Source organism: Crinia signifera, chromosome 6 (assembly GCF_055691185.1).
Source record: "Crinia signifera chromosome 6, ASM5569118v1, whole genome shotgun sequence".
Classification (NCBI taxonomy): Eukaryota; Metazoa; Chordata; class Amphibia; order Anura; family Myobatrachidae; genus Crinia; species Crinia signifera.
Genome location: NC_139222.1, coordinates 19719048 through 19989172, shown reverse-complemented (window position 1 = coordinate 19989172; position 270125 = coordinate 19719048). Strand labels below are relative to the sequence as shown.

At 46.2% G+C, this 270125-nt stretch overlaps 6 protein-coding genes across 14 annotated transcripts; 3 read left to right on the top strand and 3 right to left on the bottom strand.

Moving 5' to 3' along the window:
• The first annotated feature begins 3953 nt into the window (after window positions 1-3953).
• Window positions 3954-34277, top strand: LOC146010038 (uncharacterized). Its single transcript, XM_083150867.1, has 6 exons — window positions 3954-4308; window positions 9371-9562; window positions 12867-12990; window positions 14962-15059; window positions 20222-20462; window positions 30755-34277. The coding sequence occupies exons 1-6, from the start codon at window positions 4204-4206 to the stop codon at window positions 32233-32235; spliced, it is 2241 nt and encodes a 746-aa protein (XP_083006993.1). The 5' UTR covers window positions 3954-4203; the 3' UTR covers window positions 32236-34277.
• Window positions 34278-41417: 7140 nt separating this feature from the next.
• LOC146010033 (uncharacterized) lies at window positions 41418-79615 on the top strand. Its single transcript, XM_083150857.1, has 7 exons — window positions 41418-41860; window positions 46575-46697; window positions 48764-48955; window positions 52037-52160; window positions 57975-58072; window positions 68691-68931; window positions 75594-79615. Exons 2-7 carry the CDS (start codon window positions 46593-46595, stop codon window positions 77162-77164), a joined length of 2331 nt encoding a protein of 776 aa, XP_083006983.1. The 5' UTR covers window positions 41418-41860; window positions 46575-46592; the 3' UTR covers window positions 77165-79615.
• Window positions 79616-86352: 6737 nt separating this feature from the next.
• LOC146010060 (uncharacterized) lies at window positions 86353-104204 on the bottom strand. Its single transcript, XM_083150921.1, has 5 exons — window positions 104116-104204; window positions 95452-95531; window positions 94720-94817; window positions 94339-94570; window positions 86353-92676 (listed from the first exon to the last, which is right to left on the bottom strand). The coding sequence occupies exons 2-5, from the start codon at window positions 95480-95482 to the stop codon at window positions 91037-91039; spliced, it is 2001 nt and encodes a 666-aa protein (XP_083007047.1). The 5' UTR covers window positions 95483-95531; window positions 104116-104204; the 3' UTR covers window positions 86353-91036.
• Window positions 104011-240510, top strand: LOC146010039 (uncharacterized). 6 transcript variants are annotated; one of them, XM_083150870.1, is made up of 7 exons: window positions 104011-104143; window positions 109905-110057; window positions 116170-116361; window positions 116824-116947; window positions 119329-119426; window positions 119590-119737; window positions 238338-240510. In XM_083150870.1, the coding sequence occupies exons 2-7, from the start codon at window positions 109953-109955 to the stop codon at window positions 239888-239890; spliced, it is 2220 nt and encodes a 739-aa protein (XP_083006996.1). In that variant the 5' UTR covers window positions 104011-104143; window positions 109905-109952; the 3' UTR covers window positions 239891-240510. The 6 variants fall into 6 exon arrangements, with proteins under 6 accessions (XP_083006996.1, XP_083006995.1, XP_083006998.1 ...); XM_083150869.1 differs by lacking the exon at window positions 104011-104143 and adding an exon at window positions 104323-104476; XM_083150872.1 differs by lacking the exon at window positions 104011-104143 and adding an exon at window positions 104323-104490 and having other exon boundaries at window positions 116869-116947.
• On the bottom strand, window positions 160693-204026 carry LOC146010050 (uncharacterized). 4 transcript variants are annotated; one of them, XM_083150888.1, is made up of 7 exons: window positions 203526-203910; window positions 186222-186344; window positions 184788-184979; window positions 184310-184433; window positions 183801-183898; window positions 183440-183635; window positions 160693-165028 (listed from the first exon to the last, which is right to left on the bottom strand). In XM_083150888.1, exons 1-7 carry the CDS (start codon window positions 203622-203624, stop codon window positions 163704-163706), a joined length of 2157 nt encoding a protein of 718 aa, XP_083007014.1. In that variant the 5' UTR covers window positions 203625-203910; the 3' UTR covers window positions 160693-163703. The 4 variants fall into 4 exon arrangements, with proteins under 4 accessions (XP_083007014.1, XP_083007016.1, XP_083007015.1 ...); XM_083150890.1 differs by lacking the exon at window positions 203526-203910 and adding an exon at window positions 203925-204026 and having other exon boundaries at window positions 160694-165028; XM_083150889.1 differs by having other exon boundaries at window positions 160694-165028; window positions 203622-203910.
• A 4238-nt stretch (window positions 240511-244748) lies between the features above and the next one.
• LOC146009538 (general transcription factor II-I repeat domain-containing protein 2A-like) lies at window positions 244749-246116 on the bottom strand. Its single transcript, XM_083149982.1, has one exon. It carries the CDS (start codon window positions 246114-246116, stop codon window positions 244749-244751), a length of 1368 nt encoding a protein of 455 aa, XP_083006108.1.
• Between the last annotated feature and the right edge of the window lie 24009 nt (window positions 246117-270125).

The following is a 270125-nucleotide window of genomic DNA, read 5'->3' as shown; positions in this document are numbered from 1 at the left end:
GCATGTGGTGTCTTGTTATGCAGGGGAGCAGCCTGTGGTGTCCTGTTATACAGGGGGAGAGGCTTGTAGTGTCCTGTTATACAGAGGGAGCAGCCTGCGGTGGTGTGCTGTTATACAGAGGGAGCAGCCTGCGGTGGTGTGCTGTTATACAGAGGGAGCAGCCTGCGGTGGTGTGCTGTTGTACATGGGGAGCCGCCTGCGGTGGTGTCCTGTTATACAGGGGGAGCAGCCTGCGGTGGTGTCCTGTTATACAGGGAGAGCAGCCTGCGGTGGTGTCCTGTTATACAGGGGGAGCAGCCTGCGGTGGTGCCCTGTTATACAGGGGGAGCAGCATGTGTTGACCTGTTACAAATGTAATGCAGGGGGAACAGCCTTTGGTGTTTGTTTGTTTTTTCTTTTTTATTATTACCGTATTTTATTTTCAGGTGTACCAGTCTCTGATATCTTATTATTATTATTATTATTATTATTATCACCATCATCATACAGTGGGAGCAGTCTTTTGTGCCCTATTACATTTCTCTATTGCCAACCATTAACTACAGTGGATGTTGTGGTATTTTCTATAGCGCTTACACTATACATGTACCCGTTGTTATCTGTATTGCTGTGTACACACGGTGCAATATGATTGCTGGCGATATATTGCTAGCAATATATCGCCAGCAATCATATTGCTCAGTGTCTCCTTTTCATCATCGATGAAAAGGAGACACTGGTACAGAGACGAGACGGAGGGAGGGAGAAGCGGCACAGGGCGGGGCAGCTTTCATGGTATAGATCCGCCTTCCCCGTGACGTATGCTGGGGGCGGGGTGTATCGGGTACACACTGCCGCCGGGGTTATTATCATGTTATTAGACAGACATGCCCCCCGTACGTTCCGTGCACGCAGCAGCCGCCGCTGTGTATGTGTCACAGGGAAGGGGGGAAGAAGCAGCAGCGCTGATCTCTCCGGCGCTGACATCCTGCTCAGCGCTGGGGGAAGTCGCTGGTCGCAGGAGCATGCTCCTGCGACCATTATGGAGTGCACACAGGAGCGCGCAGCTGGCGATTTATCGCCAGCAGCACTCCAAATCCCTGGCAATGCGACCATATTCCCAGCGATTTCACCCAATATCGCCCCCGTGTGTACACACCTTATGATATATATTTATACGTGCAGACACATTAGAGGCTGCTGTTGGGGGGTAAAAGCCGGAATCACAGTACATGCATTGAAAAAGCCATAAGCCATGTAAAGTGTATTAGAAAAGCCGGAAATCATAGTAATTGCATTGAAAAAGCCGGAAACGGTACTTATGTAGTAACTGGGCTGCCGATTTTGAAATCGGGTCCATCGCATCGCACCCGACCAAATCGCATGCGATGCGATGGACCCGATTTTTCCATAGGATTCAATGTTAAAATGGACTGAGTCCATTTTAACATGGAATTCAATGGGAAAAGGGGTCCTTTTCATACCCCTACTATCCAAGTGGGCATGGAGTTGGATATAAACCTGTGGTGAGCGTAGCGAGCCACCGAGCCCGAAGCGTGGCGAGCGTACACAGAATACCGTCCCCTCGCGGGGCTCGCCACGCTTCGGGCTCGGTGGCTCGCTACGCTCGCCACAGGTTTATATCCAACTCCATGCCCACTTGGATAGTAGGGGTATGAAAAGGACCCCTTTTTCCCATTGAATTCCATGTTAAAATGGACTCAGTCCATTTTAACATTGAATCCTATGGAAAAATCGGGTCATCGCATCGCATCGTATGCGATGCGATGCGATATCGCATCGCATCGCATCTGATTGTATGCCTTAACTTAAGGCATACAATCAAAAAATCGGCAGCCCAGATACTACATAAGTACCCCGGAAACCATGTAAAGTATATTGGGTATGTATCTTTGGCTAGACAGCAACTAGGTCGACACAACTAGGTCGACTTGACTGAAGGTCGACGTGCAAGAATGTCGACATGACTGAAGGTCGATGTGGGTTAGGACGACAGTCAAAAGGTTGACATGGGGTTTTTCACTTCTTTTTTTTTTTTTAGCCCGAAATTCGACACAGTCGACATGGACACTGAAATGTAGCACCGCGTCCCGTCATATGGCTCGCTGCGTTCGCCGTGCTTTGGGTGCAGAGCCTCGCTGCGCTCAGCACACTATTTTATTCTACCACCACGCCTGGTGGATGGTAGGGCATGAAATACCGCCTGTCGGCATATGTCGGCTCAAAACAAAAAGCTGGGAAAAAAAACCATGTTGACTGACCTTCCCCATGTCTACCTAATGACATGTAGATCTAACCCATGTCGAACTTCAGTCATGTTGACCTTCCTGCATGTCGACCTTAATGCACCTAGTGGTGTCGACCTAATGCTTTTAGACCTAGTGACTGTATACCAGTGTTTTAGAAAAGCCGGAAATCATATTAAATGCAGTGAAAAGGCCGGAAACCATGTAAAGTGCATTCGAAAAGTCAGAAATCATAGTTAATGCATTATAAAGATGGAAACCTTGTAAAAGTGTATTGAAAAAGCCGGAAACCACAGGTGTAGCCCCATCAGGGGTGGGTGGAATGGGGCCATGGATGCGCGATTGCATCATTGTAGCCTCGCCCCATTTTCGTTGCTACATGCATCCCGGAGGTGCAGCCTGCCCCCGGAGACTGCCCTGCTTGCAGTGCTGGTTCCTACACAGGTACAGGAGCTGGGTGCTGCAGGGAATATTACAGTGCAGCACCCAATACAAAGCAATACAACAATTGATGTGCATGTTGCTCCTTCATCAGCAGTTATGGAAAAGGCAGGGACCTTACCTAATGCTGTGTACACACGGTGCAATATGATTGCTAGCGATATATTGCTAGCAATATATTGCCAGCAATCATATTGCTCAGTGTCTCCTTTTTATCAGCGATGAAAAGGAGACACTGCTACGGGGCGGAGGGGGAGTGCAGCAGCAGCAGACGTTGCTGCTGTCACTTTGAAGGGAGGAGGGAGGGAGCAGCGGCACGGGGCTGGGGAGATCAATGCTGATCTCCCCGGCGCTGACCTCCGTGAAGGGAGGAGGGAGGGAGCAGCGGCACTGGGCTGGGGAGATCAATGCTGATCTCCCCGGCGCTGACCTCCCGGCACAGCGATCGACGGGGAAAGCCGCTGGTCGCAGGAGCATGCTCCAGCGACCAGCAGGGAGTGCACACGGGAGCGCGCAGCTGGCGATTTTTTCCCGACCATATTCCCAGCGATTTTAACTAATATTGCTCCCGTGTGTACACACCATTACAGTAGGATTTTGATAATATTTTTGCAACTTAGCTGACATTCGTGACTCTGGCCTATACAATAAACGTATTTGTTTTTCTCTAGCCAATGTTATATACAAGAAGCTGCTGCTGCTCAAAACAACGGGGCCATTTACCATAGATTGCATATGCTTTTTCAATGCATTTACTATTATTTCCAGCTTTTTCAATGCATTTACTATTATTTCAGGCTTTTTCAATACATTTACTATGATTTCAGGCTTTTTCAATACATTTACTATGATTTCTGGCTTTCTGATACACTTTACCTGGGTGTGGTATATGGTGCGGACAGTCATTAGCCCGACGTCGGGATCCCGACTGGCCGGACTCGGACAGCGGGGCGAGCGCAACAAAGCCCCTTGCGGGCTCTCTGCGCTCGCCACGCTGCGGGCACGGTGGCGAGCATTACGCTCGCCACCTATTCTATTCTCCCTCTATGGGGGTCGTGGACTCCCACGAGGGAGAATAGCCGGTGGCCGTCAGGACCCCGAGTGTTGGGGTTTTGACTGTCGGGAAACTGTCCGGCATCCCTTTACCTGGTTTCCGGCTTTTTCAATGCATTTGCTATGATTTCCGGCTTTTCTAATACACTTTACATGGTGGCTGGGTTTTTTAATGCATTTACTATGTTTCCGGCTTTTACCCTCTTCCGCTGTTGGGGCCTCTGTCTGGATTTCTCTTGACCCTTTTAGTGATAAGTGCTTATTTGTCTGCGTCTTATTGGCAGTGTTGTCCACATCGCAAGGCAAAATTGTATGTGCAGGCAGGAATTATTATACTACATCGTGTCTAGTTCAAATCACACCTAGTACACATCTCACAGTGTGTGGGCATATATGTTACCTGTGAACTGTGTGGCGTTAATTGTAATTATTATTTTTATTCCAGGACAACAGAGCGGTGAGGATGAGACACGTCACTGATTTCCCGAGGATGGACAAGGACCAAAGTCACATGACTGAGAGGATACTAAATCTCACCCTGGAGATCATCTACCTGCTGACTGGGGAGGTGAGGGGATCCGGGAGCGTCACTGTGACATCACTTATATCTATAGTAATAATACAGGGACGTGACTGGGGAGGTGAGGGGATCTCGGTGTGTCACTGTGACATCACTTATATCTATAGTAATAATACAGGGACGTGACTGGGGAGGTGAGGGGATCTGGGAGCGTCACTGTGACATCACTTATATCTATAGTAATAATACAGGGACGTAACTGGGGAGGTGAGGGGATCTGGGAGTGTCACTGTGACATCACTTATATCTATAGTAATAATACATGGACGTGACTGGGGAGGTGAGGGGATCTGTGAGTGTCACTGTGACATCACTTATCTATAGTAATAATACAGTGACGTGACTGGGGAGGTGAGGGGATCTCGGAGTGTCACTGTGACATCACTTATATCTATAGTAATAATACAGGGACGTGACTGGGGAGGTGAGGGGATCTGGGAGTGTCACTGGGACATCACCTATATCTATAGTAGTAATACAGGTACGTGACTGGGGAGGTGAGGGGATCTGGGAGCTGTACTGTGACCTCACTTATATCTATAGTAATAATACAGGGACGTAACTGGGGAGGTGAGGGGATCTGGGAGTGTCACTGTGACATCACTTATATCTATAGTAATAATACATGGACGTGACTGGGGAGGTGAGGGGATCTGTGAGTGTCACTGTGACATCACTTATCTATAGTAATAATACAGTGACGTGACTGGGGAGGTGAGGGGATCTCGGAGTGTCACTGTGACATCACTTATATCTATAGTAATAATACAGGGACGTGACTGGGGAGGTGAGGGGATCTGGGAGTGTCACTGGGACATCACCTATATCTATAGTAGTAATACAGGTACGTGACTGGGGAGGTGAGGGGATCTGGGAGCTGTACTGTGACCTCACTTATATCTATAGTAATAATACAGGGACGTGACTGGGGATGTGGGGGGATCTGGGAGCGTTACTGTGACATCACTTATATCTATAGTAATAATACAGGGACGTGACTGGGGAGGTGAGAGGATCTGGGAGTGTCACTGTGACATCACTTATATCTATAGTAATAATACAGGGACGTGACTGGGGAGGTGAGGGGATCTGGGAGTGTCACTGTGACATCACATATTTCTATAGTAATAATACAGGGACGTGACTGGGGAGGTGAGGGGATCTGGGACCGTCACTGTGACATCACTTACATCTATAGTAATAATACAGGGAGGTGACTTGGGAGGTGAGGGGATCTGGGAGTGTCACTGTGACATCACTTATATCTATAGTAATAATACAGGGACGTGACTGGGGAGGTGAGAGGATCTGGGAGTGTCACTGGGACATCACCTATATCTATAGTAATAATACAGGGACATGACTGGGGAGGTGAGGGGATCTGGGAGTGTCACTGTGACATCACTTATATCTGTAGTAGTAATACAGGGACGTGACTGGGGAGGTGAGGGGATCTGGGAGTGTCACTGTGACATCACTTATATCTATAGTAATAATACAGGGACGTGACTGGGGAGGTGAGAGGATCTGGGAGTGTCACTGGGACATCACCTATATCTATAGTAATAATACAGGGACGTGACTGGGGAGGTGAGGGGATCTGGGAGTGTCACTGTGACATCACTTATATCTATAGTAATAATACAGGGACGTGACTGGGGAGGTGAGGGGATCTGGGAGTGTCACTGTGACATCACTTATATCTATAGTAATAATACAGGGACGTGACTGGGGAGGTGAGGGGATCTGGGAGTGTCACTGTGACATCACATATATCTATAGTAATAATACAGGGACGTGACTGGGGAGGTGAGGGGATCTGGGAGTGTCACTGGGACATCACCTATATCTATATTAGTAATACAGGTACGTGACTGGGGAGGTGAGGGGATCTGGGAGTGTCACTGTGACATCACCTATATCTATAGTAGTAATACAGGTACGTGACTGGGGAGGTGAGGGGATCTGGGAGCTGTACTGTGACCTCACTTATATCTATAGTAATAATACAGGGACGTGACTGGGGATGTGGGGGGATCTGGGAGCGTTACTGTGACATCACTTATATCTATAGTAATAATACAGGGACGTGACTGGGGAGGTGAGAGGATCTGGGAGTGTCACTGTGACATCACTTATATCTATAGTAATAATACAGGGACGTGACTGGGGAGGTGAGGGGATCTGGGAGTGTCACTGTGACATCACATATTTCTATAGTAATAATACAGGGACGTGACTGGGGAGGTGAGGGGATCTGGGACCGTCACTGTGACATCACTTACATCTATAGTAATAATACAGGGACGTGACTGGGGAGGTGAGGAGATCTGGGAGTGTCACTGGGACATCACCTATATCTATAGTAATAATACAGGGACGTGACTGGGGATGTGAGGGGATCTGGGAGCATCACTGTGACATCACCTATATCTATAGTAATAATACAGGGACGTGACTGGACTTGGGAGGTGAGGGGATCTGGGAGAGTCACTGTGACATCACTTATATCTATAGTAATAATACAGGGACGTGACTGGGGAGGTGAGGGGATCTGGGAGTGTCACTGTGACATCACTTATATCTATAGTAATAATACAGGGACGTGACTGGGGAGGTGAGGGGATCTGGGAGTGTCACTGTGACATCACTTATATCTATAGTAATAATACAGGGACCTGACTGGGGAGGTGAGGGGATCTGGGAGCGTCACTGTGACGTCACTTATATCTATAGTAATAATACAGGGAGGTGACTGGGGAGGTGAGGGGATCTGGGAGCATCACTGTGACGTCACTTATATCTATAGTAATAATACAGGGAGGTGAGGGGATCTGGGAGTGTCACTGTGACATCACTTATATCTATAGTAATAATACAGGGACCTGACTGGGGAGGTGAGGGGATCTGGGAGCGTCACTGTGACGTCACTTATATCTATAGTAATAATACAGGGAGGTGACTGGGGAGGTGAGGGGATCTGGGAGCGTCACTGTGACGTCACATATCTATAGTAATAATACAGGGACATGACTGGGAAGGTGAGGGGATCTGGGAGTGTCACTTTGACGTCACTTATATCTATAGTAATAATACAGGGACCTGACTGGGGAGGTGAGGGGATCTGGGAGCGTCACTGTGACATCACTTATATCTATAGTAATAATACAGGGACCTGACTGGGGAGGTGAGGGGATCTGCGAGCGTCACTGTGACATCACTTATATCTATAGTAATAATACAGGGACCTGACTGGGGAGGTGAGGGGATCTGCGAGCGTCACTGTGACATCACTTATATCTATAGTAATAATACAGGGACCTGACTGGGGAGGTGAGGGGATCTGCGAGCGTCACTGTGACATCACTTATATCTATAGTAATAATACAGGGACATGACTGGGGAGGTGAGGGGATCTGGGAGTGTCACTGTGACATCATTTATATCTATAGTAATAATACAGGGACGTGACTGGGGAGGTGAGGGGATCTGGGAGTGTCACTGTGACATCACTTATATCTATAGTAATAATACAGGGATGTGACTGGGGAGGTGAGGGAATCTGGGAGTGTCACTGTGACATCACTTATATCTATAGTAATAATACAGGGATGTGACTGGGGAGGTGAGGGGATCTGGGAGCGTCACTGTGACATCACTTATATCTATAGTAATAATACAGGGACGTGACTGGGGAGGTGAGGGGATCTGGAAGCGTCACAGTGACATCACTTATATCTATAGTAATAATACAGGGACGTGACTGGGGAGGTGAGGGGATCTGGGAGCGTCACTGTGACATCACTTATATCTATAGTAATAATACAGGTACAGGGCTGGACTAAGGTTTGGCGGGGGGGGGGGGGGGCACTACTAATAAATTAGAGTTGCCACATACTGCCCCCATTATGCACTCCTATTCACCACTGTGCCCCCACTATGGCAGACACATCCTGCTTAGCTCAACTGTTAATCCTGCGCTGTGCATAGACGTGACTGGGGATGTGAGGGGATCTGGGAGCCTCACTGTGACATCACTTATATCTATAGTAATAATACAGGGACGTGACTGGGGAGGTTAGGGGATCTGGGAGTGTCACTGTGACATCACTTATATCTATAGTAATAATACAGGGACATGACTGGGGAGGTGAGGGGATCTGGGAGTGTCACTGTGACATCACTTATATCTATAGTAATAATACAGGGACGTGACTGGGGAGGTGAGGGGATCTGGGAGCGTCACTGTGACATCACTTATATCTATAGTAATAATACAGGGACCTGACTGGGGAGGTGAGGGGATCTGGGAGCGTCACTGTGACATCACTTATATCTATAGTAATATTACAGGGACATGACTGGGGAGGTGAGGGGATCTGGGAGTATCACTGTGACATCACTTATATCTATAGTAATACTACAGGGACGTGACTGGGGAGGTGAGGGGATCTGGGAGTGTCACTGTGACATCACTTATATCTATAGTAATAATACAGGCATGTGACTGGGGAGGTGAGGGGATCTGGGAGTGTCACAGTGACGTCACTTATATCTATAGTAATAATACAGGGACGTGACTGGGGAGGTGAGGGGATCTGGGAGCGTCACTGTGACATCACTTATATCTATAGTAATAATACAGGGACGTGACTGGGGAGGTGAGGGGATCTGGGAGCGTCACTGTGACATCACTTATATCTATAGTAATAATACAGGGATGTGAATGGGGAGGTGAGGGGATCTGAGTGTCAGTGATATCACTGATAGATGTGACCTGACTGGTGGATCTTGGAAGTGACATCACATAGCAATAATAGAGGATCTTGGGCCAGATGCACTAAGCTTCAAAAGTGATAAAATGGAAAGTGATAAACAACCAACCAATCAGTTCCTGCCTGACATTTTCCAAACACAGTCTGTGACATGGCAGGTAGGAGCTGATTGGCTGGCTGTTTATCACTCTCCATGTTATCACTTTTGAAGCTTAGTGCATCTGGCCCCTTTACTGGAAGTGTATGTGGTGATTGTGTATTTTTCCAATCCACAGGGTTATATAGTAGTGAAGAAGACATCTGGTGAGCATGAGACAACCAGTAGCCATCACTGTGTGTCCGGAGGACTGAAAAGAACCCAGAGTTCCATCACAGTGCCCCCACCTCACTCACTGATACATGGGAGAGACAATGAGCAGAAGATCCTGGAAATCACCAACAAGATCATCCAGCTGCTGACCGGAGAGGTGACTGCTGGGAATGGGATATTATACAGTAACACCGGGTATGTGACCGGAGAGGTGACTGCTGGGAATGGGGCATTATACAGTAACACCGGGTATGTGACCGGAGAGGTGATTGCTGGGAATGGGACATTATACAGTAACACTGAGGGATGTGACTGGAGAGGTGACTGCTGGGAATGGGACATTATACAGTAACACCGGGGGATGTGACCGGAGAGGTGACTGCTGGGAATGGGGCATTATACAGTAACACCGGGGAATGTGACCGGAGAGGTGACTGCTGGGAACGGGACATTATACAGTAACACCGGGGGATGTGACCAGAGAGGTGACTGCTGGGAATGGGGCATTATACAGTAACACCGGGGGATGTGACCGGAGAGGTGACTGCTGGGAATGGGGCATTATACAGTAACACCGGGGAATGTGACCGGAGAGGTGACTGCTGGGAACGGGACATTATACAGTAACACCAGGGATGTGACCGGAGAGGTGACTGCTGGGAACGGGACATTATACAGTAACACCGGGGGATGTGACCGGAGAGGTGACTGCTGGGAACGGGGCATTATACAGTAACACCGGGGAATGTGACCGGAGAGGTGACTGCTGGGAACGGGACATTATACAGTAACACCAGGGATGTGACCGGAGAGGTGACTGCTGGGAACGGGACATTATACAGTAACACCGGGGAATGTGACCGGAGAGGTGACTGCTGGGAACGGGACATTATACGGTAACACCGGGGATGTGACCGGAGAGGTGACTACTGGGAATGGGACATTATACGGTAACACCGGGGATGTGACCGGAGAGGTGACTGCTGGGAACGGGGCATTATACAGTAACACCGGGGGATGTGACCAGAGAGGTGACTGCTGGGAACGGGGCATTATACAGTAACACCGGGGGATGTGACCGGAGAGGTGACTGCTGGGAACGGGGCATTATACAGTAACACCGGGGGGATGTGACCGGAGAGGTGACTGCTGGGAACGGGGCATTATACAGTAACACCGGGGGATGTGACCGGAGAGGTGACTGCTGGGAATGGGGCATTATACAGTAACACCGGGGGATGTGACCGGAGAGGTGACTGCTGGGAATGGGGCATTATACAGTTACACCGGGGGATGTGACCGGAGAGGTGACTGCTTGGAATGGGGCATTATACAGTAACACCGGGGGATGTGACCGGAGAGGTGACTGTTTGGAATGGGGCATTATACAGTAACACCGGGGGATGTGACCGGAGAGGTGACTGCTGGGAATGGGGCATTATACAGTAAAACCGGGGGATGTGACCGGAGAGGTGACTGCTGGGAATGGGGCATTATACAGTAACACCGGGGGAAGTGACCGGAGAGGTGACTGCTGGGAATGGGGCATTATACAGTTACACCGGGGGATGTGACCGGAGAGGTGACTGCTGGGAATGGGGCATTATACAGTAACACCGGGGGATGTGACCGGAGAGGTGACTGCTGGGAATGGGGCATTATACAGTTACACCGGGGGATGTGACCGGAGAGGTGACTGTTTGGAATGGGGCATTATACAGTAACACCGGGGGATGTGACCGGAGAGGTGACTGCTGGGAATGGGGCATTATACAGTAACACCGGGGGATGTGACCGGAGAGGTGACTGCTGGGAATGGGGCATTATACAGTTACACCGGGGGAAGTGACCGGAGAGGTGACTGCTGGGAATGGGGCATTATACAGTTACACCGGGGGATGTGACCGGAGAGGTGACTGCTGGGAATGGGGCATTATACAGTAACACCGGGGGATGTGACCGGAGAGGAGACTGCTGGGAAATGGGGCATTATACAGTAACACCGGGGGATGTGACCGGAGAGGAGACTGCTGGGAATGGGGCATTATACAGTAACACCGGGGGATGTGACTGCTGGGAATGGGGCATTATACAGTAACACAGGGGGATGTGACCGGAGAGGTGACTGCTGGGAATGGGGCATTATACAGTAACACGGGGATGTGACCGGAGAGGTGACTGCTGGGAATGGGGCATTATACAGTAACACAGGGAGAAGTGACTGCTGGGAATAGGGCATTATACAGTAACACGGGAGGATGTGACTGAGGAGGTGACTGCTGGGAATGGTACGTTATACAGTAACACCGGGGGATGTGACTTCTGGGAATGGGGCATTATACAGTAACACCAGGGGATTTGACCGGAGAGGTGAATGCTGGGAATGGGACATTATACAGTAACACCAGGGATGTGACCGGAGAGGTGACTGCTGGGAATGGGGCATTATACAGTAACAGCGGGGGATGTGACTGCTGGGAATAGGACATTATACAGTAACACCGGGGATGTGACCGGAGAGGTAAATGCTGGGAATTAAATATTATACAGTAACACCGGGAGGATGTGATCGGTGAGGTGACTGCTGGGAATGGGACATTATACAGTGACCGCTACAGAGGTGACTGCTGGGAAAGTGGCATTATACAGTAACACCAGGGGATGTGACTGCTGGGAATAGGACATTATACAGTAACACCAGAAGATGTGACCGGAGAGGTGACTTCTGGGAATGGGGACATTAAACAGTAACATCGGGGGATGTGACCCGAGATGTGACTGCTGGGAATGGGACATTATACAGTAACACCAGGGGATTTGACCGGAGAGGTGAATGCTGGGAATGGGACAATATACAGTAACACCGGGGGAGGTGACTGCTGGGAATAGGACAATATACAGTAACCCGGGGGAGGTGACTGCTGGGAATAGAACAGTATACAGTAACACCAGGGATGTGAATGGAGAGGTGACTGCTGGGAATGGGGCATTATACAGTAACACCAGGGGATTTGACCGGAGAGGTGAATGCTGGGAATGGGACATTATACAGTAACACCGGGGGATGTGACCGGAGAGGTTACTGCTGGGAATGAGGCATTCTACAGTAACATCGGGGGATGTGACCGAAGAAGTGACTGCTGGAAATGGGACATTCTACAGTAACACCAGGGATGTGACCGGAGCGGTGACTGCTGGGAATGGGACGTTATACAGTAACACTGGGGGGTGTGACTTCTGGGAATGGGACATTCTACAGTAGCACCAGGGATGTGACCGGAGCGATGACTGCTGGGAATGGGACGTTATACAGTGACACCTGGGGGATGTGACTGCTGAGAATGGGACATTCTACAGTAACACCAGGGATGTGACCGGAGCGATGACTGCTGGGAATGGGACGTTATACAGTAACACTGGGGGATGTGTCTGGGTGATGACTGTATCATTGTGTGTGTCAGGTTCCTATAAGGTGTCAGGATGTCACTGTATATCTCTCCATGGAGGAGTGGGAGTATATAGAGGAACACAAGGATCTGTACAAGGATATAATGATGGAAAATCACCAGCCCCTCACATCACTGGGTAAGAAGAGACTTCATTTTATTGTACGTGATAGTGTACACTTATCATCTGCTAATCACACATGTATTCAATGTCCTCAGTCACTGTGTGTCTCCTACAGATGGGCCCAGTAACAGAGATACCCCAGAGAGATGTCCCCGTCCTCCGTATTCCCAGTATAATCACATATATACAATGTCCTCAGTCACTGTGTGTCTCCTATAGATGGGCCCACTAACAGAGATACCCCAGAGAGATGTCCCCATCCTCTGTATTCCCAGGATAATAACATATACACCATGTCCTCAGTCACTGCGTGTCTCCTACAGATGGGCCCAGTAACAGAGATACCCCAGAGAGATGTCCCCGTCCTCTGTATTCCCAGGATAATCACATATATACCATGTCCTCAGTCACTGCGTGCCTCCTACAGATGGGCCCAGTAACAGAGATACCCCAGAGAGATGTCCCCGTCCTCTGTATTCCCAGGATAATCACATATATACCACGTCCTCAGTCACTGTATGTCTCCTACAGATGGGGCCAGTAACAGAGATACCCCAGAGAGATGTCCCCGTCCTCTGTATTCCCAGGATAATCACATATATACCATGTCCTCAGTCACTGTGTGTCTCCTACAGATGGGCCCAGTAACAGAGATACCCCAGAGAGATGTCCCCGTCCTCTGTATTCCCAGGATAATCACATATATACCATGTCCTCAGTCACTGCGTGTCTCCTACAGATGGGCCAAGTAGCAGCGATATCCCAGAGAGATGTCCCCGTCCTCCGTATTCCCAGGATAATCACATATATACCATGTCCTCAGTCACTGCGTGTCTCCTACAGATGGGCCCAGTAACAGAGATACCCCAGAGAGATGTCCCCGTCCTCTGTATTCCCAGGATAATCACATATATACCATGTCCTCAGTCACTGCGTGTCTCCTACAGATGGGCCTAGTAACAGGGATACCCCAGAGAGATGTCCCTGTCCTCTGTATTCCCAGGATAATCACATATATACCATGTCCTCAGTCACTGCGTGTCTCCTACAGATGGGCCCAGTAACAGAGATACCCCAGAGAGATGTCCCCGTCCTCTGTATTCCCAGGACAATCACATATATACAATGTCCTCAGTCACTGCGTGTCTCCTACAGATGGGCCCAGTAACAGAGATACCCCAGAGAGATGTCCCCGTCCTCTGTATTCCCAGGATAATCACATATATACCATGTCCTCAGTCACTGCGTGTCTCCTACAGATGGGCCCAGTAACAGAGATACCCCAGAGAGATGTCCCCGTCCTCTGTATTCCCAGGATAATCACATGTATACCATGTCCTCAGTCACTGCGTGTCTCCTAAAGATAGGCCCAGTAACAGAGATACCCCAGAGAGATGTCCCCGTCCTCTGTATTCCCAGGATAATCACATGTATACCATGTCCTCAGTCACTGCGTGTCTCCTACAGATGGGCCCAGTAACCGAGATACCCCAGAGAGATGTCCCCGTCCTCTGTATTCCCAGGATAATCACATATATACCATGTCCTCAGTCACTGCGTGTCTCCTACAGATGGGCCCAGTAACCGAGATACCCCAGAGAGATGTCCCCGTCCTCTGTATTCCCAGGATAATCACATATATACCATGTCCTCAGTCACTGCGTGTCTCCTACAGATGGGCCCAGTAACAGAGATACCCCAGAGAGATGTCCCCGTCCTCTGTATTCCCAGGATAATCACATATATACAATGTCCTCAGTCACTCTGTGTCTCCTACAGATGGGACTAGTAACAGAGATACCCCAGAGAGATGTCCCCGTCCTCTGTATTCCCAGGATAATCACATATATACCATGTCCTCAGTCACTGTGTGTCTCCTACAGATTGGCCAGTAACAGAGATACCCCAGAGAGATGTCCCCGTCCTCTGTATTCCCAGGATAATCACATATATACAATGTCCTCAGTCACTGTGTGTCTCCTACAGATGGGCCCAGTAACAGAGATACCCCAGAGAGATGTCCCCGTCCTCTGTATTCCCAGCACTGTACAGAGGAGACTCACAGGACCCCACAGGAGGATAAGGTAGGTGGGAATTAGGGTCTCCCCAATATATCAAAGTGACTGTCACTATATGAATTACAGCAGGTGTGTGTATGTCAGGGCTGCTGAGAGGGTGGGGGAGGGGGTACTAATTACCTGGGCTTGCTGGTGGTGCCCAACAGAGGCCCTGGTCCGGCCCCTTTCCCCTCCATACCTCCCGGGCAGCACCACACACATTCAGCATGTGCTGTGCTGACAGCAGGCTCAGGATGCTTGTCTCCATTACAGTGTGTGAGAGTTCATGCTGAGCTTGCTGTAAGCAGAGCACATGCTGTAGGTGTGTGCTGCTGAGGGGGTTGACACACAATACTAGGTGACGGGGGGGGGGGGGCAGCTAGACACTATGGGACCTGTAGCGAGACTAGTAGGAGCAGGGGTAATCAATTTGGGGGAGGAGATGGGGGGGGGAGGACAGAGTTACAAGCAAAGTCAGGGGAAACGTGGGTAATTCCCAGGGTGCTTCAGGAATGCTGTGTGATAACAGTTATGTTACCTCTTTACAGCTCTTAGGTACAGACGATCTTAGAGTAAGGGAATGCGAGAAGGACACAGGAATTGATTTCAAGTCTGTGTATAGGTCAGGTGGTGGACATGGTGCGGAGGGCTGTAGAGAGTATATTGAGGGGGAGGTGGGTACGAGGAAATTGGCAAGGAATACAAATAAGTCTAGGGGAGAAATTAAATATAATGTTTAAAATAAACATAAACTAAAATGCCTACTGGCTAATGCAAGAAGCTTAGCAGGTAAAATCGGGGAACTACAAACCGTGGTCACTAGGGACGATTATGACATTATTGGTGTTACAGAAACCTGGTGTAATGAGACGCATAACTGGGCCCTAAGCATGGAGGGATATACACTCTACAGAAAAGACAGAGAAAGTAGAAGGGGTGGGGGTGCCTATATGTAAAAAATAATTTAACATCGTGCGAGAAAGTAATGAGCACAGGGACAGAGGATGATAACCGACAATAACAAAAAACCTAATAACAAAATTTTAATAGGGGTACGCTATAGACCACCGAACATAAACGAAAGGGACGAGTCTCTTCTTTTAAACCAAATCAAACAAGCGTCAGATCAGGGACAGGCATTAATTATGGGGGATTTTAATTTACCGGACATTGGGGCAGATGTATTAAGCTTTAACAAGAGATAAATGCAAGGGTGATAAGGAGAGATAAACATCCAGCCAATCAGCTCCTTGCTGACTTTTTTCAAACACAGGCTGTAACATGGCAGTTAGCAGATGGACGTTATCTCTCCTTATCACCCTTGCATTTATCTCTTGCTAAAGCTTAATACATCTGCCCCAATGATTGGAAAAACGAAACATGTAAAACAGCAAAAAGCAGTGTGTTCCTAAACTTACTCAGACCAATTTATCACTCAAATGGTAGAAGCTCCAACCCGTAATAAGGAACTATTGGATTTAGTATTAACAAATAACATCTACATATTCTCAAACACCATAGTAATAGAACATCTAGGGAACAGTGACCACAACATGGTTTCACTGGAAATCAACTTCAGTAAACTTCATCATAAAGGATCGGCAAAAATACTAAACTTCAGAAAAGCTAACTTCGAATTATTCAGGGAAGCCCTAAAAGGAATTGTGTGGGAAACGGTCTTTGAGGGGAAAAATGCAGAAGAAATGTGGGATACTCTTAAAAAATGTGCTAAAATCATTAACAATTAAATGGATTCCTAAAGTAAATAAGGGTAAATTCAACAACAAAAAAAAAGGCACCATGGTTGGACAAAAAAGTAAGGTCAGCAAACAACAATAAAACAAGAGCATCTAAATTCTGTAAAAATAACTTTTAAGAGGAGGCATTCAACAAGTACGTACAAAACTTGTAAAGGGGTAATCAAATTAGCTAAAAGGGAGTATGAAGAGTGCATAGTCACTGAAAGCAAAACCAACCCCAAAAAGTTTTTCAAATACATAAATAGTAAACGAATAATCAAAGAAAACATAGGCCCATTAACCAATACCAATGGTAAAAGTTTTACGGAGGATAAGGGAAAGGCAGACCTGTTAAATGAGTTCTTCTCATCAGTGTTTACTAAGGGTGAGCAGACAATGGAAAACACAAGTACAACATATGGTATGAACAAGCCGGATCTCATTATTAATTTCACGGCCGATGAGATAATATTGAGGCTCGGCAAAATTAAAACAAACAAATCGCCAGGGCCAGATGGGATTCATCCTAGGGTACTACTGGAGTTAAGGGAGGAACTAGCGACCCCCCCCTGCACTATATTTTTGATAATTCACTATCATCGGGTAAGGTACCAAAAGACTGGAGAATAGCAGAGGTAGTGCCAATATTCAAAAACGGGAAAAGGGAGAATCCCGCTAATTACAGACCTGTTAGTTTAACATCAATAGTGGGTAAAATATATGATGGATTTTTAAGGGATGGTATCCAGGAATACTTAGATCATGGGTCCTCAAACTGCGGCCCTCCAGATGTTGTGAAACTACAAATCCCAGCATGCCTTGCCAAAGTTTTGCTATAAGGGAGTGTTTAAACTGTGGCAAGGCATGCTGGGATTTGTTGTTTCACAACATCTGGAGGGCCGCAGTTTGAGGACCCATGACTTAGATCTTCATAGTGTAATCCGTATTAATCAACATGGGTTCGTGAAAAATCGTTTATGCCAAACTAATCTACTAGGCTTCTATGAGGAGGTTAGCAAAAACCTTGATAATGGAAACGCTGTAGATGTGATTTTCCTGGATTTTGCTAAAGCTTTTGATACAGTCCCGCACAGGAGGTTGATAAATAAAATGGAGGACCTGGGATTAGGGGCAACTATCTGTAGATGGGTAGAACTGGCTGTGTAATAGAGAACAAAGAGTGGTTGTGAACAGTGCCGTATCAAATATGATACCAGTACTAAGTGGAGTGCCACAGGGTTCGGTTCTAGGGCCCATTCTATTTAACATTTTTATCAATGATATTGGGATGGGGTTACTCAGCAATGTATCCATCTTTGCAGACAGCACAAAACTGAGCAGAGTTATTAAATCATCAGAAGATGTCACCACGCTCCAAAAATGATGTTGACAATCTAGATGAGTGGGCAAAAAAGTGGACGATGAGGTTCAATGTGAACAAATGCAAGGTCATGCACCTTGGGAGACATAACCAGTGTACTAGTTATAACCTAAGCGGGGATGAATTGGGTAATTCAGTACTGGAAAAGGATCTAGGAGTCCAAATAGACAACAAACTGGGGTGTAGTGCTCAATGTAATATTGCAACAAAAAAGGCCAATAAAATTCTCGCATGTATTAAAAGGGGCATGGAAACTAGGGACTCAAAAGTAATTATGCCTCTGTACAAAGCATTGGTTAGACCGCACCTCGAATACGCAGTGCAGTTCTGGGCCCGCACTATAAAAAGGACATCATAGAATTAGAAAAAAATCCAAAGAAGAGCAACAAAGCTTATTAGGGGAATGGATAGTTTAAGATACGAGGAGAGGAGGAGATGGGCTGCCTTTGTATGAGTTGAGTAAAGAGAGTGGATAATGTTGGGTATAAAGTGCTTTATTTATAAAAAGTTTTGGGGTAAAAGGTGGGTGGTGGGCCCGTCTGTGTGGATGCTGAGAGCCCCTGGGGGAATAAGGGCATCAACGGATCCCTTTTCCCTTATGTCTCTCTGCAGAATAGTTTGTATGTCCTGGGGCTTCCTCTGGGGGACGTCTCTGTATTGGTGCTGTTAGGATCCCCTTTGGTGATAAGGGTGTACAGCTTTATATAGTGCTTTATTTATATATGTGCATGTTACAAAATCAAAATTCGTGGAGCAGACTGTGCCGAGTGTGTTGATGCAGCGCCTAGTGTGTGTGTGATGCTTGTTTAGATGTCCAACGTGTTTCGGCTTATGGAAGCCTTTTTCAAGGCCGAAACGCATTGGACATCTAAACAAGCATCGCACACACACTAGGTGCTGCATCAACACACTCGGCACAGTCTGCTCCACGAATTTTGATTTTGTAACATGCACATATATAAATAAAGCACTATATAAAGCTGTACACCCTTATCACCAAAGGGGATCCTAACAGCACCAATACAGAGACGTCCCCCAGAGGAAGCCCCAGGACATACAAACTATTCTGCAGAGAGACATAAGGGAAAAGGGATCCGTTGATGCCCTTATTCCCCCAGGGGCTCTCAGCATCCACACAGACGGGCCCACCACCCACCTTTTACCCCCAAACTTTTTGCATTTTGTTTATGTAACATGCACCTATGTAAATAAAGCACTTTATACCCAACATTATCCACTCCCTTTACTCAACTCATACATAAGCAGTGCTTTAGCCCATCTCCTCCTTTCCATTTATGACCCACAGGGGGCACGGGACACCCCTGAGGCAAAAGCAGCGCCAAAACAACACCACCATAGGTGCAGTATAGCACCCAAATATTTCTACAAACTGCTACAAGGAGAGATTAAGCAATTTGGGACTATTTACACTAGAGAAGAGACGTTTAAGGAGGGACATGCTTAACATGTATAAATATATTAGGGGCCAATATAAGGAACTGTCAAACACCCTTTTTTCTGCTAGACAGGAATCTAGGACACGGGCACGAGTATAGAGTAGAAGAAAAAAGATTTTGTTCATCTGGAAGAAAAAATTTCTTTACAGTCAGAGCAGTCAAACTTTGGAACTCTCTTCCTGGAGAAGTGGTGTCGGCAGACACTATAAATACGTTTAAAATAAGGTTGGATAAACATTTATTGGTTAAAAACATCCACGGGTACATAGAAGAAACACAATATGTCTCTAAAATATCGGAACATATTATGCAGCAAAGGATTAGCTGTTATAACCATAGGTTGAACTAGATGGACGCAAGTCTTTATTCAGCCTCACCTACTATGTAACGATAAACACACACACACCCCTCGACTTTAGAGTGTTTTTCTCCCCCTCTAAACATTTTGGGGGTGGCCTAATTGAGGGAAGTGGCCACGCCTCCCACAAGTAGGCCACGCCCCAACACATTTACTGGGGACCAGCATACCTCTTAGCGGCCCTGGTCTTATACACTGATATTCTACAGTGTAATCTCAATAACCTCAGACATTCCTAATGTGGTATTATTTAGGTTCAGTGTGAAGATTTGTCTGATATTAAGGTTGAAGATATAAAGGGAGAAGAGACGGATGTGACTGATATTAAGGCAGAATATACAGAAGAAGAAGAAGATACGAATGTGACTGATAGGAAGGTAGTCGGAGAAGAATTTTATATGACAGATAAGAAAGAAGATACAGAGACAGAAGACACATATATAAGGGGTGATCAGCAGTGTAAGGAGGAGGAAATCCCTGCAGATCCCAGCACAGGTGAGGAATAATCACTTATTACATATTTTCCTTGTTCTGCCAATACAGCTTTCTCTTATCCTATACCCTCCTCTGTCAGACTAAGGTAATGAGGACAATGCATCTGCCTAGTGGGGGAGTCCAGAGCCATCAGCCTCTATAATACTCCTGCTATCCCCTCACATCATGTCACTGTGTGTTACCAGCCCAGAGATCTGACCAGTCTCCTCCCCACACTCTCTGGTGTATCTCATACATCAGGAGCCATCAGCCCCTATTATACTCCTGCTCTCCCCCTCACATCATGTCACTGTGTGTTACCAGCCCAGAGATCTGACCAGTCTCCTCCCCGCACTCTCTGGTGTATCTCATACATACCATCCAAGGAGGGGCGGATACAAGGCAAAAAGGCAAGAAGGGGGCAACCTAATTTTTAATTTATCTGATCACATACTCACCTCTGGAGAAACATCACTCCTGTCACTTGGTCTGTCTTTTGTGCCCTCGACGCGACATAACCGCTTTAACTTCGAGGTTGACCATTATAAATGTGGTCGCAAGATGCGACTCAGGGAATTTTTTGCTGATAAAATGACCAGCAATACCCCTTCCACGGCCAAAGCCCTTCTTAGACCCAGCCTTTTTGACCCACCTTCGACTAACCCCAGCATACGTACCTACCAGCGGCTGGTACATCAGGATGTATGCAACGACAAACATTACAGTAACCTGACGGCTGCTCAGAGACAAGCGATAACCACCCTAAAAGCAGATTCTAACCTGGTAATTGTCGCGGCAGACAAAGGTGGCTCGATTGTGCTGCAGAACAAATCTGCTTATGATTTAGAGATCTACAGACGACAGCACCTATGAGCTTTGTTCTACCAACCCCATCCCACGAATCAAACGGCGGGTGGATGTCACCATTCTCTGGGCTGTACAAAATCAGTGGATCACAGAGGGCTTGGCTAAATATCTCACTGTTGATCACCCCATCTGCCCCACGATTTACACCTTGCCAAAGGTGCACAAGACCCTGGACAATCCCCCGGGATGTCCCATCATCTCGGGGAGGGGATCCTTGTTGCAACCTTTGGCAGTGTTTATCGATGGGTTTCTGCAAAAGCTCATGCCCCTGATTCCCAGTTACATCAGGGACACAGGGGATTTTCTTGATAAACTAGGCCTAATACCTGATATAGGCCCAAACACATTGTTGGCTACTCTTGATGTATGCGCCCTATATACCGTCATTCCCCATGACGAGGGGTGCAAGGCAATACGTGAGCTGCTCTGCGTTGGAGCCCACCGCGATCCCCCCGTTGAATTTGTGGTCAAACTATTGGAACTTATCCTGACACACAATCACTTTATGTTCAACAACCAATATTATGTCCAGCGGGTGGGGACCGCGATGGGCTCCAACGTAGCGCCATCCTATGCCAACACATTTATGCATGGGTACGAGCAGCAATACATCCTTCCCTTCTATGGTAATCATATTGTTTATTTTAAATGTTTTATTGATGACATTTTTATTTTATGGAACGGCACATCCAGTGAGTTTGATGAGATGGTCAGTGAATTAAACAATCTACCCACCACCATCAGGTTTACGGGACAGGTCGATCCCCAGTCCATCAATTTTTTGGATGTTACTATATTCAAATGCGAAAATAAACTAGGCAGCACCCTGTTCCGCAAAAATACAGATCGCAACTCCTTATTGTATGCAACTAGTAACCATCCACCTGGGCTAAAAGATAGTCTACTGATATCGCAATTCATGTGGGTTTTCCGCAACAACACCTGCCCTGAACGCACTGAGTTACAGCTGCTCGAAACGAGGGACAGATTCCTCAAAAGGGGGTACCAGAAAAAGCTCATGGATGAGTGCTTGACGAAAGCTCGCTTAAAAATGTGTACTCCAACTTCCAAAACTGGTCCTACCAACATTTACGTCACTCAGTTTGATGACAAATCTACGACCATTGCCAGAGCCATTCGCCAACACTGGCCAGTTGTAGCCACAGATCCGACTCTGCACAAAGCACTACCTGACAAACCTATCGTGGCATACCGAAGGGGCAGAAACCTCAATCAGCTGCTTAAAACACAAGGGACAAACCAGCACCGGTGACACGACCTGGCTACACACCCGTAAACCGGGATGTTTTAAATGTGCTGGATGCACCACGTGCAATTCCATGATTCCAGGAGCCAGCTTCCCACACCCACACAGCGGGATTCCCATAAAAATTAAATTCAAATTGCACTGCTTAATGGATCATATCATCTACCTGCTTCATTGTCCCTGCGGACTGACCTATGTGGGTCTCACTACCTGCTCCTTTCGCGAAAGGATGGCGAACCACAGGAGTGCCATCAATAAGGCACTCACTAAAGGCAGTTCTGACAAACCAGTGGCACAACACTGTATGCTACACAAACATCAGGTTGCATCGATCAAATGTCGGATCATCGACTGGATCCCACCCCCACCTAGGGGTGGTGACAGAGCCCTCATTCTCAAAAAATGCGAGTCAAAATGGATCCACCGACTAAATACTGTGACTCCATTTGGCCTCAACGAACACAACCCGCTGAATATCTTTTTACGATAAACATCGAGGACAAGGCCATTGTTCTCATCCACTGGACACTTATGATTCATCTGAATTTTTTCAGTTCTGTACAATTGGACACTAGGTATATAAATATATACATCATCCACCAACGCCAAGCCTAGTCATACACCAGTGTCCCCGATCATATTGTTCCATTTTTCCCATATTTTTTACTATGCTGATTTTTCATGGTGGTGCTCTGGATTGTACTTTTTTCACTGAAGACCTCCTTTTTGTTTTTCTTTTTTATGCATGCATTGTCATGCATGCCTTGTCATGCCATTTATGGCATGATCTAGTTGTATATAGGGTTGTAACTTTATTGTTCATATTGTCCACGTCTTCTTTGTCTGTATTTGTGACCCCCTGCGTAGCTGTCAACACAGCGCCTACATCACGCTATTTCTAGCTCAATTGCTGTCAACATACATCAGCACATACAGTTCCGGGTTTCTAGGAACTCTGGTTCACTGGGCGTGTTCCTACACGGACCGCATTTAGTATATTGTGGTCCCCGGCCCGCCGCTAATCAGCGCACCTTCCGCTTCCGGTTTCTCCGGCTCCGTCCGGATTTTTATGCACGCACAGTGCTTGGTTTGAGCCAACACACTCAGCCCCGCAGTACCGGCTAGTGTTTGTTCATTGGTGCTACACCATTGCTATATTTAGTGCCATATTTAGCCCTTTTTACTACCATCTATGAATCCGGAAGTGATGTCATATGCGGTTCACCCTGGCATGCGGAAGTAATTATCCCAATCCTTCTCATTTGAGTTTTTGGCGCCCTTTTGACACACACGGGGTATATAAATCACAGGACCTACAGTGGTTCCTTGCTGTAGGAACCTGCTGTGTGGTCCACGCTGTGCTTCACCTTTCATGGATGCATTTGATGTATAACTCCTGAAGACGGTCCTGCTAGGACTGAAACGCTAACGTTGAGTACTAATCTTTCATTGTTGCTTATGTAAAATATAATACACAGCTGTTTTTATTTGCATGAAATTCGTCTGGAGAGTGAGTCTTTTTTCTGTGTGTGTGTGTGTGTGTGTATATATATATATATATATTCGGCAGCTTCCAATAGCAAACTGGATTTTTGACAAAATAGGGATGTGCGCGAAATTATGGTCACACACAAATTCCCTTTTACAAGACAGCGCCACACAGCTGCATAAATTTAATTCAAATTACTATTTGCATATTAATCAATTACATTTCTATATAAAAATCAAATAACAATAAAAACAATAGCTATGAATTATGTGGTACAATATAGTGACTGGAAACCACACTCTAATACATTCACATTCACATTGTTTCCCGTATAAGAAAAAAGTGTCCTGTGCCGTAGTTAGAGGTATAATAATTATTTGCGTCACCTGTTGGATTAGCTGGGTGTTGGTATCCAAAAAGGGCTAAGATCCTTTATGTTATTAAGGCAAATTCGGTACTTGTGAGTTATCCGGGCGTCCGATTTTTAAATCGGGTCGGATCGGGACATCGCATCGCATGCGACCATCGGATGCGATGCGATGACCCGATTTTTCCATAGGAATCAATGTTAAAATGGACTGAGTCCATTTTAACATGGAATTCAATGGGAAAAAGGGGTCCTTTTCATACCCCTACTATCCAAGTGGGCATGGAGTTGGATATAAACCTGTGGCGAGCGTAGCGAGCCACCGAGCCCGAAGCGTGGCGAGCGTAGCGAGCCCCGCGAGGGGACACGGAATACCGTCCCCTCGCGGGGCTCGCTTCGCTCGCCACGCTTCGGGCTCGGTGGCTCGCTACGCTCGCCACAGGTTTATATCCAACTCCATGCCCACTTGGATAGTAGGGGTATGAAAAGGACCCCTTTTTCCCATTGAATTCCATGTTAAAATGGACTCAGTCCATTTTAACATTGATTCCTATGGAAAAATCGGGTCATCGCATCCGATGGTCGCATGCGATGCGATGCGATATCGCATCGCATCTGATTGTATGCCTTAACTTAAGGCATACAATCAAAAAATCGGACGCCCAGATAACTCACAAGTACCGCAAATTCATATCCACTTTATATGCGTTTTTATTGGCTTATAAAATGATGATACTTCAGGCTAAAGAAGGTTCTCCGTTTGTAGAGGGTATCCGGAGTAACCAAGGTTGGTTCTCACAGGCGGCTCAAGCTCACCTGACCGGCTGCCGCCGCTTGATGTTGTACTGCTAGATGTTGTTGCAGACAGGGAGCGAGTCGTCCGTCTCCGCTTCCAAAAGCCACCATGTAAGTGGACTGGCCAGGAGGATCAAGTTGCCAGTTTGTTGTAAAGGAGTGTAAACCCTAAGGGGTCTCTGGAAATAATTACACTCCTTGACAACACCACTTTCCCGGTCTTATGACAGATCCCGGCTGGCTTTTGTCCAAAATACTTTGCGGCTACAATTGAACTGGCAACTTGATCCTCCCGGCCAGTCCACTTACACGGCGGCTTTTGGAAGCGGAGACGGACGACTCGCTCCCTGTCTGCAACAACATCTAGCAGTACAACATCAAGCGGCGGCAGCTGGTCAGGTGAGCTTGAGCCGCCTGTGAGAACCAACCTTGGTTACTCCGGATACCCTCTACAAACGGAGAACCTTCTTTAGCCTGAAGTATCATCATTATATAAGCCAATAAAAAAGCATATAAAGTGGATATGAATTTGCTTTAATAACATAAAGGATCTTAGCCCTTTTTGGATACCAACACCCAGCTACTCCAACAGGCGCCGCAAATAATTATTATACCTCTAACTACAGCACGGGACACTTTTCTTTCTTTTTTATAAACACATTTTATTGGGTGAATCACGAGCAGTTGACAAGTGTAACAAAATACCTTGACATTTACAAAATCAACATTGAGTGGGCTCACAATAAGGTGATTCAAGATTTTCTATTTAAGAAAGAGAACCTCGCGATGGCAGTGTGGCCGACCGCCCGGAAAGACATTTCCGCGAGGCGAGTATAGGAACCAAAGGCGGATAGTGGGAGAAGAAAGAATTTATAGAGGCTAAGAAGAAAGGATAGACAGAAGGACAGGGGGAGAGAAAGAGCGGGGGGGGGGGGGTGGCCTCGGAGAGATGTTCTAGAGACTAATTGAGGGGGGGGGGTATTCTGAGAGGTCAGCCAGGGAGACCAGGTTTTATTAAATGTTTTGAAAGAGTTACGTAGAACAGCCGTCATGTACTCCATTTTGTAAACATACCAAATACGGGACATGATCGTTTGCATGGGGGCTGGGGAGGGTTTTTTCCAGTCGACGGCAATTTGACATGTCATAGCAGATACTATGTGACGAAATAGTTTATTCTGGTGATGAGTGAGAGAGGGTAGATTTAAGGGAGGTAGAAAGTATTTGGGATCAGTGGGGACAGTAACTTCGAATAGATTGGAGAGGAGGGTAACAACCTCTCTCCAAGTATTGGCAAGTTTCGGACATGACCACCAAATATGTATAAATGTGCCCTCAGCTGTGCAACCCCTCCAGCACCTATCTGAGACATTTGGATACATAGTTTTTAAACGTGAGGGAACGTAGTACCAGCGATATAGCAGTTTGTATACATTTTCTTTAATCCTCACACATATCGAGCTGGAGGCAGCATTATCCCAAATTTCAGACCATTCTTCGGAATCTATACAGTGACCTAAATCTCGTTCCCACGCTAGCTCGTGCAGATCGCGGTTTGTACCTGTATCCTCTCCTAGGAGTGAGTAAATGATAGATATTAGACCTCTAGTCGATGAGCGTTTCCAGCCAATATATTCAAAGGAAGTTAGGGGTCTAGCAGTGAGGGTAGTTACAGTTTTAGAGTGAAAGTGTCGAATTTGCAAGTATCTAAAGAAATCTGTGGTCGGGACAGCCGTTTTATCGCGAATATCTGCGAACTGAGGAAAATTGGTATCACTGGCTATATCGTTCAGATAATAAATATTTCCGAGTCTCCACTTAATAAAGGCGGATTTACAAAGACCAGGGGGGAAGTCTGGGTTATGATATAGTGGGATCAGTGGGGATGGATTTGGGGCTAAACGAAAACTTTTGTTAGCGGAGTCCCAGATAGCTAATGAACGAGAGACCACTGGGTGGGCGAGTGCCATACGGGGACGCTTAGTCCTGGGGAGCCACAGCAAGGATGACATTGTGGCTAATCCCAACTCTCCTGCCTCAATACCCACCCAGACCTTCCCCGCACCCCCGGGACTGCTCCATTGGACACATTGGGATAGCTGTGCAGCATAGTAGTATTTCCGAAAGTCTGGGATACCCAGACCTCCCTGTCTAGCTGGGCGTTGAAGCAGTTTGAGTCTTATCCGTGGGCGTTTTTTGTCCCATATAAAGTGGGTGGTTTGATGTTGTAGGAATTTAAAAACGTAGGTAGGGATATATATTGGAAGGGTTTGAAATAAGTAGAGGAGACGGGGAAGAATGTTCATTTTGATAGAGTTTATTCTACCTATCCAGGAAATAAAATAGGTAGACCATGCGGTGAGATCAGATTTAATGGTATCTAAAAGGCGGGGGAAATTTGCCTGAAACAATTGATGATGGTGGTGAGTTAGGAAGATCCCTAGATATTTGATTTTCTTTTTGTGCCAGTCACAAGGAAGCATGGCCTCTAACTCTGGTCTGATTGTTTGTGGGATGTGGAAATCAAGGACCTCAGTTTTTTCTACATTAATTTTATATCCTGACCGTTCAGAGTACAGTCGTATTTCAGAGAGAAGAGAGGGGAGGGATCGAATCGGGTTCGAGATAGATATTAACACATCATCGGCATACAGTGCAATTTTATGTTCGGAGGGTCCGGTGCGAATGCCGTGGATATCTTTATTATCTCGAATCCTTGCCGCCAGTGGTTCCATAACAAGAGCAAAAACTAGTGGGGAGAGGGGACAGCCCTGGCGGGTACCATTAGCTATTTCAAAGCTGTCTGAGATAACTCCATTGACAGAGACCCGCGCGGTAGGGGAGCGATATAGCGCATGAACACCATCTAAAAATTTACCAGCAAAACCCATTCTCTCGAGGACAGCAAAAGGCCAAGATATACGGTCGAAAGCCTTCTCCGCATCGAGAGCCAGGACCAGTGAGGGAAGCTTCTGTTTTTGAATGGAGCATATCAGGTCTACAGCCCGTCTAGTATTATCGGATGCCTGGCGTCCTGGAATAAATCCCACTTGGTCTGGGTGTATCAATTGCAGGAGGAGAGGTGCTAAACGAGATGCTAGGATTTTGGCATAAATCTTCAGGTCAACGTTTAATAATGATATCGGCCTATAGTTGGGACATTTAGTCGGGTCTCTGTCAGGTTTCGGAATCACCACAATGTCCGCCCTAGTTGTTTCTGGTGCAAAAGATTCACCTTCTAAAACATTATTAAAGAGAGAGGTGAGATGTGGGGCTAATTCCTTGGCAAAAAGTTTGTAGTATTGGGCAGTAAAGCCGTCAGGGCCCGGGGCTGCGGAGGTACGCATAGAGCGTATGGCTGCTATGGTCTCTTCCTCTGAAATACGAGCGTTAAGAGCAGACAGGTGAGATTCGGTAAGCGTAGGCAGCGGAGTAGTGGATAGATAAGAGTGCAGTCCCTCTGTGGGAGAGGTGAAAGAGGAATCTGTTAAATTATATAGCTTGCTATAGAATGTCCGAAATTCCTCAGCCATCAGTTCGGGATCATAGGTGAGGGAGTCTAGTTTCTGGGAGAATAATTTGTCTATAGCACTTAGTGCTTGGTGGCGTCTTAATTTGTTGGCTAGCAAGGAGTCGATTTTATCAGTTTTATCGTAAAATCGTTGGCGTAGTTTTTGTAATATCTTTGCAGCACGATGTGATAAGAGGGTATTCAGTTGACCTCTAATGGTCTCTATTTGTGCAAATACAGGGGAGCTGGGGTTCGTCTTGTGTTGGGATACTAGCTTTGCCAGCTGAGATTCCAGTGATTGAATCTCTGCTGCTGCTTGTTTCCGGATCGCTGAAGATTTTGCAATGAGGGAGCCTCTGATGGTGGCTTTATGAGCCTCCCAGAGGATACCCGGGGAGATGACACTTTTCTTTCTTATACGGGAAACAATTTGAATGTGAATGTATTAGAGTGTGGTTTCCAGTCACTATATTGTACCACATAATTCTTAACTATTGTTATTGAAATTGTAAATTGAATTAAATTTACGCAGCTGTGTGGTGCTGTCTTGTAAAAGGGAATTTGTGTGACCATAATTTCACACTCATCACTATCCTTTATATAGGTTGGAGAGGAGCCCTGGACAGAGATGGAAGTTTGGTAGGACAAATAGGAGCAGGTTACAGTTAACCCAGTCTAGAGATGACCAGTGGATGAGGGTCTTATTTGTCTCCAGGGTGAGAGAGGGTCTGATCCTGGAAGCTGCCAGTACTGGGACAGGGACTGAATGTGGGGATTGTAAGAGAGGTTTGAGGTAAGGATGGCGCTAAGGTGGCCAATCCCTGGATTTGGCCCAATAAATGGCAGGATTTTGATAAACTCCAATCACGTGGTTTTCCGATTAGACTGCATGCGCAGTCTAATGCCGGGCAGGGTCTCAGCACTCGCTCACAATGTGCCTGGCTGTTTCTGATGTCTGCAGCACTGCGCAGTGTGACGGTCAGAGGTCACGCTGCGCAGGTCGAACAGCCGCACTGCCGGAGGACGTACAACCGCTTTGCCCGCCCACAGCCGCACTGCATGCCCCAGCCCTGCTCTGAGACGCGCCTCCAGCTCCCCAGCGCCCGGCCATGCCTCCAGCAGCACAGCATCTCTCCCCGGCCCGACTCCCAGCCACCCACCGGCACCCTGCCATAAAGGTAATACCGGGGCATTTTTTTGAATTTTATTAGGTAAGCCAATCCAGGGATCCTGGGTATCCCGGTATTGGGAGTTTTTCAATCCCGAATTCTGGGATGGAGAGAATGCCCCGGGATTGGCATCCCTAGATGGTGCTAAAACAGAGGCCTTGCAGCATCGTTGGTGAGGTGTCAGTAGATAGTAAAATCATGGTAGGCGAGGGGGGACCCCAGAGTGTGTGGGGAGGCAATCTGCTCAGTCCTAGGGTTTATTTACTAGAGGTCCATTTAAAATTCAATATTAATCGATGTTGTGCTTTTAGTGCTAGAACACACATTTACTGACAGTTGGATTTTCATATTCATTTTTAAATGTGTCCTAGCCCAGGAAGTCCAGCATCGATTAAGAGCGAGTTTAAAGCAATCAATATTGACCTTTCGTAAATATATTCCTCAGGATGGGTATATACTTATAGATATATCTGTAGATATATCTGTGGACGGATTGGGCAGCGTGTTCTCTATAAACCCTGCCCAATCCATAATAACCGATGTCACAACTGGGCGGGTGTAATTACATGCGCGGGCCAATTCAGCTGTAGATCTTTACTGCCTACTGCAGCGGGTGTACGGGAGGTCAGGAAAACGCCCATGCACCATCTAGCTTTAGGTATGTTGACCATCGGCTGTGTTGCAGAGCTGACACAATATGTCTCACCGACGTCATTCACAGACCAGCGATATATCGGCCAGTGTGTGCGCAGCATTAGACATGTTACGTTTAAGTGCTAAAACATCCATGAACATTTGCTTCTCAATGTAAACCATTCTGTCTGTTGTCATTCATCTGTTTCCTGTAGATGGGCGCACAAGCAGGAATACCTCGGAGGGAGATCTCATTGTGTCTCCAGGTTATATACTAGAAGATAAGAACATCAGACAAGAGTCTCCAGAGGAAAACCCCATTATACCCAATACACACCCAACATTTCACAGTGCAGATATTTCATCTGGTCCCTCTAGTCATGAGGAACCTTCTCCTGATCATTCAGACCTTACTAAACACAGTACAGACCATAAAGATGATACAATATCATCCAGTTCTGAGTTTGGTAAGAGTTCTATACATCAGTCAGTTTCTGTTTTACATCAGAGACATCACACAGGTGAGAAAACATTTCCATGTTCTGAATGTGGGAAATGTTTTACACATAAATCAGATCTTGTTAGACATGGAAGAGTTCACTCAGGTGAAAAACCATTTTCATGTTCTGAATGTGGGAAATCTTTCACATGGAAATCAAATCTTGTTGCACATGAGAGAACTCATACAAGTGAGAAACCATTTTCATGTTCTGAATGTGGCAAATGTTTCTCACGTAAATCAAATCTTGTTACACATGAGAGAACTCATACAAGTGATAAACCATTTTCATGTTCTGAATGTGGGAAATATTTCACACGTAAATCAAATCTTGTTACACATGAGAGAACTCACACAAGTGATAAACCATTTTCATGTCCTGAGTGTGGGAAATGTTTTAAAGATAAATCGTATCTAGTTAAACATGAGCGTAGTCACACAGGTGAGAAATCATTTCCATGCTCTGAATGTGAGAAATATTTTACAGGTAAATCATCTCTTGTAAAACATGAGAGACTGCACACAGGTGAGAAATTATTTTCTTGTCCTGAGTGTGGGAAATGTTTCCTAAATAAATCCGCTCTTGTTCAACATAAGAGAAGTCACACAGGTGAGAAACCATTTTCGTGTCCTGAGTGTGGGAAATGTTTTACACAAAAACAGCATCTAGTTACACACGAGAAACTTCACACAGGTGAGAAACCATTTTCATGTCCTGAGTGTGGGAAATGTTTTAGACAAAAACACAATCTAGTTACACACGAGAGACTTCACACAGGTGAGAAACCATTTACATGTCCTGAGTGTGGGAAATGTTTTAGACAAAAACACAATCTATTTAGACATGAGAGACTTCACACAGATGAGAAACCATTTTCATGCACAGAATGTGAGAAATGTTTTAGACAAAAAGACAGTCTAGTTAAACATCAGAGACTTCACACAGGGGAGAAACCATTTTCATGTCCTGAGTGTGGGAAATGTTTTAGACAAAAACACAATCTAGTTACACACGAGAGACTTCACACAGGTGAGAAAACATTTTCATGTCCTGTGTATGGGAAATGTTTTACACAAAAACACAGTCTTGTTACACATGAGAGACTTCACACAGGGGAGAAACCATTTCCATGCTCTGAATGTGAGAAATGTTTTAGACAACATGAGAGACTTCACACAGGGGAGAAACCATTTTAATGTTCTGAATGTGGGAGTGTTTTTAGAGATAAATCAACTGTTTTTAGACACCAGAAAACTCACACACAAAAAATATAATTTCAATGAGCTGATATATGAAATGGAAGCTTAGATACTGAATTCCTCCATCATCCGTCGGGTGTGGATTATTAGATAGACAGTGTTTAGATAGACCGTTAATAGATCCCCTTTCCATGCCCCCTACCACTCCCCCTTGTACGCCCTTTTGATATGAACTGGAGATGCTTTGATATCATTTCATATAAAAAAGATAGTTGTTTTGAATCGAACGTCGCGCGTCAAAACAAGAGGCTGAAAGAAGCCTATTATGACGTATTAAAACAAAGGTAGTTATTGCGGTGTTGATAAATATTATGAAGCAGTTAAAAATGTATTTCAAATATCCCACGTAAGAAAATGTTTAGAAGAGCAAAACACATACACATTGTACAAGTCGTTGAGAAAACTGAAAGCCACATGATTTGCGTATGATTTTGGTTTCGCTCATAGTCCTGTCAAAGTACTGCAACGGTATTCAATATATATTAACCATCATCGATCTATTCAGCAACAGGGTCTGACTGCTACGACAGGCGCTAATGTTTTTTAAAAAGTATTCCAGCTGGTGGCCGTGCCAAGAAGCTAAAAACTGATAACGGTAAAGAGTTTCTAAAAGGGCAGTATTCAATGAGAAAAATGTGCCGTGTTTTATGGCGAGTTTGTGCTATTTTCGCGTTGGAAGGAGCATTTTGCTCTCCAAAAGTGAACCACCCTATTCAATGTGATATTTTCGCCGTCTTTCTAAGTGATTTTCGCCGTGTCTCTCCGTGTAGCAATTCTCCATCTTTTCATGGAGAAGTGGAATGTGAACTTTTAAACTAAAAGTTTATTTTTTTTTAATTTGTGTCAAAAAATTTAGGATTTTTTTTCTGTGAAAGGGCATGTTATTTTAATTCATGTGCTTATAGCACATGAATATATATTTAATTAAAAAAAAAATTAAATTTTTTTTTTTTTTTTTACACAGAGCAGCCAGCATATGCACGATCGGGTGCAGTGAATACTGAGTCTATAGGGGGGGGGGAAGCATGTGCTGCCTGGGTCCCGGGGAGCCCACCTCCCCTCCACATATGTTCTGGGGCAGCCAGGGAGACTTTAATCTCCCTGGCTGCCACCGGCTCCCTGCCGCGGATGCTCGTCCGCTGCAGGGGTTAAGACTCGCCGCGAGTCTTAACCACATTGAATAGTGGGAGCAGGAGTGGCAGCGAGCCCCCTGGAACAAGGCGAGTGCATGTCGAGAGAAAAAATCTCTCCCCATGCACGGAGAATAATTCTCATTGAATACAGCCCTAAGTCCTAGGAAGTCCGTGGAATACAATCGATGTACGATGACACATTCACACCTGTCATGTCATCAACCTGTAACAATAATGATGGTTCCCACACAATGTAATCAGCGCTATGATTACACAACTCTCACTAACTGCGTAAGCTCCGGTTACGTAAGTGGCGCCGTGAAACTACACAAGTACCTGCTTTATTTCTCTACTGATTTTGCCTTGTTTTGACGCGCAACGTTGAACAACATTCTCTTCAAAACAACCATCTTTTTAATATGAAATGATATCAAAGAATCTCAAGTTCTTATCAAAAGGGCGTACAAGGGGGAGTGAGGGGGGCGTGGAACCTGTCACATTTAGTTTGATAAATCCTGGAATTATACATACTAGGTCAACATGAGTTTTTCACATTTTTTGGTGTCTGTGTTGACATGGACTCCACATTAGTGTAAATTGTACCCTCTTTGTTTCTCTCCACCTTTGGTGCAAGTTACACACATGTAATGCCGGGGGCCACATCTGATTGGCTGAATGCCTCTGTCATTTATGCTGATGTTCCAGTTCTATTGCTGCTGTGATGTATTGCCATGGTTACAGTGACATGAGCGATCAGTGTGCAATAAGACTCCATGTCTCCTAGTCTGACTGTATATGGGAAAGCAGCTGGTGTATGTATTACTGAGTCATTATATAACCGCATTGTTGTACCTGTGCTTTATGTATAACAGCCTCTCTGCAATATATATGTAATAAATACACTGTGTGACCCTGTACTGTAATGTGTGTGGTGTATACTGATATTTGGGCCATCACTATGACTCTGCGCCTCTTGTCACACCCCGGGCACCTATGTAGGAGGTGCATGTGCTGGGATTGCCGAGCCGGCCACGTTCCGTGGTACTCACAGCCCACAGGCCCAGCACCATGCAGCTTTATGGATCCCATTTGGCATCCGGTACTTAGACACAACTCCCGGCCACCTCCACATGAGCCCCATAATGTGGGATCTGTTACTCTGTCACTGGGGTCAGAGCTGGGAGATAATGTGTTCCCACAGGGCAGGTGCAGGTGTCTGATGCTATGTGGCAGGATCTGTACAACTGCCCCCATTATATAACATGAGACACATAGGGGGAAATGTACTAAGATGGGCGTATACGGCAGATCCCCTTACAAACTGGTATGAATGAGATCGGTCATATACAATCCGAATGGAGAATACAACTAATTTCATCATATTATCCTCATTCATATTTTCCAATGATGTAGCCATTCGTATTCTGTTACCGGTGGGTTAAAGTTCAAAGAGACCAAGATGTCTGGATCCCAGAAAAGTACTTCAGCAAATGACTATTATTAAAGTATGAATTTATTAAAGTATACTTATCTATGGTTGTTATCAGCAGGATTTCCAATACAGCATACACATCAGCAAACTCAGGAGCCCCGCCCCCTGTATCAAGAGGCTGAGTTGGTTTCTTCCTGGCACTTCTGCAGTCAGTGTTCATCCAAGAAGGAGGCTACCCTAACACTGACAGGGTCCTGGTTATATAGGCTGCAGAGGCTACCCTAACACTGACAGGGTCCTGGTTATATAGGCTGCAGAGGCTACCCTAACACTGACAGGGTCCTGGTTATATAGGCTACAGTGACTACCCTAACACTGACAGGGTCCTGGTTATATAGGCTACAGTGACTACCCTAACACTGACAGGGTCCTGGTTATATAGGCTACAGAGGCTACCCTAACACTGACAGGGTCCTGGTTATATAGGCTACAGAGGCTACCCTAACACTGACCGGGTCCTGGTTATATAGGCTACAGAGGCTACCCTAACACTGACAGGGTCCTGGTTATATAGGTTACAGAGGCTACCCTAAAGGGCCCCATACATCAGCAATTAATTGTGACAATTTTCAGATAGGGAGATGATTGCCACAATTAATTTTAGATGTGTGGGCTCCCCCTTTTGGCAATCCCAATCAAAATCGCCAATCGATTGCTTAATCAGGTTTTTAAACATGTTTAATAATCTGGTATTATCTGCAGATCTTTTTTATATGTGTGGGCATCCCCAATTCGTCTTCTTCATCTATTTACATTATGAACAGCTGAAATGACAATCGATTGGGCAATTTCCAGACATGAAGATGCAATCTTTAGATGGAAAAATCTGCCGATCACTGAAATAAATCTGTAATGTGTGGGCAAAGTCAGATAGATTGTAAAATCCATTTATCTGGCCAAAATATCCCTATATCTGAAAATCCATAAATTGTGATTGCTGATGTATGGGGGCCCATTACACTTACAGAGTCCTGGTTATATAGGCTACAGAGGCTACCCTAACACTGACAGGGTCCTGGTTATATAGGCTACAGAGGCTACGCTAACACTGACAGGGTCCTGGTTATATAGGCTACAGAGGCTACCCTAACACTGACAGGGTCCTGGTTATATAGGTTACAGAGGCTACCCTAACACTGACAGGGTCCTGGTTATATAGGTTACAGAGGCTACCCTAACACTGACAGGGTCCTGGTTATATAAGCTACAGAGGCTACGCTAACACTGACAGGGTCCTGGTTATATAAGCTACAGAGGCTACGCTAACACTGACAGGGTCCTGGTTATATAGGCTACAGAGGCTACCCTAACACTGACAGGGTCCTGGTTATATAGGCTACAGAGGCTACCCTAACACTGACAGGGTCCTGGTTATATAGGTTACAGAGGCTACCCTAACACTGACAGGGTCCTGGTTATATAGGCTACAGAGGCTACCCTAACACTGACAGGGTCCTGGTTATATAGGCTACAGTGACTACCCTGACAGGGTCCTGGTTATATAGGCTGCAGAGGCTACCCTAACACTGACAGGGTCCTGGTTATATAGGCTGCAGAGGCTACCCTAACACTGACAGGGTCCTGGTTATATAGGCTGCAGAGGCTACCCTAACACTGACAGGGTCCTGGTTATATAGGCTACAGAGGCTACCCTAACACTGACAGGGTCCTGGTTATATAGGCTACCCTAACACTGACAGGGTCCTGGTTATATAGGCTACAGAGGCTACCCTAACACTGACAGGGTCCTGGTTATATAGGCTGCAGAGGCTACCCGGTACTTATGTGTTATCTGGGCTCCCATGTTAAATGCACCCTATTTTTTCATACCCCTACTATCCAACTACGCATGGAGTTAATTGTATATAGTGTGGCGAGCCACCGTGCCCGAAGCGTGGCGAGCGGACGCGGTCTCATAAGAAAAACGGGAGCCCAGATATTACATAAGTACAGCTGTTTTATATATGCAGTGTAGACTGTAATATTATCTTAATGCAAATTAATGCATTAATAATAGAAGTGGAAACTGATATATTGACAAATGTGTACATAGGATTACATGGACTAGAGTTGTGAGAACAAAGCAGCTGGGAATGGACACCGGACAGCAGGGGGATGGTTCCCGCACCTGCCCACATATGTGGAACACAGTTAGAATCTAATAGCTGGTATTGTCTCTGACCTGATCCGTGGCGCTGAAGGTGCAGGTCCTACAACTGACCCAAGGAACTCCATATTCATAAGTGGATACATATTTGGATACAATAAAAGACCGACTTGTTACTTGAAATTGGATTAATTACTAACAGAAAAAGCTGTTTAGTCCATTATACCAAATCTTGAATACAAGACTAGGGTGGCCAATCCTGGATCCTGAGATTTGGCTCCAAAATGTCTGGGATTTCAATCCTGGGATTGGAGTATCCAATTTCGGGATTAGTGTGCGCATGCGCAGCCTAATGCTGGACGGCTTCTGAGCACCCGCTCAGAATCCGCCCGGCTGTTCCCAACCCCGGCATGCGGCCTGTGACCTCTGACCGTCACGCCGTGCAGGCCACGGTGTCCTGCCACAGCTGACCGCTCCCGGCCCCACTGTAACTCCTGGCCTCCCCTCCTGCCCAGCTGATGCTGCTGCTACCACTGGCAGCAGGCAGGCACCCCCGCAGCGCTGCTCTCTGCCTCACTCCCGGCCGCCGCCTGCCCCTGTAAGTATATCTGTGGGGTGGACAGGGCGTGATTTTTTTTTTTAGGGATGCCAATCCTGGGATCTCGAGAATCCCAGGATTGAGCATTTTTTCAAACCCAGAACTCGAGATTGGCATCTAGGATGTATAGAGATTCCCTGGCATCCCGATACAACACTAACACGACTTTGTGAATGTAAAATGCTTTAAAATCAGCATTTCTCCATACAGGTGGTCACTAGTTGCTTAATCATGGTGCATAATTATGTGGTGTAATTACTGTATGAACCATTATAATATATAGAGGAGCATACATAAACCAATTATTGTCAATATTATTTATTTTTTATATATTCATTACTGTTGCATATATCAATGTTATTTATGTGTACTGTGACTTTTTTATGTTTATTCTTAGCATTTAATAAATAATATTTCTTAATTTGCACTTGGTGTGGGAGGTTGATTCAGACATATTGCACAGATGGGTTTTTGTAAGTGAAACCGCACTTGACTTAATTAGCACAGTACCTCACTATCTATGTTTTTACAATCTAAGACTGCCTGGCAGGGGAAGTAGAAGGGGAGGAGTTGGACACCCACACACCTACAACATAAAGTGCCCATCCTCTCTGTAGTTGCCCTTCTATTCCCCACTAATACTCCAGTGACACCTAGTGGACGAAGGAGAAATATAAAATTTTAGGAAAGCTAACTTTGAATGGTTCAGTGAATCTTTAAACAAGAAACTGAGGCGAATCACTGCACTAGCCTAGCGAGCAAGAAGGCCCGAATCAGGCCCTGAGTATGACGTGTTATTTGAGGGAAGAAATGTGGGAACCTTAAAAAATTTGCTCAAACACTAACAATTAAATGTAGAAAGCATTGAGGACAATATCAACAGGAAAAAGCCACCATGAAATATGAGGCTGGAGTGAAAAGTAATGCCCCCATGGCTAGAAGTATTTTATCTGTGAACACTTTCTTTGTACATGACTCAGTTGATCCTCTATGTAATGCACAATTCACTTTTCAACATAGCCACCATCCCTTTCTACCCATGTGCGCCAACGCTTTCCGAGTCGGGCAAACCCGTCGGAGAGGAAAGCTGGTGGTTGTTGTCGACACCAGGACCGAACAGCAGCTTTCACCTCATCGTCAGAGTTGAAGTGTTGACCATTAAGATGCTCTTTCATCTTTGGGAAGAGGTGAAAGTCGCAGGACGCAAGGTCGGGGCTGTACGACGGGTGTGGCAAAACCTCCTTGATCTGCAGGCGCTGCAACCCTCTTCCCAAAGATGAAAGAGCACCTTAAGGGTCAACACTTCAACTCTGACAACGAGGTGAAAGCTGTCGGTCAGTCATGGTGTCAACAACAACCACCGTCGTCAATCATTAGCGCACATGCAGGGAAAGGGATGGGGACTACGTGGAAAAGTGAATGGTGCATAACATAGAGGATAAACTGAGTTATTGTGTACAATAAAAAGTGTTCAAATGTGTTCACAAATAAAATACTTATAGCCATGGAGACATTACTTTTCACTCCAGCCTCGTACTACTTTGGAAACCGCAATACTCCATTTCGAGCGCAGTAGTCCAGAGGGCAACCAAGGCCTTGTGGCCGATAATTAAGAGAGAAAGAGCTTTACCCAGCAACAAGACCAGACCTACGGTGTGTTACACAAGGGGCAGAAATATAAGGGATATAGTGGTTCACACTGATATCACCAACTGTGAGAGTACGACAGTAACAGCTACCCCATTCCTCACAAAACAACCAATCTGTTACCGTTCCCGCAAGTGTAAGAATATGGTAGTGTGCAGAAGCGATATACTGTATACTTGCTCCAAGTTTATATAGTATTTAGCAATAAAGGTTGTACTACATCTACTGTATTAGGCATGTAGGGGAAAAATTATATTGGTCCGATATATTCGGGTATTAAGTAGCTAGATAGTGGTGCGAATAAGTGTTAGTACTTTTTACCTTTTGTCTTTTTGTTGTACTATTTAGTTTCATTTTTATATATATTTTGATCGGTTATCCTTTTATTCTTTATTCATTAGTTATATGTTTGGCACCCTGATATTGTTGGACTACTTGGTATAGCGCACACATTTTCCAACGTCACAATGTACATCGCATGCTCGTTGTAACAGTGTCTGATTGCTATGGGCTATACTGATGCGCTCAGTTGTTCTGACCTGTCGACCTTTTTGTTCCTTCTGAGCGATATTAGTCATAATATCGGACAGTGTGTATGCTACCTATGACCATGCGCAGTCCCGACGCTCTTTCATCAAGGTTGTTGCAAGCCATTTCGGATATCTGCCACACAAAGGTACAGAGTCTTGTTAGAGTGTTCCACCCATTGTGCTGTGATTCAAAAAATGTGGAAACCGCAGTCTAACTAGTCATTAAGGAGGGTGTCCACAGGGGTTCTGGACCAAGTCCTAACAATTATACCCCAAAACAGGGATTCTCCCCAACTTTTCACCTGCTCCGAGTAGGTGAAGAGGACTTTGTGATAACCCCTAGTGTTCATTCTAGCACCCGCCATCTTTGAAAACCCATGCAGTTCCTCTTCCCTGCCTGGGGTGTCGCTGTCTGCTGTAGTGCTTCTAGCACAGTGTAGTCTGTATATCAGCACTGATATGCAAACCAGACCTGTGCTAGAAACACCACAGCAGACAGCAGCACCCCAGGCAGGGAAGAGGAACTGCATGGGTCTTCAAAGATAGCGGGTGCTAGAATGAACACTAAACCCCTATGGAGAATTATCAAATGTGAATTATAAAATAGCTGCCATAAAGTGGATTGTGGAAAATACACATTTACACTATTTTTACAAGGAAAATGGGTTATCGTATCTAATAGCATTTCCCCATAATATTAATAGACTACAGCCTGCTCCCCCTGTATAGTAGTAACTGGACAACAGAGGCCGCTCCCCCTGTATTGTAGTAACTGGACAGAGGCTGCTTCCACTCTATAATAATACCAAAAGGACACCACAAGCTGCTCTTTGCATTATAATCATCATCAACCATAATAAACCACAGGCCGATCCCCCTGTAAAATGGGACGCCACAGGCCGCTCCCCCCCTGTATAACGGGACGCCACAGGCCGCTGCCTCTACATAACGGGACGCTACAGGCTGCTTCCCCTGTATAACGGGATGCTACAGGCCGCTCCCCTGTACAGCAGGACACCACAGGCCGCTCCCCCTGTATAACAGGACGCCACATGCTGCTCCCTCTGTATAATAACACCAGGGCAGCACAGGCTGCTCCCCCCTGTATAACAGGACACCACAGGCTGCTCCCCCTGTATAACAGGACGCCACAGGCTGCTCCCTCTGTATAATAACACCAGGGCAGCCCAAGCTGCTCCCCCATGTATAACAGGATGCCACAGGCCGCTCCCCCTGTATAACAGGACGCCACAGGCCCCTCCCCCTGTATAACAGGACACCACAGGCCGCTCCCCCTGTATAACAGGACACCACAGGCCGCTCCCCCTGTATTACAGGACACCACAGGCCGCTCCCCCTGTATAACAGGACGCCACAGGCCGCTCCCCCTGTATAACAGACCAGCACAGGCCACTCCCCCTGTATAACAGGACACCACAGGCCACTCCCCCTGTATAATAACACCAGGGCAGCACAATACCATCACCTGCTGCCAGATACAGCAATGTCTTCTCTCGGTCCCCCGTAACTTAATCACCGTGGCTGCTGGAAGTGAGAGGCCTCAGGTAATATCAGCAGCGCTGCCCCAGCAGGGAGCCGAGATGCTGCAGCCACTGAACGCGGGGATTGGTCTTCGGGAAAATGGCCGCCGCTCCCTCACACAGGGGACAATTGTTATGGAGTCTTACTAGTCGTATTTAGTATATGGAATCTATCAGCTACCGGGGACCTCACATCACAGAACTCTCTCTATAAATTCACAGTGGCGGCCATTTTCTTGTGGATTGTACTCAGCTCCCAGACTCTTTCGCGGCTATAACAATGGTACAGTAGCTGATATACGACTAGTAATGCTCCATAACAATTGTCCCCTGTGTGAGGGAGCGGCGGCCATTTTCCCGTAGACAAATCCCTGCGTTCAGTGGCGGCAACGTGTCTGCTTCCTGTTTCTGCTGGGGCAGCGGCGCTGATATTACCTCAGGCCTCTCACTTCCAGCAGCCACGGTGATAAAGTTACCGGGGACCGAGAGAAGACATTGCTGTATCTGTCAGCAGGTGATGGTATTGTGCTGCCCTGGTGTTATTATACAGGGGGAGGTGGCAATGGCATGTGGTGTCTTGTTATGCAGGGGAGCAGACTGTGGTGTCCTGTTATACAGGGGGAGAGGCCTGCAGCGTCCTGTTATACAGGGGGAGAGGCCTGCAGCGTCCTGTTATACAGGGGGAGCGGCCTGTGGTAGTGTCCTGTTATACAGGGGGAGCCGCCTGCGGTGGCGTCCTGTTATACAGGGGGAACCGCCTGCAGTGGCGTCCTGTTATACAGGGGGAGCAGCCTGCGCTGGCGCCCTGTTATACAGGGGGAGCAGCCTGCGCTGGCGCCCTGTTATACAGGGGGAGCAGCCTGCGCTGGCGCCTGGTTATACAGGGGGAGCAGCCTGCGCTGGCGCCCGGTTATACAGGGGGAGCAGCATGTGTTAACCTGTTACAAATGTAATGCAGGGGGAACAGCCTTTGGTGTTTTTTTTTATTATTTTTTATAATTATTACTGTATTTTATTTTCAGGGGTACCAGTCTCTGATATCTTATTACTAGGTGATTCATCGCGCCCTACGGGCGCTCTTCACACCGTCGTAAGGGGCTGCGCCCCCTTAATTTGTGAACGTTTGTATATGAGAAATATGGTTAGAATTGTATGAAAGATGCCCTGTATTGCAACTTAGGTGTCCGCGAATCGCGGGAGGGGGGGTCGCGGAGGGTGCCGCGAATTGCAGGAGGGGGGGTTGTGGGGGGGTGGATGCTGCGAATCGCGGGAGGGGAGGGATTGCAGAGAATCGCGGGAGGGGGGTCGCGGGGTGGGTTGCCGCAAATCGCGGGAGGGGGGTTACGGGGGCGGGGGTTGCGGCGAATCATGGTAGGGGGGGTCGCGGGGGGTGTGCCGTGAATCACGGGAGGGGGGGTCACGGGGTGGGGTGCCGTGAATCGCGGGAGTGGGGGTTGCGGGGGGTGGGGGGGTGTGACGCGAATCGCCACAAGAAAAAATCAACACAGAAAGGTCAACACATGTAAATGTTGACATAAGTGTGGCACTTCATTGGTGTCCATGTTGACACATGAGAATGAATATGAAAACATTCAAAAAATGAAAAAAAAACTTCAAAAACTCATGTCAACCTTTTTCATTGTCGACCATAGCCATGTCAGTGTTTTCCATGTGCAATTTAATTCTGGAGCTGCCGCGAATTGCGGGAGGGGGGGTCGCGGGGGTGGGTGCCGCAAATCGCGGGAGGGGGGGTTACGGGGCGGGGGTTGCGGCGAATCATGGGAGGGGGGGTCGCGGGGGTGTGCCGTGAATCACGGGAGGGGGGGTCACGGGGTGGGGTGCCGAGAATCGCGGGGGAGGTGTGTGTGTGTGTGTGTGTGTGAATCGCGGGAGTGGGGGTTGTGGGGGGGTGTGACGCAAATCGCCACAAGAAAAAAATCAACACAGAAAGGTCAACACATGTAAATGTTGACATAAGTGTTGCACTTCATTGGTGTCCATGTCGACACATGAGAATGAATATGAAAATATTCAAAAAATGAAAAAAAAAACTTCAAAAACTCATGTAAACCTTTTTCATTGTCGACCATAGCCATGTCAGTGTTTTCCATGTGCAATTTAATTCTGGAGCTGCCGCGAATCACGGGGGGTGCCGCGAATTGCGGGGGGGGGGGTCGCGGGGTTGGGTGCCGCGAATCGCGGGAGGGCAGGGTTCACAGGGGTTCCGGTGGGGGGTTGCCGCGAATTGCGGGAGGTGGGGTTGCGGGGGGGTGTGACGCGAATCGCCACAAGAAAAATCAACACAAAAAGGTCAACACATGTAAATGTTGACATAAGTGTGCCACTTCATTGGTGTCCATGTTGACACATGACAATGAATATGAAAACATTCAAAAAATGAAATAAATCTTCAAAAACTCATGTCAACCTTTTTCATTGTCGACCATAGCCGTGCCAGTGTTTTGCATGTGCCATTTAATCCTGGGGCTGCCGCGAATCGCGGGGGGTGCCGCGATTTGCGGGAGGGGGGGTGTTGCGGGGGTGGGTGCCGCGAATCGCGGGAGAGCGGGGTTCATGGGGGTTCCGGTGGGGGGTTGCCGCGAATTGCGGGAGGGGGGGGTCGCGGGGGGGTGCCGCGAATCGCCTGAGGGGGGGTTGCGGGGGGTGTGACGCGAATCGCCACAAGAAAAAAATCAACACAGAAAGGTCAACACATGTAAATGTTGACATAAGTGTGGCACTTCATTGGTGTCCATGTCGACACATGAGAATGAAAATATTCAAAAAATGACAAAAAAACTTCAAAAACTCATGTCAACCTTTTTCATTGTCGACCATAGCCATGTCAGTGTTTTCCATGTGCAATTTAATTCTGGAGCTGCCGCGAATCACGGGGGGGTGCCGCGAATTGCGGGAGGGGGGTCGCGGGGGTGGGTGCCGCGAATCGCGGGAGGGCGGGGTTCACAGGGGTTCCGGTGGGGGGTTGCCGCGAATTGCGGGAGGTGGGGGGTCACGGGGGGTGCCGTGAATCACGGGAGGGGGGGTCACGGGGTGGGGTGCCGAGAATCGCGGGAGAGGTGTGTGTGTGTGTGTGCCGTGAATCGCGGGAGGGGGGGTTGCGGGGGGGTGTGACGCGAATCGCCACAAGAAAAAATCAACACAGAAAGGTCAACACATGTAAATGTTGACATAAGTGTGCCACTTCATTGGTGTCCATGTTGACACATGACAATGAATATGAAAACATTCAAAAAATGAAATAAATCTTCAAAAACTCATGTCAACCTTTTTCATTGTCGACCATAGCTGTGCCAGTGTTTTGCATGTGCCATTTAATCCTGGGGCTGCCGCGAATCGCGGGGGGTGCCACGATTTGCGGGAGGGGGGGGGGTTGCGGGGGTGGGTGCCGCGAATCGCGGGAGAGCGGGGTTCATGGGGGTTCCGGTGGGGGGTTGCCGCGAATTGCGGGAGGGGGGGGGTCGCGGGGGGGTGCCGGGGTGCCGCGAATCGCCTGAGGGGGGGTTGCGGGGGGTGTGACGCGAATCGCCACAAGAAAAAAATCAACACAGAAAGGTCAACACATGTAAATGTTGACATAAGTGTGGCACTTCATTGGTGTCCATGTCGACACATGAGAATGAAAATATTCAAAAAATGACAAAAAAACTTCAAAAACTCATGTCAACCTTTTTCATTGTCGACCATAGCCATGTCAGTGTTTTCCATGTGCAATTTAATTCTGGAGCGAATCACGGGGGGGGGGGGGGGGGGGGTGCCGCGAATTGCGGGAGGGGGGGTCGCGGGGGTGGGTGCCGCGAATCGCGGGAGGGGGGCGCTCACCTGGTGGCTGTGGAGTAGCAGTGCTGGGCAACATGGGAAGGCAGTGGGTGTCTGGCACTGTCTGTGGGCTCACTGGGCTGGTTCTCGGTCACATACCTCCCAACATGACCCTCTCCAGGAGGGACACAATGCTCTGTTTCTAGACTTCCCCTTAATGTATGATTGCCATCACCTGTTTTAAACAGGTTAATTTCTCAGAAAGGTGTTCAGCACAGATGAAGGCAATCACACATTAAGAGGAAAGTCCAGGAACAGAGCGTTATAGACACAGACACCCACTTTGAGTGACAGATGTAGCCAAATATATAGGAGATTATTATTATTATTATTATCATCATCATCATACAGTGGGAGCAGTCTTTGGTGCCCTATTACATTTCACTAGAGACAACCATTCACTGCAGTGGATATTGCGCTATTATTTTCTATAGCGCTTACACTATACATGTACCCGTTGTTCTCTGTATGATATATATTTATATGTGCAGACACATTAGAGGCTGCTGTTGGGGGGTGTGTGGGTAAAAGCCAGAATCAAAGTAGATGTATTAAAAAAGCCGGAAACCATGTAAAGTGTATTAGAAAAGCCGGAAATCATAGTAATGATTTCAGGCATTTTCAATACATTTACTATGATTTTCAGCTTTTTCAATACATTTACTATGATTTCTGGCTTTCTGATACACTTTACCTGTGTGTTGTATATGGTCCCGACGTCGGGATCCTGACTGGCCGGACTCAGGCAGCGGGGCGAGCGCAACAAAGCCCCTTGCGGGCTCTCTGCGTTTGTCACGCTGCGGGCACGGTGGCGAGCATTACGCTCGCCACCTATTCTATTCTCCCTCTATGGGGGTCGTGGACTCCCACGAGGGAGAATAGCCGGTGGCCGTCGGGACCCCGAGTGTTGGGGTTTTGACTGTCGGGAAACTGTCCGGCATCCCTTTACCTGGTTTCCGGCCTTTTCAATGCATTTGCTATGATTTCCGGCTTTTCTAATACACTTTACATGGTTGCTGGGTTTTTGAATGCATTTACTATTATTTCCGGCTTTTTCAATACATTTATTATGATTTCCGGCTTTTCTAATACACTTTGCATGGTTTCCGGCTTTTTCAATGCATTTACTATGTTTCCGGCTTTTACCCTCTTCCGCTGTTGGGGCCTCTGTCTGGATTTCTCTTGACCCTTTTAGTGATAAGTGCTTATTTGTCTGCGTCTTATTGGCAGTGTTGTCCACATCGCAAGGCAAAATTGTATGTGCAGGCAGGAATTATTATACTACATCGTGTCTAGTTCAAATCACACCTAGTACACATCTCACAGTGTGTGGGCATATATGTTACCTGTGAACTGTGTGGCGTTAATTGTAATTATTATTTTTATTCCAGGACAACAGAGCGGTGAGGATGAGACACGTCACTGATTCCCCGAGGATGGACAAGGACCAGAGTCACATGACTGAGAGGATACTAAATCTCACCCTGGAGATCATCTACCTGCTGACTGGGGAGGTGAGGGGATCTGGGAGTGTCACTGTGACATCACTTATATCTATAGTAATAATACAGGGACGTGACTGGGGAGGTGAGGGGATCTGGGAGTGTCACTGTGACATCACTTATATCTATAGTAATAATACAGGGACGTGACTGGGGAGGTGAGGGGATCTGGGGGTGTCACTGTGACATCACTTACATCTATAGTAATAATACAGGGACGTGACTGGGGAGGTGAGGGGATCTGGGAGCGTCACTGTGACATCACTTATATCTATAGTAATAATACAGGGACGTGACTGGGGAGGTGAGGGGATCTGGGAGTGTCACTGTGACATCACTTATATCTATAGTAATAATACAGGGACGTGACTGGGGAGGTGAGGGGATCTGGGAGTGTCACTGTGACGTCACTTATAACTATAGTAATAATACAGGGACGTGACTGGGGAGGTGAGGGGATCTGGGAGCGTCACAGTGACATCACATATATCTATAGTAATAATACAGGGACGTGACTGGGGAGGTGAGGGGATCTGGAAGCGTCACTGTGACATCATGTATATCTATAGTAATAATACTGGGACGTGACTGGGGAGGTGAGGAGATCTGGGAGTGTCACTGTGACGTCACTTATATCTATAGTAATAATACAGGGACGTGACTGGGGAGGTGAGGGGATCTGGGAGTGTCACTGTGACATCACTTACATCTATAGTAATAATACAGGGACGTGACTGGGGAGGTGAGGGGATCTGGGAGCGTCACTGTGACATCACCTATATCTATAGTAATAATACAGGGATGTGACTGGGGAGGTGAGGGGGATCTGGGAGTGTCACTGTGACATCACCTATATCTATAGTAATAATACAGGGACGTGACTGGGGAGGTGAGGGGATCTGGGAGTGTCACTGTGACATCACTTATATCTATAGTAATAATACAAGGACGTGACTGGGGAGGTGAGGGGATCTGGGAGCGTCACTGTGACATCACTTCCATCTATAGTAATAACACAGGGACGTGACTGGGGAGGTGAGGGGATCTGGGAGTGTCACTGTGACATCACCTATATATATAGTAATTCTACAGGGACGTGACTGGGGAGGTGAGGGGATCTGGGAGCGTCACTGTGACATCACTTATATCTATAGTAATAATACAGGGATGTGACTGGGGAGGTGAGGAGATCTGGGAGCATCACTGTGACGTCTCATATCTATAGTAATAATACAGGGACGTGACTGGGGAGGTGAGGGGATCTGGGAGTGTCACTGTGACGTCACTTATATCTATAGTAATAATACAGGGACGTGACTGGGGAGGTGAGGGGATCTGGGAGCGTCACTGTGACGTCACTTATATCTATAGTAATAATACAGGGACGTGACTGGGGAGGTGAGGGGATCTGGGAGTGTCACTGTGACATCACTTATATCTATAGTAATAATACAGTGACATGACTGGGGAGGTGAGGGGATCTGGGAGCGTCACAGTGACATCACTTATATCTATAGTAATAATACAGGGATCTGACTGGGGAGGTGAGGGGATCTGGGAGCGTCACTGTGACATCACTTATACCTATAGTAATAATACAGGGACAGGGCTGGACTAAGGTTTGGCGGGGGGGGGAGGGGGCACTACTAATAAATTAGAGTTGCCACATACTGCCCCCATTATGCACTCCTATTCACCACTGTGCCCCCACTATAGCAGACACATCCTGCTTAGCTCCCCTGTTAATCCTGCTCTGTGCATAGACATGACTGGGGATGTGAGGAGATCTGAGTGTCAGTGATATCACTGATAGATGTGACCTGACTGGTGGATCTTGGAAGTGACATCACATAGCAATAATAGAGGATCTTGGGCCAGATGCACTAAGCTTCAAAAGTGATAAACAACCAACCAGTCAGTTCCTGCCTGACATTTTCCAAACACAGTCTGTGACATGGCAGGTAGGAGCTGATTGGCTGGCTGTTTATCACTCTCCATGTTATCACTTTTGAAGCTTAGTGCATCTGGCCCCTTTACTGGAAGTGTATGTGGTGATTGTGTATTTTTCCAATACACAGGGTTATATAGTAGTGAAGAAGACATCTGGTGAGCATGAGACAACCAGTAGCCATCACTGTGTGTCCGGAGGACTGCAAAGAACCCAGAGTTCCATCACAGTGCCCCCACCTCACTCACTGATACATGGGAGAGACAATGACCAGAAGATCCTGGAACTCACCAACACGATCATCCAGCTGCTGACCGGAGAGGTGACTGCTGGGAATGGGGCATTATACAGTAACACTGGGGGATGTGACCGGAGAGGTGACTGCTGGGAATGGGGCATTATACAGTAACACTGGGGATGTGACCGGAGAGGTGACTGCTGGGAATGGGGCATTATACAGTAACACGGGGATGTGACCGGAGAGGTGACTGCTGGGAATGGGACATTATACAGTAACTCGGGGGGATGTGACCGGAGAGGTGACTGCTGGGAATGGGACATTATACAGTAACACCGGGGGATGTGACCGGAGAGGTGACTGCTGGGAATGGGACATTATACAGTAACACCGGGGGATGTGACCGGAGAGGTGACTGCTGGGAATGGGGCATTATACAGTAACACCGGGGGATGTGACCGGAGAGGTGACTGCTGGGAATGGGACATAATACAGCAACACCGGGGGATTTGACCGGAGAGGTGACTGCTGGGAATGGGACATTATACAGTAACATCGGGGGATGTGACAGGAGAGGTGACTGCTGGGAATGGGGCATTATACAGTAACACCGGGGGATGTGACCGGAGAGGTGACTGCTGAGAATGGTATATTATACAGTAACACCGGGGGATGTGACCGGAGAGGTGACTGCTGGGAATGGGACATTATACAGTAACACCGGGGGATGTGACCGGAGAGGTGACTGCTGGGAATGGGGCATTATACAGTAACTCCGGGGGATGTGACCGTAGAGGAGACTGCTGGGAATGGGGCATTATACAGTAACACGGGGGGATGTGACCAGAGAGGTGACTGCTGGGAATGGGGCATTATACAGTAACACGAGGGGATGTGACCGGAGAGGTGACTGCTGGGAATGGGGCATTATACAGTAACACCGGGGGATGTGACCGGAGAGGTGACTGCTGGGAATGGGGCATTATACAGTAACACCGGGGGATGTGACCGGAGAGGAGACTGCTGGGAATGGGGCATTATACAGTAACACCGGGGGATGTGACCGGAGAGGAGACTGCTGGGAATGGGGCATTATACAGTAACACCGGGGGATGTGACCAGAGAGGTGACTGCTGGGAATGGCGCATTATACAGTAACACCGGGGGATGTGACCGGAGAGGTGACTGCTGGGATTGATGCATTATACAGTTACACCGGGGGATGTGACTGAGGAGGTGACTGCTGGGAATGGGACGTTATAGAGTAACACCGGGGGATGTGACTTTTGGGAATGGGGCATTATACAGTAACACCAGGGATGTGACCGGAGAGGTGACTGCTGGGAATTGGGCATTATACAGTAACAGCGGGGGATGTGACTGCTGGGAATCGGACATTATACAGTAACACCGGGGATGTGACCGGAGAGGTAAATGCTGGGAATGGAACATTATACAGTAACACCGGGAGGATGTGATCGGTGAGGTGACTGCTGGGAATGGGACATTATACAGTGACCGCTACAGAGGTGACTGCTGGGAAAGTGGCATTATACAGTAACACCAGGGGATGTGACTGCTGGGAATAGGACATTATACAGTAACACCAGAAGATGTGACCGGAGAGGTGACTTCTGGGAATGGGGACATTAAACAGTAACATCGGGGGATGTGACCCGAGAGGTGACTGCTAGGAATGGGACATTATACAGTAACACCAGGGGATTTGACCGGAGAGGTGAATGCTGGGAATGGGACAATATACAGTAACACCGGGGGAGGTGACTGCTGGGAATAGGACAATATACAGAAACACCGGGGGAGGTGACTGCTGGGAATAGAACAGTATACAGTAACACCAGGGATGTGAATGGAGAGGTGACTGCTGGGAATGGGGCGTTATACGGTACTCTTTACCTAGAACGGCGCCCGCGATTGGAATCGCGGGCGTCGGGGGTAAAAAATCGCGGGCATCGCTGGTACATAAAAAACGGGTGCGACTCGATGCCCGCGATTTTCCCATAGGGATCAATGTTAAAACGGTGATTGACCGCGATTTTACTGTTAAATGCCTCAATGCCCGCGATTTGGCCATAGGAAACAATGTTAAATGGGCCACAGAGCCCTAATAGTGCCCTTGAACTCTGAAATGGCCTCCACAATTGTTAACGCCACCCCACGATCAACGTCAACCCGAAGCGTGGCGAGCGCAGCGAGCCCGCGAGGGGCGGCGGTACGCCTCCTCCGACCTTTTCATGCCCCACTATCCACCTCGGCGTGGAGTTGAGAATAGAATAGTGTGGCGAGCGCAGCAAACCACCGAGCCCGAAGCGTGGCGAGCGGACGCGGATACCTTCACAGGTAAACGCGTCCCTTCACGGGCTTCACAGGTGTCCGCGTCGCCACGGACACCTGTGAAGCCCGCGAGGGGACGCGTATAACTGTGAAGGTATCCGCGTCCCCTCGCGGGGCTCGCCACGCTTCGGGCTCGGTGGCTCGCTGCGCTCGCCACACTATTCTATTCTCAACTCCACGCCGACGTGGATAGTGGGGCATGAAAAGGTCGGAGGACGCGTACCGCCGCCCCTCGCGGGCTCGCTGCGCTCGCCACGCTTCGGGTTGACGTTGATCGTGGGGTGGCGTTAACAATTGTGGGGGCCATTTCAGACTTCACGGTGACTATTTGGGCTCTGTGGCCCATTTAACATTGTTTCCTATGTAAAAATCGTGGGCATTGAACACTTAAATCGGGTCCAATCTCATTTTTAACATTGGTCCCTATGGGAAATCGCGGCCATCGCATTGCACCCGATTTTTAGTGCATTCGATGGTCGCGATGGGCGCCGTTCTAGGTAAAGAGTACCCGTTATACAGTAACACTGAGGGATGTGACTGGAGAGGTGACTGCTGGGAATGGGGCATTATACAGTAACACCAGGGGATTTGACTGGAGAGGTTATACAGTAACACCGGGGGATGTGACTGCTGGGAATGGGACATTCTACAGTAACACCAGGGATGTGACCGGAGCGGTGACTGCTGGGAATGGGACGTTCTACAGTAACACCAGGGATGTGACCGGAGCGGTGACTGCTGGGAATGGGACGTTCTACAGTAACACTGGGGGATGTGTCTGGGTGATGACTGTATCATTGTGTGTGTCAGGTTCCTATAAGGTGTCAGGATGTCACTGTATATCTCTCCATGGAGGAGTGGGAGTATATAGAGGAACACAGGGATCTGTACAAGGATATAATGATGGAAAATCACCAGCCCCTCACATCACTGGGTAAGAAGAGACTTCATTTTATTGTACGTGATATTGTACACTTATCATCTGCTAATCACACATGTATTCAATGTCCTCAGTCACTGTGTGTCTCCTACAGATGTGCCCAGTAACAGAGATACCCCAGAGAGATGTCCCCGTCCTCTGTATTCCCAGGATAATCACATATATACACTGTCCTCAGTCACTGCGTGTCTCCTACAGATGTGCCCAGTAACAGAGATACCCCATAGAGATATCCCCGTCCTCTGTATTCCCAGGATAATCACATATATACACTGTCCTCAGTCACTGTGTGTCTCCTACAGATGGGCCCAGTAACAGAGGTACCCCAGAGAGATGTCCCCTTCCTCTGTATTCCCAGGATAATCACATATATACCATGTCCTCAGTCACTGTGTGTCTCCTACAGATGGGGCCAGTAACAGAGATACCCCAGAGAGATGTCCCCGTCCTCTGTATTCCCAGGATAATCACATATATACCATGTCCTCAGTCACTGTGTGTCTCCTACAGATGGGCCCAGTAACTGGAATACCCCAGAGAGATGTTCCCGTCCTCTGTAGTCCCAGGATAATCACATATATACCATGTCCTCAGTCACTGCGTGTCTCCTACAGATGGGCCCAGTAACAGAGATACCCCAGAGAGATGTCCCCGTCCTCTGTATTCCCAGGATAATCACATATATACCATGTCCTCAGTCACTGCGTGTCTCCTACAGATGGGCCCAGTAACAGAGATACCCCAGAGAGATGTCCCTGTCCTCTGTATTCCCAGGATAATCACATATATACCATGTCCTCAGTCATTGCGTGTCTCCTACAGATGGGCCCAGTAACAGAGATACCCCAGAGAGATGTCCCCGTCCTCTGTATTCCCAGGATAATCATATATATACCATGTCCTCAGTCACTGTGTGTCTCCTACAGATGGGCCCAGTAACAGATATACCCCAGAGAGATGTCCCCATCCTCTGTATTCCCAGGATAATCACATATATACCATGTCCTCAGTCACTGTGTGTCTCCTACAGATGGGCCCAGTAACAGAGATACCCCAGAGAGATGTCCCCGTCCTCTGTATACCCGGGATAATCACATATATACCATGTCCTCAGTCACTGTGTGTCTCCTACAGATGGGCCCAGTAACAGAGATACCCCAGAGAGATGTCCCCGTCCTCTGTAGTCCCAGGATAATCACATATATACAATGTCCTCAGTCACTGCGTGTCTCCTACAGATGGGCCCAGTAACGGGGATACCCCAGAGAGATGTCCCCGTCCTCTGTATTCCCAGGATAATCATATATATACCATCTCCTCAGTCACTGCGTGTCTCCTACAGATGGGCCCAGTAACAGAGATACCCCAGAGAGATGTCCCCGTCCTCTGTATTCCCAGGATAATCATATATATACAATGTCCTCAGTCACTGCGTGTCTCCTACAGATGGGCCCAGTAACAGTGATACCCCAGAGAGATGTCCCCGTCCTCTGTATTCCCAGGATAATCATATATATACCATCTCCTCAGTCACTGCGTGTCTCCTACAGATGGGCCCAGTAACAGAGATACCCCAGAGAGATGTCCCCGTCCTCTGTATTCCCAGGATAATCACATATATACCATGTCCTCAGTCACTGTGTGTCTCCTACAGATGGGCCCAGTAACACAGATACCCCAGAGAGATGTCCCCGTCCTCTGTATTCCCAGGATAATCACATATATACCATGTCCTCAGTCACTGCGTGTCTCCTACAGATGGGCCCAGTAACAGAGATACCCCAGAGAGATGTCCTCTGTATTCCCAGGATAATCACATATATACAATGTCCTCAGTCACTGCATGTCTCCTACAGATGGCCCACTAACAGAGATACCCCAGAGAGATGTCCCCGTCCTCTGTATTCCCAGGATAATCACATATATACCATGTCCTCAGTCACTGCATGTCTCCTACAGATGGGCCCAGTAACAGAGATACCCCAGAGAGATGTTCCCGACCTCTGTATTCCCAGGATAATCACATATATTTAATGTCCTCAGTCACTGCGTGTCTCCTACAAATGGGCCCAGTAACAGAGAAACCCCAGAGAGATGTCCCAGTCCTCTGTATTCCCTGGATAATCACATATATACCATGTCCTCAGTCACTGTGTGTCTCCTACAGATGGGGCCAGTAACAGAGATACCCCAGAGAGATGCCCCCCCCCCCCCCCCCCTGTATTCGCAGGATAATCACATATATACCATGTCCTCAGTCACTGTGTGTCTCCTACAGATGGGCCCAGTAACAGAGATACCCCAGAGAGATGTCCCCGTCCTCTGTATTCCCAGGATAATCACATATATACTATGTCCTCAGTCACTGCGTGTCTCCTACAGATGGGCCCAGTAACAGGAATACCCCGGAGAGATGTCCCCGTCCTCTGTATTCCCAGGATAATCACATATATACAATGTCATCAGTCACTGCGTGTCTCTTATAGATGGGCCCAGTAACAGAGATACCCCAGAGAGATGTCCCCGTCCTCTGTATTCGCAGGATAATCACATATATACCATGTCCTCAGTCACTGTGTGTCTCCTACAGATGGGCCCAGTAACAGAGATATCCCAGAGAGATGTCCCGTCCTCTATTCCCAGGATAATCACATATATACCATGTCCTCAGTCACTGCGTGTCTCCTACAGATAGGCCCAGTAACAGAGATACCCCAGAGAGATGTCCCCGTCCTCTGTATTCCCAGGATAATCACATATATACAATGTCCTCAGTCACTGTGTGTCTCCTACAGATGGGCCCAGTAACAGAGATACCCCAGAGAGATGTCCCCGTCCTCTGTATTCCCAGGATAATCACATATATACCATGTCCTCAGTCACTGTGTGTCTCCTACAGATGGGCCCAGTAACAAAGATATCCCAGAGAGATGTCCCGTCCTCTGTATTCCCAGGATAATCACATATATACCATGTCCTCAGTCACTGCAAGTCTCCTACAGATGGGCCCAGTAACAGAGATACCCCAGAGAGAGGTCCCGTCCTCTGTATTCCCAGGATAATCACATATATACCATGTCCTCAGTCACTGCAAGTCTCCTACAGATGGGCCCAGTAACAGAGATACCCCACAGAGATGTCCCGTCCTCTGTATTCCCAGGATAATCATATATATATACAATGTACTCAGTAACTGTTTGTCTCCTACAGATGGGCCCAGTAACAGAGATACCCCAGAGAGATGTCCCCGTCCTCCGTATTCCCAGGATAATCACATATATACCATGTCCTCTGTCACTGCGTGTCTCCTACAGATGGGCCCAGTGACAGAGATACCCCAGAGAGATGTCCCCGTCCTCTGTATTCCCAGGATAATCACATATATACCTTGTCCTCAGTCACTGTGTGTCTCCTACAGATGGGCCCAGTAACAGAGATACCCCAGAGAGATGTCCCCGTCCTCCGTATTCCCAGGATAATCACATATATACCATGTACTCAGTCACTGTGTGTCTCCTACAGATGGGCCCAGTAACCGAGATACCCCAGAGAGATGTCCCCGTCCTCTGTATTCCCAGGATAATCACATATATACCATGTGCTCAGTCACTGCGTGTCTCCTACAGATGGGCCCAGTAACAGAGATACCCCAGAGAGATGTCCCCGTCCTCTGTATTCCCAGGATAATCACATATATACAATGTCCTCGGTCACTGCGTGTCTCCTACAGATGGGCCCAGTAACAGAGATACCCCAGAGAGATGTCCCCGTCCTCTGTATTCCCAGGATAATCACATATATACCATGTCCTCAGTCACTGCGTGTCTCCTACAGATGGGCCCAGTAACAGAGATACCCCAGAGAGATGTCCCCGTCCTCTGTAATCCCAGGATAATCACATATACACCATGTCCTCAGTCACTGCGTGTCTCCTTTAGATGGGCCCAGTAACAGAGATACCCCAGAGAGATGTCCCCGTCCTCCGTATTCTTAGTATAATCACATATATACAATGTCCTCAGTCACTGTGTGTCTCCTACAGATGGGCCCAGTAACAGAGATACCCCAGAGAGATGTCCCCGTCCTCTGTATTCCCAGGATAATCACATATATACCATGTCCTCAGTCACTGTGTGTCTCCTACAGATGGGCCCAGTAACAGAGATATCCCAGAGAGATGTCCCGTCCTCTGTATTCCCAGGATAATCACATATATACCATGTCCTCAGTCACTGCGTGTCTCCTACAGATAGGCCCAGTAACAGAGATACCCCAGAGAGATGTCCCCGTCCTCTGTATTCCCAGGATAATCACATATATACAATGTCCTCAGTCACTGTGTGTCTCCTACAGATGGGCCCAGTAACAGAGATACCCCAGAGAGATGTCCCCGTCCTCTGTATTCCCAGGATAATCACATATATACCATGTCCTCAGTCACTGTGTGTCTCCTACAGATGGGCCCAGTAACAAAGATATCCCAGAGAGATGTCCCGTCCTCTGTATTCCCAGGATAATCACATATATACCATGTCCTCAGTCACTGCAAGTCTCCTACAGATGGGCCCAGTAACAGAGATACCCCAGAGAGATGTCCTGTCCTCTGTATTCCCAGGATAATCACATATATACCATGTCCTCAGTCACTGCAAGTCTCCTACAGATGGGCCCAGTAACAGAGATACCCCAGAGAGATGTCCCGTCCTCTGTATTCCCAGGATAATCATATATATATACAATGTACTCAGTAACTGTTTGTCTCCTACAGATGGGCCCAGTAACAGAGATACCCCAGAGAGATGTCCCCGTCCTCCGTATTCCCAGGATAATCACATATATACCATGTCCTTTGTCACTGCGTGTCTCCTACAGATGGGCCCAGTGACAGAGATACCCCAGAGAGATGTCCCCGTCCTCTGTATTCCCAGGATAATCACATATATACCTTGTCCTCAGTCACTGTGTGTCTCCTACAGATGGGCCCAGTAACAGAGATACCCCAGAGAGATGTCCCCGTCCTCCGTATTCCCAGGATAATCACATATATACCATGTCCTCATTCACTGCAAGTTTCCTACAGATGGGCCCAGTAACAGAGATACCCCAGAGAGATGTCCCCGTCCTCTGTATATCCAGGATAATCACATATATACAATGTCCTCAGTCACTGCGTGTCTCCTACAGATGGGCCCAGTAACAGAGATACCCCAGAGAGATGTCCCCGTCCTCTGTATTCCCAGGATAATCACATATATACAATGTCCTCAGTCACTGCGTGTCTCCTACAGATGGGCCCAGTAACAGATATACCCCAGAGAGATGTCCCCGTCCTCTGTATTCCCAGGATAATCACATATATACCGTGTCCTCAGTCACTGCGTGTCTCCTACAGATGGGCCCAGTAACAGATATACCCCAGAGAGATGTCCCCGTCCTCTGTATTCCCAGGATAATCACATATATACCGTGTCCTCAGTCACTGCGTGTCTCCTACAGATGGGCCCAGTAACAGGGATATCCCAGAGAGATGTCCCCGTCCTCTGTATTCCCAGGATAGTCACATATATACAATGTCCTCAGTCACTGCGTGTCTCCTACAGATGTGCCCAGTAACAGAGATACCCCAGAGAGATGTCCCCGTCCTCTGTATTCCCAGGATAGTCACATATATACCATGTCCTCAGTCACTGTGTGTCTCCTACAGATGGGCCCAGTAACCGAGATCCCCCAGAGAGATGTCCCCGTCCTCTGTATTACCAGGATAATCACATATATACAATGTCCTCAGTCACTGCGTGTCTCCTACAGATGGGCCCAGTAACAGCGATACCCCAGAGAGATGTCCCCGTCCTCTGTATTCCCAGCAGTGTACAGAGGAGACTCACAGGACCCCACAGGAGGATCAGGTAGGTGGGAATTAGGGTCTCCCCAATATATCAAAGTGACTGTCACTTTATGAATTGCAGCAGGTATGTGTGTATGTCAGGGCTGCTGATAGGGTGGGCGAGGGGGTACTAATTACCTGGGCTTGCTGGTGGGGCTCGGCGGATGCCCTGATCCGGCCCCTTTCCCCTCCATCCCTCCCGGGCGGCAGCAGCACACAAACACATACAGCATGTGCTGTGCTGACAGCAGGCTCAGGATGCTTGTCTCCATTACAGCGTGTGAGAGTTCATGCTGAGCCTGCTGTAAGCAGAGCACATGCTGTAGGTGTGTGCTGCTGACGGGGTTGACACACAATACTAGGTGGGGGGGGGGGGGGGGGTAGCTAGACACTATGAGACCTGAAGCTAGACTAGTAGGAGCAGGGGTTAGGATCAATTTGGGGGAGGAGAAGGGGGGGGGAGGACAGAGTTACAGGCAAAGTCAGGGGTAATAATAGGGGTAATAACGTGGGTAATTCCCAGGGTGCTTCAGGAATGCTATGTGATAACCGTTATGTTACCTCATTACAGCTCTTAGGTACAGACGATCTTAGAGCAAGGGAAGGCGAGAAGGACACAGGAATTGGTTTGGCCTGTGTATAGGTCAGGCGGTGGACATGGGCTGTAGAGTATATTGAGGGGGAGGTGGGTACGAGGAAATTAGCAAGGAATACAAATACGTTTAGGGGAGAAATTAAATATAATGTTAGGGACAAAATTAAAAATAAACATAAACTAAAATGCTTACTGGCTAATGCAAGAAGCTTAGCAGGAAAAATCGGGGAACTACAAACCGTGGTCACTAGGGACGATTATGGCATTATTGGTGTTACAGAAACATGGTGTAATGAGACGCATAACTGGGCCCTAAGCATGGAGGGATATACACTCTACAGAAAAGACCGGGAAAGTAGAAGGGGCGGGGGGGTGGGCCTATATGTAAAAAATAATTTAACATCGTACGAGAAAGTAATGTGTACAGGTACAGAGGAAGACTACACGGAGGCCGTGTGGGCAGAGGTAACCGACAATAACAAAAAACCTAATAACAAAATTTTAATAGGGGTATGCTATAGACCACCGAACATAAACGAAAGGGACGAGTCTCTTTTTTTTTTAAACCAAATCAAACAAGTGTCAGATCAGGGACAGGCATTAATTATGGGAGATTTTAATTTACCGGACATTGGGGCAGATGTATTAAGCTTTAACAAGAGATAAATGCAAGGGTGATAAGGAAAGATAAACGTCCAGCCAATCAGCTCCTTGCTGACTTTTTTCAAACACAGGCTGCAACATGGTAGTTAGCAGATGATTGGCTGGATGTTATCTCTCCTTATCACACTTGCATTTATCTCTTGTTAAAGCTTAATACATCTGCCCCAATGATTGGAAAAACGAAACATGTAAAACAACAAAAAGCAGTGTGTTCCTAAACTTACTCAAAGACCAATTTATCACTCAAATGGTAGAAGCTCCAACCCACAATAAGGAACTATTGGATTTAGTATTAACAAATAACATTGACATATTCTCAAACACCATAGTAATTGAACATCTAGGGAACAGTGACCACAACATGGTTTCACTGGAAATCAACTTCAGTAAACTTCATCATAAAGGACCGGCAAAAATACTAAACTTTAGAAAAGCTAACTTTGAATTATTCAGGGAAGCCCTAAAAGGAATTGTGTGGGAAACGGTCTTTGAGGGGAAAAATGCAGAAGAAATGTGGGATACTCTAAAAAAAATGTGCTAGAATCATTAACCTTTAAATAGATTCCTAAAGTAAATAAGGGTAAATTCAACAAAAAAAAAAGCCACCATGGTTGGACAAAAAAGTAAGGTCAGCAATCAACAATAAAACAAGAGCATCTAAATTCTGTAAAAATAACTTTAAAGAGGAGGCATTCAACAAGTACGTACAAAACTTGTAAAGGGGTAATCAAATTAGCTAAAAGGGAGTATGAAGAGCGCATAGCCACTGAAAGCAAAACCAACCCCAAAAAGTTTTTCAAATACATAAATAGTAAACGAATAATCAAAGAAAACATAGGCCCATTAACCGATACCAATGGTAAAAGTTTTACGGAGGATATGGGAAAGGCAGACCTGTTTAAATGAGTTCTTCTCATCAGTGTTTACAAAGAGTGAGCAGACAATGGAAAACACAGTATAACATATGGTATGAACAAGCCGGATCTCATTATTAATTTCACGGCCGATGAGATTATATTGAGGCTTGGCAAAATTAAAACAAACAAATCGCCAGGGCCAGATGGGATTCATCCTAGGGTACTACTGGAGTTAAGGGAGTAACTTGCGACCCCCCCTGCACTATATTTCTCTTTCCTCCACTAGGTGACACTGGAGAGTTACAGTGGGGAATAGAAGGCGACCACAGGGAGCTTGGGCACTTTAGAATAAATTAATAGTGACTAACTCCTACCCTTCTACTTCCTCTCCTAGGCAGTTTTAGCATGTGTCCTGCGGGAGCTGGGTGCGTTCAAGGCTCACTCCTGAGCTTTATATATTTTTAATGATAAATGATGCTACAATCAGCAAGAGGACAGGCAGGTAGCTCCCTGTCCCTACCTGCCTGCGACGCGGGCGCTGTCGGCAGGTCCGGTCGCAGCTGCATGCAGCTTGCCTCCGGTTCCTGGCTGCAGGATCCACAGATCCTGAGGTCCCGTCGCCGCTGCTTGCAGCGCGCCTCGAGGACCACTCAGCATGCCGCACCCGACAGCTACGGCAGGGGTAAGTATAACACTGATTCCCCGCTAGCGGGGGATTCAGTGTAAAAAGCCGCGGCAGCGCACTTTTTAAATACGGCGCCATTCCTGAGGAGCGAGAGCGCGGCATGCTGGGTACTTCCGCTTCCTCCTTCTTTGTAGGAGCGGCGGCCATTGAAGCAGCAGCGTGATCCGCGGCTCCCTCGAGGCGTCTGTGAAGTGCCGGTGACCCTGGTTCAGTGAGTCACAGCGGGACATAGGAGGTCAGGGCAGCTTGGACTGTGTCCAAAAAGGTCCCTTAGCCGGCGCAAGTTATATTTATATACAGTGCGCGTAGCGGCCTCGTGGCAGACTCTGCCTCTTTTCCTATACCTCCTCTCCTGTCCGGTATTCCATCTTTTCTCTCCTTTCTGTGTAAGATTGCTGAATGTATGATGGCTGGTAAAAAGATTGCGTGCAAGAAGTGCAGCAATAAGTTCGCGCCACACGCGGAGGGCGCAATTTTATGTCCCTCATGTACTGCATCCCCAGCCCCCACCCCATCAACATCGGGGCAGGATACTCCTGTATGGGCTTCACAGTTGTCGACAGTGATTTCTCAGCTAGCTTCTGAGTTATCTTCGGCCAGACAAGATAGGGATGCAGCCAGGGATCAGCAGGCAGAGTTAACCTCTGCTGTGGAGAGTTGTCTAGAGCATTGCATGCAGACACCTCTACACCACCTCCCCCTAGACTGGCTTCTGCTAATAGGATGTTTCCTCAGGTCCCTCTGTTAGATGATACAGATGATGACATGCCAGCTCTAGAGGAGGGTGAATTTCAGGACCCTGATGCTGAGCCTGATGCTCCGCTTACGCAGGACACTGATGTCCCTTCTCAGGGTTTAGAGGACTTAATACAAGCAGTCCGGTTAACCCTCAATGTCACAGAGGAGGTGAGACCGGCTGCGCATCCCTCAGTGTTTGCTAAAAAGCAGAAACAGTCTGCATATTTCCCAGCCTCAGAGGAGCTGGATGAACACTTGCAAAAAGCCTGGTTACACCCAGACAAAAAGTTTCAGGTGTCTCAGAGATTTTTCACTGCCTATCCTTTTCCTAAGGATGCTAGAAAGTCATGTGAGACGCCACCTGCTGTTGATTCCTCGGTATCACGCTTGTCCAAAAAGACAGTGTTACCCATCCCAGGTGCCTCTACCCTTAAAGATGTGTCTGATAGGCGGTTAGAGAGTGCTCTGAAGAATGTTTATACAGCCGCTGGTCTTCTACAACGTCCAGCACAAGTGGGTTGTTGGGTCAATAGGGCCATGGAGGTATGGGCTCTTAGTGGAACACATACGTGAGGCTGCAGGTTACTTGGTTGAAGCCTCTTCAGACGTTTGTATGCTTGCGGCCCGTATTTCTGCTCTCTCAGTCTCTGCTCGCCGTACTCTTTGGTTGAGACAGTGGAATGCAGATGCCGACTCCAAAAAGGCGGTGGAAGCATTACCCTTTGCTGGTGAGGCCCTCTTTGGTCCAGAGCTGGACAAAATGATTTCACAGGCTACAGGGGGTAATTCTCAGTTCCTGCCCACTGCAGCCCCTCCCCCACGTAGGTCATTTCCTACTACTGGAGGGCAGTCCTTTCGGTCTTTTCGGCCCACCCCCAGATTCAGGGGTAGGTCTAGGGGAGCGACTACTAGCTCCAGAGGCTTCCGAGGAAGAGGCAGAGGCTCAGCCAGTGCTCCAATCCTGGATGCAAAGGTTACCTCAAAGCCCTCAGCATGACTCCCCCAGCTCCTGTCCAGATCAGAGGGTGGGAGGCCGGCTTCTCTTTTACCATCAGGTATGGGCCGGTTCATGCAAGGATGCATGGGTAAAGGACCTGGTAGCAGTAGGCTACAAGATAGATTTCTTGGTGCCTCCTCCTCAACGTTTTTTTCCCACAGGTTTGCCAGCTTCACAGGAGAAAGGCAGGGCCTTGCAGGCAGCCATCCAAAAGCTCAGGGACCAAGGGGTGGTTATTCCGGTCCCGGAACCAGAGAAGGCAAAGGGATTCTATTCCAGCCTTTTTCTGGTTCCCAAGCCGGACGGCTCAGTGAGACCCATCTTGAACTTGAAGCAGCTCAATCCCTTCTTGCGGTTCACTCGCTTCAAGATGGAGTCTCTCCAGTCTGTAATTGCAGGCCTGGAACCAGGGGAGTTTCTTGTATCCATCGATATCAAAGATGCATACCTGCATATCCCAATCTGGCCTCCTCACCAGGCATTCTTGCGGTTTGCTGTCCAGAACTATCACCTGCAGTTCCGAGCCCTCCCATTCGGCCTCTCCTCTGCGCCTCGGGTATTTACCAAAGTGATGGCAGTCATGATGGAAATACTCAGGGCTCAGGGAGTTACCATTGTCCCTTATTTAGACGACCTTCTGCTGAAGGCTCCGTCCAAGGAGGTTCTGCTGCACAACATCCACCTGACACGTCGGACCCTGGAGTCCCATGGCTGGATGCTCAACATCCAGAAGTCACAGCTGACCCCATCGCAGAGGATCCTGTTCCTAGGGATGACTCTGGACACTGTCCAGAGAAGGGTATTCCTCCCCATGGACAAGATCTTGTCCCTGCAGGAAGCGGTTCGATTGGTGCTGCAGCATCGAACAGTCACAGTTCTCCTTTGCACAAGGCTGCGGGGAAGGATGGTGGCCACGTTCGAGGCGGTGCAGTACGGGTGGTTTTGATCTCGCCCCTTCCATCTGTGTCTGCTCCGCCAGTGGACAGGCTCACACCTGTTTCTACAGCAGAGGATCTCTCTCTCCCATCAGGCTCGAGCGTCACTGGCGTGGTGGCTCAACTCCAGCAACCTGCAGGAGGGGCGGAGGTTCGCCATTCACAATTGGACGCTCCTCACCACGGACGCCAGCCTCAGGGACTGGGGAGCGGTCACGCTGGGCCTCCACTTCCAAGGACTGTGGACCCCGGAGGAAGCACAGATGTCCATCAATGTGCTGGAACTGCGAGCAGTGTATTATGCCATGCTCCAGGCAGAAGTGGTTCTCCGGAACAAGGACATCAAGGTGCAGTCCGACAATGCCACGGCTGTGGCTTACATCAACAAGCAGGGAGGCACCCGCAGCCGTGCAGCGATGAGAGAGGTAAAGAGGATTCTGTGCTGGGTGCAGGAGCACGCAGGGGCCGTGTCCTCCATTTTCATACCAGGCGTGGAAAATTGGGAGGCAGACTACCTCAGCCGCCGGGACGTCCACCACGGAGAGTGGTGTCTGAACCCTCTGGTCTTCCAGACCCTGACCCGTCGGTGGGGTTGTCTGCAGATAGACATGATGGCCTCCAGACACAACCACCAGTTACCCCGGTACTGCGCTCGGACAAGAGATCCACAGGCGGTGGCTATGGACGCTCTCACGGCACCCTGGACGGATCAGTTTCTTTACATCTTCCCTCCAGTGCCTCTCATCCCTCGGGTTCTGCAGAGAATCCGACGGGAGTCGGTGACAGTGCTGTTCATTGCCCCAGACTGGCCTCGCCGGTCTTGGTACACGGTCCTAACAGGCCTGTTAGTAGACGAGCCATGGCCTCTGCCTCTCTGCGAAGACCTGCTGACACAGGGTCCGTTCGCCTGTCCCAACTTACAGCAGCTTCATTTGACGGCATGGCTGTTGAGAGGTCCATCCTGAGGAAGGCAGGGATCCCGCAGGCGGTGATTCCAACCATGATAGGAGCCAGAAAGCAGGTTACCTCGGTGCATTACCACCGCATCTGGAGGGCCTATGTGGCCTGGTGCGAATCCAGGAGGGTTTCTCCGGTGAACTTCAAACTGGCCAGATTACTGCTGTTCTTGCAAAAGGGTTTGGCCTCAGGACTCCGGCTGGGGTCCTTGAAGGTTCAAGTATCCGCCCTCTCCATTTTTTTCCAGAAGAAGCTGGCTCTTCTTCCTCAGGTACAGACTTTCTTCCAGGGGGTGTTGCGGCTGCAACCCCCCTTCAGACCTCCTACTGCTCCATGGGACCTGGATGTGGTACTGGCTTTTCTCCAGTCCTCTGTATTTGAGCCCATGGAGGAGGTGGAACTAAAATACGTCACCTGGAAGACTGTCATACTGTTGGCCTTGGCTTCAGCTAGAAGGGTGTCGGAGCTCAGTGCTCTTTCTTGTAAGGCACCCTTCTTACGTTTCCACGAGGATAGAGCGGAGCTGCGCACCTCTAGTGTGTTTCTCCCAAAAGTTGTCACGGCATTCCACATTAACCAACCTATTGTGGTGCCGGCCTTTCGGGAGGACTCGCAGGAGTCTAGGGCGCTGGACGTGGTCCGGGCCTTGCGCATTTACGTGGCCAGAACAGAGTCTATTCGGAAGTCGGATGCCTTGTTTGTCCTCTATGACTCCTTGCGTCCTGGTTGGCCCGCTTCCAAGCAGGCCCTGGCCAGGTGGATCAGATTGACAATTCGTCAAGCTTATGTGGCCTCCTCTAGGGTGCCACCTTCTTCAATTTCCGCCCATTCAACAAGGTCGGTGGGTACCTCCTGGGCGGCTGCCCGTGGAGTTTCTATACAGGATTTATGTAGAGCGGCTACGTGGTCTGGTCAGAGGACCTTTGTCCGCTTTTACAAGTTTGACACTTTTGCGGCAGCTGCTTCGCTGTTCGGCCGTTCTGTGTTACGGGGTTCTCAGCGTCATCCCACCCGTGTTGGGAGCTCTGGGACGTCCCCACTGTAACTCTCCAGTGTCACCTAGTGGAGGAAAGAGAAAAGGGGATTTTGTACTTACCGTTAAATCCTTTTCTCAGACTCCATAGGTGACACTGGACGCCCACCCGACACTGTCTTTCCGGTTTACTTTTTGGTTTCAGGTTGGTCAATTACCTGAGGTTAAAGGGACTGTTATACTCAGTCTGAGTTCTAGTTTTACTAAGTTTTTCTTATGGATGAGTTCATTCTGTTATGAATGCTATTCTTAAAACTATATGTTCACTCTATGGGAGTGTGTGTGTGACTTGTTATGTGATGTTTGACCTCCTCTCGGAAGTGTGTTGTTTTTTCCTTTCTTCCAGCTCCCTCCGGGCACATACCTAACTGCCTAGGAGAGGAAGTAGAAGGGGAGGAGTTAGTCACTATTAATTTATTCTAAAGTGCCCAAGCTCCCTGTGGTCGCCTTCTATTCCCCACTGTAACTCTCCAGTGTCACCTATGGAGTCTGAGAAAAGGATTTAACGGTAAGTACAAAATCCCCTTTTTTTGATAATTCACTCTCATCGGGTAAGGTACCAAAAGACTGGAGAAACGCAGAGGACGTACTAATATTCAAAAAAGGGAAAAGGGAGGATCCCGCTAATTACAGGCCTGTGAGTTTAACATCTATAGTGGGTAAACTATTTGATGGATTTTTAAGGGATGGTATCCAGGAATATTTAGATCTTCATAGTGTAATCAGTATTAATCAACATGGGTTCGTTAAAAATCGTTTATGCCAAACTAATTTACTAGGCTTCTATGAGGAGGTTAGCAAAAACCTTGATAATGGAAACGCTGTAGATGTGATTTTCCTAGGTTTTGCTAAAGCTTTTGATACAGTTCCACACAGGAGGTTGATAAATAAAATGGAGGACCTGGGATTAGGGGCAAATATCTGTAGATGGGTAGAACTGGCTGTGTAATAGAGAACAAAGAGTGGTTGTGAACAGTGCCGTATCAGATATGATACCAGTACTAAGTGGAGTGCCACAGGGTTCGGTTCTAGGGCCCATTTTGTTTAACATTTTTATCAATGATATTGGGATGGGGTTACTCAGCAATGTATCCATCTTTGCTGATGACACAAAACTGAGCAGAGTTATTAAATCATCAGAAGATGTCACCACGCTCCAAAATGATCTTAACAATCTGGATGAGTGGGCAAGAAAGTGGAAGATGAGGTTCAATGTGAACAAATGCAAGGTCATGCACCTTGGGAGACATAACCAGTGTACTAGTTATAACCTAAGTGGGGATGAATTGGGTAAATCAGTACTCGAAAAGGATCTAGGAGTCCAAATAGACAACAAACTGGGGTGTAGTGCTCAATCTAATATAGCAACAAATAAGGCCAATAAAATTCTCGCATATATTAAAAGGGGCATAGATACTAGGGACTCAAAAGTAATTATGCCTCTGTACAAATCATTGGTGAGACCTCACCTCGAATACGCAGTGCAGTTCTGGGCCCCACACTATAAAAAGGACATCATAGAATTAGAAAAAAATCCAAAATTCGTGGAGCAGACTGTGCCGAGTGTGTTGATGCAGCACCTAGTGTGTGTGCGATGCTTGTTTAGATGTCCAACGTGTTTTGGCTTATGGAAGCCTTTTTCAAGGCCGAAACGCATTGGACATCTAAACAAGCATCGCACACACACTAGGTGCTGCATCAACACACTCGGCACAGTCTCCTCCGGCGTGAGTTACAACGCACCGGCACTCAAGCGACGTCACCCGGGGAATCGCCGCTGGTCTCGCGAGACCCGGAAGTGACGCCTCGGACAGTGCAGGCGGGGCCGGGCACCTAGGACGCACTCGGGGAGTTAGACGCTGTGGCTGCAGCACTACCCGGGCATCAAACTTCACAACCAGTCACTCGCCAGGGGGAGGTCAAAAACGGACTTCCGGACAGGGTAGCCCTGCACGCCCGCATCGAGATTAACCACCGGGAGCACCCATAGTGCGGCTGCACTTGCAAACACCATCGTGCCACTCCCCGGCGTTGACAGGGTAAGAAGCAGGTCAGCGGGACCCCATTCCCTGCTTATCCCCATCTTCCACGCTGTACACCCTTACCACCAAAGGGGATCCTAACAGCACCAATACAGAGACTTCCCCCAGAGGAAGCCCCAGGACATACAAACTATTCTGCAGAGAGACATAAGGGAAAAGGGATCCGTTGATGCCCTTATTCCCCCAGGGGCTCTCAGCATCCACACAGACGGGCCCACCACCCACCTTTTACCCCCAAACTTTTTGCATTTTGTTTATGTAACATGCACCTATGTAAATAAAGCACTTTATACCCAACATTATCCACTCCCTTTACCCAACTCATACATAAGCAGCGCTTTAGCCCATCTCCTCCTTTCCATTTATGACCCACAGGGGGCACGGGACACCCCTGAGGCAAAAGCAGCGCCAAAACAACACCACCATAGGTGCAGTATAGCACCCAAATATTTCTACAAACTGCTACGAGGAGAGATTAAGCAATTTGGGACTATTTACACTAGAGAAGAGACGTTTAAGGAGGGACATGCTTAACATGTATAAATATATTAGGGGCCAATATAAGGAACTGTCAAACACCCTTTTTTCTGCTAGACAGGAATCTAGGACACGGGCACGAGTTTAGAGTAGAAGAAAAAAGATTTTGTTCATCTGGAAGAAAAAATTTCTTTACAGTCAGAGCAGTCAAACTTTGGAACTCTCTTCCTGGAGAAGTGGTGTCGGCAGACACTATAAATACGTTTAAAATAAGGTTGGATAAACATTTATTGGTTAAAAACATCCACGGGTACATAGAAGAAACACAATATGTCTCTAAAATATCGGAACATATTATGCAGCAAAGGATTAGCTGTTATAACCATAGGTTGAACTAGATGGACGCAAGTCTTTATTCAGCCTCACCTACTATGTAACGATAAACACACACACACCCCTCGACTTTAGAGTGTTTTTCTCCCCCTCTAAACATTTTGGGGGTGGCCTAATTGAGGGAAGTGGCCACGCCTCCCACAAGTAGGCCACGCCCCAACACATTTACTGGGGACCAGCATACCTCTTAGCGGCCCTGGTCTTATACACTGATATTCTACAGTGTAATCTCAATAACCTCAGACATTCCTAATGTGGTATTATTTAGGTTCAGTGTGAAGATTTGTCTGATATTAAGGTTGAAGATATAAAGGGAGAAGAGACGGATGTGACTGATATTAAGGCAGAATATACAGAAGAAGAAGAAGATACGAATGTGACTGATAGGAAGGTAGTCGGAGAAGAATTTTATATGACAGATAAGAAAGAAGATACAGAGACAGAAGACACATATATAAGGGGTGATCAGCAGTGTAAGGAGGAGGAAATCCCTGCAGATCCCAGCACAGGTGAGGAATAATCACTTATTACATATTTTCCTTGTTCTGCCAATACAGCTTTCTCTTATCCTATACCCTCCTCTGTCAGACTAAGGTAATGAGGACAATGCATCTGCCTAGTGGGGGGGTCCAGAGCCATCAGCCTCTATAATACTCCTGCTATCCCCTCACATCATGTCACTGTGTGTTACCAGCCCAGAGATCTGACCAGTCTCCTCCCCACACTCTCTGGTGTATCTCATACATCAGGAGCCATCAGCCCCTATTATACTCCTGCTCTCCCCCTCACATCATGTCACTGTGTGTTACCAGCCCAGAGATCTGACCAGTCTCCTCCCCGCACTCTCTGGTGTATCTCATACATACCATCCGAGGAGGGGCGGATACAAGGCAAAAAGGCAAGAAGGGGGCAACCTAATTTTTAATTTATCTGATCACATACTCACCTCTGGAGAAACATCACTCCTGTCACTTGGTCTGTCTTTTGTGCCCTCGACGCGACATAACCGCTTTAACTTCGAGGTTGACCATTATGAATGTGGTCGCAAGATGCGACTCAGGGAGTTTTTTGCTGATAAAATGACCAGCAATACCCCTTCCACGGCCAAAGCCCTTCTTAGACCCAGCCTTTTTGACCCACCTTCGACTAACCCCAGCATACGTACCTACCAGCGGCTGGTACATCAGGATGTATGCAACGACAAACATGACAAACATTACAGTAACCTGACGGCTGCTCAGAGACAAGCGATAACCACCCTAAAAGCAGATTCTAACCTGGTAATTGTCGCGGCAGACAAAGGTGGCTCGATTGTGCTGCAGAACAAATCTGCTTATGATTTAGAGATCTACAGACGACAGCACCTATGAGCTTTGTTCTACCAACCCCATCCCACGAATCAAACGGCGGGTGGATGTCACCATTCTCTGGGCTGTACAAAATCAGTGGATCACAGAGGGCTTGGCTAAATATCTCACTGTTGATCACCCCATCTGCCCCACGATTTACACCTTGCCAAAGGTGCACAAGACCCTGGACAATCCCCCGGGATGTCCCATCATCTCGGGGAGGGGATCCTTGTTGCAACCTTTGGCAGTGTTTATCGATGGGTTTCTGCAAAAGCTCATGCCCCTGATTCCCAGTTACATCAGGGACACAGGGGATTTTCTTGATAAACTAGGCCTAATACCTGATATAGGCCCAAACACATTGTTGGCTACTCTTGATGTATGCGCCCTATATACCGTCATTCCCCATGACAAGGGGTGCAAGGCAATACGTGAGCTGCTCTGCGTTGGAGCCCACCGCGATCCCCCCGTTGAATTTGTGGTCAAACTATTGGAACTTATCCTGACACACAATCACTTTATGTTCAACAACCAATATTATGTCCAGCGGGTGGGGACCGCGATGGGCTCCAACGTAGCGCCATCCTATGCCAACACATTTATGCATGGGTACGAGCAGCAATACATCCTTCCCTTCTATGGTAATCATATTGTTTATTTTAAATGTTTTATTGATGACATTTTTATTTTATGGAACGGCACATCCAGTGAGTTTGATGAGATGGTCAGTGAATTAAACAATCTACCCACCACCATCAGGTTTACGGGACAGGTCGATCCCCAGTCCATCAATTTTTTGGATGTTACTATATTCAAATGCGAAAATAAACTAGGCAGCACCCTGTTCCGCAAAAATACAGATCGCAACTCCTTATTGTATGCAACTAGTAACCATCCACCTGGGCTAAAAGATAGTCTACTGATATCGCAATTCATGTGGGTTTTCCGCAACAACACCTGCCCTGAACGCACTGAGTTACAGCTGCTCGAAACGAGGGACAGATTCCTCAAAAGGGGGTACCAGAAAAAGCTCATGGATGAGTGCTTGACGAAAGCTCGCTTAAAAATGTGTACTCCAACTTCCAAAACTGGTCCTACCAACATTTACGTCACTCAGTTTGATGACAAATCTACGACCATTGCCAGAGCCATTCGCCAACACTGGCCAGTTGTAGCCACAGATCCGACTCTGCACAAAGCACTACCTGACAAACCTATCGTGGCATACCGAAGGGGCAGAAACCTCAATCAGCTGCTTAAACACAAGGGACAAACCAGCACCGGTGACACGACCTGGCTACACACCCGTAAACCGGGATGTTTTAAATGTGCTGGATGCACCACGTGCAATTCCATGATTCCAGGAGCCAGCTTCCCACACCCACACAGCGGGATTCCCATAAAAATTAAATTCAAATTGCACTGCTTAATGGATCATATCATCTACCTGCTTCATTGTCCCTGCGGACTGACCTATGTGGGTCTCACTACCTGCTCCTTTCGCGAAAGGATGGCGAACCACAGGAGTGCCATCAATAAGGCACTCACTAAAGGCAGTTCTGACAAACCAGTGGCACAACACTGTATGCTACACAAACATCAGGTTGCATCGATCAAATGTCGGATCATCGACTAGATCCCACCCCCACCTAGGGGTGGTGACAGAGCCCTCATTCTCAAAAAATGCGAGTCAAAATGGATCCACCGACTAAATACTGTGACTCCATTTGGCCTCAACGAACACAACCCGCTGAATATCTTTTTACGATAAACATCGAGGACAAGGCCATTGTTCTCATCCACTGGACACTTATGATTCATCTGAATTTTTTCAGTTCTGTACAATTGGACACTAGGTATATAAATATATACATCATCCACCAACGCCAAGCCTAGTCATACACCAGTGTCCCCGATCATATTGTTCCATTTTTCCCATATTTTTTACTATGCTGATTTTTCATGGTGGTGCTCTGGATTGTACTTTTTCACTGAAGACCTCCTTTTTGTTTTTCTTTTTTCTTTTTTATGCATGCATTGTCATGCATGCCTTGTCATGCCATTTATGGCATGATCTAGTTGTATATAGGGTTGTAACTTTATTGTTCATATTGTCCACGTCTTGTTTGTCTGTATTTGTGACCCCCTGCGTAGCTGTCAACACAGCGCCTACATCACGCTATTTCTAGCTCAATTGCTGTCAACATACATCAGCACATACAGTTCCGGGTTTCTAGGAACTCTGGTTCACTGGGCGTGTTCCTACACGGACCGCATTTAGTATATTGTGGTCCCCGGCCCGCCGCTAATCAGCGCACCTTCCGCTTCCGGTTTCTCCGGCTCCGTCCGGATTTTTATGCACGCACAGTGCTTGGTTTGAGCCAACACACTCAGCCGGCTAGTGTTTGTTCATTGGTGCTACACCATTGCTATATTTAGTGCCATATTTAGCCCTTTTTACTACCATCTATGAATCCGGAAGTGATGTCATATGCGGTTCACCCTGGCACGCGGAAGTAATTATCCCAATCCTTCTCATTTGAGTTTTTGGCGCCCTTTTGACACACACAGGGGGTATATAAATCACAGGACCTACAGTGGTTCCTTGCTGTAGGAACCTGCTGTGTGGTCCACACTGTGCTTCACCTTTCATGGATGCATTTGATGTATAACTCCTGAAGACGGTCCTGCTAGGACTGAAACGCTAACGTTGAGTACTAATCATTCATTGTTGCTTATGTAAAATATAATACACAGCTGTTTTTATTTGCATGAAATTCGTCTGGAGAGTGAGTCTTTTTTATGTATATGTATGTATATGTATATGTATATATATGTATATATATATATGTGTATATATATATATATATATATATATATATATATATATGTGTATATATATATATATATATGTGTATATATATATATATATATATATATATATATGTATATATATATGTATATGTATATATATGTGTATATGTATATATATGTGTATATGTATATATATGTATATATATGTGTATATATGTATATATATATATATATATATATGTATATATATATATATATATATATATATATATATTCGGCAGCTCCCAATAGCAAACTGGATTTTTGACAAAATAGGGATGTGCGCGAAATTATGGTCACACACAAATTCCCTTTTACAAGAGAGCGCCACACAGCTGCATAAATTTAATTCAAATTACTATTTGCATATTAATCAATTACATTTCTATATAAAAATCAAATAACAATAAAAACAATAGCTATGAATTATGTGGTACAATATAGTGACTGGAAACCACACTCTAATACATTCACATTCACATTGTTTCCCGTATAAGAAAAAAGTGTCCTGTGCCGTAGTTAGAGGTATAATAATTATTTGCGTCACCTGTTGGATTAGCTGGGTGTTGGTATCCAAAAAGGGCTAAGATCCTTTATGTTATTAAGGCAAATTCATATCCACTTTATATGCGTTTTTATTGGCTTATAAAATGATGATACTTCAGGCTAAAGAAGGTTCTCCGTTTGTAGAGGGTATCCGGAGTAACCAAGGTTGGTTCTCACAGGCGGCTCAAGCTCACCTGACCGGCTGCCGCCGCTTGATGTTGTACTGCTAGATGTTGTTGCAGACAGGGAGCGAGTCGTCCGTCTCCGCTTCCAAAAGCCACCATGTAAGTGGACTGGCCAGGAGGATCAAGTTGCCAGTTTGTTGTAAAGGAGTGTAAACCCTAAGGGGTCTCTGGAAATAATTACACTCCTTGACAACACCACTTTCCCGGTCTTATGACAGATCCCGGCTGGCTTTTGTCCAAAATACTTTGCGGCTACAATTGAACTGGCAACTTGATCCTCCCGGCCAGTTCACTTACACGGCGGCTTTTGGAAGCGGAGACGGACGACTCGCTCCCTGTCTGCAACAACATCTAGCAGTACAACATCAAGCGGCGGCAGCCGGTCAGGTGAGCTTGAGCCGCCTGTGAGAACCAACCTTGGTTACTCCGGATACCCTCTACAAACGGAGAACCTTCTTTAGCCTGAAGTATCATCATTATATAAGCCAATAAAAAAGCATATAAAGTGGATATGAATTTGCTTTAATAACATAAAGGATCTTAGCCCTTTTTGGATACCAACACCCAGCTACTCCAACAGGCGCCGCAAATAATTATTATACCTCTAACTACAGCACGGGACACTTTTCTTTCTTATACGGGAAACAATTTGAATGTGAATGTATTAGAGTGTGGTTTCCAGTCACTATATTGTACCACATAATTCTTAACTATTGTTATTGAAATTGTAAATTGAATTAAATTTACGCAGCTGTGTGGTGCTGTCTTGTAAAAGGGAATTTGTATGTGACCATAATTTTACACTCATCACTATCCTTTATATAGGTTGGAGAGGAGCCCTGGACAGAGATGGAAGTTTGGTAGGACAAATAGGAGCAGGTTACAGTTAACCCAGTCTAGAGATGACCAGTGGATGAGGGTCTTAGTTGTCTCCAGGGTGAGAGAGGGTCTGATCCTGGAAGCTGCCAGTACTGGGACAGGGACTGAATGTGGGGATTGTAAGAGAGGTTTGAGGTAAGGATGGCGCTAAGGTGGCCAATCCCTGGATTTGGCCCAATAAATGGCAGGATTTTGATAAACTCCAATCACGTGGTTTTCCGATTAGACTGCATGCGCAGTCTAATGCCGGGCAGGGTCTCAGCACTCGCTCACAATGTGCCTGGCTGTTTCTGATGTCTGCAGCACTGCGCAGTGTGACGGTCAGAGGTCACGCTGCGCAGGTCGAACAGCCGCACTGCCGGAGGACGTACAACCGCTTTGCCCGCCCACAGCCGCACTGCATGCCCCAGCCCTGCTCTGAGACGCGCCTCCAGCTCCCCAGCGCCCGGCCATGCCTCCAGCAGCACAGCATCTCTCCCCGGCCCGACTCCCAGCCACCCACCGGCACCCTGCCATAAAGGTAATGCCGGGGCATTTTTTTGAATTTTATTAGGTAAGCCAATCCAGGGATCCTGGGTATCCCGGTATTGGGAATTTTTCAATCCCGAATTCTGGGATGGAGAGAATGCCCCGGGATTGGCATCCCTAGATGGTGCTAAAACAGAGGCCTTGCAGCATCGTTGGTGAGGTGTCAGTAGATAGTAAAATCATGGTAGGCGAGGGGGGACCCCAGAGTGTGTAGGGAGGCAATCTGCTCAGTCCTAGGGTTTATTTACTAAAGGTCCATTTAAAATTCAATATTAATCCATGTTGTGCTTTTAGTGCTAGAACACACATTTACTGACAGTTGGATTTTCATTATCATTTTTAAATGTGTCCTAGCCCAGGAAGTCCAGCATCGATTAAGAGCGAGTTTAAAGCAATCAATATTGACCTTTCGTAAATATATTCCTCAGGATGGGTATATACTTATAGATATATCTGTAGATATATCTGTGGACGGATTGGGCAGCGTGTTCTCTATAAACCCTGCCCAATCCATAATAACCGATGTCCCAACTGGGCGGGTGTAATTACATGCGCGGGCCAATTCAGCTGTAGATCTTTACTGCCTACTGCAGCGGGTGTACGGGAGGTCAGGAAAACGCCCATGCACCATCTAGCTTTAGGTATGTTGACCATCGGCTGTGTTGCAGAGCTGACACAATATGTCTCACCGACGTCATTCACAGACCAGCGATATATCGGCCAGTGTGTGCGCAGCATTAGACATGTTACGTTTAAGTGCTAAAACATCCATGAACATTTGCTTCTCAATGTAAACCATTCTGTCTGTTGTCATTCATCTGTTTCCTGTAGATGGGCGCACAAGCAGGAATACCTCGGAGGGAGATCTCATTGTGTCTCCAGGTTATATACTAGAAGATAAGAACATCAGACAAGAGTCTCCAGAGGAAAACCCCATTATACCCAATACACACCCAACATTTCACAGTGCAGATATTTCATCTGGTCCCTCTAGTCATGAGGAACCTTCTCCTGATCATTCAGACCTTACTAAACACAGTACAGACCATAAAGATGATACAATATCATCCAGTTCTGAGTTTGGTAAGAGTTCTATACATCAGTCAGTTTCTGTTTTACATCAGAGACATCACACAGGTGAGAAAACATTTCCATGTTCTGAATGTGGGAAATGTTTTACACATAAATCAGATCTTGTTAGACATGGAAGAGTTCACTCAGGTGAAAAACCATTTTCATGTTCTGAATGTGGGAAATCTTTCACATGGAAATCAAATCTTGTTGCACATGAGAGAACTCATACAAGTGAGAAACCATTTTCATGTTCTGAATGTGGCAAATGTTTCTCACGTAAATCAAATCTTGTTACACATGAGAGAACTCATACAAGTGATAAACCATTTTCATGTTCTGAATGTGGGAAATATTTCACACGTAAATCAAATCTTGTTACACATGAGAGAACTCACACAAGTGATAAACCATTTTCATGTCCTGAGTGTGGGAAATGTTTTAAAGATAAATCGTATCTAGTTAAACATGAGCGTAGTCACACAGGTGAGAAATCATTTCCATGCTCTGAATGTGAGAAATATTTTACAGGTAAATCATCTCTTGTAAAACATGAGAGACTGCACACAGGTGAGAAATTATTTTCTTGTCCTGAGTGTGGGAAATGTTTCCTAAATAAATCCGCTCTTGTTCAACATAAGAGAAGTCACACAGGTGAGAAACCATTTTCGTGTCCTGAGTGTGGGAAATGTTTTACACAAAAACAGCATCTAGTTACACACAAGAAACTTCACACAGGTGAGAAACCATTTTCATGTCCTGAGTGTGGGAAATGTTTTAGACAAAAACACAATCTAGTTAGACATGAGAGACTTCACACAGGTGAGAAACCATTTTCATGCACAGAATGTGAGAAATGTTTTAGACAAAAAGACAGTCTAGTTAAACATCAGAGACTTCACACAGGGGAGAAACCATTTTCATGTCCTGAGTGTGGGAAATGTTTTAGACAAAAACACAATCTAGTTACACACGAGAGACTTCACACAGCTGAGAAAACATTTTCATGTCCTGAGTGTGGGAAATGTTTTAGACAAAAAGACAGTCTAGTTAAACATCAGAGACTTCACACAGGGGAGAAACCATTTTCATGTCCTGAGTGTGGGAAATGTTTTAGACAAAAACACAATCTAGTTACACACGAGAGACTTCACACAGGTGAGAAAACATTTTCATGTCCTGTGTATGGGAAATGTTTTACACAAAAACACAGTCTTGTTACACATGAGAGACTTCACACATGCTCTGCTCTTCCATGCTCTGAATGTGAGAAATGTTTTAGACAACATGAGAGACTTCACACAGGCGAGAAACCATTTTCATGTTCTTAATGTGGGAGTTGTTTTAGAGATAAATCAACTGTTTTTAGACACCAGAAAACTCACACACAAAAAATATAATTTCAATGAGCTGATACACGAAATGGAAGTTTAGATACTGAATTCCTGTATCATCCGTCGGCTGTGGATTATTAGATAGACTATGTTTAGATAGACAGTTAATAGATCCCCTTTCCATGCCCCCTATCACTCCCCCTTGTACGCCCTTTTGATATGAACTGGAGATGCTTTGATATCATTTCATATAAAAAAGATAGTTGTTTTGAATCAAACGTCGCACGTCAAAACAAGAGGCTGAAAGAAGCCTATTATGACGTATTAAACAAAGGTAGTTATTGCGGTGTTGATAAATATTATGAAGCAGTTAAAAATGTATTTCAAATATCCCACGTAAGAAAATGTTTAGAAGAGCAAAACACATACACATTGTACAAGTCGTAGAGAAAACTGAAAGCAATATGATATGCGTATGATTTTGGTTTCGCTCATAGACCTGTCAAAGTACTGCAACGGTATTAAATATATATTATCCATCATCGATCTATTCAGCAACAGGGTCTGACTGCTACGACAGGCGCTAATGCTTTTTAAAAAAGTATTCCAGCAGGTGGCCGTGCCAAAGAAGCTAAAAACTGATAACGGTAAAGAGTTTCTAAACTAAGGGCAGTATTCAATGAGAAAAATGTGCCGTGTTTTATGGCGAGTTTGTGCTATTTTCGCGTTGGAAGGAGCAATTTGCTCTCCGAAAGTGAACCACCCTATTCAATGTGATATTTTCGCCGTCTTTCTAAGTGATTTTCGCCATCTCTCTCCGTGTAGCAATTCTCCATCTTTTCATGGAGAAGTGGAATGTGAACTTTTAAACTAAAAGTTGTTTTTTTTTTAAATTTGTGTCAAAAAAATTAGGATTTTTTTTCTGTGAAAGGGCATGTTATTTTTATTCATGTGCTTATAGCACATGAATATATATTTAATTTAAAAAAAAAAATTTAATTTTTTTTTTTATTTTTTACACAGAGCAGCCAGCAGGGGGCCGGAGCTCTCGAGCTGCTCATTAGATATTCATATATTCACTGCACCCGATCATTACATATGCACGATCGGGTGCAGTGAATACTGAGTCCCCCGCTGGCTATAGGGGGGGGCAGCATGTGCTGCCTGGGTCCCGGGGAGCCCACCTCCCCTCCACATATGTTCTGGGGCAGCCAGGGAGACTTTAATCTCCCTGGCTGCCACCGGCTCCCTGCCGCGGACGCTCGTCCGCTGCAGGGGTTAAGACTCGCCGCGAGTCTTAACCACATTGAATAGTGGGAGCAGGAGTGGCAGCGAGCCCTCCGGAACAGGGCGAGTGCATGGCGAGAGAAAAAATCTCTCGCCATGCACGGAGAATAATTCTCATTAAATACAGCCCTAAGTCCTAAAAAAAAGGTATTAGAAAAGTACGTTATACAGCATTTCACAACCAATACTGATGTGAAAGCGGCAGTTATAGAGCTTTTCAATAGGACTTTAAAAACACAAATGTGGCGTTATTTCACGGCGAAGAATACCTACAGATATAAAGATATTTTACAAGACTTTATACGCAGCTATAATAACGCTTTCCATAGAATGATAAAGTGCGCTCCAAGCTCTGTGAATTACTCTGACACTTTGAGAGTCTTCAAGACGACGTACGGCGATTTACATTATGAGTAAGAAAACACCTGTTTGTTTAGGAATCGGTGACCACATCTGTATCTCCAAATATAAGGACATTTTTCATAAAGGCTACAGTGTAAACACTACAGGTCTTAAGCTGCTTTGCAAGCTGGAGGACCTCTACGATGAGACTTTTTGTTTTTACCCGGATGAGCTACAAAACATACCAAATAACTGTAATGAGGTTTACAAAGTGGAAAAGATTTAAAAAATAAGGCTGTCAGAGGTCGGAAATAAGGAGGATACCCCTCAAAATTTAATAGTTGGGTTGAGGCATCGGAGGTAAAAGATATATATAAAAAGAGGGCGATGGATAATAAATCATTCTATATAACGCTGCCGGGTAACGCCTCAGCCAATACATTTCCGCAAAATAAGATTTCTAACTATATGACAAAACTGGCTATGCTGATAGACTTAGACTTCAACCGCAAATGGGAAATAGCCCTTACAGAAATACAATATCAGCACACCTAGAATACAATCGATGTACGATGACACATTCACACCTGTCATGTCATCAACCTGTAACAATAATGATGGTTCCCACACAATGTAATCAGCGCTCTGATTACACAACTCTTACTAACTGCGTAAGCTCCGGTTACGTAAGTAGCGCCGTGAAACTACACAAGTACCTGCTTTATTTCTCTACTGATTTTGCCTTGTTTTGACGCGCAACGTTGAACAACATTCTCTTCAAAACAACCATCTTTTAAATATGAAATGATATCAAAGCATCTCAAGTTCTTATCAAAAGGGCGTACAAGGGGGAGTGAGGGGGGCGTGGAACCTGTCACATTTAGTTTGATAAATCCTGGAATTATACATACTAGGTCCACATGAGTTTTTCACATTTTTTGGTGTCTGTGTTGACATGGACTCCACAGTAGTGTAAATTGTACCCTCTTTGTTTCTCTCCACCTTTGGTGCAAGTTACACACATGTAATGCCGGTGGCCACATCTGATTGGCTGACTGCATATGCCAGTTATGATGATGTTCCAGTTCTATTGCTGCTGTGATGTATTGCCATGGTTACAGTGACATGAGCGATCAGTGTGCAATAAGACTCCATGTCTCCTAGTCTGACTGTATATGGGAAAGCAGCTGGTGTATGTATTACTGAGTCATTATATAACCGCATTGTTGTACCTGTGCTTTATGTATAACGGCCTCTCTGCAATATATATGTAATAAATACACTGTGTGACCCTGTACTGTAATGTGTGTGGTGTATACTGATATTTGGGCCATCACTATGACTCTGCGCCTCTTCTCACACCCCGGGCACCTATGTAGGAGGTGCATGTGCTGGGATTGCCGAGCCGGCCACGTTCCGTGGTACTCACAGCCCACGAGCCCAGCACCATGCAGCTTTATGGATCCCATTTGGCATCCGGTACTTAGACACAACTCCCGGCCACCTCCACATGAGCCCCATAATGTGGGATCTGTTACTCTGTCACTGGGGTCAGAGCTGGGAGATAATTTGTTCCCACAGGGCAGATGCCGGTGTCTGATGCTATGTGGCAGGATCCCCCATTATATAACATGAGACACATAGGGGGGAATGTACTAAGATGGGCGTATACGGCAGATCCCCTTGTAAACTGGTATGAATGAGATCGGTCATATACAATCCGAATGGAGAATGCGACTAATTTCATCATATTATCCTCATTCATATTTTCCAATGATGTAGCCATTCGTATTCTGTTACCGGTGGGTTAAAGTTCAAAGAGACCAAGATGTCTGGATCCCAGAAAAGTACTTCAGCAAATGACTATTATTAAAGTATGAATTTATTAAAGTATACTTATCTATGGTTATCTATGGTTGTTATCAGCAGGATTTCCAGTACAGCATACACATCATCAGCAAACTCAGGAGCCCCGCCCCCTGTATCAAGAGGCTGAGTTGGTTTCTTCCTGGCACTTCTGCAGTCAGTGTTCATCCAAGAAGGAGGCTACCCTAACACTGACAGGGTCATGGTTATATAGGCTACAGAGGCTACCCCAACACTGACAGGGTCCTGGTTATATAGGCTGCAGAGGCTACCCTAACACTGACAGGGTCCTGGTTATATAAGCTACAGAGGCTACCCTAACACTGACATGTTCCTGGTTATAGAGTCTACAGAGGCTTCGCTAACACTGACAGGGTCCTGGTTATAGAGGCTACCCTAACACTGACAGAGTCCTGGTTATAGAGGCTACCCTAACACTGACAGGGTCCTGGTTATAGAGTCTACAGAGACTACCCTAACACAGACAGGGTCCTGTTTATATAGGCTACACTAACACTGACAGGGTCCTGGTTATAGAGGCTACCCTAACACTGACAGGGTCCTGGTTATAGAGGCTACCCTAACACTTACAGAGTCCTGGTTACATAGGCTACAGAGGCTACCCTACCACTGACAGGGTCCTGTTTATATAGGCTACAGAGGCTACCCTAACACTGACAGGGTCCTGTTTATATAGGCTACAGAGGCTACCCTAACACTGACAGGGTCCTGGTTGTATAGGCTACCCTAACACTGACAGGCACCTGGTTATAGAGGCTACCCTAACACTGACAGGGTTCTGGTTATATAGGCTACCCTAACACTGACAGGGTCCTGGTTATATAGTCTACAGAGGCTACCCTAACAATGACAGGGTTCTGGTTATATAGGCTACCCTAACACTGACAGTGTCCTGGTTATATAGGCTACAGAGGCTACCCTAACACTGACAGGGTCCTGGTTATATAGGCTACAGAGGCTACCCTAACACTGACAGGGTCCTGGTTATATAGGCTACCCTAACACTGACAGGGTCCTAGTTATATAGTCTACAGAGGATACCCTAACACTGACAGGGTCCTGTTTATATAGGTTACCCTAACACTAACAGGGTCCTGGTTATATAGGTTACAGAGGCTACCCTAACACTGACAGGGTCCTGGTTATAGAGGCTACCCTAACACTTACAGAGTCCTGGTTATATAGGCTACAGAGGCTACCCTAACACTGACAGTGTCCTGTTTATATAGGCTACAGAGGCTACCCTAACACTGACAGGGTCCTGTTTATATAGGCTACAGAGGCTACCCTAACACTGACAGGGTCCTGGTTGTATAGGCTACCCTAACACTGACAGGCACCTGGTTATAGAGGCTACCCTAACACTGACAGGGTTCTGGTTATATAGGCTACCCTAACACTGACAGGGTCCTGGTTATATAGTCTACAGAGGCTACCCTAACACTGACAGGGTCCTGGTTATATAGGCTACAGAGGCTACCCTAACACTGACAGGGTCCTGGTTATATAGGCTACCCTAACACTGACAGGGTCCTAGTTATATAGTCTACAGAGGATACCCTAACACTGACAGGGTCCTGTTTATATAGGGTACCCTAACACTAACAGGGTCCTGGTTATATAGGTTACAGAGGCTACCCTAACACTGACAGGGTCCTGGTTATATAGGCTACAGAGGCTACCCTAACACTGACAGGGTCCTGCTTATATAGGCTACAGAGGCTACCCTAACACTGACAGGGTCCTGGTTATATAGGCTGCAGAACTCCTGAGGAAGCTGTTTTGGTACTTATGTATTATCTGGGCTCCCATGTTAAATGCACCCTATTTTTTCATACCCCTACTATCCAACTACGCATGGAGTTGTTTGTATATAGTGTGGCGAGCCACCGTGCCCGAAGCGTGGCGAGCGGACGCGGTCTCATAAGAAAAACGGGAGCCCAGATATTACATAAGTACCGCTGTTTTATATATGCAGTCTAGACTGCAAATAAATGCATTAATAATAGAAGTGGAAACTGATATATTGACAAATGTGTACATAGGATTACATGGACTAGAGTTGTGAGAACAAAGCAGCTGGGAATGGACACCGGACAGCAGGGGGATGGTTCCCGCACCTGCCCACATATGTGGAACACAGTTAGAATCGAATAGCTGGTATTGTCTCTGACCTGATCCGTGGCGCTGAAGGTGCAGGTCCTACAACTGACCCAAGGAACTCCATATTCATCATAAGTGGATACATATTTGGATACAATAAAAGACCGACTTGTTACTTGAAATTGGATTAATTACTAACAGAAAAAGCTGTTTAATCTATTATACCAAATCTTGAATACAAGACTAGGGTGGCCAATCCTGGATCCTGAGATTTGGCTCCAAAATGTCCGGGATTTCAATCCTGGGATTGGAGTATCCAATTTCGGGATTAGTTTTCGCATGCTCATAATCCGCCCGGCTGTTCCCAACCCCGGCATGCGGCCTGTGACCTCTGACCGTCACGCCGTGCAGGCCACGGTGTCCTGCCACAGCTGACCGCTCCCGGCCCCACTGTAACTCCTGGCCTCCCCAACTGCCCAGCTGATGCTGCTGCTACCACTGGCACCAGGCAGGCACCCCCGCAGCGCCGCCTGCCCCTGTAAGTATATCTGTGGGGTGGACAGGGCGTGATTATTTTTTTAGGGATGCCAATCCTGGGATCTCGAGAATCCCAGGATTGAGCATTTTTTCAAACCCAGAACTCGAGATTGGCATCTAGGATGTATAGGGATTCCCTGGCATCCCGATACAAGACTAACACGACTTTGTGACTCTAAAGTGCTTTAAAATCAGCATTTCTCCATACAGGTGGTCACTAGTTGCTTAATCATGTTGCATAATTATGTGATGTAATTACTGTATGAACCACTATAATTTCATTTTAGCCCCGCCCCCTACTCGCGGACCCTCGAATCGCGGGGTTTGCCTGTATTGGGAGCGGGGCTTTCAGTCATCATCCCCGTCCCCGCCCCCTGACCTGAAGATCCAGCTGCCCTCTCCGGGCTATCCGAAAAGTCGGCAAGTATGGAATATAGGCCCTTTAACCAATGTAAATGGAAATAAGTTTACTGAGGATAAGGACAAAGCAGAACTGGGAAATACATTTTTCTCATCTGCCTTTACTAGGGAGGAGCAGACAGTAGAACCCACAGGCACCACAACTGGGAGGACCCTTCTAAAACTTAATATTGAATTCACTACAGAAGAGATAAAAAAAAAAAAAAGGCAAAATCAAAACAAACAAATCAGGTCCGGACGGCATTAATCCTAGGGTTCTAAATAAATGAAGGGAGGAATTATCAAGTACTGCATTTTCATCTGGTACAGTGCCAAAGGGCTGGTAAACAGAAGAAGTAGTACCAATATTCAAAAAAGGAAAACGGGACTACTCAGCAAATTTTAGACCTGTGAGCTTAACATCAACAGTGAGTAAATTATTAGAGGGATTTTTAAGGAGATAATATACAAAAACACTTAGAGATGCATAGTATAATCAGTATTAACCAATAAGGGTTTCTAAAAAAGAAAATCACAAGCTTTTACTAGGAAATCAGCAAGAACCTAGTTCAGGGATGGAGGACCTTTTTCCCTCCAGATGTTGTTGAACTAAACATCCCAGCATGCCCTGCTACAGTTTTGCTTTTTGGCCATGCTAAAACTGTTACAATGCATGCTGGGATGTGTAGTTCAACAAGATCTGGAGGGCCGAAGGTTCCCCATCCCTGACCTAGATAATGAAAATTCTGTAGACAAGGTCTTCCGGGATTTTGCTAAGGCTTTTGATACTGTGCCACATAAGAGGTTGATTATTAAAATGGAGGAATTGGGAATATGGGTAAAAATTTGTAGATGTTTGATAGTAAATGTTGTTGTAACTATTTGACTGATAATGTTACAAACATAGAAAATGATATAATGATAAAATACGGTAAATGATGCAGGATAGTCATGGTTAGATCTTAGGCCATGTTTCCCAAGAATAGAAAAATAATAGTCAAATATAATGTGTTCTGTGACAAAGTTTATTCTTGTGATAAAAATACCAATTTTGATTATCTACACAATTTATAAATATAGACTATGATGTCGTCAGAGTGTTACTTCAAGGAAGAGAATCATTGAGAGCCAATATGAGATGACGTTGAATGAATTTTGAGTTCCATGGAGTTGACAGGGAACATGTATAATGTCCCTGATCAAAGGGTGGAATTGTTAAAGATATGATTCTAGCCATTGAACATCAACATCTATAGGCTTATTTCAATATCACATCATAGCAGCCTCCATTTTGTAACAATAAGTTAACAAATGAAATCCCGATGTTTTGTATAACGCAACAGGATATGTTATGTAATGTTCCTTCCAGAATAATCTTAACGCCCTTTGGAAGTGATCTTTTGCACACATATAACTTAGGCCCTTATTCTGGTCGGTGTGGATATATCCGCGTGCGTTCGGCCCGCCGATGTTTTGTGTCTGCGCATGTGCAGAGGCGTCTCTGCGCATGTGCGAGCGGGGCGTACGGCCAAATCCCGCATGATATGTGAACACTCCGAACAGGGGGTGGAGAGGGGCGTGAAGGGCTATTTGGGCTCATTACCATATGCATACGCCCCGCGTTTCATGGGCGTTCCCATGCAAACGCTGGGCGTCCGTATGGTAATGCGGCCGTGACGCACGTGTAGGGGGCGGACATATGACACGGATGTTAGCTGCCCGCCCAGATCCCTGCTTTTGCACGGAAAAATGTCCGTGTGGTCTGAGGTTGCGGGAGCTGGTGGAGCACTCGGTCCTGCATTCGATGGTCTGCGACCATCGAATGATGGGGGAGGTTCCCTGAGATGGAGGAGGCGTATTCCGTGAAAAATACACGTGCGGTCCGTTCGGCCAGCTTCTTACCGCATACGGACGGAGTTGGCGATCCGTATGGAAGGCGGGGTTTCGCACGCACGGTCCTGGCCGCATAATCGGATCCGGCCGCACCGATCAGAATAAGGGCCTAAGTCACAAGACAATATATGATTACTGACAACATCTCTACGCAGCTAGAATTACTATACATGGACAGGTGTATAGCCCCAAAAAAGGACGTATCATGATGTATTAGTAGGAGTGTCTGCCCAAAATCATCATAATTTAAGTATTGCCACAACCACACCCAACGGTTCTTGTGGTGTGTCGAACGAGAAGAGAAGCCGAGATGAGCCGAGAGCGAGGTCTTTTCATGTGGTATTGTATTATTTTGCATAGTGATAAATAATTATGTTTTATAGAATGGTTCTCAGTAATGTCTTTCTTGCATCAGCATTGCAATAAGAGCACTATGGAAGTTGTACACCTTCCTCAGTAAGGGCCTTATTCTGGTTCACTCTTTCTGACAAAATCCTTCTTAGATGGACAAAACCATGTGCACTGCAGATGGGGCAGATGTAACTTGTGCAGAGAGAATTAGATTTGGGTGGGGTTTTACTTCAAAGTGAGATCTATATTACAATGTAGAAATAAAGCAGCCAGTATTTACCCTGCACAGAAACAACTCACCCAAATCTAATTCTCTCTGCACATTTTTCAGCTGCCCCCCCCTGCAGTGCACATGGTTTTGTCCATCTAAGAAGGATTTTGTCCGAAAGAGTGAACTAGAATAAGGCCCTAAGAAACTTGCTGCAGGATAGAGAACAAAAGTGGTTGTAAACGGGGCAGTTTCCTGTAGGATACCAGTACTAAGTGGAGTACCACAGGGTTCGACGATAGGGCCTCTCTTATTCATTAATGATATAGGGGTGGGATTACATCTTTGCGGATGACACAAAACTGCAGGGTGATAAGAATAGACAAGGATGTCTTCACACTTCAGAGCGATCTAAATAAACTAGATGCGTATGGTGAAATTTGGAAAATGAGGTTCAATGTTGATTAATGCAATGTTATGTATCTTGGGAGACATGACCAGTGTGCTAGTTATAATATAAGTGGGGTGGCATTGGGTAAATTAGAATTGGAAAAGGATCTAGGAGTCCAAATCGACAACAAACTGGGGTGTAGTGCTCAGTGTCATGTAACAGGTAATAAGGCCAACCGGATACTAGCCTCTATAAGAAGGGGCATGGAAGCTAGGTTCAAGGCATTGGTTAGACCACATCTAGAATTTGGAGTGCAATTCAGGGTTCCGCAGTATAAAAAGGAATCCTAGACCTGGAAAAAGTCCAGAGAAGAGCAACAAAGCTAATAAAAGGGTTGGAGAATTTAAGCTATGAGGACAGACTGGAGAAATTGGAATTGTTTACACTAGAAAAGTGGCGTTTAAAGGGAGATATGCTCAACATGTACTAATATATCAGAGGCCAATATAAGGAACTGTCAGGCAACCTTTATGCTTTATCCCCTCCCGAGAATTTTCCGGGTTATGCTCCAGTGCGCAGACTGGCAAACCCAGAAAATTTTCGGGAGGGCCACTGCCTACGCTCAATCCTGCCGAGTAGCGCCGCTGAGCGCCAAGATCAGCACTGCGCTCAGCTTCAGCTGTTGTCTGGCCTCGGCTGTGTGTGGCATGACCTTTTAAAGTCACGCCGCACACAGCAGGGTTGCCGGGGGCAGGGCCGATGGAGTGTTCAGTGGTGCTGCCCGGACGTGGGGTTACAGTGGTGTTTTTTTTTTTTAGTGAGCGCTCCCCAGAAAAAAAACTCTTCCAGTGGAGAGTTCTCCCTAAAAAAAAACAAAAAACACCACTGAAGGGGTTAAGGAGGCTAGGACATGAGCTAGACTAAAAGGACAGAAGCTTTGGTACCCTTAGAAGAAAACATTTTTTTTACGGTCAGAACAATTAAGTTGTGGAACTCGCTTCCTGGAGAGGTGGTGTCGGCAGACATACAGTAATAAAGGAACTGGGCAACAAATAGCCACGAAGGGTGATAAATAATAAGGATGTGAGGTAAGAGGGTGTACGGGAAAAGAAGCTAGGAAGAAGCAAACAAAGGGTAAGGAGGGGACAGAGGGTAGGGAAAGGGGGGTAGGGTTTCCCCTCCTCAGGCCTAAAGGCATATTTAAAGGGGGGGGTAGGAGCAGGGAGACACACAGCAAGCAGACAGGAATGAAGATTCACCTTCACAGAAGCCAGCAGCCTCGGAGAGGCCTAAGCAATGCAAATAAGCCCCAGCACGTTTTCAGGGGATACCGCAGGAGCCCAGAGGAAGGCCCCAGCAGCATCAGGATGAGGCACACCAACCACAGCTCCTGGGGATGGCATCGCGGTGACCGGGTTCTGCGAGAGGATGGAGGCGAGGAGACGGCCCCAGAATGGAGAAAGCAGTGGGCTCTGGGTCATCGGTCCCAGGGCGGGTAAGTAGATTCCCCCAGCAAAGTATCCTCCCATCCCCACTCTATCCTACGCCTACTGCTAGCGGGCAGGGGATGGCAGCCGAAGCAGCAGGCTCTGCCCCAGCCAGCCACCGCGAGGCCCACCAGCAGCCACATGCTCCTCATGCCTGCCCCCTACACCCAGCAAGGAGCAGGCTTATACCCAAACCAGGCACCAGCCCAAAACGGTCAGCAAGGCCCCTCCCAATATGTGCAACAAGGGCCCACCACTTACAGCCATCATGCAGGCCCATCTGCCCATGCCTACACCACAATCCCCTGGTGCAAACTCACTGGGACCCCAATTACCGCCCCCTCTACCTAGGCCATACCATCCCCCAGGACTGGTGGTACTACCTCCATTCTGGACAAACCAACCATGCACCTTATCAACAGCACTCCCACCAGCAATTTAGTCAGCCAAGGGGGCCCATTGGCAGTTACCTGCTACAGTGCGGTGCCACAGCCAAACCCCTACAGCGGGCCCGGGCCTGGCGCTATGGCAGCACCTGAGCTAGTATGCCGGACCAAGAAGCACATTACTCCCAACAAAACATCCTACAGATGCACGCAGGGCAGATCCCAACCTCCGCCCAGCGACAGCAGGGAGGGGGCACAGAGCAGAAGAAGTCCGCAAGAAGAAGCAATTGCCAACAATTCTGTTTTGTCAGTCACAGGCCAGGTAGAAGGCAATTGAGAGGTGGCATACGAACAGAGGTCCTCAGCTGAGACGGCTCCGGGAGATGTGCATGAAGGTGGTACGGGAGATGGGAAACGGGCCGGCAACCAGCCAAGAGGAGAGGAACCACAAGCAAGTGGCAACGCCACAGACGAGGTGAGATGGATGAAAATTTGTGAGTCAGACATGGGATCATCGGATTCCAGCTTGGAATCGGGGGAGCAACAGTGATGCGGGCAAGGCTAACCCAGAGCAGGCAAAGCTGATTAGAATGGTTAGGCAGCTTAAGAATGGGAGGGCGGGGTAAGAAAAGAAGGAGGAGGGAGTTAGACGCGGTGGAGTCACTTACATGTGAATCCACAACCATGGACAGAGGGGTGCGTAGCGCCCTGGTGAGGGACATCAAGGCAGGGAAATACTTGGATATGATTGCAATGACAAAGGAGGGTAAGAAAGCAAATGAGCGGGCGGCCAGCAGAGGTGCAGGGGGTCCCAGTGAGTTTGCACCCCAAACCCCTCCCCACCCCTTGTTATGTCTTACCTCAAGGCATCTGGACACAAAGCTACTGGGCATTCAGTAGGGAGCAGGGTTATTCGGCATGACCAAATTCTATTCCAGAAGGAACACCTGTATACGGAGGATGGGGTACACCTGTCAGAGGAGGGTCTACGGCTGCTAGGAGCGTAGGGGGGGGAAGGTCATGGTCAGGTGGCAGGCTGCTGCTCGGGGAGCCTATCTTTGGCTGAAGTACTGCAGGCCAGCCAAGGTTTGGTACCAGGATTACAGCCCCACTGAGGCAGAGGTGCTCAGTCCCACCCGTATAGGAGCCCAACACTGAAGCCATTAGAGGGGGAAAGGGGGGGTGTCGGGAGGCATAGAGGGTAACCCTGGTTGGTTACATTGTTCAGGTGTGAGAAGGGGACCCTTGCCCCCTGGTTTGGTACATGATTCTGTAGCGTTAAGGGCTGTGTCCCACAGCACTATCCTAGCCACCAACAGAAATCATCATAAATTATACTCAAATTAATAAGCTGTGACCTTTTCATTTGCCATCATTTCAGGTCTGGGGACGGTAAAGGGGGGAGGGCGGCAGGGGTGATTTTGGAGAAGTATCAGGGGCATCAGATGCTCAGAGATTTGAATACATTTAAAATAAGGTTGGATAAACATTTATTGGTTAACAACAACCAGGGGATCAACAATCAGAATTTGTCCACAATGACATCACAATACACAATTCATATATAGGGATATAACAAATAGATCATCCCTCTAACCACAGGTTAACCACTCGCCCTGTTCCGGAGGGCTCGCTGCCACTCCTGCTCGCTCTATTCAATGTGATTAAGACTCGCGGCGAGTCTTAACCCCTGCAGCGGACGAGCGTCCGCGGCAGGGAGCTGGCAGGGAGCCGTGGGACGGTGGCAGCCAGGGAGATTAAAGTCTCCCTGGCTGCCCCAGAACATATGTGGAGGGGAGGTGAGCCCCCCCGGGACCCAGGCAGCACAAGCTGCTCCCCCTATAGCCAGCGGGGGACCCAGTATTCACTGCACCCGATCGTGCATATGTAATGATCGGGTACAGTGAATATATGAATATCTAATGAGCGGCTCGAGCGCTCCGGCCCCCTGCTGGCTGCTCTGTGTAAAAAAAAAAAAAAAAAAAAATTTTTTTTTTTAAATTAAATATATATTCATGTGCTATAAGCACATGAATAAAAATAACATGCCCCTTCACAGAAAAAAATCCTGATTTTTTTACACCAAAATTAAAAAAAAAAACCTTTTAGTATAAAAGTTCACATTCCAGCTCTCCATGAAAAGATGGAGAATTGCTACACGGAGAGAGACGGCGAAAATCACTTAAAAAGACGGCGAATATTTCACATTGAATAGGGTTGCTCGCTTTTGGAGAGCAAAATGCTCCGTCCAAGGCGAAAAAAGCACAAATTCGCCATAAAACAGGGTGAATTTTTCTCATTGAATACTGCCCAGAGAAATTGCTTTCTTTTAGTTATAATCGGCTTCTCGTTATGTGACCCAGTGCGGAGGGGAGAGAGAGGAAACTGCCTGGCAAGCTAAGGGAGGGAAAGGGAAACCTGTGAGGTCAAAGATCATTTGTTTCATATGAACAGGGAACACTCATGTTTACATACACCGTACGTAAGGAGGGCTATAAAAGCCTAAGTTACAGAAAGCTAGGGACTCCCGAATGAATTTTCAACTGTATGAACTCTCTCATGTCTTACAAGATGTGATTTCTTTATAAAACATTATCCTCATTCAGAGAATGAAAACAGTTTCTTACCAGTGTGAACTCTCAAATGTGCAACAAGAGCTGCTCTTTGTGTAAAACATTTCCCACACTCTGAACATGGAAATGGTTTCTCACCTGTGTGAACTCTCATATGTGTAATAAGAGCTTCCTTCTGTGTAAAACATTTCCCACACTCAGAACATGCAAATGGTTTCTCACCTGTGTGACTTCTCTCATGTCTAACAAGATGTGATTTATTTCTAAAACATTTCCCACACTCAGAGCATGGAAATGGCCTCTCACCTGTGTGAGTTTTCTGATGGGTAACTAGATTGGATTTTTCCCTAAAACATTTCCCACATTCAGAGCATGAAAACAGTTTCTTATCGGTGTGAACTCTCAAATGTGCAACAAGGGCTGCTCTCTGTATAAAACATTTCCCACACTCAGAACATGGAAACGGTTTGTCACCTGTGTGAACTGTCATGTGTGCAAGAAGAGCTGCTTTCCGTGTAAAACATTTCCCACACTCAGAACATGGAAATGGTTTCTCACCTGTGTGAACTCTCTCATGTGTAACAAGATCTGATTTCTGTGCAAAACATTTCCCACATTCGGAGCATGAAAATGGTTTCTCACCTGTGTGAACTCTCACATGTGCAATAAGAGCTTCATTCTGTGTAAAACATTTCCCACACTCAGAACATGCAAATGGTTTCTCCCCTGTATGACTTCTCTCATGTGTAACAAGATGTGATTTATTTCTAAAACTTTTCCCACATTCAGAGCATGGAAATGGCCTCTCACCTGTGTGACTTCTCTGATGTGTAACTAGATTGGCTTTTTCTCTAAAACATTTCCCACATTCAGAACATGTAAATGGTTTCTCATCTGTATGAACTCTCATATGTGCAATAAGAGCTGTTTTCTGTGTAAAACATTTCCCACACTCAGAACACGGAAATGGTTTCTCACCTGTGTGAACTCTCCCATGTGCAACAAGATGTGATTTCTTTTTAAAATGTTTCCCACATTCAGAGCATGAAAATGGTTTCTCACCTGTGTGAACTCTCATATGTGCAATAAGAGATGTTTTCTGTGTAAAACATTTCCCACACTCAGAACACGGAAATGGTTTCTCACCTGTGTGAACTCTCTCATGTGCAACAAGGTGTGATTTCTTTTTAAAACATTTCCCACATTCAAAGCATGAAAATGGTTTCTCACCTGTATGAACTCTCACATGTGCAACCATAGCTGCTTTCTGTGTAAAACATTTCCCACACTCAAAACATGGAAATGGTTTCTCACCTGAGTGAACTCTCTCATGTGTAGCAAGATGTGATTTATGTTTAAAACATTTCCCACATTCAGAGCATGAAAATGGTTTCATCCCTGTGTGTATAGAACTCTTACCAAACTCAGAACTGGATGATAATGTATCATCGTTATGATCTGTACTGTGTGTAGTAAGGTCTGAATGATCAGGAGAAGGTTCCTCATGACTAGAGGCACCAGATGAAATATCTGCACTGGGAAATGTTGGGTGTGTATTGGGGATAATGGGGTTTTCTTCTGGAGAATCTTGTCTGATGTTCTTATCTTCTAGTATATAATCTGGAGACACAATGAGATCTCCCTCCGAGGTATTCCTGCGCCCATCTACAGGAAACAGATGACAGAATTGTTTACATTGAGAAGCAAATGTACATGGATGTTTTATCACTTAAACTGAACACGTCTAATGCTGCGCACACACTGGCCGATATATCGCTGGTCTGTCAGCCAGTGTCGGTCAGAAAAAATATTTCAGCTCTGCAACACAGCCACTGGCCGATATATTGGTGCATCGTGCTGTGTGCATGGGCGATCCGCCAACCACCCCTATAACCCACTGCAGCAGCCAGCTGTGATTTGAACCCACCCACTATGGATTGGGCAGTGTGTATGGAGAACACTCTGGCCGATCTGTTGAGAGACCTATCTGTAAGTGTGTACCCGGCCGAGGGTTATATATATACTATAGAGCTATATGGATCAATTGAACCTCGCCCTTAAAATCAATGCTGGATTCTAGGGTTATGACACATTTATTACCATTTAGGAATAAATATAAAAATACAACTGTTAGTAAATGTGTGTTTTAGCAGTGGAAACCCTACATCAACCCTTAGTAAATAAGATCTGGTTTTCTCCGCACCATCTGGGGTCCCCTCACCTACTATGATGTTTCTATCCACTGCCACCTTACCATCGATGCTACAAGGCCGCTGTCTTAGTGTCATCCTTACCTCCACCCTTTCTTACAGTCCCCACATTCAGTCCCTGTCCCAGTATTGGCAACATCCAGGATCAGACCCTCTCTCACCTCACTGGTCATCTGTGGCCAAGATTACTGTAAACTGCTAAGCACAGTAGTTGTGGGCTGCACTAGCAGCATGTCCTAGTCACTGGTTACCACTACTCCAGCTGTAGCATAATAGGGGCTAGTGGATCCTGATGTATCAGATACACCAGAGAGTGCGGGGAGGAGACTGGTCAGATCTCTGAGCTGGTAACACACAGTGACATGATGTGAGGGGGAGAGCAGGGGTATAATAGGGGCTGATGGCTCCTGATGTATGAGATACACCAGAGAGTGTGGGGAGGAGACTGGTCAGATCTCTGGGCTGGTAACACACAGTGACATGATGTGAGGGGGAGAGCAGGAGTATAATAGGGGCTGATGGCTCCTGATGTTTGAGATACACCAGAGTGCGGGGAGGAGACTGGTCAGATCTCTGGGCTGGTAACACACAGTGACATGATGTGAGGGGGAGAGCATGAGTATAATAGGGGCTGATGGCTCCTGATGTATGAGATACACCAGAGAGTGTGGGGAGGAGACTGGTCAGATCTCTGGGCTGGTAACACACAGTGACATGATGTGAGGGGGGAGAGCATGAGTATAATAGGGGCTGATGGCTCCTGATGTATGAGATACACCAGAGAGTGTGGGGAGGAGACTGGTCAGATCTCTGGGCTGGGAACACACAGTGACATGATGTGAGGGGGAGAGCAGGAGTATAATAGGGGCTGATGGCTCCTGATGTATGAGATACACCAGAGAGTGCGGGGAGGAGACTGGTCAGATCTATGGGCTGGTAACACAGTGACATGATGTGAGGGGGAGAGCGGGAGTATAATAGGGGCTCATGGCTCCTGACTCCCCCACTAAGCAGATGCATTGTCCTCATTAGTTTGGTCTGACAGAGGAGGGTGTAGGATAAGAGAAAGCTGTATTGGCAGAACAAGGAAAATATGTAATAGGTGATAATTCCTCACCTGTGCTGGTATCTGTAGGGATTTTTTCCTCCTTACACTGCTGATCACCCCTCATATATGGGTCTTCTGTGTCTTCTTTCTTATCTGTCATATAAAATTCTTCTCCTACTAGCTTCATATCAGTCACGTCCGTTTCTTCTCCCTCTGTATCTTCTGTCTTCATAACAGTCATATCCGTCTCTTCTACCTTTATTTCTTCTACCTTAATATCAGTGAAATCTTCACACTGAACCTACACAAAATGCCACATTAGTAATGATGATGATATTGACAAAAAATATTGTTGTATACAGTAAAATATCAGTGTATAATACAAAACTGCTGCAATTCATATAGTGACAGTCACTTTGTTATATTGAGGAGACCCTAAATCCCACCTACCTGATCCTCCTGTGGGATCCTGTGAGTCTCCTCTGTACAGTGCTGGGAATACAGAGGACGGGGACATCTCTCTGGGGTATCTCTGTTACAGGGCCCATCTGTAGGAGACACGCAGTGACTGAGTACATTGTATATATGTGATTATCCTGGGAATACAGAGGACGGAGACATCTCTCTGGGGTATCTGTTACTGGGCCCATCTGTAGGAGACACACAGTGACTGAGGACACGGTATATATGTGATTATCCTGGGAATACAGAGGACAGGGACATCTCTCTGGGGTATCTCTGTTACTGGGCCCATCTGTAGGAGACACACAGTGACTGAGGACATGGTATATATGTGATTATCCTGGGAATACAGAGGACAGGGACATCTCTCTGGGGTATCTCTGTTACTGGCCCATCTGTAGGAGACACGCAGTGACTGAGGACATGGTATATATGTGATTATCCTGGGAATACCGAGGACGGGGACATCTCTCTGGGGTATCTCTGTTACTGGGCGCATCTGTAGGAGACACGCAGTGACTGAGGACATGGTATATATGTGATTATCCTGGGAATACAGAGGACGGGGACATCTCTCTGGGGTATCTCTGTTACTGGGCCCATCTGTAGGAGACACACAGTGACTGCGGATATTGTATATATGTGATTATCAGATGATTATTGTGTGTAGATGGCCCCTATAGCTGATCTTCCTTGTACAATAAAGAAGTCTCCTCTTACCCAGTGATGTGAGGGACCAGAGAGTCTCCATCAATCTTGTCCTTGTACAGATCGTTACGTTCCTCTATATACTCGCCCTCCTGCATGGAGAGATAGACAGTGACATCCTGACACATGCCCTGGTGTTACTGTATAACGTCCCATTCCCAGCTGTCACCTCTCCGGTCACATCCCCCGGTGTTACTGTATAACGCCCCATTCCCAGCAGTCACCTCTCCGGTCACATCCCCGGTGTTACTGTATAATGTCCCATTCCCAGCAGTCACCTCTCCGGTCACATCCCCTGGTGTTACTGTATAATGCCCCATTCCCAGCAGTCACCTCTCCGGTCACATACCCCGGTGTTACTGTATAATGCCCCATTCCCAGCAGTCACCTCTCCGGTCACATCCCCCGGTGTTACTGTATAACGTCCCATTCCCAGCAGTCACCTCTCAGGTCACATCCCCCAGTGCTAATGTATAACGTCCCATTCTCAGCAGTCACCTCTCCGGTCACATCCTCCGGTGTTACTGTATAACGCCCCATTCCCAGCAGTCACCTCTCAGGTCACATCCCCCTGTGTTACTGTATAACGACCCATTACCAGCAGTCACCACTCCGGTCACATCCCCCGGTGTTACTGTATAACGTCCCATTCCCAGCAGTCACCTCTCCTGTCACATCCCTCGGTGTTACTGTATAACGTCCCATTCCCAGCAGTCACCTCTCCAGTCACATCCCCCGGTGTTACTGTATAACGACCCATTCCCAGCAGTCACCACTCCGGTCACATCCCCCGGTGTTACTGTATAACGTCCCATTCCCAGCAGTCACCTCTCCGGTCACATCCCTCGGTGTTACTGTATAACGTCCCATTCCCAGCAGTCACCTCTCCGGTCACATCCCCCGGTGTTACTGTATAACGTCCCATTCCCAGCAGTCACCTCTCCGGTCACATCCCCCGGTGTTACTGTATAACGTCCCATTCCCAGCAGTCACCTCTCCGGTCACATCCCCCGGTGTTACTGTATAACGTCCCATTCCCAGCAGTCACCTCTCCGGTCACATCCCCCGGTGTTACTGTATAACGTCCCATTCCCAGCAGTCACCTCTCCGGTCACATCCCCCGGTGTTACTGTATAACGTCCCATTCCCAGCAGACACCTCTCCGGTCACATCGCCCGGTGTTACTGTATAACGTCCCATTCCCAGCTGTCACATCCCCCGGTGTTACTGTATAACGTCCCATTCCCAGCAGTCACCTCTCCGGTCACATCCCCCGGTGTTACTGTATAACGTCCCATTCCCAGCAGTCACCTCTCCGGTCACATCCCCGGTGTTACTGTATAATGTCCCATTCCCAGCAGTCACCTCTCCGGTCACATCCCCCGGTGTTACTGTATAATGTCCCATTCCCAGCAGTCACCTCTCCAGTCACATCCCCCGGTGTTACTGTATAATGTCCCATTCCCAGCAGTCACCTCTCCGGTCACATCCCCGGTGTTACTGTATAATGCCCCATTCCCAGCAGTCACCTCTCAGGTCACATCCCCCGGTGTTACTGTTTAACGTCGTATTCCCAGCAGTCACCTCTCCGGTCACATCCCCGGTGTTACTGTATAATGTCCCATTCCCAGCAGTCACCTCTCCGGTCATATCCGCCAGTGTTACTGTATAATGTCCCATTCCCAGCAGTCACCTCTCCGGTCACAACCCACCGGTGTTACTGTATGATGCCCCATTCCCAGCAGTCACCTCTCTGGTCACATCCCCCCGGTGTTACTGTATAATGTCCCATTCCCAGCAGTCACCTCTCCGGTCACAACCCACTGGTGTTACTGTATGATGCCCCATTCCCAGCAGTCACATTTCCAGTCACATCGCACTGCCTTACATGTGTAATTTATTATATTTGTGCGTAATTGTAAAATGTATACCTGCTACAAAGGCTTTGGGTCATGGAGGCAGTGGGTGACAGGGGAAGGAGACAGTGGGTGAGAGGAGGGAGGGCAGTTGATGACGCCTCAGATCTCTAAGCCAGTGATGCAAGGAGTCAGAACTAACAGACTCGCTGGATCACTGACTGAGATCAGAGAAGTCATCAGCCTGACGGTCAGCAACATGGAGCCGTGACCTCATGCTGAGAAGGTCGGGACCCACAGTTTGTGAATCGCTGCAATGAAAAAAGTGACTAGATACTGGGCTGTCTGTGTATTATTGCTGCAATCATTACTTGTGTCAGTATGACTGTACATAAAGACCTATATATTATACACACTTCTGTACTGTGCTCTGAGGGAAGACTTGTTATACAGGTATACGGTCATTTGGTCGATCACGGGAAGATCGAACGAACTTAGGTCGCCACCACTTCACAGACACTGTAAAGGTCGACACTTACATTACATCGAAACCTTATAGGTCGAATGTAACATAAGTTCGACATTAACATGATCGGCAATCATAGAACACCGACCATACAATACATCGACAACAACTATGTCGACACACGTAAGATCGAACCGCTTTAGATCGAACGCAGTTACATCGACAACAACTAGGTCGAAACACAGAACATCGAACATACAATATATCGACAGAACTTACATTGACAACAACTATGTCGACACACATAACATCGAACTGCATTAGATCGACCGCTATTTCGTCGACAAGTGCAAGGTCGACCGTTTACAAGTCGAGCGCATTTAGGTCGCCGTACACAAGGTCGACCGTTAATAGGTTAACATCTTACTGCACTCTTGTAGGACCTATTCATGACGGTAATGACACCCTGCCACTCTCAATACTCTGCACTAATCATCTGACGTGGCACTACAAGTGCCAGGATGACATGGCACTGCTCAGCGCTGCATACCCCCATTACACCGTCACCCATGAAGGTCTCCACCCCTGGGATCCCTCCATCTCCCTAGCTGCACCCAATAAACACGCAACCCCTATTCCTGGCTAAATGCAGACTCCCCAAGCCTCCCCATAGAGTCACAGAGCCTCCCGTCTACATTTAGACGCTCAGCCCCACTCTCGCGCATTGCCGGGCCCTATCATGACTACGGCGCCCAGTAGGCAGCTGCCCAGGGTGCCGGGATCTCGGGGGGTGCTAAAGTCTGCCTATCAAATATTCAGAGGATTTCTGTGAGGATCCCTGTTGTACTTAATGCAGCTGGCTGCTGTGGAACCTCTGAGACCTCCCCCACACTTTCCCTAGAGGCATACTACCCTACTTTGGTGCCTAAGAAGACTTACACCGGCCCTTGTGGCACCACAAGTGCCACAATGACCTGGCACTGCTCAGCGCTGCACACCCCCATTACACCGTCACCCATGAAGGTCTCCACCCCTGGGATCCCTCCATCACCCTAGCTGCACCCATTAAATACGGCACCCCTATTGCCGGCTAAATGCAGACTCCCCAAGTCTCCCCATAGTCACACAGCCTCCCGTCTACATTTAGACGCTCAGCCCCACTCTAGCGCATTGCCGGGCCCTATCATGACTGCGGCGCCCAGTAGGCAGCTGCCCAGGGTGCCGGGATCTCGGGGGGTGCTAAAGTCTGCCTATCAAATATTCAGAGGATTTCTGTGAGGATCCCTGTTGTACTTAATGCAGCTGGCTGCTGTGGAACCTCTGAGACCTCCCCCACACTTTCCCTAGAGGCATACTTCCCTACTTTGGGGCCTAAGAAGACTTACACCAGCCCTTGTGGCACCACAAGTGCCACAATGACCTGGCACTGCTCACCGCTGCACACCCCCATTACACCGTCACCCATGAAGGTCTCCACCCCTGGGATCCCTCCATCACCCTAGCTGCACCCATTAAATACGGCACCCCTATTGCCGGCTAAATGCAGACTCCCCAAGTCTCCCCATAGTCACACAGCCTTCCGTCTACATTTAGAAGCTCATTCCACGCTAGTTGATAGCGCTTTGCCAGGCTCTATCATTACTGTGGCACTACAAGTGCCAGAATGACCTGGCACTGTGCAGCGCTGCAAACACCCATTACAGCCTCACCCATGAAGGTCTCCACCCCTGGGATCCCTCCATCTCCCTAGCTGCACCCATTAAATACGTCACCCCTAAGCACCCCTATACCTGACTAAATCCAGACTCCCCAAAGTCACACAGCCTCCCGTCTACATGTAGACCACAGCTCCATGCTAGTTGATAGCGCTTTGCCAGGCTCTATTATTACTGTGGCACTACAAGTGCCAGAATGACCTGGCAATGTGCAGCGCTGCAAACACCCATTACACTGTCACCCATGAAGGTCTCCACCCCTGGGATCCCTCCATCTCCCTAGCTGCACCCAATAAATACGGCACCCCTAAGCACCCCTATACCTGACTAAATCCAGACTCCCCAAAGTCACACAGCCTCCCGTCTACATGTAGACCTCAGCTCCATGCTAGTTGATAGCGCTTTGCCCGGCTCTATTATTACTATGGCACTACAAGTAATAATAGAGCCCGGCACAGCGCTATCAACTAGCGTGGAGCTGAGGTCTACATGTAGACGGGAGGCTGTGTGACTTTGGGGAGTCTGGATTTAGTCAGGTATAGGGGTGCTTAGGGGTGACGTATTTAATGGGTGCAGCTAGGGAGATGAAGGGATCCCAGGGGTGGAGACCTTCATGGGTGAGGCTGTAATGGGTGTTTGCAGCGCTGCACAGTGCCAGGTCATTGTGGCACTTGTAGTGCCACAGTAATGATAGAGCCTGGCAAAGCACTATCAACTAGCGTGGAATGAGCTTCTAAATGTAGACGGGAGGCTGTGTGACTCTATGGGGAGAATTGGGGAGTCTGCATTTAGCCGGCAATAGGTGTGCCGTATTTAATGGGTGCAGCTAAGGAGATGGAGGGATCCCAGGGGTGGAGACCTTCATGGGTGACGGTGTAATGGGTGTTTGCAGCGCTGAGCAGTGCCAGGTCATTGTGGCACTTGTAGTGCCACAGTAATGAGAGAGCCTGGCAAAGCGCTATCAACTAGCGTGGAATGAGCTTCTAAATGTAGACGGGAGGCTGTGTGACTCTATGGGGAGACTTGGGGAGTCTGCATTTAGCCAGGAATAGGGGTGCAGTATTTTATGGGTGCAGCTAGGGAGATGGAGGGATACCAGAGGTGGAGACCTTCATGGGTGACAGTGTAATGGGGGTGTGCAGCGCTGAGCAGTGCCAGGTCATTGTGGCACTTGTGGTGCCACAAGGGCCGGTATAAGTCTTCTTAGGCACCAAAGTAGGGAAGTATGCCTCTAGGGAAAGTGTGGGGGAGGTCTCAGAGGTTCCACAGCAGCCAGCTGCATTAAGTACAACAGGGATCCTCCACAGAAATCCTCGAATATTTGATAGGCAGACTTTAGCGCCCCCCCGAGATCCCGGCACCCTGGGCAGCTGCCTACTGGGCACCGCAGTCATGATAGGGCCCGGCAATGCGCTAGAGTGGAGTTGAGCTTCTAAATGTAGACGGGAGGCTGTGTGACTCTATGGGGAGACTTGGGGAGTCTGCATTTAGCCGGCAATAGGTGTGCCGGATTTAATGGGTGAAGCTAGGGAGATGGAGGGATCCCAGGGGTGGAGACCTTCATGGGTGACGGTGTAATGGGTGTTTGCAGCGCTGAGCAGTGCCAGGTCATTGTGGCACTTGTGGTGCCACGTCAGAATACTGCTGTAGAACGTGGTTTATGTGTCAACCTATTAACGGTGAACCTTGTGTAAGGCGTCCTAAATGTGCTCAAATTATAAACAGTTGACTTTGCACTTGTCGACCTTATAGCGGGCCACCTATTGTTGATCGACCTTGTAATTTTCGACCTTGAAACGGTCGACATATTTACCGGTCGACCTAATAGCGGACGACCTATTGATGATCGACCTTGTACTTGTCGATCTAAATGCGGTCGACCAATTAAGGTTCGATCTTGTAATTTTCGACCTTGAAACAGTCGACCTAATAGCGGCCGACCTAGCGATAATCGACCTCGTACTTGTCGATCAAAATGCGGTCGACCTAATAGTGTTTGACCTATTTACAGTCCGACCTAATAGCGGTCCACCTTTCTGCCGTTCGACCTTGCATATTTCGATCTAACTATGATGGACCATATGCTACTGTCTATCTATACACTTTTGATAAAACCGTACAGTCTGACTAACGGCTTCGACCAAAACACCGTCGATCTAATACTCGGCGACCATATAATCCCATTCCGTTATACATAATTTATCAGATGACATCATACGTACACTGAGGTCACCCTTATGTAAATGGCAGTATTATATCCAATAGCTGCTTGGGGCACCTCTACCCATATGAGGGATATAGATGGTGATTTAATCCTTATCATCTGATCAGCTCAGTAGAGATTATTAATCACAGTGAGGCGTCAGCATCTAGTGTGTGGTCAGTTATTAAGTAGTCGCTGTGATCCAGTAGTGTATAGCTGTGATTAATACCCTCACATAGGTAGTGTTCACTATAGTACCCTGCATCTGTCATACCTCGTGCAGTCCCTCCTCCCTGCCTGCGGTGTTGCTCTCGGCTGTGGTGATTCTAGCACAGTGTGGTCTGTATTTCAGCACTGTTCAGACCTGTGCTAGAAGCATCACAGCAGAGAGCGACACCCCAGGAAGGGAAGAGGAACTGTGCAGGGTATGAAAGATGCGGGTTGCTACAAGGAACACTATAGGCTGCTTCCTCTGTATAATAATAGGGAGATATCCAATTAGCAGTGATAACCCGACACCCAATCGCAGGTAAGGTTACCGCACCTATCACCCCCAAAAAGCCGCTTATCACAGTTATGTGCGCTCACTTTTTTTGACCAATCCGATTAGATAATTGCACAACAGGTGACAAGTGCAGGTGACATTAGGGAAATCACCCTGTACCCCCAAAAATGGCAAAGTAACAGGGCAACAGAGGGTATAATAAAAAGATTTAAAAATATGTTAAACGGCTGCAATAAAAAACACTGAAAATAAGAAAAGCAGCTTATGTGTGTCATATAAATACTCTCATATTTGGGGTATATGAACATGGGTATAAAGGTGCCCATACACACTGTGTTTTTGCTGTACGCTCTCACGGGCATCCCATCCCATAGTTCAAAAATATGAGCTGCACATACTTTTTGAGCTTGTTCCCAATCGCATCCCATGCAAATCACATGCAATGTGATATAGCCCAAAACACATACAATAATCGCAGTGTGTATGGGCACTTTGCGTATTTATTTTGGTTAAAAGGACTTTCAAAAACCTTGCAAAAACGGATTATTCCCACATGCAAGCATAAAAACACTTGTCCCACTCATAAAGCACCCCAATACCCCAGTTCCATACCTTGTACCCCCATTTCTATCACCTTGCACTCTTTTTTTGCACCAGAATGGACAACTCATTATCGCCTAATTAAAAATTATTAAAAACTTCAAAGTGTATAATTAATATTAAGGGTGGTGGGGGTTCTGAACCAAGTCCTGACATTTATACCCCAGAATAGGGATTCTCACCAACTTTTCCCCTGCTCAGAGTAGGTGAAGAGAAATTTGTGATAACCCCTATAAGAAATATCACATGTGTATAACAGGATAGCGGCCATAGAAAATATGTATTTACACAATTTTTACTGGGGAAATGGGTTATCGTATCTAAAGGTATATCTATAATATTAATTAGCCACAGGCTACTCCCTCCTGTATAGTAGTAACAGGACACCATAGGCTGCTCCCCATTGTATAACGTGACACCACAGGCCACTCCACCCCCCTGTATAACAGGACGCCGCAGGCCGCTCGCCCTGTATAACAGGACGCCGCAGGCTGCTCCCCCTGTATAACAGGACGCCGCAGGCTGCTCCCCCTGTATAACAGGACGGCACAGGCGGCTCCCCTTGTATAACAGGATGCCGCAGGCTGCTCCCCCTGTATAACAGGACACCACAAGCTGCTCCCCCTGTATAACGGAACACCACAGGCTGCTCCCCCTGTATTACAGGACACCACAGGACGCTCCCCCTGTATAACAGGATGCCGCAGGCCGCTCCCCCTGTATAACAGGACGCCGCAGGCTGCTCCCCCTGTATAACAGGACGCCACAGGCGGCTCCCCCTGTATAACAGGACGGCACAGGCGGCTCCCCTTGTATAACAGGATGCCGCAGGCTGCTCCCCCTGTATAACAGGACACCACAAGCTGCTCCCCCTGTATAACGGAACACCACAGGCTGCTCCCCCTGTATAACAGGACGCCACAGGACGCTCCCCCTGTATAACAGGATGCCGCAGGCCGCTCCCCCTGTATAACAGGACACCACAAGCTGCTCCTCCTGTATAACAGAACACCACAGGCCGCTCCCCCTGTATAACAGGACACCACAGGCGGCTCCCCCTATATAACAGGACACCACAGGCGGCTGCCCCTGTATAACAGGACACCACAGGCCGCTCCCCCTGTATAACAGGACACCACAGGCCGCTCCCCCTGTATAACAGGACGCCACAGGCCGCTCCCCCTGTATAACAGACCAGCACAGGCCACTCCCCCTGTATAACAGGACGCCACAGGCCACACCCCCTGTATAATAACACCAGGGCGGCACAATACCATCACCTGCTGCCAGATACAGCAATGTCTTCTCTCGGTCCCCAGTAACTTAATCACCGTGGCTGCTGGAAGTGAGAAGCCTCAGGTAAGATCAGCAGCGCTGCCCCAGCAGGGAGCTGATAAGATGCTGCCGTCACTGAACGCGGGGATTGGTCTACGGGAAAATGGCCGCCGCTCCCTCGCACAGGGGACAATTATTATGCAGCATTATTAGTAGTGACAGCACGGTGACCGCACATCACATAACTCTCTCTATGCATCGTCACAGGGACAATTAATGCTACTACCAGTCCGCTCTGATGAACTTGTGTCCTCATACAGCGGCCGCCATTTTCTTGTGGGTTGTACTCAGCTCCCAGACTCCCCGCGACTGTGGCCAAAGTGTATTTCTTGTCTGTGGCAGATGGAGTGACGGGCGGTGAGTGAGTGCGGGTGAGTTAGCGGCAGCGGGAGATGTACAGAGACACAATGAGGCGCTTACAGGTTATACAGAGCAGATACCTGGGTGCTGCGCTGTAATGTCACCATTATCCGGCTGTGCTGCAGGGATTACCAGGCTGGTGCCTCAGGCCTCATACCTCCCCCCATGTACCCAGCGCTGTATATCCCCTTATGCTGTATTATAGCTTCAGTGCAGCCACATGACCTCCTCCCAGTGCCCAGCTCATAGTGCCCCCCTCACACAGCTCTGTCCCATGCTCCCCCACATCATCCCCATATCACACCCTAATGCTGGTTTCACACACTCCGGCTCCTGCCGGACGGTGAAATCCCACATGGCTAGGGAGCACACATTAGTTGTGAATGGACATTATTGTGTCCATTCACAAGGGACGGCCACGGCCCGGCCGCACGGTTGCAGCCGGATCCCGCCACTGGAAGGGACGGCTGCCGGGCTGTGGCCATCCCCTCCATGATAATCTACTGTGTGCGGCACGGCTCCCTGGCCATGCGGGATTTCACTGTCCGGCAGGAGCCGGAGTGTGTGAAACCGACCTAAGGGCAGTTTCTCACACACTCTGGCAGCCGTGGCGCGGCAAAATGCTGCACGGCCAAAAGCCATGCCGTCCACTTAAGCAACAATGCCCAGCAATATGTCCTTTTGTACGGGACGGTCACGGCACGGCCGCCGGGTAGCAGCCGGATCTTACCACTGCAAAGGACGGCTGCCTGGCCATGGCAGTCCCATCCTAACAGGTCAGTGTGTGCTAGGGTGACCAACTCATCCCTTTAATCCGGGACACATATTAATTACACAGGTTCTGTGGCAATTTAAAACCAGGTGAAAGTAATTAATATGTGTAATTAATATGTGTCCCGGATTAAAGGGATGAGTTTGTCACCCTAGTGTGTGCTGAGGGCGACAGGTGCCTTTCACACACACCGGTTATTAGGTGTGCGGTTTTACTTCTCCACCGCCCCCAAACTGATGTCACTGTAGTTTCCACCCTCAAATTTACACAGCACTGGCTCACGGTGACAGTACTCCCAACTATGGCGCCTCCATTTTACAGGTCTTACTGTCGCACTCCATGGAGGACAAGCCAGTTACAGGAGCCCCGCATGGCGGGGCACTCCAAGGTGATCCTTTGCAAGGGGAGTCACTGGGAGAGAGGAGATTCTATAATAGGAGTGGCTGAAGGGGGAGGGTGCCAAAAATGCACACCCTCCCCGCTGAAGCAGGGACTTGGGGCCTTATTCTAGTTCACTCTTAGAGGCAAATTCCTTCTCAAATTTCACTGCAGGTGGGGGAGATGTAACAGGTGCAGATAGAATAACAGCCAGGAAAAATGAAATTGCCACTTACTAAAGACAATTAGACAGTAATCGATTGAGACTCATGATATAATACTATTTATGTGAAAAATATTGGACAGTCTGTCTGTATTTCTCTCTTCTTTTTAATAAATTTCACATATTTTCATTTCTTTATTCACAATTCTATCTGTTAATATTTCACTACATCAAGGATATCAGGTCTCCTTGTTATATGAGACCTTTTTACAAGAATAACATTAAAAGTTAATTTTTATGTTTGAAATGATTTGGTCCTCAGTTCACCCTTGAAGACACTTCTTGCTGCTAGTAATTATCTACTAAGTAATTTTGTGCCAAGTCAAAAGAGCATATTAGGAATAGTTACATTGTGCCATTAATGTGAATGTTGTTTTTTTATATGTGATATATTTTGTTTTATTAAGTCTCACCGGCCAAAAAGTGTCAAAAATTGTTATAATTTTTTATAGTATTTGAACCTCCAAGTAGACTGGATCTTTGAGCACTTTGACCACAGGGTAGTCATTAGCCAGGTAGTATAAAGAATACTGCATGTCTTGTGCTATATTCATCTACAGAAGCCGAGGGCCTGAGGTGGACACTGATTTTTTTTAATCAATGTAAGGATTTAGAGTGTCCTTTTGCGCCGTCTACCTTGTATTTATCATTTTTTGTCTTCAAGAAGGGTTGAGTATCCCTTCTAGACGGCAGCAGGGACAAATATTTCCCTGCGCTTTGTTATATATTTTGTTTAGTTCTTGCAGGAGCACGGATAAATTTCAGAAAGGTACTGGACACCAATTTACATTGAGTATTCCTTCCAGGGGAGATAGCCAGAGGCATGTGGCAGCTAGTGATATTGGTGCTTCGGGCTTCCAGACCGTCGGTTTGACTGTGTCTAAAGCTGTTGGGCAAGATGGTGGCTACCCTCGAGACCTAAAGTATGCTCGGTTCCATTCCTTGGTGTTTCAGTGGAACATTCTGAACTGTTGGTCTGGGGACTCAAAAGCTATGAAGCAGGAGAGGATACTCTTGTCGCAGGAGACACGGGTTTCCCTACAACGGTGGATGGATTTGAACAACCTTCAGTTGGGTCGATCTCTACAGGTCTGGTCCTGGATTGTGGTCATGACAGATGTGAGGCTCAGGGGTTAGGGAGCAGTTGCTCTGCACCTCCAGCTTCAGGGACTCAGATGGAATAATCTTTTCCTATAAATGTACTGGCGCTCAAAGCGATATTGAAGGCGCTTCAACAAGCCGAGGAAGTCTTAACCGGGTTTCCAGTTAAGATCCAATCGGACAATGCCATGGCTGTGGCCTATGTAAACCAACAGGGAGGCACTCGCAGCTGCATGGCTATGCTGGAAGTGTCACAGATTTTCCAATGGGCGGAACGTCATGTTCCGGCTCTGTGCAATTTTCATTCCGGGGATCCGGTATGTGGAGGCAGATTTTCTCAGCAGATCAAAGTTACAGGAAGGAGAGTTGGCCTTACATCGGGAGGTGGTACGGGCTCTGGCGGACCGCTGGGGGCTTCCGGAGGTGGATTGGATGGCCTCCCGTCACAATTGTCAGGTTCCTCTGTTTTTTTCCAGGAGCAGGGATCTGATGGCATGGGCGATGGATGGATGAAAGTGCTTAAGAACTTCAGTCTAGCTTATGTCTTTCCTATGATGGCTCAGTTACTCAAAAGGATAAAGAGACAGAAGACCACGGCCATTCTAGTAGCTCCGGATTGGCACTGAAGGGCTTGGTACTCAGACATACTCCAGCTGTCAGCAGCACCGCCCTGGCGTCTTCACCTTTGTCCAGATCTGTTAAGGCAATGACAATTCTTCCATCACCTAGCTCAGAAAAATTTTAACGGCTTGGCTTTTGTAGCCTCCTTGTTGTGACAGAAGTGGCTTTCGGAGGCTGTGATTCAGACAATGTTGAAAGCCAGAAAATCTGTTTCGTCTGCAAACTATCATAGAGTTTGGAAGATCTACATCAGATGGTGTGAACAACAGAAGGTGCACAATTCCAGATTTAAGTTGTCTAGGTTTCTGGATTTTCTCCAGGCTGGATTTTCTGCTGGATTGAGTCTCGAATCCTTAAAAGTACAAATATCAGCCTTGTCAATTTTCTTTCAGAAGAGGGTGACTCTTCTTCCAGAGGTGCAGAATTTTTCGTCCTCCTGAAGAGGCTAGGAATAGAGACTGGCTGGATGTGGTCTGCGCTTTGTGCAAGACCGATGCATTGCTTGTTCTGTATGAGGTCCATAAGAAAGGTTGTCCGGCTACCAAACAAGCCATTGCAAGATGGTTGAGGTCGGTGATTTGCTTTAGCTTACTCTAAAGTTGGTCGACCAGTTCCGGCTAGGGTCAGCGCTCATACCACAAGGTCAGTTACTTCCTCACGGGCTGTGCATCACGGGGCTTCGGCGGAGCAGTTATGCAAAGCTGCCACCTGGTCCTCTGTTCACACCTTCACCAAATGTTACCGTTTTCATGAGTTTGTGTCGGAGGGCGCTTCATTTGGGCAAGCAGTCTTACGTGCAAAGGACCGACTCTTGATCGTCCAGTGGTTAAGCTGTCACCAGGATTAACAATAGCGAAAAAGAGATTTTTGTAAGAACTTACAGTTCAGATCCCTTTCTCTTAGTCTATCCTGGTGAAGCAGCGATCCCTCCCTTACGCTCAGTAGATATTTACACCTGTTCATGTTATTATAATTTTCATGTTATTTGGTTTATGTTGCTGCATGTTAATATGTTCAGGCGCTGTGCTGAGTAATGTCTCCTAGTGGGCTCTTTAAGTTTTACTGAAGTTTCTAGGATGCAGCAGGGGAGGAGCCGGCCTCTCTTAAAGTCATAGCATAGGTGCTTGGCTCCTACGGACCCTACTATATCCCATGGCTAAGCTGTTTCACCAGGATGGACTCCAAGAAATGGATCTGAAAGATAAGTTCTTACAAAAATCCCGGTACTTATATATTATCTGGGCTCCCATGTTAAATGCACCCCCATTTTTTCATACCCCTACTATCCAACTACGCATGGAGTTGATTTTATATAGTGTGGCGAGCGCAGCGAGCCACCGTGCCCGAAGCGTGGCAAGCGCAGCGGTCTCATAAGAAAAACGGGAGCCCAGATATTACATAAGTACCAAAATCCCTTTATACACTTCTTCTACATCTAAGCAGTGGGTTTGTTCCTTACTTTTTTCAACTTTTAATTTATTGCTGACTTCATTGTTATTCTCATATATAAGATTTATGTTGCAAAAAAAGCACAATTATCATCTCTTTCTCTCTCACTCATGCACAAACACTGAAGGTAGCAGACTAGCTTTCAAAGCTTTTGCTTAGAGCGAGCTTAATAGTAATATATATTTAAACGTTATAATTCTTATAAGGCAAAATGCATCTAAAGATTAACCTGTGCTTCTCAGCAAAAATTGATAAAGCGTTGCCAAATTGCATTGTTCTCCCGGTGGGCCATGAACAAATTGGCATAACTTGGGGCAAACTCAGTGCCCATTACAGTCCCCATAGTCTGCATATAATAGTTACCATTGAAGTATGTTTCTTCCTTGTTGTTCATCTGAGTCAGAAGCCGCTTGACCGCATTTAATTTATTTATCATGTGGATTGTTTAAGTATAGTGATGCGACGTCTGCCCTGGCTAATGTCTAACACAGACTGGCTTGTATATTAGCATTGTGATATAATCCGGACTGTGCCAAAGCAGGCAGCTCCACCCCAGGGAGGAAGGAGGAACTGCAAGGACTTTACAAGGTGCAGGGTGTGAGAATAAACACAACACTATTGTAAATGTTAGTGACCTAGAAAGATACTGAGGTATGTATGATCTTGATGAGACATCGGGGAGAGGAATAATAAAGCAAAAAAAACCCCATACACTTGTTATGCAGAGTTCCTTCGGCAGATTACTTAAACCACTGTGTTTATGGAGATGTTGGCCAAGAGAACTCTTGGAAATGCGCACAAGCAATTATAGCCACAAAAAATGAGCAATTTATGTTACATGTGTCCTGTGTGATGCTTCATGCAATTATATTTACTCCTAGACAAAGATAAGGTGAGGAAACAGAGTGTTTACCAAATATCACGTGAGGATGAGACGTGTCACTGATTCCCTGAGGATGGACAAGGACCAGAGTCACATGACTGAGAGGATACTAAATCTCACCCTGGAGATCATCTACCTGTTGACTGGGGAGGTGAGGAGATCTTGGAGTGTCACTGTGACATCACTTATATCTATAGTAATAATACAGGGACGTGACTGGGGAGGTGAGGGGATCTGGGAGCGTCACTGTGACATCACTTATATCTATAGTAATAATACAGGGACGTGACGGGAGGTGAGGGGATCTGGGAGCGTCACTGTGACATCACTTATATCTATAGTAATAATACAGGGACGTAACTGGGGACGTGAGGGGGTCTGGGAGCATCACTGTGACATCACTTATATCTATAGTAATAATACAGAGACGTGACTGGGGAGGTGAGGGGATCTGTGAGTGTCACTGTGACATCACTTATATCTATAGTAATAATACAGGGACCTGACTGGGGAGGTGAGGGGATCTGGTAGTGTCACTGTGACATCACTTATATCTATAGTAATAATACAGGGACGTGACTGGGGAGGTGAGGGGATCTGGGAGCATAACTGTGACATCACGTATATCTATAGTAATACAGGGACGTGACTGGGGAGGTGAGGGGATCTGTGAGTGTCACTGTGACATTACTTATATCTATAGTAATAATACAGGGACCTGACTGGGGAGGTGAGGGGATCTGGGAGTGTTACTGTGACATCACTTATATCTATAGTAATAATACAGGGACGTGACTGGGGAGGTGAGGGGATCTGGTAGTGTCACTGTGACATCACTTATATCTATAGTAATAATACAGGTGTCACGCTCTTAGAAGCACCAGCTGGAGAGTGACGGAGGCTGGGTGCTTAACGTATGGTGGTTGCATCCACGACAGAAGGGAGTGAAACAAGGAGGATAAAATATAATGAATTTAATGAAGATATTGCAGACAGTGATAATGATGATAAAAACAGTATATGGCAAGTATGCAAATATAAAGTCAATTGTCCAGAAAGTATTATAATAGATGATGAAGCTTGGTCCTTGAAGAATATTGCAATATAATTGAAGAGTGGAATAGAATATAAACCAGAGTAGTAATTAAGGGTTGCAGAAGGAATTGAGGATTGGATGACTTGAAGAACGAATGAAGATTGTATTGCAGATTGGAAGGTTGGATGATTGGAAGAAGGTTGGATGATTGGGTGATGTGGATGATGATTTGAAGATTGGATGATTGGTTGCTGATTGGATGAAGGTTAGTAGATTGGATGATTGGGTGATGTGGATGATGATTTGAAGATAACTGGAGAAGAGGAATCCTTGCAGTTTATGGTCATGGCTGCTGCCAGAGTTAACCTTTGGAAGTGACCGTTGGGAGTATAGCAAGGTGAGACCCCTTTGAGGATCTGACCTCACTGTCCACATAGGCAGTAAGCAGAGTCCGGTGGTACTTGATGCAGTAAACGGCCAGCAGGATCTTCTCCGGGGAAGCTCAGGATTGTAGTGGGGACTACAGAGCCAGGTGAGAGCGGAAGCTCAGGATTGTAGTGGGTACTACAGAGCCAGGTAGGAGCAAAGATGCTACGGGATCGACATCATTGTACTGACTGCTGGACTAGCCTGAGCAGCCAGTACTTACCAGGTGAGCTGTGCTGGGATTGGTCAGGCAATCAGAGAGGGAGGCGGAGCATCGGCCTTTACACAGACCAGGCACAAACACACATGGCGATATGCTACTCATGTCCTGCATGGAGCTGGAGCACAATACACCAGTGTCACCACGCGATGACAACACGGCCACATGTACCCCAGTGGAGCCAGAGACATAGCAGAGGTGAGCACCATGGTTTCTAGTGCACCTAGAGGGTCCAGGACTGGGCACAGTACAGGGATCTTGGGCAAACGCCATGGTGGATGTGACAACAGGGACGTGACTGGGGAGGTGATGGGATCTGGGAGTGTCACTGTGACGTCACTTATATCTATAGTAATAATACAGGGACGTGACTGGGGAGGTGAGGGGATCTGGGAGTGTCACTGTGACATCACTTATATCTACAGTAATAATACAGGGATGTGACGGGGGAGGTGAGGCGATCTAGGAGCGTCACTGTGACATCACTTATATCTATAGTAATAATACAGGGATGTGACGGGGGAGGTGAGGGGATCTAGGAGCGTCACTGTGACATCACTTATATCTATAGTAATAATACAGCAACGTGACTGGGGAGGTGAGGGGATCTGGGAGTGTCACTGTGACATCACTTATATCTATAGTAATAATACAGGGACGTGACTGGGGAGGTGAGGGGATCTGGGAGTGTCACTGTGACGTCATTTATATCTATAGTAATAATACAGGGACGTGACTGGGGAGGTGAGGGGATCTGGGAGTGTCAGTAATATCACGTATATCTATAGTAATAATACAGGGACGTGACTGGGGAGGTGAGGGGATCTGGGAGTGTCACTGTGACATCACTTATATCTATAGTAATAATACAGGGACGTGACGTGACTGGGGAGGTGAGGAGATCTGGGAGCGTCACTGTGACGTCACTTATATCTATAGTAATAATACAGGGACGTGACTGGGGAGGTGAGGGGATCTGGGAGCGTCACTGTGACATCACTTATATCTATAGTAATAATACAGGGACGTGACTGGGGAGGTGAGGGGATCTGGGAGCGTCACTGTGACATCACTTATATCTATAGTAATAATACAGGGACGTGACTGGGGAGGTGAGGGGATCTGGGAGTGTCACTGTGACATCACTTATATCTATAGTAATAATACAGGGACGTGACTGGGGAGGTGAGGGGATCTGGGAGCGTCACTGTGACATCACTTATCTATAATAATAATACAGGGACGTGACTGGGGAGGTGAGGGGATCTGGGAGCGTCAATGTGACATCACTTATATCTATAGTAATAATACAGGGACATGACTGGGGAGGTGAGGGGATCTGGGAGTGTCACTGTGACATCACTTATATCTATAGTAATAATACAGGGACGTGACTAGGGAGGTGAGGGGATCTGGGAGCGTCACTGTGACATCACTTATCTATAGTAATAATACAGGGACCTGACTGGGGAGGTGAGGGGATCTGGGAGTATCACTGTGACATCACTTATATCTATAGTAATAATATAGGGACATGACTGGGGAGGTGAGGGGATCTGGGAGTGTCACAGTGACATCACTTATATCTATAGTAATAATATAGGGACATGACTGGGGAGGTGAGGGGATCTGGGAGTGTCACAGTGACATCACTTATATCTATAGTAGTAATACAGGGGCGTGACTGGGGAGGTGAGGGGATCTGGGAGTGTCACTGTGACATCACTTATATCTATAGTAATAATACAGGGACGTGACTGGGGAAGTGAGGGGATCTGGGAGCGTCACTGTGACATCACTTATCTATAATAATAATAATACAGGGACGTGACTGGGGAGGTGAGGGGATCTGGGAGCGTCACTGTGACATCACTTATATCTATAGTAATAATACAGTGACGTGACTGGGGAGGTGAGGGGATCTGGGAGTGTCACTGTGACATCACTTATATCTATAGTAATAATACAGGGACGTGACTGGGGAGGTGAGGGGATCTGGGAGCGTCACTGTGACATCACTTATCTATAGTAATAATACAGGGACCTGACTGGGGAGGTGAGGGGATCTGGGAGTATCACTGTGACATCACTTATATCTATAGTAATAATATAGGGACATGACTGGGGAGGTGAGGGGATCTGGGGGTGTCACTGTGACGTCACTTATACCTATAGTAATAATACAGGGACATGACTGGGGAGGTGAGGGGATCTGGGAGTGTCACTGTGACATCATTTATATCTATAGTAATAATACAGGGACGTGACTGGGGAGGTGAGGGGATCTGGGAGTGTCACAGTGACATCACTTATATCTATAGTAATAATACAGAGACATGACTGGGGAGGCGAGGGGATCTGGGAGCGTCACTGTGACGTCACTTATATCTATAGTAATAATACAGGGACGTGACTGGGAAGGTGAGGGGATCTGGGAGTGTCACTGTGACATCACTTATATCTATAGTAATAATACAGGGGCGTGACTGGGGAGGTGAGGGGATCTGGGAGTGTCACTGTGACATCACTTATATCTATAGTAATAATACAGGGACGTGACTGGGGAGGTGAGGGGATCTGGGAGCGTCACTGTGACATCACTTATCTATAGTAATAATACAGGGACGTGACTGAGGGGGATGCAGTTAAAATCCCGGCGGTCGGGATCCCGGCGTTCAGAATCCCGACGCCGGAATCCCGACCGCCGAAATCCCGACACATTCTCCCTCCTGGGGTGTCCACGACACCCCTGGAGGGAGAATAAATTAGTGTGCCGAGCGTAGCGAGGCACCGAGCCCGCTGCGTGGCGAGCGCAGCGAGCTCGCAAGGGGGGGCGATCCACGTCCCCCCCTTGTCGGGATTTTGCCTGTCGGGATTCCGGCGTCGGGATTCTGAACGCCGGGATCCCGACCGCCGGGATTCAATACTGAATCCGACTGAGGAGGTGAGGGGATCTGGGAGTATCACTGTGACATCACTTATATCTATAGTAATAATACAGGGACGTGACTGGGGAGGTGAGGGGATCTGGGAGTGTCACTGTGACATCACTTATATCTATAGTAATAATACAGGGACGTGACTGGGGAGGTGAGGGGATCTGGGAGCGTCACTGTGACATCACTTATCTATAGTAATAATACAGGGACCTGACTGGGGAGGTGAGGGGATCTGGGAGTATCACTGTGACATCACTTATATCTATAGTAATAATATAGGGACATGACTGGGGAGGTGAGGGGATCTGGGGGTGTCACTGTGACGTCACTTATACCTATAGTAATAATACAGGGACATGACTGGGGAGGTGAGGGGATCTGGGAGTGTCACTGTGACATCATTTATATCTATAGTAATAATACAGGGACGTGACTGGGGAGGTGAGGGGATCTGGGAGTGTCACAGTGACATCACTTATATCTATAGTAATAATACAGAGACATGACTGGGGAGGCGAGGGGATCTGGGAGCGTCACTGTGACGTCACTTATATCTATAGTAATAATACAGGGACGTGACTGGGAAGGTGAGGGGATCTGGGAGTGTCACTGTGACATCACTTATATCTATAGTAATAATACAGGGGCGTGACTGGGGAGGTGAGGGGATCTGGGAGTGTCACTGTGACATCACTTATATCTATAGTAATAATACAGGGACGTGACTGGGGAGGTGAGGGGATCTGGGAGCGTCACTGTGACATCACTTATCTATAGTAATAATACAGGGACGTGACTGAGGGGGATGCAGTTAAAATCCCGGCGGTCGGGATCCCGGCGTTCAGAATCCCGACGCCGGAATCCCGACCGCCGAAATCCCGACACATTCTCCCTCCTGGGGTGTCCACGACACCCCTGGAGGGAGAATAAATTAGTGTGCCGAGCGTAGCGAGGCACCGAGCCCGCTGCGTGGCGAGCGCAGCGAGCTCGCAAGGGGGGGCGATCCACGTCCCCCCCTTGTCGGGATTTTGCCTGTCGGGATTCCGGCGTCGGGATTCTGAACGCCGGGATCCCGACCGCCGGGATTCAATACTGAATCCGACTGAGGAGGTGAGGGGATCTGGGAGTATCACTGTGACATCACTTATATCTATAGTAATAATACAGGGACGTGACTGGGCAGGTGAGGGGATCTGGGAGTATCACTGTGACATCACTTATATCTATAGTAATAATACAGGGACGTGACTGGGCAGGTGAGGGGATCTGGGAGTATCACTGTGACATCACTTGTATCTATAGTAATAATACAGGGACGTGACTGGGCAGGTGAGGGGATCTGGGAGTGACACTGACATCACTTATATCTATAGTAATAATACAGGGACGTGACTGGGCAGGTGAGGGGATCTGGGAGTGTCACTGTGACATCACTTGTATCTATAGTAATAATACAGGGACGTGACTGGGCAGGTGAGGGGATCTGGGAGTATCACTTATATCTATAGTAATAATACAGGGACGTGACTGGGGAGGTGAGGGGATCTGGGAGTATCACTGTGACATCACTTGTATCTATAGTAATAGTACAGGGAGGGGAGCTGTGAGTATATGCATTGCAAGTGTGTTTTCCAATACACAGGATTACACAGTAACGAAGATGAAATCTGGAGAGCATAAGATACCCATTTGCTGTCCCCTTGGGTTAGAAGGACTGAGCAGGACCCAGAGCCCCATCAAGTTGCCTTCACCTCACTCACTGATACATGAGAGAGACAATGAGCAGAAGATACTGGAACTCACCAACAAGATTAATCAACTGCTGACCAGAGAGGTGACTGCTGGGAATGGGGCATTATACAGTAACACCGGGGATGTGACCGAGAGGTGACTGCTGGGAATGGGGCATTATACAGTAACACCGGGGGATGTGACCGGAGAGGTGACTGCTGGGAATGGGACGTTATACAGTAACACCGGGGGATGTGACAGGAGAGGTGACTGCTGGGAATGGGGCATTATACAGTAACACCGGGGGATGAGACCAGAGAGGTAAATGCTGGGAATGGGGCATTATACAGTAACACTGGGGGATGTGACTGGAGAGGTGACTGCTGGGAATGGGACATTATACAGTAACACCGGGGGATGTGACCGGAGAGGTGACTGCTGGGAATGGGGCATTATACAGTAACACTGGGGGATGTGACTGGAGAGGTGACTGCTAGGAATGGGACATTATACAGTAACACCGGGGGATGTGTCTGGGTGATGACTGTATTACTGTGTGTGTCAGGTTCCTATAAGGTGTCAGGATGTCACTGTCTATCTCTCAATGAAGGAGTGGGAGTATATAGAGGAACACGAGGATTTGTACAAGGATGTGATGATGGAGAATCACCGTCCCCTCACATCACTGGGTAAGAAGATACTTAAATTGTACAGAGGTCAGCAGGTGTGGTGATCAGCCATATTCATACAAATACAATGTCCTCAGTTACTGCGTGTCTCCTACAGATGGCCCCAGTAACAGAGATACCCCAGAGAGATGTCCCCGTCCTCTGCATTCCCAGGATAATCACATATATACCATGTCCTCAGTCACTGTGTGTCTCCTACAGATGGGCCCAGTGACAGAGATACCCCAGAGAGATGTCCCCGTCCTCTGCATTCCCAGGATAATCACATATATACCATGTCCTCAGTCACTGCGTGTCTCCTACAGATGGCCCCAGTAACAGAGATACCCCAGAGAGATGTCCCTGTCCTCTGTATTCCCAGGATAATCACATATATACCATGTCCTCAGTCACTGCGTGTCACCTACAGATGGGCCCAGTAACAGAGATAACCCAGAGAGATGTCCCCGTCCTCTGTATTCCCAGGATAATCACATATATACCTTGTCCTCAGTCACTGCGTGTCTCCTACAGATGGACCCAGTAACAGAGATACCCCAGATAGATGTCCCCGTCCTCTGTATTCCCAGGATAATCACATATATACCATGTCCTCAGTCACTGCGTGTCTCCTACAGATGGGCCAGTAACAGAGATACCCCAGAGAGATGTCCCCGTCCTCTGTATTTCAAGGATAATCACATATATACCATGTCCTCAGTCACTGTGTGTCTCCTACAGATGGGCCCAGTAACAGAGATCCCCCAGAGAGATGTCCCCGTCCTCTGTATTCCCAGGATAATCACATATATATCATGTCCTCAGTCACTGTGTGTCTCCTACAGATAGACCCAGTAACAGAGATCCCCCAGAGAGATGTCCCCGTCCTCTGTATTCCCAGGATAATCACATATATATCATGTCCTCAGTCACTGTGTGTCTCCTACAGATGGGCCCAGTAACAGGAATACCCCAGAGAGATGTCCCCGTCCTCTGTATTCCCAGGATAATCACATATATACCATGTCCTCAGTCACTGCGTGTCTCCTACAGATGGACCCAGTAACAGAGATACCCCAGATAGATGTCCCCGTCCTCTGTATTCCCAGGATAATCACATATATACCATGTCCTCAGTCACTGCGTGTCTCCTACAGATGGGCCAGTAACAGAGATACCCCAGAGAGATGTCCCCGTCCTCTGTATTCCCAGGATAATCACATATATACCATGTCCTCAGTCACTGCGTGTCTCCTACAGATGGACCCAGTAACAGAGATACCCCAGATAGATGTCCCCGTCCTCTGTATTCCCAGGATAATCACATATATACCATGTCCTCAGTCACTGCGTGTCTCCTACAGATGGGCCAGTAACAGAGATACCCCAGAGAGATGTCCCCGTCCTCTGTATTCCCAGGATAATCACATATATATCATGTCCTCAGTCACTGTGTGTCTCCTACAGATAGACCCAGTAACAGAGATCCCCCAGAGAGATGTCCCCGTCCTCTGTATTCCCAGGATAATCACATATATATCATGTCCTCAGTCACTGTGTGTCTCCTACAGATGGGCCCAGTAACAGGAATACCCCAGAGAGATGTCCCCGTCCTCTGTATTCCCAGGATAATCACATATATACCATGTCCTCAGTCACTGCGTGTCTCCTACAGATGGACCCAGTAACAGAGATACCCCAGATAGATGTCCCCGTCCTCTGTATTCCCAGGATAATCACATATATACCATGTCCTCAGTCACTGCGTGTCTCCTACAGATGGGCCAGTAACAGAGATACCCCAGAGAGATGTCCCCGTCCTCTGTATTTCCAGGATAATCACATATATACCATGTCCTCAGTCACTTCGTGTCTCCTACAGATGGGCCCAGCAACAGAGATACCCCAGAAAGATGTCCCCGTCCCCTGTATTCCCAGTATAATCACATATATACCATGTCCTCAGTCACTGTGTGTCTCCTACAGATGGGCCCAGTAACAGAGATACCCCAGAAAGATGTCCCCGTCCCCTGTATTCGCAGTATAATCACATATATACCATGTCCTCAGTCACTGTGTGTCTCCTACAGATGGGCCCAGTAACAGAGATCCCCCAGAGAGATGTCCCCGTCCCCTGTATTCCCAGTATAATCACATATATACCATGTCCTCAGTCACTGTGTGTCTCCTACAGATGGGCCCAGTAACAGAGATACCCCAGAGAGATGTCCCCGTCCTCTGTATTCCCAGGATAATCACATATATACCATGTCCTCCGTCACTGTGTGTTTCCTACAGATGGGCCCAGTAACAGAGATACCCCAGAGAGATGTCCCTGTCCTCTGTATTCCCAGGATAATCACATATATACCATGTCCTCAGTCACTGTGTGTCTCCTACAGATGGGCCTAGTAACAGAGATACCCCAGAGAGATGTCCCCGTCCTCTGTATTCCCTGCACTGTACTGAGGAGACTCACAGGACCCCACAGGAGGATCAGGTAGGTGAGATTTAGGGTGACTGTCACTATATGAATTGCAGCAATTGTGTGTGTGTGTGTGTGTTTGTCTAATACACTGATATTCTGCTGTATACAATAATATTCTACTGTGTAACCTCAATAACATGAAACATTACTGATGTGTTATTTTGTTTACGTTCAGTGTGAAGATTTGACTGATATTAGGGTAGAAGATACAAAGGGAGAAGAGATGTATCTGACTGATATGAGGGCAGAAGAGACTGAAGATACATATATGAAGGGTGACCAGCAGTGTAATGAGGAGGAAATCCCTACAGATATCAGCACAGGTGAGGAATACTTGGTTAATACATTTTTTGGTGTTTCTCCTCCTCACACTCTCTGGTGTATCTCATACATCAGGAGACATCAGCCGCTATTATACTCCTGCTCTCCCCTCACATCATGTCACTGTGTGTTACCAGCCCCGAGATCTGACCAGTCTCCTCCCCGCACTCTCTGGTGTATCTCATACATCAGGTGCCATCAGCCCCTATTATACTCCTGCTCTCCTCCTCACATCATGTCACTGTGTGTTACCAGCCCCGAGATCTGACCAGTCTCCTCCCCACACTCTCTGGTGTATCTCATACATCAGGTGCCATCAGCCCCTATTATACTCCTGCTCTCCCCCTCACATCATGTCACTTTGTGTTACCAGCCCAGACATCTGACCAGTCTCCTCCCCACACTCTCTGGTGTATCTCATACATCAGGAGCCATCAGCCCCTATTATACTCCTGCTTTCCTTCTCACATCCTGTCACTGTGTGTTACCAGCCCAGAGATCTGACCAGTCTCCTCCCCACACTCTCTGGTGTATCTCATACATCAGGAGCCATCAGCCCCTATTATACTCCTACTATCTGCCTCACATCATGTCACTGTGTGTTACCAGCCCAGAGATCTGAACAGTCTCCTCTCTGCACTCTCTGGTGTATCTCATACATCAGGATCCATCAGCCCCTATTATACTCACTGTGTGTTACCAGCCCAGAGATTTGACCAGTTTCCTTCTCACACTCACTGGTGTATCTCATACATCAGGATCCATCAGCCCCTATTATACTCCTGCTCTCCTCACATCATGTCACTGTATGTTACCAGCCCAGAGATCTGACCAGTCTCCTCCCCACACTCTCTGTTGTATCTCATACATCAGGAGCCATCAGCCCCTATTATACTCCTGCTCTCCCCTCACATCATGTCACTGTGTGTTACCAGCCCAGAGATCTGACCAGTCTGCTCCCCACACTCTCTGGTGTACCTCATACATCAGGAGCCATCAGCCCCTATTATACTCCTGCTCTCCTCACATCATGTCACTGTGTGTTACCAGCCCAGAGATCTGACCAGTCTCCTCCCCACACTCTCTGGTGTATCTCATACATCAGGAGCTATCAGCCCCTATTATACTCCTGCTCTCCCCCTCACATCATGTCACTGTGTGTTACCTGCCCAGAGATCTTACCAGTCTCCTCTCCGCACTCTCTGGTGTATCTCATACATCAGGAGCCATCAGCCCCTATTATACTCACTGTGTGTTACCAGCCCAGAGAACTGACAAGTCTCCTCCCCACACTCTCTGTTGTATCTCATACATCAGGAGCCATCAGCCCCTATTATACTCCTGCTCTCCCCTCACATCATGTCACTGTGTGTTACCAGCCCAGAGATCTGACCAGTCTCCTCCCCACACTCTCTGGTGTATCTCATACATCAGGAGCCATCAGCCCCTATTATACTCCTGCTCTCCCCTCACATCATGTCACTGTGTATTACCAGCCCAGAGATCTGACCAGTCTCCTCCCCACACTCTCTGTTGTATCTCATACATCAGGAGCCATCAGCCCCTATTATACTCCTGCTCTCCCCTCACATCATGTCACTGTATGTTACCAGCCCAGAGATCTGACCAGTCTCCTCCCAGCACTCTCTGGTGTATCTCCTACATCAGGAGCCATCAGCCCCTATTATACTCCTGCTCTCCACCTTCATTCCACCCAATATTAGTATTATCTTATTGAGACCACATAAAGGAGAGACAAAACAGAAAAAGGGGGGGGAAGCAGCGCTGACTATGTGAATGGTGTGTGGTAAGGATTGGACTGATTGTACAATTTAAAAACAATACAATCAGTCCAATCCTTACCACACACCATTCACATAGTCAGCGCTGCTTCCCCCCCCTTTTTCAGTTTTGTATGGCATCGTTCGGGTCTCACAAACCCGACATCCATTAGCAGCTGCTAGTGAACCAACACAGGTCACAGCGCCACCTTTCCCCCCTTCCTTCCTTGTGGAGGAATACATCCCACATAAAGGAGAGATCCTGCATTACTGAGGGGAGATGGTCACATCGAGGACACCTGTTTCCGCCTCACGGAGGGGACATGGTCACATGCAGGGGTTTTGCCTAGCACTGACAGTGCCCTAGGCTGCCCCTAATTCCTCTCTTGTCCCCGTTATATCCCCTTTCTATGCCGCATGCACATATGCAGTATGAGTAGGACATACCCCCTCTCTGGTATATCGGGACAGGTGGGGGGTATGCGTCTCACATCCTATCACTGTGTGCGATCAGCCAACAAAACTAACATCTCACAGTCTCTACGTAGCACAAAATAAGGGAGAACCGTACAATCAACAATAAGCAATATATACCCGGGGTACGCAAATGCGCAGGGGTGCCACGTGTACAGTGCAGGACCAAGCTATGTATGGCCAATGTGATAGGCGGAACCAGTGCTGGTGGCTACCAATCATAATGCATGTGAACAAACAGAAGAGCAGCCCCGGTCCTCCTCCACCGAACTGACCCCAAGGGAGAGTCTCTATAATATAATAGATGCAGCTGAATTATATAATAAGAAACTTGTGACAACAGAATCCGACCCTATGTCCTGGTCTCCATGTTTGGTGGAGTTGCCCAATGTAGCCATGCCATCTGTGGTTTAGTCTGCACAGTGATACGTATGTACAGTGGTTGTAGCATATTGGTATTGATTCAGTTAATAATGTCCCCAATGGATGTGATTTATGTGTTTCACACAGATGGAGGCACAAGCAGGAACACCTTTGGGGGACATCTCAGTCTGTTTCCAGATGATAAAATAGAAGAGAAGAACATTACACAAGCTGTTACAGGAGACCATCCTGTGCCCATCATTACACGGCCAGTACTGTACAGAGCAGATGCATCACCTGGTCCGTCTCACCATGACGAGTGTCCTCCTTGTAATTCAGGCAATGTGACACACAGTACAGGTCATAGACGTGATTCAGTATGTCAGTGCTCCGAGTGTGACAAATGTTTATCAAGTCAGTACCACTTTGCAAAACATCAGAGGATTCACACGGGGTTGATGCCGTTTATGTGTCCTCAGTGTGGGAAATGTTTTGCACATAAATCCACTTTTGCAAAACATCAGAGAACTCACACATGTGAGAAGCCATTTTCATGTTCTGAGTGTGGGAAATGTTGTACACATAAATCTGTTCTTGTTACACATCAGAAAACTCACACAGGTGATAAACCATTGTCATGTTCTGAGTGTGGGAAATGTTTTACATATAAATCACATCTTATCATACATGAGAGAACTCACACAGGTGAGAAGCCATTTTCATGTTCTGAGTGTGGGAAATGTTTTACATATAAATCACATCTTATCATACATCAGAGAACTCACACAGGTGAGAAGCCATTTTCATGTACTGAGTGTGGGAAATGTTTTACACATAAATCAACTCTTGTTACACATCTGCAAACTCACACAGGTGAAAAACCATTTTCATGTTTTGAGTGTGGGAAATGTTTTTCACATAAATTTACTCTTGTTACACATCAGAGAATTCACACAGGCGAAAACTCATTTTCATGTTCTGAGTGTGGGAAATGTTTTACATATAAATCGGCTCTTGTTAGACATCAGAAAACTCACACAGGCGATAAACCATTTTCTTGTTCTGAGTGTGGGAAATGTTTTACACGTAAATCACATCTTGTTAAACATCAGAGAACTCACACAGGTGAGAAGCCATTTTCATGTTCTCACTGTGGGAATTGTTTTACACAGAAATCGGGTCTTGTTAGACATCAGAAAACTCACAGGTGATAAACCATTTTCATGTTCTGAGTGTGTAAAATGTTTTTACACATAAATCACATTTAGTTATACATGAAAGAACTCACACAGGAGAAAATCATTTTCATGTTCTGAATGTGGGAAATGTTATACACAGAAATCAGATCTCGTTACACATTTAAAAACCTCACACAGGTGATAAACCATTTTCATGTTCTGAGTGTTGGAAATGTTTTCTTTCTGAAATCAGAACTTATTATACCTGAGAGACATAACACAGGTGAAAAACCTTTTGCATGTTCTGAGTGTGGGAAAAGTTTTTCCCAAAAATCAAATCTCGTTAAACACCAGAGACTTCACTCATGACACTCAACAGGTTGCGGCTCTGTTGTTAATATTCTTTTTTGAATGTCAATGCTAAAATTGATCATGAATACATTTAAAATGTGCGTACTTAATATGTCAGATGTGTCCTTGTATATCTTTGCTGCAGTCATCCCCTCTTGGCACAATGCAATGTGACTAGGACACCGGAGACTGTGCTTCTATATTTATGTGACTGAGGCCCTGAAACTGTATACGATATAGCAGCTGCAGCTTATTTCCCAATACCAGTTCTGTTCTGCTCCGTATACAGACCCAGTCATGTACAATATACATGTTCTATCACAATCATCAGTCTCCTCACGTGACTAAAGCTGTGTACACATGGGGCGATTCTGGCTACTGATGGAAGGATGTAATTTGAGCACCCGGAGTTTTCAGTACTTGGACATTACACGACACAGTTACGCTGACCGTCAGGAGAAGTTCGAGATGTGTTTTTTAATTGCTTTACAGTCCTCATATTTTTACTATAAGATACTGTTCCTTCACTCCCATAAAGGAGTGCTTAGTACAAAAAACATACATATTCATATACAACACACCCCTAAGGTGGGGTTAACAATTAAAACTTTGGTTCGACGTAAGAAACGTAGGAATACATAGGATAAATGGTATCTTCTTACATCATTATAGGAGTGAACCTCTATAGACTGGGAGTAGTTTCTATACTACGCTAAGTATCACAGTCAACTCCCATAGAATGTATAGATCCTTCTAGAAACCTTGCCTTATAAGGAAATGTATATTCTTTTCCCCCCAATGTGTCTATTCTGCAGTCGTGGCATTTACTCCACATCTGTTTTGAATCTATAATAATTGGTGGTCTCAGGAAAAATAGAGACTTATACAGAACATACATTCATATTAACTGTTTCAACTCCTTGAAGATAGAACCATACATTTGTTCTAATTCTTATACTACATTATCCTTAATACTTTGTACTTAAAGGAATTTTCAAATTATATAGACAATATAGTCTTTAGTAAGATTCACTCTATCATTTACTCCCTCCTTTGTATAATAATTAAACATTACAATTGAATTAATATTGTTTACATACAGTAGTAAACAAAAAAAAAATTATTATAAATTGTAGGAAACTCATAGTGGTCAGACATCTTACAATACAAACTGCCTAAACATGCAAAGGATTAGTCACATCAGATGGGTCTAGTGGGTTATATCCCTGAGACAGGGTAACTTCTTTCCCTGAGGTCAGAGGGCAACTGGCCATTGGCTCACATCCATCGGAATAGACTGATCCTCTGCTTTCTGTGTCCTTCCAGATATGAGTTTCTTGAACTTGGTTGTAGTTATTGCAGACTGGCACTGTTTCAAACAGACAGAGAAAACACACATCAATACCTTGACAGCAATATAAACCAGTATGCATAATCCTATAATTTTTAGGCTGAACATGAGAATTCCCATAAACCATCCACTGATTCCTGAAAACCATGTAGATGGGTTCAGGAATGATAGCCAGCCCCAATTACCTCCTAGAGTGTCAGGTGTATTATGCTCAGTGGCATATATCCGTTTTTCGTCTTCTATCTCCTGTACATGTTTTCCTATTGTCTCTTGAGCATTGTCAGTCTCATTAGTAATAAATGTACAGCACAATATTCCTGTCTGAGTATATAAGGTCATACAATAGCCTCCTGTCTGTGCCGTTAAGTGATCCAGAACTAATCTGTGTTGTAACTGTTCTTTCTTCACTTCTTGGATCTCTCTTCCTACATATCTGAAGGTGTTATTGTATATATATATCTGTAATGTTATCTAATAACATTGCAAGTGATTCAACTCTATAATATGATTTTGAGCCAAATAGGTCCAAAAATCCCATTCTCTGATGCCAGGGTGTGTAGACTAGTTTATTTGCCTTTTTCCCTGCTTCTTTTATTTCCCTTCTGTCCCTGTGTATTGGATTATACTTCCTTACCTGGCCTTCTCTGCCTTTGATTATTTCTTTAAGATCTCCATGCTCTATCACTTGCGCTGCAGGTACTATGCGTCCTAGGGTGCGATTCCCATAGTCGCCAAAAACAAGCCACTTGTAGGCGTACTTCCCACACAAAATACAAATTATTTGGGAGAATTGGAGGTATGCTATCCCACATTTTTTTTAGGTTAACCAATCCTTTTCCTGCTACTGTACCATTAACTTCGAACTGGTCAGGATTGCTTCCTGTCTCATTCATCCAACTAGGGAATCCTGGCCCTGGCCACACTCCAATATTTATCATTTCCCTTAGTGCAGGTTTATCATCATATGGTGTCAAAAATATTTGGTATGGAGGTACTCCTGATTCGAAGGTATCAGGGGCACTACCAACTCTAAAAGGGGCCTTTGAGCAAGGATGAAATGTTCCTAAGTAGGTGTTTGAGGGGGAAACCTTTTGTTTATTAAAGCCAAGTATGGTTTCACTTTGTTTTTTCTTAAATTTAATGCAAAAAGATACATTTGGGGTAATTAGGTGTGCTAGCAGTTTAGGGGATTCCTTGCGTAAGTATTGGCTTACTGATGCTTTGAATGGTTCACTTTCTGCACGGTTATCTTCAAATAGTGCCCATTCTTCAAATGTGATGGGGATAAATGTCCACTCTCCTCCTCCTGAGGTAGGACCTTGAGAGCAGATCCAACAGTTTGTAGTGTTAAGGGCATTCCCTACCAAATTATGTAATTGCAACAACATATTTCGGTTTTCTCCAGTAGGGGCCTTACACCATTCTATACGTGCCTGCTCAGGTGACTGTCCACAATACTCACATATACACCTTGAAATATGTGTCAAATTTCTACATTCATGGCTAGGGTTTGCTACTTCCCTTTTTCTCACATAATGTGGTTTGGGATAGACTAAAGAGGTAACTTGTACAGTGCTGTTATTAGCATAATCTGGTACCTCTAGTACTGTACATAACCATATTATTGCCACTATTGTGGTTGCCAAACACAGAATGCATCCCCATAGACTTTTATCGGATTTGGGCCACGATAACATCTCAGCAAACTGCATCATCAAACTTAACTCGTAATTGTTTACAATGGGATGAGTGTATCCCTTTCTTCTAGCTTCACTGATGTTGGTGTAGTCAGTAGGACCTGAAATGGATCATCATATCTGGGCTCAAGCAATTTTCGAACGTGTCTTTTGAGATACACCCAATCTCCTGGCTGGAGATGATGAGGATTGTTCTCTGCTGTACAATCTGGAAGTGAAGCATAAGCTGCAACATGAAGTTCAGTTACTCTTTTAGTTAGTTCTTTTACATAACAGGTTAGATCTGCATGTTTATGCACAAGCTCTTGTGGGTAGTAACATCCTATCCTAGGTATGCTACCAAACAAAATCTCATATGGAGAGTATCCTGACTTTTTATGAGGCATGGTCCTCATACTAAAGAGTGCTAAAGGTAAACATTCTACCCATGTTTTACCTGTGTCTTTCATTGCCTTCATAACCTTGGATTTCAAAGTATAGTTTGTTCTCTCCACAAGACCACTTGCTTCTGGCCTGTACGCAGTGTGAAAAGCCTGTTGTATGCCTAAATCCTGCATCATGTGTCTCATTACTTCACCTGTAAAGTGTGTAGCTCTATCTGACTCAATGACATCTGGGACACCATATCTACAGACAATTTCTGAGAGGATTTTCTTAGCTGTGTTCCTTGCTGTGGCCTTTGCCATGGCATAAGCCTCCACCCATTTAGTCAGTATGTCGACTATTACGAGTGCATACTCATACACTCCACACTTATGCATCTGAATGTAGTCAATCTGCAGTCTCTGAAAAGGAGCTGTTGCTTTTGGTATTGCCCCTTGTGGAGTTTTTACTCTTGTCCCTGGATTGCTTGTTCCACAGATCCAGCATGCTTGTGTGTGAAGTGCTGCTGCCAATTGGAATCCTGGAGCTATCCATCTCTCATTAGTAATAGCAGTCATTTGATCCTTTCCAAGGTGGGTCTGTCCATGAGTAACTTGGCACATAGCTGGGTAGAGTACTCTGGGTAGGCATAACAGTTCATCTCTTTTCCAGAGCTCCGTTTCTTCATCTTTTGCTGCTCCTTTCCTTTGCCATTCTGCTTTTTCCACTGGACCTGCTTGGTCTTGGAATTTCCTTAATTGTTGCCTACCTGCCATGTGTTGTGGTTCTCCCGTTTCTGTCACAACCAAGTAGTGTCTTTTTCCTATTGGCTGGGCTTTTGCTGCTCTCTTAGCTTCTGCATCTGAAAGATTGTTTCCTCTTGTTTCTTTTGTTTGATTCTTTGTGTGTGCTTGAATCTTGATGTAGGCCACTTTGTGTGGCTTCAGTAATGCTTGGAAAAGTTTTTTTTAATGAGGTCAGCATGCTGTATCTGTTTACCTGTAACTGTTTTAAAGTCTCTGCTTTTCCAGATCAATCCATTGTCACTCCCCAGCTGTATCTGGAATCTGTATAAATGTTCGCTGTTATATGCTCTGCAAGCTCCAATGCTTTAGTAAGGGCAACAAGTTCAGCTGCTTGTGCTGATAAGTGTGCTGGTAGGGCTCCAGAAGTTACTACTTCAGTGTCGGTAGTGACGGCATATCCAGTGTAGGGTGTGCCATTTTCATAGTATCTGGACCCATCAACATATAGTTCGTAATGAGCATTGGGTATATGCATATCTTGGACGTGTGGCAATGTCTGGGTTTCTTGTTCCATCAAAGCAAGACAGTCATGAGAAAAATTTTGAGTACAAGTATTTTCATCTTTGTCCTCACCGTCACCTTCTGGATCTACTTCCATTCTCTGGGCTGTTGTAGACGATACTGTGCTGACAGAAGGTGCCCTCATTCTCCCTCCTTTTGAACATTGATGTTCATACTCCTTCTGTTCTGGCAACAGGGCTGGTAGGAGCGTTGCGGGATTAAGAGTGATACACCTCTTGATTGTCACATTGGTTGCACCTTAATAGGGACACTTCATACTTGGTGAGTCTAGCTGCTGAAAGATGTTTGGTTCTTGCTTGTTGTAGGATTTCTGTTACAGCATGTGGTACTTGTATGGTTAGTTCATGATTAAGAACAATGTCTATGCACTTATCCTTCAATACAGCAGCCGCTGCTACAGCTTTAATACATGTAGGTGATCCTTGAATGATATTGTCAAGCCTGCTGGAATAGTAAGCAAGAGGTCTTTGTCTTGTTCCGTGGATCTGTGTTAACACTCCCAAAGCATGTCCTTTTTCCTCATGGCAATACAAGGTAAAAGGTTTAGAATAGTCTGGTAGACCTATGGCAGGTGAAGAGGCAATGGCCGACTTTAATTGCTGAACCGCTTGAGCCATTTCTTTATCTGTTGGATGCAGACCATCTGTTTTGATTGCATTGTATAGTGTTTGCATGTAAACTGATGCAAGAGGTATCCAGTCCCTGCAGTAGCCCACCAGGCCTAGAAATGACCTGACTTGTTTCACAGTCTTTGGTATTTTAGCTTGTAGTATTAGCTTCTTCCTGTCTTCTGTCAGGTGTTTGATGCCTTGAGAGATACAATGTCCAAGGAAGACAACTTTTTGTTTACAGAGCTGTAGTTTGTCTTTTGAAGCCCTGCAGTCTTGTTCTCCGAGGAACTTCAGTAGGGACACTTTCTTGCTGGCATTTGTCTTGAGTTGTTGTAGTTAACAAGAGGTCATCAACATACTGGATAAGCTGAGTTTCTTCTGAGTTAAAGCGTCTCCAAGCCTGGAGAACCAGTGACATGGCTTCATGTCCATCCTGCTGTTGGTTTCTTATGGTTTGGATGTTTCATTAGTTAAAAATCAATAAAATCTCTTTAAAAATATAAAATGGTGGCTGTTTACTTCATCTCCGTGGATGTGACTGACTGGGCTGTGATACTTATGGTGGTGACGTCACACATCCTGGTGTCCTTACGTTCCTTCAGAGAAGCATGTTATGGAGAAGGCCGCTTTGGAGGCATCACAAGTTTGGTTGGTGTCTCCATGTTCCGTTATCATTGCTAGGAATGTGGATGGTAGTTCTGGCTGGGTTACCATCTGTCTCGGTGGACTGCTCCACAGTCCAGGATGGAGGAGCTCTGCTGCACTTTCTTGGACTTGGTAGAATTTTGGACGCAGCCAGTTCAGTTACTAGTTCCCATACGCCGCAGGGACCCCACTGCCCACCCCACTGCCCTCCCCTGCCAGCTCCCTGGGGATCTACATGCAATAAATCACATGCAACTTATTGAATGTTAATTTGGCACATCAAGTGCCGAATCTTAAGTGAGTGTGCCCCCCCCCCCCCCCCCGGAGCTGCCAGGGGCTCTCAAGGGCAAACTTAGGACAAGTCGTACTAGTGTATGGGGGCCTTAAGAGAGGGGGTGATGGACAGACATTGCAGCAGCTGGCTAGGAGAGAAGGAGGTGCTACCAAGTGAGAGACTGGGGGGACAGATACTGCTGCAGCCGGCTGGGAGAAGGGGGAACATTGCCACAGGGTGTGAGGTGATACTAGATGTTGCTGCAGCCAACTGCAGGAAAGGGTGCTGTCGCAGGGGGGCAAGCATGCATACCAGCTTTCAAGAACCAGCATGCACACCAGCACCACAGCTAGGGCTGGAGGGACTCAGCTGCCTCTCCCTGGTCCCAGTGATAGCACACACCTGGTATTATACTGCAGCCTGTGTGAGTAGAACAGCAGCTCCCCTGTAAGTGCCCTTATGGCTCACACCCAGCAATCACTACTATGCTGTTACTACAAGTATAATACCTGGGGGATGAAGGAACGTTTCCCTGGTAACACAGCTCCTCCCACTCTGCCCCACACATGAAATACACCATACCTCCCAACTTCTGGACGGGACAGGGTGCGCGCGCCGATTTTTTCGGGGGCGTGGCCTACCGGGAAGGGGCATGGCCTATAATCATGGCACTGCCGCGAGGCCACGCCCCCGTTTCTCACCGCTGTGGGGCAAGCCAACAAGCTCTATGAGCTGCTGGCAAGCCCCCAGCCCCCCTGCTTGCAAGAATAGACGCTGTGCGCATGCGCACAGCGTCTATTCACGGATTTCAGGGGGGGACTCCCAACTGCCCCCCCCCGCCGCGGGACACTGCCGGCGGCGGGAGGGACGCGAGAATGTCCCAAAATATCGGGACGTTCCCGCGATAAGCGGGACAGTTGGGAGGTACACTCTGGTTACAGCCGCAGGGGAGTCTGGAAGCAGAGTACACACCACAACAAAATGTCCGCCGCTGTATAGTTCCCCTTCAGTTACAGTTACTGCATTGTGTAACAGCACTTGTTAATGATCCCATATTTGAGAAGGGGCGTGGCCATGGGTAAACTGGGTGTGGCCTTCGGTAAAGTGGGCGTGGTTACACATTGGCCTATTAAATAAGTATATTAAATATACGGTACTTGTTTCCTAGAACGGCCACAATCGTGATTGATCGTGGCTCTTAATTAAGGGACACGATCCTCACGATCTGGCCGATTTTTTAAAATTTTTTCACTTTGATTGACAGAAATCGGGTCGATCGGTCGGTCGCGACCAATTAAAATCGGCCGCGATGCGACCGACCGATTGACCCGATTTTTCCATAGACTTCAATGTTAAAAAATTTTTTAACATTGAAATCGGGAGGATCTTGTCGGTCTTGTGCCATTATAATGGCACAAGATGAGATGGACTTGATTAAGTCCATCTCACATAGGGTAAAATGATAAAAAAGGTGAAATGGCCAAATATGACCCATTTCACATTTTTTATGTGCCCGCCATGACCCCACGATAGACGTCAACCCGAAGCGTGGCGAGCGCAGCGAGCCCGCGAGGGGCGGCGGTACGCGTCCTCCGACCTTTTCATTCCCCTACTATCCACTAGGGCGTGGAGTGAGAATATAATAGTGTGGCGAGCCACCGAGCCCGAAGCGTGGCGAGCGCAGCGAGCCCCGCGAGGGGACGCGTATACCTGTGAAGTTAGACGCGTCCCCTCGCGGGGCTCGCTGCGCTCGCCACGCTTCGGGCTCGGTGGCTCGCTGCGCTCGCCACACTATTCTATTCTCACTCCACGCCCTAGTGGATAGTAGGGGAATGAAAAGGTCGGAGGACGCGCACCGCCGCCCCTCGCGGGCTCGCTGCGCTCGCCACGCTTCGGGTTGACGTCTATCGTGGGGTCTAGCCCACTTAGTAACATTTGGGGGGGCAATTTAAAATAATCAGGTGAAAAAAAAAAAAAAATCGGGTGAAAAATCGGTCAATCGGATCGGTCGCATCGTATGCGACCAAATCGCATGCGATGCGATCGATCCGATTTTTTATCTTACGACCACAACGATCTAAATCGTTGTGGCCGTTCTAGGAAACAAGTACCAAATATACTTATTTAATATGCCAGCAGCCCACCAAGCCACCATGTGACATGAGCTGCAGGCAAACACAGGTGTTGATGCTGGATAGAAGAGCTGGGGTGATTTAGTGCAGCTGGCTGAGCCACCTACTTGCTGCTGCACAGAATATGGCCAGGCTGGATTTTTTTATACTTTGTGACTAGACTGTCAGTGACTCACAGAGACAGTGTCTCTGGATGATCTGATCACTGTCTGCAGAGCTTGTCAACTTACTAGGCAGCGCTGCGGGGCTGAGCTCCGGGTCAGGTCACTCACTCCAGATCCCCCCTCATGCGCGCCCCAGCTCTGGCGGCCACCACGCACTGACGCCTGCCTCTGCCTCACTGTCCTTTTGCGCCAGGGCAGTACAGACGGGTCTCTCATCCGTCCCCTGAACGCACAGACTGTGCGGCGCTGGTGCGGCAGTGACGTCATGCAATGCCCGCCGGCTCCGCAAGGGAGACTTGGGAACGGAACCAGGGAGGGGAGAGCCGGGCACTGCAGAAGACACTGGAAAAATCGGTAATTCGGTACAAAATGATTTTGCCGGTACAGTACTGTTCAAAAACGGAACTGTACCGGCAAAATCGGTACAGTTGGAGGGTATGTTATCCCAGCTAGTTCCTTTTCTGCAAATGTAACTATTTTCCCCCTGTAGGTCATGAACGGAATGAGAAGTGTATTTAGCCGATTTTACTTTTTTGTGTCTATAATAAGGTTGCCTACCCTCCCAATATGGCCGGAAATCGGGCGATTGCTGCATTTTGGCCCCGCCCCCTACCGGGCAAAGCCTGAAATACAGGCATTGCATGGCAGGGGGCGTGGCTAAAATGTTGCGATCACTATGGGCATGCCCCTAATACTGCAGATCATCCATGGCTCCTCCCCTGAACCTCCCCCTTTCTCCTCCCGGAGATGGCCCCGCCCCCCTGCTTTACTGAGGCGGCTGCCCTCAAAAAGTCGTCAACTATGGTCTACAACCACATCTGTTTGTGCCAAGTACATGACTTGTAGTGGATTTTGCATATTTTATATGGTGTGTCTACAACCACTTCTATTTGTGTAAGTTTTAGCCACCCTGCTGGTCCGTAAAAACTGAAAAACCCGACCTAGACCATGTTGACCTAATGCTTGTGTCGACCTAATCCTCATGTGCCCCCACTGTGCAACCTGCTTACCATGTGCCCCCCACTGTGCAGCCTGCTCCCCATGTGCCCCCCACTGCGCAGCCTGCTCCCCATGTTCCCACTACTGTGCAGCCTGCTCCCCATGTGCCCTCACTGTGCAGCCTTCTCCCCATGTGCCCCCACTATACAGCCTGCTCCCCATGTGCCCCCCCTACAGCCTGCTCCCCATGTGCCCTCACTGTGCAGCCTTCTCCCCATGTGCCCCCACTATACAGCCTGCTCCCCATGTGCCCCCCCTACAGCCTGCTCCCAAAGTGCCCCCACTGTACAGCCTGCACCCCATGTGCCCCCCCTGCAGCCTGCTCCCCATGTGCCCCCACTGTACAGCCTGCTCGCCATGTCCTCCCCCCTGCAGCCTGCTCATGTAATTAAAAGTGCTGCTATGGGAAGAAGTCAGCGGCAACTGACTGCTGGCTCAAAATGATGGTCACATGGTGTGGTCACGTGGTATGTGACGTCATATTGGTAAAGAGAAGGAACTAGACACTAACACATTAGGACATCACTGCCGGACTGGTAGAAGAGGTAATTGCCTTGTGTGAATTCATATACAGAGTTATGTGATGTGGGGTCTCCGGTAGCTGATAGATTCCGTGTTGTATATACGAGTAGTAAGGCTCCACAACAATTGTCCCGTGTGAGGGAGCAGCGGCCATTTTCCCGAAGACCAATTATCGCATCTCGTCTCCCTGCTGGGGCTTCGCTGCTGATCTTACCTGAGGCCTCTCTCTTTCAGCAGCCACGGCGATTAAGTTACGGGGACCGAGAGAAGACATTGCTGTATCTGGTGGCAGGTGATGGTATTGTGCTGCCCTGGTGTTATTATACAGGTGAAACGGCCTGTGGCATCCTGTTATACAGGGGGAGCGGCCTGCCGCATCCTGTAATAAAGGGGGAGCAGCCTGTGGTGTCCTGTTATACAGGGAGAGCCGCCTGTGGTGTCCTGTTATACAGGGGGGCAGCGGTCTCTGATATCCTGTTATACAGGGGGAGCGGCCTGTGGCGTCCTGTTATACAGGGGGAGCGGCCTGTGGCATCCTGTTATACAGGGGGAGCTGCCTGTGGCATCCTGTTATACAGGGGGGGTAGCCTGTGGCGTCCTGTTACACAGGGCAGAGTGGCTTGTGCCAGCCTGTTACACAGATATGCGGCTTGTGATGGGTAACAGTATAAATGGTAGACAGTGACTACGTTGACATCTTGAAAATTTCGACATACCCAAGGTTGACATTGACAAAGGTTGACACAAGGTTATGGTCGACGTGAGTTTTTTGCGTTATTTTTGTATTTGGTGCCTGTCGATGGACAGTGTACTGCGTCCGCTCACATGGCTCTTTGCACTGGTCTTGCTTCGGGCACGGTGCCTTGCTGCGCTTGGCACACTATTATATTCCCTCTCTATGCCCACTAAGGATAACCATTGGCCATCGATGATTCAAAATCATTGATGGCTTATGGATGATGTGGAATACTTTTGCCATCAATGGGGAAGACCAGATGGTTTCTCTCTATCGATGGCACAGCAGAACCAATACTTTTGCTTGTTTTTCAAAGTGTCAGGACATAGCTCCGTCCCCAACACCCGTGAAGCCCATTGGCCAATCAGTCAAGAAATATGGATGACCATCAATATGTAAAAATATAGACGGTTTAACACTATTGATGGCCAGTTGCACTATTGCCATTGATGGCAACCATCCATGGCAATGCCAAAGATGGCCATGGGAAAAACACGTCGACATTATAAGTTTGTGTTGACCTTTTTTCATTGTTGACCTTGGGTATGTCCACCATTTCAAGGTGTCTACTTGATGACTGCATACACCTCTGGTGTCCTGTTACAAATGTTATACAGGGAGGGTGCAGCTTGTGGTGTCCTGTTACAAATGTTATACAGGGGAGAGCAGTGTGTGGTGTCCTGTTACAAATGTTATACAGGGAGGGAGCAGCTTGTGGTGTCCTGTTACAAATGTTATACAGGGGGGAGCAGCTTGTGGTGTCCTGTTACAAATGTTATACAGGGGGGGAGCAGCTTGTGGTGTCCTGTTACAAATGTTATACAGGGAGGGAGCAGCTTGTGGTGTCCTCTTACAAATGGTATACAGGGGGGAGCAGCTTGTGGTGTCCTGTTACAAATGTTATACAGGGGGAGCAGCTTGTGGTGTCCTGTGTCAAAGTCGAATTGCATACACACCATTTTAGAATGGTATGGCCGCCATCTTGGTTCGCAGAGTTACGCAAATAAAGTATAATAACCAAGTTTTGTAATAAGGCGAACCCAGTGCGCTGCCATATTAATACACATAAATTCATATCCCACACTCACATGTAATAAAATATATTTCATATGGTTTTAGTTCACAGCACATAGTTTATATTGGTCATACACGATCTCTCATGTACATATTTCGCATCTCTGTGTTCCGTCTCTCATGCGCAGCGCTCCGGGTTAGAAGTTCATATCTGGTAACGGACAGAAGTTATGGAACTATTACATATTTCATTGTTATTTCACCATCAAGACAGTGTAACCAGAAGATCCAGATGTAACAGGTTTCTCAGCATGAGCCATGAAACCTAGGACGATACCTGAAGACAAAGAAACAGGTTTCTCAAGATGAGCCATGAAACCTAGGACGATACCTGAAGACAAAGAAACCTAAGTGCATTCTCCTGCACCAATCCAAGAGAAGCGACATCAGATCTCCTAACATATGATGACTCACTGCCACCCCCCCTCTTTGGACACTATAAGAGTTGTAGCACATCCTAGACTCTGGCTGTTCCTCTACCCCCTGCTGTCCACTAGGGACTAAATACATTATTTGGAGACTCTATCTCCTTATTTCTTAATTTATACTCAAGTTTTGGCTTTTATTCGCATTTAGCGACAAAGGTTTAATAAGGACATTATCCTTAAAAGGTGTACTCAATTTGGGTACAAAGTACTGCGAAAGGATACCGCTTCATAGGTATCGGTATAGCGTGTACTATACACAGACAAGGTTTGCTATGCTGTGCTACGCTTTGTTCGCACGTAGCTAGGAATAAAGGGTTAGCAGTTACGGGCACAGTACGTAAACTGCGCACTTCACTTGTTATCCATCTGGTTATATTTATATCGGTATTGATGATTGGGGGCTGCGTCCGAGCGTTACATACTTTAAAGCGCTGTACTACGCGCAGCACTTGAGCCTATACCAGCAAAAGGGTGAAAGTGACGTCATTAACCATTGCTGGAAAGGCCAAGTCGGCGGTGGTACAGAGCTTGAAAGGTGCTAGCGTATGAATCCGAGGGACAATAAGTGAAGTTCAAAAATAAATAATTGTGTGTTTACAGTATATACAGTGTTTTATATTGGGTCTTTTTACACTTCCATTTGCCACAAGTACAGTAGTTTAACGGTGTATAGTGTTTTGAATTGCTTGCTTGTAGTCACGGTACATGCGCATGTGCGAGATTTTCGCAGAAGCGGAGGCAAAGGCCTGTGTTTATTATAGTGCATAGAGGATTCTTTCTGTGTTAAACTATAAATGGTTGTTAGTGGTTACTGCAAGGCTGAGGACTCCGCCACATGGCGGCAGGTTTTAAGCCTATACAGTAACGTGAAGAGTCTGCAGTGTATTACGTAAGGAACGCACACACGTGCTTGCGTTGGGCTTTTGAGCCTTTGTACGTAACTTACGGAACAAGTACGGGATTAATTTCGCATTCGCAATATTACCACTTCTGCGAAATACAGTCACAAACTTGCAAATACACTGTAGAACAAGTGTGTGGCTGATCAATCGGCGGCTTGTGAACAGGATTTAGTAACAAAGACACATACATGAGGACTTCCGGTTCCGGTGCGGCTGATGTGAGGTGACTCTGCTTCTAGCTCCGGTGCCATCCCCGCAATTTACCCCGCTAGAGCCGTTTCGGCTCAACCCAGCGCTACATAGATCGCAGCCAGTGATCAATACTCTCCTGGGAGACGTATGGACAGGTTTCTGTCCGGAGCGATGCCGGGGAAACACAACAAACAAAGGTCGGAGAACGAGCGCGCCACGACAGCCAAGATGGTGGCGACGACCGCGCTGGAAGTTCCCCACACAGCCATCACGCTGCCGCAGGTAATGGTGCCGACTGCCCCCCAGACACAAACCCACCCTGAAGTGCACAATACCTCGATCTCACAGCTGACTTATGCTGACTTAGTGCACGCTATCAAAGAGACAGTCCAGCCTCTGTTGCAGGAGCAAGCCTCAGCTAACGCTGCTGCGCTCCAGCAAGCAGTAACGGATATTAAAGGTCAGTGCAAGCAACTCTCTAAGAGACTCCAATCGGTGGAGCATACAGTGGGGGAGAATTTTAAAAACATCTCTGACATACAAGAAGTAACCGCTAAGCTACAGAAGTCTGATGTCCAGATATGGGCTAAGCTTGATGATCTAGAAAATAGATCACGTAGGAACAACCTGCGGGTTGTTGGACTGCCAGAGAGTATTAAAGGTCAAGCCTTATATCACTTCATTAGACAGACCCTACCGGAGTTATTGGGAGTCTCGGAGGAATGCCGTGATCTGGTGATTGAGAGAGCCCACAGAACAGGCCAGATGAGGGATACCGCGTCCTCTCGCCCCAGACCAGTCTTGTTTCGATGCCTCAATTACGTCCATAAAGAGGTGATGTGGTCAGCGTCCAGGCGTAAAAGAGATATCCAATGGGAGGATTCCAAAATACTCCTTTTTCAAGATTTTTCCCCAGAGCTTACCAGAATGAGAAAAATGTTTACTCCTGTCTGCTCACAGCTGGCTAAAGAAGGCAAGAAATTTGCGTTATTATACCCTGCGCGCCTCCGCATATTTGAAGGTTCATCTTTCACAGATTTCACCACTGCAGCCGATGCAAAGGGTTACCTGACGGAGTTGGGCAGCTCCATGCAGAACTCTGCAGATTAATCTGCTGGGCCTGAAGAACATAGATGTGAGCTTAACGTATCAATCAAGGATGAAAAGCTACCTGTTTGAGCTCCTTTATATTCTAGGTGAAATGCCTGGTTCAAATGGACATTTAGCAAAGACAATCTAAACGCCACTAATGACTCCATGTTTGTTATTATCATCTGCTGTCAGTACAAAGGAGTCTTCAATCTTCTGGAGACTAAGTGGTAACTGATTAGGCCCTATGAATCTTCTACTAGTGTTTCATTCTGTTTTCTCACTGGTTCCTACCTGATTATGTTTTGATGTGGTATTTGGTCTGGCACATAATGGATCATTAGAAGCTGGATAGTTGTAGTTAAGTCACATATGTGGCTTTCTGTTTATTGCGGGGAGCAGGCTAGGAGTTAGCCCGCTCTTATTTACATTTCAGTATTTGATAAGAGCATGATCCGTGAAGATGTAAAGATAGCTATATATGTAAGGTTCTTTTTTCTTTCTCTCTCTCTCTCTTTCTCTCTTCTTTCCTAATTTTCCCTACCCGTCTTCTGCCCCATTTTTGTATTATTGTATTGCATCCCAGAATACTAATCAAACTAAACGTGGTTATTATTGGTGAGATATGACCTCGATTAAGGTAGCTTCTTGGAATGTGGGAGGAATACATTCCCCCATTAAAAGAAAAAAGCTCCTCCTATATCTTAAAAAATTGTCTGTGGACATTGTTTTATTACAGGAGACACATCTCCTAACTCCAGAATTGAATAAATTGAACACGCTGGGCTGGAAGCTGTGGGCGGCGGCCCCGTATACATCTAAGGCCAGAGGAGTGGCTTTGTTGGCGAGGTCATCTCTCCCATTAACCCTTAACCATACAGAACTAGACTTAGAGGGCAGATATTTGATTGCTAACCTCACTTTATACTCACAGAAATATACTATATGTAATATTTATGCACCATCTGTTAATCAATCCCCCTTTTTTCAAAAATTATTACTTAAACTAACTTCATATATGTCTGATAACCTGATATTAGGGGGTGATTTTAACACTGTCTCTTCTGCCTCACTGGACTCCAGCTCTCCCAAATCCAGACGTCCCCCTCCCCGAGTGGGCATCTCACAATTGCTACAACAACTGGTCTTATCAGATGTGTGGAGAGCCTTGCACCCTGTCGATACTGAATTTACATGCCTGTCAGCAGCACATGGATCATTATCCAGAATTGATTACCTACTTTTAAGTGATGGGATGTTTATGAGGGTGGAGTCGGCTGAGATAGAGCCTATGGCCCTTTCGGACCATTCTCTTATTTGGACTAGGTTCACCACCACGCTAGATATGGGCCCTTTTAGACTTTGGCGTTTCCCCTCACACCTCGCCTCTTCTTTAGGCTTTCGAGCTAAATTGGACACTTTTTGGGAGGAATACAAAATGAATAATATAGAAACCCTGAGTGCAGATCCAATCCTTTTTTGGCAGACGGCAAAAGTAGTAATAAGAGGACGTATAATACAGTTTATGGCCCAAAGAAACAAAGAAATTACTACAGAATATAAAACCGCCCAAGCTCATTTAACTGAAACTTATCAGAGATATAAAATATCCCCTTCCCCAACACATAGAGCGGATTATAATTTGGCTAAGCAGTCCTTTGATGGGGTTCTAGCGGTGATGGGTGAACGACACACGTTCTACAAGGATCATAGATTCTACAAATTTGGCAACAAGACGGGCAGGCTCCTCTCAAATTTGCTAAAGTCCTCTTCTCCTCCCTCTCTTATAGAATCAATTAAACGTCCAGATGGTTCATATGCCACTTCTGGTAAAGATATTGCAGCTGTGTTTCATAGCTTCTATACTGACATATATACACAACCTCCTAGGGATAGGGAGGAGGAGACTGAATTCTGGAGCTCTATTGCGTGCCCCTCCCTCTCTCCAGAAAATGCCACACAGATTTCTACCCCCTTTACTACTCAAGAAATAGAATCTGCCATCAAACAATTGAAGTCTCTAAAATCACCAGGTCCTGATGGATACTCAGGGGAGTTCTATAAAATTCTATGCCCACGTATAATAGATACTTTAGTATTAGTTTTTAACGAAATTATTTCCAAAGCTCTCTACCAAGATATTTTACAGACGCCATTGTTAGGTTGATCCCGAAACCGGGAAGAGATCTTAACATCCCAAGCTCATATAGGCCTATATCCCTCCTTAATACGGATTATAAACTTTTCACCAAACTGATGGCAGATAGAATTAAGATGTTAATCCCCGGGGTGATCCATCGGGACCAAACTGGCTTTATAACAGGCAGACACTCGACGGCCAATATTCGTAAAGTTATTGCTGCATCTCACTGGTTTCAATCATGCCCACATGCCAACCTTCCTTTTATCCTCTCATTAGACGCCGAAAAGGCATTTGATTTAGTGGCCTGGGATCATTTATTTTTTACGCTAGCTAAGTTTGGGTTCCCAGAACATTTTATTTCCCTAATTAGGCTTTTATATGCCGAATCTAACTCTAGAATAATGTGTAATGGCTATTTGTCACCTCCAATTGCGCTAGCTAGGGGAACAAGGCAAGGCTGCCCCCTTTCCCCATTATTATTCGCTTTAGCTATTGAACCCCTAGCAATCGCTCTCCGTGCTCTACCTGAATTTACAGGCCTTAAAGTAGCCCGCAATGAATTAAAAGTGGCCCTATTTGCGGACGATATGTTATTGTTTATTTCAGATCCATTAACCTCTATCCCAGCCATATTAAATCTTATATCTAAGTTTGGCCTTTTTTCAGGGTATAAAGTTAACACAGACAAGTCAGAACTACTACCCTTATCAACAAAAGCAAAAACTTTTTTAACTTCAACTGAAGCAGAGGGGCTTGCTCTATTAAGACACAATACCACTAAATTGAAATATCTTGGCATTTTTATATCGCCCTCATTGAACAATCTATATGCGCTCAATTTCACCCCGGTAATTAGAAAGATTGAACTTCTGCTTGAAGCATGGGCCAGCATGCCCCTCTCACTTATGGGCAGGGTGGCTGTTTTAAAAAGTATTATTTTCCCGAAATTAACATATGTTATTCAAATGCTCCCCTGGGCTTTAACTAAACCAGACCTTTCTTTGTGTAATAAATTATTTAACAAGTTCCTCTGGGCGGGTAAGAAGCCGCGTATTTCACTGGATAAATTGAAGCTACATAGGGGCAAGGGAGGGATGGCCGTCCCAGATGTGAAAACATTCACGAATGCAGTAGCATTTAGGTACATAACTGATTGGTTACACTCAAGGTCAACATACACCAACTGTGAATTGGAGCAGGCTTTAGTTTCTCCTTATGATCTTAGGGCCCTATTGCATACACCAAAAAGAGACTTACCAGATACAGCTCGCATTAATCCTCTTTTTTGGGATACATATCTGGCGTGGTGGTCAACAAATAAGTTCCTGAAGAGAAATCCAACTTCCACTAAATTTTTACCATTTTGTGGAAACCCCTGTTTTCAGGCTGCACTTGAAAATAGAAAGTTTAAACAATGGGCTCAAAAAGGTATCGCGGTTATTACAGATGTCTTTGACCCTGGAGGACGTGTAAAATCTTTTTCAGATCTGTCGGACAAACATCAGTCTCTAAATGGGAAAAAGACTGCGGTTCCGCTATAACATATCAATCATTAGTTAAAGACCTTCCCCAGATTAGGAAAGCACTTTGCTCTACTCAATTACAAGAAACTCATTATAAATTTATTAGCAGGTTTTTTATTGCTCCGGGTCAGAGAAAACATATGACTCCATTAGAATCAGGTCGCTGCCAAAAATGCGGATACTCGGAAGCACTATACTTCCATTGTTTCTGGGAGTGTCCTAAAATAAAAAAATTCTGGTATAAAGTTCTGGATTATATTAATGTGACGCTTCATGTGACATTGAAACTAAACCCCAATGCAATGCTCCACCTTCAGTTTGGTGGATGGGGGATTCCAGCTGATAAAAAGTTCTTACATACTATATTATATGTTATCTTAACACTGGGAAAGAAGTTAATACTAAATAAATGGACAGTTAAAGCTCCTCCTAGACTAGAAAGTTTGAAGGCAGGTTTATTACGTACTCTCTATCTAGACCAGGGACCGGCAACTGGCGGACCGCGGTCCATCTCCGGACCGCGGACGCCAGATTTCCGGACCCCACAGTTATCAGGGGAAGTGAGACATGACGTCTCCTTCCCCTGACGAGCGAGCAAGCTATCACATGGGCGGCGGCTGAAGACGCGCCCAGCGTGATCAGCGGGAGACGCTGCCCTTCAACCTCCTTCCCTCCCACCCGCACGCCCGCCGAGTGAAGCACCTGTGCCAGGGGGAGAAGTCTGCCCTTCGACCTCCTTCCCTCCCACCCGCACGCCGAATGAAGGACCTGACGCCACGCTGCACCCCACGCCTGAGCAGGGGCTGTCAAGCGCGGGCTGTCTCAGCGATCCCCGTCCACTGCTGGAGAGAGGTGCATTTTTTAAAAGGTGAGCAGAATGTGCCTTCATTGTCCCCGTATTGCCAGCATTGTCCCTGTTTTCAATACAGGGACAATGCTGCCAATACAGGGACAATGCTGGCAATACAGTGTATTGTCCTTGTATTGCCAGCATCGTGCCCGTATTGCCAGCATCGTGCCCGTATTGCCAGCATCGTGCCCGTATTGCCAGCATTGTGCCCATATTGCCAGCATTGTGCCCATATTGCCAGCATTGTCCTTGTATTGGCAGCATTGTGCCCATATTGCCAGCATTGTCCTTGTATTGCCAGCATTGTGCTCATAGTGCCAGCATTGTGCCCGTATTGCCAGCATTGTGCCCGTATTGCCAGCATTGTGCCCATATTGCCAGCATTGTGCCCATATTGCCAGCATTGTCCTTGTATTGGCAGCATTGTGCCCATATTGCCAGCATTGTCCTTGTATTGCCAGCATTGTGCTCATAGTGCCAGCATTGTGCCCGTATTGCCAGCATCGTGCCCGTATTGCCAGCATCGTGCCCGTATTGCCAGCATCGTGCCCGTATTGCCAGCATTGTGCCCATATTGCCAGCATTGTGCCCATATTGCCAGCATTGTCCTTGTATTGGCAGCATTGTGCCCATATTGCCAGCATTGTCCTTGTATTGCCAGCATTGTGCTCATAGTGCCAGCATTGTGCCCGTATTGCCAGCATTGTGCCCGTATTGCCAGCATTGTGCCCATATTGCCAGCATTGTGCCCGTATTGCCAGCATTGTGCCCGTATTGCCAGCATTTTGCCCATATTGCCAGCATTGTCCTTGTATTGCCAGCATTGTCCCCGTATTGCCAGCATTGTTCTTGTATTTCCAGCATTGTGCCCATATTGCCAGCATTGTGCCCATATTGCCAGCATTGTCCTTGTATTGGCAGCATTGTGCCCATATTGGCAGCATTGTCCTTGTATTGGCAGCATTGTCCTTGTATTGCCAGCATTGTGCCCATATTGCCAGCATTGTACACATATTGCCAGTCTTTTGTCCTTGTATTGGCAGCATTGTCCTTGTATTGCCAGCATTGTCCTTGTATTGCCAGCAGTGTCCCCGTATTGCCAGCATTGTGCCCATATTGCCAGCATTGTGCCCGTATTGCCAGCATTGTCCTTATATTTCCAGCATTGTGCCTGTATTGCCAGCATTGTGCCCGTATTGCCAGCATTGTCCTTGTATTGGCAGCATTGTGCCCATATTGCCAGCATTGTCCTTGTATTGGCAGCATTGTCCTTGTATTGGCAGCATTGTGCCCATATTGCCAGCATTGTCCCCGTATTGCCAGCATTGTCCTTGTATTGGCAGCATTGTGCCCATATTGCCAGCATTGTCCCCGTATTGCCAGCATTGTCCTTGTATTGCCAGCATTGTCCTTGTATTGCCAGCATTGTCCTTGTATTGGCAGCATTGTCCTTGTATTGGCAGCATTGTCCTTGTATTGCCAGCATTGTCCTTGTATTGCCAGCATTGTGCCTGTATTGCCAGCATTGTGCCCATATTGCCAGCATTGTACACATATTGCCAGCCTTTTGTCCTTGTATTGGCAGCATTGTCCTTGTATTGGCAGCATTGTCCTTGTATTGGCAGCATTGTCCTTGTATTGCCAGCATTGTCCTTGTATTGCCAGCAGTGTCCCCGTATTGCCAGCATTGTGCCCATATTGCCAGCATTGTGCCCGTATTGCCAGCATTGTCCTTGTATTTCCAGCATTGTGCCTGTATTGCCAGCATTGTGCCCGTATTGCCAGCATTGTCCTTGTATTGCCAGCATTGTCCTTGTATTGGCAGCATTGTGCCCATATTGCCAGCATTGTCCTTGTATTGGCAGCATTGTGCTCATAGTGCCAGCATTGTGCCCGTATTGCCAGCATTGTGCCCGTATTGCCAGCATTGTGCCCATATTGCCAGCATTGTCCTTGTATTGGCAGCATTGTCCTTGTATTGCCAGCATTGTCCTTGTATTGCCAGCATTGTCCCTGTATTGCCAGCATTGTCCCCGTATTGCCAGCATTGTGCCCGTATTACCAGCATTGTCCTTGTATTTCCAGCATTGTGCCCGTATTACCAGCATTGTCCTTGTATTGCCAGCATTGTCCCCGTATTGCCAGCATTGTCCCCGTATTGCCAGCATTGTCATTGTATTGGCAGCATTGTGCCCGTATGGGCAGCATTGTGCCCGTATTGCCAGCATTGTCATTGTATTTGCAGCATTGTCCCCGTATTGGCAGCATTGTCCCCGTATTGGCAGCATTGTCCCCGTATTGCCAGCATTGCCCCTGTATTGCCAGCATTGTGCCCGTATTGGCAGCATTTTTTGGACCTCAACCAAAATTATTTCAAACTTCCGGACTCCATCAAAAATTACTTGCCTACCCCTGATCTAGACCGTAAGTCTACTTTACCCGATGTAGAATGTAATGTGCCTCGCTTTTACAGAAAATGGGGACCCCTGATTGAATCTTTGGATAGTCAACAACAAAAGAAAATCCTTTCTATGTTTGATTCAACAAATTGGGCATTATTGAGATCTTTGAGTTTTGAAAATGTCTCTTAAAGGTTTCCTTAATCCCAAGGAAATGACTTGTGTGATCCTATTGGAAATTTTGTATGTATAACTGAGAATCTTGTTGATATAGAGATACTTCCTCCATCTGGAATAAATTCTTGCCGAAGTACTGATTGTTAGAACATAGTTCCTGGGATGCTTCCCCTATGTCCCTCCCCCTCCCTATCCCCCCCCCCTCTTTCTTTCTCTTCTCTTTCTCCTCTTCCTTCTCTTTCTTTCACTTTAATTCTTAAAATGTTAAAATTTGGTTTTCTATTCAACAAACTGTAATCTGTGCATAACAGGATAGTTGTGTTTTATGCTATACCCTCCCTGCTGACCGTGAGCCTTATAATGCAATGTTAATTCCTACTGAAGAATTACTGGCCACAATGGCTTCAACGGCTGGTTTTATTGCAAAGTAATAGGGTTGGATATGTTTGTAAGCGAGAGAGGACTGGGAGTGGGAGACCTGTATTATAATCTGCTAAAAAAAAAAAAAAAAAAAATGGTAATGTATATGCAATTACAATTTGAAAACATGACACAGACTGCAATGATATGTTTTGTTTACATATTTAATGTATGTTTATTTGGAAAATCAATAAACAGAATTTTCAAAAAAAAAAAAAAGACACATACATACGTGGCTGTTCACGGATGCAATACACATAGTAGCCCAGCGGTGGCTGGTATTAATTACAAGCACTATTAACCCCTTGAGTGGTGGGTTTTGCTGGGGCAGGACAAACCTACCAGGGCAGGTTTATCCTGCCCCAGCAAAACCCACCACCGAAAGCTGGAAGGCGCACCCCCCCTCCGCTCCAGCGTTAGTACACCGGAGCTTCCCTGCTGCCGCTCTCACCCCTCTCCTCAGCCACCTGTCACATTCTGCAGTGACATCGGCGGCAGGCTGGGGGATGTTCGCGGCTCGGGAGGACTCGGGTTACTGAACTGTCCTGAGTCGCCGCGAACATCCCCGATCCTGCCGCCTACGTCACTACAGGTCAGATGATTGGCGGCTAGCGGCTGGGAAGCTCCGGCATACGATCGCCGTGTATGCCGGAGCAGACAGACCCGGGGGGGGGGGGGTTTGACTGAGGAGGGGACCCCTAAGGTACTGCGCCAGTGGTGCTCTGATGGAGACACCACTGGCGCGCACCTACATAGTGGTATGCCCGGAAATTTTCCAGGGACAGCCCGCTGTGGCAGCGCAGATGAGCCCAGAAAATTTCCGGCATACCACTTAAGTGAATAAAGACAAAGAATGTGTTCCTCCACTAGTGCGCTCAGCAGCCTTCCTAGTTATGTATATAGGGTATTCCCTTAACCCTTTACAAGACAATAGTGCACAAAATAAATTTATAAATAGCTTTGTTCAGGTGCTGATTGGTTCAAAATCTTGCAATCCTCCCATCAATTGTAATATGATGGTACCATGTAAAGAAAAATTCTCAATATAGTGAAGTACAGTATGACAACACTTTAATACATAAAATCACTGATAAACCACACTTAGATTTCCAGTGCATACACTACACAGAAATAACAAACAGGTATTTCACACAGGGCATTCCCTGTTATAAGCAGAATTTGCTAAAAATCTCCAAGGTGAGTATAAGGAGGTTAAGGTCACAATTACCGGATGAGGTAGAACTGGTATCAGCAGTTCTTAAATGCATAAGTGAAATTGTCCCGGGGCAATACTGGACAATTACTGGAATATATACTGTAATATTGTACGCAAGGACCCCATCATAGGGGAATTAGTACCCAAAATGCCCAAAGTTATATACCGTAGAGCCCCTAATTTAAGATCAAAATTAGTACATAGTGCTCTCCCACCCACTAAAACCATGACCACTATAAAATAAAAAAGGTTTTTTTAGGTGTGGGTCGTGTATGGGATGCAGAAATGTCCCAGGGTCATCTCAAAAACGGAATGAATAGTATGTATAAATACCACTTAAGTGGTTAAGCAGTATGTTAACATATTAACCTACTAAGCGATAGAACGGTAATTAATACAAGAAAGTTTACTAGTTTTGGTTCATTTCCAAAGCAAGCAATTCAAACAGTATTTTAATAAATTCCTATAGTTGTTTAAGGGGGTTTTACGCACATAAGCATCTGGTGAGAAACTGCAAACCCGGGAAGGTTTTTCTGTACAGAATTTTTTTTTATTATTATTATTTAGAAATATCCCAGAAATAAATAGGACCAAGAGTGTTAAGATAACACTGGTCGTAGACCCAGCGTCTGAGTACACGGGGATGACGGGCGCATAACGGTGTGACCCATAGCGCTATAGAAATAGTAAAGTGTGTTAAAGAGAACATACTTGGGTGTGTGCTGACATACCATTTTTTAACTGCCCCTTTTTATAGGTACGCCTATTTGAATCTATCGAAAGGGTAAAAGGAGCTAAAGCAGAACCAAGAGATCTGCCTAGCTCCTCATTCAAAATACCAATTTTGAAGAATACAGGAAAAACAAGTTTTCTTGTGTTCTGCGAAGTTGGCCGCACGGTTGTGGAATGGTTCGTTAGCCACTAACGAACGCCGACGTACAGGCAGGGGTCAGACAAAATATGTGATGGAGTAAAACAGGATCCTCGTAGATTGTGCTTCACGCTTAATTGTAGAAAAGTTTCACCCTGTAGAGAAGGAGTGTTTTGGGTGCTTCTCACGGACAAACCACCCACCAGCCTTTTCGAACTATGAGCTACTGATTCTCATAAACCAAAAGTTACCTAGAGAGGTATTGGAACAATGGGAGACAGTGGCTCACACAGGGAGGTTGTGCTACATAGGGAAGAACTAAGCTGACCGAACGGCTGCGTTCATAATGAAAATGAAATATGGAGAGTATGCAGTATCTCATACCCAGAAATGGGTTAAAATGACAAAGGGCAGTAAAGTAGAATTTCCTGGTGTTGGCAGTTTTGATCCAGAAATCTTATCAGCAGTTAGAAACAAGATATGTTTACTCTCATCACTCAAAATGAGGGTGGAGCAGAATGAATGTTTAAACTTGTGGCAAAAGGAAAGTCAAATTCAAAGGGAGGATGGGTGTTTGTCAGATGTGAATGTAATCAGCCAGAGGAATGCAAATGTACCTCCCCCAAAGGGAGCAGTTACCGTCGAAAGGGAAACAGACAAAAATGTAAAAATGAATAACCTGTACACTGTTTTTACCCCCCATAAGGAAAATACAGGAGGACATGAGAGGTTGCTGACATCAGCCATCTCTTGCGAAATTAACATAAATGAGAGACGGGCTGAGACAGTCAAAGTTGCTGCTGCCATCCTAGCAGAGGAGATGGGTGATGCCAGCAACACATTCAGAAATGCAGGTAAGTACACACAACACAGCACAGAGACAGTTATTCCCGGAGCAGTGTCCAATGGTGCTGAGGGGGTACAAATCTACCCTTTGCACACAGTGTAGGCTCCTTGTGGAAAGGGAGACAGAGATTCGGTGATGCCTGAAAAGTTTAGTAACATGCACAATACTTGGACATGATTGGAACGTCGTTCCATCATCTCAAATTTCCCTGATCCTAGAGGACATCTGGCACTTTGTCAGAAATTCATAAAGGATCTGGGAAATACAGATGAGCCCATCAATAAGGATTGGCGGAGCATGTTGAGAGCTTGCCTCCCATCACACATAGAAATCCCGAAATTCATTAGAGATAGTGGTGTGGAGGGTGATAAGACTTAGACTGAGGAGGGCAACCAGGAAAATATACGCCTAATAAATCTACAATTGGGTGTATATTTCCCTGCGATGGTTGAATATAACTGGACACTCACTGTCAAACAAAAAGACAGTGAGTCTGCCAGCGAATATTTCAACCGTGCCTTACAGGCATTGTCAAAACACACTGGTATCTTTGACCTCAAGAACAACACACACTTTAGGGGAGTGAATGTCTCTGTGCTGATAGAAGGTCTTAAGGAAAATTTGAGGACCAGAATACAAACTGTTTTCCCCAACTGGAGAAATATGACAATAGACACCTTAAGAAAATCTGCCAGTGATCATGACAAAAGTATTAGACAAACACTGACTTAGAAAGAAATGACTGATAACATCGAGACATTCAACAGGGCCCCAAACAAATGCACACAATATACAACACCTCAAGATGCAGGCAGGAAGCAAATGGTGTAAAGAGGGACACATAGCCAGAAACTGCAAGACAGGGAACACTAGGATAAATAACACACATAGAAGGGACTGGGAGCCACCCTAAGAGGAGACATGTAGGTATCCACCACAAAGACAAGGGAAGGAGACAGACAGGTCACAACACATGACACTTGCCCCACCTGTTAGCCGCCACCGCTCTAAGGGTGACACAAATGTGCAAGTAGGAAGTAGATCATACTTGTATCCTACAATCAGGTGACAGGACGCTAATATCTGAGGGAGAAACCTCAGATATGGGTAAGTATAACCGTTGAAATAAACAACCTTTTTTTTTTGGGAAGGCCAAGCCTTCCTAGCAACATTTCTTCTCGATTTGGATTGTACCAAGCAAATGGTAGTTACGATTGGGGTAACGGTAAAAGTGCTGCATTACTCATTGATAAAATCAACAGAGATTATCATCGGGCCACTGCATACCAAACATTATTTTCTGTTGGCTGCAGTGGCTCCGACTAATCTTCTAGGTAGAGACCTGCCCTGAAAAATGAGCCATGTCATCTTCTGGACTCCAGAAGATTCATAATTTAGATGCAACGGAATGAAGGTGCACAATAGGTGCAGAATTGTTGGATAGACCTCAGTGAATAATGCTGCACTCTACTGTTATAGTTTCTAACCCATCTAAGGTAGCTGAAATTACAGCTTGAATACCGAGTTCCATTTGAACTAAAGATGGGCAGGACACTGGATTAATGGCAAAAATAGCTTCAATAGAAATCCGTTTAAAAGCATGCAGGATAGCGCCCAAAAATACTACATCACCATTTAAAATCTGAAGATCAAGCTGGGAGTGTACCCAGTGATAAAGCGAGGTCACAACTGTGAATTTTAGATCATACCCCTAGCATGGCCAATAGTCTCACCCCCTGTGTAAAAGAGGAGGGAGGGCTTACAGATTAGAAAAGGATTTAAGAGGGAGAAAAGCAAAATAGTTGAGAGCCAATTCCCCATAGTGCTAAATCCTGTTGTCATTCAAATGAAGAAAATCATGTTGCAATGTACCAATACCACTGTTATTGACTTCTTTTGCTTTTCTCTTCCTTCTCTTCTGTCCCCTAGACCTTCACAGCCCCAAAACCTCCTCCCAGGCCTTGCATAAACTGCGTAGCCCAGTCCGTCCAGCCCATCAATGGCCCAACACCGATACAATGGGTCAATGATTCATTGGTATGTCCTGACTCATCACTGCCATCAGTGGATGACACTATATAACTACTGATGTATTTCCCCAGAGACAGGACATAAGGTATCGAAGGACAAATTGCAGTTATGCCAGACTGAGAGGGAAAATCTGGGACACTGTATAAATCAACTGCTGATATACCCCACAAATGATAGAATCCAAGTGATTCAAGGCTTCTGTCGCAGACCCAGCAGAAAACATGTATTATGAATGTTCATTATCCCAAAAAACCAGCACAAGTGGACAAATCCTTGTTTCCTTTGTTACCCCTGGCAACCACGGTCATCATTTTATATGAATAGCAGTACAAGAAGTGTCCAAGACACTCTCTTTCCCAGAGAATGGAAAAGGTTGTAAAATGCATTTACATATGAATAGGTGCAACCACAAACCCATGTCTTCCCAGACAAGTGTGGATAGTGACAAGGAGAAATCTCAGGTTTCTCTGGTTTGGCATTGTCAATGCAGGAAATAAACTGTATCAGATAAAACAAAAAAAAAACAGGTTCTTCATACTAAAAGGAATATGTTGTTATTGTTGTTGTGCTTCTAAGAAATTAGAAGCAAGTCTGACAAAAACCCTTGTACTGGGAATGCCTGAACAGAGAAGACCATGTGATTTTACTGCAAAGAATCTGCTGGATATGCGACAGAAGTAGTGACTTAGAAACCTGGTGGTGCCAGTCAACCAATTTTCGTACTGCAGTGAACAATTAAACCCAGTTGCTTGAGCACTTCCTACTTGTCTACACAGTGTAGTTGCCATAGCACTAACGGTAAACAACACTGAGGATGTGGTGTTGGGGTGTGTTTTTAACTGTTTATGCGCCTCATGCAGTCTGGACACTTCTAAAATCCTGCCCAAACATGACTGTCTCATCAGGCAAGTTCACTAAATGGAAACTTGCATTGATGAAGTTTATAAATATTACCAGTAAAATGTGTAATATTGTAAACCCAGGAACACTCTTACCAGGTGTGCCCTCCATTGCTGAGGTTGCTGGAATGGTGGAATTTAGTGAGAGCCTAGATGAACATGATTGCATGACATGTTTGAATCAGGCCTTTGCAGCATATCCCCAAAGGGTGGTAACAACCCATTGGAAGAGGTAGAGATAAGAAATTTTTTTCTGACTTATGGCAGCTGCCACAGAGACACCGAGATGGGAGAATTGGGCACTGGCTATACCGTGATAGATGGAGAAGGTATAGTAGAGGCTTAACCCCTTGGACCATCTCACTCAGCATCAGTAGCCTGATTAGTGACACTGACCAAGGTGTGTGAGCTGTCTGAGCGAAAGGCAGTCAGTATATTTATGCCAACTCCAAGTACGCTTGTTGGGGTAATGCAAGAGATCTGGGGCACAGCTGCCAGACAGTATGCCAGACAGTATGGCTGTTATCAGGTACAAAAGCACACACCTCTTAATAAGGATCCAGGGTCACTTGGTAATAGCCGTGCTGGCGGGGCAGCCGGGTGAGCAACGCACTCTGCGAATAATGTTTGTTCCCCTGTAAATGTTTGTGTGTTCTAACACATATCCATTCAAAGGTTCATAGACATGCAGAATTTGTGTTCCCCACAGGAGAGGGCAGTATGGAAGTCGAAGGGATGTGGTCAAGAGTCCACCGGACTCTAGAGAGATGGACATGGAAAACCAGTGGCCCCCAGGGCATACCTTCCTAGTTTAGCTGAGGCGGCTTATGGGCTGACACATCTCGGAAAGAAAGGTATGTGCAAGTTGGTGAAGGCCTACTGATGTGCACCAGGGTTTGCTTCTCAAGCAGGTAGAGTGGCAATGTCGTGCCTCACCTGTTTGAGGAGAGAACATTGGAAAACCGTTCCAACAGAGCCATCCCACATCCCTCCTACAGAAGGCCCTTTTCAGGTAATACAAATTGACTTTGTACAGTTACCACCCAGTAGAGATGTTTAGAAATATGTTTACTATTATTGGTATGTACCGATATATTTATGTATAGATAGGGTATCTCAAAAGTGATGTATATTCTTATTCTTAAGAGAAGTTTATCTAGTCATGTGTAAAACTCTTAGGGATTGATAGTACACTTCATACTCTCTACAGATCCCAAGTAACCGCTAAGGTGGAGAGGGTGAAGGGTACTATCAAGAACAAACTGGGTAAAGTTATAGCTGAAGCAGAGTTGCTATGGCCAGGGGCACTGCCCATTGCGCTGTATCGTAGTAGAATCCCTCTCAAAACTCCACCTCATTTGTCCCCATCAAAACATTGCTTGGGCGGCAGCCACACATCATGATAGCTCCACAGGAAGATCTTAGACGAAACCATGAACTGATTTTTGTTTCAACTCATATTAAAGATGAACCAACATCTGAAATTATTACAAAGAAGAATTTGTTGACACCTGACATGCCTGTTGAGAACCATCGTAACCATGAACCAGTAGATTTTGTTGTTTCCCATGATTTGCCACACACAGGTTGCTTGACAGAACATTAAGAAGGAGCATACCAAGTCTTGTTGACCAGCACTACCTCAATAACAGTCACAGAAAGAGAGACTTGGGTACGTTCGTCCTACTGCAAGAAGGCCAGAAACCAGGAAGTTCCTTATATTAAGAGCGAAAGAAAGAAAATATCGCGAGAGGCACTATTCTGAGAGGACTGAAGAGCAGCAAAGGTCAAGCAACCTGTGCAAGTTACAAAAAGAACTGTGACAAAGCCCGCTGGTAAAAAGGTTGGAAGGACTACTATCAACAGTTTTGTTTTCCCCCGTGTTTGGTTCTATTTTATTATTCCCCATTCTTTTCAAGGACATTGCTTTCACAGTGCCGCCAAGCATGGAACACATGGTATAGGGTTCTGAGAGTGTATTACCCAATATTATATAGGTAGGAAGGGGGGATAGGGAAGGAGTATAACCGCACAGGTATGTAGAAAAAACTGAGGCCCTTTGGGTGACCATAGAAACAGGGGAGAAGGCTATTTTTCTTATAGGGGTGATCTACAGACCACCAGGTCAGGAAGAGGAACTTGACAAGAGCCTATTGCAGGACATCAATAAAATGGCATTAAAAGGAGAGGTGATAATCATGGGAGACTTTAATCTACCTGATGTAAACTGGGAGCTGCCTGTTGCAAGTTCCACCAGAAGTAGGGACATGCTGAATTCCTTGCAAGGAGCATCCCTTCAGCAATTGGTGAGGGAGCCCACTCGTAAGGATGCAATATTAGACTTAATACTTACAAATAGTGACAGAATATCTGACATAAATGTGGGTGAAAACCTGGGATCCAGTGACCATCAAGCAGTATGGTTCAAAATAAAGACAGAGACTGACTCATCGCACACAAAAACAAAGGTGTTAGATTTTAGGAAGGCTGATTTTGTAGAGATGGGAAACTCTGTAAGGGATTCTTTGGCAGAGTGGAGGAACTTGGAAGGAGTGCAGGATAAGTGGGAAAAATTAAAAAGTGCAATTCTAAAAGCAACAGAACTTTGTGTCAAAAGAGTTAGGAAAAACACACGAAAAAGGAAGCCATTGTGGTTTGCAAAAGAAGTAGCAAGTATTGTGAAAGCAAAAAAGTTGGCCTTTAAGAAATTTAAGAAGACGCAGAAGAATAAGGACAAAGAGGTGTATCTTGTTAGACAGAAGGAGGCTAAGAAGGTAATCAGATGTGCAAAAGCACAGGATGAAGAGAAAATGGCCCAATCAGTGGGTAAAGGGGGGAAAACTTTTTTTAGGTATATAAGTGAAAGGAGAAAAACAAAAAGTGGAATAAGACTAAAGACAGAGAGTGGAAGTTTTCTTGAGGGGGACAATGTAATAGCAGATAATATTAATAATTATTTCTGCTCAGTATTCACTGCTGAAAGAGAGGGGAAGGGGCCACAATTAAGTTGCAAGTATAGTCAGAAAACTGAGGGAGAAACAAGTACATTTACAGAGGAGAAAGTCCTCACATAACTCTCAAAACTGAAAGTGGATAAATCAATGGGGCCAGATGGGATACATCCAAGGATACTAAAAGAGCTCAAAGGGGAGCTGGTAAAACCAATAACAGAATTATTCAACCAGTCACTAGCTACTGGAGTAATCCCAGAGGACTGGAAAACAGTGAATGTAGTCCCACTGCACAAAAGTGGAAGCAAAGAAGAGGTAAGCAACTATCGACCAGTGAGCCTTACATCAGTAGTAGGGAAATTGATGGAAACACTCTTAAAAGAAAGAGTTGTAGAATATCTCAAAACCAGCAATTTACAGGATCCAAAACAGCATGGGTTTACTGGGGGAAGATCATGTCAAACAAATCTTATTGACTTTTTTGACTGGGTGACTAAAGTAATAGATCAAGGTGGGGCTGTAGATGTAGCTTATCTAGACTTTAGTAAGGCTTTTGACACTGTCCCACATCGCAGACTGTTAAATAAACTTGAAAGCTTGGGATTGGATTCTAAGATAGTTGAATGGATAAGAGCATGGTTGCAGGACAGAAAACAGAGAGTTGTAGTAAACGGAGTACAGTCAAAGGAGGGAAAGGTTACAAGTGGAGTACCCCAGGGATCTGTACTTGGACCAGTGCTTTTTAATATCTTTATTGGTGATATTGCAAATGGAATTGAGGGTAAAATGTGCCTTTTTGCAGATGACACAAAGGTATGCAACAGGGTAGACACACCAGGAGGGGTAAAACAAATGATTGATGATCTAGGTAGATTAGAGGAATGGTCAAGAGCATGGCAACTACAGTTTAATGCCAAAAAATGCAAAATCATGCACTTGGGTTGCAAAAATCCAAAGACTAAATATAGTATAAATGGCACTATAATGGAAACTACTGAGGAAGAGAGGGATCTAGGTGTCACTATTTCAGGGGACTTAAAGGCAGGTAGGCAATGTAACAAAGTAATGAAGAAGGCAAGTCAGATGCTTGGTTGCATAGGGAGAGGTATCAGCAGTAGAAAGAAAGAAGTAATAATGCCACTGTATAGGTCATTGGTACGACCTCATCTAGAGTATTGTGTTCAGTTCTGGAGGCCATATCTCCAGAAGGATATAAATACATTAGAGACTGTACAAAGAAGGGCAACTAAAATGGTGCATGGCCTACATCACAAAACGTACCAGGAAAGACTAAAAGATCTTAATATGTATACTTTAGAGCAGAGAAAGGAAAGGGGGGACATGATAGAAACTTTCAAATATATCAAGGGTTTTAACAAGGTACAGATGGGAGACATTCTTCACAGGAAGAGGAGCAGCAGAACACGAGGACATGCACTGAAACTAGAGGGAGGAAGATTCAGGGGAAATTTGAGGAAGAATTACTTCACAGAAAGAGTAGTAGATAAGTGGAATAGCCTCCCATCAGAGGTGGTAGAGGCAAATACAGTAGTACAATTTAAACATGCTTGGGATAGGCATATTGATATCCTTACAAAAAAATAAGGATCAAATATGGTTTGAGGTAACATGTTTAAAAAAGGGGCAGACTAGATGGGCCAAGTGGTTTTTATCTGCCGTCAAATTCTATGTTTCTATGTTTCTAACTTCAGATGATAGCGAAACAACAGTGAAGAACTGACTATTTCCTAAATAATGGGGTCTGTAGGTCCCTGAGCACCTTTGTGGCCATTGGGCCTGATGGGGCCTGTTTGTGGGACAGTCAGTGGTGCACCCCGGAGTTAGAGTAGCAATATGTAAATTATGCCAAGAGAGGAGGAGAAAGAAAGAAAACTCTGGGTGGGGGCACCCTTGTATCACTGTTGTTAATGGAGTGTTTTAAATTCACTTAAAATGGTAATCTTTATTAGATATGCTCTAAAATTTGTTTTCCTTATAATTTTTCACCTATGTGTGTATGCGCCGCAAAAATATATGGTTTATTAGGTATACCTGCCTACTAAAAAGAATGAAAATAGACTTTCCTTTCCCTCCCCCTTAAGAAGCAAGAATAACGGTCTGCAAACCTACTCTAATCAACAGGCAGCAGACCAACTTATTGAACTATTAAATTATAGGTACCACAACCAAGAAACAACATACCTGACGTCCTATTATCCGATTCCTCTTACCCTCTCTGTTTTGAAACACCAGCTATGGGACCTAACTTGGACTGTCCTTAAAGTAGCGATAAAAATATATATATATCATATATATATTTCTTTGAACATTACCAGGACTCTAATTTAAATAGAAAAACAAATGTGTCCCCTCCTCTTTTATAAAATAATTAAAATTAAATAAAAATAATTCCCCTTTTTCTTCATGTAATACCCTTGTGGACAAGGGACTGTCTGCGCATGTGCTATATATGTAAAAATACAGCAGCCTATGGTCTTACATTGACAGGGCGATATAACCCAAATAAACATGATATGACAGGGCACATTGCCACTTAGAGTTAAAACGCACCATGTCAATCCCAAGCAAGACAAATGGCAGAGTGTGACATAAAACGCTATATCACATCTACTAAAGGAGATCGACATGACAGCGCTATGTGTATAAACACATACCAGCAATCTATTGGTGGAAACAAACAAGCCCTCAATGTATCATTGGACAATGTCATGCTGACACTCCACAGGATTAAAGCCAAGGTTACCGGCAACAGAGACTCCCGACAGGTCCAATGAACAAAGCATGCCTACTCACGATAGGACCAGAGACATGCCTATTGAAAATGGCAGCTTCCCATTGGTTGCGCATTACATAAATAACCAGACCCATGACAGACAGCTCCACACACCCCCCTGTGACCAAGCGCATCGCGAAACGTACGTCAGGAGGGATTGCCGATCACGTGGTGCACTCACGTGACCGGCCAGGCAGGAACTCACTCGGGGACACCGCAACTGAGAGACGGCTACAGGACCTGATACCAGCCCTCTACGTTAGGCGGGTCAGGTCAACAGGTAACCACTGGCACAGCCCAGTGGATTCCCTTCTCAGTATTTATTTGCCCAGATCAGGAGAGCATTTGCTTAATATACGTTTTTTCAGCGCAATTTTTTCCTCTGTATATTTATATGTGGCACCATACTGCCCCCCTTGTGAGTTTCAATGAAATTACAGCACTAGAGCAATTACTGTATTTTGCAAACCCCTGCCTGCCAGGTGACAACCGATTTTTAGGAAAATGATCCAATGATTTAAAGCCTTATATACCTATACCAGTACCATGGTGACAACATAGCACAAATGAGGATCAACAATTACTGAACACCGGCTGTCTCCTTTCCCCCAAGGGGCAATACCTGCCCCCCAATAAACCATATATTTTTGCGGCGCATACACACATAGGTGAAAAATTATAAGGAACACAAATTTTAGAGCATATCTAATAAAGATTACCATTTTAAGTGAATTTAAAACACTCCATTGACAACAGTGATACAAGGGTGACCCACCCAGAGTTTTCTTTCTTTCTCCTCCTCTCTTGGCATAATTTACATAGTGTATTACCCAACCCAGATTAGGTTGAGATAGAATCTCTAAGTAAGCTTGATACGTTACCCAGAACCGGAGTTTGGTAAGGTTTTATAGTAATGATGAAAATGTACATAAACCATATGTATAAGAACGAGACACACCAAGGAAGAGGAGAGGGTACTTGTGTATTTTGGTGGCGCCCCCGATGTCCATCGCGCGATTTTTTTTAATCGCCTCGCATGCTATGCACCCGATGGCATGCGATGTGACGCGATTTTTGCCCCCTATGCGATGAAACATTGTATAAGCACCCTGAAGGGTGCTTTTAAGCACCCAAATGGGAGCTTACAATATTAAATGCACCCCCCCACTATAAACGTGAACCCGAAGCGTGGTGAGCGCAGTGAGCCCACGCGAGGTGGCGGTACGCGTCCTGCGACCTTTTCATACCCCCACTATCCACGTCGGCGTGGAGTTGAGAATAGAATGTGTGGCGAGCGCAGCCAGCCACCGAGCCCGAAGCGTGACGAGCGCAGCGGAGGTATCCGCTGCGCTCCCATGCTTCGGGCTCGGTGGCTCGCTGCGCTCACCACACTTTCTATTCTCAACTCCAGGCCGACGTGGATAGTGGGGGTATGAAAAGGTCGGAGGACGCGTACCGCTGCCGCTCGCCACGCTTTGGGTTCACGTTTATAGTGGGGGGGGGGGGGTGACATGGGGGTGCATTTAACATTGTAAGCACCCATTAGGGTGCTTATACAATGTTTAATCGCATCGCATTGTATGCCATATACAATGTCATACAATTAAAAAATTGTATGACATTGTACAATATCGCGCGATATCGCATCGCATGCCTTATGGTATGCGATGGGTGCCACCAAAATACACAAGTATCGAGGAGAGTGTGTAATAGAACCATCACCCATAGAAGGGATACTATACAACACTTAGAAATGCATGTCTGCTTTGTTTTTTATTCTCTTAAAATATATATATCTCCTCCTTTTAAAGTTTTCGATTTCTTTTCGTTTTGTTCTAGTAGGGTAATAGCGTCCCTATGACTCCTCCTTGATTTCTTTTTAAATACACCATTCCTTAAAAATTTATATAATGTAACGCCTGTTTTTATTTTGGTCCCAAAAACCTGTACTATCCTTCGTTACCCTGAATAAATTGTTAGGTAAATGTGGTCCCCATTTATCCATAATCTAAGATTGGACAAAGCGCAGATGGTTTATTCCCCCTTTATGTTTAAATAAGATATCCCAAATTGTTTCTGTTTTTTTTCTGTTAGGATTATGAATTTCTTTTGTGTTTTTAGGAAAAGTTAATTTTTACTGTCAAAGGGTGGACTGTCAAAGTCGAATTGCATACACACCATTTTAGAATGGTATGGCCGCCATCTTGGTTCGCAGAGTTACGCAAACAAAGTATAATAACCAAGTTTTGTAATAAGGCGAACCCAGTGCACTGCCATATTAATATACATAAATTCATATCCCACACTCACACATAATAAAATATATTTCATATGGTTTAAGCTCACAGCACATAGTTTATATTGTTAATACACAATCTATGCGCAGCGCTCCGGTCTGGGTTAGAAGTTCATATCTTGTAACGGACAGAAGTTATGGAACTATTACATATTTCATTGTTATTTCACCATGAGGACCGTGTAACCAGAAGATCCAGATGTAACAGGTTTCTCAGGATGAGCCATGAAACCTAGGACGATACCTGAAGACAAAGAAACCTAGTTGCATTCTCCTGCACCAATCCAAGAGAAGCGACATCAGATCTCCTAACCTATGACTCACTGCCACCCCCCCTTTTTGGACACTATAAGAGTTGAAGCACATCCTAGATTCTGGCTGTTCCTCCCTCCATTTCCCTGGGCAATAATCTGGACAGACTATAGCGAGCTCTGACCGGGTAGCGCCAGCGCTTTAGATGAGACGGTAACTGTGGCATTCCTGTATGTATTTTCTAGTGTGGCTGATTGTATTTTATATCTCTTGTTTCTTTTCCCCTAGTCGTTAAAAGCATCTTTGTATTGTATAACAAACTGTACACTGTGTTATATTGTTTCTCTCTCTTGCTGTAACCCCCTGCTGTCCACTAGGGACTAAATACATTATTAGGAGACTCTATCTCCTTATTTCTTAATTTATACTCAAGTCTTGGCTTTTATTCGCATTTAGTGACAAAGGTTTAATAAGGACATTATCCTTAAAAGGTGTACTCAATTTGGGTACTAAGTACTGCGAAAGGATACCGCTTCATAGGTATCGGTATAGCGTGTACTATACAAGGACAAGGTTTGCTACACTGTGCTAAGCTTTGTTCACACGTAGCTAGGAATAAAGGGTTAGCAGTGCGCACTTCACTTGTTATCCATCTGGTTATATTTATATCGGTATTGATACCTGTTACAAATGTTATGTAGGGAGGAAGCAGCTTGTGGTGTCCTGTTACAAATGTTATACAGGGGAAGCAGCTTGTGGTGTCCTGTTACAAATGTCATACAGGGGGAGCAGCTTGTGGTGTCCTGTTACAAATGTTCCTCTAATCTATATTCCTCTTTACCTGTGCTCCTTTGTTTCTCACACGATGCTAAGTTATTTTTTACATATAGGCACACACCCCCGCCCTTTCTATTTTCCCTATCTTTTCTGTAGAGTGTATAATCAATGTACTTTCACAAACCATATATATTTGAGCGTATCAGACACTCCATCAGCTCTTTAGAAATAATTCAGACAAGACTGTAAATATCCTTAGATCAGGGATTCAAACCCTCTAACCATATATATTTGAGTCCCAAGCAAACACAAAGGGGGTAATAAGCAATACAATATACAATAAAGAAACAAGACACTGATATTAATTAAACAAGGGAAACTACATGTAGGTACAATCAGCTACAAACAATACAACCAATACAAATAATAACAGTTACCGTCTCACTCGCATGCACTGTCCTGGAAACCAGGGGTCAATCTGATCACAGCAACAAAGAGAAGAAAGCTTTTAGCCCAGGGGAAGCAATTTATAGGGACAAATACACTAGGATTTTGCAAGTCTTTCATTGGTCAGGGGTTCAGCTTTCACCTCTTCTCATTTTGGCTTAGTCCAGACAGCTGTCTTTGTTCTATTCTCGTACACATGTCCAGGGACCCCTGCTGTGTAACTGATTAGAACTGGAAATCATCTGTTCACTTCTCCACATGGCTTTACATGTATGTTTCATATCTACAGTTCAGAACTCATTACTGGTATATGCTGCGTTCTTAAACCAACACCGGAGAGCAGCAAGTGAGACGGTAATCGTACTGATTCCAAATAATTTGTTTTACCATGAATCTATGTGTAGTAAAAATATTAGTTAAATGAATTAAACTATGTGTATCATTATGGCTGCAATTAACGATCGCATATTCTCCTGCTCTCCTCCGTACGCCCTTTTATGTAAACATGTGGACGCAAATGGCGGCCATATTATTCTAACAGTCTAGATGCAGATCAACTTCAACATAGGCATTTTCTTACTACTAAAGTAAAGCGTTATTATAGCTGCGTATAAGTCTTGTAAAATATCTATATATCTGTAGGTATTCTTTGCCGTGAAATAGCAACACATTCGTGTTTTTAAAATCCTATTGAAAAGCTCTATAACTGCCGCTTTTACATCAGTATTGGTTGTGAAATGCTGTATACCGTAACTTTTTTAATACCTTTTTTAGGAAGTTGTTTAGAAACTCTTTACCTTTATCAGTTTGTAGCTTCTTCGGCACGTCCACCTGCTGGAATACTTTTTCAAAAGCATTAGCGACTATCTTAGTGGTCAGACACTGTTACTGAATGTATCATTGACCATTAATATATATTTAATACCGTTGTTGTACTTTGACAGGTATATAAGCGAAAACAAATTGCATTGCCACGGATTTATAACCGATCCGCAAATGATGTTCCTTTTAGTTTTTTTCTCGACAACTTGTACAATGTGTATGTGTTTTGCGCTTGTAACTATTTACAAGGATCTTTTAAATAAATTTAACCGCTTCAGAATATTTATCAATACCGCAATAACTACCTGGTTTTTATACGTCATAATAGGCTTCTTTCAGCCTCTTGTTTTGATGCGTGGCGTTGTGCGACATTCGATTCAAAACTACTATCTTTTTTATATGAAATTATATAAATGCATCTCCAGTTCATATCAAAAGGGCGTACAAGGGGGAGTGATAGAGGGCATGGAAAGGGGACCTATTAATGGTCTATCTAAACACTATCTATCTAATAATCCACACCCGACGGATGATAGGGGAATTTAGGGGGAAATTTACTAAAGGAAATTTGTAAAAAAAATAGGTGTAAAAATAGGTGTATTTGTATCCAGAAATACACTTATTTTTGACATTTACTATCCTGAAAATACGGCAATTCGTATTGATGTGCTTCAACAAAATCTGCACTGGCTTCCATTCCCCTACAGAAATCCTCTTCAAACACCTCACACTCACATACAGGGCCATCTCTAATTCCATTGCTCCATATATCTCTAACCTCATCTCCATTCATACACCCTCCCGCCCTCTACAGTCGGCTGATGACTGTCGTCTCTCCTCCACCCTGATCACTGCTTCCCATGCTAGAGTACAGGACTTTGCTCGTGCTGCACCCCTTCAGTGGAACGCACTCCCTCGCTCCATTAGACTCTCCCCGACCTTGGAAAGCTTCAAACGGGCACTGAAAACTCACCTATTCATCAAAGCGTACCCTTCCACTGCATAAACCAGCTGGTTCTCCGACCCCTTGCCTGTTTACATCCTGCTATCTAACCACCACCCACTCACTTGCACCTCTTGTAATCTGTCTGTCTCCCCTTCCTACTAGATTGTAAGCTCCTCCGAGTAGGGCCCTCTTCCCTCCTGTTGTCAAAGCCCTCTTCTCTTCACATGTCACTCACAGCTCTCCTATACTCAAACACTCAGTGACCATCTTCGTCTGCATACTCCTCTCCATCATTGGCCTCAAGCCTCTAGTTGTATGTTGATTGAGTCCTCACTACTTATATTTAAGCTGTAATGTGTATTGAACTGTGGCGCTCTTTATTTGTACTGTATTTTTGTTATTTATTCAATGTTATGCCAAGCTTTGTCTCCCTGTATTGTTCCTTTGTACAGCGCTGCAAAACAATTGTGGCGCCTTATAAATAAAATTATAATAATAATAATAATAATAATAATAATAGTATTTTTGGGATAGTAAATGTCAAAAATAAGTGTATTTCTGGATACAAATACACCTATTTTTTACAAATTTCCTTTAGTAAATTTCCCCCTTAGTATCGATGCTTCAGTTTCATGTAAATCTGCTCATTGAAATTATATTTTGTGTGTGTGAGTTTTCTGGTGTCTTTGAACAATTGATTTATCTCTAAAACATTTCCCACATTCAGAACATGAAAATGGTTTCTCGCCTGTGTGACTTCTCTTATGTGTAACTAGACTGTCTTTTTGTCTAAAACATTTCCCACACTCAGGACATGAAAATGGTTTTTCATCTGTGTGACTTTTCTTATGTTTAATAAGAGATGATTTATTTATAAAATATTTTCCACATTCAGAGCACAAAAATGGTTTCTCACCTGTGTGAAGTCTCTCATGTCTAACAAGAGTTGATTTATCTCTAAAACATTTCTTGCATTCAGAGCATGAAAATGGTTTCACCCCTGTATGTACTCTCTCATGTGTAACTAGACTGTCTTTTTGTCTAAAACATTTCCCACACTCAGGACATGAAAATGGTTTCTCACCTGTGTGACTTCTCTCATGTCTAACCAGAGCTGATTTATCTCTAAAACATTTCTCACATTCAGAGCATGAAAAAGGTTTCTCACCTGTGTGACTTTTCTTATGTTTAACAAGAGCTGATTTATTTGTAAAATGTTTTCCACATTCAGAGCATGAAAATGGTTTCTCTCCTGTGTGAATTCTCTCATGTTGAACAATAGTGGATTTTTTTTTAAACCTTTTCCCACATTCAGAACATGAAAATGGTTTCTCACCTGTATGACATTCCTCATGTCTAACAAGAGATAATTTATTTCTAAAACATTTCTCACATTCAGAGCATGAAAATGGTTTCTCCCCTGTGTGAAGTCTCTCATGTGTAACTAGAGTGTTTTTCTGTCTAAAACATTTCCCACACTCAGAACATGAAAATGGTTTCTCTCCTGTGTGACTTCTCTCGTGTCTAACAAGTGTTGATTTATCTTTAAAACATTTCTCACATTCAGAGCATGAAAAAGGTTTCTCATCTGTGTGACTTTTCTTATGTTTAACAACAGCCGATTTATTTGTAAAATGTTTCCCACATTCAGAGCATGAAAATGGTTTCTCACCTGTGTGATGTTTCTGATGTAAAACAGATACTGGCTGATGTATAGAACTCTTACCAAACTCGGAACTGGATGATATTTTATCATCTTTATGGTCTATACTGTGTGTAGTAAGGTCTGAATGATCAGGAGAAGGTTCCTCATGACTAGAGGGACCAGATGAAATATCTGCACTGTGAAATGTTGGGTGTGTATTGGGGATAATGGTTTTTTCTTCTGGAGAATCTTGTCTGATGTTCTTATCTTCTATTATATAATCTGGAGACACAATGAGATCTCCCTCCGAGGTATTCCTGCTTGTGCGCCCATCTACAGGAAACAGATGAATGACAACATACAAATCATCACATCAGTTTGCAAACAGAGCTTGCACATGCGCATAAATGCTTTTGCGCAGTAGCAAAACATCTAGAATGACCTCCAAATTGTGGTCATAACATAGTAATTAAGGCTGAAAAAAAGACATTAGTCCATTGAGTTCAACCTCTCTAACTTGTAACTACTGACTTGAGTAAGTCATATCTATAGGATTCCCCTAGTGGGCAAAAAAGGAGAGTTATGGTAGACCTACCTTTGTTAACTCCCTTTCCTTGAAGTCCATGGGAACCACAGGGGGTCCGAGGCACCAATCAGCAAAGCTTTTAATGTTTTCCCAGGATGCCCGGGCCCTCTCCCCTACAGCCCCTCCTCCAGGCTCATCTAGCCAGTTTTTAGTAACAAGCCGTAAGCAGGAAGCGGAGAGGAGAGAAGGACAGGAGGCACACATGCCCATAGACTCATACATACATAAGAGTTAACATGAGCAAAATATGGTCATTACAGGTCACATAACGATAATACCACTTCTAGGGATACCTCAGTAGCAAATTAAAGGGAGGGCGCCCTGTGGTTCCCATGGACTTCAAGGAAAGGGAGTTAACAAAGGTAGGTCTACCATAACTCTCCTTTTCCTTTTCAGGGTCCATGGGTCCCACAGGGGACATCGGGGATGTCACAAGCCGTATATTCAAGGGAGGGAATTTGCCTGAGATGCCAGAAGAACCCGACGACCAAAGGAAGCATCCTGGGAGGCGAACGTGTCAAAAGCATAAAATCTGGTGAAAGTATGGACAGATGACCACGTTGCAGCCTTGCACAGTTGTTCGGCAGAAGCTCCTCTGCTTGCTGCCCAAGACAGACCAACCGCTCTGGTAGAATGTGCTTTGATTGACACAGGGATAGGTAACTTTGCCTGTTGATACACTTGATGGATGGCCATACGAATCCAGCGGGCAATGGTCTGCTTAGTGGCCGGCCAGCCCTTTTTCGTGAAAACCGTACAGTACAAAAAGAGAGTCAGATTTCCCGACTGCTCTGGTACGTTCCACATATGTAGTCAGAGCCCTGACTACATCCAGAAGGCGTTCCTGCTGGGATAAATTTTCAGATGTAAAGACCGGAACCACTATTTCCTGATTCAGATGGAACCTGGAAACGACCTTAGGGAGGTGTGACGGTTTGGTTCTCAGGACCGCCCTATCCGCATGGAAGATAAGGAAGGGAGGTTTCCAGCACAGGGCCGAAAGATCAGAAACCCTCCTAGCCGATGAAATTGCCAGGAGAAAAAACGTTTTAACCGTAAGCCACTTAAGATCGACTGAGTGTAAGGGCTCAAAAGGTGGCTTAGTCAATGCCTGCAATACGAACGTAAGGTCCCAAGGCATGGTAGGAGGAGTATATGGTGGCTGCATGTGTAGTACTCCTTGAAAGAAAGTGCGGACATCTGGTAGAAGCGCAATTTTCCTTTGGAACCAGACCGATAGGGCTGAAAACTGGACTTTTAACGATGCCAGCCTCAGTCCCATATCTAGGCCTTTCTGCAGGAAAGCCAAGATCCTGGCTATTTTAACCCCTTCCTGACAGAGCTAGTTTTGGCGTTCCTGACAGAGCCATTTTTTTCAAATCTGACATGTCTCACTTAAGTGGGGATAACTTTTTTTTGCTTTTACTTATCCCAGTGATTTTGAGATTGTTTTTTCGTGACACATTGTACTTCAAATTAGTGGTAAATTTGGGTCGATACAGTCTGTGTTTTTTTGTGAAAAATACCAAAATGTCGTGAAAAAATGGAAAATTTAGCGATTTGCAAAATGTTAAATTTTCTGCTTGTGAGACAAATAATCATACCACTCAAAATAGTTAATAACTAACATAGACCATATGTCTACTTTATATTTCCATCATTATTTCAACTTCCTTTTAATTTTTTTGGACACTAGGAGGCTTACAATATGAATAGCAAATTCTCAAATTTTCAAGAAAATTTCAAACACTGATTTTTTTAGGGACCAGTTCAGTTCTGATGTGACTTTGAGGGACTTGTATGTGAGACACCCCCATAAATGATGCCATTTCAAAAACTGCACCCCTCACAGTATTCAAAACAGCATTTTGGAAGTTTGTTAACCCTTTAGGTGTTTCACAGGAATTAAAACAAAGTGTAGGTGAAATTTCAAAATTTCTTTTTTTTTGCAGATTTGCAATTTTAATACATTTTTCTAAGGAACACAGTACATTTTACTAGAGAAATGTGACTAAAAATTGATTCCCCCAATTCTTTTGTTTTCATAAATATCCTATATGTGGCCCTAGTGTGCACGTTGACCAAACCACAGGCTTCATAATAGAAGGAGCACCTACTTGATTTTGGAGACTCCTTTTTCTGAGATTATTTTTTAGGCACCATGTAGGTTTCTAGGCACCATAAGATGCTAAAATTTAGGAACCCCCCCACAAGTGACCCCATTTTGCAAACTACACCCCTCAGGGAATTCATCTAGGGGTATAGTGTACATTTCAAACCCCCAGGGGTTTCACCAATTTTGATACAAGTGGGCATTGAAAATGAAAAATTAAATTTTTTTACACAAAAATGCAGTTCTGGCTCAAAATTTTTAATTTTCAGAAGGTATGAAGGAGAAAAAGCACCCCAAAATCTGTGCCCCAATTTCTCCCGAGTACGGCAATGCCTCACATGTGACCAAAAAATACCAGTTGGGTGCATGGCAGGACTCAGAAGGGAAGGAGTGATTTTTGGATTTTGCAGCACAGATTTTGGTGGAATGAATGGTGGGTGCTATGTTGCACCAATACAGTGGAACCCCCCCACAAGTCACCCCATTTTGCAAAGTACACCCCTCAGGGAATTCATCTAGGGGTATAGTGTACATTTCAAACCCCCAGGGGTTTCACCAATTTTGATACAAGTGGGCAGTGAACATGAAAAATTACATTTTTTTACACAAAAATGCAGTTCTGCCTCAAAATTTTTAATTTTCAGAAGGTATGAAGGAGAAAAAGCACCCCAAAATCTGTGCCCCAATTTCTCCCGAGTACGGCAATGCCTGACATGTGACCATAAAATACCAGTTGGGTGCATGGCAGGACTCAGAACGGAAGGAGTGATTTTGTGGATTTTGCAGCTCAGATTCTGGTGGAATTTTGGTGGGTGCTATGTCGCATTAGCAAGACCCCCCAAGCACCAATACAGTGGAACCCCCCCACAAGTCACCCCATTTTGCAAACTACACCCCTCAGGGAATTCATCTAGGGGTATAGTGTACATTTCAAACCCCCAGGGGTTTCACCAATTTTGATACAAGTGGGCAGTGAACATGAAAAATTACATTTTTTTACACAAAAATGCAGTTCTGGCTCAAAATTTTTCATTTTCAGAAGGTATGAAGGAGAAAAAGCACCCCAAAATCTGTGCCCCAATTTCTCCCGAGTACGGCAATGCCTGACATGTGACCAAAAAATACCAGTTGGGTGCATGGCAGGACTCAGAAGGGAAGGAGTGATTTTTGGATTTTGCAGCTCAGATTCTGGTGGAATTTTGGTGGGTGCTATGTGGCATTAGCAAGACCCCCCAAGCACCAATACAGTGGAACCCCCCCACAAGTCACCCCATTTTGCAAACTACACCCCTCAGGGAATTCATCTAGGGGTAGAGTGTACATTTCAAACCCCCAGGGGTTTCACCAATTTTGATACAAGTGGGCAGTGAACATGAAAAATTACATTTTTTTACACAAAAATGCAGTTCTGGCTCAAAATTTTTCATTTTCAGAAGGTATGAAGGAGAAAAAGCACCCCAAAATCTGTGCCCCAATTTCTCCCGAGTACGGCAATGCCTGACATGTGACCAAAAAATACCAGTTGGGTGCATGGCAGGACTCAGAAGGGAAGGAGTGATTTTTGGATTTTGCAGCTCAGATTCTGGTGGAATTTTGGTGGGTGCTATGTGGCATTAGCAAGACCCCCCAAGCACCAATACAGTGGAACCCCCCCACAAGTCACCCCATTTTGCAAACTACACCCCTCAGGGAATTCATCTAGGGGTAGAGTGTACATTTCAAACCCCCAGGGGTTTCACCAATTTTGATACAAGTGGGCAGTGAACATGAAAAATTACATTTTTTTACACAAAAATGCAGTTCTGGCTCAAAATTTTTCATTTTCAGAAGGTATGAAGGAGAAAAAGCACCCCAAAATCTGTGCCCCAATTTCTCCCGAGTACGGCAATGCCTGACATGTGACCAAAAAATACCAGTTGGGTGCATGGCAGGACTCAGAAGGGAAGGAGTGATTTTTGGATTTTGCAGCTCAGATTCTGGTGGAATTTTGGTGGGTGCTATGTGGCATTAGCAAGACCCCCCAAGCACCAATACAGTGGAACCCCCCCACAAGTCACCCCATTTTGCAAACTACACCCCTCAGGGAATTCATCTAGGGGTAGAGTGTACATTTCAAACCCCCAGGGGTTTCACCAATTTTGATACAAGTGGGCAGTGAACATGAAAAATTACATTTTTTTACACAAAAATGCAGTTCTGGCTCAAAATTTTTAATTTTCAGAAGGTATGAAGGAGAAAAAGCACCCCAAAATCTGTGCCCCAATTTCTCCCGAGTACGGCAATGCCTGACATGTGACCAAAAAATACCAGTTGGGTGCATGGCAGGACTCAGAACGGAAGGAGTGATTTTTTGGATTTTGCAGCTCAGATTCTGGTGGAATGAATGGTGGGTGCTATGTTGCACCAATACAGTGGAACCCCCCCACAAGTCACCCCATTTTGCGAAGTACACCCCTCAGGGAATTCATCTAGGGGTAGAGTGTACATTTCAAACCCCCAGGGGTTTCACCAATTTTGATACAAGTGGGCAGTGAACATGAAAAATTACATTTTTTTACACAAAAATGCAGTTCTGGCTCAAAGTTTTTAATTTTCAGAAGGTATGAAGGAGAAAAAGCACCCCAAAATCTGTGCCCCAATTTCTCCCGAGTACGGCAATGCCTGACATGTGACCAAAAAATACCAGTTGGGTGCATGGCAGGACTCAGAACGGAAGGAGTGATTTTTTGGATTTTGCAGCTCAGATTCTGGTGGAATGAATGGTGGGTGCTATGTTGCACCAATACAGTGGAACCCCCCCACAAGTCACCCCATTTTGCGAAGTACACCCCTCAGGGAATTCATCTAGGGGTAGAGTGTACATTTCAAACCCCCAGGGGTTTCACCAATTTTGATACAAGTGGGCAGTGAACATGAAAAATTACATTTTTTTACACAAAAATGCAGTTCTGGCTCAAAATTTTTAATTTTCAGAAGGTATGAAGGAGAAAAAGCACCCCAAAATCTGTGCCCCAATTTCTCCCGAGTACGGCAATGCCTGACATGTGACCAAAAAATACCAGTTGGGTGCATGGCAGGACTCAGAAGGGAAGGAGTGATTTTTGGATTTTGCGGCTCAGATTCTGGTGGAATGAATGGTGGGTGCTATGTGGCATTAGCAAGACCCCCGAAGCACGGTGAAATTATGAACCTAATATTCCATAGATGTGTGGTATAATTTAAAACACTCCTTTATACATAGGCCGGGTTTGTCGGGGCAAGTGTCACACTGGAAAATAGTTTGCTTTCTTATTCCCTTTTTATAGCAAACTTTGCACCTTTTTTGTGTCCTGCCCTTTTTTCCAGTGGAGGGGATTTCATCAGGAAAATGCTGCCCTGGTACAATACGGGGGCCAGTACTAGAAGTACTGGGGCCCTCTGCCTGCTGGTTCCCAAATATTAGGCCCTTTATGACTTCCTCTTGAAAGTGCATAAATGTCCCCCTCTGGCCGGTAGAACGGAATAGCACGTAAGCGTTATACAGTGCCATCTGGATGATATACACGGCCACCTTCTTGTACCAGATTTTTGTTTTCCGCAGGGCACTGTACGGCTTCAGTACCTGATCTGAAAGATCCACTCCGCCCATGTACCTATTGTAATCCAGGATACAATTAGGTTTTGAGGTGTGGGTACTGGTACCTCGTACAGGGACGGAGGTGGTACTGTCTCCGTGAATTGTTGTCAGTATAAGGACATCCCTCTTGTCCTTATATTTGACCAACAACATATTTTCGTTGCATATTCCCCTGCTTTCACCCCTTCTCATTACTTGGGCAATGTGCGTTTTTGGGAGGCCTCTTTGGTTCTTGCGCACAGTACCGCAAGCTGCTGTACCTCTTGAACCAAGGGCCTTAAACAGGGGGATGCTAGTGTAAAAGTTATCCACATAGAGGTGATAACCTTTATCCAGGAAGGGGTGCACTAAATCCCAGACAATTTTCCCACTAACACCTACGAGGGAGGGGGGGCATTCTGGCGGTTCAATTCTTGAATCCTTCCCTTCATAAACCCTAAACCTGTGGGTGTACCCTGAGGTGCTTTCACACAGTTTATACATTTTTATGCCATACCTTGCCCTCTTACTGGGAAGGTACTGGCGGAATTTAACCCTTCCTTTAAAATGTATAAGGGACTCGTCGATACAAATAAATTTTTCAGGGATGTACACCTCTTCAAATTTGGCACTGAAATGATCAATGACCGGCCTGACTTTGAATAGCCGGTCAAAGGTGGGATCATCTCTGGGTGGGCACTGTGCATTATCGGTGTAATGTATGAATTTAAGAATTGTCTCAAATCGAGTCCGGGGCATGGCCATACGGTAAAATGGAGTACTGTACAGAACATCTGTACTCCAATATTGCCTAATTTCTGGCTTTTTTACTATGCCCATATGAAACACCAGACCCCAAAACGTCATCATCTCTACTGCATCTACAGGGGTCCACCTAGCAAATGATGACGTGGGGTTTTGAGCAATAAACTGCTGGGCATATAAATTAGTTTGGTCCACCATTAAATTTATAAAATCATCAGAGAAAAATAATTTGAAAAAGTCAATTTCTCTGAGACCTGTGGAATCAAATTGGATTCCTGGCATGGCCAAAAACTCAGGAACCTGGGGCTCAAAATTGTCTGGTGGTGGGGTCCATACTAGATCAATTATTGGGGGGGGAATCTCAGCTGATCTACGGGGGCGTCTTTGAGGGGGTCCCTCATCAGCAGAGGAGGAAGAGGAGCTTAAGGCAAATCCTTCAAATTCCCCGCTTGCATCACTGGCTGTGTCAGAGTCAGAAGCAAGCATGGCATATGCCTCCTCCACTGAATACATTCTCCTGGATGATTGGGAGGACATTTGGGAGGACATTTGGGAGGACATTTGGGATGCCATTTTTATTTTTGTGTTACCGGTAGTGAAATGTTTCAACACGTGTATAGTGTAGGGGGGGGCACAAACTTTATTTCAATCCGGGGGGTATGTAGTGTGTAGTGTGTATGTAGTGCAGAAAAAAAAAAAAATACTTTATACCAATAAAAAAAAAAAAAATGAAGGTGTTAAAAAAAAAAAAAATGAAGGGGTTAAAAAAAAAAAAAAGGAAGGGGTTAAAAAAAAAAAAGGTCCTGCGCCAAAAATTGAGCACAGATGTTGGTCAGTAACGTCTGTCACTGAACAGCGCTCAAAGGCAACAGGAATTTGATCAAAAAAAAAAAAAAAAATAGATCAACCCTGTGCCGAAAAAGATGATCAGTGATGTACGTCACTGATCAGCGCACAGCGGCCACAGGACACCCACAAAATCACAGTGTGTGTAAAAAAAAAAATTAAAAAAATACCCCACAGCACACACACAAAAAAAAAAGGTGATCAGTGATGCGACACTGATTACCAGTGAGGTGCAGCAGGTGCACAACCTTTGGTGCAACTGACAGGTATATATAAAAAAAAAAAAACCTCTGTACCCCCAAAAAAGTTGCTGATCACCTCAGATATAGTGATCAGCACAAAAGGCGGGGACAGCAGACACAAAATTTAGCACTCTCTATCACTATCTCTCTCTATCTCTCTATCTCTCACTATCTATCACTATCTATCACTCTATGACACTGCAGCAGCAGCACTGACAGGTATATCTATATATTAAAAAAAACCTGCGCCCCCAAAAAGTTGCTGATCAGTTAATTTATACTGATCAGCACAAAAGGAGGGGGCAGCAGTCAGTTATATAAAAAATATATAGCACAATCTGTCACTATCTCTCTCTATCTCTCTCTCTCTATCTCTCTCTATCTCTCTATAACTATCACACTGCAGCAGCACAAAATATAGCACTCTGTCAGTAGGCCTCTCTCTCTATCTCTCTCTCTCTCTCTCTCTCTATCTATAACTATATCACACTGCAGCAGCACAAAATATAGCACTCTCTGACACTATCTCTCTCTCTATCTCTCTCTATCTCTCTCTATCTCTCTCTCTCTATCTCTCTCTATCTATCTCTCTATCTCTCTATCTATCTAGCTAGTACACTGCAGCAGCACAATTTCACAGGAAGGCACAATTATTGAACAGGATCCAGGAAGCAATCAGCAGCGATCAGGTAAGTATTGCAGCAAGTATTCTGGTCAGTATGGCGGCAGGGGGGTACGGTGACCGCACTGCACGCTTTCCAGACCGGAATGGCGTCTGCAGTGCAGTCACCGTTAGTTTAAATCCCCCTCCTTGGCTGTGATTGGTCCGTCGGACCGACGGACCAATCACGGCCTTTGGGGGCGGGCGGGGTGAGGTGACACCAGTGTCACCCTTACACCCCGCGGTGATTGGTGCTGTACTTTACAGCACCAATCACCTCTGATCCCGTGTCACCGGCGAACGTTATTCGCCGGTGACACAGGAAAACGCTGTGAATGGCTGTTCACACTGAACAGCCAATCACAGCGATCGCCGACGGGGGGGCGGCATCGCAGCCCCCCCGGGGCATGCACGGACATGTCTGCTGTCAGGGACAGCAGACATGTTGAAACTGTCACCGCGTCTATAGACGCGGTGACAGTTTAAATCCATGACGTACATTTACGCCATGTGTCGGGAAGTGCTTCCCGACCATGACGTAAATGTACGTCAAATGTCGGGAAGGGGTTAAAGACTTTGGGATTGTACGTGTGCCAAATCCGGTAGTAGATTCTGGGCGACGATGGTTTACGTGCCTGAATCATAGTCCTAGCCACTCTTGAGGAAAAACCTTTCTGTTTCAGTAAGGTAGTTTCAAGCGCCACGCCGTCAAAGACAGGCGCTGAGGATCCGGGTGTAGGCAGGGGCCCTGAGACAACAGATCCTTCCGAGATGGCAACGGGATGTGTGGTAGGTGCGACATTTGTAGCAAGTCCACAAACCAAGGCCTGCGTGGCCAAAATGGGGCTATCAGTATCAGATTCCCGCGTTCCACTTTGAATTTCCTGATGATCCTTAGGATCATATTGACTGGAGGGAATACGTACGGGAGATGAAATCTCCATGGAACTGTGAGAACGTCTGTGAAGTCGGCTAGAGGATCCCTTGTCCTGGAGCCGAACCTTTGCACTTTGCGGTTGTGCCTGGACGCCATGAGATCCACGTCCGGCACGCCCCAACTGTCTGTCAGAGTGGCAAAGACCTCCGGGTGGAGAGACCACTCCCCCGGATGAATGTCCTGACGGCTTAGGAAGTCTGCTTCCCAGTTCAGGACACCCGGGATGAAGACAGCTGAGAGTGCCGGGAGATTTTGTTCCGCCCCCACAAAAGAATTCTGGAAACTTCCTGTAGGGCCGCCACGCTGCGGGTGCCCCCTTGGCGGTTTATGTACGCCACCGTCGTGGCGTTGTCGGACCGGATCTGTACTGGTTTGCCCTGGATCAGGTCCCTTGCTCCGAGTAGCGCGTTGTACGCTGCCCTCAATTCCAGAACGTTTATGGACAGCCTGGACTCCTGCACTGTCCATACGCCTTGCAAGGACTGGGATCCTACTATCGCTCCCCAGCCTCGCAAGCTGGTGTCGGTTGTGAGAACCAGCCATTCAGTGAACCAGAATGGTCGGCCTGTCGACAGGTGCTGCGGAAGTAGCCACCACTGGAGGGACTCCCGAACTTCCTGAGTAAGTTGGAAGGAGGTAGTCCTGATATGCTGGGTCAGACCGTCCCACCTCTTCAATATGAGACTCTGAAGAGGGCGAGAGTGGAACTGGGCCCACTCGACCATGTCGAAAAGTGGACACCATCCGACCTAGAATTTTCATCGCCCAATGAACTGAGACCCGTGGGCTGGAGAGGAATTTGCGAATGTGCTGGTGTAAGGCAGCACTTTTGTCCGCTGGAAGAAAGAGCCGGAGGGCCTTGGTATCCAGAAGAGCTCCCAGGTGCAGCATGCGTTGCGAAGGAAGCAGGGTGGACTTTTCCCAGTTCAGGAGCCAGCCGTGGTCCTGTAAAGTTGTAATTGTCGTCTGCAGGTGCGACAGGAGGATGTCTGGCGACTTCACCACCAGCAAGAGGTCGTCTAAGTAAGGGAACACCCGAATGCCCTGCTGGTGTAAGAGCGAGGCCATTACCGCCATGATCTTCGTGAAGATTCTTGGGGCAGTGGCCAGTCCAAAAGGCAGAGCCCTGAATTGAAAGTGCCTGTGTAGGATGGCGAACCTCAGGTACTTTTGGTGCGCTGGGAGGATGGGGACATGTAGGTACGCATCCCGAATGTCCAGGGACACCATGTAGTCCCCAGCCTCCAGCGCCAGGATTATTGATCTCAACGTTTCCATTCTGAACTTGGACACTCTGACTGACTTGTTTAGCGCCTTTAAGTTCAGAATGGGTCTGAATGTCACGTTTTGTTTTGGGACCAGAAAGAGTGTTGAGTAAAACCCCTGTCCTTTCTGGTGTGTAGGTACGGGGACAATAACCTGAGACCGTAGCAGGGACTGCAAAATCCTTTGCAGGTGGTCTGCTTTTACTGGATCGTGCGGGAGGCCTGTGCAAAAGAACTTTTTGGGTGGTGTCCTTTTGAAAGAAATGGAGTAGCCCCGAGACACCACTTCCCTCACCCAGGCGTCCTTTGTCGTGGACAGCCACCGTTGGGAGAAGAGAAGAAGTCTGCCTCCCACCTGGGGCTCTCCCAGCGGGAGGCCCGCCCCGTCATGCGGAAGGCTTGTCAGGCTTGTTTGGGGCCTGTCTGGCAGCCCAAGCCTGCTTTGGTTTTGCCTTACCATGTTTACGGGAGGGGGAAGGCTTTGTAAAAAGTTGACCTCTGGCCTTGCCCTGTGGACGAAAGGACCGAAAGGCAGGCCTAGACTTCTGAGGAAGAGCTGTTGGGAGGCATGCAGTCTTGGCTGCCGCCAAAGAGGCTACTATTTTATTAAGTTCCTCTCCAAAAAGAGTTTCACCCTTAAAGGGTAGTAACTCCAGGGTCTTTTTGGACTCTAAGTCCACTTTCCAAGGCCGGAGCCAGATGATGCGGCGTGCTAGCACAGAACTAGCTGAGGCCTTGGCTGCTAGTGTGCCAGCATCCGACATGGCGTCCATTATATAGGAAGCTGCTTGTTTGATATGGAGGATACACAGTTTAGCATCCTCAGATGCATCCTGCGTAAGCTCCTCCTCCAAGGTCTGAACCCACGGGAGAATGGCTTTAGCTGCCCAAGTAGCCGCTATAGTAGGCCTTTGAACTGCGCCAGAGTAGGAAAAAGTGGCTTTAAGAGCCTGTTCCAGGCGCCTGTCAGTCTGGTCTCCTAGATTGGATCCAGATGAAACAGGTAGCACCGATGGCTTTACCAGTCTTGTAACATGGGGATCCACTGAGGGTGGTATTTCCCATGGTTTGCAATCCTCTGGTGGGAGGGGGTATTTGTTTAAAACCCTCCGTGGAATGCTGGGCTTTTGCCCAACTCCTGCCACTGATTAGTCCTAATTTCTGTTAGGTAATCAGAATGTGGGAACTGGGCCTTAAGGACCTTTTGCTTTTTAAAGACATCTTTTGTCTTAGCAACAGGTTCAGGCTCCTCAGGGTCATATAATAAAACCTCTTTAATAGCATGTATCAGGGCTGCCACATCAGTCTCTGCAAGAGCGGCAGGAGTGTCCACGGGCATGGGGTCATCCTGATCATCATCCAAATTGATGTCATCACCTGCATTGTCGACATCATCTCCCCCATCATCAGTATCAGTGTCATCCCATGTATCTGCCAGCAACGGAGTCAACAGGGATCTACTGGGCTGTACGGTCTGGGGCAGCAGCTTTTGCATAGCCACCGTAGTCTGTTGCAAGGTCTGCACCGTGGACGACAGGGCATCCACCAAAGGTGGAGGGGGCTGGACTACAGGGGGAGCAACAGTGGCGGGCAAGCGATCCACAAGAGTACCCAGCAATTGTTGGAAAGCTGCCCATGGGGGTTGTTGTTGGCAGTGGAATGCGCAGGGGATATGCAGTTGACACACAGGCCATCCTGAACAACATCCATATCAGACAGGCCTGCAGCACAGCCCTTGCAGGACAAGAGCTGAGGAGATTCTGTCTGCTGACGCCCTCTTTTAGACATGGTGTACAAAACACACTGACAAGGAGAGCTGACAGTGCACAATAGGATAATTCACTTAAGGAAAACCTAGAGTGATATCACTGAGTGTTGTGACCAATGAGGTATTGCCTCAATAACAGAGGTGAAGGGACAGATCACTGGACAGAAGCAATGAAAATCTAGCACAAGTCACACACACTCTATAGTCAGGAATAGACTACCTCACCCTGTGTCAACCGCTTGACTCTATGGACAAAATTGGGAATAAGGGTGGCTGTGAAAGTGGCTACTGAACCTGTAGGCGATTTCACAGTGGAGAAGTGTGCCCGCTCTCTGGAAGTGCTGCTGCAGAAATGGCGCCTGTCCGAGAGAGGGGGGGCGGGCACCAAAGTCACGGCTAATGGGACGGCAGATCTCTGGTAAGAATGGCGCCAAAGCCGGGGGAGGGGCTGCAGACCCCACGCCGCCTCCCCTTGCTGGACTTCCCCCACCGGGAATGTAGTAGCCAATAATGGGGTCCCCTCACCCCGGTCTGCGCTATTCCCCGGTGGTCTAGTGGGGTCCCGGGCCGAAGCCTGTACCCACACCAGCTACCGCGTGCGTCTCCCACGCTAGCGCGGTACAGCAGCGATTTGCGCTCCAGGTGGAGCCTTACCTGCCCTCTGTTCTAGCCACGCTGCCCGGGGGAAACCGACGGCGGTGCTAGGCGTCGCGGTCTTCCCCGCTGAGGTCCTCCGTGACATGAGGTCATTGGATGGAGCCGGCGCCGGGAGGGTGATGCGGCCGCTCGCTCCGCCGTCAGTGACTGACGGCGGTGAGCAGCCTCAGCCGCGAGGCGGCAGATTTAAAAAGTAAAAATAAAAATTAAAAATAGCTTTGTGGGGTTACCTCAGTGAGGTAACCCCCGCTGATATGACAGGTGCGTCTGCTTCCTGCAGGCACCAAACAAAAACTGGCTAGATGAGCCTGGAGGAGGGGCTGTAGGGGAGAGGGCCCGGGCATCCTGGGAAAACATTAAAAGCTTCGCTGATTGGTGCCTCGGACCCGCTGGATCCGCCTACAACCCCGATGTCCCCTGTGGGACCCATGGACCCTGAAAAGGAAATGCATCCAGGTTTGATTAAAATTCATTAGCAGCAGTTGCTGTAATCACCCCACCGGCAATGAGTTCCAGGATGTTACTGCTCTAATGGTGAAGAATCCTCTTCTTAATTCAGTACAGAATTTAGGGCCTTATTCTGGTTGGTGCGGTCGGATGCGTATTTGCGGACAGGAACCGAGCGTTCTTTGCCCCGCCTTCCGTACGGATCGCTCACTCTGTCCGAATGCGGTAAGACACTGACCGAACGGACCGCGAGTGGATTTTTCATGTGAACACCTCCTCCATCTCTGGGAACCTCCGCCATCATTCGATGGTCGCAGACCATCGAATGCAGGACCAAGTGGTCAGGCAGCACGAGTGCTCCAGACCACTTGGGCATTTCTCCGTGCAAAAGCAGGGATATGGGCGGGCAGCTGGCATCCGGCTATGTCATATGTCCGCCCCCCACATGTGCGTCATGGCCGCATTACCATATGTACGCCCAGTGTTTTCATGGGAACGCCCATGAAACGCGGGGCGTAAGTATATGGTAATGAGCCCAAACAGCCCTTCACGCCCCTCTCCTCCCCGTTTGGAGTGTACAAAATTAACGCCGTATTCGGACGTGCGCGACGTTCGTACATGCGCAGGTACGCCTCTGCACACGCGCAAACACCAAACATCGGCCGTCCGTCCACACGCGGACAGAACCGCACCAACCAGAATAAGGCCCTTATTTTCCCCGAGCCTCAGTACATGCCCGCGTATCCTAAGTATAGGCCTGTTAGTGACCAATCATCTCCCAGTTCCATATGATTCCCAATCCTGTATTTGAACATACTGATCATATCACCTCTCAACCTTCGTTTCTCCAGTGAAAACATATTCAGCCTGGGTAACCTATCTTTGTATTCTAGTGATTCAAGACCTTTTACTAGCTTAGTCGCCCTTCTCTGCACCTGTTCCAATTTATTTATGTCCTTTTTAAGGTGCGGTGCCCAGAACTGAACACAGTATTCCAAGTGTGGTCTCACCAATACCTTGTAAAGAGGCACTATCACATTGGCATCGCTTGAATCCATTCCCCTTTTAATGCGTGCCAGTGTCCGGTTTATTTTGCTTTTTCTGCTGCACCTAATTTTTCATCTATGATGACCCCCAAGTCCTTCTCTACAGCAGAATTCCCTTTAATAACTCAATTTAGCCTATAAGTAGCTTGTTCATTTTCATTCCCATAATAAATTACTGCACATTTTCAACATTAAACTGCATTTTCCACCTTTCCAGTTAATTTAAGTCACTTTGGGCCTTATTCTAGTTCACTCTTTCTTCCAAAATCCTTCTTAGATGGACAAAACCATGTGCACTGCAGGGGGGCAGATGTAAAATGTGCAGAGAGAATTAGATTTGGGTGAGTTATTTTGTTTCTGTGCAGGGTGAATACTGACTGCTTTATTTTTACACTGCAATATAGACCTCACTTTGAAGTAAAACCCCACCCAAATCTAATTCTCTCTGCACAGGTTACATCTGCCCCATCTGCAGTGCACATGGTTTTGTCCATCTAAGAAGGATTTTGGCAGAAAGAGTGAACTAGAATAAGGCCCTTTGTTGTGTTTCCACATCCTATGTGAGGAGAGTCCACTGGTAAATCCAAAATGGTCTCCCTGCTGTTTGTTTCCTGGTTGCTCCTACACCAGAACCTGAGAGGCATACAGCCGGTGAAAAGGCTTTTATCTGTGACCAAATGGTGTAGGATCCTGGCCACTTTGTGAGGATTTCTAGTTGTAGAGCACGAGTGGAATTGGGCATATTCCGCCATGTCGAAGGTCGATACCATCGAACATGTCCATCATGCAGGCATGAATGGACAACCCACCTGGTTGAGAAGTCTACTGCCCATCACTTCCATGACCTTAATAAACACCCGAAGTGCAGTTGACAAGCGGAAGGGCAGAACTTGAAATTGAATATGATGGTCCTGTAGTGCAAAATTGCAGAAACTGTTGATGTTCTGGCCTGATGGGGATATGCAGGTATGCATCCTGGATGTCCAGGGACGCCATTTAGTCCCCTGGTTGTAAGGCCAGGACTATGGATCGCAGTGTCTCCATTGTGAACTTTGGGGCTCAAACAAACTTGTTAAACCGTTTTAACTTGAGAATGGGACAGTATGACCAGTTGGGCTTCCGGACCAGGAAGAGGCTGGCGTAGAGATCAAAGCCTCGCTGAAATGAAGGGACCGGAGCTATGACGATGGACAGTAGGAGCTTCTGGATGGCTTGTTTCAGAGCCCTGAGCTTTTCTAAGTCCCATGGAGAACTTGTGGAAAAGAACGAGTTTAGTGGACGATGCGTCGTCCATGTGTCATTGTGGATTCCAGCCAGACGTATGAAAACCGCAACAGGCTGCCTCCCACCCTGGGATCCCCCAGGTGGAGGGCCACCCCGTCATGCTGAGTCCCCTACCTCTGCCCTGGAAGTGAAAGGACTGGAAGGCAACAGGGGGATGTGGTGTAGAGGTGGACGGTAGAAAAGCTGCTTTGGAAGCTGATACCGTAGCCACTATTTAATCCAGTTCTGACCCAAACAAGAGGGAACCCTCAAAGGAAAGCGCTTCTAAGGATTTCTTAAAATCAGGGTTCGCCTTCCAAGAGCGCAGCCACAGGGACCGACGTGCTGCAACAGCCGATGCAGACACATGGGAGGTTAGGGTAGCTGCATCAAGTGCTGCCTCCCCTAAGTAGAGTGTGGCCAATTTATCATTTTAATAGTAGTTACAGGTTACCTGCATACCCGCCCTCGGCAGCCGCGAGGATAGTTGCCCATTCCACCATGGCCATTGCTACCCAGGCTGATGCCAGGGCAGGTCTAGCCACTGCACCAGAAGTGGTGTAAATTACTTTTAGGAAATTTTAAAACTTCCAATCTGCTGGGTCTTTGAGGGATGCAGTTGGAATGGGTAGCATAGAGAATCGCACTAGATTAACGACAAGTACATCTAACCTGGGGGCCGTTTTCCAGTGGACTCTATCCTCCGGAGGAAGGTGGTAAAGGGAGGCAAACAGTCTAGGTAGTGCATATTTTCTATTTGGTATCTCCCAGGCTTTCGAGAGGGTATCTTCCAAGTCTTTAAAATTGGGAAATAAGGCTAGAGTCCGCTTAGGACGTTTGAAAATAGGATGGAGGATTGGGGAGGTTGGCAGGGTCCTGTAGATGTAGGGCCACTTTTACCGCTGTGATTAAGGCCGCCACATCAATGCATGATGGGGAGTCCTCCTTGGCTGAGGCTATCCACCACATCAGCATTGTCATCTATAAGTTCCCCCTCCTCATCATCCTGCTCATCCTCCCACTCCGTGTCCGTGTCATACTGAAGGAAGGGTAGGAATGAAAGGGTTTCCCTGACTGGAGCTCTGCGCATATCAGGCCGACCCTGTAAGGATTTCTGGAGCTCTTTATCTGGAGGCAGATAAGGAGCTCATCCAAGGTGGCTCCAATGCAGGGGGAGGGGGCAATCCAGCCAGGGATGAGGATGGCATCACAGGCTGCTGGGGCAATGCAGATGAGAGCTTATCTACTAGAGTAAGGGACGTGGCCCAGGCCGGGTGCCACCTGCGCGTCATAGGCCAGCATTACAGGATGTACAAGACATCAATGCTGGGGCCAGTCTTACTGGGTTTACCCCTAGAAGACATTTTCAGGCTTGAAATAAACAGGCAGCTTAACAAGGCACAGCTAACACAATATACTTCTGACAGGCAGTGATAGTGTTACAGCAGTACACAATACACAGCAAGCATACAAGGAATACAATGCAAGGAAAAATGGCACTCAGCTCCTTAAGCAGCTATGGCTGACTGGAGCATAAACTCTGTAACCCGTGTCCTCGGAGGAGAGGTACAGGGAGGACTGGCCCAGGCTCTCTGGCAGTGAAGGAGTGGATCATCGGGTGGCTGATAAGCTCTCCGTGTCCCTCCACACGTGCTGCAGGCAGGAAGGAAGGATCGGTGGCAGGAATCACTGTGGGATGTGCCACCTACTGTCCCTGCTAGCAAATGGCCCCCAGGGACCTCATGCAGTGCCGGTAAAATGGCGAGAATCCGGTGTGCGCCGGGCAGCCCCGCTACCAGCATGGCTGCCCATATACCTTTATCCCTGGTGGTCCAGCAGGAGTGGGTGGCATATTAGCCGTCTGCTTGCTAGTGCAGCTCAGCGGTCCCCTGCGTCAGGCTGCAACAGCAGGTTCTGGGCATGATTGAGACAAGCCGCTAGTGTCGGCAGAAAGGGGAGAGTCCCAGCTTTTGGAATATACTCTCAGTAAAACTCTAAGTTAGAGAAAACCTGAGAAATTTGACTGGGAATTGCAATTAACAGGTCGGATGTGGACTGCTGCTTTGAAGTTGGATATCTCCTGTTCCCCAGGGCCGATTTTCAAAATATAGGGCCCTTATACACCTGGGGCCCATGGGCAAGTGCCCATTAAGCCCATACGAAAAGACGGCCCTGGGAGGGGAGGAGCCTGGTCTGCCTGGGAGGCAGGAGAAGTTTAATCTCTCAGGTGCTGGAATGCTCTCTCTCACACTCCACTACCCAGCATTAGCCCTGTGGCCCTTAACGTGTCCCGAGGAATAAAATAGGGGAGATGGCTCCTGATGTATGAGACACACCAGAGAGTGTGGGGAGGAGACTGGTCAGATCTCTGGGCTGGTAACACACAGTGACATGATGTGAGGGGGAGAGCAGGAGTATAATAGGGGCTGATGGCTCCAGATTCCCCCACTAGGCAGCTGCATTGTCCTCATAAGTTTGGTATGAGAGAGGAGGGTGTAGGAGAAGAGAAAGCTGTATTGGCAGGAAAATATGTAAAAAGTGATTACTCCTCACCTGTGCTGGTATCTGTAGGGATTTCCTCCTTCTTACACTGTTGATCCCCCCTCATATATGTGTCATCTGTGACTGTATATTCTTCCTTATATGTCACATAAGACTCTTCTCCTTCTGCCTTCATATCAGTCACATCCGTATCTTCTTCTCCCTTTATTTCTTCTACCTTAATATTAGACAAATCTTCACACTGAACCTAAAAATACCACATTAGTAATGTCTGATGTCATGAAGATTATACAGTAGAATATCAGTGTATAAGACACACACACACACACACACACACACACATACATAACTGCTGCAATACATATAGTGACAGTCACATTGTTATATAGGGGAGAACCTAAATCCTACATACCTGATCCTCCTGTGGGGTCATGTGAGTCTCCTCTGCACAGTGCTGGAAGTAAAGAGGACGGGGACATCTCTCTGGGGTATCTCTGTTACAGGGCCCATCTGTAGGAGACACGCAGCGACTGAGTACATTGTATATATGTGATTATCCTGGGAATACAGAGGACGGGGACATCTCTCTGGGGTATCTCTGTTACTGGCCCATCTGTAGGAGACACACAGTGACTGAGGACATTGTATATATGTGATTATCCTGGGAATACAGAGGACGGGGACATCTCTCTGGGGTATCTCTGTTACTGGGCCCATCTGTAGGAGACACACAGTGACTGAGGACATTGTATATATGTGATTATCCTGGGAATACAGGGGACGGGGACATCTCTCTGGGGTATCTCTGTTACTGGGTCCATCTATAGGAGACACGCAGTGACTGAGTACATTGAAAACATGTGTGATTAGCAGATGATAAGTGTACAATATCACGTACAATAAATTTAAGTCTCTTCTTACCCAGTGATGTGAGGGGCTGGTGATTCTCCATCATTACGTCCTTGTACAGACCCTTGTGTTCCTCTATATACTCCCTCTCCTCCATGGAGAGATATACAGCGACATCCTGACACCTTATAGGAACCTGACACACACAGTAATACAGTCATCACCCAGAAACATCCCCCGGTGTTACTGTATAATGCCCCATTCCCAGCAGTCACCTCTCCGGACACATCCCCCGGTGTTACTGTATAATGTCCCATTCCCAGCAGTCACCTCTCCGGGCACATCCCCCGGTGTTACTGTATAATGTCCCATTCCCAGCAGTCACCTCTAAGGTCACATCCCCCGGTGTTACTGTATAATGTCCCATTCCCAGCAGTCACCTCTCCGGGCCCATCCCCCGGTGTTACTGTATAATGTCCCATTCCCAGCAGTCACCTCTCCGGGCACATCCCCCGGTGTTACTGTATATTGTCCCATTCCCAGCAGTCACCTCTCCAGTCAGCAGCTCAATGATCTTGTTGGAGAGTTTCAGGATCTTCTGCTCATTGTCTCTCCCATGTATCAGTGAGTGAGGTGGAGGCACAGTTATAGGGCTTTGGGTCCTGCTCAGTCCTCCTGACACACAGGGACAGCTACCGGATGTATCATGCTCACTGGATCTCTTCTTTACTAAAGTGTAACCCTGTGTATTGGAAAAATATACTATCACTGCATACACTCCCAGTATTGACCCTCTCTTTTTTTTTTTTTTGAATCAAGTGTTTTTTTATTGAGTTTTTCAAATTACATATAATACATTTACATAACTAACAAAATAAAAAGAAAATAATAAAGATATTAAACTTAAACATTACTTGTGTGTTACATTATTCCAAGTTGGGAAAAGGATAAGGCATAGTTGTTGTGTTTGGACATATACATTTGCATTATGACATTGATCAACGGTTATCACAGGTGGTGTGTACAATGGTATCAGGGGGAAGGAGGAGACAAGGTCTCAGAGGGCCTCAACCGAGCTTTAAACACAGACAAGGGCTTATCAACTCTGTAAGTGCAGTGGGCCTCAGTGAATCACTGGCATGGGTCTTGCAAGTACAGGGCAGATGATTGCCATAGGCTCCAAATTTTATTGTATTTCCCCAGGCAGTTCCTTTTAGTATACATAAAACGTTCATGGGATATAGTGGTGTTAACCAAGGCCACCCACATAGCATGTGATGGGTGGGAAGGACCCATCCAAGTCCTAGCAATACATACACGGGCCAGAGTGAAAAGGGCATTGACATATATTCTGTGATATTTAGGGAGCAGTTCCTCCAATTCCAGTCCAAAGACACAAATGCGGGGGCCAGTAAGCGGGACCTGCACTAGTATTGACCCTCTCTTATTACTGTGATGTCACAGTGACACTACCAAATCCCCTCCCCCTCCCCAGTCATGTCCCTGTATTATTACTATAGATATGTGATGTCACTGTGACGCTCCCAGATCCCCTCACCTCCCCAGTCACGTCCCTGTTTTATTACTATAGATATAAGTGATGTCACAGTGACGCTCCCAGATTCCCTCACCTCCCTGTATTATTACTATAGATATAAGTGATGTTACAGTGACACTCCCAGATCCCCTCACCTCCCCAGTCACGTCCCTGTATTATTACTATAGATATAAGTGATGTCACAGTGACGCACCCAGATCCCCTCACCTCCCCAGTCACGTCCCTGTATTATTACTATAGATATAAGTAATGTCACAGTGACGCTCCCAGATCCCCTCACCTCCCCAGTCACGTCCCTGTATTATTACTATAGATATAAGTGATGTCACAGTGACACTCCCAGATACCCTCACCTCCCCAGTCACGTCCCTGTATTATTACTATAGATATAAGTGACATCACAGTGACACTTGCAGATCCCCTCACCTCCCCCGTCAGCAGGTAGATGATCTTCAGTGTGAGATTTAGTATTCTCTCAGTCATGTGACTCTGGTCCTTGTCCATCCTCAGGGAATCAGTGACGTGTCTCATCCTCACCGCTCTGTTGTCCTGGAATAAATATAATAATTACAATTTACACCACACAGTACACATGTAACACATAAGGTAAAAGTAATGGTGCCCACACATGGGAGATGTGTGCTATGCTATTTGAACTACATAAGACTTGAACTAGACTACACTATGTAATATAAATATGTAACGTACAGATCACATGCGATTCCCTACACAGGGTGTGATATGAACTAGACGCGATGTAGTACAATAATACCTGCCTGCACATACAACTTTGTCTTGCGATATGTATAACACAGGAGCGCGCATCGCAAGGCAAAATAAGCACGGTGTGAAACGTATCATTTGTGGGACCATACCCCTTTGTGTGCTGATATTCCCGCACCCCCCCCCCTGTGACCCCCCTCCCGCGATTCGCGGGACCCCCGCGACCCCCCCTCCCGCGATTCGCGGCACCCCCCGCAACCCCAATCCAGCGATTCACGGCGCCCCCCCTCCCGTGATTTGCAGACCCAAGCCCCCTCCCACTATTCATGGCACCCCCCACGGACCCCTTCCCGCAATTTGTGGCCCATCGCGCCTCCCTCCCGCGATTCGCAGCACCTCCGCGCCCCCTCATGCGATTCGCCGTGCCCCCCTTCCGTGATTTCCAAACCCCCGCCCACTCCAGCGATTCACGGCACCCCCCCTCCTGCGATTTGCCCCCCCCCGGAATTTGCGGACCCCCGCCCTCTCCCACGATTTGCAGACCCCCTCCTGCGATTCACGGACCCCCACAGCACCTCCCGCGATTCGCGACCCCCCGCGACACACCCCTCCCCCGCAATTCACACACCCCTCCCGAGCCCCCTCCCGCGATTTGCAGACCCCCCTCCCACGATCCACGCCCTCCTCCCGCGATTCACGGCACCTCCCGCACCCCGATTCGCGCCCAAACCCCCCGGGACACTTTGTAGATAATCATATAGATCCAGATGTAAATTATTGATAACAGCAGCAGACCGAGTTGCAGTTCAATTTACATGCAGATCATTAAGGGCACACATATACTCACCCATCCTGAGTCAAACAAATGACAATTGACAGTCGCCAAGCCCGTTTCGGCCTATGTAGCCTTCATCCAAGACTGACTTATCACACTGAGCACCTCAGACCAGTATATAGCCAACCATGGCATAGACTGAAAGTATCTCAAACACCTGTGAAACCAGACCTGCCAGCCAATCACACCTCTCCCCCCGGAACTCCAAACAAGGACATGGTTAATTAGATATATTGTGAGCGCCTCGTGTATACTTCATCAACACAGAGTTTACACCCACCGGAAATCATTATATGGATCTAGCCGTAGACCATCTCGAGCACTGAATAAATCACCGCATCACGGCTTTCATGTGCTCATCATATAGGTGAGCGATGTAACGTGACCATGTCACATCGCCCATGTGATCAGGTGGCGTCTCAATGTATTCACAACATCACATTACCATGGCAACACAGACTAAACACAGCGGGTCACCGACAGCATATATTAGGAATATAAATCAGCCTAACAAACCATAGAGTGTCACCTTCGTGCAATTGCAAACCTGTGAATAAATCAACAGGCCATATCCTCTAGGAAATCGAAATCAAGGGAAACTCCATAGCAAGGAAAAGGGGCATCTAATCCTAAATTTAGTCACAGTGTTCCATACTTAGGTAGTTTGTGTTGACCGGCAGGTCCTAAAAGTTTATATTATGTGACATTACAGACAAAAACAACATATAAAAAAAAGGACATATAAAAAAAACATATAAAAAAAAAGGAATGTACCCAACGCGTTTCGTCTAGTGTGACGAAATGCATTGGGTAGCCTGCCTCCAGCCAGACCTAAGACTACTTACTTTTCTCATCCTTCTTATATCTAATTAGTACTCACAAGTGGCACTATACATCAATCCACACTATGGGTGACATTTAATAGGGTGCAAATTATTATTTTTTTTTGGGGGGGGGGGGGGGGGATTTTTTTTGCAAAAAACTGACAAATTTGCACTTTTATATAAAACTGGGATGCGAATTGCTGTAAAAATCGCACTTTTTGCCACGAATTCGCACATTCAGAAGTCGAGATTTCTCAAATCGCATCCAGATGTTTTTCCATTGAAAAATATAGAAATTGCCAATTTAATGGTGTGTGAATTTGGAAATCGCCCCCAAAAATGTCTAAAAATCGCGGGTACAGGCCTACCAACCTTAGTATATGCAAAAGCAATAACTGATCTAAGCGGGCCAGCCTATTTTCTGTACATCGTACAAAACCAGTAAATTATCAGTTTTACGGAAAACCTTAACTCTGTCCACTTAAATGCGCAAAGCGCGAACCACATCCAAATTCCTCAATGTGTCCCTTTTCTTGGAACCCTCAGTGGGTTGAAACACAGGAAGAACAATATCCTGGTTTAAATGAAAAGAAGAAACCACTTTTGGCAAAAATGTAGGTACTGTTTTCAGTACAGCCCTATCATCATGAAAAATCAGGAAAGGAGGCTTACAAGACAATGCTCCCAACTCTGAAACTCTCTTTGCAGAGGAAATAGCTAACAAAAAGACCAGGGGTGAGATTTAATAGGATGAGAGATTCAGAAAGTGAGAGATTTGGTAAGAAATCTCCAGTTTTTTTAAAGCGGCAATCATTTACACTGCAAAACCAGTTTGATTTTGAAGTGTCAATGATTGCCGCTTTAAAAAACCTGGAGATTTCTTACCAAATCTCTCACTTTCTGAATCTCTCATCCTATTACATTTCACCCTAAATTTCCAAGTTAGAAATTTTAGGTCAGCCTTAACGCTTCAAAAGGAGGTTTTTGGAGAATTTCCAACACCAGAGATAAATCCCACGTTGCCACAGGTTGTTTCTATGGAGTTTTTAACCTGGTAACCCCTTGAAGGAAGGTTTGTACCTCCGGAATCATGGACACTTTTTTCTGAAAGAAAATGGATAAGGCCGAACTGAAGACTCGAAGAAAAACCATCCTGAAGAAATTCAAGTGACTTAGTTAGCTTGAATCTAGCAGTGTGAGTCTTCTAACACTCACACCATCTAATATAAGTCTTCCAGACTCTGTAATGATTAGCTGAAGACAACGACTTCCTAGCCTTAATCATCGTACTTATCACTGCTTCAGATAATCCTTTGTTCTTTAAAATGGCAGTTTCAATAGCCAGGCCATCAAAGTTAGTCGAGCTAAATCCTGATGTAAAAACGGACCTTGACTTAGTAGGTCTGGCCTTAGAGGTAGACGCCATGACTCGACTGATAGTCTCTGAATGCTAGAATACCAAGACCTCCTCGGCCAATCTGGCGCTATCAGTATCACAGCAATCCTTTGGGATATGATCCTCTTCAGTACCCTGGCAATCATTGGAAAAGGTGGAAAGATGTATGCCAGCTTCCCTGTCCAAGGAACCGTCATCGCATCCACTGCTGACGCCAATGGGTCCCTGGATGCCATTAAATCCACATCCGGTAGTCACCAATGAGCCACAATCTCCTGAAACACCTGTTGATTCAGCGCCCATTCTCCTTCCAGAAGTTCCTCACTGCTCAAGAAGTCCGCTTCCACATTCCGAACTCCTGGAATGAACACTGCCAACAAGGCCGGAATATTCCGTTCTGCACAAACCAGAATCTGTGACACTTTCCGCACTGCCATCCTGCTGCGTGTGCCCCCTTGATGATTCAAGTATGCCACAGCCAATCCCAAGTCTGAAGAGACCGACCCCACTGAAGTGAGTCCACGTCTGTCCACCATTTTAATGAGGACCTGGTTTCTAAGGTCAGTTTTACAGACTCTGATTTCATGGTCTTTGGGTTCCCCAACCAACAAGTCAAAATGTTCCACTGAAAAGTTTGGGAATGGAACCTGGTGTACTGGAGAGTTTTGAAGGTCGCCACCATCTTGCCTAGCAACTTCAGACATCTCCAAACTGATGGATCCAGTAACGCCAAGATCGATGTCACCAGTTGACAAATGTCCCTGGCCTTTGACTCTGGGAGAAATACCCGATGTAGATGCGTGTCCAGAAGAGCTCCCAAGAACTGAATCCTTTGTGATGGTACTAGCTGAGATTTTTGGGTACTTATGTAGTATCTGGGCGCCCGATTTTAAGATCGGGTCGGAAAATCGCATCGAATCGCATGCGATGCGATTTTCCATAGGATTCAATGTTAACATGTTCCTGTTCATATCCCCACTATCTAAGTGGGCATAGAGTTTATTTTATATAGCGTGGCGAGCACAGCGAGCCCGAAGCGTGGCGAGTGGCCGCGGATTACTTAAAATGTTTTCCGCGTCCGCTCGCCACGCTATATAAATATCAACCCTATGCCCACTTGGATAGTGGGGAAATGAACAGGATCTTGTTAACATTGAATCCTATGGAAAATCGCATCGAATTCGATGCGATTTTGCCGAAAATCGCGTCGAATCGCATCTGATTGTATGAATTAAGGTAATTTTTGAAAATTCAGCAGCCGGCCACGACACTGCAAAAACAGATTAGCCTCTGTGACGTCTTGTTGTCATTTCTCTGCCGATTCCGCTTTGAACAACAGGTCGTCCAAATAAGGTATCGCTATAATTTCCTTCAATCTGAGAACGGCTGCCATAACAGACATGATCTTTGTGAGCGTAGGAGAGACTGATGTTCTCTGCAAATGGGAACGTGCAAATACGCGTCCTGGATGTCCGTTGATGCCAAAAATTCTCCTTGGTCTAGGCTCAGTAGCACTGACCTCAGAGACTCCATCTTGAAATGGTCCACCCACAGGTGGAGATTTAATGACTTTAAATTTAGAATGGGTCTGAAAGATCAGTCTGGCTTGGGTACTAAGAAAAGAATAGAATAAAATCCCTTCTTTCTCTCCTCCCGCGGCACCAGGACCACCACTCCTTTTTCTAGAAGAGACTGAGCCGCCCCAAACAGAGCAGTCCTGAGCCGTGACTCCTTTGGTAGTGGTGTGGGTAAGAACCTTCTTGGTGGAAAGCCTCTGAGGTGAATCTTGTATCCTTGAGAAACTATGTCCAGGACCCAAGGATCCTGTTCTAACAAGGCCCAAAACCCGAGACGACCCCCAGGTAGTCATGCTGAGTATTTTTCCTCACCCTTGGTGCTTTGTTTCTTATTGAATGCACCAAAGTGGGATTTTGGGGCCTTTCCCTGTTTGAAATTTCTCTCTGTAAGAGTGTCCTCTAAAGGACGCACCTCCTCTAGGGGAGGGACTAAAGGACGACCGAAAGGTCGTCCTTTAGTTCCCCCCCCCCCCCCCTGTAGCCTGCTTAATAATGTCCTCCAGTTCAGAGCCAAATAGCAGTTTTCCTTTAAAGGCTAAGGCCTCTAAGGCCTTCTTAGACTCATTATCCGCTTCCCATGCTTTAAGCCACAGAACTCTCCTGGCATTTACAGAGACAGCGGACACTTTTAACCCCTTCCTGACAGAGCTAGTTTTTGCGTTCCTGACAGAGCCATTTTTTTCAAATCTGACATGTCTCACTTAAGTGGGGATAACTTTTTTTTGCTTTTACTTATCCCAGTGATTTTGAGATTGTTTTTTCGTGACACATTGTACTTCAAATTAGTGGTAAATTTGGGTCGATACAGTCTGTGTTTTTTTGTGAAAAATACCAAAATATCGTGAAAAAATGGAAAATTTAGCGATTTGCAAAATGTTAAATTTTCTGCTTGTGAGACAAATAATCTTACCACTCAAAATAGTGAATAACTAACATAGACCATATGTCTACTTTATGTTGACATCATTATTTCAACTTCCTTTTAATTTTTTGGGACACTAGGAGGCTTACAATATGAATAGCAAATTCTCAAATTTTCAAGAAAATTTCAAACACTGATTTTTTTAGGGACCAGTTCAGTTCTGATGTGACTTTGAGGGACTTGTATGTGAGACACCCCCATAAATGATGCCATTTCAAAAACTGCACCCCTCACAGTATTCAAAACAGCATTTTGGAAGTTTGTTAACCCTTTAGGTGTTTCACAGGAATTAAAACAAAGTGTAGGTGAAATTTCAAAATTTCTTTTTTTTTGCAGATTTGCAATTTTAATACATTTTTCTAAGGAACACAGTACATTTTACTAGAGAAATGTGACTGAAAATTGATTCCCCCAATTCTTTTGTTTTCATAAATATCCTATATGTGGCCCTAGTGTGCACGGTGACCAAACCACAGGCTTCATAATAGAAGGAGCACCTACTTGATTTTGGAGCCTCCTTTTTATGAGATTATTTTTTAGGCACCATGTAGGTTTCTAGGCACCATAAGATGCTAAAAGTTAGGAACCCCCCCACAAGTGACCCCATTTTGCAAACTACACCCCTCAGGGAATTCATCTAGGGGTATAGTGTACATTTCAAACCCCCAGGGGTTTCACCAATTGTGGTACAACTGGGCAGTGAAAATGAAAAATTATTTTTTTTACACAAAAATACAGTTCTGGCTCCAAATTTGTCATTTTCAGAAGGTATGAAGGAGACAAAGCACCCCAAAATCTGTGCCCCAATTTCTCCCGAGTACGGCAATGCCTCACATGTGACCAAAAAATACCAGTTGGGTGCATGGCAGGACTCAGAACGGAAGGAGTGATTTTTGGATTTTGCAGCTCAGATTCTGGTGGAATTTTGGTGGGTGCTATGTCGCATTAGCAAGACCCCCAAAGCACCAATACAGTGGAACCCCCCCACAAGTCACCCCATTTTGAAAACTACACCCCTCAGGGAATTCATCTAGGGGTATAGTGTACATTTCAAACCCCCAGGGGTTTCACCAATTTTGATACAAGTGGGCAGTGAAAATGAAAAATTACATTTTTTTACACAAAAATGCAGTTCTGGCTCAAAATTTTTCATTTTCAGAAGGTATGAAGGAGAAAAAGCACCCCAAAATCTGTGCCCCAATTTCTCCCGAGTACGGCAATGCCTCACATGTGACCAAAAAATACCAGTTGGGTGCATGGCAGGACTCAGAAGGGAAGGAGTGATTTTTGGATTTTGCAGCACAGATTCTGGTGGAATGAATGGTGGGTGCTATGTTGCACCAATACAGTGGAACCCCCCCACAAGTCACCCCATTTTGCAAAGTACACCCCTCAGGGAATTCATCTAGGGGTATAGTGTACATTTCAAACCCCCAGGGGTTTCACCAATTTTGATACAAGTGGGCAGTGAAAATGAAAAATTACATTTTTTTACACAAAAATGCAGTTCTGGCTCAAAATTTTTCATTTTCAGAAGGTATGAAGGAGAAAAAGCACCCCAAAATATGTGCCCCAATTTCTCCCGAGTACGGAAATGCCTCACATGTGACCAAAAAATACCATTTGGGTGCATGGCAGGACTCAGAACGGAAGGAGTGATTTTTGGATTTTGCGGCTCAGATTCTGGTGGAATTTTGGTGGGTGCTATGTCGCATTAGCAAGACCCCCCAAGCACCAATACAGTGGAACCCCCCCACAAGTCACCCCATTTTGAAAACTACACCCCTCAGGGAATTCATCTAGGGGTATAGTGTACATTTCAAACCCCCAGGGGTTTCACCAATTTTGATACAAGTGGGCAGTGAAAATGAAAAATTACATTTTTTACACAAAAATGCAGTTCTGGCTCGAAATTTTTCATTTTAAGAAGGTATGAAGGAGAAAAAGCACCCCAAAATCTGTGCCCCAATTTCTCCCGAGTACGGCAATGCCTCACATGTGACCAAAAAATACCAGTTGGGTGCATGGCAGGACTCAGAACGGAAGGAGTGATTTTTGGATTTTGCAGCTCAGATTCTGGTGGAATTTTGGTGGGTGCTATGTCGCATTAGCAAGACCCCCCAAGCACCAATACAGTGGAACCCCCCCACAAGTCACCCCATTTTGAAAACTACACCCCTCAGGGAATTCATCTAGGGGTATAGTGTACATTTCAAACCCCCAGGGGTTTCACCAATTTTGATACAAGTGGGCAGTGAAAATGAAAAATTACATTTTTTTACACAAAAATGCAGTTCTGGCTCAAAATTTTTCATTTTCAGAAGGTATGAAGGAGAAAAAGCACCCCAAAATCTGTGCCCCAATTTCTCCCGAGTACGGAAATGCCTCACATGTGACCAAAAAATACCAGTTGGGTGCATGGCAGGACTCAGAACGGAAGGAGTGATTTTTGGATTTTGCAGCACAGATTTTGGTGGAATGAATGGTGGGTGCTATGTTGCACCAATACAGTGGAACCCCCCCACAAGTCACCCCATTTTGCAAAGTACACCCCTCAGGGAATTCATCTAGGGGTATAGTGTACATTTCAAACCCCCAGGGGTTTCACCAATTTTGATACAAGTGGGCAGTGAAAATGAAAAATTACATTTTTTACACAAAAATGCAGTTCTGGCTCAAAATTTTTCATTTTCAGAAGGTATGAAGGAGACAAAGCACCCCAAAATCTGTGCCCCAATTTCTCCCGAGTACGGCAATGCCTCACATGTGACCAAAAAATACCATTTGGGTGCATGGCAGGACTCAGAAGGGAAGGAGTGATTTTTGGATTTTGCAGCTCAGATTCTGGTGGAATTTTGGTGGGTGCTATGTCGCATTAGCAAGACCCCCCAAGCACCAATACAGTGGAACCCCCCCACAAGTCACCCCATTTTGCAAACTACACCCCTCAGGGAATTCATCTAGGGGTATAGTGTACATTTCAAACCCCCAGGGGTTTCACCAATTTTGATACAAGTGGGCAGTGAACATGAAAAATTACATTTTTTACACAAAAATGCAGTTCTGGCTCAACATTTTTCATTTTCAGAAGGTATGAAGGAGAAAAAGCACCCCAAAATCTGTGCCCCAATTTCTCCCGAGTACGGCAATGCCTCACATGTGACCAAAAAATACCAGTTGGGTGCATGGCAGGACTCAAAAGGGAAGGAGTGATTTTTGGATTTTGCAGCTCAGATTCTGGTGGAATTTTGGTGGGTGCTATGTCGCATTAGCAAGACCCCCCAAGCACCAATACAGTGGAACCCCCCCACAAGTGACCCCATTTTGCAAACTACACCCCTCAGGGAATTCATCTAGGGGTATAGTGTACATTTCAAACCCCCAGGGGTTTCACCAATTTTGATACAAGTGGGCAGTGAACATGAAAAATTACATTTTTTACACAAAAATGCAGTTCTGGCTCAAAATTTTTCATTTTCAGAAGGTATGAAGGAGAAAAAGCACCCCAAAATCTGTGCCCCAATTTCTCCCGAGTACGGCAATGCCTCACATGTGACCAAAAAATACCAGTTGGGTGCATGGCAGGACTCAGAAGGGAAGGAGTGATTTTTGGATTTTGCAGCACAGATTCTGGTGGAATGAATGGTGGGTGCTATGTTGCACCAATACAGTGGAACCCCCCCACAAGTCACCCCATTTTGCAAACTACACCCCTCAGGGAATTCATCTAGGGGTATAGTGTACATTTCAAACCCCCAGGGGTTTCACCAATTTTGATACAAGTGGGCAGTGAAAATGAAAAATTACATTTTTTTACACAAAAATGCAGTTCTGGCTCAAAATTTTTCATTTTCAGAAGGAATGAAGGAGACAAAGCACCCCAAAATCTGTGCCCCAATTTCTCCCGAGTACGGCAATGCCTCATGTGTGACCAAAAAGTGGCAGGACTCAGAAGGGAAGGAGTGATATTTGGATTTTGCAGCACAAATTCTGGTGGAATGATGGTGGGTGCTATGTCGCATTAGCAAGACCCCCAAAGCACCAATACAGTGGAACCCCCCCACAAGTGACCCCATTTTGCAAACTACACCCCTCAGGGAATTCATCTAGGGGTATAGTGTACATTTCAAACCCCCAGGGGTTTCACCAATTGTGATAAAACTGGGCAGTGAACATGAAAAATTACATTTTTTTACACAAAAATGCAGTTCTGGCTCAAAATTTTTCATTTTCACAAGGAATGAAGGAGACAAAGCACCCCAAAATCTGTGCCCCAATTTCTCCCGAGTACGGCAATGCCTCACATGTGACCAAAAAATACCAGTTGGGTGCATGGCAGGACTCAGAAGGGAAGGAGTGATTTTTGGATTTTGCGGCTCAGATTCTGGTGGAATGAATGGTGGGTGCTATGTGGCATTAGCAAGACCCCCGAAGCACGGTGAAATTATGAACCTAATATTCCATAGATGTGTGGTATATTTTAAAACACTCCTTTATACATAGGCCGGGTTTGTCGGGGCAAGTGTCACACTGGAAAATAGTTTGCTTTCTTATTCCCTTTTTATAGCAAACTTTGCACCTTTTTTGTGTCCTGCCCTTTTTTCCAGTGGAGGGGATTTCATCAGGAAAATGCTGCCCTGGTACAATACGGGGGCCAGTACTAGAAGTACTGGGGCCCTCTGCCTGCTGGTTCCCAAATATTAGGCCCTTTATGACTTCCTCTTGAAAGTGCATAAATGTCCCCCTCTGGCCGGTAGAACGGAATAGCACGTAAGCGTTATACAGTGCCATCTGGATGATATACACGGCCACCTTCTTGTACCAGATTTTTGTTTTCCGCAGGGCACTGTACGGCTTCAGTACCTGATCTGAAAGATCCACTCCGCCCATGTACCTATTGTAATCCAGGATACAATTAGGTTTGGAGGTGTGGGTACTGGTACCTCGTACAGGGACGGAGGTGGTACTGTCTCCGTGAATTGTTGTCAGTATAAGGACATCCCTCTTGTCCTTATATTTGACCAACAACATATTTTCGTTGCATATTCCCCTGCTTTCACCCCTTCTCATTACTTGGGCAATGTGCGTTTTTGGGAGGCCTCTTTGGTTCTTGCGCACAGTACCGCAAGCTGCTGTACCTCTTGAACCAAGGGCCTTAAACAGGGGGATGCTAGTGTAAAAGTTATCCACATAGAGGTGATAACCTTTATCCAGGAAGGGGTGCACTAAATCCCAGACAATTTTCCCACTAACACCTACGAGGGAGGGGGGGCATTCTGGCGGTTGAATTCTTGAATCCTTCCCTTCATAAACCCTAAACCTGTGGGTGTACCCTGAGGTGCTTTCACACAGTTTATACATTTTTATGCCATACCTTGCCCTCTTACTGGGAAGGTACTGGCGGAATTTAACCCTTCCTTTAAAATGTATAAGGGACTCGTCGATACAAATAAATTTTTCAGGGATGTACACCTCTTCAAATTTGGCACTGAAATGATCAATGACCGGCCTGACTTTGAATAGCCGGTCAAAGGTGGGATCATCTCTGGGTGGGCACTGTGCATTATCGGTGTAATGTATAAATTTAAGAATTGTCTCAAATCGAGTCCGGGGCATGGCCATACGGTAAAATGGAGTACTGTACAGAACATCTGTACTCCAATATTGCCTAATTTCTGGCTTTTTTACTATGCCCATATGAAACACCAGACCCCAAAACGTCATCATCTCTACTGCATCTACAGGGGTCCACCTAGCAAATGATGACGTGGGGTTTTGAGCAATAAACTGCTGGGCATATAAATTAGTTTGGTCCACCATTAAATTTATAAAATCATCAGAGAAAAATAATTTGAAAAAGTCAATTTCTCTGAGACCTGTGGAATCAAATTGGATTCCTGGCATGGCCAAAAACTCAGGAACCTGGGGCTCAAAATTGTCTGGTGGTGGGGTCCATACTAGATCAATTATTGGGGGGGGAATCTCAGCTGATCTACGGGGGCGTCTTTGAGGGGGTCCCTCATCACCAGAGGAGGAAGAGGAGCTTAAGACGAATCCTTCAAATTCCCCGCTTGCATCACTGCCTGTGTCAGAGTCAGAGGCAAGCATGGCATATGCCTCCTCCACTGAATACATTCTCCTGGATGACTGGGAGGACATTTGGGAGGACATTTGGGAGGACATTTGGGATGCCATTTTTATTTTTGTGTTACTGGTAGTGAAATGTTTCAACACGTGTATAGTGTAGGGGGGGGTACAAACTTTATTTCAATCCGGGGGGTATGTAGTGTGTATGTGGTGCAGAAAAAAAAAAATACTTTATACCAATAAAAAAAAAAAAAATGAAGGGGTTAAAAATAAAAAATTGAAGGGGTTAAAAAAAAAAAAAAAAGGTCCTGCGCCAAAAATTGAGCACAGATGTTGGTCAGTAACGTCTGTCACTGAACAGCGCTCAAAGGCAACAGGAATCTGATCAAAAAAAAAAAAAAATTGATCAACCCTGTGCCGAAAAAGCTGATCAGTGATGTACGTCACTGATCGGCGCACAGTGGCCACAGGACACCCACAAAATCAGTGTGTGTAAAAAAAAAATTAAAAAAAGACCCCACAGCACTCACAAAAAAAAAAAAAAGGTGATCAGTGATGCGACACTGATTACCAGTGAGGGACAGCAGGTGCACAACCTTTGGTGCAACTGACAGTGCAACTGGCAGCAACTGACAGGTATATATATAAAAAAAAAACCTCTGCGCCCCCAAAAAGTTGCTGATCAGCACAGATATACTGATCAGCACAAAAGGGGGGGTAGCAGACACAAAATATACACTCTCTATCACTCTCTGTCACTATCTCTCTCTATCTCTCACTATCTCTCACTATCTATCACTCTAGGACACTGCAGCAGCAGCACTGACAGTTATATGTATAAAAAAAAACTGCACCCCCAAAAAGGGGGGGTAGCAGACACAAAATATACACTCTCTATCACTCTCTGTCACTATCTCTCTCTATCTCTCTATCTCTCACTATCTATCACTATCTATCACTCTATGACACTGCAGCAGCAGCACTGACAGTTATATATATAAAATAAAACCCCTGCACCCCCAAAAAGGGGGGGTAGCAGACACAAATCTCTCTATCTCTCTACCTCTCACTATCTATCACTATCTATCACTGTATGACACTGCAGCAGCAGCACTGACAGTTATATATATATAGAAAACCCCTGCACCCCCAAAAAGGGGGGGTAGCAGACACAAAATATAGCTCTCTCTGTCACTATCTCTCTATCTCTCTCTATCTCTCTCTCTATCTCTCTATCTCTCTATCACACTGCAGCAGCAGCAGCAGGAAGTCTCAGGAAGTCAGATCCAGGAAGCGTCCAGCACGCTACAAGCAGTGATAAGGTGATCAGGTAAGGTATTTGCAAGGATCAGGTAAGTATTAGCAAGGATCAGGTCGGTATTCACGGCAGGCAGGCACGGTGACCGTTCTGCACGCTATTCCAGACCGGAATGGCGTCTGCAGCGCAGTCACCGTCAGTTTAAATGTCGCGCCTTGGCTGTGATTGGTCCGTGGGTCCCACGGACCAATCACAGCCTTGGGGGCAGGTGGGGTGAGGGTGGGGTGAGGTGTCATCGTCACCGATGACCCCCTCATGCCCCCTGACGCCCGGCGGTGATTGACACCTGTGTTACCGAGCGTCCGATTCGCTGGTAACACAGGAAAACGCTGTGAATGGCTGTTCACACTGAACAGCCAATCACAGCGATCGCCGACGGGGGGGCGACATCGCAGCCCCCCCTGGGCATGCAGGGACATGTCTGCTGTCAGGGACAGCAGACATCGTCCCTCTGTCACTGCGTCTCGAGACGCAGTGACAGTTTAAACTCATGACGTACATTTATGCCATGTGTCGGGAAGTACCTCCCGGCCATGACGTAAATGTACGTCAAATGTCGGGAAGGGGTTAAAGGCATTTTAAGAGCTTCTTCCTCAACTTCCAGGACATATTCAGCTGCCGCCTTTAACTTTTCTGCCAGCATTAATATCCCTGGGTCTGAGTGCACCATTATACACAAATTGCTAGCCCATACAATCATGGCTTTTGACACCCATGCCGAAGCGACAAGAGGTCTGAGAGTAAATCCCACCCCCTCAAAAATAGCTTTAAGGTTCCCTTCAAGCTTCTTTTCCACGGGGTCCTTAAATGCAGCACCCCCTTGTACAGGGAGCACTGTAGCTTTGGATAGTCTGGCTACCGGTGCATCCACCAAAGGAACCTTCTCCCAGAGATTAACATGCTCCTTAGGCATAGGGTAAAGACTTAAAAACCTTTTAGGCATCTGGAGTCTTTTATCAGGCATTTTCCAAATCCCTTCCAAAGGGTCCTGTAGATCTTCATCTGATGGGAAAGTAACAGCCTCCCTGCGCTGCCTTTTAAACACCCCTTTAAAAGGAGTTTTGTCCTCATCAGACAAGCTTAAAGCTTGTTTCACCACCAATATTAAGTCCTCCACACCGGGGACCGATACATCATCATTATTTTCACCCTGCTCCCAGTGCTGTGCTCCCCCTCCTCACCCGAATCTACCGGTACAGGAGGAAATGAATAAGACGGTTTAGTAGTCCCTTCAGAATCATTGTCATACTTATCAAGAAGTGCGATAAATCTGTTGATGCCTTTAGCTGTATCCTGCATTACCTGCAGAAAACCAACCTGCCTAAGGCACTGGCCCACGCAGGCTCTGTCTGCTCTACCCTCTGAGTTACATTACCCATGGGTCTCATAGCTGCGCAAGCAGGGCACAAATCCCCTTGAGTCATCTGTTCAGGCGTAATTTGAAGTGCACAAACACTGCACGCCCTCAATGTGTAAATGGCTCCCTCCCCCAAAGCTACAGACTGTTGCTCTGTCCTGATAAAAATTCACACAGTGCAAAATGACAGGCGTAAAATACGGAGACAATGTATTGCAGTACTTATCTGTCTGTAGCTCCGGATGCTTCCTCCAGAATGCAGGGGGTAGTGATGCCCAGTAGAATCTCTAACTCAGCCAGAAACAGCGCTTCAGCTCCACAGCAGCGTCTTCCAAAACGGCGCCAAGCAGAGTGAGGGAAGAGCCCATCTGTCCCTGTTACAGCGGGGTCTGTGGATTTTGGTGCCAAATTACCCCCTATAGCCGCTTCCATTTGCCGATTCTTCTATTCCTAGTGTCTCCCCTCTGAATGGGGATCACTTGGAATCGCCTGCAGGCCCTGTAACAAGCTGCTATCTTTTTCAATAAAGACCTCAGCTTGTAAGCCTCTTGTAAAATGGCCGCTGCCATAACGGAGCGCCCATCCCCCATGATCCTCACCTGCGTGAAGCCGGTTCAGGGACACCCCGGGGCCCAGGCAGCCTCTTAAAAAGAGACGGATAGCGCTGCACAGAGAGACCAGACAGTGGGCGGTATTCAATGACCTGAATCGTTGGTCACAGTGATTCAGATTTTACATTCGCCAGCCATTCACCGTTTTTTTACGTCGATTCGCCAAGCGTAGGGAGTCGCCGGGACTAGCTGTGTCACCCTATTCAACGTGGCTGAGAATCGCCGCCCCCAACGGCGATTCTCAGCCAATCCGGCGTTTCCCTAAACAGCTTCAGTACTGTAAGAAATTGCAGTGAAATGCAAGAAAAATGCAAATTACCCTGAAAAAACGATTCCTATACAGCAGACTGCAAAAGCTGTGTAATCTCCGCAAACGCCAAACGAAGGAGTGAGGTGGGGAGGAGAATCATGGGTAAGTGAGGTGCACCATGGGTAAGAACATTGCTTTGTGGGAGAAAAAAAAAATACGAGGAAAAATTAAATATATATTTGTATAGCACTTCTACGACCATCACATCACACAAGGGCAGCAAATAATATTATATTACACTTGCAGAGTTAAATTGAACACTTAAAACCAATTATTTCACAGGTTCCGATAAAAGTTCACCACAAAAAGATGACGAGGGACACTCGGTGAGGAACGGCGATATGACACAAGAAATAAGAATCGCCAACTTCTCATTGAATACACTTTTGGCGATTCCCGTCGACTACCGGCGAATCCCCATGAAAATCCCTATACACAAAAAACGGCGATTTGTAGAGAATAACATTTGGCGATTGGTGCTTCATTCACCGGTCGTCATCGGCGAATAGAAGACGTTGAATAGGGTGATTCGCTTATACAGCTCAAAAAATCGCCGGCACACATGAAAAAAACACAGAATCGCCATAAAACTTGGCGATTCTGCCTCATTGAATACCGCCCAGTGTCTCCTCTGTGCACAGGGAGCTGACAGGACGCAGTTCTGTCAGCCCCTGCAGCGCTGGCAGTGTGAGGATTCTAATAGAATCCTCACACAGTGTCCTACCTAACTAAGTGTAAAATTAATAAAATAAAAAACACCTATATATATCTCTAAATATTCAGCTGCGCAGCAGCCCCTTCAGCATAGCACCCACTCTAGGTGGGCACCTAAAACAAACTGAGAATTCTGGGATGCAATGGGAGGAGCCTATCTCTCTAAAAGATTTAGCATAGGTTCATACCTCCCAACTTCGAAGCTCTAGGACGTGGGACACAGCTGATGCGCGCCGCAGATGTGCGGGTTTTTCGTGGGCGTGGCCTAATGTCGGGGTGTGGCCTATACCGCAGCTCTTCCATGAGGCCGCGCCCCCCATTTTGACACTATGGGGGCATGACCCAGAGGCTCTGTGAGCCTCTAGCCATACCCCCAGCCCCCTGGCCGCGGGAATAGACGCTGTGCAGCCGACATGGAGGGACTCCCAACAGCCCCCCTCACCGCGGACACTGCCGGCCGCGGGAGGGACAGCGGGACAGGCCCTGGTAATCGGGACTGTCCCGCTAAAATTGGGACTGTTGGGAGGTATGTAGGTGCCTGGCTCATGCGGATCCTCCTACATCCCAATGTGAGCTGTGTCACCAGGACCATTGAAAGAGAAACACAAGATGCTACTCCCCCTTTATAACAGAAAAGCCGCGGGCCGTTCCCCCTCGTATAACAGGCCGCCGCAGGCCGCTCCCCCTGTATAACAGGATGCTGCAGAACGCTCCCCGTATAACAGGACACCACAGGCCGCTCCGCTGTATAACAGGACGACACCACAGGCCGCTCCCCCCTTATAACAGGATGCTGCAGGCAGCTCCCCCCTATAATAGTACATTGCAAGCCACTCCCCCTGTATAACAGGAGGACACCACAGGAAGCTCCCCCTGTATAACAGGTCACCATAGGCCGCTCCCCCTGTATAACAGGTCACCACAGGCCGCTCCCCCTGTATAACAGGACACCACAGGCTGCTCCCCTTGTATAGCAGGATGCCGCAGGCCGCTCCCCCTATAACGGGATGCCGCAGGCTGCTCCCCCTGTACAACAAGACACCACAGGATGCTCACCTGTATAACAGGACACCACAGGCTGCTCCCCCTGTATAATAGGACACCACAAGCAAGCTGCTCCCCCTGTATAATAACACCAGGGCAGCACAATACCATGAACTGCTGCCAGATACAGCAATGTCTTCTCTCGGTCCCCGTAACTTAATCACCGTGGCTGCTGGAAGTGAGAGGCCTCCGGTAAGGTCAGCAGCGCTGCCCTAGCAGGGAGCCGAGATGCTGCAGCCGCCAGGCACTGAACTCGGGGATTGGTCTTCGGGAAAATGGCCACCGCTCCCTCACACAAGGAACAGTGGTTATGTGGAGCCTTACTAGTCGTATATACTGCATGGAATCTATCAGCTACCGGTGACCTCACATCACATAACTCTCTCTTTGCATTCTCCTAGGGGCAGTTACCGCTTCTAGCAGTCCGGCAGTGATGTCCCAGAGTCCTCATACAGCGGCGGACATTTTGTTGTGGTTTGTACTCCCAGACTCCCCGGCGGCTGTAACCAGAGTGTATTTCCTGTGTGGGGTAGAGTGGGAGGAGCTGTGTTACCAGGGAAACGTTCCTTCCATGGCTGGGGCAGCGCTGCTGACCTTACCTGAGGCCTCTCACTTCCAGCAGCCACGGTGATTAAGTTACCGGGAACCGAGAGAAGATATTGCTGTATCTGGCAGCAGGTGATGATATTGTGCTGCCCTGGTGTTATTATACAGGGGGAGCAGCCTGTAGTGTCCTGTTATACAGGGGGAGCGGCCTGTGGTGTCCTGTAATATAGGGGGAGCGGCCTGTGGTGTCCTGTTATACAGGGGGAGCAGCCTGCGGTGTCCTGTTATACAGGGGGAGCAGCCTGCGGTGTCCTGTTATACAGGGGGAGCGGGCTGCGTGTCCTGATTTACAGGGGGAGCGGACTGTGGTGTCCTCCTGTTATACAGGGGGAGCAGACTGTGGCAGCCTTTTATACGGGGAGAGCGGTCCGCGCCATCCTGTTATACGGGGGGGGCGGTCCGCAACACCCCGTTATGTGTGTGTGTGGGGGGGGGTTATGGTGGCCTGCGGCGTCCTGTTATACGGGGAGAGCGGTCCGCGACACCTCGTTATGTGTGTGTGTGTGGGGGGGGGGGGTTATGGTGGCCTGCGGCATCCTGTTGTAAATGTTATAAATGGGGAGTAGTAACTTGTGTTCTTTATACAGAGGGAGCAACATGTGGCGGCCTGTTGCAAATGTTATACAGGGGGAGCAGCCTCTGGTGTCCTGTTAGAATTGTTATGCAGGAGGAGCAGCCACTGGTGTCCTATTACAAATGTTAAACCGTGGGAGCAGCCTCAAGTGTTGTTATACAGTTAAGCAGCCTCTGCTTTATTTTTCTATTTACATTATTATTAATTATTCATTATTACCAGGGTTACCTGTCTCTGATATATTAGTTTTATTATCATCATACAGTTTGAGCAGCCTTTGGTGTTTGGTGATTTCTTTAGAGACAACCATTCACTACAGTGGACGTAGTGGTCTTATTTCCTATAACACTTGTACTATAATGTCCTCTGTAATATATATATATATTATCTCTGATGTACCTAAAATGGTGTTCCGTAGGGCTAAAACAATTAAACAGCATGTTTCTAAGAGTCAACTTGAGAACATTAATGATAAAGGTCTATCTGTAACTTTTCTTTCGATCAAGGGGTGCTTTCCATGTGCACACTGTAAAGTGTGCCAATATATGAAAAAAGGCCCACATATTGATGGCACTGATATAAAAGTTAATGACTTCATCAATTGTAATTCCGCATCCGTAATCTATCTTTTGACTTTTGGTTGCGGTTTTAAATATGTGGGAAAGACAAAAAGGTGTCTCAAGATTAGAATTCTTGAGCACCTTCGTAACATCAGACATGGGGTGCTTAATCACAGTGTGCCGAGGCACTTCAAGGAGGCCCATAACTGTGACCCGCGGTCTTTTACTTTTAAGGGTATTGAATTGGTCCATAATAGTAAAAGGGGTGGTGATCACGAAAAGCTTTTACTAAAACGAGAAACCACCTGGATTCTTAGGCTCAATACTCTTGCCCCAATTGGATTGAATGAGGGTTACGAGATAACCCCATTCATTAACCAATGAGGGTGGCTTTAACCTTATATTAGATGTTGCATTGTGATCCTACTCGTCCCATTTATAATATTGTTGTCGCCTTTCTATTTTGTTTTTCCATGTTTCATTCATCTGTCGATCTAAGGTGATATATCTCACTCATGATCACTGAGAAATTTTTATTTATATATATTTCTTTTCTAAAGAATCGATGAGGAAGATTTCTGTACATTGATTTGTTACACTATTGTAATGTGTATATATATGTAATTGCTTTCAGGAAAAATGTAATATTTTGTAAAGCTGGGGCTAAATTGCTCACATCTGGTGCACTTTTTTTCATTTGCGTTTTTTTCATTTGTCATTTTTTCATTTGATATATATGTGCTATAAGTGTTTAGTCAACCTTTAGTGTGATTTAGATCATACAGATGATTGTCCTGTATAAATTTTATATATATAAGGAAGTTTTTTTTTCATGTCGACACCAATAGTCGACACCCTATTTAGTTAACATACTCTAAATAGCTACATCGATATTTGTATTTTTTCTATTACTTTTTAATTTGGTAATCACATAGTGGCAAATCATTCAGTTAATATCTGAGGTGTATTAATTTTTTACGCTCTATCATGAGCGTTATATTTGTATTCACTTTCCCGTCTAGTGGCATTCATAGCTGACGGAGGTGACCTTTGACCCGCCTCCCTTTGTTCATCAAGGGTGTAGGTGGTCCATCACGCCAGTCACTTGGTTGTGAGGCCCCTCCCATTAGCATCATTTGACGCTGTATGCGTCATCTGACAATGTAGCCATACACACACGTGTTTACGCTGACACTGTGCTCTATGAGACCTGGCCTTGTCAGTGCATTTACGTACCTCGCGTCATCTGACGCGCGGCACGTAGCGTGTCACCGGACACTGCTTCCTATCAGATTTGCCGCCCGCCAGTACACTGACGTACATCGCGTCATCTGACACGCACCATGTAGCGCGTAAGTTGACGCTGCTGCCGCGCCCACCGCGTCATATGATGCGTTCGGCCTAATACCTATCACAGTAGGGCTGCCCTACATAAACAGCGTAGAGGCCAGCCCCATACTTGTCCATATTCACGCCCACTTTTTTCCGACAACCAATTGCCGTCTGTAAATTTTTATTGATTGACAGTGCCTGTCCTATTTAAACTGTTAGAGCGTACGTAGTAGCCACGCCCTCTGACGAAGTCTACATGACGAAACGCGTCAGGGCGTGGCCTACGACGCTCCTTTCCACTCACAGCTGACGCTTGGTTCCTGGTGCCCCCTGCATGCTTCCCTGCAAACCAGCATAGCGGTGTCCTAGGAGAATCCGGTTCCAGCGCCAAAGTGTGAGCAGTCTAGCCCTTTGGCTATATTTTAAACCTTGTGGTACCCAGTCCACAGTGCTTTTATACATGGTACGAGTTTTATATTTGCCTGTGCCTGGATTTTATCATTGTCCATTAAAAAGCTTTTTAACGTTATTGCACCATGAAGCGCCTTCTCTCTGCCTTCTTCTAGACATCCTTCGCTCTGTGGATTCCAGAGTCCTCACCCCATAGAGAGAAGCAGCGGCAGTTGGAAATACTAACTTTGGTGCTAAGCATCCCCTTGTCTAGTTACTGGGGCTTTGCATTCACTGGTGACTATTCTTTGAAATACACTTGGCGCAGGGGTTCACGCCCACTCCATATATATATATATATATATATATAAGAAGCATAGAGGCTGCTGTTAGGCCCCTGTGTGGATTTCTCTTAACTCTTTGAGTTATAAGTGAATTTGTCAAAGTAACCAAGCAAATATTTTTATTCATCGTAATGTGTATTTTATATAGGAAATATCCTTTATTTACACATTTTTTTACTTGAATTAATATAACAAATGTGATCGACGGTGGCATTTTTAGTGGACATTTTGAACATCTCTCACAGATGTCGGCACACAAGGGGTTAAGATCCTACAAATGGTGCGATTAACCCCGTGCTTATTTTGCCTTGCGATGGGCATCCATATTATATGGCAAAGTTGTATGTGCAGTCAGGTATTATTGTACTACATCAGGTCTAGTTCATATCGCACCCTGTGTAGGGAATCGCATGTGATATGTACTTTACATATTTATATTACATAGTGTAGTCTAGTCCAAATCTTATGTAGTTCAAATAGCACAGTGTATAAAGTTCCAATTGTTCCATGTGTGGAAACCATTACTTTTATCATATATGTTACATGTATTCTATGTGGTAGTAATTGTAATTCTATTTGTTCCAGAACAACAGAGCAGTGTGTATGAGACACGTCACTGGTTTCCCGAGGATGGACAAGGACCAGAGTCACATGACTGAGAGGATACTAAATATCACCCTGGAGATCATCTACCTGCTGACTGGGGAGGTGAGGGGATCTGGGAGCGTCACTGTGACATCACTTATATCTATAGTAATAATACAGGGACGTGACTGGGGAGGTGAGGGGATCTGGGAGTGTCACTGTAACATCACTTATATCTATAGTAATAATACAGGGACGTGACTGGGGAGGTGAGGGGATCTGTGAGTGTCACTGTGACATCACCTATATCTATAGTAATAATACAGGGATGTGACTGGGGAGGTGAGGGGATCTGGGGGTGTCACTGTGACATCACTTACATCTATAGTAATAATACAGGGACGTGACTGGGGAGGTGAGGGGATCTGGGAGCGTCACTGTGACGTCACATTTATCTATAGTAATAATATAGGAACGTGACTGGGGAGGTGAGGGGATCTGGGAGAGTCACTGTGACATCACTTACATCTATAGTAATAATACAGGGACGTGACTGGTGAGGTGAGGGGATCTGGGAGCGTCACTGTGACATCACTTATATCTATAGTAATAATACAGGGACGTGACTGGGGAGGTGAGGGGATCTGGGAGTGTCACTGTGAAGTCATTTATATCTATAGTAATAATACAGGGACATGACTGGGGAGGTGAGGGGATCTGGGAGTGTCACTGTGACGTCACTTATATCTATAGTAATAATACAGGGACGTGACTGGGGAGGTGAGGGGATCTGGGATTGTCACTGTGACGTCACTTATATCTATAGTAATAATACAGGGACGTGACTGGGGAGGTGAGGGGATCTGGGAGTGTCACTGTGACATCACTTATATCTATAGTAATAATACAGGGACGTGACTGGGGAGGTGAGGGGATCTAGGAGTGTCACAGTGACATCACTTATATCTATAGTAATAATACAGGGACGTGACTGGGGAGGTGAGGGGATCTGGGAGTGTCACTGTGGCATCACTTATATCTATAGTAATAATACAGGGACGTGACTGGTAAGGGGATCTGGGAGCGTCACTGTGACATCACTTATATCTATAGTAATAATACAGGGACGTGACTGGGGAGGTGAGGGGATCTGGGAGTGTCACTGTGGCATCACTTATATCTATAGTAATAATACAGGGACGTGACTGGGGAGGTGAGGGGATCTGGGAGTGTCACTGTGGCATCACTTATATCTATAGTAATAATACAGGGACGTGACTGGGGAGGTGAGGGGATCTGGGAGCGTCACTGTGACGTCACATATATCTATAGTAATAATACAGGGACGTGACTGGGGAGGTGAGGGGATCTGGGAGCGTCACTGTGACATCACTTATATCTATAGTAATAATACAGGGGCGTGACTGGGGAGGTGAGGGGATCTGGGAGTGTCACTGTGACGTCACTTATATCTATAGTAATAATACAGGGGCGTGACTGGGGAGGTGAGGGGATCTGGGAGTGTCACTGTGACGTCACTTATATCTATAGTAATAATACAGGGACGTGACTGGGGAGGTGAGGGGATCTGGGAGTGTCACTGTGACATCACTTATATCTATAGTAATAATACAGGGACGTGACTGGGGAGGTGAGGGGATCTGGGAGTGTCACTGTGACATCACTTATATCTATAGTAATAATACAGGAACATGACTAGGGAGGTGAGGGGATCTGGGAGCGTCACTGTGGCGTCACTTATATCTATAGTAATAATACAGGGACGTGACTGGGGAGGTGAGGGGATCTGGGAGCGTCACTGTGACATCACTTATATCTATAGTAATAATACAGGGACGTGACTGGGAGTGTATGCAGTGATAGTATATTTTTTCCAATACACAGGGTTACACTTTAGTGAAGAAGAGATCCGGTGAGCATGAGACATCCAGTATCTGTCCCTGTGTATCAGGAGGACTGAGCAGGACCCAGAGCCCTATAACGGTGCCCCCACCTTACTCACTGATACATGGGAGAGACAAAGAGCCAAAGATCCTGGAACTCACCAACACGATCATTCAGCTGCTGACCGGAGAGGTGACTGCTGGGAATGGGACATTATACAGTAACACGGGGGGATGTGACCGGAGAGGTGACTGCTGGGAATGGGACATTATACAGTAACACGGGGGGATGTGACCGGAGAGGTGACTGCTGGGAATGGGACATTATACAGTAACACGGGGGGATGTGACCGGAGAGGTGACTGCTGGGAATGGGACATTATACAGTAACACGGGGGGATGTGACCGGAGAGGTGACTGCTGGGAATGGGACATTATACAGTAACACGGGGGGATGTGACCGGAGAGGTGACTGCTGGGAATGGGACATTATACAGTAACACGGGGGGGATGTGATGGGAGAGGTGACTGCTGGGAATGGGGCATTATACAGTAGCACCGGGGATGTGACCAGAGAGGTGACTGCTGGTAATGAGACATTGTACAGTAACACCGGGGGATGTGACTGCTGGGAATGGGACGTTATACAGTAACACTGGGGGATGTGACCAGTGAGGTGACTGCTGGGAATGGGACATTATACAGTAACGCATGGGGGGAGGAGGGTGACTGGAGAGGTGACTGCTGGGAATGGGACGTTATGCAGGAACACTGGGGGATGTGACCGGAGAGGTGACTGCTGGGAATGGGACATTATACAGTAACACCGGGGGATGTGACCGGAGAGGTGACTGCTGGGAATGTGACATTATACAGTAACACCGGGGGATGTGACCGGAGAGGTGACTGCTGGGAATGGGACGTTATACAGTAACACCGGGGGATGTGACCGGAGAGGTGACTGCTGGGAATGGGACATTATACAGTAATACTGGGGGATGTGACCGGAGAGGTGACTGCTGGGAATGGGACATTATACAGTAACACCAGGAGATGTGACCGGAGAGGTGACTGCTGGGAATGGGACATTATACAGTAACACGGGGGGGGATGTGACCGGAGAGGTGACTGCTGGGAATGGGACATTATACAGTAACACCGGGGGATGTGACCGGAGAGGTGACTGCTGGGAATGGGACATTATACAGTAACACCGGGGGATGTGACCGGAGAGGTGACTGCTGGGAATGGGACGTTATACAGTAACACCGGGGGATGTGACCGGATAGGTGACTGCTGGGAATGGGACATTATACAATAACACCAGGAGATGTGACCGGAGAGGTGACTGCTGGGAATGGGACATTATACAGTAACACCGGGGGATGTGACCGGAGAGGTGACTGCTGGGAATGTGACATTATACAGTAACACCGGGGGATGTGACCGGAGAGGTGACTGCTGGGAATGGGACGTTATACAGTAACACCGGGGGATGTTCTTTCAGTTTATATTTAATAGTTTATCTTTTACAAATAGAAAAAGAAAAACTGGTTTGACAATGTGATTTAAGCTCTGTTATATGAAGGCTGAGTCCACATTCAAGTTAGCTGCAAGAAGGTATTACAGCAAAAATAAGATACTATCTATCAGCCTCCTGGAGGGTGAATGTTGTAACCCTCATACTTTTATGTTGATATTATGATTTGTACTTTATATACCCACCTCCCAGGTGGAAGTGATGTTAATTATCTATATCCACATGTCAAAACCTCAATTAAAACAATTTGAAAGAAAAAAAAACACCGGGGGATGTGACCGGATAGGTGACTGCTGGGAATGGGACATTATACAGTAACACCAGGAGATGTGACCGGAGAGGTGACTGCTGGGAATGGGACGTTATACAGTAACACCGGGAGATGTGACCAGAGAGGTAACTGCTGGGAATGGGGCATTATACAATAACACCGGGGAATGTGACCGAAGAGGTGACGGTACTTGTGTAGTTTCACAGCGCCCGATATATCGGATGCGATATTGGCCAATATATCCGATGCGATATCGGCCGATATATCGATGCGATCCGATGCAATTTTTTTACATGTTGGTAACCCCACTATCCACTACGGCGAGCGCAGTATTCAGTGTCCCCTCGTGGGGCTCGCTACGCTTGCCACGCTTCAGGCTCGGTGGTTCGCTGCGCTCGCCACACAATATAAATTCAACTGCATGTGTAGTGGATAGTGGGGTTATGAACAGGTAAAACATCGCCTCGATATATTGGCGGATATATCGGCCGATATCACATCCGATATATTGGGCGCCGTGAAAGTACACAAGTACCGAGGTGACAGCTGGGAATGGGGCATTATACAGTAACATCGGGGGATGTTTCTGGGTGATGACTGTATCATTGTGTGTGTCAGGTTCCTATAAGGTGTCAGGATGTCGCTGTATATCTCTCCATGGAGGAGGGGGAACACAAGGATCTGAACAAGGATGTGATGATGGATAATCACCAGCCCCTCACATCACTGGGTAAGAAGAGACTTAATTTTATTGTACGTGATATTATTCACTTATCATCTGCTAATCTCACATGTATTCAATGTACTCAGTCACTGCGTGTCTCCTACAGATGGGCCCAGTAACAGAGATACCCCAGAGAGATGTCCCCGTCCTCTGTATTCACAGGATAATCACATATATACATTGTACTCAGTCACTGTGTGTCTCCTACAGATGGGCCCAGTAACAGAGATACCCCAGAGAGATGTCCCCGTCCTCTGTATTCCCAGGATAATCACATATATACCGTGTCCTCAGTCACTGCGTGACTCCTACAGATGGGCCCAGTAACAGAGATACCCCAGAGAGATGTCCCCGTCCTCTGTATTCCCAGGATAATCACATATATACCATGTCCTCAGTCACTGCGTGTCTCCTACAGATGGGCCCAGTAACAGAGATACCCCAGAGAGATGCCCCCGTCCTCTGTATTACCAGGATAATCACATATATACCATGTCCTCAGTCACTGCGTGTCTCCTACAGATGGGCTCTATTCCAGAGATACCCCAGAGAGATGTCCCCGTCCTCTGTATTCCCAGGATAGTCACATATATACCATGTCCTCAGTCACTGCGTGTCTCCTACAGAGGGACCCAGTTACAGAGATACCCCAGAGAGATGTCCCCCGTCCTCTGTATTCCCAGGATAATCACATATATACAATGTACTCAGTCACTGCGTGTCTCCTACAGATGGGGCCAGTAACATAGATCCCCCAGAGAGATGTCCCCGTCCTCTGTATTCCCAGGATAATCACATATATACCATGTCCTCAGTCACTGTGTGTCTCCTACAGATGGGCCCAGTAACAGAGATACCCCAGAGAGATGTCCCCATCCTCTGTATTCCCAGGATAATCACATATATACCATGTCCTCAGTCACTGCGTGTCTCCTACAGATGGGCCCAGTAACATAGATACCCCAGAGAGATGTCCCCGTCCTCTGTATTCCCAGGATAATCACATATATACCATGTCCTCAGTCACTGTGTGTCTCCTACAGATGGGCCCAGTAACAGAGATACCCCAGAGAGATGTCCCTGTCCTCTGTATTCCCAGGATAATCACATATATACAATGTCCTCAGTCACTGCGTGTCTCCTACAGATGGGCCCAGTAACAGAGATACCACAGAGAGATGTCCCCGTCCTCTGTATTCCCAGGATAATCACATATATACCATGTCCTCAGTCACTGCGTGTCTCCTACAGATGGGCCCAGTAACAGAGATACCCCAGAGAGATGTCCCCGTCCTCTGTATTCCCAGGATAATCACATATATACCATGTACTCAGTCACTGCGTGTCTCCTACAGATGGGCCCAGTAACAGAGATACCCCAGAGAGATGTCCCCGTCCCCTGTATTCCCAGGATAATCACATATATATCATGTCCTCAGTCACTGCGTGTCTCCTACAGATGGGCCCAGTAACAGAGATACCCCAGAGAGATGTCCCCGTCCTCTGTATTCCCAGGATAATCACATATATACCATGTCCTCAGTCACTGCGTGTCTCCTACAGATGGAGCCAGTAACAGAGATACCCCAGAGTGATGTCCCCGTCCTCTGTATTCCCAGGATAATCACATATATACCATGTCCTCAGTCACTGCGTGTCTCCTATAGATGGGCCCAGTAACAGAGATACCCCAGAGAGATGCCCCCGTCCTCTGTATTCCCAGGATAATCACATATATACCATGTCCTCAGTCACTGCGTGTCTCCTACAGATGGGCTCAATTCCAGAGATACCCCAGAGAGATGTCCCCGTCCTCTGTATTCCCAGGATAGTCACATATATACCATGTACTCAGTCACTGTGTGTCTCCTACAGATGGGCCCAGTAACAGAGATACCCCAGAGAGATGTCCCCGTCCTCTGTATTCCCAGGATAATCACATATATACAATGTACTCAGTCACTGCGTGTCTCCTACAGATGGGCCCAGTAACACAGATACCCCAGAGAGATGTCCCCGTCCTCTGTATTCCCAGGATAATCACATATATACCATGTCCTCAGTCACTGTGTGTCTCCTACAGATGGGCCCAGTAACAGAGATACCCCAGAGAGATGTCCCCGTCCTCTGTATTCCCAGGATAATCACATATATACAATGTCCTCAGTCACTGCGTGTCTCCTACAGAGGGACCCAGTTACAGAGATACCCCAGAGAGATGTCCCCGTCCTCTGTATTCCCAGGATAATCACATATATACCATGTCCTCAGTTACTGCGTGTCTCCTACAGATGGGCCCAGTAACAGAGATACCCCAGAGAGATGTCCCCGTCCTCTGTATTCCCAGGATAATCACATATATACAATGTCCTCAGTCACTGCGTGTCTCCTACAGATGGGCCCAGTAACAGAGATACCCCAGAGAGATGTCCCCGTCCTCTGTATTCCCAGGATAATCACATATATACAATGTCCTCAGTCACTGTGTGTCTCCTACAGATGGGGCCAGTAACAGAGATACCCCAGAGAGATGTCCCCGTCCTCTGTATTCCCAGGATAATCACATATATACCATGTCCTCAGTCACTGTGTGTCTCCTACAGAGGGACCCAGTTACAGAGATACCCCAGAGAGATGTCCCCGTCCTCTGTATTCCCAGGATAATCACATATATACAATGTACTCAGTCACTGCGTGTCTCCTACAGATGGGCCCAGTAACAGAGATACCCCAGAGAGATGTCCCCGTCCTCTGTATTCCCAGGATAATCACATATATACCATGTCCTCAGTCACTGTGTGTCTCCTACAGATGGGCCCAGTAACAGAGATACCCCAGAGAGATGTCCCCGTCCTCTGTATTCCCAGGATAATCACATATATACAATGTCCTCAGTCACTGTGTGTCTCCTACAGATGGGCCCAGTAACAGAGATACCCCAGAGAGATGTCCCCGTCCTCTGTATTCCCAGGATAATCACATATATACAATGTCCTCAGTCACTGCGTGTCTCCTACAGATGGGCCCAGTAACAGAGATACCCCAGAGAGATGTCCCTGTCCTCTGTATTCCCAGGATAATCACATATAAACCATGTCCTCAGTCACTGCGTGTCTTCTACAGATGGGGCCAGTAACAGAGATACCCCAGAGAGATGTCCCTGTCCTCTGTATTCCCAGGATAATCACATATATACAATGTCCTCAGTCACTGTGTGTCTCCTACAGATGGGCCCAGTAACAGAGATACCCCAGAGAGATGTCCCATCCTCTGTATTCCCAGGATAATCACATATATACCATGTCCTCAATCACTGTGTGTCTCCTATAGATGGGCCCAGTAACAGAGATAACCCAGAGAGATGTCCCTGTCCTCTGTATTCCCAGGATAATCACATATATACCATGTCCTCAGTCACTGCGTGTCTCCTACAGATGGGCCCAATAACAGAGATACCCCAGAGAGATGTCCCCGTCCTCTGTATTCCCAGGATAATCACATATATACCATATCCTCAGTCACTGTGTGTCTCCTACAGATGGGCCCAGTAACAGAGATACCCCAGAGAGATGTCCCCGTCCTCTGTATTCCCAGGATAATCACATATATACCATGTCCTCAGTCACTGCGTGTCTCCTACAGATGGGCCCAGTAACAGAGATACCCCAGAGAGATGTCCCCGTCCTCTGTATTCCCAGGATAATCACATATATACCATGTCCTCAGTCACTGCGTGTCTCCTACAGATGGGCCCAGTAACAGAGATACCCCAGAGAGATGTCCCCGTCCTCTGTATTCCCAGGATAATCACATATATACAATGTCCTCAGTCACTGCGTGTCTCCTACAGATGGACCCAGTAACAGAGATACCCCAGAGAGATGTCCCCATCCTCTGTATTCCCAGGATAATCACATATATACCATGTCCTCAGTCACTGCGTGTCTCCTACAGATGGGCCCAGTAACACAGATACTCCAGAGAGATGTCCCCGTCCTCTATATTCCCAGGATAATCACATATATACCATGTCCTCAGTCACTGCGTGTCTCCTACAGATGGGCCCAGTAACAGAGATACCCCAGAGAGATGTCCCCGTCCTCTGTATTCCCAGGATAATCACATGTATACCATGTCCTCAGTCACTGCGTGTCTCCTACAGATGGGGCCAGTAACAGAGATACCCCAGAGAGATGTCCCTGTCCTCTGTATTCCCAGCACTGTACAGAGGAGACTCACAGGACCCCACAGGAGGATCAGGTAGGTGGGAATTAGGGTCTCCTCAATATAACAAAGTGACTGTCACTATATGAATTGCAGCAGGTGTGTGTGTGTGTGTGTGTGTGTGTGTGTGTGTGTGTGTGTGTGTGTGTGTGTGTGTGTGTCTTATACACTGATATTCTACTGTGTAATCTCCAAGACATCAGACATTACTAATGGTATTTTTTAGGTTCAGGTTCTGATATTAAGGAAGCAGAAATAAAGGGAGAAGAAGAGACGGATGTGACTGATATTAAGGCAGAAGGAGAAGAGTCTTGTGTGACAGATAAGGTAGAAGATACAGAGACAGAAGACACATATATGAGGGATGATCAGCAGTGTAAGGGGGAGGAAATCCCTACAGATACCAGCACAGGTGAGGAATAATCACTTATTACATATTTTCCTTGTTCTGCCAATACAGCTTTCTCTTATCCTACACCCTCATCTCTCATACCAAACTTTTGAGGGCAATGCAGCTGCCTATTGGGGGAGTCAGGAGCCATCAGCCCCTATTATACTCCTGCTCTCCCCCTCACATCATGTCACTGTGTGTTACCAGCCCAGAGATCTGACCAGTCTCCTCCCCACACTCTCTGGTGTATATTATACATCAGGAGCCATCAGCCCCTATTATACTCCTGCTCTCCCCTCACATCATGTCACTGTGTGTTACCAGCCCAGACATCTGACCAGTCTCCTCCCCGCACTCTCTGGTGTATCTCATACATCAGGAGCTATCAGCCCCTATTATACTCCTGCTCTCCCCTCACATCATGTCACTGTGTGTTACCAGCCCAGGGATCTGACCGGTCTCCTCCCCACACTCTCTGGTGTATCTCATACATCAGGAGCCATCAGACCCTATTATACTCCTGCTCTCCCCTCACATCATGTCACTGTATGTTACCAGCCCAGAGATCTGACCAGTCTCCTCCCCACACTCTCTGGTGTATCTCATACATCATGAGCCATCAGCCCCTATTATTCTCCTGCTCTCCCCTTACATCATGTCACTGTGTGTTACCAGCCCAGAGATCTGACCAGTCTCCTCCCCGCACTCTCTGGTGTATCTCATACATCAGGTACCATCAGCCCCTATTATACTCCTGCTCCCCCCTCACATCATGTCACTGTGTTTTATCAGCCCAGAGATCTGACCAGTCTCCTCCCCACACTCTCTGGTGTATCTCATACATCAGTAGCCATCAGCCCCTATTATACTCCTGCTCTCCCCCTCACATCATGTCACTGTGTGTTACCAGCCCAGAGATCTGACCAGTCTCCTCCCCACACTCTCTGGTGTATCTCATACATCAGGAGCCATCAGCCCCTATTATACTCCTGCTCTCCCCCTCACATCATGTCACTGTGTGTTACCAGCCCAGAGATCTGACCAGTCTCCTCCCCACACTCTCTGGTGTATCTCATACATCAGCATCTATCAGCCCCTATTATACTCCTGCTCTCCCCTTACATCATGTCACTGTGTGTTACCAGCCCAGAGATCTGACCAGTCTCCTCCCCGCACTCTCTGGTGTATCTCATACATCAGGTACCATCAGCCCCTATTATACTCCTGCTCCCCCCTCACATCATGTCACTGTGTTTTATCAGCCCAGAGATCTGACCAGTCTCCTCCCCGCACTCTCTGGTGTATCTCATACATCAGGAGCTATCAGCCCCTATTATACTCCTGCTCTCTCCCCTCACATCATGTCACTGTGTGTTACCAGCCCAGAGATCTGACCAGTCTCCTCCCCACACTCTCTGGTGTATCTCATACATCAGGAGCCATCAGCCCCTATTATACTCCTGCTCTCCCCTCACATCATGTCACTGTGTGTTACCAGCCCAGAGATCTGACCAGTCTCCTCCCCACACTCTCTGGTGTATCTCATACATCAGAAGCCATTTCCCCTTATTTTATTCTTCGGGACACGTTCAGGGCCACAGGGCTAACGCTGGGTAGTGGAGTGGGAGAGAGAACATTCCAGCACCCGAGAGATTAAACTTCTCCTTCCTCACTGGCAGACCAGGCTCCTCCCCTCCTCTATCCCGCCTCCAGGCCAGCTAACCTCGGTTATTTTGGTGCTGGCAGGAGCCAACATGCACCATAGAGAGTGGGCAATATGCAGCCTTACTTCTTCATTTTTATTTTTCATCTTATTTTTACACTGACTGGAGTCAGTGACAGAGCAGCTTTGCAGGGGGTCTATGAGACACCAGCGCTGCTGCTCCATTACCCGGGCCCGGTGGCTGCAGCACCACCAGGCATCTGCGAGTGACCGCAACAGTCCCCTGGCAATTGGGAGACTACAGCCGCAGCCGGGCACCACACTGAAAAGGCAACGGTATCCGGACTGGTCATAGACAAACTCATCACTAGAGACAGGATTATATGCAACATAAAAAGCTTGAAATATGCATGCAAATATGCATGAAAAATACGTAAAATATGCATGAAAAGTGTTAAAATATGCAACATTAAATAATTAAAAAAGTCATTTTTAACTTATTTATTTAAAAATCAGCATAAAATTAGTTGCAAATAAACCTCAAAAATAGGCCCACAGCATCTGCAGATGTCTAGTGCTGTACACAGGATTTTTTTTCTTCCTGGCTGCTACAGCAGACTGCAGCGTCCAAAGCTCTTCTTGCATCAACTACACGGACCCTCATCTCCAGCACTGATGGATCAAATGTCAGCATAGCGTGTGAGGGCGGCGCAGTGGAAGGCTTCCTCCCTGCGCCACGTACTCACTTTGACATGGCATTTCCTCCGCGCCCCGTGATATCACAACCCTTATGCCCGCCTCCTCTGCTGCAGAAGTCTGTCTCAGTGTAAAGTCCCAGGCCAGGGGCAGGCAAAGGTTCAAGAGCTTCGTAATGGCCTCCGCCCTGACTGACTTTTATCAACATGGATTGGCAGCTAGAGCAGTGTCAAACATATCGTACATCCAAGGTTCCCCACAGTGCGCACATATTGCCCCAGCCTGCACACTCTACCACTACCTGGCCAGCAGCAGCAGGGTAAAGCAGTGCTGTGACTCGCGGGTGGAAAGGGGGCAGGGCCAAAATATGCACCATCACTAGATTTTAGGTAAAATATGCAATAACCAGTGAGAATGGGCAAAATATGTAAATGCATATGCAAATATGCAAATGCATATAATCCTGTCTCTACTCATCACAGACCGTCATATGGTCGACAGTGTTTAAAAGTCGAAACACAATAGGTCGACAGGGTGTAAAGGTCAAAAGGTCGACATGCATTTTTTTTTTTTCAGCCGACATGTGCTGACAGGCGGTATTTCATGTCCTACCATCCACTAGGCATGGAGGGAGAATAAAATAGTGCAGCGAGCCGTGCGAGGGGAAGCGGTACACATAGACAGTGTCCATGTCCACCTATGTCGACAGACACCCTTAAAACATTAAAAACTTTTTTCATGTCGACCATTTAACCATGTCGACCTTTTACCTGTCGATCATATGACTGTCTATAATTTATACCATAACCAAAGGCAACGCGCTCCCTGCCACGTGCTTGCGAGGGTTATAGTGGCTGTTGCAGGGGACCGCTGGGCTGCGCTAGCAAGCAGACGGCTGGTATGCCACCCACTCCTGCTGGACCACCAGGGATAAAGGTGTATGGGCAGCAGTGCCGGTAGCAGTGCAGCCCGGCGCACACCGGATCCCTGCCATTTTACCGGCGCTGCATGAGGTCATTTCCCTGGGGGCCATTTGCTAGCAGGGACAGTAGGCGGCACATCCCACAGTGATTCCTGCCACTGATCCTTCCTGCCTGCAGCACGTGTGGAGGGACACGGAGAGCTTATCAGCCACCTGATGAGCCACTCCTTCACTGCTAGAGAGCCCGGGCCAGTCCTCCCTGTACCTCTCCTCCAAGGACACAGGTTACAGAGTTTAGGCTCCAGTCAGCCATAGCTGCTTAAGGAGCTGAGTGCCATTTTTCATTGCATTGTATTCCTTGTACGCTTCTCTCTCTCGCTTTCTTTCTTTCATTCTTTTTCCCCCAGTATCTAGCTCCTCCTCTTCCTCTCCCTATATAGCTGAGCACCTCCCTAGTATCCTTAGTCTTTTTCCTGTCTCCTCTGTCTGTAACAGGTAGTTAGTTAGCTGTTCTGGTTATGCTGCTGGAGCCTGGGCAGCTTAGGGATGGTGGCGCTTTGCCCTTTATGGATCCGGGCTGGCGGTATGGATCCCCTCCTCCCCCTAGGGTGTTACTGGGGCTGGCGGTGCCTTACCCTTAGTTTGTCCGGGCTGGTGTATGGAGCGGGGGAGGCGGCAGTAGCATGTCCGGTGTGTTTACTGCAGGCGGCGGTTTCTTATAGCCGCTTCCGCAGTCGAGTGGCACCGGAAGATATGACGTGAACTTTCGGCGGGCACACTCTCTGCACGCGGCCTGCGTTCCAGAAGAAAGCATGCAAAAAAAAAAGAACGCTAAAAGTTGTCCAGCTTGTGATACGTCGTTTGTTGGAGAAGAGGTCCTCTGTCAGGATTGCCTTAGGAAAGGAGAAGCAGGCCCTAGTGTGTCGTCTCAGATTTCTGATTTAATGAGCTGGATGAAAAAGAACTTTGTAACCAAAGTTGAGTTCATGAGTAATAAAAGGTCCAGGTCACAGACCAGTTTGGATAGAGAAGAGGAATGTGGATCAGTTGAAGTTTATTCTGATCAGGAACGCTCTGGTGTTTCTGGTGCCGAATCAGGTGAAGTTCTGGATGATAAACGTTTGTTTAATCCGGAGCTAGTGGAGATGGTTTTAAAAAAACCTTTACAAGACTCTGAATTACAAACAGCCGGTAAAAACAGAGTTTGATGCCTTATTTGAGGATTGATCAAAGTAAGGTAGATGTGTTCCTGTACACGTGGATTGGATGCAATTGAATAAAGACTGTGTGCTCAGATTGTTGGTATATACCTAATCGGCCCCCTTATTCCATTTATTTATAGACCATTTTCCATTTTTCCTGTTCATAAAGTCGTTAAGGACATATTAACGAAAGTTGGCCCGGGGCTTAGAGTCTGGATTCCCCGGCTCCCGGCATGCGGCACCTGTTAGGGGGAGCCGGAACTCGCCCACGCTGCAGCCACCGGGTCAGCTCCGGCAAAGCACCGCCATTAACCCCTGGCGTGCTGGGGGCAGGGAGTGGTGACAGCGCCGTGCTGCCTCCGGGCATCGGGGGAGGGAGAGGCAGGAGGCCACCAGCAGGGTGCGCCCGCAGCCCAGAGACTGCGGCGGGAGGCATAAAGGTTTAACCCCCAGCACGCTGGGGCTAGGGGGAAGCAGCTGCGCCGCAGGTGCCCCAGCCGCTGGGGGGGGGAGACTCTGCATGCTTCTGGCAGGATAGGAGCCTGGAAGTAGCCAGCTCCCAGCACAAGGGAAGGAGCCCTGCAGCCAGAATAGCTTTCCTGGGCTGCAGGGTTAAGGGAGCCCAGTGCTGAGCGCTGGGCACAATATAAAAAAAACATGTATTAAACACACTGCACATTATCACGAATATATGAACCATTGGCATGAAATGTATTGTATATAAAAATGCACTTACTGTACTTGTGTCCCAAGGGAATCCAGGGTTCTGTCTGGGCTGCTGGGTTCCCCTCCAAACTGTATCCCAAAAACAGAATGATTTCCCAGACAGCCTCCAGGCTTGGAGCTGCAGGGAAAGGTAGCAGGGAACCTCAGCATTCCAACAAGCTGAGTGGTTCCTTGGAGCTCCATGGGGCTCTCCGTCAGCGAGCAGGAGACCCGGGCAGGGGATCAGGGCTGCCCATCTCTGGAGCTCACGTCTGGGCCAGAGGTGTTCAGCTGGTCCCCTGGCAGACTCCTGGGGACCTGGATGGTACCTGGTCCCCCAGGTGGGCTGTGGCTTAGAGGACTAACCACTCCCCTCTGTCCATAGGGGTCAATACTGACCGTGAATGTGCCCAGTGCATGCACGTCTCATGCACTTAAGATGATTGGTTAAAGACCACAGGGTGTGCTTACTCCCTGTAGTGATGTGTGTGGATTTTGGATAAAAAGGCACCAGTTTTGCCTGTAAAGTTGTACATCTACCTGATCTGAATGCTGTAAGATTATCTGTATCTAGGGATATAGGAGAGGGCTCTTTTAAGAGCTTCTATTTTGAGCAAATAAACCATCTATTGCCCAAGACGACTACTTTCTTCTTGCGACCAACAGAATTACGGCAATATTTCCGTTCTCCGGCTGTTCTGGGTATAGCATCCAGCGTCTACAAGTTCCGCTCTGCCAGCTTCCGAAGCAGATGTCTGGTCCGTGACCAGTGGGGAACCAATCGACGCCAGTCGGGGGTGTATCAGCAGCGTGTCGACGCACACACTCCAGCAGGTAGTACTCAGGTGCCAGCGTTTTGGCAGAGGAGGTAATGGTGATTCCAGGTGTCATCCAAGTAGGAGCCTGGTGGTGGCAGCGATATCCCCTCTCACTGCGTAGTGGGCAGAGTCAGTAGCAGGCGGTTGCTGATGGTAACAGGGAATCCCCTATTGGCCAGGTCCCATGTGCCAGAACATCAACGGTTTCTGCAGTTTGCACTACAGGACCTTCAATTTCAAGCTCTGCCCTTTGGCTTGTCAACTGCACTTTGTGTTTATGAAAGTCATGGCAGTGATGGGCAGCAGACTTCGCAACCAGGGTATCCGGATACTGCCATATCTAGATGATCTGTTGATCCTGGCACAATCGCCAGAATTTTCCAAGTCCACCTGAGCACTGCGGTGACTGTTCTTGAATGTCACGGCTGGATCATAAATTGACCCAAGTCCTCCATGATTCCCACATCGTCTATGATCCATCTAGGAGCCCAGTTGGATAAGGTACATCAAAGGATCTATCTACCAGAAGAGCGTGGCAAGACACTGCAATCCCAAGTCTGATGTCTCCTCTCCCTCAGTCGGGTGTCCATTCAGGCCTGCGATGGTATCGACCTCCGACATGGCGTAATATTCCCAATTCCACTCACATCCTCTACAACTAGAAATCATCACCAAGTGGTCAGGATTCTCCACCAACATTCAGTCACAGATCATCACCTAATCACCGGCTGTATGTCTCTCCCTCTCCTGGTCACTCCTAGACCAGAACCTTACAGCGGGGAGACCATTTTGTATTCACCAGTGGCTTTTTCTCTGACATGCAGCAGGGACCACTGGAATCACTTTGGGGTATTAGAGCTGGGAATGCTGGGAGCTAGGCACTTCTTAATATTAATTAGGGGATACTGGCTCCTCCCCTCTAAGACCCACAATCCCCCAGTGAGAAAATTGTGCCAGGGAGTTAGGTCACAGTTTTTCTGCTCCTGCACGTTTTCAAGCTTTTTTGCTATTAGCAAGGTTTTTTTATTTTTTTCTAAATCTGTGAAACCCTTCCCCACCTAGCAAAGGTGTGGGTCCGGGTATTCAGCGCCCCTGGATTTCCAGGCCGTCGGTCAGGACCTCGCTAAAGGTGCCTGCCCGTACGTTCCCGTGTTCCTGCCGCCCCTCCATTAAAGGGGACGCCAGTCACGAAGTTTGGTGCCTCCGGTGGTGAATACTGCGCTGAGCGCACTTCCCACACGCCGTCCCCTGCTCTCCGGCACAGCCGCGCTGTGCGCTTACTGCAGTGTTTGTGAGGCGCCGCCATCTTGCAAGCAGCGCGTCCTCGTGCTGCGAGTCCCGCTCGGCGGCATTGCCGGAGGTGGGTAGCGCAGAGGAGCGCTAGCAGCGGGTGGCTCCGGGCACTGACAGGACTGCACAGGCTGGCCAGGTACTGTGGAAGAGAGGACAGGCTTTGTAATGTGAGGCGGGCATGGCGCGGCCATTGTACTGATACACTTAGTAAGGCTGACTCTTTCCTGTCCACAGGTGACTGCAGCTTGGGAAGCTCTGTTATATTTTTTGCTGACATACATTGTGCTTTGCATTTATATATAGTCATTGTGTACGCAGGGCTTATTCTCCTCCAGGTCCCACAGACTCCAGAGGTTTTGGCTTGTGGAAGGTGTATCTGTACTTTGTGTGTGTGGTTTGTGTGTGTGTAGGTTGTTCTGCTCCGTTATCACACGCATTAGTCGGGCCGGGTCGAGCAGTGATCATGACGGGCAGGTCCAAAGCCTCACAGAAGGTTTTTGCCTGTACAGCAAAGTTTGCCCAGTACACAGCGGAGGGGAACGCCACTGTTTGTCAGTCATGTTCCGGTGCCGAATCTGCTCCTCTAGCAGGCTCTCAGGCTCCCCAGTGGGCCTCGGCCTTGGCGGGTACTATGTCCAAGCTGACATCTGAATTGGCGGTTGCTCGCAGAGCAGAGCCCGCTTGGGCGACGGCTTTGGCAAGGTCTGTGGAGGGGTTAGCTAGCTCCTTAAACAGACCACAGAGACCCTCCACTTTGAGTAATAAGCGTCCTTATCAGGCTCTTAGTTTAGAGGTTGAGGTGGATGAGGAGCAGGATCCATTTCATGAAATGGAGGATGGTGAATGGGAGGAGGTTCAGGATGTCATTCCTGAGGGGGAGCCTACTCCAATAGGAATAGAGGCTCTTATTATGGCGGTAAAGGAGGTCCTTCGTTTACCGGAGGATCCACCGCCGGAGCCGCAGGAGTTTGATCTGTTTGGCGGGGTTCAGAAGGCGTCAGTGGTCTTCCCTTGTCCAAATCAGGATCAGCTTTTGGCGGCCTGGAAGAATCCGGACAAAAGGTTCCAGATTCCCAGGCGTTTTCCGTCTCTGTATCCTTTTGAGCCGGCCGCCCTAACCAGATGGGAGACTCCTCCTCCAGTGGACACCTCCGTTTCCCGGCTGTCCAAGAAGACTACGCTGCCAGTCCCGGGTGCTTCGGCCTTAAAGGATCCTTCAGATAGGAAGATGGAGGCTACTCTCAAGGCCATTTATGTGGCGGCAGGTACTCAGCTCAGACCGGCCATTGTGTCGGCCTGGGTGAATAAGGCTAACATAAAGTGGGCAGATTTAATCATCGAAGGCTTGGAGACCGGCATGCCTCTTGATGAACTGCGCCGCCTAGCCGAACACATTAAGGAGTCGGCTATGTTCCTAGGGGAGGCAGCAAAGGATATGTCCTTGATCTCATCAAGGATCTCAGCTATTGCCATTTCTGCGCGACGAGCCCTCTGGCTACGCTCTTGGCAGGCGGACGCGGAATCTAAGAGGGCTGTGGAGGGTCTTCCTTTTTCTGGGGACATCCTCTTCGGTCCAGAATTAGATAAGTGGATTTCGCAGGCTACGGGAGGGAAGTCGGCCTTCCTTCCGTCGGCAGCTCCCCCTCCACCCAGGCGACAGTTTGCAGGACCGTCGTTTCAGTCCTTTCGGACTCAGCGCCCCTTTCGGGGCCGAGGAAGAGGTTTCCAGTCGTCCAGAGGTACCCGGGCCAGAGCTCGTCCTCAGGCCGCCCCAAGAGTTCAGGACCCTAAGCCCCAGCAGAAGCCGGTGGCATGACTGTTTACCAGCTTCCGTCAGAAGCTTACCGGTAGGTGCCCGTCTGTTGGCATTCAGAACCCAATGGTTCTCCCTATCGGAGGACCCGTGGGTTCGCAGGGTCATCACAGAGGGGTACCGAATTCAATTCGATTCCACACCTCCGGTACGGTATTTCACAACGGCACTACCGATAACCCGAGACAAGAGAGCGAGCCTGCTCGAGGCTATTTGGATCTTGTTGGATGCTCAGGTCATCATGCCGGTTCCAGCAGCTCAGAGGAATTCAGGGTACTACTCAAACCTCTTTGTGGTCCCCAAGCCGGATGGGCCGGTCCGGCCCATTCTCAACCTGAAGCCTTTGAATCTGCTTGTCTCCTATCAACCATTCAAGATGGAATCAATTCACTCAGTAATTGCTTCCTTGGAGCCAGGGGAGTACATGATATCCTTGGATATCAAGGATGCTTACCTGCACATCCCGATATGGATTCCTCACCAGGCTTTTCTCCATTTGCCATCGGTCGGGATCATTTTCAATTCAGGGCTCTGCCCTTCGGGTTATCGTCAGCTCCCAGAGTATTTACCAAGACTCTGTCGGTGGTCATTGCGTCACTCAGATGTCAGGTGGTGACCATAATCCCCTATTTGGACGACCTCCTGATCAAGGCTCCAACGGAGGAGTTACTGGAAAATCATGCGAGGTTGACTACCCAGACACTCACCAGCCTGGGTTGGATAATGAACTTCAAGAAGTCCTCTCTAGTTCCATCCAGAAGGATCTTATTCCTAGGTCTTTGGCTAGACACGGAGTCTCAGAGAATATTCCTGCCGGAGGACAAGATCCAGGCGATCTTTCTCCTAGTTCAGAGGGTGTTACTTCCACAGAAGATCAGCCTTCACCTGTGTACGCAGCTATTAGGGAAGATGGTGGCAGCCTTCCCGGCTCTGACGTGGGGACGTTTCCACTCAAGGCAGTTTCAGTGGGATCTTCTCAGGAAGGGTGCGGGCTCGCATCTGAATCTTTACAGAAGGATCCGCTTGTCGGCCGAGGCAAGACACTCCTTACTGTGGTGGCGTCACAGGAAGAATTTGCTAGAAGGCCGTCGATTTGCAATTCAGGACTGGATTGTGTTGACGACGGACGCAAGCCTCCGCGGCTGGGGAGCCGTGGTGCTTCACCTCCGCCTCCAGGGCAGGTGGTGCCTTCACGAACGACACTTATCCATCAACGTGTTGGAGATCAGGGCGATCTACAATGCTCTGCTGGAGGCTCAGGAATACCTTCAAGGATGGCAAGTGAAGATAAGATCAGACAACGCCACGGCAGTCGCCTACGTAAACAGACAGGGCGGCACGAGAAGCGGCATGGCCATGAAGGAAGTAAGAAAGATCCTTCAGTGGGCGGAACGGTCAGGGGTAATTCTGGTGGCGGTATTCCTCCCAGGTCGGGAAAATCTGGAGGCCGATTTCCTCAGCAGGGAGGACCTGCATCCAGACGAGTGGTCTCTCAACCCCGAGGTTTTTCAGGAGCTCACCGTCAGGTGGGGAGTTCCCGAGGTGGACCTGATGGCCTCTCAGAAGAACCATCAGTTAGCAGCGTACGTGGCACGCACAAGGGATCCTCAGGCCATAGCAGTAGACGCTCTGTCAACTCCGTGGGAGTTCAACTTCGTGTACCTGTTCCCTCCGCTGCCGCTTCTGGGCCAGAGGCTCAAGAGGGAGCCAGTACAAGCAATTCTAATAGCACCCTGGTGGCCTCGCAGGATGTGGTTTTCAGATATCCAAATGTTACTGGCAGATGAGCCAGTTCGGTTGCCCCTCAGACCAGATCTTCTTCTGCAGGGACCCTTCCTCCATCAGGGTCTGCCACAGCTGCATTTGACGGCGTGGCTGTTGAGACTGCAGTCCTGCGGGAGAAGTGAATTCCAAGAACAGTAATTCCTACGATGTTAAGGGCCCGGAAGCCCTCTTCAGCGGCGCATTATCACAGAATATGGCGCTCGTACGCTGTCTGGTGCGAATCCAAGGGCTGGCCATTCCGAGTCTTCAGATTGTCCCGCCTTCTATTGTTTCTACAGAGAGGGTTGGACGGGGGTCTGAGACTGGGATCCCTTAAGGTTCAGGTCTCGGCCTTGTCCGTCCTTTTTCAGAAGAGATTGGCACTCATGCCAGAGGTGCAGACATTCTTCCAGGGGGTTCTTCGGGTCCAGCCTCCCTTTGTACCCCCCACAGCTCCGTGGGATTTGGATTTGGTGCTGGCTTTCTTGAGGTCAGAAACCATTGGACAGGGTGGAACTGAAGTTCTTGTGCTGGAAGACAGTGCTTTTGCTAGCCCTGGCCTCAGCTCGCCGAGTGTCGGAGCTTAGTGCTCTGTCATGTAGACCTCCGTATCTAATTTTCCACGAGGACAGAGCAGAGTTGCGCACCCATTCCGGGTTTCTTCCGAAGGTGGTATCCTCATACCACATTAACCAGCCTATCGTGGTTCCGGCGTTTCAAAGAAGTTCTCCGGAACAGTCCTTATTGGACGTTGTCCGGGCGCTGCGGATTTACGTAGATAGAACTAGGTCTATACGCAAATCGGATTCCTTATTTGTCCTATATGACGCTTTCCGCAGGGGTTGGCCTGCGTCAAAGCAGACGATTGCACGATGGATCAAGTGGACGATCCGTAGTGCGTACCTACACGAGGGACAGGTCCCTCCTGTCTCTTTGACGGCGCACTCCACCAGGTCGGTGAGTACGTCTTGGGCCGCTGAGAGAGGGGCTTCGGTCTCTCAGCTTTGCAGGGCGGCCACTTGGTCGTCACGGAACATGTTCGTGAAATTTGATCAATTTGATACATTTGCCTCTTCGGCCTCGACCTTTGGTCGGCTGGTATTGCAGGATCCTCAGCGCTCTCCCGCCCGGGGCATGGTCTTTGGAACCTCCCCGGATTCCAGTGGTCCCTGCTGCATGTCAGAGAAAAGAGGATTTTGGTACTTACCGGTAAATCCATTTCTCTGAGATCAGCAGGGACCACTGGACGCCCGCCCGGCTGCTGGATCCTGCCTGTTGTGGTTCTGTTGCGGCCCGGTCCGGTGCCTGCGTGTTGTATGTATGTTTAAATTTATGTTGTTTTTCCTGTAACCCTTTCCTCTAGTGGGCCAATTTCCTCACTGGGGGATTGTGGGTCTTAGAGGGGAGGAGCCAGTATCCCCTAATTAATATTAAGAAGTGCCTAGCTCCCAGCATTCCCAGCTCTGTGATTCCAGTGGTCCCTGCTGATCTCAGAGAAATGGATTTACCGGTAAGTACCAAAATCCTCTTTTCTAGCCACAGATGCCAGCTTCCATGTGTGGGGAGCGGTGACTTGCCAGTGATCACTTTTGGGAGTATGGAATGCACGGGAAGCCCAACTATCAATCAATGTCCTCGAACTTAGGGCAGTCTTATGGGCCCTTTGATTGTCGGAGGTTGCCCTGTGCAGGTCCAGTCCGACAATGCGACAATGGTGGCTTATATCAACCACCAGGGAGGCACTTGCAGTCAGGCTACCATGGCAGAGACCTCCCGCATCTTTCAATGGGCGGAGAAGATTGCTGCTCACTCAGCAATCTTTATCCAGGAAGTCCTCAATTGAGAAGCGGACTTCCTAAGCCATCAGACTCTGGATGCTGGCGAATGGGCCCTCAATCCAGAGATGTTCCAGATGCTGGTATACCGTTGGGGCAGACCCGAGGTGGACTTGACACAACCACAAGGTCACCCTATATGGGGGCCTGGGGGTCTGCATGGTGGACACCCTATACAAGACAAAATGGTATAGGATAAAACCCCTATTTGGCGCTCTGCTGCCTCTAGTTCGTACTATCCCTTGGTTATCACCCAACAACCAGAAACACTAACAGGAAAATACAAAGGTGGGATTTCCAAACTGTCTGAGGCGCAACTGATCCAGATGGTATTCGGACCGTCAGTGGTTTCAGTCTATTTCTCCACGTATACAAGTCCTCTCCGTGTGTGTTTTTGGAAAGTAAACCAGAGAAAAACCACTGATTAGATGAAATTCAGAAACGAAAAAAAATTCACCAATGGGGCAAAGTAGAAAAATTTAGGGTGAGCGTACCCCTACTCACAATGTGAGTGGCACTGTATGTGCACGTAGCGTGTACTTTTCCCGCTAGGCTCTTCTTTCTCTATTTTCTCCCTTTGCTCCAAGTGGTGTGTAAATCATGAAAGAAGAAATAGGACAATAATGTGTAAATCCGTTTACTATTGAGTGTTTGTGAAGAATTGGTGAAACAAGCAATTTGTGGGCGCACCTCACTCACCCGATCTCAGGGGGAGGTACACGTATAAAGGTATCTTTTACAGTGAAGCCAAGCTTAAAACACAATACAATGGTGAAAAAAATGGGCATACCCCACTCACGGTAAAGGTAGATTGGGTATATGCCCGTAGCAGGTTCTTTGTGTCTCCTTTTTTAATGTGATGATCAGGAATTTTTCTCCGCAGTGTAGATATAAAAGATAAATAAACATAAACAATTTGTAGTCTCGTCCTGACCCGTGTGCATATATATATATATATATATATATATATATATATATATATATATATATATATATATATATATATATATATATATATATATATATATAGTGTTCTACAAGAGAACTATGGAGGTGGTGTGCACAAATCGTACCAACACTCACTCTTAAAGAATTTTCATAATGTGTATAAAGGTTTCTTTGTGTGAGGTTTAGTTATAGAAGATTCCTTCACCAAGACCAAAGTGAAAAAGGGTTTTCTTTACCCAGAGGCAGCAATGATTGTGAATAGTGATGGCGTACCGGACTTACGGGTTGGTAAGTCTTTACACTCCCGTAGCGTTTTCTTTTTGGGCCTGTATTCTTATTCACACTGAGAAGGCCTCATCCAGTTTTATAACCAGTACGTAGAGGGTAAGACAAAGAAAAAGAAGTGTCTCAATGCCATACTTGTTCCAGTAACCATGAAAAAACCGTATCCTTTTAAAACGATTTATTCTTTAGCAAAAAGTTTTTAAAAGTCCTCCATCCCCATGATGGTCAGACACCACATAACAGGGAAAAATGCCAGTACACAGTGACCCACAATGGTCCTATAGAAAAACAACTTTTTAAAAACATGCAAGACATCAAAAAAATAAAAACGGAATAAAATACATACATCCAATGAAGGGTAGTGGAAAAAAGGTGATGGCTGCTCACTCCCCACACTAGCCGTCGACGCGTTTCAGTGTAAGGACACCTTTATCAAGACATCCCACATTTGTGCGCCCACAAATTGCTTGTTTCACCAATTCTTCACAAACACTCAAGAGTAAACGGATTTACACATTATTGTCCTATTTCTTCTTTTATGATTTACACACCACTTGGAGCAAAGGGAGAAAATAGAGAAAGAAGAGCCTAGCAGGAAAAGTACACGCTACGTGCACATACAGTGCCACTCACATTGTGAGTTGGGGTACGCTCACCCTAAATTTTTCTACTTTGCCCCATTGGTGAATTATTTTTTTTTTTGTTTCTGAATTTCATCTAATCAGTGGTTTTTCTCTGGTTGACTTTCCAAAAACACACACGGAGAGGACTTGTATACATGGTGGACACCCTGTCAGCCCCATGGCCATTTGCTCTAATGTACACCTTCCCCATGATTTTGCACCTCAGAGTGATCCGCAAGTTGAAGGCAGAAGGAGACACATTGATCCTAGTGGCTTCCCATTGGCCCAGTCTTACTTTTCATGGTGTCGTACTCGCCATTTCAATCCCAGGACTTACCACTTGACCATGATTCTGTCCTTCTTACAAAAGGGTCTAGCGGCTGGATTTTGCTCAACTTCCTTACAGGTTTCGGCTTTGTCCATCCTGTAGCGCAGGAAGTTGGCATTGTTGCAGGATGTCTGTACATTCATGCAGGGTGTCCTCCATATCCAGCCCCCCTTTTTTCCCACGGTTGCCCCGTGGGATCTTTCCTTGGTACTCACGACGTTTGAGCCCTTAAGTTGGTGGACCTTTGCTAGCTCATTGGAAGACCATTTTCATGTTGGCGATTGCTTCGGCCAGGAGGTTGTCTGGCCTGTCGGCCCTGTCCTGTAGGTCACCATTTCCGGTTCTTCCATCCTGACAGGGCGGTTCTTCACACCGTTCCTTCTCACCTCCCCAAGGTGGTGTCCAAGTTTCATGTCAACCAGAAGATCGTGGTCCCTGCCTTTTGGGGCTGGATGCTTCCTCGGATGTGGTTCGTGCATTATACATCTATGTGTGCCGCACTAAGACTCTCCGGATTTGTAGTCTATGGGTTTCAAAAGAGGTTGGCCTGCTACTAAGCAGGCGATTGCCCGCTGGCTTCACTCTGTCATCAAGCAGGCATACTTGGGCTCCTCCCTCCTGGTTCTTGAGGGGCTCCGGGCTCATTCCACACAGTCTGTGGGTGCATCTTGGGCTGTTGGGGTGGTGCAACAGCAGAGCAACTTTGCAAGGCAGCGACTTGGTCGTCCGCCAATACCTTCTTGCGCTTTCATGCGTTTGATATGTTTGCCTCCCCGGACTCTGCTTTTGGCCAGAGTGTTCTTGCCGCTATACAAGCATCCCCACCCTTAGGTGGCTGCTTCAGTATGTCCCAGCATTAGCCCTGTGGCCCCTGATGTGTCCCAAAGAATAAAATAAGATTTATGTCTTACCTGGTAAATCTTTCTTCGAGGATGTCAGGGGCCACAGGAATCTCTCCCTGCCGTGTCCGCTTTAGTTATGTTACAGTTAATAGTTCCTCTGAGTGCTGGAATGCTCTTTCCCACTCCACTACCCAGCATTAGCTTTCTTGCCCCTGACATCCTCAAAGAAATAGATTTACCAGGTAAGACATAAATCTCATTATAATCCTGCTCTCCCCTTCTATCATGTCATGTGTTACCAGAGATCTGACCGGTCTCCTCCCCGCAATGTAAACCCACAATTGTCCCAATCGCAACAGGTGTTATGTTACCTGTGTGGTGACCTGGAGTAGTGGTAACCAGTGACTAGGACACGCTGCTAGTGTAGCCCACATATACTGTGCTGCCAGGTGTATAGTGTGTGTGAGTGTGTAAGAGAAGTGATTGGCTGCACAGTATCACTGGCTTATGTGGGTTCCTTTCCTATAGTACTAGCTAGTCGCCGCTTGTTTAAGATGGATACCATATTACTGTTGTATGGTTTAAATGTGCGCGGCAGCACCGGTCCCCCTCCGGCAGCCGCGGCCATCTTTTATGCGCGCACTCCTGGGTTCACCAGGGGAAGGGGAGGCTGCGAGAGCTGGGTTCTGGACAGTGCAGCTGACTGATGCACCGCAGCTCTGTTCTGTCCTACGGGAGCTGTGGCATGTCAGGGAGCTGGGGGACAGGCAGTCACTGCGGTTGGGAGTCCGGCCCCTAGCAGATGCAGGGTGCGCTGCAAATCTGTGTCGGCTCCGGTGGTTGCAGAGAGGTGGACTTAACCCCTGGTGTGCTGGAGGCAGGAGACTGTGGTAGTGCCGTTCTGGCTCTGGGGGGGAGGAAGGAAGCCACCAGCAGGGATTGAGTGCACCGCAAGCCCCAGCCTGGAGGCTGCGGAAAGGCAGCAATAATGTTACACCGGTGCGCTGGGGGCTAGGGGGAGGCAAATCCAGCTCCCCAGCGCAGCCATTTCAGTGGTAAGGAGCCCCTGCAGCCAGGCTTTCTGGGTTGCAGGGCTCGGGGAGCCCAGTGCTGGGGCACCATAGTTATATAACAACACATACATACATATTGTAAATTGTGTGTGTGCAGCACTGAGCTGGGACTACAGGTCCCATGCTGCAGGGGGATGGAGCCTGGTATCTTGTGTTGTGAGGCTTAACCACTTGGGTGGTATGCCCGGAAATTTTCAGGGCTCTGCTGCAGCCGGCGGTCCTGGAAAATTTCCGGCCATACCACTAATATAGAATAGGTACGCACCAGTGGTGTCCAGGTGTGCACCACTGACGCAGCACCTCTAAAGCCCAGTCGTCCCCCCCCCCCATTACCTTTGCTCCGGCATATGCTGGAGTTCTCCTGACCCGGCCACCTGCTGTCAGCTGCCACTCATTTTACAGCAGCAGTGACGTCCGCGGCAGGCGCGGTTATGTTTGGCACGGCTCGGGAGGACTCAGGCACCCGTGTCCTTCCGAGCTGCTTCGAACATCCCCCAGCCTGCTGCCGACGTCACTGCTGAATGTGACAGGTGGCTAAGGCAATGGTGGCAGGGAAGCTCTGGCGTACAAACGCTGGAGCACATACGGGGGGGGGGGGGTCTTCCAATGTCCTGTGGTGGGTTTTGCTGGGGCAGGACAAACAAGCTTAATACCATGTATAAAATGTCATTTAAATGTGGAATGCACTTACTGTACTTGGTTGTTGTGTCCCAGGGGAATCCATGGTTCTGGTGGGCTGCTGGGTTCCCCCCCAGTCTTTACCCCAAAAACAGACTGCTGGCAGCTGCAGGGATGGGTAGCAGGGAGCATCAGCTTTCTAACAAGCTGAGTGATTCCATGGGGCTCTTCGTCGGCGGGCATGAGACCCTGGCAGGGGATTAGAGCTGCCCATCTCTAGAGCTCACGTCTGGACTAGAGGTGTTCAGCCGGTCCCCTGGCAGGCTCCTGGAAGTATGTTTTGGAGGGAACCCTTCCCCCTAGCCAGACAGACTGGCACCTGGGTGGTACCTAGCACCCCAGGTGGGCTGTGACTCAGAGGAGTAACCACTCCCCTTTGGCCATAAGGGACAATGTAGAGTGTTCATGTGCCCAACTCATGCACAGCTCTGGCACTTAAGATAATTGTTTGGGGACCACAGGGTGGGCTTGCCCCCTGTGGTAATGTGTATTGGAGTAACATAAAAGGAGGGTTGCTGCCCTGTGTAAGTTGTAAATCTGCCTGTATTTGAATGCTCATAGGGGGAGGGGCCCTAAACTGCACACCCTGGACATATGAGGTGCTACCTGCTGAGACTTGTAGTGCAGCAAGCAGGAGGAGGAGATTGCAGGTGCACACTAAATATAAATGCTAGACCTTTTAATATCTTGCTATATTGCATTTGAGGTTATTAGCATAGTAATGGCCATTAGTATCGGCTTGTCCACCGCGTCCAGGTTACCTCAATAGGACAAGTCCCTAACACTACTCTAGGACAGGTCCAGGGCACAGGGCCCCCCAGGTCAGCCCAGCAGAACCACCCCATGGCATCACATTAGTGTGAAATTAAAGTGATAGTAAAAGGGATAGGGGAAATTATATGTGATAGGACTTACCTACAGTTGGTAAGAAGTAATAATACATGTGAAGGGTGCTACATATATATTAAACAAACTAAAGGGGTGATTGAAAGTATACGATATGATGCCATGGAGCAGCCCAGCAACAGCAGCCCAAAGAGCCCTGCGCCCCAAACACAGTCCCACAGACTAACACTCAGCATATATGTATAGTAGGACTTACCCTCATAGTGCCAAACTGAGGTGTGCAGTCTTGAATGCTGGGACTCCAACCTAATTAAAATCAATTTGGGACAGGTGGGTGGGGTGCAAGTTAAGGAGGAAGGCGTCTCTAGTTCCTTCCAGTGTGTATGAATACACAATATATAGCACATAGGGGGAGGGGCCCTAAACTGCACACCCTGGACATATGAGGTGCTACCTGCTGAGACTTGTAGTGCAGCAAGCAGGAGGAGGAGATTGCAGGTGCACACTAAATATATATGCTAGACCTTTTAATATCTTGCTATATTGCATTTGAGGTTATTAGCATAGTAATGGCCATTAATATCGGCTTGTCCACCGCGTCCAGGTTACCTCAATAGGACAAGTCCCTAACACTACTCTAGGACAGGTCCAGGGCACAGGGCCCCCCAGGTCAGCCCAGCAGAACCACCCCATGGCATCACATTAGTGTGAAATTAAAGTGATAGTAAAAGGGATAGGGGAAATTATATGTGATAGGACTTACCTACAGTTGGTAAGAAGTAATAATACATGTGAAGGGTGCTACATATATATTAAACAAACTAAAGGGGTGATTGAAAGTATACGATATGATGCCATGGAGCAGCCCAGCAACAGCAGCCCAAAGAGCCCTGCGCCCCAAACACAGTCCCACAGACTAACACTCAGCATATATGTATAGTAGGACTTACCCTCATAGTGCCAAGCTGAGGTGTGCAGTCTTGAATGCTGGGACTCCAACCTAATTAAAATCAATTTGGGACAGGTGGGTGGGGTGCAAGTTAAGGAGGAAGGATGGGTAGCAGGGAGCATCAGCTTTCTAACAAGCTGAGTGATTCCATGGGGCTCTTCGTCGGCGGGCATGAGACCCTGGCAGGGGATTAGAGCTGCCCATCTCTGGAGCTCACGTCTGGACTAGAGGTGTTCAGCCGGTCCCCTGGCAGGCTCCTGGAAGTATGTTTTGGAGGGAACCCTTCCCCCTAGCCAGACAGACTGGCACCTGGGTGGTACCTAGCACCCCAGGTGGGCTGTGACTCAGAGGAGTAACCACTCCCCTTTGGCCATAAGGGACAATGTAGAGTGTTCATGTGCCCAACTCATGCACAGCTCTGGCACTTAAGATAATTGTTTGGGGACCACAGGGTGGGCTTGCCCCCTGTGGTAATGTGTATTGGAGTAACATAAAAGGAGGGTTGCTGCCCTGTGTAAGTTGTAAATCTGCCTGTATGTGAATGCTGTAACATCTGTATGCTGACCCTCCTAGAGATAGGGGAAGAGATCTTTTCAGATCTTTGAGCAAATAAACATCCTTTGCCTCAAGATGACTATTTTCATCTAGTGACCAACAGGAATACGCCAAACGTAATCCCATTCTCCGGCTGTACTGGGTAAAGCATCCAGTGTCTCCTGGAAGGAATGGGAGCCAGTGTAGGGCCTGTAGGGGGGGGGGCGGCACAGAAGCAGTCAGGTTGGAGACGATGAGTCGTGGACTGAGATGGAAGTTGGGGAGGACACACAGGAGCAGGTTACAGTAATCCAGTCTAGAGATGACCAGTGAGTGGATGAGGGTCTTAGTTGCCTCCATGGTGAGAGAGGATCTGATCCTGGAAGCTGCCGATACTGGCACAGGGACTGAATGTGGGGATTGTAAGAAAGGGTGGAGGTCAGGTGGCCAATCCCGGGATCTGGCCCCAAGAACACCAGGATTTCAATTCCGGGATTGGAGTTACCAATCGCGGGATTTCAGGATTAGACTGTGCATGTGCAGTTTAATGCCGAGCAGTGTCAGAGGTCATGCTGTGCAGGTCAAACAGATACACTGCCAAAGGATGCACAGCAGCTCTGCCCGCCCACAGCCAAACTGCATGCCCCGGCTTGGATCCCAGATGCACCTCTAACTGTCAGACGCTGGGCTCCCAGCTACCCGGCCACGCCTCCAGTAGCACAGTATTTATTTATTTTTTAATTAGGGAAGGATCCTGGGAATCTGGGGATTGGGCATTTTCAATCCTGAATTCCTGGATTGAATGACTGCCCTGGGATTGGCATCCCTAGATGGTAATAAAACAGCGGCCTTGCAGCATCGATGGTGAGGTGTCAGTAGATACAGTAGTAAAATCATGGTAGGCGAGGGGACCCCAGAGGGTGGGGAGACAATCAGCTGAGTCTTAGGGTTTATTTACTAAAGGTCAATTTAAAATTCGATATGAATTGATGTTGGGCTTCCAGGGCTAGAACACACATTTACTGACGGTTGGATTTTTATATTCATTTTAAAATGTGTCCTAGCCCAGGAAGTCCAGCATCGATTAAGAGCGAATTTAAAGCAATCAATATTGACCTTTGGTAAATATATCCCTCAGGCTGGGTACAAACTTATAGATATTTATGCAGAACAATCTATCTGTAGATATATCTGTGGACGGATCGGGCAGTGTGTTCTCCATAAACCCTGCCCAATCCATAGTAATTGATATCGCAACTGGGCGGGTTCAATTACATGCGCCGGCCAATTCAGCTGCACATCACCGCTGCCTACTGCAGCGGGTGTACGGGCAGTCAGGAGATCACCCTTACACACAGCACCATCTAGCTTTAGGTATGTTGACCATCAGCTGTGTTGCAGACCTGACACGTTATATCCAACTGACATCATTTGCAGACCTATAACTGGCTGACAGACCAGCGATATATCGGCCAGTGTGTACGCATCATTATGTTCAGTTTAAGTACTAAAACATCCATGAACATTTGCTTCTCAATGTAAACAATTCTGTCTGTTTCCAGTAGATGGGCTCATAAGCAGGAATACCTCGGAGGGAGATCTCATTGTTTCTCCAGGTTTTCTAGAAGATAAGAACGTCAGACAAGATTCTCCAGAAGAAAAGCCCATTATCCCAAATACACACCCAACATTTCCCTCTAATCATGAGGAACCTTCTCTTGATCATTCAGACATTACTACACACAGTACAGACCATAAAGATGATACAATATCATCCAGTTCTGAGTTTGGTAACAGTTCTATACATCAGTCAGTTTCTGTTTTACATCACAGACCTCACACAGCTGAGAAACGATTTTCATGTTCTAAATGTGGGAAATGTTTTACAGATAAATCAACTCTTGTTCAACATAAGAGAATTCACACAGGAGAGAAACTATTTTCATGTTCTGAATGTGGGAAATGTTTTAGAGATAAATCAACTCTTGTTACACATGAGAGAATTCACACAGGAGAGAAACTATTTTCATGTTCTGAATGTGGGAAATGTTTTAGAGATAAATCAACTCTTGTTACACATGAGAGAATTCACACAGGAGAGAAACCATTTTCATGTTCAGAATGTGAGAAATGTTTTAGACAAAAAGACCATCTTGTTATACATGAGAGACTTCACACAGGAGAGAAACCATTTTCATGTTCTGAGTGTGGGAAATGTTTTCGAGAAAAAAGAAATCTTGTTCAACATGAGAGACTTCACACAGGAGAGAAACCATTTTCATGTTCTGAATGTGGGAAATGTTTTAGAGAGAAATCAACTCTTGTTCAACATGAGAGAATTCACACAGGGGAGAAACCATTTTCATGCTCTGAATGTGAGAAATGTTTTAGAAGTAAATTATCTCTTGTTAGACATGAGAGAATTCACACAGGAGAGAAACCATTTTCATGTTCAGAATGTGAGAAATGTTTTAGACAAAAAGACCATCTTGTTATACATGAGAGACTTCACACAGGAGAGAAACCATTTTCATGTTCTGAGTGTGGGAAATGTTTTCGAGAAAAAAGAAATCTTGTTCAACATGAGAGACTTCACACAGGAGAGAAACCATTTTCATGTTCTGAATGTGGGAAATGTTTTAGAGAGAAATCAACTCTTGTTCAACATGAGAGAATTCACACAGGGGAGAAACCATTTTCATGCTCTGAATGTGGGAAATGTTTTAGAAGTAAATCAACTCTTGTTAGGCATGAGAGAATTCACACAGGGGAGAAACCATTTCCATGCTCTGAATGTGAGAAATGTTTTATAAATAAATCTGCTCTTGTTCAACATGAGAGAAGTCACACAGGTGAGAAACCATTTCCATGCTCTGAATGTGGGAAATGTTTTATAACTAAATTATCTCTTGTTACACATGCGATAATTCACACCGGAGTGAAACCATTTTCATGTTCAGAATGTGAGAAATGTTTTATACAAAAAGACCATCTTGTTATACATGAGAGACTTCACACAGGAGAGAAACCGTTTCCATGCTCTGAATGTGGGAAATGGTTTACAGATAAATCAAATGTTCGTAAACACCAGAAAACTCACACACAAAAAATATAATTTCAATGAGCAGATCTAAATGAAACGGAAGCATCGATACTAAATTCCTCCATCATCCGTCGGGTGTGGATTATTAGATAGACCGTTAATAGGTCAAGCAAAAGAAATATGGAACAGCGCTGTGCTGAATATTATGAATATATTTATTAAAATAACAATATTGTGGCCAACAATAGACAAACAAGACTTACAACATATATTAAACTGTTAGTCCATTCCCCTCTCTTGGAACTGGTTAGTAATTAATTGCATGCATGCTGGGATAATCATTACTTTATAGCCATACTACTCCTGAGGAAGCCGCTTAGAGGTGTTTTGAGGCGGAGGAACGCGTTGAGAGGACAGAGGGGACGCTCCTGGCTAACACTAGACACTACCAACGATTGATCTCGGATATGAGCATATGATAGGACTGCACCAACGGTCAGAGGACATTGCGGTATCTATAAGCCATAAATACCCCATCGCTGCTCCAAAGCTGGAAACTCTATAAGTATACTACTAATCTTGTATGTGCGCATCAAGTGGGGACTGCGTTATTTGGAACTAATCCTATTAACTGGCTATAAAGTAATGATTATCCCAGCATGCATGCAATCAATTACTAACCAGATCCAAGAGAGGGGAATGGACTAACAGTTTAATATATGTTGTAAGTCTTGTTTGTCTATTGTTGGCCACAATATTGTTATATTTTAATAAATATATTCATAATATTCAGCACAGCGCTGTTCCATATTTCTTTTTTCTTTTGCTTGGTCTACATTAAGGGGTTTAGGTAATCCCCCTTTTCTTTCTTGGTACAGCTGCGGTGCAGAATATATCAAATCGGCGCTCAATATCAATTTGCTTTTTCCTCGTTAATAGGTCCCCTTTCCACGCCCCTACCGCTCCCCCTTGTACGCCCTTTTGATATGAACTAGATATGCATTTATATAATTTCATATAGAAAAGATAGTTTTGAATCGAATGTCGCGCATCAAAACAGACGATAAATATTCTGTAGTGGTTAAAAAAAAATAGTTTACAGTGTGCCCGAAGTGTGGTACATGAGATGGCTCCTTTTGGCATTTAATCTGGTCATGCCCTCATATAGCGGCTCTCTGGTCGGGAGTCATTGACATTATTCTTAACACAGGTATCCCAAGATCACCAGCGGTATGCCTACTAGCCGCCCTGGAGGAGGATTCTTTAGATCTTCCGACCAGACACTATGTGATAAATGTATGCACCTTAGCCAAGGTGTGTATTGCCAGAAAATTTCCCTACCACGCAATCTTGGCTTAGGCTGGTTAACGACACTATTCCCCATAAGAAATTTACATATCTAGCCAGGAAAGCCAGCCATAGGTTTCAGGCTGTCTGGTCCAGGTGAATCCTTTGTACAGTACATCCATTATGCTCATCTATTGTCCCTCACTGCATGTTATATAATTGACCATGACAATAGTCAACATGTCCAGGCACTTTTTACAATATGTTATTATGTGATACAGGTTGAGTATCCCTTATCCAAAATGCTCGGGACCAGGAGAATTTTGGATAACGGATTATTCCGTATTTCGGAATATTTTAATATTTCAATGATGTATTTTGAAGTATCTTGCATTTATGCTGTATAAACACATAATATACACACAAATATATTTTATTACCACATAAAATACAAAATGTGTGAACTATCTCAGCGCTGAATTTGAATGCCAAGCAATCATTGTCTTGCACATATATAGTGCCAGTTACATATCATGTCCCCAGTGATGCTGTTACAAATGCCCCCAGTGAGTTTTTAGCAAAAAATAAAAAATGTTCACTTTCTGGAATGTCTGGTTTTCGGAATAATTCAGATAACGGATATTCGGATACGGGATACTCGACCTGTACAACATGATTTAATAATGAGTGCACTCGAGCATCTTATTGCTTTTCCTTGTTTCTTATTTTTGTTGTGTTCGTGTTTCATTGTATAATTTACAAAATTTACAATAAAAACTATTGCATTCATTAAAAAAAAATTAATTCAAAAGATCCTACATACACATTGCACAAGTCGGCGAGAAAAAACTAAAAGGAAAATAATCTGCGGATCGGTATAAATCAGTTGCAATGCAATTTGTTTTCTCTCATAGACCTGTCAAAGTACAACGACGGTATTAAATATATATCATCGGTATTAAGTAACATGGTCTGACCGCTAAGACAGTCGCTAATGCTTTTGAAAAAGTATTCCAGCAGGTGGACGTGCCGAAGAAACTACAGACTGATAGAAGTAAAGAGTTTCTAAACAAATTCCTAAAAAAGGTATAAGAAAAATACGGTATACAGCATTTCACAACCAATACTGATGTGAAAGCGGCAGTTATAGAGCTTTTCAATAGGACTTTAAAAACAGAATGTGGCGCTATTTCACGGCGAAGAATACCTACAGATATATAGATATTTTACAAGACTTTATACACAGCTATATTAACGCTTTACTTTAGAAGTAAGAAAACGCCTATGTTGAAGTTGATCTGCATCTAGACTGCGTTAGAATAATATGGCCGCCATTTGCGTCCACATCTTTACATAAAAGGGCGTACGGAGGAGAGCAGGAGAATATCCGATCGTTAATTTCAGCCATAATTATACACACGGGCTTATTTTGCTTCACTCTTTCTGAAAAGTTCCTTCTTAGATGGACAAAACCATGTGCACTGCAGGGGGGCAGATGTAACTTGTGCAGAGATAATTAGATTTGGGTGGGGTTCTACTTCAAGTGAGATCTATATTGCAGTGTAAAAATAAAGCTGTCAGTATTTTCCCTGCACAGAAACAAAATGACTCACCCAAATCTAATTCTCTCTGCACATTTTACATCTGCCCCCCTGCAGTGCACATGGTTTAGTCCATCTAAGAAGGACTTTGTCAAAAAGAGTGAACCAAAATAACCCCCAAAGTTTATACCCACATCTACAAATTAATCAAATATAATAATTTAACTAATATTTGCACTACACATAGATTCATGGTAAAACATTATTTTCTCTCAGTGTTTGGTATCAGTACGATTACCGTCTCACTCGCTGCACTCCGGTGGTTGGTGTAAGACCGCAGAATATACCAGTAATGAGTTATGAACTGTAGATATGAAACATACATGTAAAGCCATGTGGAGAAGTGAACAGATGATTTCCAGTTCTAATCAGTTACACCACAGGGGTCCCTGGACATGTGTACAAGAATAGAACAAAGACAGCTGTGCATCTGGACTAAGCCAATGAGAAGAGGTGAAAGCTGAACCCCTGACCAATGAAAGACTTGGAAAATCCTAGTGTATTTGTCCCTATAAATTGCTTCCCCTGGGCTAAAAGCTTTCTTCTCTTTGTTGCTGTGATCAGATTGACCGCGGCCCCTGGTTTCCAGGACAGCGCATGCGAGTGAGACGGTAACTGCTATTATTTGTATTGGTTGTATTGTTTGTAGCTGATTGTACCTACGTGTAGTTTCCTTTATTTAGTTAATATCATATTCTTGTGTCTTTATTGTATTGCTTTGTTACCCCCTTTGTGTTCGTTAGAGACTCAAATAAATATGGTCAGAGGGTTTGGATCCCTGATCTAAGGATATTTACAGTCTTGTCTCAATTATAGCTAAAGAGCTGACGGAGCGTCTAATACTCTCATATATATATATATATATATATATATGGTTTGTGAAAGTACATTGGACCTGATATCGCCATAAGGGTGTCGCTGCAGCGTCACAAGAGCTGATAAGGTATGCTACGAGGTGCTACATTTAGGTACGCCCATAGTTAGGAATAAAGATTTGCACAACCTTACAAAAAAACAATATAACTTAACTTATTGTCCATCGGATATATATATTATGGCTTTTAAAAGTTGAGGGCTCATCCAGTCGTTACATTCTTCAAAACATTGTACCATACGCAAGGCTTACGTTTACCAGCAAAAGGGTGGGGGTGACCTCTAACCCTTGCTGGAAAAGCCAAGTCTGTGTTGGTACAGGGTTTGAACGGTGCGAACCCGCGGACAATAAGTTAAGCTTCAAAAGTAATCTATTTGAAATAATTATATACTGTATTTACACTGGGTTTATGTTACACTCCTGTTTCCCACAAGTAATAACAGGGTATACTGTTTGAATTGCTTGAGTTACGGTTAAACTATGCTAGCGGTCCATTGCATTAGTGATATTTTCACACACATGTAGGCAAAGGCCTGTTTGTAAAATCAAACTCTGGCAACCACTGGAGAAAGATTTAGGTATAGTGCATAGAGGATTTTCTGTGTAAAACTAAATTGTATTGTTGGTTACTGTTAGGCTAAAGGCACTGCCACGTGGCATTAGGCTTGGGCCCATACAGTAACGTGAAATGTCTGCAGCGTATAACGTAAGGGACGCATGTGTGGTGAAGCAACGTGAAAACGTTCTCACGTTGGGCCCTTGGACGTTATACGGTACATACGTAAAAAGTACGAGACTACATTAGCAATTGGCGTAACCATTATAGCAGGGGTGGCCGGACTTTTGTAGCCTGGGATCTACTTTTTTAACTCTTACTTACCGGTGATCTACCGGCGCCAATATTTTGGGAAATCTTGCAAATTTAGGTATTATCGTTTGGTTCACAGGATGGCACTCTGTATTAAGATGGTGTATCCGGTGCCAGGAACATACAAAGTAGAATAAAGAAAGCCCTTACCCCCCTTGTTTGCAGAAGGATAGGAACGGACACTCGAATGGTAGATGAAGAAAATAAGAGTTTATTGTACAAACATAATTGCACAAACAGACAGCTGTACACCTGACAGCTGTTTCAACTGCGCAGTTTTCATCAGAGGTGAAATCAAATTTAGGTATGAGATGACTTGCACTGCATGGCATCAGCAAGCTTTGAATACTCAGGGCAGTAGGTACTCGTTCCTAATCGTAAGCAGGTGTCAAGGTGGTCATCAGTTAGACTTGATCTGTATTTGGATTTGATTATTTTCATATGCGAGAATGCAGACTCACAAAGATATGTGGAGCCAAAAAGTGCTGTTATGTACATGGCACTTTTTCTTAGGTTTGGGTATTTTTCTTCAGCAAGAAGCTTCCAAAAATTTCCTTCAGAAGACCGGGCTTTGATAAAAATATCATTTTGCAAAGTCATTATTTCATCTGCAACTGAAGAGGTGTCCATGTGAAAAAGAGAGGACATTTGGGATGCAATATCATCAATATCCTTGTCTGTACCAAAGGGAAAAGACAAAAATGTTGCTAGCGGTTCAAGAAATCTGAAGTCCTTGAAACGTCTTTCAAAGTCTGATTGGAGGTTTTCAATCTGTTCCATATATCTGGAAATGGCAAGTTGCGAATGTTCTTTTTTTTGAGCATCTAGCTCAGAGAGAAGATTTTTAAAGTCACGCAGGTTGTACTGCTGGAGACGCACACACAGCATTTTCAGTTTCTGCTTAAAGAAGTTAATAGACCCAATCATTTCAACAACATTTTTGTCTTTACCTTGAAGCTGTATATTCAGTTCATTTAACAGGGCTGTGATGTCTGTTAAAAAAGCTAAATCTAGCAGCCACTGTTCGTCATCCAACTGCCTGTATTCCACATCTCTGGACTCTAAAAAATCTTTGATTTCGGGTAGTAGTTCTCTAAATCTTTGCAGAAATGCACCTCTACTTAGCCATCGGACATCAGTGTGCAATAAAAGATCATTATGTGGTGCTTCATTATCTTCAAGTTGTGATCGGAAGAGACGCCTCTGAAGACTTCGTGCTCTAATTGAATTCACAATTTTGAGTGCTATATCCATGACATCCGCCATATTTAGCATTTTACCACACAAAGCTTGCTGATGAATTATGCAATGATAATTCAGGAAGTCAGGAAATGTTTCATCATGTTTGCACAGGGCAATGAACCCATTGGTCCTTCCGGTCATAGACGGTGCTCCATCAGTGGTTATGGAAACAAGTTTGTATATTGGTAGTTGTGTGTCCTTTATGTATTCCTTGAAGGCCTGAAAAATGTCTTCCCCTCTAGATTTTCCCTTTAGTGGCAGGATTTTTAGCATCTCCTCTTTAGCAGACATATCTTCAAAAACCATTCTAGAGAATATGCAAAGTTGTGATGTGTCTGTCAGGTCTGTTGACTCGTCAAATTGCAGAGAAAAGAAGACACACTCTTTTTGGTCTTTTTGCAGCTGCTCCACTAAATTGTCAGCCATAACTTCACAGCGTCGCATCACAGAATTTCTGGAAAGCTGGATATCCTGAATAGAAGACATAATCTCCGATTTGTTTTTAAAATCTTGGAATAATACATCTGCTGCCTCTAAAAAAAGCCTCTTTCACTATTTCTCCATCTTGAAAAAAAAATTTTTTCTTTGCAAGTATGTGGCTGACACGCAATGATGCAATAGTAGCTGCCTTTGATTTAGCACTTGGGGCCTTATTTTGGTTCATTCTTTCTGACAAAATCCTTCTTAGATGGGCAAAACCATGTGCACTGCAGGTGGGGCAGGTGTTACTTGTGCAGAGAGAATTAGATTTGGGTGGGGTTTTACTTCAAAGTGAGATCTATATTGCAGTGTAAAAATAAAGCAGTCAGTATTTTCCCTGCACAGAAACAAAATTACTCACCCAGATCTAATTCTCTCTGCACATGTTACATCTGCCCCCCCTGCAGTGCACATGGTTTTGTCCATCTAAGAAGGATTTTGTCAGAAAGAATGAACCAAAATAAGGCCCTTGGTCTTGTAAAAACTGACTGCTGAGTGCTAAGGTGCAGTTTTAGCTGGTGAACTTTCTTCTTCCGCAATTCACTTTTAGGAGGATAATCGGTGTCAAACTTATTGTGCATGGTTTTAAAATGCCGTTCCAGATTCCCTCTTTTTGCAATTGCAACTTTAGAATGGCAGATCAGACATACACATTTTGAGTTTGACATTGTGGAAAAAAAGTCATTCTCCCATTCAGAGTGGAAATAGTATGTTTTTGGCTTCTTGGCATTTTGTGCAGTACTCATGGTGATAGCAGGCTCCTAGGAAACAAAAACATCATGATAAATATCAGTCCCCACTTCATATTAGCCACCATAGCAGCACACTCAGTGGATATACTTACCAATAGTTTGCCTGTTCTTCCTTGAAGACTCTCGTGGAGGTGATAAAATGCTCCTGCACTGTGACCGCTCAGACTTGTAGACAATGGCTTGCCTTGCTCTTCCCTGCACCTCAAAGACTCTGTGACCTAAGTGACAACACATTTGGGCACCCCTGAAATTATACTGCACACATTTGGGGTACCAATGGAATTATACCGCACACATTTGGGCACCCTTGGAATTATACAGCGCACATTTGGGCAACCCTGGACTGATAGGGGACACATGGGGGTACCAATGGAATTATACCGCACACATTTGGGCACCCTTGGTACAGCACACATTTGGGCACCCTTGGAGTTTTACAGCACACATTTCGGCACCCCTGGCTGATAAGGGAGACATGAGAGTACCAATGGAATTATACCGCACACATTTGGGCACCCCTGGCTGATATGGGAGACATGAGGGTACCAATGGAATTATACCGCACACATTTGGGCACCCCTGGCTGATATGGGAGACATGAGGGTACCAATGGAATTGTACCGCACACATTTGGGCACCCTTGGAGTTTTACAGCACACATTTCGGCACCCCTGGCTGATATGGGAGACATGAGAGTACCAATGGAATTATACCGCACACATTTGGGCACCCTTGGTACAGCACACATTTGGGCACCCTTGGTACAGCACACATTTGGGCACCCTTGGTACGGCACACATTTGGGCACCCTTGGAATTATACCGCACACATTTGGGCACCCTTGGTACAGCACACATTTGGGCACCCTTGGTACAGCACACATTTGGGCACCCTTGGTACAGCACACATTTGGGCACCCTTGGAATTATACCGCACATATTTGGGCACCCCTGGCTGATATGGGAGACATGAGGGTACCAATGGAATTATACAGCACACATTTGGGCACCCTTGGTACAGCACACATTTGGGCACCCTTGGTACAGCACACATTTGGGCACCCTTGGTACGGCACACATTTGGGCACCCTTGGAATTATACCGCACACATTTGGGCACCCTTGGTACAGCACACATTTGGGCACCCTTGGTACAGCACACATTTGGGCACCCTTGGAATTATACCGCACACATTTGGGCACCCCTGGCTGATATGGGAGACATGAGGGTACCAATGGAATTATACAGCACACATTTGGGCACCCTTGGAATTATACAGCACACATTTGGGCTACCAATGGAATTATACCGCACACATTTGGGCACCCTTGGAGTTTTACAGCACACATTTCGGCACCCCTGGCTGATATGGGAGACATGAGAGTACCAATGGAATTATACCGCACACATTTGGGCACCCTTGGTACAGCACACATTTGGGCACCCTTGGAATTATACCGCACACATTTGGGCACCCTTGGTACAGCACACATTTGGTCACCCTTGGTACAGCACACATTTGGGCACCCTTGGAATTATACTGCACACATTTGGGCACCCTTGGTACAGCACACATTTGGGCACCCTTGGTACAGCACACATTTGGGCACCCTTGGAATTATACCGCACACATTTGGGCACCCCTGGCTGATATGTGACACAAGGGGGTGCAAATGGAATTATACAGCACACATTGGGCACCCCTGGCTGATAGGGGACACATGGGGGCCACCTCCCTCCATGTAACAACCACCATAAATGAATAAGGCACCTTACAGAAAACGCTTGCCTTGTTTGGGGTCCCCAGATTTTAGAACCCCCCCCCCCCCCATTAACATGAAACAACATCCAATTTGCTGGGTTTGCATTTGTGGCACAAACATAAGGGTGTTAGACAATGTGAATAAATAACTGAGAACTGTTTTCAAAGCAATCACATATCAAGCAGCCCCTGCAAGTGGTGACACACGATGTTCGCCTCTCCATAACGCACCCCCCTCCCCTCCCATCCCCTACAGCACAGGTCCGGGCTTAATTATCAGAAGCTGATTGCACAGGCGCTTACTACAGTACCTTGCTGGACGCTGGATGCTGGAGACACTCGAGACACACTGCCCGCACTGCCCGTTCTGCCCGCTCTGCAGTCTGCACACTCTGCAGCTCCCGCCTTCTTCAGCGTTCCCAGTCCTACACTTAACCGATGCGCCGGTGCGCGGTGACGTCATCCATGCACCCGCGCAGTGCACCACTGGGAACGCTGAAGCCCTGAGAGGCTTCAGCCAGCACACGGGCAGCAGCAGACTATTTTAACGGGGACTGGGCACAATACCGATCGCGATCTACCGGCGGAAGGCCCGCGATCGACTGGTAGATCGCGATCGACCTTCTGTCCACCACTGCATTATAGGGTACAGAGAGAGAATTAGTCTTTCTGCACTGTGCGAATCTGGTCCGCACGGCTGTCTAGACGCAGTACATGATTGAGTAAATACCTGCCCTCATAGTGTACGATTTTTGCTTTGTTGTCGGAGGAAGGAGTTTTTGGGTGTCCTCGGGAATCACTCACCAATCTCTGCTAGCGGTTAACATCTAATTTCTCACTATAGCCAAAGATCGTTGACAGAGGTGATAGATTCTGTAACAAGTCCCTTCAATATATTCAGTCACCCCTGCTGACCTTGCCAATCAATCGGGAGAATACAAAGAAAATGATACCAGACTGTTATCAACCTCAAAGCATTCGGTTTTATTACAGTGTTTTTTTTTATACACAAAATAGCATAATTGCAACACACACACATATCCCACCCATCTGGGTTAGGTGCATACATTAAAGCTCCCCATAAGAGGGGTCACAGGTTAAATATTGGTTCACCATAGCAAACGTGCACTCGATCTTGTAACATAAGGGATGTACATTTACCGTACTGTCACCCACCCTCTGCCCACACCCATCTGGCATGTCTCATGTCCTTGTGTGTTGAACGCACATATTGGTATCGGTACTTGTTTTATGCAACAAAGAGGGATTGGCACAGGCACAATAATTTTACACGTAGAAAAGGTGATATAGAGAAACCAATGTGAGACCTATAACTGCTTATATATAATTTAGCTAGGTGCTGGGTTGGTGGTGCTCCCAAAATAGTTCAGCAAAGCAACTGAATATATGGATGTGTCCCGAGTGGACAAAGGCAGAACACAGTGGGTTTTGGGGCACACTTATAAAAGATATGGTATAAAGTGAAGAAAAATGAGAGAATGGGTGAGAGTAAAATTTAACTTTTATTAAACCCTTTAATATACGTCAACATTTTTTTATTCAAAATCAATAAATAAATACACGTAATTACTTTGTCATAGCATGCAAATATTCACATTTGTCATTTAGTAGACATCAAAGATACCATTGGTGAGGCGAAAATGATTTGCGGGGTAGTATCCAAAATATTTAGTTAAATACAACAAGGCTAATGGCTTAATTCCATTCAACATTAAATCAGCAACAGTCAATCTGTAATATATAATTCATTGGATACTGTACACCTATTGGTCTGGCGTTTGATATATTGTAAATAGTTACTTTTCTTATAATTGTCTCTTCAAAAAACTGGAAGGAGATCCACGGAAATTGGAAATGAGTTTGAAAATTATAGAGGAATGACTCCCTTGAGGTCACCTGGTGCTTCTGCTGTCTGGGTACGAATACAGCACTGGATATTCATGGAGTGATGTACGGCAGTATAACCTTGCAGATGAGAGAGCCCCAAAGTGGTAGGGGGAGCCAGAGTGACACTTCTGCTGTTCCTTGGGTATATACCAATGGAATGAGAGAGTGCCAGATTCAAGTAGAGGATGATAGGTAGTAGGATCACTGGAGAAGAATAGTATTAGAGTATGTGCCCACTGTGTTGGTATTCGCTTGTGTATCTTGATTGCCAGCAATGGAAAATACTGAGCATTCAAGCACATACAGCATCCATGAATTATTTATCACAGATTGACTGTTGCTGATTTAATGTTGAATGGAATTAAGCCATTAGCCTTGTTGTATTTAACTAAACATTTTGGTTACTACCCCGCAAATTATTTTCACCTCTCCAATGGTATCTTTGATGTCTACTAAATGACAAATGTGAATACAATTTGCATGCTATGACAAAGTAATTACGTGTATTTAATTAATTGATTTTGAAGAATTTTATTTTATTTTTAAATATTGAAATCGGACGTATATTAAAGGGTTTAATAAAAGTAAAATTTTACTCTCACCCATTCTCTCATTTTTCTTCACTTTATACCATATCTTTTATAAGTGTGGCCCAAAACCCACTGTGTTCTGCCTTTGTCCACTCGGGACACATCCATATAATCGGTACTTGTTTCCTAGCACGGCGCCCACTACGCAAATAGCTTATTGTGCTATTCTGCGTAGTGAAATTGCATTGCATCGTGTACCATCTATAGTGCAGTGTGATGCATGCGATGCAATGTCCATGTTAACTGAACAGGAGTGCTTATACAATGAAATATCGCATAGTATCGCATGGCACCAAATGCGATGCGATATTTCATTGTACAAGCACCCATGCCATGAGATGTGATGGGTGCTTACCATGAGATGTGATGCTATGTGATGTGTGCATAGTATGTGATGGGTGCTTACAATTGTAATTGTACAATTGTAAGCAACCGCACCTGCGCCATCATTTAGCATCACCCCCAGTATCCACACCACCCCGAAGCGTGTCGAGCGGCGGCAGAACGCGTCCTCTAACCTTTTCATACCCCCACTATCCACGTCAGCATGGAGTTGATTTTAGATAGTGTGTGAAGTAATCCGCGTCCCCTCACCACGCTTCGGGCTCGGTGGCTCGCTGCGCTCGACACACTATCTAAATTCAACTCCACGCCGACGTGGATAGTGGGGGGAATGAAAAGGACGGAGTACGCATTCCACTGCGCTCGCCATGCTTCGGGGTGGCGTGGATACTGGGGGTGGCAGGGACACAATCCACACCTAAAATGGATACTGTAGGCTGTGGTTATGTCATCTTGGTGCCTCTGGAGTTCTGACTGACAGGAGGGCGTGAAATCGCATCGCACACATCGCACGGTAAAAACGGGCAATGTGATGCGATTTCACTACGTTTGCGTACGTAAGAAATCTGGGCGCCGTGCTAGGAAACATGTACCCTGGTATCTCTTATAAAATTATAATTTAACCCCTTGAGTGGTGGGTTTTGCTGGGGAAGGACAAACCTACCAGGGCAGGTTTATCCTACCCCAGCAAAACTCACCACAGACAGCTGGAAGACGTCCCCCCCTCCTTCGCTCCGGCGTTAGTACGCCAGATTTTCCCTGCAGCCGCTCTGCCTCTCATCCCTCTCAGCCGCGGCGCCTGTCACATTCTGCAGTGAAGTCGGCGGCAGGCTGGGGGATGTTCGCGGCTCGGGAGGACTCGGGTTACTGAACTGTCCCGAGTCCCCCCCGAGCCGCCCGAACATCCCCGAGCCTGCTGCCGACGTCACTACAGGTCAGATGATTGGCGGCTGGCGGCGAAGAAGCTCCGGCGTACGATTGCCGTGTACGCCAGAGCAGAGGGACCCGGGGGGGGGGGGGGGGCGGGGGGCAACAAGAGGGGTGGGGAGGGTGCTCCGATGGAGACACCACTGGCGCGCACCTACATAGTGGTATGCCCGGAAAAATCTCCGGGCATACCACTTAAGTGGTTAAAGTAAAACTCCCTGGCGCTGGAATTTCTCTATAACTGCAGTACTTGTACCTTATAGGTACACCCAAAGAAACAATGCTTAGGACAATAGAGAAATTAAGGGGACTCTATGAGCTGATATTTATATATAATATATATACACACACACATGTACATATACGGTCACAATAACACTCCACCTCTCCAATTTAAGTGTATATGGAAATAGGTGAAAAAATAGATGATTAGAAAAATTACATGAAACAAAACATTCCTTGTCAATTTTTGCCTTCACTCCACATGGGCTTCCATTTTGAATTGTATATTCAGGGACCATACAAAAAATTAAATCAAATATGGTATAGGACGTCTGAAATTATACACAAATTTATTACAAAACAATTCATAAAATGACATTTAAAAGATGGTATTTAAAATATGCTTGAATGCAGATGGCAGTTTACCAGATGTTGGATGGTTCAAAAGCCTGTAAGATGTTCTCTTAATATGACCTGGTGTTAGGAGTCATTATCAATGACTCATATCTGTCTAGTCTTTTATGGGTTAATTTCACTCTATGTTGGTAATTGACTCTCTGGTGGCCTCCAGTGGTGAATCTGTGCCATTTCAGCCCAGTCCTCTGGATAATTTATGCACAAGTTACATAGTAGATGAGGCTGGAAAAAGACTTGCGTCCATCTAGTTCAACCTGGTATAGATATCCATTGCTGATTTGATAGGTTCTGGTATTTTACAGACAGATTATATTTCTTATTTGTACCCATGGATGTTTTTCTCCAGTAAATGTTTGTCCAACTTTGCCTTGAACGCATTTAATGATCCAGCCGTTACCACCTCTCTGGGAAGAGAGTTCCAGAGTTTGACTGTTCTGACCGTAAAGAAATTCTTTCTACTAGCTGAATGAAATCTTTTTTCTTCTAATCTATACTCATGCCCTCGCGTCCTAGATTCCTTTCTAGAAGAAAAGAGGGTGTGTGACAGTTCCTTATATTGGCCCTTGATATACTTGTACATGCTGAGCATGTCCCCCCTTAAACGTCTCTTTTCCAATGTAAATAGTCCCAAATTGCTTAATCTCTCCCCGTAGCTTAAATTCTCCATTCCCCTAATAAGCTTTGTTGCTCTTCTTTGGACTTTTTCTAATTCTATGATGTCCTTTTTATAGTGCGGGGCCCAGAACTGCACTCCGTACTCGAGGTGAGGTCTCACCAATGCTTTATACAGTGGCATAATTACCCTTGAGTCCCTAGTTTCCATTCCCCTCTTAATACATGACAGAATTTTGTTGGCCTTTTTTGTAACTACATCCCAGTTTGCTGTCTATTTGGACTCCTAGATCCTTTTCAAGTATGGAATTACCCAGTTCCTCTCCGCTAAGGTTGTAACTTGCACACTGGTTGTGTCTCCCAAGGTGCATGACCTTACATTTATCTACATTGAACCTCATCTCCTCATCACCCATTTTTTGCCCACTCATCTAGAATTGCAAGATCATTTTGAAGCATGGTGATGTCTTCTGATGATTTGATGACTTTGCTAAGTTTTGTATCATCCGCAAAGATGGATACATTTCTGAGTAACCCTATCCCAATATCGTTAATAAAAATGTTAAACAAAATGGGCCCCAAAACCGAACCCTGGGGCACTCCACTTAGTACCGGTATCGTATCTGATACGGCACCATTCACAACCACTCTTTGTTCTCTATTACATAGCCAATTCCCTACCCATCTGCAGATATTTTCACCCAATCCTAGGTTCTCCATTTTATTAATCAATCTCTTGTGTGGGACAGTATCAAATGCTTTAGCGAAATCTAGGAAAATCACATCTACAGCATTTCCATTATCGAGGTTTTTGCTAACCTCTTCATAGAACCCTAGTAGATTAGTTTGGCATGAATGATTTTTCACAAACCCATGTTGGTTAGTACTGAGTAGACGGTGATGGTCTAAATATTCCTGGATACCATCCCTTAAAAATCCTTCAAATAGTTTACCCACAATTGATGTTAAACTAACGGGTCTGTAATTAGCGGGATCTTCCTTTTTTCCTTTTTTGAATATTGGCACTACCTCTGCTATTCTCCAATCTTTTGGTACTATACCTGACGATAGTGACTTGCTAAAGATATAATGTAGGGGGGTAGCTAGTTCATCCCTTAATTCCATTAATACCCTCGGATGAATCCCATCTGGCCCTGGCGATTTATTTGTTTTGAGTTTGCTAAGCCTCAGTATTATTTCCTTCGGCGTGAAATCCACAATGAGATCTGGCTTATTTGTCCAGTTTGTGGTAAATGTTCGTTCCACAGTCTGCTCTCCCTTAGTAAATACTGATGAGAAGAACTCATTTAACAGTTTTGCTTTTCCCTTGTCCTCAGTAACACTTTTTCCACTAGTATCAGTTAGTGGGCCTATGTTTTCCTTAATTAAACGTTTACTATTTATGTATTTAAAAAACTTATTTGGGTTGGTTTTGCTTTCAGTGGCTATGCGCTCTTCATATAATATTTTTGCTAATTTGATTACCCCTTTACAAGTTTTGTTTGATTCTTTGTATTTTGCGAACGCCTCCTCATTCAAGTTATTTTTATAGAATTTAAAGGCTCGGGTTTTATTGTTGATAGCTGACCTTACTTCTTTGTCCAACCATGGTGGCTTTTTTTTGTTGAATTTACCTTTAGTTACTTTAGGAATGTATTCAATAGTTAGTGAATCAAGCATCTTTTTTAGAGTATCCCACATTTCCTCTGCATTTTTTCCCTCCATAACCGTCTCCCACCCAATTCCTGTTAGGGCTTCCCTGAATAATTCAAAGTTCGCTTTTCTGAAGTTTAGTATTTTTGCAGATCCTTTTTAATGTAATTTACTGAAGCTGATTTCCAGTGAAACCATATTGTGATCACTGTTCCCTAATTGTTCAATTACTTTTGTGTTTGAAACTAAGTCTGTGTTATTTGTTAATACTAAGTCCAAGAGCGCCTCATCATGAGTTGGAGTTTCTACCGTTTGTGTAATAAACTGGTCTTTAAGTAAGCTTAAGAACCCATTGCTTCTTGCTGATTTACCTGTTTCGTTTTCCCAATGTCGGTTAAATTAAAATCCCCCATAATTAATACCTGACCCTGATTTGATGCTTGTTTGATTTAAAGATGGGCTTAATGGGTCACTGAGCGGATCCGGGTCCCGCCGCGCCGATCTGTGAAAAGATACGTATCATTTGGGCGGCTCGGCGACTCAGTTTGTGTGAAAAAAAAACAGTTATTTATGGTTTGAGTCAGTGTACCATACCTCCCAACATGACCCTTTCCAGGAGGGACACAATGCTCTGTTTCTGGACTTCCCTCTTAATGTTTGATTGTTATTACCTGTGTGGAAACACCTTTCTTACCCATTTACCTGTTTAGAACAGGTAATAGCAATCATTCGTTAAGAGGGAAGTCCGGAAACAGAGCAAAGTCGTAGGTCAGAGATGGGGAACCTTTGGCCCTCCAGTTGTTGTTGGACTACACATCCCAGCATGCCCTGCTACAATTTGCTATTTGGCCATGATAAAACTGTTGCAGGGAATGCTGGGATGTGTAGTCCAACAACAGCTGGGGCCAAAGGTTCTCTAACCCTGACCTAGGTGGTGCACTTAACATAGATTGTTCTCCACAGTATTAGCCCGCAGAATCTATGGTTTTACACACAGGGGACATTGACTAATAATTGAATAGCCCTGCGTGGTAAACACAGTAGATAATTGAATATTGAATACGTTGGGTTTGCCCCCCTTATATATCTCAGGGTCCCTTCCTGTGGGGCTACCGGTCTCTGTACTACTACAATTAGCCTGTAGCCCCTCCCCTTGAATATCTCCCCAATAGGCCCTCAGCATTTCAGGCATACACGCCGCCGGATACGGCAGTAGGGGGGAGGTGGAGTCTGACATTCTGTGGCTCACTGTACAAATCAGGCCTCCCTCTTGAAGACCCCTTTTCATTGCCAGTTTAGGGAGGGAGGAGGGGGTCCCTATGATATAAAAATAAAAGTGTCTACTCACCCATTAAATACAACCATTTCCCTCATGCCTACCTATATACTTGTACAATGACAAATACAGGGAATAATCCTTTGTGAGAAGGTGGTGTCCTGGGGTATTGATCATATCGGGGCAATTTATCAATTTTGAGGGCGCAGGGACAGGGCTCCGAAAGGAGCCCGTCCCTGCGAAGCCCTAACCCGGAAGCCGGGGGGTCAGACCCCCGCTGACCCCTCTCATCCGAGCCGGGCAGTCCGATGTGTAGGCATGGACTATAATGGGCTATCGCAATCTCAGAATGGCGGTAGCCCAGGGGTGCGAAGCCGGGCTGCCTGATGTTGATACATCGGGCAGCTTCGCATCCCCCATAGAAACCTATGGAGATGCGGCCAGCGGCGCTGAAAGGGGGATCGCAGCAGGGATCGGAGATTCCTGCTGCAGTTCCCCGATGATACATTTAGGGGATACTTAATATTTGCTGCTAAACCCCGAAACCGTGTGTTTTCAGGGATTTAGCTGCAAATATGGTTTGATAAATGTGCCACTAAGGGGTTTGAGATTTTTTAAGCTCGGTGAAGTGATAGTGTCTGTTTTTTTATCACTGGCCAATCAGATCCTTCCTGTGAAGTTGCAGGCTTGGTTTGAAACATGACAGGTAGGAGCTGATTAGCTGATTGGCGTCAATACTGTTCAAGTTGCTGGGAATTCTTGAAAGGGTAATTTAATAATAATGAAGCATAATTTGTTCAACAATGATTTATTGTCTTAACCCCTTCCCGACATTTGACGTACATTTACGTCATGGTCGGGATGTACTTCCCGACACATGGCATAAATGTACGTCATGCCATTAAACTGTCACCGCGTCTATAGACGCGGTGACAGTTTGGAGATGTCTGCTGTCCCTGACAGCAGACATCCCCCCTCGCCGCCCAGGGGGGGCAGGGATGCCCCCCCCCCGGTCGGCGATCGCTGCGATTGGCTGTTCAAAAGTGAACAGAGAATTGCAGCGTTTTCTGTGTTACCGGCGGCTAAGCCGCTCGGTAACACAGAGATCGGTGCTGTTAAGTACAGCACCGATCACCACCGATTGGCAGCCCTCCCTCCCACCCACCCGGCAGCCTCCCTCCCACCCACCCGGCAGCCTCCCTCCCACCCGGCAGCCTCCCTCCCACCCAGCCAGCAGCCGCAGCGCCAGCCCCCCTCCCACCCCCCCGCCAGCTGCAGCACAGCAGCAGAAACGTTTATGAAATGAACTATATATATATATATATGTGTGTGTATATATATATATATATATATATATATACACATATATATATATATATATATGTGTGTATATATATATATACATATATACACATATATATATATATATATACACACACACATATATATATATATATATATATATATATATATACAGTGATCGGTGCTGTTAAGTACAGCACCGATCACCACCGATCGCCAGCCCCCCCCCTCCCACCCGGCAGCCCCCCCTCCCACCCACCCGGCTGCCGCAGCGCCAGCACCCCTCCCACCCCCCCACCAGCCGCAGCGCCAGCCCCCCTCCCAAAGCTGGTGAGCAAAATGGGGTCACATGTGGGGGGGTTCCACTGTATTGGTGCTTCGGGGGTCTTGCTAATGCGACATAGCACCCACCATTCATTCCACCACCAAATATCACTCCTTCCCTTCTGAGTCCTGCCATGCACCCAAATGGTATTTTTTGGTCACATATGAGGCATTGCCGTACTCGGGAGAAATTGGGGCACAGATTTTGGGGTGCTTTGTCTCCTTCATTCCTTGCGAAAATGAAAAATTTTGAGCCAGAACTGCATTTTTGTGTAAAAAATTACATTTTTTTACACAAAAATGCAGATCTGGCTCAAAATTTTTCATTTTCGCAAGGAATGAAGGCGACAAAGCACCCCAAAATCTGTGCCCCAATTTCTCCCGAGTATGGCAATGCCTCACATGTGACCAAAAAATACCAGTTGGGTGCATGGCAGGACTCAGAAGGGAAGGAGTGATATTTGGATTTTGCAGCACAGATTCTGGTTGAATGACCCCTGAAGCACCCATACAGTGGAACCCCCCCACAAGTGACCCCATTTTGCAAACTACACCCTTCAGGGAATTCATCAGGGGGTATAGTGTACATTTCAAACCCCCAGGGGTTTCACCAATTTTGATACAACTGAGCTGTGAAAATGAAAAATTAAATTTTTTCATTTTCACAGCCCAGTTGTATCAAAATTGGTGAAACCCCTGGGGGTTTGAAATGTACACTATACCCCTAAATGAATTCCCTGAAGGGTGTAGTTTGCAAAATGGGGTCACTTGTGGGGGAGGTTCCTAACTTTTAGCATCTTATGGTGCCTAGAAACCTACATGGTGCCTAAAATATAATCTCATAAAAAGGAGGCTCCAAAATCAAGTAGGTGCTCCTTCTATTATGAAGCCTGTGGTTTGGTCAACGTGCACACTAGGGCCACATATATGATATTTATGAAAACAAAAGAATTGGGGGAATCAATTTTTAGTCACATTTCTCTAGTAAAATGTACTGTGTTCCTTAGAAAAATGTATTAAAATTGCAAATCTGCAAAAAAAAATGAAATTTTGAAATTTCACCTACACTTTGTTTTAATTCCTGTGAAACACCTAAAGGGTTAACAAACTTCCAAAATGCTGTTTTGAATACTGTGAGGGGTGCAGTTTTTGAAATGGCATCATTTATGGGGGTGTCTCACATACAAGTCCCTCAAAGTCTCATCAGAACTGAACTGGTCCCTAAAAAAATCAGTGTTTGAAATTTTCTTGAAAATTTGAGAATTTGCTATTCATATTTTAAGCCTCCTAGTGTCCAAAAAATTTAAAAGGAAGTTGAAATAATGATGGAAACATAAAGTAGACATATGGTCTATGTTAGTTATTAACTATTTTGAGTGGTATGATTATTTGTCTCACAAGCAGAAAATTTAACATTTTGCAAATTGCTAAATTTTCCATTTTTTTGCGACATTTTGGTATTTTTCACAAAAAAACACAGACTGTATCGACCCAAATTTACCACTAACTTGAAGTACAATGTGTCACGAGAAAACAATCTCAAAATCACTGGGATAAGTAAAAGCAAAAAAAAGTTATCCCCACTTAAGTGATACATGTCAGATTTGAAAAAAAAGGGCTCTGTCAGGAAGGCAAAAACTGGCTGTGTCAGGAAGGGGTTAAACATAAACAGTAAAAACAATGTAAAACTTTTTTTTAAAGAACATACTCGACCGAGTAACATTTACAGAACTTTCCTGTTCTAAGTAAGGTGCAAGTTGTTGTTTACAAATAACATTTTACTTACTTTCTCGTTCAGAAGCCTACTTCTCTTTTCTGTGCATATCTGCCCTGCTTTAGAAAACAATCTCTCACAGGGCACGCTGGTAGCAGGAATAAACAATTGTTTCATTGCCACTGCATACACATTTGGGTAAGTAAATTTCCTTGTCTCCCACCATTCCAAAGGGTCACATGTGCGTGCCAAATATGGTTCATTTAAGTATTTGTCGATTTCGACGGTAGCTTCTGCTGTGGGGTCTTGCCTAGCATGCAAATGGCTACGAGCCCTATCAAATCGGCCCCAAACAATAGAAGAAGGAGTGCTAGCTTGTGATGCTGGCTGAAGTCTTGGTGTTGCGTCCCTATTCTGAGCTGCCGCTTTAACCCTCCCGATAAGCGACTTATAGGCAACTTTGTACTTTTGTTCATCTCCAAATCCCTCTCTTTTAAACCTTGGATCTAAAAGAACCGTTTGTGCAATTAACTCAACCGATTCTCTGTGGCTAAACCGCCTAATTAAGCCATCGAAGAGAAGCTTGCTTAATGTAACAATGCTTTCAGGAACATCAGGGTTGATTTCTATATACTCTTTAACACTTTCTATCATCATTCTAGACAGCACGGTCGTCTTTGACAATGAAACATTACTTTCAGCTGATATTTCCGTAGTTATGGCATTAAACAACTCTAGCAATTTAACAGCGTGGGTCATAACGTCCCACTCCTCCTGAGTAAAATTGCGTGGTACATCAGTATTTCGAGGAGTACTATTTTCTAATAGTGCAAGCGTAGACACAATTGGTTCCTTATTTTTTACTACCCTCTCTAACATATCATAGGTTGAGTTTCACCTTGTTGGAACATCTTGTTTCAGCTTTAGCTGCTCTTTATTTAAGGAAATCTGCATCACTTTTAATTTTGCTGAAGCCGAACTACTTTTCTTAAAGAACCGCACAAGCTCTTTTGCTGAAGTCACAACATTGTTAATTGATCCAGAAATAGCTCCTTGAACGATTAAATTTAAAGAATGAGCAAAACAAGAAATATGTCTAAGATTTAACTCTGTGACTGCGGCCTTAATGTTGGCGGCATTGTCTGTGACTACAGCGCACACCTTGTTCTGAATGGAAAATTTCTCTAGTGCTTTCCCTATCCAGGTAGCAATATTGGCACTAGTGTGCCGATCAGGAAACTCTGAACATTCAAGCAGGCAAGACTGCATACAACAATTCTTACTGTCTATATAATGTGCAGTAAGACCATAATAACTTTCGTTATTAATGTTCGTCCAACCATCGCAAGTTACACAAACAGCTTGAGCAGCATGTACAACATTTTTAACTTTATATATAACATCATGATACACTGATAGAAGCAAACTGTTTGCCAGCGTTTTTCCTACTTGGCAGCTTGTAACCTGGATGTAACATTGCTACAAATTTCTTAAATTCCTCATTCTCAACAAGAGCGAAGGCATGATATTCCTTACATATAATTTTTAGTACCTGAATATCTAAAGACTGTTTCTTTGTTATTGAAAGTGGTCTAATGACCTCAATGAATCTGTTCATCGATGACTGAACAGACTGCTGTGTCGACAATGGTGCCAGTGGAGATGTGGCATTGTTCTCACTGCACTCTTCAGGATGAAACGAAGAGACGCTGGGACTGGGACTTGGGCGTGGAGTAGAATCACTTTGATGAGAAGTTCCTTCTCCGGAGTCATCCACTGAAGGCGATCGCTGAGAATTTCCCTGATGATGTAATTGTACCAATGGGTGCTTTGACTTCATGTGTCTCATCAAATTGCCTGTTGATCCTGCCGCTATAGATATAGACACCTTGCAATGGTTGCATATCCCTTTCTTGTCCTTCATGTTCTTATGGAAATGATGCCAAATATCACTAGTCATCCTGCTCATTTTCCAGACCTGTAACAAACAAGGAACAGACACTCTATTACCCCTATAGGAAAGAACACATTTTTTTTACTTCAGTATAAACGCAAATAAGTGCATTCAGGAGCAGCGTTATTCAACACCGGGAACACTGCCTGCGGCAGGGACCAGGAGGAGGGGGCAGCGGCGGCAGGGGGAGTGCTGGCATTGCGGAGAGCGGCAGCACCCCTCCTGCCATAAGGTACGAGTCGCCTCTGGGTGTGATACACTGGGCCTGTGCTAGGTTTTTTGGAACCCTAGGCAAATGTTCTGCCCCCCCCCCCCCCCCCCCCACACCTGAAAAAAGCACAATACAGTGCTGAAACATGGACTTAATTACACTTTTTAAACCGTGTTCTATTAGTCCACTGTGCAACCAATTGTCGGTGCAAAAAAAACAACAACAGTACTGGCTTACTAGAGTAGAAGATACCCTGTCTCTGGTACATGTACAGCTGCTAGCCAGGGAGTACACGGAGGGTGTCAGAAGGAGAAGAGGAGCTTACAGCGGGATGCGGCTCCTTAAAGCGTTCTGTACATTGCACATTTTAGAGAAATGTAATGACATCATCTCCAAGCGCCAGGCCCGCGGTGACATGGTTTTACGTCGATGTGGAATAAGATCGACATGGTTATAGGTCAACATGAGGAAGGTTGACAGGTCATAAGGTCGACATGGGGATTTTCACTGTTTTTTGAGCCGACATGTGCCGACAGGCGGTATTTCATGCCCTACCATCCACTAGGGCATGGAGTGAGATTATAATAGAGTGCCGAGCGAAGTGAGCCACTGTGCCCGAAGCATTGCGAGCGATGCGAGGGTCCGATTCTCACTTCCAACTGTGTCCATGTCAACTGTGTTGACATTCGGGTCAAAAAACAGCGAAAACCCCATGTCGACCTTATGACCTTTTGACCTTCCTCATGTCACCCTAACGTCCATGTCGACCTAAAACCATGTCGACCTTTTCCCAATGTCGACCTTTCTGCATGTCGACCTAGTGACTGTCTGACCAACGCTTGTCTGACGAACAATCCAGTTCCCAGGACCTGGGTAGAAGTCCCGTGTAAAGGGACACGGTGTGTCCCATTTACACTGCCACTGACCGGGGTCTGAACCGCTGAAGACCCGGGGTTTTGCGGCGGTGTAAAAGGGGTATTAATTTGCTCGTTGCCAAGGGAGACTAAATTTGCTTATTGCCAAGGGGGACTAAATTTGCTCATTGCCAAGCCCCCCCCCCCCCAAATGAAAGTTAAAAGAAGGCCCCCTCCAAATTAAAGTTAAAAGTACTACACAGCCCAGCAAACACAGATCTAGTAAAAAAAAAAAAAACATGTGCACTGCCTAACCAAAGTCTGTGTGTCTGTGAGAATGTGTGTTCATACTTCTACACACCTTTCTGTGATACTACTGGTGAAGCAATCTTGCAATGCCTATGCCTTGGCTTAGTCTGCTGTTGACCTCCTTCAGGGCTTCAAAAAGAATCTAGATCTGCACGTGACACAGCAACAGCAGCAGCAGCAGCACAAGCAGGCTTGTTTTTCTATTCACTCACAGTCTCCAATTAGAAGAAAATATCTCAGCTGCCAAAGGTGGCAGTGCTGAGCTCAAGCAATGCATTGTATTGTATTGTATTGTATGCAATGTCAAACGAAACTGAGCCGGATCACCATTTTGGGATCGGCGGTTCCTTTGTTCTTTGACGGGATCCGTTCAAAAGAACCGGATCGTTCGCGGACGACCCATCTCTAGTTTGATTTGGTTTAAAAGAAGAGACTCTTCCCTTTTGTTTATATTTGGTGGTCTATAGCATAACCCTATTATAATTTTGTTTTTTGTTTTTTTATTAAGTGTTATCGGTACTTGTGAGTTATCCGGGCGTCCGATTTTTTGATTGTATGCCTTAAGTTAAGGCATACAATCAGATGCGATGCGATGCGATATCGCATCGCATCGCATCGCATGCGATATCGGATGCGATGACCCGATTTTTCCATAGGAATCAATGTTAAAATGATTCCTATGGAAAAAGGGGTCCTTTTCATACCCCTACTATCCAAGTGGGCATGGAGTTGGATATAAACCTGTGGCGAGCGTAGCGAGCCACCGAGCCCGAAGCGTGGCGAGCGAAGCGAGCCCCGCGAGGGGACGGTATTCCGTGTCCCCTCGCGGGGCTCGCTACGCTCGCCACGCTTCGGGCTCGGTGGCTCGCTACGCTCGCCACAGGTTTATATCCAACTCCATGCCCACTTGGATAGTAGGGGTATGAAAAGGACCCCTTTTTCCCATTGAATTCCATGTTAAAATGGACTCAGTCCATTTTAACATTGATTCCTATGGAAAAATCGGGTCATCGCATCGCATCGCATCGCATCGCATCCGATGGTCGCATGCGATGCGATGCGATGTGCCCGATCCGACCCGATTTTCAAATCGGACGCCCGGATAACTCACATGTACCGTGTTATCTTGTTATCCTTGCTGGGCTGGAGGTCACAGGTGTGTTGATTATCTGAGGCCTTCATAAGGCATTCTGACCTGTACAAACCTGCCAGTTATAGCTCCTTGTTCCTGAGTTCCTAGTTCCCAGTCCTGTGTGCTAGTCTGTTTTGTCTGAGCTCCTATTTCCTAGTTCTTGCTAGCCTTGTCCTAGCCTCATGGTATCCTGCTACAGCCCGGTCAACTCCAGCTAGCACTCCTGCTGAGCATCCTGGATCCTGCCTTGTGCTTGTCTCAGTGTTGTGTTCCTGGTTCCTGGATCTGGCTTCCAGTCCGAGTCTCCAGCCGTATGTTCGTCTGCCCACGCTGCTGCTGGATTCCCCATCTGTGGTCATAACATCTTCCGAGAAGTCAGGGGTTTACCTGCAGCCTTCCCTTCTTTATCATACTTGCATATTACATCTGCATTGTTGTGTATTCCCACATTTAGAGGCAGTTCACCATCTAGAGGTTTTCTTCCTCAGTGCAGCGGTTTTGAGGAGTATATTGTTATATACCATCTTTGTGTATTATTACATTCATATAATGTGTATTACCATCTTTGTGCATTGTTGCACCTGTGCCGTGTACTTTATCACAATACACAAAAAGAAGGTGGGTAAATTCACGGCGCTGTCTTACTCTAAACGATGTAGGACACAGAGTACCTGTTGAATTAGGTGCGCATAACACAAAAAGCAGCTTATCCACTTAAAAAGGTGACATTCAAAACCACCTGGTGTGAACAATATACAGAAAGAAGAATTAAATGGATTGAGCGCTGATGTTGTTCTCATATAGTCAATGTGAATAGTCACACATAAGTTCAAAAAAATGTCACCAATGGGGTCCAAGATGAATTGGGATCCTTAATTAAAATATGGATCCTCAAATAACCACGTCCTCTCAGCAATGGGTTAGAATATGAAATGACACAAATGGGAAAATATAGTGCATAACTTTTTAAACAGTGATTTTTAATAAAAGATGTGCACTTACAATTTGAAGAAAAAATACAAGCATGTATTTAAAATGAGCCCTCAAGGCAATGCTGCGGTCCAAAGGTGAAGTCCAAGGTGTAGAGTCCCACCAGGTCCGGTAACTGGTAGGGGCTGGATTCTTAGATGACCACAGGGCAGAGTCCTTGAGTGCAATAATTAGACAGAACACGCCAAATGCATTTCGGACCAATGGTCCTTCCTCAGTAGCGTGTTCTGTCTAATTATTGCACTGTTTAAAAAGTTATGCACTATATTTTCCCATTTGTGTCATTTCATATTCTAACCCATTGCTGAGAGGACGTGGTTATTTGAGGATCCATATTTTAATTAAGGATCCCAATTCATCTTGGACCCCATTGGTGACATTTTTTTGAACTTATGTGTGACTATTCACATTGACTATATGAGAACAACATCAGCGCTCAATCCATTTAATTCTTCTTTCTGTATATTACTCTAAACGATACATATGATGGACGATTCCTTCAAGAATCTGAAGTGTGCAGTTTTCTTGTTTGTTATTGTTTAACAAGGCTGACCTTACTAGAAGGCCCTATAGGCATGTAAAGGTATCTTTATCTTCTTTCAACTTCATGCAAACACACTCTTATAGTCAAGATCTCACCTGTGGGCAATGCCCTATGTTCGCCTAAAGGTATCTTTAGGTATCCTCACGGACAGCCAGAAGGAAATCCAATAGGTCCAAAACGATTTTCTTAAAAACAGCTATTTTTATTCCGATACAAAATTCTCCATACATAAAAACAGATAAAAAGCAAAAAACAAAGAAGGGAAGGTGTCTGACGGCCACGTCTGGTATACCACACACCACCGCTCACCAGGAATGAACAGTGGGGGGGGGGGGGGTTCCTGAGATGGAAACACAGGTCCAAGACAGTGGGAACGTGAGACAGCCTACCTCCACAGCACCAACGCGTTTCGGGCTTGAACAGCCCTTTTTCAAGGTGTGGAGGCTTGATGTAATGAACAGGTATGTATACCTGTATTAATCTAGGGTCTTGGTAAGACCCGTAACGGATGTTCATATATAAAGATTATTGCATTCCTAAAATTTACAATCTGCAGTGGGATTAAAATATACAAAGAATGAAAACACATATTTAACATTTATATAAAAATATATAAATACATGCATAAAACAGGTTAAATATTGCATACTCCGGTATCCATATTATCCAATTAGCAGAGTAAACATCGGAGTCCGGTCACCTGACCACAATCACAAGGAAGGAGATGAAATTACGTCCGACTTCCGCCCCCTTGAACCGCAAGAACAGCGGTGTGAGACGCACGGCTGTTGTAAACAGAGCTGAAAGAGGAAGTCCTCCATATGTTCTGGTCGTGGAAGTCACGTGTAGCCGAACTTCCGGTTTTATGGAACGCAAGCTTTCTTCTTTTGGAGCGCACAATCTGCGGAAGCCGGCCATGATGTTTTATCCTTCACACTCCTATGAAGCGCCGATGTTTTCGTATTTCTGGCTTTGTTGCAATCATAACAGGTGTATTATTATGGTTTTATTATGGTAAATATAAAAGTATGAAATCCTACATAAATATGTATTGGGTACCGGAAAAAAACAAAGAAATACATAACGTTAAGAATATCATTTTGGGCTCCTATATTTGACAAAAAGAATCACATAACTAAGATGCTTGAAAAATGTAAAGAGATATGTCCACATAGATACAGCAAGTAATTAAGAGGCTTCATAAAAAAAACATTTAATCTCAAATTCAGCATTGAGCCCAGAGGGTACTAGGGTTTTCAACTCGTATATAGTTTTCATTTCAATCTGTGACAAAGTGCGCTCAATATCATTGTTGCTCCAATGAGGTTTGACAACTTTAATACCACAAAACCCAACCAGATGGTCAATACTGAAGTTATGGAATTTTTTAAAATGTTCTGCCACATTTTGGCCCTCTGTGCCTTTTTTTATATGTCTTACATGCCCATCTAATTTTCAGGGCTCTAGATGTCTTTCCCACATATTGTTTGTTGCATTTACATTGGAGGATGTAAATGCAATTTTTTGTATTACAAGATATAAAGTCCTCAATGTGGTATGTTTTTTTAGTATGTGTGGAACAATATTCTTGTACCGCAGTTATTGAGCCACTACATGCACGACACATGCTGCACGAACCACACCTAAAGAACCCTTTAGATTTAATATAATTGTATGGGGTAGGAGTGTTTATGGCACTACTTATTAAGACATCCTTCAAATTCTTCACCCTTCTATATACAAAGTTTGGACGAGATTAAATGTGGTTTTGGAGTAAAGGGTCATTAGTTAGCACTTTCCAATGATCACTAATAATTAGTTCAATATTCTTATATTGACTACTATATTGAGTGATAAAAGTGACACCCTGTTTTTGTTTCTGTGGGGGTTTGTTATGTTTTTTACCCATATGTCTATTCAGCAGTAACTGTCTGCCCTTATCCTTGGCTAGTTGTATATTCTCTTTATTATATCCTCTTCCCAAAAATTGGGACTCCAACCACTTGGCATGGGAATCATAGGTGGATAATTGGGAACAATTTCTGCTTATTCTTGTTGCTCCTATAATTGAGTTACAATCCGTAGGTTTAACAAAGTTGGTGGTTCTAACAGTGTTATCCTCTATGTAGATCGTAAGATCCAGGAAATCCACTGTCTTAAGGCTGACATTAGTTGTTAACTTGATATTACAATTGTTCTCATTCAAGTGTGTGCAGAAATTACCCAACTCCGCCTCCGATCCATCCCATACAAAGACAATATGTGTTTGCATGAAGTTGAAAGAAGATAAAGATACCTTTACGTGCCTATAGGGCCTTCTAGTAAGGTCAGTCTTGTTAAATAATAACAAACAAGAAAACTCCACACTGCAGATTCTTGGAGGAATCGTCCATCATATGTATCGTTTAGAATAAGACAGCGCCGTGAATTTACCCACCTTCTTTTTGTGTATTGTGAACTTGTTGGGTTGGTAACCCTTAGGGTATTTTCTGGGCTGCAGTCTTTTTGGGGCGCAGAAGCATTTCCTATTCCATTTTCCAGTTTGCATTGTTTTACCATATTGGAAATTATCTGTGACCTTAGTAATGTATGCGCATAGAGGACGCAGAAATGCGTTTACAAATGACATTTTTGGAGAAGGACGAAATAACGATGTAGTTGATGACAACCTAGAGAGTGCTATGTATCAGCTTGAAAAATCACTGTTAAAGGAGGGCCGCCTCTGGTGGGAAATAACATCTTTAGAAAAATATAGAGCTGAGAAAATAATCCCCAGAGGTCTGAGGATAGAAAAAGTTCCCTCTTTTGACAGTGAATCGGATGAATTTAAGTCCCAATGGAATGATATTTTAGATTCCTGTTCAGATCGATTAATGGAATTGATTATTAAATACAAAAGCTGTGAATTACGTAAGAATGAGGATAACATCACAGCTTAAAAAAACTTTACTTGATCCCTTTTCGGACTCAAAAGAGTTTAAAGAAATGGAGGAAAGAATAATAGTAAAAGTTGAAAAAAATGAAAAAGAGTTTAGGAATAAAAAAGGTAAAAAATATTGGAGGGACGTAGAAGTTTATAAAAATGGGGTCCAACATAATAACAATAAAAAGATAGGCACCTTTCAAAATCCCCCAAAATTAGAGACTAAAATAACAAGACACTTCAAACCAAAAACTAGGTATGATAGTTATCAACCAACGTTAGGAGAAATGAGAAGAGAAGAAATTCTCAAAAATTTAGAGGCAAAGGGGGATAATTCCCTGCCCCCAATAAGAGGCAGAAGAGATGAGGCACATCCTGCCTACTTACATGATAAAAAGCCACTCTATCGTGCCCGATCCAATGAAAATAAGTCACATAATCTGGGAGAAAGATCTGATGTAGACATATATGAAAGGTACCCCAAAAATGGAGGCCGTATAAGAAATTGTGAATCTCCCCATAGGGAACATTATAGACAAAATAGGAGGGAAGGATTAGATTGGAGATTACACAACAGATCAGAGAATAGATCGCACCCCTTGAAAGAACAAGGACATTTTTTAGAGTTGAGCAATCACAGATTCACACGGAGATAGTCAATCAAAAAAAAAGAAACGTGCTAGGGGCCAAAAAATATGTAAAAATTAAACACAAAAAAACAAAGGCTGATAAGGAAGTAATCACAGAGACCAGCTGACAATAAAACTAAAATATTTAACCTCAGTAAATACATCTTAAATGATGATGAAACTAAGGTTTTGGAAAAGGGCCTGAAATTTGCCCCTTCGAGCAAAATAAATGTCTTTGATGTCTTTTTTTTTTTTTTTAACTCAATAGATTTTTATTGAAAAATTTTCAGGTTATACAGAATCATAAGAACCAACATGGGGCGTGGGGGGGAGGGGGTAACAGAAATAAAGAGCAAAGGGGAGGGGGGGTGGGGGGGTGGGATGGTCCAATAACAATCCGTCATACAAACATTCGGTAATTGGTCACCAGTAACAGTTATCGATACATTACATATCAAATTAAACAATATACAGGCTTTACAGTGCAGTACAACAGTATACGACAGAGAGGTACCAGGCATGAGTCATGATAAGAGATCCTGGGATAGGTAAAGGGACAACTTTTGCTCACTAGAGTGCGGAGGTGGTGGGTTGTGAAGAGTCGCTTAT

What these genes read in the sequence shown, in the direction of transcription:
- LOC146010038 (XM_083150867.1), top strand. Translation starts at nt 4,204, where the DNA reads ATGAGACACGTCACTGATTTCCCGAGGATGGACAAGGACCAAAGTCAC. An exon ending in TCCAGCTGCTGACCGGAGAG is followed by an intron (nt 9,563 to 12,866) that starts GTGACTGCTGGG and finishes TGTGTGTGTCAG; the next exon opens with GTTCCTATAAGGTGTCAGGA. An exon ending in CCAGCCCCTCACATCACTGG is followed by an intron (nt 12,991 to 14,961) that starts GTAAGAAGAGAC and finishes TGTCTCCTACAG; the next exon opens with ATGGGCCCAGTAACAGAGAT.
- LOC146010039 (XM_083150870.1), top strand. Translation starts at nt 109,953, where the DNA reads ATGAGACGTGTCACTGATTCCCTGAGGATGGACAAGGACCAGAGTCAC. An exon ending in CCGTCCCCTCACATCACTGG is followed by an intron (nt 116,948 to 119,328) that starts GTAAGAAGATAC and finishes TGTCTCCTACAG; the next exon opens with ATGGGCCTAGTAACAGAGAT. An exon ending in GGACCCCACAGGAGGATCAG is followed by an intron (nt 119,427 to 119,589) that starts GTAGGTGAGATT and finishes GTTTACGTTCAG; the next exon opens with TGTGAAGATTTGACTGATAT.
- LOC146010050 (XM_083150888.1), bottom strand. Translation starts at nt 203,624, where the DNA reads ATGGTATTGTGCTGCCCTGGTGTTATTATACAGGGGGAGCAGCTTGCT. An exon ending in TTGAGCTGCTGACTGGAGAG is followed by an intron (nt 184,434 to 184,787) that starts GTGACTGCTGGG and finishes TGTGTGTGTCAG; the next exon opens with GTTCCTATAAGGTGTCAGGA. An exon ending in CCCTACAGATACCAGCACAG is followed by an intron (nt 165,029 to 183,439) that starts GTGAGGAGTAAT and finishes TGTTTCCTGTAG; the next exon opens with ATGGGCGCACAAGCAGGAAT.
- LOC146010033 (XM_083150857.1), top strand. Translation starts at nt 46,593, where the DNA reads ATGAGACACGTCACTGATTCCCCGAGGATGGACAAGGACCAGAGTCAC. An exon ending in CCAGCCCCTCACATCACTGG is followed by an intron (nt 52,161 to 57,974) that starts GTAAGAAGAGAC and finishes TGTCTCCTACAG; the next exon opens with ATGGGCCCAGTAACAGCGAT. An exon ending in CCCTGCAGATCCCAGCACAG is followed by an intron (nt 68,932 to 75,593) that starts GTGAGGAATAAT and finishes TGTTTCCTGTAG; the next exon opens with ATGGGCGCACAAGCAGGAAT.
- LOC146009538 (XM_083149982.1), bottom strand. Translation starts at nt 246,116, where the DNA reads ATGGCTGACAATTTAGTGGAGCAGCTGCAAAAAGACCAAAAAGAGTGT.
- LOC146010060 (XM_083150921.1), bottom strand. Translation starts at nt 95,482, where the DNA reads ATGGAGACTCTCTGGTCCCTCACATCACTGG. An exon ending in CTGGTCCCTCACATCACTGG is followed by an intron (nt 94,818 to 95,451) that starts GTAAGAGGAGAC and finishes TGTCTCCTACAG; the next exon opens with ATGGGCCCTGTAACAGAGAT. An exon ending in GGATCCCACAGGAGGATCAG is followed by an intron (nt 94,571 to 94,719) that starts GTAGGTGGGATT and finishes CATTTTGTGTAG; the next exon opens with GTTCAGTGTGAAGATTTCAC.